Source organism: Cervus canadensis, chromosome 18, assembly GCF_019320065.1.
Source record: "Cervus canadensis isolate Bull #8, Minnesota chromosome 18, ASM1932006v1, whole genome shotgun sequence".
NCBI classification, from domain to species: domain Eukaryota; kingdom Metazoa; phylum Chordata; class Mammalia; order Artiodactyla; family Cervidae; genus Cervus; species Cervus canadensis.
In genome coordinates, this window is record NC_057403.1 from 22630717 (window position 1) to 22883960 (window position 253244).

General features: G+C 45.4%; 5 protein-coding genes, 3 long non-coding RNA genes and 4 pseudogenes across 11 annotated transcripts in view; 10 read left to right on the forward strand and 2 right to left on the reverse strand.

Moving 5' to 3' along the window:
- The window catches only part of LOC122420320, a 24000-nt gene extending 10139 nt beyond the window's left edge, over positions 1 to 13861 (forward strand). Inside the window, exon 3 of the long non-coding RNA XR_006263257.1 lies at positions 13609 to 13861. This is a non-coding gene — a long non-coding RNA (uncharacterized LOC122420320). The remainder of the gene's footprint in view (positions 1 to 13608) is intronic.
- A 12820-nt stretch (positions 13862 to 26681) lies between these two features.
- On the forward strand, positions 26682 to 43228 carry LOC122420843 (annotated as a pseudogene).
- A 9250-nt stretch (positions 43229 to 52478) lies between these two features.
- LOC122420841 (cytochrome P450 2B4-like) lies at positions 52479 to 68965 on the forward strand. Of its 2 annotated transcripts, none has more exons than XM_043436364.1 (9): positions 52479 to 52706; positions 58077 to 58239; positions 58386 to 58535; positions 59813 to 59973; positions 61403 to 61627; positions 62054 to 62195; positions 64050 to 64237; positions 64411 to 64552; positions 68531 to 68965. In XM_043436364.1, the coding sequence occupies exons 1-9, from the start codon at positions 52536 to 52538 to the stop codon at positions 68719 to 68721; spliced, it is 1533 nt and encodes a 510-aa protein (XP_043292299.1). In that variant the 5' UTR covers positions 52479 to 52535; the 3' UTR covers positions 68722 to 68965. The 2 variants fall into 2 exon arrangements, with proteins under 2 accessions (XP_043292299.1, XP_043292301.1); XM_043436366.1 differs by having other exon boundaries at positions 52481 to 52706; positions 61403 to 61579.
- Positions 68966 to 76826: 7861 nt separating this feature from the next.
- LOC122420842 (cytochrome P450 2B4-like) lies at positions 76827 to 93373 on the forward strand. Its single transcript, XM_043436367.1, has 9 exons — positions 76827 to 77016; positions 82386 to 82548; positions 82695 to 82844; positions 84140 to 84300; positions 85732 to 85908; positions 86383 to 86524; positions 88379 to 88566; positions 88740 to 88881; positions 92862 to 93373. Exons 1-9 carry the CDS (start codon positions 76846 to 76848, stop codon positions 93050 to 93052), a joined length of 1485 nt encoding a protein of 494 aa, XP_043292302.1. The 5' UTR covers positions 76827 to 76845; the 3' UTR covers positions 93053 to 93373.
- Positions 93374 to 101514: 8141 nt separating this feature from the next.
- LOC122421523 (cytochrome P450 2B4-like) lies at positions 101515 to 115164 on the forward strand. The gene is made up of 9 exons (XM_043437607.1): positions 101515 to 101746; positions 107117 to 107279; positions 107426 to 107575; positions 108871 to 109031; positions 110465 to 110641; positions 111116 to 111257; positions 113111 to 113298; positions 113472 to 113613; positions 114029 to 115164. The coding sequence occupies exons 1-9, from the start codon at positions 101576 to 101578 to the stop codon at positions 114217 to 114219; spliced, it is 1485 nt and encodes a 494-aa protein (XP_043293542.1). The 5' UTR covers positions 101515 to 101575; the 3' UTR covers positions 114220 to 115164.
- On the forward strand, positions 114725 to 142810 carry LOC122421271 (annotated as a pseudogene).
- Positions 142811 to 143105: 295 nt separating this feature from the next.
- LOC122421272 lies at positions 143106 to 159662 on the forward strand (annotated as a pseudogene).
- Positions 159663 to 166642: 6980 nt separating this feature from the next.
- Positions 166643 to 186387, forward strand: LOC122421559 (cytochrome P450 2B4-like). The gene is made up of 9 exons (XM_043437684.1): positions 166643 to 166815; positions 171362 to 171524; positions 171614 to 171763; positions 172479 to 172639; positions 173086 to 173262; positions 174481 to 174622; positions 175793 to 175980; positions 180186 to 180327; positions 185385 to 186387. Exons 1-9 carry the CDS (start codon positions 166651 to 166653, stop codon positions 185639 to 185641), a joined length of 1545 nt encoding a protein of 514 aa, XP_043293619.1. The 5' UTR covers positions 166643 to 166650; the 3' UTR covers positions 185642 to 186387.
- A 7532-nt stretch (positions 186388 to 193919) lies between these two features.
- LOC122421524 lies at positions 193920 to 210044 on the forward strand (annotated as a pseudogene).
- On the reverse strand, positions 207121 to 214088 carry LOC122421527. Its single transcript, XR_006263514.1, has 2 exons — positions 213983 to 214088; positions 207121 to 209117 (listed from the first exon to the last, which is right to left on the reverse strand). It is a non-coding gene; the product is annotated as an uncharacterized LOC122421527 (long non-coding RNA).
- A 7810-nt stretch (positions 214089 to 221898) lies between these two features.
- On the reverse strand, positions 221899 to 240837 carry LOC122421526. Of its 3 annotated transcripts, none has more exons than XR_006263512.1 (4): positions 240782 to 240837; positions 239269 to 239473; positions 237402 to 237492; positions 221899 to 222973 (listed from the first exon to the last, which is right to left on the reverse strand). It is a non-coding gene; the product is annotated as an uncharacterized LOC122421526 (long non-coding RNA). The 3 variants fall into 3 exon arrangements; XR_006263513.1 differs by lacking the exon at positions 221899 to 222973 and adding an exon at positions 236795 to 236852; XR_006263511.1 differs by lacking the exons at positions 237402 to 237492; positions 239269 to 239473; positions 240782 to 240837 and adding exons at positions 232299 to 233545; positions 236521 to 236679.
- A 316-nt stretch (positions 240838 to 241153) lies between these two features.
- Positions 241154 to 243614, forward strand: LOC122421525 (putative inactive cytochrome P450 2G1). Its single transcript, XM_043437609.1, has 3 exons — positions 241154 to 241443; positions 241573 to 241714; positions 243293 to 243614. The coding sequence occupies exons 1-3, from the start codon at positions 241327 to 241329 to the stop codon at positions 243472 to 243474; spliced, it is 441 nt and encodes a 146-aa protein (XP_043293544.1). The 5' UTR covers positions 241154 to 241326; the 3' UTR covers positions 243475 to 243614.
- The last annotated feature ends 9630 nt before the right edge of the window (positions 243615 to 253244 follow it).

Consider the following 253244-nt stretch of genomic DNA (forward strand, 5'->3'; position numbering starts at 1 on the left):
CATCACCCTATTTCCAAAACCAGACAAAGATGCCACAAAAAAAGAAAACTACAGGCCAATATCACTGATGAACATAGATGCAAAAATCCTTAACAAAATTCTAGCAAACAGAATCCAACAACATATTAAAAAGATCATACATCACGACCAAGTGGGCTTTATCCCAGGGATGCAAGGATTCTTCAATATCCACAAATCAATCAGTGTAATACACCACACAAACAGATTGAAAGATTAAAACCATATGATTATCTCAATAGATGCAGAGAAAGCCTTGACAAAATTCAACACTCATTTATGATTAAAACTCTCCAAAAAAGCAGGAATAGAAGGAACATACCTCACATATTAAAAGCTATATATGACAAACCCACAGCAGATCACCCTCAATGGTGAAAAATTGAAAGCATTTCCCCTGAAACAGGGAACAAGACAAGGGTGCCCACTCTCACCACTACTATTCAACATAGTGTTGGAAGTTTTGGCCACAGCAATCAGAGCAGAAAAAGAAGTAAAAGGAATCCAGATAGGAAAAGAAGAAGTGAAACTCTCGCTGTTTGCAGATGACATGATCCTCCACATAGAAAACCCTAAAGACTCTTCCAGAAAATTACTAGAGCTAATCAATGAATATAGTAAAGTTGCAGGAGATAAAATTAACACACAGAAATCCCTTGCATTCCTATACACTAACAATGAAAAAACAGAAAGAGAAATTAAGGAAACAATACCATTCACCATTTCAACAAAAAGAATAAAATACTTAGGAGTATATCTACCTAAAGAAACAAAAGACCTATACATAGAAACTATAAAACACTGATGAAAGAAATCAAAGAGGACACAAATAGATGGAGAAATATTCCGAGTTATGTATTGGAAGAATCAATATGGTGAAAATGAGTATACTACCCAAAGCAATCTATAGATTCAATGCAATCCCTATCAAGCTACCAACGGGATTTTTCACAGAACTAGACCAAAGAATTTCACATTTGTATGGAAAATTACAAAAAACCTCGAATAGCCAATAGGATCTTGAGAAAGAAGAATGGAACTGGAGGAATCAACCTGCCTGACTTCAGACTCTACTACAAAGCCACAGTCATCAAGACAGTATGGTACTGGCACAAAGACAGAAATATAGATCAATGGAACAGAATAGAAAGCCCAGAGATAAATCCACGAACCTATGGACACCTTATCTTTGACAAAGGAGGCAAGGATATACAATGGAAAAAAGACAACCTCTTTAACAAGTGGTGCTGGGAAAACTGGTCAACCACTTGTAAAAGAATGAAACTAGAACACTTTCTAACACCATACACAAAAATAAACTCAAAATGGATTAAAGATCTAAATGTAAGACCAGAAACTATAAAACTCCTAGAGGAGAACATAGGCAAAACACTCTCCGACATAAACCACAGCAAGATCCTCTACGACCCACCTCCCAGAATATTGGAAATAAAAGCAAAACTAAACAAATGGGACCTAATGAAACTTAAAAGCTTTTGCACAACAAAGGAAACTATAAGTAAGGTGAAAAGACAGCCCTCAGATTGGAAGAAAATAATAGCAAATGAAGAAACAAAGGATTAATCTCAAAAATATACAAGCAACTCCTGCAGCTCAATTCCAGAAAAATAAATGACCCAATCAAAAAATGGGCCAAAGAACTAAACAGACATTTCTCCAAAGAAGACATACAGATGGCTAACAAACACATGAAAAGGTGCTCAACATCACTCATTATTAGAGAAATGCAAATCAAAACCACAATGAGGTACCATTACACACCAGTCAGGATGGCTGCTATCCAAAAGTCTACAAGCAATAAATGCTGGAGAGGGTGTGGAGAAAAGGGGACCCTCTTACACTGTTGGTGGGAATGCAAACTAGTACAGCCATTATGGAAAACAGTGTGGAGATTTCTTAAAAAACTGGAAATAGAACAGCCATATGACCCAGCATCCCACTCCTGGGCATACACACTGAGGAAGCCAGATCTGAAAGAGACACGTGCACCCCAATGTTCATCGCAGCACTGTTTATAATAGCCAGGACATGGAAGCAACCTAGATGCCCATCAGCAGATGAATGGATAAGGAAGCTGTGATACATATACACCATGGAATATTACTCAGCCATTAAAAAGAATTCATTTGAACCAGTTCTAATGAGATGGATGAAACTGGAGCCCATTATGCAGAGTGAAGTAAGCCAGAAAGATAAAGAACATTACAGCATACTAACACATATATATGGAATTTAGAAAGATGGTAACGATAACCCTATATGCAGGACAGAAAAAGAGACACAGATGTACAGAACAGACTTTTGGACTCTGTGGGAGAAGGCGAGGGTGGGATGTTTCGAGAGAACAGCATAGAAACATGTATATTATCTATGGTGAAACAGATCACCAGCCCAGGTTGGATGCATGAGACAAGTGCTCGGAGCTGGTGCACTGGGAAGACCCAGAGGGATCAGGTGGAGAGGGAGGTGGCAGGGCGGATCAGGATGGGGAATACATGTAAGTCCATGGCTGATTCATGTCAATGTATGGCAAAAACCACTACAATATTGTAAAGTAATTAGCCTCCAACTAATAAAAATAAATAGAAACACACACGCACACACACACACACACACAAAGCATCCCATACCTTTCAGTTATTTCTTGTCTGTTAATTATTATCTACCCCATCTCCCTCCTTCAACACACATAAATGTCAACTCTGCAAATGTAAGTACCTTTCCCTGTTTGTTCCCTGTGGTATTCTCAGCACCTAGAGCAGAGCCTAGTATGTAGCAGATGTTTGATAAATAATTTGTTGAATGGTCTGTGAGGCAGGTATTTTTATTACCCCACTTTACAGGTGAGGAAACTGAGGCTGTGAGGTGGAAAATCACTTGACCAAGGTCACATAGTAGAGAAAGTGTCAGCGCTGGATTTATTGAAGAAACACATTCATTCAGGATAAAGATTTGGTATATACATACAACGGAATATTATTCCACCATAGAAAGAAGGAAATAATGCCATTTACAGAAACAGGGATGGACCTAGAGATTATCATTCTAAGTTGAGTAAGTCAGACAGAGAAAGACAAAACCATATGATATCACTTATAAGTGGAATCTAAAATATGACCACAAATGAACTTACTACAAAACAGAAATAAATTCACAGACACAGAGAACAGACTTGTGGTTACCAAAGAAAGGAAGGTGGGGGAGGAAAGTAGAGGGAGTTTGGGATTAACAGATGCAAACTATTATATATGGAATGGATAAACAACAAAGCCCTCCTGAATAGTACAGGGAATTACATTCAATATTCTTTGATAAGCTATAATTGAAAAGAATGTATGCATATGTATAACTGAATCACTTTGAAGTACAGAAGAAATTAACACAACATTGTAAATCAACTACACTTGAATAAAATAGATTTTAAAAATGCAAAAACAAAACAAAACGCCCCTGCATTCATGCAGCAAATGTTTATTGAGCACCTACTGTATGCCAGCTGCCATTCTGGGAGCTGGGGATAGAACTCCCATTGAATGAAGGGAGCCCCAAACCAGAGTGTCAGACCCCAGAGCCTATTTGTGGACATTAATGTTGTGCATTTAGGGAAACTGAGGCCAGACAATGGAAGGAAGGCACAGGGTCCCAGCCAGGGGACAGATGCTCCATGTCAGAAGTGGGCATGGCCCTGCAGGAGCTGTTCTGGTTGTAGGATGAGCTGGAAAGCTGTCCTGGGTCTGCAGGTCCAGAGCCACAGGAGGCAGTGGCGAGGTGGGCGAGAAGTGCTGTACCAGCCACGTCAGGTAGACAAAGAGCTCAGTCCGGGCCAGAGACTCTCTGGGGCATACTCAGCACCCAAGGGGAGCAGGGAGTCTGAGATCAGAGATGAGGAGGGAGAGACAGAGAGAAGGGAGTGGGAAGGACAGATTAGAGATAACAGGAGACCTGGAGAGAGAGACAGGTCAGAGATGACCTCTGAGCCACTGTCCGAGCCACTGACAGTTTAAGACTGGGATTTCAGTTCAGAAATCTTTCCTGATTTCACCTGTGAACATTGAAACTTCATTCTCCCATAAGCCAAGATGTCACATACTCTCGTCTACCTGTGAAGGCAGGTACGTCCTAGGTGATCACCTCAATGAGTGTGGACAGCTCCATCTGAGAAGCAAAGTTGCCCCTGGGTTTGTGGAGAAGATAGACTGAGGCATTTCAGTATCTTCCCTGAGATACTGGGAAAGTGAGGTCCTGGGACTTTCAAAAACCCCAGGAATCAACCATGTTTCAAATACACCAAAAAATCAGGTGGGAAAATGATGGATTAGCCCTGCTTAAGGTCATCCTTGGGTCTGCATCCTTTTGTCTTTCAGTAGCAGCCCACAGAATCAGGCAATAACTGCTTCTGTAAAAACAATAATTTTTTTTTATTTATCTGTTTTTGGCTGTGCTGGGTCTTTGTTACTGGGCAGGCTTTCTCTAGTTGCAGTGAGAGGAGGCTACTCTCCAGTTGAGGTGCTCAGGCTTCTCATCACGGAGGCTTCTCTTGTTGCAGAGCAGGGACTCTACGGTGCATGGGCTTCAGTAGCTGCACCCCGGGGGCTCAGTAGTTGTGGCTTCTGGGCTCTGGAACACAGGTTAAATAGTTGTGGCACATGGGCTTAGCTGCTCCTTGGCATATGGAATCTTCCCGGACTAGGGCTTGAAGCTGTGTCTCCTGCATTGGCAGGCAGAATCTTTACCACTGAGCCATCAGGGAAGCCCAGGTGTAGCCTCTTTTATTGAACTGTAGTTGGTTTACGGTTTGTGTTAGTTTCAGCTGTACAGAACAGTGAAAGCAGTAGCTTCTTCAATGAATGCATGTGACCCAGGAATTTGCTCCTAGAGACTGCTCCTTCAGTAACACTCTGGGGATGCTGGAGACCCACGTAGAACAGTGTACACTGCAGCAAAGAGAAACACTTGAAACATCATGTTGATGTTTGGCAGAAATCAAACCAATACTGTAAAGCAATTATCCTTCAGTTAAAAATAATTTAAAAAAGAGCAAACTAAAAAAACCCAAAACCTTGAAACAATCCACATCAGTATGGGAATGAGTGAATAAATTATGGTGTCTCAAGGAAAGAAGCCACACAAACATTAAGAAGAAAGAGTTAGAACTCTGCATGCTGCAAAGGTACAATATCCAAGATGGATGGCTAAATAAAGGTCCACAACGGGATGCTAAGAGCACTTATTTTTGTCAAACTATACATAGATTCATATTTATATGTGCATTTGAATAAACAAAATTTGAAGGATGTGTAAGAAATCATTAGCCATGCTTATCACTAAGTTTATAGCTTGTGATCTAGGAATAGGATGGGGAGGAGGACTTTATTTTCATTCTATTATTAATTCATAATTAATTAATTAGACCATGCCTCATGGCTTACAGAATCTTAGTTTCCAGACCAGGGATCCCAGAACCTGGGCCCTGGCAGTGAAGATGCCAAGTCCTTACCACTGGACTGCCAGGGGAACTGCCATACTTTCACTTTATATACTCTCGTTCTGCAGGATTAATTTTTTATTAAGTGTTTGCTTTACCCTCATAGCTCAGTTGGTAAAGAACCCACCTGCAATGCAGGAGACCCTGGTTCGATCTGCTCAATTGAAGATCTGATGGAGAAGGGATAGACTACCCACTCCAGTATTCTTGGGCTTCCCTTGTGGCTCAGCTGGTAAAGAATATGCCTGCAATGTGGGAGACCTGGGTTTGATCCCTGGGTTGGGATCCCAGGGATCCATGGAGAAGGGAAAGGCTACCCACTCCAGTATTCTTGCCTGGAGAATTCCATGGACAGTATAGGCCATGGGGTCCCAAAGAGTCGGACACTACTGAGCAACTTTCACTTTACTTTACATATGTTGTAGCCACGTGTTCCAGGAAACAAACTCACTCAGAAGGACAGTGCAGATAGTGGAGTGCAGTTTATTACAGTGGCGGGCCCAAGGCAGAGTCTCCTCTTAGCCAAGGACCCCAACCAGTTTTTGTGAAAATCTTATATACCCTAAGTGTACTTGCTCAAACCCACCTCCCCAAATTCCTTGAAACTAGTCTGGACAAGGTAAAAGAGAGATACGATCGAAGTTAACCCATGATTCATGTGTCACAAGACTAGATAAACAGTGGGCATGTATCAATAGGACTGTGGTCATATCCCGATAAACATAATGGAATTTATGACTTTGTTCTGTTACAGAGATAATTAGCATTTTCTTTTAGGCAATGGAGAGTCCAAGTACCAGTCCTGAGGCTCTTTTATCTGGGGGTCTGGTTTCCCATTGGTCTGCCACTTCTATAGACACCGGGCACAAAGTTCAGAGTCCACTGGGAGGGTGACCATGCGTGTAGCCTTATGTTCGCAGCCTGGCCTGAGACAGAGTCCAGCTCTGTCTGTTTCCTCCTTCACATGTATAATTAAAAAGTAGTTTAAATAAAATGATTAGCCAGTGTTCACTGTTGTACCCGGATCGCGGAATCCCACCAAACACCACAGGAGCCGCAGATCGATGCAAGAGCAGTGAGGAACTTTATTACAAGCTCGAGCAGGGACTCCCTCCACACAACCTAATGGCCATGTGGAGAGAGCCCCCAAGTGATGGCGACGATCTATTTTTATACTGTATAGTGGGGAAAACGGGAAGCTTAAGGGGATTGGTTAATTCTTTAACTAAGGATGTCTTGTTAGCTACTGATTGGTGGGTTAGAGTAAGGAGGTGAGGGGCTTCCTGTCTTCCCCTGATTGGCTCGTTGAGTTTCATTGTCTTAAAGTTTTGTTTTCTCTCCTCGGGAGGGGGTTTTACTCAAAATGGCGGTGCTATGTTAAAATGGAGTTGCTTGGGTTTCACATTTCACATTCACAAAGCTGTCTAATTTTTAGATAACTCTAACAAAACTGATAATTTTAAAAGCATTTTCTATTTTGAATTAAATGTGCTGTTTATTTTACCTAGACGTTCGAGGTTTATGTTTAATTAGTTTTTAAATTATTATTATTTAGCAAATGGAAAAAAAAACCACACACACACACACACAAAAACCTTTCAGGTGTTTTCCATAGGCTTGGCACAATCTATAGTTCCTGAGTGAGAACTGACCTCAGGGATTAACTGTGGCTAGGGTATGTCTGTGCTTCCCATCTACCCTGAGCCTGGTCTCCAGCATGTGTTTTCCAAACCAATGAGAAATGGAGTACTTTCTTGCCAAATTGACAAACAATGATGTCACAGTTATCAGCGATTCCGTCCCTCCAAATGTGAACTTCTGAGCCCTGAGGAGACCCAGGAAGGAACAATACCAGCGATCCCACAGTCATTAGGCTGCAGCCACTCCCTATGGTAAACTCTGAGGAACTCAGGATGTGAATAAACACAAGATACGGCCCCTGAGAGGGAGATACATATGAAAGGAATGATTTCAGTGAGCCCAGACTCTTGCATTTTCCCATACAAAGAAAAGCCGCTAAATTCCTTAACCTGGGATATCTGGTTTCCTTTAATTAACAATAATCTCTTACTGTTCAGGGTACCTGCCCTTTGTTGTAAAACTTCTGTATAATCCGGCTTTTCCCCTCGCTTCCTAGGAGCAATTCTCTGGGTTATTTGAGATGCTGTCTCTCGGGCTTAAATCCTAAAAATTTCTGCCAAATAAAACATAACTCTCAACTTTTAGGTTGTGTATATATATATATATGTATGTATGTATGTATGTATATATACATATATATATTTTTTAAGTTGACACCAGCAATCACAAAGTCACTGGCTAGTGTCAGAGAGGGAGGTGCAGAGAGGTAAGGGATTCTCCCTGGAGTCACACAGCAGCCCCTGGCCTGGACAAAGTCATGGACACTGACCTGCAGAGAAGGGCAGAAGCGTAGGACTCTTCTGAAAAGCTCTGTTGGCAGCCAGAAACCTCTCGGGCTGGAAGGAGGAGGGATCCTGGAACTGGTCAGGGTTGTGGAGAATGGAGTGGAGCAGTGGGAACACCGTGGTGCCCTGAGAATGGAGTCTGCCAGATGTCCATGGTAAGCAACCAGAGGTGGGCTTCTCACACGTTGACCCCAAATCCCTGGTCTACTCAGCCCTGGGGAACAGCAGGGTGGGGAGACTGCAGACTTTGTGGTCTGTGGAGCCCGAAACCAAGGTCACAGGTGCGAGACTTTACACCAAGACCGTAGATGTGGAGTCCTGCCCCAGGCTCATCTCTGATGAGCTTGGGAACTGACTGAACCCTGTTGTAATTGTTGCCAAAAGCCCTCCTGATCCTTACCGGCCAGCTTCCTGACTCCATATTAGGTAAAATGCCCACCCCTGTTCTCATCCTATGGCGCCCTAACCAATCACTTAATGCCACCCTTCCAGCAGGAGTTTTCTTTATCTTGAGGCTATAAAAACTGGCTAATAGCCCATGAAAGGCATTGACTCTTCCCTTGAGCTGACCCACTGTTCTAAGAGTTGGCTCGCCCTGTCTGTCAGAAGGATGGTCCGCTGTGCTTGCAGTGCTCGCATTATCTCTGTTCTTTGTCCTTAATAAACTCACTCCTTTCTGAAATGCTCCGTGTCTGGGCAGTCTTTTCCAACCTGCCATCAGACTGCTACAACAGAGTCAGCAGACCTGGGCTCAAATCCTAGCTCTGTCACTTCCCAGCCAGAAGACCCAGCAAACGACTTCTCTCTGAACTTCAGTATCTCCATCTCAAGACAGGCCTAAGAATAGCATCTGTTCACAAGAGTCCATAAAATAGTGAGAAATCAGTTGGCACATGCTAAACCTTCAATAAATGACTGTTATTACTCAGGGCTATCACATGGACTGGGCTACCCTGGTAGCTCAGTGGAAAAGAATCTGCCTGCCAAAGCAGGAGACATGGGTTTGATCCCTGGATGGGGAAGATCCCCTGGGGAAGGAAATGGCGTCTCATTCCTGTACCTGTACTCTTGCCTGGAAAATCCCACAGACAGAAGAGCCTGGTGGGCCACAGTCAATGGGGTTGCAAAAGAACCGGATGCAACTTAGCAATGACTAAACAACAACAATCACATGAGCTATCATCACAGCAGGACTGAAATCCCAGAAGGGTCCTTTTTCTTCATACCATGCAATCTACAGCCCACTTGCTTGGAGATTTTTTTTTTTTTTTTTTTATCACAAGGATGCACCATAGAAGCTGGTGTACCTGTAAGCTGGTATTACTTACATGGTTTCTGACCACAAAACAGATTTCAGCTCTTGGTGAGAACACTCACCTGTTTCAGATTGTGTTTAGCTGTTCTGATGGCTTTTGAGCAATGTCATAGATTTCTTAGCCTCTCCACCCAAGAGTACATGTGTCATTAATTCATGGAAACAAGTAAACATCCCAGTCAACACTAAGGACATTCGGGAACTTTCAGGCCATTGAGAAACAAGGTTCAGGCACTCCCCTGGCAGCCTCTCTCCTCCTTAGCACTACTCACCACTTGTTATTGAAGGGGGAAGAAAGTCTCCACTCCACACATAAAAAGTGGTGTATGCAGGTAGATCTATCCTCAGATTTAGGAAGATTTGTTTTCAGGAATAGTTTTATTTATTTAAAGATTTTTTTTAAGTCTATGTTTGAATTTTTAAAGTCTATTGAATTTGTTACATTACTGCTTCTATTTAAAATTTTTTGTATTTATTGTTTTTGGCTGTGCTGGGTTTTCGTTGCTGCCTGTGGGCATTCTCTAGGTGGGGAGAGTGAGGGCTATTCTCTAGCTGCAGTGCAAGGGCTTCTCATTGCAATGTCTTCTCTTGTTTGCAGAGCACAGGCTCTATCTAGGGAATGCGGGCTTCAGTAATTGTGGCTCCCAGGCTCTAGAGCACTGGCTTAATAGTTGTAGTGTATAGGCTTAGTTGCTCCAAGGTATGTGGGATCTTCCTGGACCAAGGATCGAAGCCCATGTCTCCTGCATTGGCAGGCAGATTCTTTATCACTGAGCCACCAGGGAAGCCACTATTGCTTCTATTTTGTTTTGGCTTTTTTTTTGGCCACAAGGCATGTGAGATCTTAACTCTCTGACCAGGGATTCAGCCTGCACCCTATGCACTGAAAGGTGAAGTCTTAACCAATGGACTGTCAGGGAAACCCCTACTTATTTATTTTAACACTTATTAGTGATAGCTTGTGGCCCTAAAATAGAAAAGGTGAAGGAGGCACTGATTTCTGATTTGATGTCCAACTCCCTCAGAAGTGTCTGACTCTTTGTGACCTTATGGACTGCAGCCCACCAGACTATGCTGTCCACGAAATTTCCCAGGCAAGAATAATGGCATGGGTTGCCATTTCTTCCTCCAGGGGATCTTCCCAACCCAGGGATCGAACCCAAGTCTCCCGCATTGGCAGGCAGATTCTGTACCACTGAGTCACCTGGGAACTCTATGATTTCTGACCACCCCTGTTTTTAAAACTCTATTTTCTAATACAAGAAGGAAGTGAAGAGAAACATTTATTGATATTACCATCTATAAAAAAGTGCTTAGCATTTCCTTATTGTTACCATGTTTTAGACTCTATTTTAAATACTTTACTTATACCCTACTTAATATCATAAAAACTCCAAGAAGCATATACTATTGTCCTCACTTTTACACACAAAAAATAATTCAGGCTTGACTATATTATGCAACTGTTCCAGTGTTATGAAGATTCTGAGTCATGGCCAGGGTTCAGATGCAGGCACCTGGCTCTGAACTATTGTAATACATGACAGAAACCACAAGTTAAGTAGGTTATACATAAAGGTGTTTAGTTCCCAGAACAATATTTTGAAATAATTTGTTATCCATGTGTGACGAATGAAGCAACTGAGACTTAAAGCAATTTAATAACATGGTACGTTATTAATATCAATAACACAGATAATTGATTTTCGAACAAGACCCAGTCTAGCTTGAACATAATGGTCTATACCTCCCTGTGCCCAATTTTCCTAAAGCAAATTTCTCCTTCTAAGCAGTACAGTAATTGCAATGCTTAAAAATAATAAAATCGAAAGAATCATTGAAGCCATTAAATCCTAATTTTATCTAATTGTTTTACTATTGACCTCGTAAAATTTTTACTAGAATGTTAATGAAGTTTAAGCTTTTGACTGTGTGGATCACAATAAACTGTGGAAAATTCTGAAGGAGATGGGAATATCAGACCACCTGACCTGCCTCTTGAGAAACCTGTATGCAGGTCAGGAAGCAACAGTTAGAACTGGACATGGAACAACAGACTGATTCCAAATAGGAAAAGGAGTACTTCAAGGCTATATATTGTCACCCTGCTTATTTAACGTATATGCAGAGTACATCATGAGAAACACTGGGCTGGAGGAGGCACAAGCTGGAATCAAGATTGCCAGGAGAAATATCAATAACCTCAGATATGCAGATGACACCACCCTTATGGCAGAAAGTGAAGAAGAACTAAAGGGTCTCTTGATGAAAGTGAAAGAGGAGAGTGAAAAAGTTGGCTTAAAGCTTAACATTCAGAAAACTAAGATCATGGCATCTGGTCCCATCACTTCATGGCAAATAGATGGGGAAACAGTGGAAACAGTGAGAGACTTTATTTTTTGGGGCTGCAAAATCACCACAGATGGTGACTGCAGTCATGAAATTAAAAGACGCTTACTCCTTGGAAGGAAAGTTATGACCAACCTAGACAGCATATTAAAAAGCAGAGACGTTACTTTGTCAACAAAGGTCCATCTGGTCAAGACTACGGTTTTTCCAGTGGTCATGTATAGATGGATGTGGGTGCTGGACTAAAAAGAAAGCTGAGTGCCGACAAATTGATGCTTTTGAACTGTGGTATTGGAGAAGACTCTTGAGAGTCCCTTGGACTGCAAGGAGATCCAACCAGTCCATCCTAAAGGAGATCAGTCCTGGGTGTTCATTGGAAGGACTGATATTGAAGCTGAAACTACAATACTTGGGTCACCTGATGTGAAGAGCTGACTCATTTGAAAAGACCCTGATTCTGGGAAAGATTGAGGGCAGGAGGAGAAGTGGACAACAGAGGTGAGACGGTTGGATGGCATCACCAACTCTAAGGACATGGGTTTGGGTGGACTCCGGGAATTGGTGATGGACAGAGAGGCCTGGTGTGCTGTGGTTCATGGGGTCGCAAAGAGTCAGACACAACTGAGCGACTGAACTGAACTAATGAAGTTTGCTTTTGTGCCTTAGTTCTTTTAGTTCTTTGTCATTTTTCATTTTCTTTTTTAACCCTCAGACAGATGGGATAATTATTAGGGACATATAACCGTCCCTGGTGGTTCGGCGGCAAGGAATCTGCCTGTCAAGCAGGAGACTTGGGTTCGACCTCTGGGTTGGGACTATCTGCTGGAGAAGAAAATGGCAACCCATTCCAGTATTCTTGCCTGGGAAATCTCGCAGACAGGGAGGCCTGATGTGCTGTGGTTCATGGGGTCACAAAAGAGTCAGACACAACTTAGCGACTAAACAAACCAAACCAAACCAAACCAAACCAAAACAAATAACCACAGAAGAGAAGCAGGGATAAAGAGTTTAAATAAATGGGTGGCTGGATATGGATGTGGATGGAGCTAGGCTCACTCAGGCTGGGGTGTAGGATGGAGCTGTAAATGGGAAGGAAAGGAGGTTGGCAGGGATCTGGGGCCAGGGTTAGCTCTCCCCAGAACTGTCACATTCCTTTGAGGAAGTCTGAGAATATCCAGATAAAACTTTGCTTTTCACATCACTGGGGAGTTTTCTCTGTCAGGAAAGGAGGAGAAAACATGCTTTATCTGATGGTTGTTAGTTCATCTCCACATACTTAGAGAAGGTTGGACCTCCCCTGGTGTCCTGCCCCATGTAGTGGACACTATGGTGGCTGCCCACACCTCCTTTGGGACTGAGGCATTTAATTCTAGCTCCTGGGAACGTCTGCTGCTAACAGCTCAGACCTGATCCCTTTCCAAGAATTGCCTTTGACAAAGGGAGCTTACCTTGCCCTGGTCAGACCCCCTCCCCACAGAAATCTGTGACCAACCACTGTTGATGCAAGAGTATGAAGCCAGCCCCTTGCTCTTGTTTGGGACAGCTCTGTGGGCACCAGAGTCCCAGAGCCCCAGGTGGGACCGACCAGGGCCTCCATGCAGCCATTTCACAGTCCACTACCACCTGCTCCCCATCCTGCAACCTCAGCTTCCCCAGGGGGGGTCACTCCCTGGAGGCTTCCCTGGTGAAACTCTTGCATGCATATCTCCATCTCGCCGTCTATTTCTCGGAAACCAACTTCAGACATGCTGTGCTCACAACAGTGAAACTGTGTACAAGCCCCTGGTGTCCTTGTCTTTCGAAGTAAAATACTGACTCAAGAGTTAATGATTGGGAAAAGTGAAGATGTAGAAACAAAGAAGAGCTGTTGGGCTAAGGAACTGTAGCAATTTAGATGGTAACTCAGCCATGTAAGAGAGTCACCAAACTCCCAGTTCTCTGAAAGATATAGATAAAGCCTAACACACATTCGTAAGTTGTTTTTGTTTTTACAGGAAGAAGATCCCCCACCACCAACCCAAATAAAAAAGAAGACCCACTGAGCAGATGAAAACTGCTGACCACAAGAACATGGACCCTAGACTGGTTGAAACCAGAAGGTTGATGATGCTTGAAACTTCACCTTGATGCCAACCAATCCAAGAACTGTCCACGAATTGATCACATCCTGCTCCCTAAACACTATAAAACTCCTTACTACCCCTTCCAGGGTGGGCCACACAGTCTTCAGGGCATTAGCTCACTGTGGCCCCCTTTGCCTGGCAAAGAAATTAAAGCTACTCTTTTCTACTTCCCTCAAAATTCCATCTCCATGTTTCTTCTTGGCACTGGTGAACAGAGGCTGAGTTTGGGCAACAAGAGTAGGCGCAGACCTGGGATTTCTCACTCCAGGCAATTCCAGGGCAAAACACGATTTCCCAGGAGCCTCCTCTCTCCTTCACAGTGACTGATGCAAATGCCCCATGTGGACCAGATCAGACAGACACTTCTCTCTACACTGTGCACTTGTTCATCTGAGGGCCAGGGAAGGCCTTCTGGAGAAGGTGACTTCTAGAAAGTTCTAGGAGAGGAGAGAGTGAGCCACAAGAGTCTCTGAGTGAAGGGCATTTCCCTGGTGCAAAGCCCTGAAATAAGAGAAGCCCTAGAACATGCAAGGGCAATGAAGAGGTCAAGTGGGCTGCCGTTAGCTAGGAAGACAATATAGGAGGTGAGCTCAAAGAGGGGACTGGAGGGTACATGATGCCAGGTCACTTGGTTTTTACTTAGAGACGGGAGCCACGGGGGAGTTTTAAGCAGAGGAGTGCTTACTCACTCAGTTGTGTCTGACTCTGCGACCCTTTGGACTGTAGTCCACCAGGCTCCTCTGTCCATGGGATTTCCCAGGCAAGAATACTGGAGCGGGCTGCCATTTCTTTCTCCAGGGTATCTTCCTGACCCAAGGATCAAACCCGAGTCTTCTGTGTCTCCTGCATTGTAGACAGGATTCTTTATCCGTTGAGCCATCAGGGAAGCTCTCTAAGCAGAGGAGGGATATGACTTAACGGGAGCTATTAGACTACTCTGGCTTTGGTGTTGACAGTAGTTGGAAAAATAATCAAAATAGCTAATATGTTTGAGCATTTACTATGTACCATCAATCCACTGGATCCTCACAACCATACAGAGTATTGTGATAGTATTATTATATCCTTTGGATCATAGAGGAGACTGAAGCTCAGAGAGGTTGAGTCACTTTCCCAGAATTGCACAGCTGGGCAGTGGAGGTGCAGGGATTCTAGGTGACTCCAGAGCCTTAGTTCTCAACAGCTGTGCTTTGGTGTTCCATCAGGGAGCTGGCAATTCAAGACCTCCTTGGGTTGGGGTGGGGGTCAGGCTGTAGATGGATTCAGGAACCTAATACTGAGAGGCCCAGTCTTGCAGCTCTACCTAGGAGACTGGAAACACCAGCTGAACCCAGAGGATCCATGCTCAGCCTGTACCTTGGGCATATGGTATCCCCGGAACTGGGTGTCCTGGGTGACGGCACGGGGCATGCCCAGAGGTAGGATGTCAGCAAAACTCAGGATCTCATGGAGGACAGCATCTGTGTGTGGTGTCTGGGCCCTGTCCCCCTGGCAGGGCCACCTCTCTGGCCCCACCACATGGTCAATTTCTTGCTATATGAGTTCTGCTCCATTCAGAAAAGGGTGGGAAAAAGGAAGTCCTGACAATGGGAAGGCTTGTCTTCCTGGGCACCCACCCCTAGCCTCAACTTTCCAGGCTTCCAGCCCAGGATTGCATTAATGGCAGTCACCTTGCATGCTCTAAAACAGATACCCAGGCTTCCCTGGGGGTCCAGGGGTTAAGAATCTACCTGCCAATGCAGGGGACATGGGTTCGATCTCCCTGGTTCAGGAAGATCTCAAATGATATGGGCAACTAAGCCTGTGCACCACAACTACTACCTAGAGCCCATGCTCTGCAACAAAAGAAGCCACCACAAAGAGAAGCCTGCACACTGCAAGAAAAAGGAGCCCCTGCTTGCTGGAATTAGAGAAAACCCATGCATAGCAAGGAAGACCCAGGGCAGCCAAAAGTAAATTTTAAAAAATGGGTACCCCACTCCACCCCACTCCCCCAGCCTCCAAGCAAGGTAGGTGTTATTAGAACTTGATCCGTATACCCAGCTTGACAACATCAGAAGAGAAAGGGCTGGTCCTAACCTGTAACCTGTGGGTCCTTCAGGAGGACCAGGAGCCCATATCTGAGGGTGGTGCTGGTTGACTCCATCCTGGCAAAAAAGATGTTGAGAGCACAACTGAGCAAATTCTCTTCACTAAATTCTGAGTGTGTGTGTGTGTGTGGGGGGGGGGGGTCCCCTTCCTCCTACATGCAAAAACACAGGATGCTGGAATTAGAGAGGAGACAAAAGAGACTTTTCAGATAGCCAAAAGATCTATTCAGATCCCTCATTACACTTCTCCTTCCAGACTCTCTGCCCACAGCAGGCATCACCAATCAATCACAGAACTCTTTGATACTAAACCTCAGAATCCTTCTCAGATGAACAAAGTTAACACCCGAAATGAAGCCTGTTTATAGTTCCAGAGTTAGAACAAAGGCTGCCCCATCAGAATTTCTATTTTACTGATGGAAAACCAGAGGCTCAGAGATGTGGGGGAAATTGTACCCTCTCACACAGTAAACTGAAAGGCAGAGTTGGGAATTCGGGACCCAAGTCTCTTGAGTCTCATCCAAGGATACCCCAAGACCCTCAGCTCCTACTAGATCCCAGAATGCACTGCATCTTGCTCCAAGTCTCGCCTGCTGCATGTGAGTGAGGAAGGCATCCTTGAAATCCTGGGAACTGAGCCAGGTCCAAGGAGACCTCATGCTTCCTCAACACTCCAGCCACAAGCTCCTTCTGTTTCTCAAAGACCTCAAAGAGACAGTTGTGTGGACCAGGAAGGTGGCTCAGAAAAGCAGGGAAAAGGTCATATATCTTGGGGGGGAAAGAGGCCCTGGAGAGAGTGTGTCTTGGCACATGTTATTCCCTCTGCCTGAAATCCTGTTCCCCAACCTTCCTCTCACTTTTGCTGGTTTACTCCTGTTCATCACTGAGGTTTCACGTTGGATGTGATCTCCTCCAGGAAGCCTTCCCTGAGCTCCAGACGATGACAAGCAGTTTCTCTGTGCTGCCATGGCTACGTGAGCATCAGCTGCAATCCCCCCCCCCCCCCCCCCGCCCCGACATATCACTGTCTGGTGACTGTTCCCTCTCTCCCTCTGGGATGAGAGCTCTGTGAGGGCTGGTCCCAGTGAGATTGGCTGGGACCTGGGACCCTTCACTGGAGTGCTAGCTCTTGGACAAACATCTCTGGGAGCAACAGAAAACAAAGAAACTAGAAACTGCTGAAAATAACTGCATGCATGCACAGTTGGGGCAATTAGGAAGAAAAACATACAAAGAGGCCACAAACCAATGTCCACTTCTGAGGTGCCCAGAGAAAAAGCAGGGTGCTGTGCATGATCTGCCCCACCCACAGCACCGCTGAGGGAGTGGGCAAACCATCTAAGCTACGCCTCCTGCCCAATCCACCTATCCGCCCCTATCCTCACCCTGTTTAAGAAGCCAGCTTGCCCCCCTTTGGAGAGAGCAAAGGAACTTGTTTCCTATTTTCTCTTTTTGGTATTGCAGCCTAAGCCCCCCAAAAGCCTTGCCTGAAATTCTCCTCTGGTATCTAGTCAATTTATATTGATTAAAGAGTTCAAGGTTACTAGGTCAGGGCCACTATGGCTATCTGGGCCACCCTTGTGTCTTCCGCAGGTTGGCCAGTGCAGGTTGGCACAGGATAGCAGATTCAGTGAGCATGGACTGAATGATTGTTAAATCTGCCATGGCCCTGATCCTTCTGGGCTATCAGGTTTGGTGACATGTCTGTCATCCCTTGATGACACAGTTAGGTATATCTTGGCTCCTGGTGTGTCTCCAGTATCCAACCAAGAGGTGAACACACATACAGGCTTATTTATTTCTTTATTTATGTTATTTTATTTTATTTTTTTCATTTATTTTTATTAGTTGGAGGCTAATTATTTTACAATATTGTAGTTGTTTTTGCCATACATTGACATGAATCAGCCATGGATTTACATGTGTTCCCCATCCCGACCCCTCCTCCCGCCTCCCTCCCCATCCCATTCCTCTGGGTCTTCCCAGTGCACCAGCCCTGAGCACTTGTCTCATGCATCCAACTTGGGCTGGTGGTCTGTTTCACCCTTGATAGTATACTTGTTTCAATGCTATTCTCTCAGAACATCCCACCCTTGCCTTCTCTCACAGAGTCCCAAAGTCTGTTCTGTACATCTGTGTCTCTTTTTCTGCTTTGCATATTGGGTTATCATTACCATCTTTTTAAATTCCATATATATGCGTTAGTATACTGTATTGGTCTTTATCTTTCTGGCTTACTTCACTCTGTATAATGGGCTCCAGTTTCATCCATCTCATTAGACTGGTTCAAATGAATTCTTTTCAATGGCTGAGTAATATTCCATGGTGTATATGTACCATAGCTTCCTTATCCATTCGTCTGCTAATGGGCATCTAGGTTGCTTCCATGTCCTGGCAATTATAAGCAGTGCTGTGATGAACATTGGGGTGCACATGTCTCTTTCAGATCTGGTTTCCTCAGTGTGTATGCCCAGAAGTGGGATTGCTGGGTCATATGGCAGTTCTATTCCCAGTTTTTTAAGGATTTCCACACTGTTCTCCATAGTGGCTGTACTAGTTTGCATTCCCACCAACAGTGTAAGAGGGTTCCCTTTTCTCCACACCCTTTCCAGCATTTATTGCTTGTAGACTTTTGGATAGCAGCCATTCTGACTGGCGTGTAGTGGTACCTCATTGTGGTTTTGATTTGCATTTCTCTGATAATGAGTGATGTTGAGCATCTTTTCATGTGTTTGTTAGCCATCTGTATGTCTTCTTTGGAGAAATGTCAGTTTAGTTGTTTAGCCCATTTTTTTATTGGGTCATTTATTTTTCTGGAATTGAGCTGCAGGAGTTGCTTGTATATTTTTGAGATTAATCCTTTGTCTGTTGCTTCGTTTGCTATTATTTTCTCCCATTCTGAAGGCTGTCTTTTCAGCTTGCTTATAGTTTCCTTTGTTGTACAAAAGCTTTTAAGTTTAATTAGATCACATTTGTTTATTTTTGCTTTTATTTCCAATATTCTGGGAGGTGGGTCATAGAGGATTTTGCTGTGACTTATGTCAGAGAGTGTTTTGCCTATGTTCTCCTCTAGGAGTTTTATAGTTTCTGGTCTTACATTTAGATCTTTAATCCATTTTGAGTTTATTTTTGTGTATGGTGTTAGAAAGTGTTCTAGTTTCATTCTTTTATAAGTGGTTGACCAGTTTTCCCAGCACCACTTGTTAAAGAGGTTGTCTTTTTTCCATTGTATATCCTTGCCTCCTTTGTCAAAGATAAGGTGTCCATAGGTATGTAGATTTATCTCTGGGCTTTCAATTCTGTTCCATTGATCTATATTTCTGTCTCTGTGCCAGTACCATACTGTCTTGATGACTGTGGCTTTGTAGTAGAGCCTGAAGTCAGGCGGGTTGATTCCTCCAGTTCCATTCTTCTTTCTCAAGATTACTTTGGCTTTTCGAGGTTTTTTGTATTTCCATACAAATTGTGAAATTATTTGTTCTAGTTCTCTGAAAAATACCGTTGGTAGCTTGATAGGGATTGCATTGAATCTATAGATTGCTTTGGGTAGTATACTCATTTTCACAATATTGATTCTTTTATTTATTTATTTATTTATTTTTTATTAGTTGGAGGCTAATTACTTTACAACATTTCAGTGGGTTTTGTCATACATTGATATGAATCAGCCATAGATTTACACGTATTCCCCATCCCGATCCCCCCTCCCACCTCCCTCTCCACCCGATTCCTCTGGGTCTTCCCAGTGCACCAGGCCCGAGCACTTGTCTCATGCATCCCACCTGGGCTGGTGATCTGTTTCACCATAGATAATATACATGCTGTTCTTTCAAAACATCCCACCCTCACCTTCTCCCACAGAGTTCAAAAGTCTGTTCTGTACTTCTCTTTTCTGCATATAGGGTTATCGTTACCATCTTTCTAAATTCCATATATATGTGTTAGTATGCTGTAATGTTCTTTATCTTTCTGGCTTACTTCACTCTGTATAAGGGGCTCCAGTTTCATCCATCTCATTAGGACTGATTCAAATGAATTCTTTTTAATGGCTGAGTAATATTCCATGGTGTATATGTACCACAGCTTCCTTATCCATTCATCTGCTGATGGGCATCTAGGTTGCTTCCATGTCCTGGCTATTATAAACAGTGCTGCGATGAATATTGGGGTGCACGTGTCTCTTTCAGATCTGGTTTCCTCGGTGTGTATGCCCAGAAGTGGGATTGCTGGGTCATATGGCAGTTCTATTTCCAGTTTTTTAAGGAATCTCCACACTGTTCTCCATAGTGGCTGTACTAGTTTGCATTCCACCAACAGTGTAAGAGGGTTCCCTTTTCTCCACACCCTCTCCAGCATTTATTGCTTGTAGACTTTTGGATAGCAGCCATCCTGACTGGTGTGTAATGGTACCTCATTGTGGTTTTGATTTGCATTTCTCTAATAATGAGTGACGTTGAGCATCTTTTCATGTGTTTGTTAGCCATCTGTATGTCTTCTTTGGAGAAATGTCAGTTTAGTTGTTTAGCCCATTTTTTTATTGGGTCGTTTATTTTTCTGGAATTGAGCTACAGGAGTTGCTTGTATATTTTTGAGATTAATCCTTTGTCTGTTGCTTCATTTGCTATTATTTTCTCCCATTCTGAAGGCTGTCTTTTCACCTTGCTTATAGTTTCCTTTGTTGTGCAAAAGCTTTTAAGTTTCATTAGGTCCCATTTGTTTATTTTTGCTTTTATTTCCAATATTCTGGGAGATGGGTCATAGAGGATCTTGCTGTGGTTTATGTCGGAGAGTGTTTTGCCTATGTTCTCCTCTAGGAGTTTTATAGTTTCTGGCCTTACATTTAGATCTTTAATCCATTTTGAGTTTATTTTTGTGTATGGTGTTAGAAAGTGTTCTAGTTTCATTCTTTTACAAGTGGTTGACCAGTTTTCCCAGCACCACTTGTTGAAGAAGTTGTCTTTTTTCCATTGTATATCCTTGCCTCCTTTGTCAAAGATAAGGTGTCCATAGGTTCGTGGATTTATCTCTGGGCTTTCAATTCTGTTCCATTGATCTATATTTCTGTCTTTGTGCCATACTGTATTGATGACTGTGGCTTTGTAGTAGAGCCTGAAGTCAGGCGGGTTGATTCTTCCAGTTCCATTCTTCTTTCTCAAGATTACTGTGGCTTTTTGAGGTTTTTTGTATTTCCATACAAATTGTGAAATTATTTGTTCTAGTTCTCTGAAAAATACCGTTGGTAGCTTGATAGGGATTGCATTGAATCTATAGATTGCTTTGGTTAGTATACTCATTTTCACAATATTGATTCTTCCAATCCATGAACACGGTATATTTCTCCATCTGTTTGTGTCCTCTTTGATTTCTTTCATCAGTGTTTTATAGTTTTCTATGTATAGGTCTTTTGTTTCTTTAGGTAGATATACTCCTAAGTATTTTATTCTTTTTGTTGCAATGGTGAATGGTATTGTTTCCTTAATTTCTCTTTCTGTTTTCTCCTTGTTAGTGTATAGGAATGCAAGGGATTTCTGTGTGTTAATTTTGTATCCTGAAACATTACTGTATTCATTGATTAGCTGTAGTAATTTTATGGTAGAGTCTTTAGGGTTTTCTATATAGAGGATCATGTCATCTGCAAACAGTGAGAGTTTCACTTCTTCTTTTCCTATCTGGATTCCTTTTATTTCTTTTTCTGCTCTGATTGCTGTGGCCAACACTTCCCAAACTATGTTGAATAGTAGTGGTGAGAGTGGACACCCTTGCCTTGTTCCTGACTTTAGGGGAAATGCTTTCAATTTTTCACCATTGAGGATAATGTTTGCTGTGCATTTGTCATATATAGCTTTTATTATGTTGAGGTATGTTCCTTCTATTCCTGCGTTCTGGAGAGTTTTTATCAGAAATGGATGTTGAATTTTGTCAAAGGCTTTTGCTGCATCTATTGAGATAATCATATGGTTTTTTATCTTTGAATTTGTTAATGTGGTGTATTACCTTGATTGATCTGCGAATAAAGAATCCTTGCATTCCTGGGATAAAGCCCACTTGGTCATGATGTACGATCTTTTAAATATGTTGTTGGATTCTGTTTGCTAGGATTTTGTTAAGGATTTTTGCATCTATGTTCATCAGTGATATTGGCCTGTAGTTTTCTTTTTTTGTGGCATCCTTGTCTGGTTTTGGTATTAGGGTGATGGTGGCCTCATAGAATGAGTTTGGAAGTTTGACAGGCTTATTTATGTTGGCAGACATTCGAACTGAAAGAAGGGACTGTGGAGGAAGGGCTGTGCGATTGGGGTTGGGGTGGCTTCAGCACGTACCTTGACCCCAAAATTGTCCACCTGCTGAAGGTTTTCAGCCAGCAGCCCTAGGAAGTCTTCATCTTTGTAGTCAAAACAATGGTCAAACATCATGGAACAGATGATGTTGGAGACCAAGCAGCAAATCACGAAGGTGGGGTGAAAGGATGTATCTGTGCCAAGGTCAAGAGAGGCAAGAAGTTCTCTCAGCCACTCTCTACTTGGCAGTCAGAGCGCGGTCCCTTTCAAGCACACATCTGAGCTTTTCACTCCCCTGCTCAAAGCCATATCATGGCTCCCAGGCCCTTCCTTAGGAATTTGTTCTTGTTGTTGTTCAGTCAATAAGTCATGTCTGACTCCTTGCGACCCCATGGACTAAAGCATGCCAGGCTTTCCTGTCCTTCACTGTCTCCTGGAGTTTGCTCACATTCATGTCCATTGAGTGATGAGAACCAACAGGGGTCTTATGCATGAATGTCCATCTCAGGGTCACTTGTCATGGATCCAGCCTGCAAAGTTCTGTGTAGTATCTCCCCACCTTGTGCCAGGGATCTCTGTGTCCTAATCTGTACACCCTGAGAATATGTTAAAATATCTTTCATGGTATGGGGGCTTTGCATTTGGGACGAAGTTAAGGATCTTGAGGTGGGGAGATTAACCTGGATTATCTGGATGGACCCAATGTAACAGCAAGAGGTTTTATAAGAGGGAGGCAGAGCGAATTCCCCAGTGGTCCAGTGGTTATGACTCCATGCTTCCACTGCAGGAGGCACAGGTTCTATCCCTGGTTGGGAAACTAAGATCCTGAAAGCCATGTGGTGTATCCCCCCAGAAAAAAAAGGAGCCAGGCAGAAAGATAAGACATAGAGAAGATTTAAGGACAGTGACAGAGGTCAGAGAAGAAAGAAGATGTTATGCTCCTGGCTTTGAAGACTGAGGAAGAGGCCATGAGCCAAGAAATGCTGCATCTAGAAACTGAAAACGTGTAAGATAATAAAAAGAAATAAAAAAGTTGTAAGATGATACAGCTAAATAAATAAATAAGCTGTAAGATAATACATTTGTGTTATTTGCAGGCGCTGAGTTTGTGATCGTTTTTTATATCAGCCATAGGAAACTGATATATCATGTGACTTTCCATCTGGGGTCATCCCAGTCTATATTAGCTTGCTAAGTCTGCTGTAAGAAGGATCATGGAGTCATCAGAGTTGATTCCTTCTAAAAGCCATGGGAGAGAATCTATTCCAGGCCTCTCCCCTCGTGTCTGCGTTTGACTCCTGATGCTACCTCTATATGGTTGTGTAACCTTGGGCAAGATTTTAACCTCTCTGTCATTCACTCCATTAACTGAGTGAGGATTAGGTGATTTCTTCTGTGTAAAGCACTTCATGTCTCCCCATCAGTGATTCCTGGGCCTGGAATAAGGACCCAAGTTCAGTGCCAGTTCACACTGCACAGCAGAACCCAGTGTCAGGGAATGTTTAACGGGAGGATTCCTACGTGCTGTCTCTCATGAGTCCTTTGTCCCTCTTCAAGCGGAACAGCACGCTGCTCCCAGGGACTGAGGTCATTGTGTGGGGCAAGCATGAGTCTCCTTTAGCAAACATTCTCCTTAGGACAAAACAGCTTAGTCTCCTTCCCCTTTCTTGAGATATGGATTGTCTCCTGACCTTGTGACTAACATTACCCCTTGTTCCCTTGGTAACGGTTGCTGTACATTTGGTTTTCTGATCTCTATCATTCCCAAAAGAAGTTTCTTGTACTGCAGCCTATATATACTCATAGAAAAATCATTAAAGCACCTTTGCTCCATCAGAGCTTGGGTCCCCGGGTCTTTTTTTGTCTTTTTCTCTCTCTCTCTCCTTTTCTGGCTGACTCTCTGGAGCGTGGAGACCCGTCGTGCTCACTTTTTTGCCCGGGCTTCTAAGACCCCCTCGAGAGGGCGCCTGGTGCCTTCGTGAGCGATGCAAGTCCTGTGTCAAGGACTTTATTGGTCCTCTGCGTAAACCAAGGGACATCGGCCTCTTTCTCTCTTTCACTTTCTTATCGTCGACTCCGTACCTCCAGATTCCGGTCCATTAAGGGACCCCAACAACCCAGGACCTGGGTTAAGGAAGGTTCATGGTGGCCTCACTCCAAGGTCAGGAAAGTACAGGTCCCACCTCTTCAACAGATCAAGGGACACTGGGTTGGAGGAGTCTGACTCAACTGCTGGAATCAGAGTTTTGGGTCCTCAAGAGGTTTGTCTAACATTGCAAGAAAGAGACTGCCACCCTCCTTCTAAAGAGGAGAGACAGAGGGAGGTGGAAAGCCAGACCCAGGCCATGACACGTGGACACAGACTAATCATTAGCTTATTTAGTAAATACAAATGGAGCCTGCCAAAGGGTCAGGGGAGGCTGGAGACAGGCCAGCTGAATGGACATTGATCAAACTGCACACAGTCTCTGCTCCTGGAGCTCAGAGTTTAAGGAATGAAACAGACACAGAGACAGAGAGAGACAGCAGGACGGAGACACACAGATATGGACTGTCATTGGGGGATGGAGGAAAGTCCTGCCGCTGTGAAGACGGAGGAGGAGGCAGGGAGAAAACTCAGGGCATCAGAGATCTGAAGATCCTAGAGCTGTGTCTCTCACCTCGATTGTTTCCTTTCTCCTGCCTCTCCCATCTGTGGCTCTCACAGGAGGGAGGACGAAGGAGGGGGGTCTGGAGAGATAAAGGCTGAGTGTCTGCAAGCTCTGTAGTGGCAGGGACTGTCTGATGTGCACGAGCATGCATACACACAGAGACACACACAAGGACTCACCCCACCACCACCACGAAAATACAACACACCTTCAGGTTTAAGACACCACATAAATACATAGAAGTCCACACATGTGCAGAGACATATGTGTAAGCACACTCACACTCATATGCAGAAACACACATGGGCATGTTCACATAAATACAAACAGTCTTTCATGTGTAAGAATCACTCAAGCACACAAAAGTAAGCAGGTATGCACCAAAGTATGTAAACACAAACCCACGACCACAGCTAAAGCAAGGAGAAAATTGCTGGGCTCCAGCCCCAGCAGGATCCAGGGGGTACCCTCGGGATGAACGGCGTCAGCGAGAGAAGACACATGAGACCAGTCTTGATAGGGCCAAATCTCCGAGGGAGAAAGAGAGAAAGAGAGAGAGAGTGTGTGACCAGACGGGGTGGTGCAGCAGAGTCTGGCAATGCTGTATTTTTTACCGTAGATTTTATACCCTAAGTTAGTACATTTCTGAGGGGAAGATAGTTTAACATTATATCAGTTTGTCCTTCATGAAACCGTGGTGTTTTCTGCATACTTCTTTGTTTATGAGGGTCTTGTACATTATCTTCTGGCCTTGGGGCCTATTAACATTTTATGCAAGTCAGGTGAATGTAAACCTATCTTCTGTTTCCATGGTGACATTAACTGCAAGGTAGCAGTCTCATAGGGCAACAGTACAGAGTAGAAGTATAACCTTGTTAACACAAAAATTAAATCCTTCTGCAGAAGTTGTCAGTTGAGTTTATCTAAGAAGTTTACCCCACACTGACTCTGTGACTTTGCTGAGGCAGCCCCTGCCTAGCACTCCTGGCTAATAATTAACAACTGTTTAATTGTTATCACACTAGGGCTAAGCTCTTATTTTTCTAGATCTATAACTATATTAACAATGGTTTCTATAACACAACCTTAGCACATTAAAAGCAAAAACACAGCGAGCAAAACACAGCAAGCAAACATCAACCCAATAACCACCTTTAGAACAATTTTTAGAATATGTTTTCTAATAGGACTCCTTCACCCCTCAAAAAGGCTCTATGTCTATTAGGGCTTTTATATAATCAGGTTCTTTATGCTGTTTTATGATTAGGGTATTATGAGCAGTCATGCATATTAGTACCAAGGGCATAGACACATTTGCCAAACAAACTAAAATACCAGCAAAGGAGTTTAAATTAAAACACTCCTTTCACCCTGGATAATCTCATAAAATACCACCACCCGGGAAACTTATTGATTAAAGTTCTAAATTGATTCTTATTTGGAAAGAGATCAGGGAAGGCCTTCTGCCTGTGTCGCAGAAATTAGGGAGTAGTTTATTGAAGCAAGCATCAGAAAGACAGATATCATCTTTAAGGTGAGCACCAGGGGCAGCTTTTCTGAATCCCTGAAAACGTGATCCACCTTGCCTGTCAGGTTTTCTCCCTCATGACCTTGTCATGGGTAGGATTTTGTGTGTTGGCGCCCGGCAGACAACGGGTGCTACCCATACCCACAAAAGTCAACAGACTCATGGGGACCGTGTTATGGCTACCGTGGTGTCTCGGCCAGCATCTAGGGAGGGGCCGTAGAGGTAGCAGGGGAGCAGGTCAGTGACTGCGGGAGCTAGAAGTATGTACTCCTTCTGTTTTGAGTTCACACTCTTGGAGGATGCCAAGGAATGGGTGATGTGACATAACTGGGCGTGGATGCAGGCTTAGCATAAAAGGCTCAGCCAGAAGCCTAGCAGTTTGGGAGACCGTCGGACTGCGACCATGGAGCTCAGCGTGTTCCTTCTCCTTGCTCTGCTCACCGGACTCTGGGTCCTGCTGGCCAGAGACCACCCAAAGGCCCATGGGCGCCTCCCGCCTGGCCCCCGTCCTCTGCCCTTCCTGGGGAACCTTCTGCAGATGGACAGAAAAGGCCTGCTCAAATCCTTCCTGAGGGTGAGACTCATGTGGGCGGGGTCTGAGGGTGGCTCCTTGCCTCTGTCCTTGAGGATCATTCATCAGGAAATGTGAGGCATCCTTCCAAGCTCAGGGGTGGGCTGTGGGAAGTTCTGCGAGGAAGGGATGTGGAGCTGAAGTGTGGTGGATGGTGATCAGGCAGTCAGAGGCATCCCTTGCTCAGTTGGAAGTGTGTGGGCACTGTCCCTGGAGAGGGTAGGCGGGCGTGAAGTGGTGTCTGTGTGTGAGCCGGGGGTATAGAAATCCCTGCTCCTCCGTCCCCCTCTCCCGAGTCCCTGCCTGCCACAGGGAGAGAGAGAGAAGGGGTGGTACCAGTCAATAGGTTTCTCGTCTGCCAACGAAAGCTGTCAAAGATTGGCCCCAGCCAGAGCCAGACAAAAGGGAGGAGGGTGGGGAACAAGGAGGCCAGGTCCCAAGTTCTTACCAATCGTTAACATTAATGTGCAATGAGTAGCTGACCCTGGAGTGTTTACCAGGCCCTGTATCACGGCTCTCTAGGCATGATTTCATGATGGATGATCTATTTATGTATCAATAATGGAATCCATGTGCTTCCCAGGTGGTGCAGTGGTAAAGAATCTGCCTGTGAGTGGGTTCGAATCCTTCGTCGGGAATATCCCTTGGAGTAAGAAATGGCAACCCACTCCAGTAGTCTTGCCTGGAAAATTCCATGGACAGAGAAGCCTGGGGGGCTACAATCCATGGGGCTGCAAGGAGTCAGACATGACTGAGCAACCGAGCACACGCACCATGTAATCTGCACCTGCGAGCCCACTGCCCAGCAGGTCAGGCTTAGGGAACACTCGACAGTAACCCCTAGCAGCCCCAGTGCTCTGTCCCCTCCCCCCAGCCCCTGCAGTGACCACACTCCTGAGTCTTGGGCTTGCCATCTGTTTTGTGTGTTTTTGTTTTTTTTGTGCTCTGCTGGTCCTTTGCTGTGGTGTGCGAACTTCCTCTAGTTGTGGTGTGCCTGCTTCACTTGTAGCGCATGGGCTCTAGAGCGCGCAGGCTCAGTAGTTGTGACTCGAGAGCTCTCTAGTTGGGGCAGTCTGGTTTAGTTCCCCTGTTGCCTGTGGGATCTTAGTTCCCTGACCAGGGATCGAACCCGTGTCCCCTGCATAGGAAAGTGGGTTTTTAACCACTGGACCACCCTTGATTTTAAGGGAGAGTGTTTTGTCACAGATGTGGAGGCCCCGAGTGCATATTATTTAGTTTCCATCACAAGGGTGAACACCATGGACTTTGGTGGAAATATCTGGACTTAGTTTCTTCACCCAGAATTAAGTGGCTAGGACTTATCTGTATCGTGGAGGAAACTCATCAGGTCTTGGTTACAACAGCTCATGGCCGAGAAGAGGAGTCGTCCTCACTTTAGAGAAATAGAGAGTGAGGTCAGCCCGGGGAAGGCACTGGTCCTGGTCCAGGACTGGTCCCCCTGGGACTTCAGAGAGGGGATGTGTGAGTCCAGCATGGAGGCCTTTTCATCTCCTTCATAGATGGAAGCTGCCTAATAATTTGTTATTTTATTTATTGTTATCACATGCACACTCAGTTGTGTTCGACTCTTTGTGACCCCATGGACTGTAGCCTGGCAGGCTGCTCTGTGCATGGGATTCTCCAGGCAAGAGAACTTGTGTGGGTTGCCATGTTCTACCCCAGGGGATCTTCCCAACCCAGGGATCAAAACCCCTTCTCCTGGGTCTCCTGACAACTTGGGGATCACTAAATCCTTTGGGAGTTTAAGGCACGGTGAAGCCTCTCCTCCATAAATATTCACATACATTTTGCATAAATTTTTGCTAGTTCCAGACCCCCTAAATCTCTTCTATAGCTCTTGCAAGGATCCTTTGTGTGTCTGTGATTCTCCTTTTTTCCTGTTGTGTCACGGGGCATGTGGGATCTTAATTCCCCAACCCGGGATTGAACTTGTGCCCCCTACCATGGGAGCTTGGAATTCCAACCTTTGGACCACCAGGAAATTCCCCATTATCCTCCATTCTCATTGTGTCTTTGGAGAGAGAGAGAGAGGTTGAGAGAGATAGAGGGAGGGAGGGAAAGAGAGGTCATAGGTTAGTAGGTGTCATGATTTACTTCCAAGTCCTTCTGGAGTCAGATGGCTGAGGGCTTGTGTTCCAGATTCAACTCTTACTCATGGAATCTTAGCTTCTCTTCAGCAAGATGAGGTCGTGATGATAAGAATGCCTGCCTCATAAGAGACTTGTGAGGACTAGATAGTGCATAGAGCTTGGTATACAGTAAGTGCTCATTAAAAGGACGTTACTTGATCTATTCATTCAGTTATTCATTCATTCAGTGGTAACTTACTGGGCACCTTCTGTGTGCCAGGAAACATTCTAGGCATTAATGATGTGGCATTAGGGCACACAAACAGAGAAGGAAATATTAGGTTGGTAAGAACTATGATTAAAGTAAAGCCAGGTGATATTTTCAAGAGTGGTGGGAGCCACAAACCAGTGTTCTGTGACATCCTAGAGAAGTGGGATGGGGTGTGAGGTGGGAGTGAGGTTCAAGAGGGAGGGGACATAGGTATACCTATGACTGATTCATGTTCACATATGGCAGAAACCAACATAATGCTGTAAAGTCATTATCCTCTAATTAAAAATAAATAATTTTTTTAAAAACGTGACATGAGCTACTTGAAGCTACTTTAGAATGAGTGGTGAAGGAAAGGCTCCATCTTGCCTTGTTGCTGATCAGACACCCTGAAAGATGCCTGTGGAAGATATCAATGAGAGACAGGTGTCAGAGCCAGAACTCAGAAGCAGGAGCAAGCTCAGCATGTTTGGGGAACCACAGCGAGCCTGGAGCTGTGGGATCGAAGGGTCTGTGTGAGTGGGTGGAGATGTCAGAGGGGTGATGGGGCAACATCGTGTAGGGCTCTGTCCACCATGGGGAAACTTCAGGTCAGTCTCAGGGTAGGAGGAGCACTGGATGGTTTGAAACAGGTTAGGGATATTAATTAATTTACATTTTAATGAGGTAGCTCTGGTGTCAAGATAGGGTGGGGTGTGTAGTGAAAGGATTGTGCCTAGCACAGGAAAGGAAGTAAGGAGACCAGCAAAGAGGGTTTGCAGATGTCACTATGAGAGAGTTTTCAATAAACTTAACCTTTTTATAATTTTAAGTCAACATTTTAATCAAGTTTTGAAATTGCGGTATTATTGATTTACCAAGTTTTGCTGATTTCTGCTGTACAGAAAAGTGATTCCATTGCACATATATATGCTTTCCTTTTTAAAAGCTTCTTTTCCATTATGGTTTATCTCAGGATACTGAATGTAGTTCCCTGTGCTATACAATAGGACTTCATTATCTATCCTTTCCATGTCTGAAAGCTTACATCTGCTATGCCCAGCCTCCCACTCCATCCCCAGGTCTTCCCCTTGACAACAACCTGTCTGTTCTCTATGTCTGGGATTCTGTTTCTGTTTCTTAGGTATGTTAATTTGTATCATATTCTTTTCATTTGTGTCACTTTTTAAATTAATTTTTTTCCACTGTGTTACCTTAATTAAATTATTATTTCTTTGGCCACATTGTGCAGCATGCAGAATCTTCTGACTGTGTCATACTTTAGATTCCACATATAAGTGATATTATATGGTGCTTGTCTTTCCTCTTCTGTAAGTCAACTTGTAACTGAAGTTTAACCTTTAGGGTGAAGTACACAAGTCCTAAGTGCTCAGTTCAGTGAATTTTCTCAGAAGAACATACTAATGGAGTTGACATACAGATATGTAACAACTTGGCTCATGCCCAGAAACCTCCTTAAGTCCCCCTTCCAGTCACCACCCTCCTATTATTCTGACACCATAAGTTCCTGTTATCTGTTTCTGAATTTCATATAAATGGAATTATGACGTATGAACTCTTCTAGGTCTCATTGCTTTCACTCACCATTACATCTGTGAGTTTCATTCTTGTTGTTGGTTGTAGCAGTGGTTTTTTTCATGGCTGTATAGTAGTCCACATTATGAATTCATCACTAGTTGTTTATTCCCTATGTTGCAGAGCATTTTTATTATAAGGCAACTATGAATCTCTTTGTTCTTATTTTGCTGAGCACATGTATGCATTTTAGTTGAGTGTGTTTCTGGGAATGAAGTGGCTGAGCTACTCAGTGTACATGCCTCCAACTTCAGTAAATACTTTTGAGCTGTTGCCCCAGTGGCAAAACTTGATGTTATGATTTTTCAAATTTCATGATAACGCCCAGAAAGCTATTGCTTTAGCTTCATGCCTCCCAAGTGGGTGGTGGCATCTCTGGGGAAATTGCCAGAGATGGGGGTTGAAGGTGGGTGTCAAGATGGATGATTTTTTTAAAAAATATTTTATTTATTTATTTTTCCTGTGCTAGGTCTTAGCTGCTCTTCACTGTGGCATGCAAATGCTTAGCTGCGGCATGTGGGATCCAGTTCCCTGAGCAGGGGTTGAACATGGGCCCCAGCATTGGGAGCTCAGAGTCTTAGCAAGTGGACCACCAGTGAAGTTCAAAGAAGGATGATCTTTAGATGAGATGCCAGTGAGATGTCACCAGACTCAACTAATATCACCTGGGCTGGAGTGAAATTATTAATAGGAATATTTAACCACCTGTGCTTCTTAGGGGGCTTTCCATGTGGGGCTAGTGATAAAGAACCCACCTGCCACTGCAGGAGATATCAGAGACGTTGGTTTGATCCCTGGGTCAGAAAGATTCCCTGGAGGAGAGCATGGCAACCCACTCCAGTATTCTTGCCTGGATAATCCTATGCATACAGGAGCCTGGGGGACTATGGTCCATAGGATGGTAAAAAGTTGGACATGACTGAAGTGACTTAGCACACACATACACTGCTTAAGACACCAACCAAGCGAACCAGTGTGAACTGGGCTGGGTCATGGGTTAATCTTTTAGTTGCTGGGTTCTGGGAAACAAAAAGGCAGGCTGGGGTGTAAGGTCTTGGGTCAGTGGGTAGTTATCAATCTATATGTAAGTGTTTAATTACCAATCTATATGTAAGTGTTTTAGGGCTTCACTGGTGGCTCAGATGGTAAAGAGTTTGCTTTCAATCCAGGAGACCAAGGTTCGATCCCTGGTTTGAGAAGATCCCCTGGAGAAGGGCATGGACTCCCACTCCAGTATCCTTGCCTGGAGACTTCCATGGAAAGAGAAGTCTGGCAGGCTACAGTCTATGGGGTCGGAAAGAGTCAGACACAACTGAGTGACTAACACACACACACACACACACACACACACACACACAAGTGTTTGCCTGGTTTAATAATGGAGATGGGGACAGCGGGCCATGCTGACTAATAGCAGCCCTGGCTGTGGGTGTGCTTGGCAGTTCCAACAGAAATATGGGGATGTCTTCACGGTGTACCTGGGCCCAAGGCCAGTGGTCATCATATGTGGGACAGAGTCCATTCGGGAGGCCCTGGTGGACCAGGTCGAGGCCTTCTCTGGCCGAGCGAAAATCGCCGTTGTTAACCCAATTGTCCAAGGATACGGTAAGGGCCTCAGGCCCACTGGGAGGGGACAGAAGATGAGGATGGGGATTGGGGAGGGTGAGTCTGGGAAGGGAAGATAAGGGGTGGAGTGGGACTCGGAGTCTCCTTGAAAATTCCTCTGCCACCCAAGCCTCTCCTAAACCCTAGGTGTTGTTTTTGCCAACGGGGAACGTTGGAAGGCCCTTCGGCGATTCTCTCTGGCCACCATGAGGGACTTCGGGATGGGAAAGCGGAGCGTGGAGGAGAGGATTCAGGAGGAGTCTCAGTGTCTGGTGGAGGAGCTGCGGAAATCCCAGGGTGAGCCCTGGGGTGGGAGTGGGCAGGAGAGGAACACGGGTAAGCCGTGTGAGCACAGTAGCCCAAAGACAGAGGGTGTAGGTGGGCAGAGAGAGAGATGGAGAGACAGAGCGGAGACAGAGCTTGGGAGGCCAGCAGAGGAGCAGGGACCAGGAGAGGGGCAAATAGACAGGGCAGAGGTGGGTAGGTGAGAAATGCGGGGGGCAGGAGAGATACAGGCGTGCAGTGTCAAGAGGAAGGCAAAGACGACTCAGGCAGTAAATAGCATCTTAGTCGCCTGTGTTCAAGGGAACCGGTTTGTGGTTTGATTGTATCTGTCAAGGGCCAAAATGTGACTTCAATAAAAAGAAAGTAAAGAGAAAAAAAGAGAAAACAGACATTTCAAAAAAAAAGGATAAACTGTGTTTTCCTTTCTTTGGGTGAACAACTGGCAGTGAGCAAGGGGGGCAGTCAGGGTTTTCTGCTCTGAGAGAGTCAGGTGAGCACTCTGTGGGCTTTAGGATTCCTTAGAAACGTCCTGTCTGAGACAAGAGGTGACAAGATGCTTTCTTAAGAGATTTTGAGACATGAATGGAGAGTCTGGGAGGAAGAGGCAGAGCCACGGGCAGCTATAGAGGTAAAAGGATGGAAGGACTCAGAATAAGACAAGAGGAGACAGAGTGATTCAGATGGAGACACAGAGAGGAAGAAAGAGAGATGGAGGGATCAAGGCAAAACGAGAAGAGACTCAGAGAGGCAGGAAGGAACAATGGCACAGAGAAACTGAGGCACAAAGATTGGAGAGAGACAGAGAGGCTCAGGAAAGGGTGTGCAAGGGAAAAAGAGACAGTGGACAGGAGAGACCCAGGGAGAGGCTACACTGACCTGACACTCCTGGGTGCACAGCCCGCCCTCCCTCCGCCTGGGGTGAACTTGGCACATCCAGACACTAACAATCAAGTGCAGAGCAGTTCCCAAGGACCGGAGAGCTCTAGGGGTGGATGGAAAAGATGAGGGTGGTGGGGGGGAAGTGCGGACAGTTAAGGGACCAGGAGAACAGAGCTTTGTCAATGGCACCTGCAATTGATTGAACACATGCTCTGCACCTTCTTCACAGGACTGACATGAGAATTTATTTTTTTATTTTATTTTATTTTATTTATTTATTTATTTTTTTATTAGTTGGAGGCTAATTACTTCTGGGCATACACACTGAGGAAACCAGATCTGAAAGAGACACGTGCACCCCAATGTTCATCACAGCACTGTTTATAATAGCCAGGACATGGAAGCAACCTAGATGCCCATCAGCAGATGAATGGATAAGGAAGCTGTGGTACATATACACCATGGAATATTACTCAGCCGTTAAAAAGAATTCATCTGACATGAGAATTTAATAAATGTGAAGTGCTTAGAATAGGGCCTGGCACAACTTCTAGGCTGGCGAGTGTTGGCTCTGATGAGGCTGTTTTTTTTTTCATTGTGAGTGAGTGATAGAGGAGAGTCACACAGAGACAGCTCCCCTAGCACTAAAGTCTGTGTCCTGCGACCCACCCCTTTCCGTCTAGGAGCCCTCCAGGATCCCATCTTCTACTTCCACTCCATCACCGCCAACATCATCTGCTCCATTGTCTTCGGAAAACGATTTGACTACAGAGATCCTGAGTTCCTGAGGCTGCTGGACTTGTTCTTCAATCGTTCGTGCTCATCAGCTCCCTGTCCAGCCAGGTCCGGGAGGACAGAGCTCTGGTGGACACCCAGACAGGGGAGAGGGGTGATTTGCTTTTGGGAACCGGAAATGCAGCTTCCAGCCAGAAGAGGGACAAAGACAACAGAGAGAGAGAGAGACAGGGACACAGAGGCCTGGGGGAAGGGAAAGATGGTGAGACAAGGACTGAGAGAGTAAGAGGAAGAAAGGGGAGTGATGGAGGAGGGAGAAACAGAAAGAGGAATCAAAGACACACACATGAACCTGGTCCTGTCTTCAAACAAAAAGAGAAAGTGTGTCTTTCTCAATGAACCTAGAAATACCCCTATTGCAAAAAGTGAAAGTGTTGTTCCCTCAGTTGTGTCTGACTCTTTGTGATCGCAGGGATTGTAGCCTGCCTGGCTCCTCCTCTGTCCATGCAGTTCTCCAGGCAGGAATGCTGGAATGGGTTGCCATTTCCTCGTCCAGGAGATCTTCCGGACCCCTGGCAATGCAGACAGATTCTTTACCTTCTGAGCCACCAGGGAAACCCCACCCCTATAGTATGTTAAGCTAAAAAGTGAAACTTGAGAAAAGTCTGCCTGGCTGTTGCGCTCAACCGAGAGTGCAGGTCAAAGTCACAGGAATAAATATGGCAAATCCAAATTCCCATGACCTCCTAGTGGAGTATCAGGCCTGGAAAATCTGCAAGGAGGTTCAGATGAGTACTTGCACAAGTCCAATATGGGGTTTCAATTTTCTTCTCTCATAGAGAACCACAGAGAGGGGAAAAGCCTGGAAGTTCTGCCAAACAGTTAACCATGTTATCTCTCGAAGGACAGGTGAAGGAGGAATTCCACATCAGAGTTTATACTATCCTGCATTTTTTGCAGTTGTTGGCAACAAGTTAGAAGTTACATTTCTCATTAGGCAAAGCCATACACATATGCTCCCAGATAGTCAGCACCTTCATTATGTGTAAGCATCGTGTTATCAATGCCTGACACAGCAAGGATGATGCAAGAGGAGGAAAGAGGCAGAGAGAGGTTTGAGTAGAAGAGGTAAACTGGCTGGGGTAGATAAACTGGCTGGAAAGGGCAGAGGGTGGATGAGCACTAGACCCATGGACATGAGGAGAGATGGAAAGGAGAGAGAGACAGGTGGGCCAGAGACTAACAAGAAGACAGAAGGAGAGGGGGAAAGATGCAGAAAGAGAAAAAAGTGATCTCTTACACAAAAGACACACAGAAGCAGTGAGTGAGGGGCTCAGATACAGAGTGAGAGCCAGAGGGAGACAGAGACTGAGAGGTGGAGAGAGAGACAGAGACAGGGAGACCAAGACACCCCAGAGAGGCAGAGAGAGATGGAGAGAGAGACAGGAAAACAGAGATCCCTTGTGAGGGTACTGGGCAGAAGGGCTGTCCCTCCCTGTGACCTGCTAGCTGAACCCTGCAAGGGCCTCACAGTCCCTTCTCTCCCACAGCTGTTTGAGATCTACCCCAGCTTCCTGAAGTACTTTCCTGGCTCACACAGGCAAATCTACAAAAACCTGCAGGAAATCAACGTCTTCATTGGCCACAGTGTGGAGAAGCACCGTCAGACCCTGGACCCCAGTGCCCCCCGGGATTTCATTGACTGCTACCTGCTCCGCATGGAAAAAGTAGGATTTGGAAGAGGCAATGGGGTGGAAGGGAGGAGACCAAAAGATATAGAGTGAAAAGGGAGGGGAAAGGAGTAGAGCAGTGGGGGGAAGGGAGAGGGGAGGGGAGATTTGGAACGGAGCAGAGGGAGAGAGGAAAGAGCGGGGAGTTGCTGGGGAGGAGATAGAGGTTCAGGAAATACAGGACAAGGGGAAAAATGCAGCAGCAGGTGAAAAGAGTCACAGAGGCAGAGAGACTGGGAGACGAAGGGGGACAGACACACCAAAGAGATGGAAGATGATTGAAACAGAGCAAGACAGAGCAAAGGGAGATTGAGGCCGAGATAGAGAGACGGTGGGACACACAGAGCATAGAGGAAAGGGGAAAGAGCCAGACGGTTTAAGACCCAGAAACAGGTGGAGGGACCCTGAGAGAAGAGGTGTGGGCAGCAGGGCCCCGGCCTCCCCTGATGTGAACCCCACCTGTCTGGATTCAGGATAAGTCCGACCCCCAAAGCCAGTTCGATCATCGGAACCTCATCATGTCTGTTCTGTCGCTCTTCTTTGCTGGCACGGAGACAACCAGCACCACGCTCCGCTACGGGTTCCTGCTCATGCTCAAGTACCCGCACATAGCAGGTGGGCAGGCCGGGGACGGGCACTGGGAGGGGCTTCTGACCCCTCTGCAGGTCCAGAAATGGGGCTAGAGGTCTTTGGTGAAGGAGAGAGGCAGCTTTCCCCTCTTACACCAGGAGCCTGTAGGTTGTTTTTGTTTTTCTGTTTCCCTTGGCCCCTGACCAGGCATGGAATTTGCACCCCATGCTGTGGCAGTGAGCAACCTTAACCACTGGACCACCAGGGAAGTCCTCCAAGCAGTGCAGGTTTTGAATGATCTACCCAACTAAGCCAGGCCTGTTGGTGGATGGATGAATGAAGAATCTGTCAATCTGGGGAGTTCCCTGGAGGTCCAGTGCTTAGGACTCAGTACTTTCAGTACCATGGCCCTGGGTTCAACCCCTGGTCAGGAAACTAAGATATGGCAAGTAGCGCAGCGTGGCCAAAAAAAAAGCCCCCAAATCTGTCAATCTGTTTTCCCAGTTTCTTCTATCACTTAAAGATCGACCCACTCATTTACCCATCTGTCGTTTCAACTCATCAGTCAATCTGTACACTCAGATTCTTTCATCTGTGATTCATCTAGGATATATACATCCATGCTTTGTTTGGACAAAGTGATCATCTTTGATCATTTGAAAGAGTGATTCATTGAATGAAGTGTTTGTCACTGATTCATCTGTTTCTTCATTTATTCATGCATCCATCTGTTTTTCTAAAACTAGGTTACATAGCTTAATCCTTCCATTGCTTGTTTTTCCCTTCATCCTTCATCCATCTATCTTTTCAGTTATTTATTAATGCACTCATTTATTCACCCTTGATTTATATATCTATCATTAAATCCATCCACCCACCCACTGATTCCTCTGTTTACCTGTTCCTTTAAATGTATTCATTCACATGTTCTTCCAGAAGTTTAGCCATCCATCCATTGATAGGAGTTATTGGTTCATCAAGTTCATTTCTTTATTTGTCTATGGATCATTTAGTAATAAATTACTCTTTGATAAGTTACGAATACATCCATTCATTAGCATTCTTCCATTTACCAGTCTTTCCACTCATGAATTGGAGAAGGAAATGGCAACCCACTGCAGGATTCTTGCCTGGAGAATCCTGTGGACAGAGGAGCCTGGTGGGCTGTCGTCTATGGGGTCGCACAGAGTCGGACATGACTGAAGCGACTTAGCAGCAACAGCAGCAGCTGCTCATGAATTGATCTACTAATTGATCAAATGATTGATGTGCTCATTTATTTCTCCAGTTGTTCATGGGTTAATCCACTTTGTGTTTTACTATTATATTCCTGAGGACCTAGCACAATGCCTCATGTATGGTATACACACAATAAATATTAGTTCATTTTCTACTCATCTTAGAGGAGGAATTTTGATAGGTTCATAGCCTTGAGTTCTTAGTCTGAAATTCTGAGCAAAACTGGGCTTCACATGTGTGTGTGTGTTTGCTTGTGTATGTTGGGAGAGAATCCATAATATTTGTTAGATATTAAAGAGTGAAAATTCTTGTAGTTTTCCCATTTCTCCTCCCACTCCAAGCTGGTTGCTCAGAAGAGTGTCAATGATCTAACATTTCCTATGGGTTTTCCGGGCTTATTGGCCTTGAAATGAATGGACCAATGTCCATAGAACATTGAAATGTGTTCCAACATAGAAAGCAGTGTTCCTGGTGAAATGTCTCTATAACTGAGGTTCACTGGTCCCACGCTTCTGTGCAGAGAAAATCCACAAGGAGATTGACCAGGTGATTGGCTCACATCGCCCTCCAGCCCTGGATGACAGAGCCCAAATGCCATACACGGACGCAGTCATCCATGAGATTCAGAGATTTTCGGACCTCGTCCCCATGGGCGTGCCCCACATGGTCACTAAAGACACTCATTTCCGAGGGTACATCCTCCCCAAGGTACAGCACCTCACTGGGCTGCCACATCTCCCCTGTGTGGTTCTCCTGGGTTCTCTTTCATCTCCCAACCTTGACCACCTTTTGGTTTTATCACTCAACCTTGGGTCATGATGTGTAGGGGTGGGTTGGGGGAGGAAATGGAGATATCTTTCAATCTTGTGACCCTCCCTCAGGGCACAGAAGTCTATCCCATCCTGGGCTCTGCTCTCCACGACTCGCACTACTTTGAGAAACCAGATGACTTCAACCCTAACCACTTTCTGGATGCCAGTGGGGCAGTGAAGAAAAATGACGCTTTTATGCCCTTCTCCATAGGTAAGCTGGGCCTGCATTCCAGAGTGCAGGTGCCATGACCTCTTGAGGACAATCAAAGAGAGGTCTTTGTTCATTGAGCAGTTTATCTGTGCCAGTTGCTTTACCTGTATTAACTCATCTCATCTTCACACCAACCCTAGAGGGGGCTTGAGAACAAAGATCACATCCCAAAGGCACAACTCTGTAAGGGGGACAATTATACCTCTCTACACACAGGTATCAAATCTGTTGAGCACCACTATGAGCCAAACATTTTATCAGAGGTTGAAGATAACGCATCAGACAAGTCACAAGGAGACACAGTTCCTGCCCCTAGAAGTTTACAGTCCAACAAGAGAGATAAGCATGGGTTATATAGTTACAGAAAAATCTATAAATGAATAAATGTTGCAGTGGGCTTAGAACACCTTGGCTAACGTAAGTGCTCAGAGGCCAACTCTTCCTCATGTAACGAATCATAATTATGATAAGTGCTCTAATGGGGGCTTTGGGAACATTAAATAGGAAATACTGACTACTCCTGGTGGGTCTGTGAGGAAAAGCTTACCCTAAACAGTGTCTTCTAAACTATGACATCATGGGGGAGTATCAACCAGCCACTGGAAGCCATGTTCCCTCAGAGGGAGAAGCAAGGGCAGAGCCTGAAGGTGGAGATGGCATGGCTCATCTGAGAAAGAACTCAGGAAGACTGGGACGTGGATTACAGAAGAGAAGGGTGAAGAAGAAGATAAGTGAAGGGGAACAAATGAGCCACTTGATGAGGGTGAAAGAACATTCAAAACATGAAGATCATGGCATCCGGTCCCATCACTTCATGGGAAATAGATGGGGAGAAAGTGGAAACTGGTAGATTTCATTTTCTTGGGCTCCAAAATCACTGCGAATGATGATTGCAGCCATGTAATAGAAAGATGTTTGCTACTTGGAAGAAAAGCCATGACAAAGCTGGACGGGGTATTAAAAAGCAGAGACCTTTGCCGACAAAGGTGCATATAGTCAAAGCTATGGTTTCTCATTAGTCATGTATGAATGTGAGAGATGGACCGTAAAGAAGGCTGAACACTGAAGAAGTGATGCTTTTGAATTGTGGTGCTAGAGAAGACTCTTGACAGTCCCTTGGACTGCAAGTCGATCAAACCAGTCAATCCTGAAGGAAATCAACCCTAAATATTCATATCAGGGCTGATGCTAAAGCCGAAGCTCCAATACTTTGGCCACCTGATGTGAAGAGTTGATTCATTTGAAAAGATCCCAATGTTGGGAAAGACTGAGGGCAGGAGGAGAAGAGGGCGACAGAGGATGAGATGGTTGGATAGTATCACTGAGTCAACGGACATGAGTTTGAGCAAACACTCTGTGATGGTAAAGTATAGGGAAGCCTGGTGTGTGCAGTCTATGGGGTCACAAAGAGTTGGACACCACTTAGCTTGTGAACAACAAGGGTGATGAGCTCAGCTGGGTGGGGCCTTGAAAACTGGGAGGAGTCTGAATTTGTTCTGCTGGGTCCAGGGAGCCAGGGAGGGTCTTGACCTGCTTTGATTTCACTCTCACCCTATTGTCTGCTCCTTGACCCCAACCAGAGGAAATCCCAATGCCCAGGTTCTCCTCCTTGGGAAGGAAGGTGGACCCCAGCATCAAGTTCCCAGTTTTGAATCACACCGGTGACTTCAGTGACTCAGGGCCTCTAGCTCTGCCCAGTGCAATGGCTTCCTCTCTCCTTTCTTTCTAAATTTCTGGCTGTGCTGGGTGCTGTTTTGCAGGGGCTCTAGTGCATGTGGACTCAGTAGTTACTGCGCAGGCTCAGTTGCGGTATGTGGGAATCTTACTAATGGTTCCCCGACCAGGGATCCAACTAGTCACTCTGCACTGGGATCTTGGAGTCTTTTCCACTGGACCAGCAGGGGTGTCCCCTCCCTCCTTAGTTCTTCTTCAGTGAGAGCCAGGGGACCTGTGGGGTCTGGGTGGTGGATGAGGGTCAGTTTCTCCATTAAACAGTCTTGTCCTAAGTTTTAAGAGAGGCAGAGATGTGGCAAACAAAAACAGAGACAGACAGAGAGATAAGGAGAGAGGAGTGAGAAACACAGAGAGAGAGAGACAGAAAGACAAGAGAGATAATGGTAGAAAGAGACTTAGAGTGAATGAGATAATAGAGGGAGGTGGAGAAAGAAGAGGCTGAGAAAGAGGAAGACAGAGAGGAAAAGAGAGAGTGACAGAAGCAGGGAGGAAGAAACACTGAAGGAGAGGAAAGGAGAGATTGTGCAGGGAGACTGAAAAAATGCAAGCGCATTGCAGGGAGAATCAGACTCAAATAGACAGAGAAAGGGACTTACATATGATTCAAGAAGGCGGAACAGGGAAGACATAAAGAGAAAAGATACAGTGCCTGGCAGAAGATATAGACAGAGAAAAAGACTGAGGCAGACAGCCATGGGCAGAGAGAAAGAGCCAGAGGGTGTCCCGTTGCAGAGCCTGAGTGATGGGAAGGACCGGGTTGGAGGCAGCAGGAGTCCGACTGTTCTTGGAAGAGCCCAGTTGCAGATTCAGTGACCAGAGAAGAATCAGCTGGGAGCGCCACTCTGAGTATTGCTATGCTCCTGTGTCCTAACTTCTAAATGAGCCCAGAAGATGTAGACCCTTCTCCAGTTACCTCCAATTGGAAGTTTCGCCAGTTGGAAGACTTGAGGGGGAATTCCTTGGCCATCCAGGGGTTGACTCTGGGCTTCCACAGCAGGGACTAACGGTTCGATGGTTGGTCAGAGAACTGAGGTTCCCAGAGGCCACTCGGTGCAGGCAAAAAGAATCAAATCAAATTAATTTTTTTTTTTTTTAAAGGGAGAGCCTGTCAGGGTCTCAGCCTTTCTTCTGGCTCCTTCCGTTCTCACTTCATTCCAGGTTCATGGTTTAGAACTGTGGTGGGGGGATCCATATGCCTCTGAGAATCGCAGGGAAGCTGTCCACTCACATCCCATGACCATTAGTCCTGCACACAATGTTATGTATGTTTGTTTTTTTTAATTCAGAACTCCTGGAGCCCATGGCTCCCAGGCTGAGATAAGAAGAAAACACACAGACATGTAAATATACATAGGGCCAGGCAGACACCTGGCATACAAACTCCCCACCACACACACCCAGAGACCAACACAAGGTACTCCCTACATTTGCCTTTACTAACAGTCCATCCTAAAGGAAATCCTAAAGGAAATCAGTCCTGAATATTCATTGGAAGGACTGATGCTGAAGCTGAAGCTCCAATACTTTGGCCTCCTGATGAGAAGACTGACTCATATGAAAAGACCCTGATGCTGTGAAAGTTTGAAGGCGGGAGGAGAAGGGGACGACAGAAGATGTGATGGTTGGATGGCATCACCAACTCTATGGACATGAGTTTGAATAAGCTCTAGGAGTTGGTGATGGACAGGGAGGCCTGGTGTGCTGCAGTCCATGGGATTGCAAAGAATCGGACAGGACTGAGCGACTGACCTGAACTGAACTGGTCAGGTCTTCTAAAAATTTTATAAAACACTAAATTTTTATCTTCAAAAGAGCCCTACTAGATAGGTACCGTTCTTCCCATATTAGGTATGACAGACATGAAAAATATTGTCAGAAATATGCACTTGTCCGTTATGTGCAGGCAGATGCACACACACACAGACACACACACACACACACACACACACACACAATGAAGCATTGTTCCGTTTTTCGGGGCCACAGAACTCTCTGGAAATTGAACAAAAGCTTACAAACTCTGTCCCAGAAACATGAGCAAGGTACATCCACCGCACAATTGGCACTTACTTTCAGAGAGTTTCGAAATCCTCTAAGAGTCTCCTGTGGCTACAGGTTAAAGGCTAATCCCACACAACTTTATTGCAATGAACACAGGTGTCTGGGCTTTGGGGTGTGAGCAGGCAAAGTGTGTGCATCCACTCCCAGTGCTCACCGTGATCCGAGATTCTGTGCCTCGTGTCCACATGGTGAACGTCTGTTCTGTCCCCACAGGGAAGCGTATCTGTCTTGGTGAAGGCATCGCCCGCACCGAATTATTCCTCTTCTTCACCACCATCATCCAGAACTTCTCCGTGGCCACCCCTGTGGCCCCTGAGGACATTGACCTTACTCCCCAGGAGAGTGGGGTGGGCAATGTGCCCCCGAACTACCAGATCCAGTTCCTGCCCCGCCAAAGAGGCTGAGGGAAGGCGATCAAGGATACCAGGGTCATGTGTGTCCCCACCTCTGCAGAGAATGGCCCCCGAACTCTCTCCGTGTCTTCCTAACTCTGATCAGACTGTGCTGTGAGCCAGCATCCATAGCCTCCATGCATGCCGCCTCCTTGGGATAGTCCCATCTGCATCTCACCTCCTTCTGCCCTTCTGCCGCTCTTCTAAACTCAAGGAGGTGTTTCCTTTCACCTATTAATAGAATTCCACGAGTGATGTATACATATATACATAAATATGTGTATATATGTGTGTACATATATATATATTTGGCTAAATAAATGAAGCAAAGAATGAAAACTTGCCTCAGTATCTCTCAGCTTTTCTGCCACTGGGGCTAGGGCTTATCCAAGTGACTATTCCCCTCTTGAGCATAACCACAGCTTCCCTTTGTCCACACCTTGGGTTCCATCATCTGTGTATCCATGAGCTCACTTGAGTCATCCCCCCATCCCCACCCACCCTGTACAGGATAGCAGGTACAGTCAGCATGGGCTCAATGATTGTTAAATCTGCCATGGCCCTGATCCCTCTGGGTTATCAGGTTTGGTCACATGTCTGTCATCCTTTGATGACACAGCTAGGTATATCTTGGCTCCTGGTGTGTCTCCAGTATCCAACCAAGAAGTGAACACACATACAGCTTTATTTATGTTGGCAGACATTTGAACTGAAAGAAGGGATTTTGGAGGAAGGGCTGTGCGATTGGGGTTGGGGTGGCTTCACCCCAAAATTGTCCACCTGCTGCAGGTTTTCAGCCAGCAGCCCTAGGAAATCTTTATCCTTGTAGTCAAAACAATGGTCAAAGATCATGGAACAGATGATGTTGGAGACTAAGCAGCAAATCAGGAAGGTGGGGTGGAAGGATGTATCTGTGCCAAGGTCAAGAGAGGCAAGCTGTTCTCTCAGTCACTCTCCACTTGGCAGCCAGAGCGCAGTCCCGTCCATGCACAGATCTGGCCATCTCACTCCCCTGCTCAAAGCCATTCCATGGCTCTCAGGTCCTTTCTCAGGAATTTGTTATTGTTGTTCAGCCGCTTAGTTGTCTCTGACCTTTCGAGACCCCATGGACTATAGCATGCCAGGCTTTCCTGTCCTTCACTGTCTCCTGGAGTTTGCTCACATTCATGTCCATTGAGTGATGAGAACCAACAGGGGTCTTATGCATGAATGTCCATCTCAGGGTCACTTGCCATGGACCCAGCCTGCAAAGTTCTGTGTAGTATCTCCCCACCTTGTGCCAGGGATCTCTGTGTCCTAATCTGTACACCCTGAGAATATGTTAAAATATCTTTCATGGTATGGGGGCTTTGCATTTGGGACGAAGTTAAGGATCTTGAGGTGGGGAGATTAACCTGGATTATCTGGATGGACCCAATGTAACAGCAAGAGGTTTTATAAGAGGGAGGCAGAGCGAATTCCCCAGTGGTCCAGTGGTTATGACTCCATGCTTCCACTGCAGGAGGCACAGGTTCTATCCCTGGTTGTGGAACTAAGATCCTGCAAGCCATGTGGTGTGCCCCCTGGAGAAAAAAAGGAGCAAGGCAGAAGATCAGACATAGAGAAGACAGTGGCAGAGGTCAGAGAAAAAGAAGATGCTATGCTCCTGGCTTTGAAGACTGAGGAAGGGGCCATGAGCCAAGAGATGCCGCATCTAGAAACTGAAAATGTGTACGATAATAAAAAGAAATGAAAAACCTGTAAGATGATACAGCTAAATCAATAAATGAGCTGTAAGATAATACATTTGTGTTATTTGAGGGCACTGAGTTTGTGATCGTTTTTTACATCAGCCATAGGAAACTGATACATCATGTGACTTTCCATCTGGGGTCATCCCAGTCTATATTAGTTTCTAAGTCTGCTGTAACAAGGATCACGGAGTCATCAGAGTTGATTCCTTCTAAAAGTCATGGGAGAGAATCTATTCCAGGCCTCTCCCCTCGTATCTGGTGATTTGCTGGCCATCTTTGCCGTTCACTGACTTCTAGAAGCATCATCCTCATCTCTGCCTTTATCTTCCCATGGCATTCTCTCTGGGATGTGTCTGTGTCCTGAACTACCCCTTTCATAAAGACATCAGTGTAACAAGATTGGGGCGCACACTAAGGACCTCTTTTTAACTTGGTTACATTTGCAATGAATGAATGGATATTCAAGTAAGGTCACATTCTTGGGTACTGGGGGTTAAGGCTTCAATTCAGTTCAGTTCAATCACTCAGTCATGTCCGACTCTCTGTGACCCCATGGAGTGCAGCACACCAGGTCTCCCTGTCCATCACCAACCCCCGTTGACTCAAACTCATGTCCACTGAGTCGGACTTCAATGTATCAGTTTTGGGGATGACACAGTTAAACCCCAGAAAATCGTTATTTATGTCACAATAGTCTTCTGGGCCACTGCCATGACCCAAACACCCAACTGGGCCCTGTAAATACCAGACACATTCAGTCTGTGCCCTGCAGGGACTGGGATTTACATATCGCAAACTCTTCTGCTTCCTGACCTTTGTTTCCTGTTGATCATATTGTGGTGCATTTCAACACAGGGGCGAAACATGCACTTTCCTGACCTTGGAGTGGCACCACCATGGACTTTCCTGACCCCAGGTCATGGTTCCTACTGTGCTGTGTGACCTGTGTGATTCATTCAATAGCCACATTCTTGATATAATGTGTATAAAGAATTTTAAAACACCCCATTTTAGGAATATTACTCATTCATGAAAAGGAACACATCTGAGTCTGTGCTAATGAGATGGATGAGCTTACAGCCTATTATACAGAGTGAAGTAAGTCAGAAAGAGAAAAACAAATGTCGCATATTGACGCATATATATGGAATCTAGAGAGATGGTACTGATGAATCTATTTGTAGGGCAGCAATGGTGATGCAGCCATAGAGAACAGACTTGGGGACGTGGGGGTGGGAGGAGGAAGGTGAGGGTGGGATGGATGGAGAGAGTAGCATGGAAGAACATACACTACCATGTGTAAAATAGATAGCGTTCGGGAATTTGCTCTATGGCTCAGGGAACTCAAACCTGGGCTCTGTAACAACCTAGAGGGTAAGGTGGGGGTGGGAGGTGGGAGGGAGGCTCAGGAGGGAAGGGACATGGGTATACCTATGGCGGATTCATGTTGGTGCATGGCAGAAATGAACACAATGTTGTAAAGCAATTATCCTCCCATTAAAAAGAAATGTTTTAAAAATGATGAGAAAAAACATAAAAACTCCCCATTTTATAGATGACAAAATGGAGGCCTAGGGAGGACAGTCACTTGTCAAAGCTAATATGTGCCAGAGACAATGTTTAAATCCAGGCCTACAGGGCTCCAGGGCCTCGATTTGAAGCCTCTAGACCAGGAAGTCTTTATCTGAGGTCCAGGCACCCCTAGAATTCAGGGGCCCTAGGAACTTGGATGGAAAACAAAATTGTATGTTTTTCACTAAACTCATTCTGAACTCTAGCCTTTCTCTCATTTATGAAGGCAGATTGCAGTCATGTCAGCAGTAACAGTGGGTTTGTCACTAATGGAAACCAGATATTTTCTTTTCTTTTTGGCCACGCCCTGCAACATTTGGGATCTTATTTCCCCGACCAGGATTGGAACCCATTTAATCCTGCTGCATTCCTGCTGCAGTCCTAACCACTGGACCATCAGGGAAGCCCCCAGAACCCACAGGTATTTTCACAGCACATTTCAATTGCAGCTCTGGAAATATCATTTAGACTCATCACCAGTCTAAGATGATGCCACTAGATCTTGTTTTTGAACACGTTTCTGAGAAGAATGCACTATATCACACATTTGGTTTATTTTTGACTTTTAATAAATTGACTTTTGCGGGGATCTTATGAAGTAAAGTGTTTTTTTGTTTGTTTGTTTGTCTGTTTGTTTTTTATCATCATGGGCTTCCCTGGTGGCTCAGACGGTAAAGCATCTGTCTGCAATGCTGGAGACCCGGGTTCGATCCCTGGGTCAGGAAGATCCCTGGAGGAGCAAATGGCAACCCACTCTAGTATTCTTGCCTGGAAAATCCCATGGACAGAGGAGCCTGGTAGGCTACAGTCCATGGGGTCAGAAAGAGTCCGACTCGACTGAGCGACTTTACTTACATACTTCACAGCAAATATAACATGAGCTGTACTATTTTTAAAAGTACAATTTGTAAGGTACAGTTCCGGCGAGGCAGAAAAGGAAAGACGACCTCAACAGAAGTAGGTTACCTTTATTCAGGCAAGGAGGGGCGACAGTCGGCCTAACGACCAGGCTGAGCGGCGAAAGGGATCAGGGAGGCTTCATACTTATAGGGAGGTTTGTGGAAGTGATAAGGGAAACGTCAATCAGGCGGGATATTTTGAGTATCCTTTTGTTGAGATGACACTTGTAGTTGGGCAGGGGGTGATAAGTCTTCTGGGCGGGCGTAGGGGGTGGTAGGTTTCCGGACAGGGGGTGATAATTCCCAGATAGATGCAACTGGCCTGGAGCATCAGGATGGAACTAAAGTTATATTTTGCTTTCTCCTAAGTTAGATGATTCAGCAAGGGGCCTTTGAGACTGTTGTTCTCTTTTCTAGGCCCAAGAGACTCCTTCAGAATTGAGTGCATGAAGTACACACAGGATGCTATAAAACCATACCACTGTCTAGTTCCAGAACCTTCTCATCACCCCAAAGGAAAACCCTGTATATATCAGGCAGGCACATCCCATTCTCCCCTCCCCTAGTCTCTGCCAACAACTGATCTTTCTGTGTCCACAGATTTGCCAGTTCCGGATATTTCATGAAAATGGAATCATGTGCAATGTGTGACTTTGTGTCATTGACTTCTTCTTTTTCTGGTTTGACATTCATTTATGCTAAAAAAAACTTTATAATGGTATATGAGGAATATTAGATATCTTAAAAATTGCCTTTTTTTCCCCTTTTGAACTTTATTTTGTATTGGGGTATAGGCAACTAACCAGGAGGGCATGGCAACCCTTTCCAGTATTCTTCCCTGGAGAATCCCCATGAACAGAGGAGCCTGGCGGGCTACTGTCCCCGGGGTCGCAAAGAGTCGGACATGAGTGAACGACTAAGCGTCACACACAGCCGATTAACAACGATGTTGTGATAACTTCAGGTGAACAGCAAAAGGACTCAGCCATCCCTTGTGCTTGACTTCTTTAAGGAATTTAACCGGATGCAGTTAAAAGCGTTATTCTGAAACCATTGTGCACCTTCATGTGTGAATGGGCAAAAGACGATTTGGAGCAAACATCCCAATGTTTCAATTGACTTTAGCAGGAAAAGAAGTGTGTAATGGGTAATACATGCCACAATCTACCCAAGTTGCTTTTTCTTTTGTTTAAATATTTCTAATTTTTATTTATTTGGCTGTGCTGGGTGTTAGTGGTGGCATGCAGTCTTTAGCTTGCAGTGTGGGGGATCATTAGTTGTGATATGTGGGATCTCGTTCCCTGGCCAGGATTGGAACCTGGGCCCCCTGGTTTGGCAGCGCAGAGTCTTAGCCACTGGACCATCAGGTTGTGACAAGCGTAGGTGTGACACCTGACTGAACTCTCACAGCATCCCTGGGGAAGGGGTTGGCCGTTATCCCCATTTGACAGTGAGGGAAGAGAGGCACAGCCAGGTCTGAGAACCACACAGACAGTGCTGGTGGCAGTCGGACATGACTTAGCAACTAGACATCTACAACCACCAGGGCAAGGGAAGTCGCCCCGTCGTGTCCGACTCGTTGCAACCCCCTGGACTGTGGCCCACCAGGCTCCTCCATCCATGGACTTTTCCACGCAAGAGTACTGGAGTGGGTTGCCATTTCCTTCTCCAGGGGATCTTCCTGACCCGGGGATCAAACCCAGGTCTCTCGCACTGCAGACAGACGCTTTACCGTCTGAGCTACCAGGGAAGCCCCCACAGGGACGGCACCGGGGAAGGCCCTACACAAGTGCCTGCACTTCTCCCATGTTCATGTCTGTCCTCTGTCCGTCTGTCTCGGGGCTTCTGGGTTTCTGTCTTCGTGTCTCAGCATCTCTCTGCCTGCCTCTTTGCCATACCTGTCCTCTCAGATCTCAGGTATCACCATTTCCACCTTTGTGCCTCCTTCCCTGACAATAAAACGTGTCCCACTCCCAGGGTGATTAGCAAACCACCATGGACCCAGCACAGGTGGATGCTGATCAAACGAAATGCGCACAGGTGATAGACAACCAGGAAGGACAACCCAGGGCTTGATGCCTGTATGTTACCTGTCACTGTGGGAATTTACTGAATGTATGACCGTTTATTGTTATCTGACCCTCCCGCTAGAATGTTAGCTCTGTGAGAGCGAAGATATTCACGTTTTGTTCACTGCTGTGTCCCCAGTGCCTAAAACAGGGCCTGGCACACAGTCGGCACCCAATAATGGCTTATTGAATGAATGAGTAAATGTCTGCTGTGTCCTTTGAGGTCTCGCCATAGCCTTGTCTTGGGTGTCTCTCTCAGTCGTGTCTCAAGTCTCTCTTTCTGGGTCTGTCTGTCTCTCTGCCTTCTTCAGTCTTGGTCTCTGAGTCTCTGTGTCCCTCTCTGTGGCCACAGTGCATTCATAGAACACTTAATTTGGCCAGGCCTGCCAGGGTCCAGCCTCAGCAGAATCCAGGGGTACCCTCAGGTTGAATGGCGTCGGAGAGAGAGAGAGAAAGAGAGGGAGACCAGACTGGGGGTATGCAGCAGGGTCTGGCAATGCTCTATTTTTTAAAGTAGCTTTTATACCCTAAGTTAGTACATTTCTAAGGGGAAGATAGTGTAACATTACATCAGCTTGTCCTTCACAAAACCAGGGTGTTTTCTGCATCCTTCTTTGTTTATGAGAGTCTTGTACATTATCTTCTGGCCTCGGGGCCTACTGACATTTTATGACCTAGGTGAATGCAAAGCTGTTTTCCATAATCTATTCTTTATTGAACACAAAGGTCAGTCCTTTTGCAGAAGTTATCAGTTAAATTTATCTAAAAGGTTTACCACACAAAGACTCTGCAGCTCTGGTGAGGCAGCCCCTGTTTAGCATTCCTGGTTAAAATTAACAATTCTAAACTCTTATTTTCCTAAATCTTTAACTATAACCACTTTTAGAATAATATTTTGTGTTCTCTAATAGGGCTTCCTCACCTCCAAAGGGCTCTGTGCCTATTAGGGCCTTTTGCGTGATCAGGTTCTTTATGCTGTTTATGATTAAGGTGTTGTGAGCAGTCATATGCATTAGTACGCATTTGCCAAGCAGGCTAGAATGCCAGCAAAGGGGTCTAAACTGAAACACTCCTTTCATCCTGGATAATCTTACAGGATAACACTGTCCAGGGGACATATTAATTAAAGTTCTTTGTTGATTCTGTTTGGAGAGAGATCGGGGAAGGCCATCTACCTGTGTCACAGAAATTAGGGAGTAGTCTAACATAGCAAGCATCAGAAAGACAGAGATCATCTTTAAGGTGAGCGCCGGGGCAGCTTTTCGAAATCCCTGAGGTCTTGATCTGCCTTGCTTGTCAGGTCTTCTCCTCATGACCTTGTCACGGGTGGGGTCTCGTGTGCTGGCTCACGGCACAGGCCCCCTGCACACTGGGTCTCATTTTCATTCTCATAAATATCCTATAGCATAGGTACCCACATTTTCCTGATGAGCAAACTGGAAGCTCAAAGAGCAGCAGACACTTGCCCAGGAGATTGTGAGTGTCCTCCAAATAGACTGGGAGCTCCTGTCAAGTCCCCTCCCCTCTTGATGAGTGATTGACAGCTCATGTTAGCAATCTAAGGGCTCGGAGAAGTCCTGTAGGAAAGAAAGCAGTTTGTTTCACCAAGCTTCTCCCTTGCTTTCTCACCCAGAGAACTCTTTCCCTTCGAACTTACTGTCCTCTCTGCCTCTCACCCTTTCCATTTCTTTTCCTTCTGGTTCTCTTTGTCTGTTATCTCTCTCTGCATCTGTCTCAGAAAGGCAGCCTGGTCAAGTGGTTGGAAGAACAGACTCTGGAGCTAGACTGTCTGGGCTTGACTCCTGATGCTACCTCTGGATGGCTGTGTGACCTTGGGCAAGATCTTAACCTCTCTGTCATTCACTCCATTGACTGAGTGAGGATTAGGTGATTTCCTCTGGGTAAAGCACTTCGTGTCTCCCCATCGGTGATTCCTGGGCCTGGAATAAGGACCCAAGTTCAGTGCCAGTTCACACAGCACAGCGGAACCCAGGACCTGGGTTAAGGAAAGTTCATGGTGACCTCTCTCCAAGGTCAGGAAATTACAGGTCCCATCTCTTCAAGAGATCAAGGGACACTGGGTTGGAGGAGTCTGACTCAACTGCTGGGATCAGAGTTTTGGGTCCTCAAGAGGTTTGTCTAACATTGCAAGAAAGAGACTGCCACCTCCTTCTAAGGAGGAGAGACAGAGGGAGGTGGAAAGCCAGACCCAGGCCACGACACGTGGACACAGACAGAATCATTAGCGTATTTGGTAAATACAAATGGAGCTGCCAACGGCTCAGGGGAGGCAGGAGACAGGCCAGCTGAGTGGACATTGATCAAACTGCACACAGTCTCTGCTCCTGGAGCTCAGAGTTTAAGGAGTGAAACAGACACAGAGACAGAGAGAGACAGCAAGAGAAACACACACACAGATATGGACTGTCATCGGGGGATGGAGGAATGTCCGGCAGCTGTGAAGACGGAGCAGGAGGCAGGGAGAAAACTCAGGGCATCAGAGATCTGAAGACCCCAGAGCTGTGTCTCTCACCCCGATTGTTTTGTTTTTCCTGTCTCTCCCATCTGTGGCTCTCACAGAAGGGAGGGCGAAGGAGGGGGGCTGGAGAGATAAAGGCTGAGTGTCTGCAAGCTCTGTAGTGGCAGGGACTGTCTGATGCGTACGCACACACACACACACACAGACCCATCCCACCACCACCACGAAAACACAACACACCTTCACGTGTGAGGCACCACATAAATACATAGATCCACATACGTGCAGAGACATATGCGTAAGCACACTCACACTCATGTGCAGAAACACACATGGGCATGTTCACATAAATACAAGCCCTCTTTCATGTGTAAGAATCATGCAAGCACACACATGGAAGCAGGTATACACCAAAGTATTAAACACAAACCCACAAACACAGCTAAAGCCAGGAGACAACGGGTGCTCCCCATACCCACAAAAGTCAACAGACGCATGGTGACCTTGTTATGGCTACCTGGTGTCTCTGCCCGCATCTGGGCAGGGGGGGCTTTAGAGGTATCAGGGGAGCAGATCAGCTGACTGGGGGAGCAGGAAGTATGTGCTCCTTTTCTTTTGAGTTCACACTCGCTGAGGATTCCACGGAATGGATGATGTTACATAACTGGGTGTGGGGGCAGGCTTAGCATAAAAGGCTCAGCCAGAAGCCCAGCAGTTGGGAGACCTTCGGACGGCGGCCATGGAGCTCAGCGTGCTCCTTCTCCTTGCTCTGCTCACAGGACTCTGGGTCCTGCTGGCCAGAGGCCGCCCAAAGGCCCATGGGCGCCTCCCGCCTGGCCCCCGTCCTCTGCCCTTCCTGGGGAACCTTCTGCAGATGGACAGAAAAGGCCTGCTCAAATCCTTCCTGAGGGTGAGACTCAGATGTGCAGGGTCTGAGAGTGGCTCCTTGCCTCTGTCCTTGGGGATCATTCATCAGGGTATGTGAGGCATCCTTCCAGGCTCAGGGGTGGGCTGTGGGAAGTTCTTCGAGGAAGGGGTGTGGAGCTGAAGTGTGGTGGATGGTGATCAGGCAGTCATGGACGTCCCTTGCTCAGTTGGAAGTGTGTGGGCAATGTCCCTGGAGAGGGTGGGCAGGCGTGAAGTGGTGTCTGGGTGTGAGCTGGGGGTATAGAAATCCCTGCTCCTCTGTCCCCCTCTCCTGAGTCCCTGCCTGCGACAGGGAGAGAGAGAGAAAGGGTGCTGGTACCAGTCAATAGGTTTCTCCTCTGCCAACAAAAGCTGTCATAGATTGGCTCCAGCCAATGCCAGACAAAGGGGAGGAGGGTGGGGGAACAGAGGAGGCAGATCCCAAGTTCTTACCAATCATTAACATTAATGTGCAATGAGTAGCTGACCCTGGAGTGTTTACCAGGCCCTATATCATGGCTCTCTAGGCATGATTTCATGATAGATGATCTATTTATGTATCAATAATGAAATCCATGGGCTTCCCAGGTGGTGCAGTGGTAAAGAATCTGCCTGTCAGTGGGTTTGAATCCTTGGTCGGGAAAATCCCTTGGAGTGGGAAATGGCAACACACTCCAGTAGTCTCGCCTGGAAAATTCCATGGACAGAGAAGCCTGGGGGGCTACAGTCCATGGGGGGCAAGGAGTCAGACATGACTGAGCAGCCGAACACACGCACCATGTAATCTGCACCCTCCAGCCCACTGCCCAGCGGGTTAGGCTTAGGGAACACTCGACAGTAACCCCTAGCAGCCCCAGTGCCTCTGTCCCCTCCCCCCAACCCCTGCAGTGACCACACTCCTGAGTCTCGGGCTTGTCATCTGTTTTCTGTGTTTTTGTTTTTGTTTTTTTGTGCTCTGCTGGTCCCTTTGCTGTGCTGTGCGAACTTCCTCTAGTTGTGGTGTGCCTGCTTCACTTGTAGCGCATGGGCTCTAGAGCGCGCAGGCTCAGTAGTTGTGACTCGAGAGCTCTCTAGTTGCGGCAGTCTGGTTTAGTTCCTCTGTGGCATGTGGGATCTTAGTTCCCCGACCAGGGATTGAACCCGTGTCCCCTGCATAGGAAAGTGGGTTTTTAACCACTGGACCACCCTTGATTTTAAGGGAGAGTGTTTTATCACAGATGTGGGGGCCCCAAGTGTGTATTATTTCATTTCCATCACAAGGGTGAACACTGCGGACTTTGGCGGAAATAACTGGACTTAGTTTCTTCACTCAGAATTAAGTGGCTAGGATTTACCTGTTTTGTGGAGCGAAATCATTAGGTCTTGGTTACAACAGCTCGTGGCCTAGAAGAGGAGTCGCCCTCACCTTAGAGAAATAGAGAGTGAGGTCAGCCCGGGGAAGGCACTGGTCCATACTTACACCCTGGGACTTCAGAGAGGCGATGTGCGAGTCCAGCATGGAGGCATTTTCCTCTCCTTCATAGATTGGAGCTGCCTAATAACTTGTTAGTTTATTTATTGATATCACATGCACACTCAGTTGTGTCTGACTCTTTGTGACCCCTTGGACTGTAGCCTGGCAGGCTGCTCTGTGCATGGGATTCTCCAGGCAAGAATACTGGTGTGGGTTGCCATGTTCTACTCCAGGGGATCTTCCCAACCCAGGGATCACAACCCCTTCTCCTGGGTCTCCTGACAACTTGGGGATCACTAAATCCTTTGGGAGTTTAAGGCATGGTGGATCCCCTCCTCCGTAAATATTCACATACATTTTGCATAAGTTTTTGCTAGTTCCAGACCCCCTAAATCTCTTCTACAGCTCTTGCAAGGATCCTTTGTGTGTCTGTGATCCTCTTTTTATCCTGTCATGCCATGGGGAATGTGGGATCTTAATTCCCCAACCAGGGATTGAACTCATGCCCCCTACAGTGTGAGCTTGGAATTCCAACCACTGGACCACCAGGGAATTCCCCATGACCCTTCATTCTCATTGTGTCTTTGGAGAGAGAGAGAGAGGTTGAGAGAGATAGAGGGAGGGAGGGAAAGAGAGGTCATAGGTTAGTAGGTGTCATGATTTACTTCCAAGTCCTTCTGGAGTTAGATGGATGAGGGTTTGTGTTCCAGACTCAACTCTTACTCATTGAATCTTAGCTTCTCTTCAGCAAGATGAGGTCGTGATGATAAGAATGCCTGGCTCGTAAGAGACTTATGAGGACTAGATAGTGCATAGAGCTTGGTATACAGTAAGTGCTCATTAAAAGGACGTTACTTGATCTATTCATTCATTTATTCATTCATTCAGTGGTAACTTACTGGGCACCTTCTGTGTGCCAGGAAACATTCTAGGCATTGATGATGTGGCATTAGGCAGGGCACACAAACAGAGAAGGAAACATTAGGTTGGTAAGAACTATGATTAAAGTAAAGCAAGGTGATATTTTCAAGAGTTGGGGGAGCCACAAACCAGTGGTCTGTGACAACCTAGAGCAGTGGGATGGGGTGTGAGGTGGGAGGTTCAAGAGGGAGGGGACATAGGTATACCTACGACAGATTCATGTTCACATATGCAGAAACCAACCTAATGCTGTAAAGTCATTATCCTCTAATTAAAAATAAATAATTTTTTTTTTAAAGTGACAGGAGCTACTTGAAGCTACTTTAGAATGAGTGGTGAAGGAAAGGCTCCATCTTGCCTTGTTGCTGATCAGACACCCTGAAAGATGCCTGTGGATGACATCAATGAGTGACAGGTGTCAGAGCCAGAACTCAGAAGCAGGAGCAAGCTCAGCATGTTTGGGGAACCACAGGGAGCCTGGAGCTGTGGGATCGAAGGGTCTGTGTGAGTGGGTGGGAATGTCAGACAGGTGATGGGGCAACATCGTGTAGGGCTCTGTCCACCATGGGGAAACTTCAGGTCTCAGTCTCAGGGAAGGATGAGCACTGGATGGTTTGAAACAGGTTAGGGATATTAATTAATTTACATTTTAATGAGGTAGCTCTGGTTTCAAGATAGGGTGGGGTGTGTAGTGAAAGGATTGTGCCTAGCACAGGAAAGGAAGTAAGGAGACCAGCAAAGAGGGTTTGCAGAGATCACGGTGAGAGAGTTTTCAATAAACTTAACCTTTTTATAATTTTAAGTCCACTTTTTAATCAGTTTTTGAAATTGCGGTATTGTTGATTTCCCAAGTTTGCTGATTTCTGCTGTGCAGCAAAGTGATTCCGTTGCACATATATATGCTTTCCTTTTTAAAAGCTTCTTTTCCATCATGGATTATCTCAGGATATTGAATATAGTTCCCTGTGCTATACAATAGGACTTCATTGTCTATCCTTTCCATGGCTAAAAGCTTACATCTGCTATGCCCAGCCTCCCACTCCATCCCCATGTCTTCCCCTTGACAACAACCTGTCTGTTCTCTATGTCTGGGATTCTGTTTCTGTTTCTTAGGTATGTTAATTTGTGTTATATTTGTTTCATTTGTGTCACTCTTTAAATTAATTTTTTTTACACGGCGTTACCCTAATTTAATTATTATTTCTTGGGCAGATTGTGCAGCATGCAGAATCTTTGTTCCCTGATTGTGTCATACTTTAGATTCCACATATAAGTGATATCATATGGTGTTTGTCTTTCCTCTTCTGTAAGTCAACGTGTAACTGAAGTTTAACCTTTAGGGTAAAGTACACAAATCCTAAGTGCTCAGCTCCATGCATTTTCTCAGAAGAACATACTATGGAGTTGACATACAGATACGTAACTACTTGGCTCATGCCCAGAAACCTCCTTAAGTCCCCCTTCCAGTCACTACCCTCCTATTATTCTGACACCACAAGTTCCTGTTATCTGTTTCTGGATTTCATATAAATAGAATTATGACATATGAACTCTTCTGGGTCTAGTTGCTTTCACTCTACGTTACATCTGTGAGTTTCATTTTGTTGTTGGTTGTAGCAGTGGTTTGTTTTTTCATGGCTGCATAGTAGTCCACATTATGAATTCATCACTAGTTGCTTATTCCCTATGGTGCAGAGCATTTTATTATAAGGCAACTATGAATCTCATTGTTTTTTATTTTGCTGAGCACATGTATGCATTTTAGTTGAGTGTGTTTCTGGGAATGAAGTGGCTGAGCTACTCAGTGTACATGCCTCCAGTTTCAATAAATACTTTTGAGCTGTTGCCCCAGTGGCAAGACTTGATGGTATGATTCTTCAAATGTCATGATAACCCCCAGAAGGCTATCACTTTAGCTTCATGCCTCCCAAGTGGGTGGTGGGATCTCTGGGGAAATTGCCAGGAGGCAGATGGGGGTTGAAGGTGGGTCACAAGAAGGATGATTTTTTAAAAAAATATTTTATTTATTTATTTTTCCTGTGCTAGGTCTTAGCTGCTCTTCACTGTGGCATGCAAATGCTTAGCTGCGGCATGTGGGATCCAGTTCCCTGAGCAGGGGTTGAACATGGGCCCCTGCATTGGGAGCTCAGAGTCTTAGCCAGTGGACCACCAGGGAAGTTCCAAGAAGGATGATTCTTTGGATGAGATGCCAGTGAGATCTCACCAGACTCAACTAATATCACCTGGGCTGGGGTCAAATTCTTAATAAGAATATTTAACCACCTGTGCTTCTTAGGGTGCTTTCCAGGTGGTGGTAGTGGTAAAGAACCCACCTGCCAATGCAGAAGATGTCAGAGTTGTTGGTTCGATCCCTGGGTCAGAAAGATCCCCTCGAGGAGAGCATGGCAACCCACTCCAGTATTCTTGCCTGGAGAATCCTATTGATAGAGGAGCCCGGGGGACTATGGTCCATAGGATCATAAAGAGTTGGACACGCCTGAAGTGACTTAGCACACACACACACTGCTTAAGACACCAACCAAGCCAACCAGTGTGGACTGGGCTGGGTCATGGGTTAATTTTTTAGTTGCTGGGTTCTGGGAAGCAAAAAGTCAGACTGAGGTGTAAGGTCTTGGGTCAGTGGGTAGTTATCAACCTATATGTAAGTGTTTAACTACCAATCTATATGTAAGTATTTTAGGGCTTCCCTGCTGGCTTGGATGGTAAAGAGTTTGCTTGCAATACAGGAGATCCAGGTTCGATCCCTGGTGTGAGAAGATCCCCTGGAGAAGGGCATGGACACCCACTCCAGTATTCTTGCCTGGAGACTTCCATGGAAAGAGAAGTCTGGCGGGCTACAGTCTATGGGGTCACAAAGAGTCAGACACAACTGAGTGACTAACACACACACACACACGTGTTTGCCTGGTTTAAAAATGGAGATGGGGACAGCGGTACATGCTGACTAACAGCAGCCCTGGCTGTGGGTGTGCTTGGCAGTTCCAACAGAAATATGGGGATGTCTTCACGGTGTACCTGGGACCAAGGCCAGTGGTCATCATATGTGGGACAGAGGCCATTCGGGAGGCCCTGGTGGACCAGGCCGAGGCCTTCTCTGGCCGAGCGAAGATCGCCGTTGTTGACCCAGTTTTCCAGGGATACGGTAAGGGCCTCTGGCCCACCGGGAGGGGACAGGGAATGAGGATGGGGATAGGGGAGGGTGAGTCTGGGAAGGGAAGATAAGGGTGGAGTGGGACCTGGAGTCTCCTTGAAAATTCCTCTGCCACCCAAGCCTGTCCTAAACCCTAGGTGTTATCTTTGCCAACGGGGAATGTTGGAAGGCCCTTCGGCGATTCTCTCTGGCCACCATGAGGGACTTCGGGATGGGAAAGCGGAGTGTGGAGGAGCGGATTCAGGAGGAGGCTCAGTGTCTGGTGGAGGAGCTGCGGAAATCCCAGGGTGAGCCCTGGGGCGGAGGTGGGCAGGAGAGGAACATGGGGAAGCCATGTGAGCACAGTAGCCCAAAGACAGAGGGTGTAGGTGGGCAGAGAGAGAGATGTAGAGACAGAGCGGAGACAGAGCTTGGGAGGCCAGCAGAGGAGCAGGGACCGGGAGAGGGGCAAAGAGACGGGGCAGAGGTGCGTAGGTGAGAAATGCAGGGGCAGGAGAGATACAGGCGTGCAGTGTCAAGAGGAGCTCAAAGACGACTCAGGCACGTTAGTTGCCTGTGTTCAAGGGAACCGGTTTGTGGTTTGATTGTATCTGTCAAGGGCCAAAATGTGACTTCAATTAAAACAAAGTAAAGAGAAAACAGACATTTCAAAAAAACAGACGTACTGTGTTTTCCTTTCTTTGGGTGAACCACTGGCAGTGAGCAAGGGGGCAGTCGGGATTTTCTGCTCTTAGGAAGTCAGGTGGGCACTTCTGGGGGCTTTAGGATTCCTCAGAAACGTCCTGAGACATAGGGGTGACAAGATGCTTTCTTAAGAGATTTTGAGACATAAATGGAGAGTCTGGGAGGAAGAGGCCGTTGGCTCCATGGGGAGCTAGAGATGTATAAGGATGGAGGGACTCAGAAGAAAGACAAGAGGACACAGAGTGATTCAGATGGAGATACAGAGAGGAAGAAAGAGACAGAGATGGAGGGATCGAGGCAAAAAGGGAAGAGACTCAGAGAGGCAGGAAGGAACAATGGCAGAGAGATACTGAGGCAGGAAGATTGGAGAGAGACAGAGAGGCTCAGGAAAGGGTGTGCAAGGGAAAAAGAGACAGTGGACAGGAGAGACCCAGGGAGAGGCCGCACTGACCTACAGGCCTGGGGGCACAGCCCGCCCTCCCTCCACCTGGGGCGAGCTTGGTGAATCCAGACACCAACAATCAAGTGCAGAGCAGTTCCCAAGGACCAGAGAGCTCTAGGGGTGGATGAAAAAGATGGGGGTGGTGGGGGGGAAGTGTGGACAGTTAAGGGACCAGGAGAACAGAGCTTTGTCAATGGCACCTGCAACTGATTGAACAGGTCCACTGCACCTTCTTCACAGGACTGAGATGAGAATTTAATAAAATAATATGTGAAGTGCTTAGAATAGGGCCTGCACAACTTCTAGGCTAGCGAGTGTTGGCTGTGATGAGGCTGTTTTTTTTTTTTTTTTTATTATGACTGAGTGATAGAGAGTCACACAGAGACAGCTCCCACGGCACCTGAGTCTCTTTCCTGCGACCCGCCCCTTTCCGTCTAGGAGCCCTCCAGGATCCCGTCTTCTACTTCCACTCCATCACCGCCAACATCATCTGCTCCATAGTCTTTGGAAAACGCTTTGACTACAAAGATCCTGAGTTCCTGAGGCTGCTGGACCTGATCTTCCAATCTTTCTTGCTCATCAGCTCCCTGTCCAGCCAGGTCTGGGAGGGCAGAGCTCGGGTGGACATCAGGCAGGGGAAAGGAGTGATTTGCTTTTGCGAACCGAAAATGCAGCTTCCAGCCAGAAGGGAGGCAAAGACAACAGAGAGAGAGACAGGGACATAGAGGCCTGGGGGAAGGGAGAGATGGTGAGACAAGGACTGAGAGAGTAAGAGGAAGAAAGGGGAGTGATGGAAGAGGGAGAAACAGGAAGAGGAATCAAAGACACACACATGAACCTGCTCCTCTCTTAAAGCAAAAAGATAAAGTGTGTCTTTCTCAATGAACCTAGAAATACCCCTATTGCAAAAAGTGAAAGTGTTGGTCCCTCAGTTGTGTCTGACTCTTTGTGATCCCAGAGACTGTAGCCCGCCAGGCTGCTCCTATGTCCATACAGTTCTCCAGGCAGGAATGCTGGAAGGGGTTGCCATTTCCTCCTCCAGAGGATCTTCCGGACCCCTAGCATTGCAGACAGATTCTCTACCTTCTGAGCCACCAGGGAAGCCCCACCCCTATAGTATGTTAAGCTAAAAAGTGAAACTTCAGAAAAGTCTGCCTGGCTGTTGTTCTCATCCAAGAGTGCAGGTCAGAGTCACAGGAATGAATATGGCAAATCCAAATTCCCATGACCTCCTAGTGGAGAGTCAGGCCTGGAATATCTGCAAGGAGGTTCAGATGAGTACTTGCGCAAGTCCAACACGGGGTTTCAATTTTCTTCTCTCACAGAGAACCACAGAGAGGGGAAAAGTCTGGAAGGAGTTCTGCCAAACAGTTAACCATGTTATCTCTCGAAGGACACGTGAAGGAGGAATTCCACATCAGAGTTTCTACTATCCTGCATTTCTTGCAATTGTTGGCAACAAGTTAGAAGTTACATTTCTCATTAGGCAAAGCCATAGACATATGCTCCCAGACAGTCAGCAGCTTCATTTTTTGTAAGCATTCTGTCATCAACGCCTGACACAGCAAGGATGATGCAAGAGGAGGAAAGAGGCAGAGAGAGGTTTGAGTAGAAGAGATAAACTGGCTGGGGTAGGCAGGGACAGGGCAGAGGGTGGATGAGCAGGAGACCCATGGAGATGAGGAGAGGTGGAAGGAGAGAGAGACAGGTGGGCCAGAGATTAACAAGAGGACACAAGGAGAGGGGGAAAGATGCAGAAAGATAAATGTGATCTCTTACACAAAGGAGACACAGAAGCAGTGAGTGAGGGGCTCAGATACAGAGTGAGAGCCAGAGGGAGACAGAGACTGAGAGGTGGAGAGAGAGACAGAGACAGGGAGACCAAGACACCCCAGAGAGGCAGAGAGAGATGGAGAGAGAGACAGGAAAACAGAGATCCCTTGTGAGGGTACTGGGCAGAAGGGCTGTCCCTCCCTGTACCTGCTAGCTGAACCCTGCAAGGGCCTCACAGTCCCTTCTCTCCTGCAGCTGTTTGAACTCTACCCCAGCTTCCTGAAGTACTTTCCTGGCTCACACAGGCAAATCTACAAAAACCTGCAGGAAATCAACGTCTTCATTGGCCACAGTGTGGAGAAGCACCGTGAGACCCTCGACCCCAATGCCCCCCGGGATTTCATTGACTGCTACCTGCTCTGCATGGAAAAAGTGGGATTTGGAAGAGGCAATGGGGTGGAACGGAGGAGAATAAAAGATGTAGAGTGAAAAGGGCGGGGAAAGGAGTAGAGCAGTGGGGGGAAGGGAGAGGGGAGGGGAGATTTGGAAGGGAGCAGAGGGAGAGAGGAAAGAGCGGGGAGTTGCTGGGGAGGAGACAGGTACGGGAAATACAGGACAAGGGGAAAAATGCAGCAGCTGGTGAAAAGAGACACAGAGGCAGAGAGACTGGGAGACGAAGGGGGACAGACACACCAAAGAGATGGAAGATGATTGAAACAGAGCAAGACAGAGCAAAGGGAGATTGAGACCGAGATAGAGAGACGGTGGGACACACAGAGCATAGAGGAAAGGGGAAAGGGCCAGACGGTTTAAGACCCAGAAACAGGTGGAGGGACCCTGAGAGAAGAGGTGTGGGCAGCAGGGCCCCGGCCTCCCCTGATGTGAACCCCACCTGTCTGGATTCAGGATAAGTCCGACCCCCAAAGCCAGTTCGATCATCGGAACCTCATCATGTCTGTTCTGTCGCTCTTCTTTGCTGGCACGGAGACAACCAGCACCACGCTCCGCTACGGGTTCCTGCTCATGCTCAAGTACCCGCACATAGCAGGTGGGCAGGCCGGGGACGGGCACTGGGAGGGGCTTCTGACCCCTCTGCAGGTCCAGAAATGGGGCTAGAGGTCTTTGGTGAAGGAGAGAGGCAGCTTTCCCCTCTTACACCAGGAGCCTTAGGTTGTTTTTGTTTTTCTGTTTCCCTTGGCCCCTGACCAGGCATGGAATTTGCACCCCATGCTGTGGCAGTGAGCAGCCTTAACCACTGGACCAGCAGGGAAGTCCCCTGAGCAGTGCAGGTTTTGAATGATCTACCCAACTAAGCCAGGCCTGTTGGTGGATGGATGAATGAAGAATCTGTCAATCTGGGGAGTTCCCTGGAGGTCCAGTGCTTAGGACTCAGTACTTTCAGTACCATGGCCCTGGGTTCAACCCCTGGTCAGGAAACTAAGATATGGCAAGTAGCACAGCGTGGCCAAAAAAATCACAAAATCTGTCAATCTGTTTTCCCACTGTTCCTTCTATCACTTAAAGATCGACCCACTCATTTACCCATCTGTCCTTTCAACTCATCAGTCAACCTGTGCACTCAGATTCTTTCATCTATAATTCATCTAGGATATATACATCCATGCTTTATTTGGACAAACTGATTCATGAATTGGTCATTTGAAAGAGTGATTCATTGAATGAAGTGTTTGTCACTGGTTCATCTGTTTCTTCATTTATTCATGCATCCATCTGTTTTTCTAAAACTAGGTTACATAATTTAATCCTTCCATTGCTTGTTTTTCACTGCATCCTTCATCCATCTATCTTTTCAGTTATTTATTTATGCACTCATTTATTCACCCTTGGTTTATAATTCTATCATTCAATCCATCCAACCACGCACTGATTCCTCTGTTTACCTGTTCCTTTAAATGTATTCATTCACATGTTCTCCCAGAAGTTTAGCCATCCACCCATTCATTTGAGTTATTGGTTCGTCAAGTTCATTTCTTTATTTGTCTATGAATCATTTAGTAATAAATTACTCTTAGATAAGTTAAGAATACATCCATTCATTAGCATTCTTCCATTTACCAGTCTTTCCACTCATGAATTGGAGAAGGAAATGGCAACCCACTGCAGTACTTTTGCCTGGAGAATCCTGTGGACAGAGGAGCCTGGTGGGCTGCTGTCCATAGGGTCGCACAGAGTCAGACGTGATTGAAGCGACTTAGCATGCATGCATACATTGGAGAAGGAAATGGCAACCCACTGCAGGATCCTTGCCAGGAGAATCCCAGGGACAGAGGAGCCTGGTGGGCTGTCATCTATGGGGTCGCACAGAGTCGGACACGACTGAAGTGACTTAGGAGCAACAGCAGCAGCAGCTGCTCATGAATTGATCTACTAATTGATCAAATGATTGATGTGCTCATTTACTTCTCCAGTTGTTCATGGGTTAATCCACTGATGTGTTTTACTATTATATTCCTGAGGACCTAGCACAATGCCTCATCTATAATATACACACGATAAATATTAGTTCATTTTCTACTCATCTTAGAGGAGGAATTTTGATAGGTTCATAGCCTTGAGTTCTTAGTCTGAAATTCTGAGCAAAACTGGGCTTCACATGTGTGTGTGTGTTTGCTTGTGTATGTTGGGAGAGAATTCATAATATGCTTTAGATATTAAAGAGTGAAAATTCTTGTAGTTTTCCCATTTCTCCTCCCACTCCAAGCTGGTTGCTCAGAGGAGTGTCAATGATCTAACCATTTCCTCTGGGTTTTCCGGGCTTATTGGCCTTGAAATGAATGGACCAATGTTCATAGAACATTGAAATGTGTTCCAACATAGAAAGCAGTGTTCCTGGTGAAATGTCTCTATAACTGAGGTTCACTGGTCCCACGCTTCTGTGCAGAGAAAATTCACAAGGAGATTGACCAGGTGATTGGCTCACATCGCCCTCCAGCCCTGGATGACAGAGCCCAAATGCCATACACGGACGCAGTCATCCATGAGATTCAGAGATTTTCGGACCTCGTCCCCATGAGCGTGCCCCACATGGTCACTAAAGACACTCATTTCCGAGGGTACATCCTCCCCAAGGTACAGCACCTCACTGGGCTGGCACATCTCCCTCGTGGGGCTCTCCTGGGTTCTCTTTCACCTCCCACCCTTGACCTCTTTTTGGCTTTGTCACTCACCCTTGGGTCATGATGTGTAGGGGTGGGTTGGGGGAGGAAATGGAGATATCTTTCAATCTTGTGACCCTCCCTCAGGGCACAGAAGTCTATCCCATCCTGAGCTCTGCTCTCCACGACTCACATTACTTTGAGAAACCAGATGACTTCAACCCTAACCACTTTCTCGATGCCAATGGGGCGGTGAAGAAAAATGACGCTTTTATGCCCTTCTCTATAGGTAAGCTGGGTCTGCATTCCAGAGTGCAGGTGCCATGACTTCTTGAGGACAATCAAAGAGAGGTCTTTGTTCATTGAGCAGTTTATCTGTGCCAGTTGCTTTACCTGTATTAACTCATCTCATCTTCACACCAACCCTAGAGGGGGCTTGAGAACCAAGGTCACATCCCAAAGCCACAACTCTGTTCCCAAAGGGCAACAAGTATACCTCTCTACACACAGGTATCAAATCTGTTGAGCACCACTATGAGCCAAACATCTCATCAGAGGTTGAAGATAATGTATCAGACAAGTCACAAAGAGACACAGTTCCTGCCCCCGGAAGTTTACAGTCCAACAAGAGAGATAAGCATGGGTTATATGGTTACAGAAAAATCTATACATGAATAAATGTTGCAGTGGACTTAGAACTCCTTGGCTAACATAAGTGCTCAGAGGACAACTCTTCTTTATGTAACGAATCATAATGGTGATAAGTGTTCTAATGGGGGCTTTGGGAACATCAAATAGGAAATACTGACTACTCCTGGTGGGTCTGTGAGGAAAAGCTTATCCTAAACAGTCTTCTAAGCTATGACATCATAGGGGAGTATCAAGCAGCCACTGGAAGGCATGTTCCCTCAGAGGGAGAAGCAAGGGCAGAGCCTGAAGGTGGAGATGGCATGGCTCATCTGAGAAAGAACTCAGGAAGACTGGGACGTGGATTACAGAAGAGAAGGGTGAAGAAGAAGATAAGTGAAGAGGAACAAATGAGCCACTTGATGAGGGTGAAAGAACATTCAAAACATGAAGATCATGGCATCCGGTCCCATCACTTCATGGGAAATAGATGGGGAGAAAGTGGAAACTGGTAGATTTCATTTTCTTGGGCTCCAAAGTCACTGCGGATGATGATTGCAGACATGACACGAAAAGATGCTTGCTCCTTGGAAGAAAAGCCATGACAAAGCTGGACGGGGTATTAAAAAGCAGAGACCTTTGCCGACAAAGGTGCATATAGTCAAAGCTGTGGTTTCTCATTAGTCATGTATGGATGTGAGAGATGGACCATAAAGAAGGCTGAACACTGAGGAAGGGGTGCTTTTGAATTGTGGTGCTAGAGAAGACTCTTGACAGTCCCTTGGATGACAAGTCGACCAAACCCGTCAATCCTGAAGGAAATCAACCCTAAATATTCCTATCAGGGCTGATGCTAAAGCCAAAGCTCCAATACTTTGGCCACCTGATGTGAAGAGTTGACTCATTTGAAAAGATCCCGATGTTGGGAAAGACTGAGGGCAGGAGGAGAAGAGGGCGACAGAGGATGAGAGGGTTGGATAGTATCACTGAGTCAACGGACATGAGTTTGAGCAAACTCTCAGTGATGGTAAAGGATAGGGAAACCTGGTGTGCTGCAGTCTGTGGGGTCACAAAGAGTTGGACCCAACTTAGCAAGTGAATAACAAGGGTGATGAGCTCAGCTGGGTGGGGCCTTGAAAACTGGGAGGAGTCTGAATTTGTTCTGCTGGGTCCAGGGAGCCAGGGAGGGTCTTCACCTGCTTTGATTTCACTCTCTCCCTATTGTCTGCTCCTTGACCCAACCAGAGGAAATCCCAATGCCCAGGTTCTCCTCCTTGGGGAGGAAGGTGGACCCCAGCATCAAGTTCCCAGTTTTGAATCACACCGGTGACTTCAGTGACTCAGGGCCTCTAGCTCTGCCCAGGGCAATGGCTTCCTCTCTCCTTTCTTTCTAAACTTCTGGCTGCGCTGGGTGCTGTGTTGCAGGGGCTCTAGGGCATGTGGACTCAGTAGTTACTGCGCAGGCTCAGTTGCGGTATGTGGGAATCTTACTAATGGTTCCCCGACCAGGGATCCAACTAGTCACCCTGCACTGGGAGCTTGGAGTCTTATCCACTGGACCAGCAGGGGTGTCCCCTCCCTCCTTAGTTCTTCTTCAGTGAGAGCCAGGGGACCTGTGGGGTCTGGGTGGTGGGTGAGGATCAGTTTCTCCATTAAACAGTCTTGTCCTAAGTTTTAAGAGAGGCAGAAATGTGGCAAACAGAAAGAGAGACAGACAGACAGATAAGGAGAGAGTGAGTGAGAAACACAGAGAGAGAGAGACAGAAAGACAGGAGAGATAATGGTAGAAAGAGACTTAGTGAATGAGATAATAGAGGGAGGTGGAGAAAGAAGAGGCTGAGAAAGAGGAAGACAGAGAGGAAAAGAGAAGTGACAGAAGCAGAGAGGAAGAAACACTGAAGGAGAGGAAAGGAGAGATTGTGCAGGGAGACTGAAAATACACAAGCACACTGCAGGGAGAATCAGACTCAAATAGACAGAGAAAGGGACTCACATACGATTCAAGAAGGCAGAACAGGGAAGACATAAAGAGAAAAGATACAGTGCCTGGCAGAAGGTATAGACAGAGGAAAAGACTGAAGCAGACGGCCATGGGCAGAGAGAAAGAGCCAGAGGGTGTCCCGTTGCAGAGCCGAAGGATGGGAAGGACTGGGTTGGAGGGAGCAGGAGTCAGACTGTTCTTGGAAGAGGGCAGTTGCAGATTCAGTGACAGGAGAAGAATCAGCTGGGAGCGCCATTCTGAGTATTGCTATGCTCCTGTGTCCTAACTTCTAAATGAGCCTAGAAGTTGTAGACATTCTCCAGTTACCTCCAATGGGCATAAAGTCTAACCACTTGGAAGACTTGAGGGGGAATTCCTTGGCCATCCAGGGGTTGACTCTGGGCTTCCACAGCAGGGACTAACGGTTTGATCGTTGGTCAGGGAACTGAGGTTGCCAAAGGCCACACGGTGCAGCCAAGAAAAAATCATATCAAACTAATTTTTTTTTTAAAAAAAGGGAGAGCCTGTCAGGGTCTCAGCCTTTCTTCTGGCTCCTTCTGTTCTCACTTCACTCCAGGTTCATGGTTTAGAACTGTGGTGGGGGGATCCACCTGCCTCTGAGAATCTCATGGAATCTGTCCACTCAGATCCCATGACCATCAGTCGTACACACCATGTTACATATGTTTGTTATTTTTTTATTCAGAACTCCTGGAGCCCATGGCTCCCAGGCTGAGGTAAGAAGAAAACACACAGACATGTTAATATACATAGGGCCAGGCACACACCTGACATACAACTCCCCACCACACGCACCCAGAAACCAACACAAGGTGCTCCATACATTTGCCTTTACTAACAGTCCCTCCTAAAGGAAATCAGTCCTGAATATTCATTGGAAGGACTGATGCTGAAGCTGAAGCTCCAATACTTTGGCCTCCTGATGAGACAAACTGGCTCACATGAAAAGACCCTGATGCTGGGAAAGATTGAAGGCGGGAGGAGAAGGGGACGACAGAGGATGAGATGGTTGGATGGCATCACCATCTCTATGGACATGAGTTTGAATAAACTCTAGGAGTTGGTGATGGACAGGGAGGCCTGGTGTGCTGCAGTCCATGGGGTCGCATAGAGTCGGACACGACTGAGCGACTGATCTGAACTGAACTGGTCAGGTCTTCTAAAAATTTTAGAAAACACTATTTTTATCTTCTAAAGAGCCCTACTAGATAGGTACCATTCTTCCCATATTAGGTATGACAGACATGAAAAATATTGTCAGAAATATGCACTGGTCTGTATGTTCAGGCAGATGCACACACACACACACACACACACACTCAAGCATCCTTCCATTCTCTGGGGCCACGGAACTCTCTGGAAATTGAACAGAAGCTTACAAACTCTGTCCCAGAAACATGAGCAAGGTACATCCACTGCACAATTGGCACTTACTTTCAGAGAGTTTCGAAATCCTCTAAGAGTCTCCTGTGACTACAGGTTAAAGGCTAAACCCACACCACTTTATTGCAATGAACACAGGTGTCTGGGCTTTGGGGTGTGAGCAGGCAATGTGTGTGCATCCGCTCCCAGTGCACACCGTGATCCGAGATTCTGTGCCTCGTGTCCACATGGTGAACGTCTGTTCTGTCCCCACAGGGAAGCGTATCTGTCTTGGTGAAGGCATCGCCCGCACCGAATTATTCCTCTTCTTCACCACCATCCTCCAGAACTTCTCCGTGGCCACCCCCGTGGCCCCTGAGGACATTGACCTTACTCCCCAGGAGAGTGGGGTGGGCAATGTGCCCCCGAACTACCAGATCCAGTTCCTGCCCCGCCAAAGAGGCTGAGGGAAGGTGATCAAGGATACCAGGGTCATGTGTGTCCCCACCTCTGCAGAGAATGGCCCCCGAACTCTCTCCCTGTCTTCCTGCCTCTGATCAGGCTGTGCTGTGAGCCAGCATCCCTCCCCTCCATGGATGCCACCTCCTTGGGAAAGTCCCATCCGCATCTCACTTCCTTCTGCCCTTCTGCAGCTCTTCTAAACTCAAGGAGGTGTTTCCTTTCACCTATTAATAGAATTCCATGAGTGATGTATACATATATACATAATATTACATACATATATGTACATATAATACATACATATATACATTTATTTAGCTATATATATAGAGAGAAATAAATGAAGCAAAGAATGAAAACTTGCCTCAGTATCTCTCAGCATTTCTGCCTTTGGGGCCAGAGCTTACCCAAGTGACTATTCCCCTCTTGAGAATAACCACAGCCTCCCTTTCTCCACACCTTGGATTCCATGATGTGTGCATTCATGAGCTCACTCTAGTCACCTCCCCACCCCCTAACGCCCCACCCCCCACCCCCCTGCACAGGATAGCAGGTTCACTGAGCATGGACTGAATGGACTGCCATGGCCCTGATCCCTCTGGGCTATCAAGTTTGGTCACATGTCTGTCATCGCTTGATGACACAGCTAGGTATATCTTGGCTCCTGGTGTGTCTCCAGTATCCAACCAAGAGGTGAACACATATACAGGCTTATTTATGTTGGCAGACATTTGAACTGAAGGAAGGGACTGTGGAGGAAGGGCTGTGCGATTGGGGTTGGGGTGGCTTCAGAAGGTACCTTGACCCCCAAATTGTCCACCTGCTGCAGGTTTTCAGCCAGCAGCCCTAGGAAGTCTTCATCCTTGTAGTCAAAACAATGGTCAAAGATCATGGAACAGATGATGTTGGAGACCAAGCAGCAAATCACGAAGGTGGGGTGAAAGGATGTATCTGTGCCAAGGTCAAGAGAGGCAAGAAGTTCTCTCAGCCACTCTTTAGTTGGCAGCCAGAGCGCGGTCCCTTTCAAGCACATATCTGAGCTTTTCACTCCCCTGCTCAAAGCCATTCCATGGCTCCCAGGTCCTTCCTCAGGAATTTGTTCTTGTTGTTGTTCAGTCGATAAGTCATGTCTGACTCCTTGCGACCCCATGGACTAAAGCAGGCAAGGTTTCCCTGTCCTTCACTGTCTCCTGGAGTTTGCTCACATTCATGTCCATTGAGTTATGAGAACCAACAGGGGTCTTATGCACGATTGTCCATCTCAGGGTCACTTGTCATGGACCCAGCCTGCAAAGTTCTGTGTAGTATCTCCCCACCTTGTGCCAGGGATCTCTGTGTCCTAATCTGTACACCCTGAGAATATGTTAAAATATCTTTCATGGTATGGGGGCTTTGCATTTGGGACGAAGTTAAGGATCTTGAGGTGGGGAGATTAACCTGGATTATCTGGATGGACCCAATGTAACAGCAAGAGGTTTTATAAGAGGGAGGCAGAGCGAATTCCCCAGTGGTCCAGTGGTTATGACTCCATGCTTCCACTGCAGGAGGCACAGGTTCTATCCCTGGTTGTGGAACTAAGATCCTGCAAGCCATGTGGTGTGTCCCCCTGGAGAAAAAAAGGAGCAAGGCAGAAGATCAGATAGAGAGAAGATTTAAGGACAGTGGCAGAGGTCAGAGAAGAAAGACGATGCTATGCTCCTGGCTTTGAAGACTGAGGAAGGGGCCATGAGCCAAGAGATGCCGCTTCTAGAAACCGAAAATGTGTAAGATAATAAAAAGAAATAAACAAACTGTAAGATGATACAGCTAAATCAAAAAATAAGCTGTAAGATAATACATTTGTGTTATTTGAGGGCACTGAGTTTGTGATCGATTTTTATATCAGCCATAGGAAACTGATACATCATGTGACTTTCCATCTGGGGTCATCCCAGTCTGTATTAGTTTCTAAGTCTGCTTTAACAAGGATCACGGAGTCATCAGATTTGATTCCTTCTAAAAGTCATGGGAGAGAATCTATTCCAGGCCTCTCCCCTCGTGTCTGGTGGTTTGCTGGCCATCTTTGACGTTCCCTGACTTCTCGAAGCATCATCCTCATCTCTGCCTTTATCTTCCCATGGCATTCTCTCTGGGATGTGTCTGTGTCCTGAACTACCCCTTTCATAAAGACACCAGTCTAACAAGACTGGGGCCCACACTAAGGACCTCTTTTTAACTTGGTTACATTTGCAAGGAATGAATGCATCTTCAAATAAGGTCACATTCTGAGGTACTGGGGGTTAAGGGTTCAATTCAGTTCAGTTCAATCACTCAGTCATGTCCGACTCTCTGTGACCCCATGGAGTGCAGCACACCAAGTCTCCCTGTCCATCACCAACTCCCGTTGACTCAAACTCATGTCCATTGAGTTGGACTTCAATGTATCAATTTTGGGGATGACACAGTTAAACCCCAGAAAATCGTTATTCATGTCACAATATTCTTCTGGGCCCCTACCTCGACCCAAACACCCACCTGGGCCCTGGAAACACCAGACACATTCAGTCTGTGCCCTGCAGGGACTGGGATTTACATACCGCAAACTCTTCTGCTTCCTGACCTTTGTTTCCTGTTGATCATATTGTGGTGCCCTTCAACACAGGGGTGAAACATGCACTTTCCTGACCTTGGAGCTGCACCACCGTGGACTTTCCTGACCCCAGGTCACGGTTCCTACTGTGCTGTGTGACCTGTGTGATTCATTCAATAGCCACATTCTTGATGTAATGCGTATAAACAATTTTAAAACACCCCATTTTAGGAATATTACTCATTCATGAAAAGGAACGCATCTGAGTCAGTTGGGATGAGACGGGTAAACTTACAGCCTATTATACAGAGTGAAGTAAGTCGTAAAGAGAAAAACAAATGTTGCATATTGATGCATATATATGGAATCTAGAGAGATGGTACTGATGAATCTATTTGTAGGGCAGCAATGGTGATGCAGCCATAGAGAATGGAGTTGGGGACGTGGGGGTGGGAGGAGAAAGTGAGGGTGGGATGGATGGAGAGAGTAGCATGGAAGAACATACACTACCATGTGTAAAATAGATAGCGTTCGGGAATTTGCTCTATGGCTCAGGGAACTCAAACCTGGGCTCTGTAACAACCTAGAGGGTAAGGTGGGGGTGGGAGGTGGGAGGGAGTTTCAAGAGGGAGGGGACATGGGTATGCCTATGGCGGATTCATGTTGGTGTACGGCAGAAATCAACACAGTATTGTAAAGCAATTATCCTCCCATTAAAAAGAAATAAGTTTTAAAAATGATGGGGAAAAACATAAAAACTCTCCATTTTATAGTTGACAAAATGGAGGCCTAGGGAGGACAGTCACTTGTCAAAGCTAATATGTGCCAGAGACAATGTTTAAATTCAGGCCTGCAGGATTCCAGGGGCTAGATTTGAAGCCTCTAGACCTGGAAGTCTTTATCTGAGGTCCAGGCACCCCTAGAATTCAGGGGCCCTAGGAACTTGGATGGAAAACAAAATTGTATGTTTTTCACTAAACTCATTCTGAACTTTAGCTTTTCTCTCATTTATGAAGGCAGATTGCAGTCATGTCAGCAGTAACAGTGGGTTTGTCATTAATGGAAACCAAGTATTTTCTTCTCTTTTTGGCCAAGCCCTGCAACATTTGGGATCTTGTTTCCCCGACCAGGAATGGAACCCATTCAATCCTGCTGCATTCCTGCTGCAGTCGTAACCACTGGACCATCAGAGAAGCTCCCAGAAACCACAGATATTTTCACAGCACATTTCAATTGCAGCTCTGGAAATATCATATAGACTCATCACCAGTCTAAGATGATGCCACTAGATCTTGTTTTTGAACACGTTTCTGAGAAGAATGCACTATATCACACATTTGGTTTATTTTTGACTTTTAATAAATTGACTTTTGTGGGGATCTTATGAAGTAAAGTGTTTGTTTGTTTGTTTGTTTTTTAAATCATCATGGGCTTCCCTGGTGGCTCAGACGGTAAAGCGTCTGTCTGCAATGTTGGACACCCGGGTTCGATCCCTTGGTCGGGAAGATCCCCTGGAGAAGGAAATGGCAACCCACTCTAGCATTCTTGCCTGGAAAATCCCATGGACAGAGGAGCCTGGTAGGCTACAGTCCATGGGGTCGCAAAGAGTCGGACACGACTGAGAGACTTTACTTACATACTTCAAAGCAAATATAGCATGAGCTGAACTATTTTTAAAAGTACAATTGAGTGCATGAAGTACACACAGGATGCTGTCAAACCATACCACTGTCTAGTTCCAGAGCTTTGTCATCACCCCAAAGGAAAACCCTGTATATATTAGGCAAGCACATCATTTTCCCCTCCCCTAGTCTCTGCCAGCCACTGATCTGCTTTCTGTGTCCACAGATTTGCCAGTTCTGGATATTTCATGGAAATGGAATCATGTGCAATGTGTGACTTTGTGTCATTGACTTCTTCTTTTTCTGGTTTGACATTTATTTACACAAAAAAAGCTTTATAATGGTAAATGAAGAATATTAGATATCTTAAAAATTGCCTTTTGTCTTTTCTTTTGAACTTTATTTTGTATTGGGGTATAGACAACTAACCAGGAGGACATGGCAACCCATTCCAGTATACTTCCCTGGAGAATCCCCATGAACAGAGGAGCCTGGCGGGCTATTGTCCCCGGGGTCGCAAAGAGTCAGACATGAGTGAACGACTAAGCGTCGCACACAGCCAATTAACAAAGATGTTGTGATAACTTCAGGTGACCGGCAAAGGGACTCAGCCATAGCGTGTGCTTGGCTTCCTTAAGGAATTTAACCGGATGCAGTTAAAAGCATTATTCTGAAACCATTGTGCACCTTCATGTGTGAATGGGCAAAAGACGATTTGGAGCAAACCTCCCGATGTTTCAATTGACTTTATCAGGCAAACAAGTGTGTAATGGGTAATACATGTTAGAATCTACCCAAGTTGCTTTTTCTTTGGTTTAAATATTTCTAATTTTTATTTATTTGGCTGTGCTGGGTGTTAGTGGTGGCATGCAGAGTCTTTAGCTTGCAGCGTGGGGGATCATTAGTTGCGATATGTGGGATCTCGTTCCCTGCCCAGGCATGGAACCTGGGCCCCCTGGTTTGGCAGCGCAGAGTGTTAGCCACTGGACCATCAGGGTGTGACAAGCGTAGGTGTGACACCTGACTGAACTCTCACAGCATCCCTGGGGAAGGGGTTGGCCGTTATCCCCATTTGACAGTGAGGGAAGAGAGGCACAGCCAGGTCTGAGAACCACACAGACAGTGCTGGTGGCAGTCGGACATGACTTAGCAACTAGACATCTACAACCACCAGGGCGAGGGAAGTCGCCCCGTCGTGTCCGACTCGTTGCGACCCCCTGGACTGTGGCCCACCAGGCTCCTCCATCCATGGACTTTTCCAGGCAAGAGTACTGGACTGGGTTGCCATTTCCTTCTCCAGGGGATCTTCCCGACCCGGGGATCAAACCCAGGTCTCCCGCACTGCAGGCAGATGCTTTACCGTCTGAGCCCCCACAGGGACGGCACCGGGGAAGGCCCTACACAAGTGCCTGCACTTCTCCCATGTTTATGTCTGTCCTCTGTCCGACTGTCTCGGGGCTTCTGGGTTTCCCTCTTCGTGTCTCAGCATCTCTCTGCCTGCCTCTTTGCCATACCTGTTCTCTCAGATCTCAGGTATCACCATTTCCAGCTTTGTGCCTCCTTCCCTGACAATAAAATGTGTCCCACTCCCAGGGTGATTAGCAAACCATCATGGACCCAGCACAGGTGGATGCTGATCAAACGAAATGCGCACAGGTGATAGACAATCAGGAAGGACAACCCAGGGCTTGATGCCTGTATGTTACCTGTCACTGTGGAAATTTACTGAATGTATGACCGTTTATTGTTATCTGACCCTCCCGCTAGAATGTTAGCTCTGTGAGAGCGAAGATATTCACGTTTTGTTCACTGCTGCGTCCCCAGTGCCTAAAACAGGGCCTGGCACACAGTCGGCACCCAATAATGGCTTATTGAATGAATGAGTAAATGTCTGCTGTGTCCTTTGAGGTCTCGCCATAGCCTTGTCTTGGGTGTCTCTCTCAGTCATGTCTCAAGTCTCTCTTTCTGGGTCTGTCTGTCTCTCTGCCTTCCTCAGTCTTGGTCTCTGAGTCTCTGTGTCCCTCTCTGTGGCCACAGTGCATTCATAGAACACTTACTTTGGACCAGGCCCCCTGCACATTGGGTCTCATTTGCATTCTCATAAATATCCTATAGGGTAGGTACCCACATTTTGCTGATGAGCAAACCGGAAGCTCAAAGAGCAGCAGACACTTGCCCAAGAGATTGTGATGTGTCCTCCAAATAGACTGGGAGCTCCTGTCAAGTCCCCTCCCCTCTTGATGAGTGATTGACAGCTCAAGTTAGCAATCTAAGGGCTCGGAGAAGTCCTGTAGGAAAGAAAGCAGTTTGTTTCACCAAGCTTCTCCCTTGCTTCCTCACCCAGAGAACTCTTTCCCTTCGAACTTACTGTCCTCTCTGCCTCTCACCCTTTCCATTTCTTTTCCTTCTGCTTCTCTTTGTCTGTTATCTCTCTCTGCATCTGTCTCAGAAAGGCAGCCTGGTCAAGTGGTTGGAAGAACAGACTCTGGAGCTAGACTGCCTGGGCTTGACTCCTGATGCTACCTCTGGATGGCTGTATGGCCTTGGGCAAGATCTTAACCTCTCTGTCATTCACTTCATTAACTGAGTGAGGATTAGGTGATTTCCTCTGTGTAAAGCACTTCGTGTCTCCCCATCGGTGATTCCTGGGCCTGGAATAAGGACCCAAGTTCAGTGCCAGTTCACACAGCACAGCGGAACCCAGGACCTGGGTTAAGAAAAGTTCATGGTGGCCTCTCTCCAAGGTCAGGAAAGTACAGGCCCCACCTCTTCAAGAGATCAAGGGACACTGGGTTGGAGGAGTCTGACTCAACTGCTGGGATCAGAGTTTTGGGTCCTCAAGAGGTTTGTGTAACATTACAAGAAAGAGACTGCCACCCTCCTTCTAAAGAGGAGAGACAGAGGGAGGTGGAAAACCAGACCCAGGCCACGACACGTGGACACAGACAGAATCATTAGCATATTTGTTAAATACAAATGGAGCCTGCCAAATGCTCAGGGGAGGCTGGAGACAGGCCAGCTCATTGAACATTGATCAAACTGCACACAGTCTCTGCTCCTGGAGCTCAGAGTTTAAGGAGCGAAACAGACAAAGAGAGGGAGAGAGACAGCAGGAGGGAGACAGACACACACGGACTGTCATCGGGGGATCGAGGAAAGTCCTGCCGCTGTGAAGATGGGCAGGAGGCAGGGAGAAAACTCAGGGCACGGAGATCTGAAGACCCCAGAGCTATGTCTCTCACCCCGATTGTTTTGTTTCTCCTGCCTCTCCCATCTGTGGCTCTCACAGAAGGGAGGGCGAAGGAGGTGGGGCTGGAGAGATAAAGGCTGAGTGTCTGCAAGCTCTGTAGTGACAGGGACTGTCTGATGCATACGCGCGCGCTCACACACACACACACACACACACACACACACACACAGACTCACCCCACCACCACCACCACGAAAACACATCTTCACATGTGAGACACCACATAAATACATAGAAGTCCAGACATGTGCAGAGACATATGTGTAAGCACACTCACACTCATGTGCAGAAACACACATGGGCATGTTCACATAAACATGTGTAGGAATCATGCAAGCACACACATGGAAGCAGGTATACACCAAAGTATTAAACACAAACCCACGAACAGAGCTAAAGCCAGGAGACAACGGGTGCTCCCCATACCCACAAAAGTCAACAGACTCATGGGGACCGTGTTATGGCTACCGTGGTGTCTCTGCCAGCATCTGGGCGGGTGGCTGGAGAGGTATCAGGGGAGCAGGTCAGCGGACCTGGGAGCAGGAAGTATGTGCTCCTTCTGTTCTGAGTTCACACTCTCGGAGCATGCCAAGCTATGGGTGATGTGACATAACTGGGCGTGGATGCAGGCTTAGCATAAAAGGCTCAGCCAGAAGCCCAGCAGTTGGGAGACCTTCGGACGGCAGCCATGGATCTCAGCGTGCTCCTTCTCCTTGCTCTGCTCACAGGACTCTGGGTCCTGCTGGCCAGAGGCCGCCCAAAGGCCCATGGGCGCCTCCCGCCTGGCCCCCGTCCTCTGCCCTTCCTGGGGAACCTTCTGCAGATGGACAGAAAAGGCCTGCTCAAATCCTTCCTGAGGGTGAGACTCAGATGTGCAGGGTCTGAGGGTGGCTCCTTGCCTCCGTCCTTGGGGATCATTCATCAGGGTATGTGAGGCATCCTTCCAGGCTCAAGGGTGGGCTATGGGAAGTTCTGCGAGGAAGGGGTGTGGAGCTGAAGTGTGGTGGATGGCGATCAGGCAGTCAGAGGCGTCCCTTGCTCAGTTGGAAGTGTGTGGGCACTGTCCCTGGAGAGGGTAGGCGGGCGTGAAGTGGTGTCTGTGTGTGAGCCGGGGGTATAGAAATCCCTGCTCCTCTGTCCCCCTCTCCCGAGTCCCTGCCTGCCACAGGAAGACAGAGAGAAGGGGTGGTACCAGTCAATAGGTTTCTCCTCTGCCAACGAAAGCTGTCAAAGATTGGCCCCAGCCAGAGCCAGACAAAGGGAAGGAGGGAGGGGGAACAGAGGAGGCAGGTCCCAAGTTCTCACCAATCGTTAACATTAATGTGCAATGAGTAGCTGACCCTGGAGTGTTTACCAGGCCCTGTATCACGGCTCTCTAGGCATGATTTCATGATGGATGATCTATTTATGTATCAATAATGGAATCCATGGGCTTCCCAGGTGGTGCAGTGGTAAAGAATAAGCCTGTCAGTGGGTTTGAATCCTTGGTCGGAAATATCCCTTGGAGTAGGAAATGGCAACCCACTCCAGCAGTCTTGCCTGGAAAATTCCATGGACAGAGGAGCCTGGGGTCTACAGTCCATGGGGCTGCAAGGAGTCAGACACGACTGAGCAGCCGAACACACGCACCGTGTAAGCTGCACCCACGATCCTGCTGCCCAGCAGGTCAGGCTCAGGGAACACTCGACAGTAACCCCCAGCAGCCCCAGTGCTCTGTCCCCTCCCCCCAGCCCCTGCAGTGACCACACTCCTGAGTCTCGGGCTTGCCATCTGTTTTCTGCGTTTTTGTTTTTTTGTGCTCTGCTGGTCCCTTTGCTGTGCTGTGCGAACTTCCTCTAGTTGTGGTGTGCCTGCTTCACTTGTAGCGCATGGGCTCTAGAGCGCACAGGCTCAGTAGTTGTGACTCAAGAGCTCTCTAGTTGGGGCAGTCTGGTTTAGTTCCTCTGTGGCATGTGGGATCTTAGTTCCCCGACCAGGGATCGAACCCGTGTCCCCTGCATAGGAAAGTGGGTTTTTAACCACTGGACCATCCTTTGATTTAAGGGAGAGTGTTTTATCACAGATGTGGGGGCCCCAAGTGTGTATTATTTCATTTCCATCACAAGGGTGAACACCATGGACTTTGGTGGAAATATCTGGACTTAGTTTCTTCACTCAGAATTAAGTGGCTAGGATTTACCTGTATTGTGGAGTGAATTCATCAGGTCTTGGTTACAACAGCTCGTGGCCTAGAAGAGGAGTCGCCCTCACCTTAGAGAAATAGAGAGTGACGTCAGCCCAGGGAAGGCACTGGTCCATAGTTACACCCTGGGACTTCACAGAGGGGACATGCAAGTCCAGAATGGAGGACTTTTCCTCTCCTTTATAGATGGAAGCTGCCTAATAATTTGTTATTTTATTTATTGATATCAGATGCACACTCACTCAGTTGTGTCTGACTCTTTGTGACCCCATGGACTGTAGCCTGGCAGGCTGCTCTGTGCATGGCATTCTCCAGGCAAGAATACTGGTGTGGGTTGCCATGTTCTACTCCAGGGGATCTTCCAAACCCAGGGATCACAACCCCTTCTCCTGGGTCTCCTGACAACTTGGGGATCACTAAATCCTTTGGAAGTTTAAGGCATGGTTGATCCCCTCCTCCGTAAATATTCACATACATTTTGCATAAGTTTTTGCTAGTTCCAGACCCCCTAAATCTCTTCTATAGCTCTTGCAAGGATCCTTTGTATGTCTGTGATCCTCTTTTTTTCCTGTCGTGTCATGGGGCATATGGGATCTTAATTCCCCAACCCGGGGTTGAACTCATGCCCCCTACCGTGGGAGCTTGGAATTCCAACCACGGGACCACCAGGGAATTCCCCATGATCCTCCATTCTCATTGTGTCTTTGGAGAGAGAGAGAGAGGTTGGGAGAGAGAGAGGGAGGGAGGGAAAGAGAGGTCATAGGTAAGTAGGTGTCATGATTTACTTCCAAATCCTTCTGGAGTCAGATGGCTGAGGGTTTGTGTTCCAGATTCAACTCTTACTCATGGAATCTTAGCTTCTCTTCAGCAAGATGAGGTCGTGATGATAAGAATGCCTGCCTCATAAGAGACTTGTGAGGACTAGATAGTGCATGGAGCTTGGTATACAGTAAGTGCTCATTAAAGGACGTTACTCGATCTATTCATTCATTTATTCATTCATTCAGTGGTAACTTACTGGGCACCTTGTGTGTACCAGGAAACATTCTAGGCATTGATGACGTGGCATTAGACAGGGCACACAAACAGAGAAGGAAACATTAGGTTGGTAAGAACTATGATTAAAGTAAAGCAAGGTGATATTTTCAAGAGTTGGGAGAGCCAGAAACCAGTGGTCTGTGACAACCTAGAGCAGTGGATGGGGTGTGAGGTGGGAGGGAGGTTCAAGAGGGAGGGGACATAGGTATACCTACGACAGATTCATGTTCACATATGCAGAAACCAACCTAATGTTGTAAAGTCATTATCCTCTAACTAAAAATAAATATTTTTTTACAAAAGTGACAGGAGCCACTTGAAGCTACTTTAGAATGAGTGGTGAAGGAAAGGCTCCATCTTGCCTTGTTGCTGATCAGACACCCTGAAAGATGCCTGTGGATGACATCAATGAGCGACAGGTGTCATAGCCAGCACTCAGAAGCAGGAGCAAGCTCAGCATGTTTGGGGAACCACAGGGAGCCTGGAGCTGTGGGATCGAAGGGTCTGTGTGAGTGGGTGGAGATGTCAGAGGGGTGATGGGGCAACATCGTGTAGGGCTCTGTCCACCATGGGGAAACTTCAGGTCTCATTCTCAGGGTAGGAGGAGCACTGGATGGTTTGAAACAGGTTAGGGATATTAATTAATTTACATTTTAATGAGGTAGCTCTGGTTTCAAGATAGGGTGGGGTGTGTAGTGAAAGGATTGTGTGTAGCACAGGAAAGGAAGTAAGGAGACCAGCAAAGAGGGTTTGCAGAGATCACGGTGAGAGAGTTTTCAGTGAACTTAACCTTTTTATAATTTAAGTCAACTTTTTAATCAAGTTTTGAAATTGCAGTATTGCTGATTTACCAAGTTTTGCTGATTTCTGCTGTACAGAAAAGTGATTCCGTTGTACATATATACACATTCCTTCTAAAAGTCTTCTTTTCCATCATGGTTTATCTCAGGATATTGAATGTAGTTCCCTGTGCTATACAATAGGACTTCATTTTCTATCCTTTCCATGTCTAAAAGCTTACATCTGCTGTGCCCGGCCTCCCACTCCATCCCCAGGTCTTCCCCTTGACAACAACCTGTCTGTTCTCTATGTCTGGGATTCTGTTTCTGTTTCTTAGGTATGTTAATTTGTATCATATTTGTTTCATTTGTGTCACTTTTTAAATTGATTTTTTTTTACACTGTGTTACCTTAATTTAATTATTATTTCTTTGGCCACATTGTGCAGCACGCAGAATCTTTGTTCCCTGGCTGTGTCATACTTTAGATTCCACATATAAGTGATATTATATGGTGTTTGTCTTTCCTCTTCTGTAAGTCAACTTGTAAGTGAAGTTTAACCTTTAGGGTAAAGTACACAAATCCTAAGTGCTCAGCTCAGTGAATTTTTTCAAAGGAACATACTAATGGAGTTGACATACAGATACGTAACAACTTGGCTCATGCCCAGAAACCTCCTTAAGTCCCCCTTCCAGTCACCACCCTGCTATTATTCTGACACCACAAGTTCCTGTTATCTGTTTCTGGATTTCATATAAATAGAATTATGACATATGAACTCTTCTGGGTCTAGTTGCTTTCACTCAATATTACATCTGTGAGTTTCATTCTTGTTGTTGGTTGTAGCAATGGTTTGTTTTTTCATGGCTGCATAGTAGTCCACATTATGAATTCATCACTAGCTGTTTATTCCCTAAGTTGCAGAGCATTTTATTATAAGGCAACTATGAATCTCCTCGTTTTTTATTTTGCTGAGCACATGTATGCATTTTAGTTGAGTGTATTTCTGGGAATGAAGTGGCTGAGTTACTTAGTATACATGCCTCCAGCTTCAATAAATACTGTTGAGCTGTTGTCCAAGTGGCAACATTTGATGGTATGATTTTTCAAATGTCATGATAACCCCCAGAAGGCTATCACTTTAGCTTCATGCCTCCCAAGTGGGTGGTTGGATCTCTGGGGAAATTGCCAGGAGGCAGATGGGGGTTGAAGGTGGGTCACAAGAAGGAAGATTTTTAAAAAAAATATTTTATTTATTTATTTTTCCTGTGCTAGGTCTTAGCTGCTCTTCACTGTGCAATGCAAATGCTTAGTTGTGGCATGTGGGATCCAGTTCCCTGAGCAGGGGTTGAACATGGGCCCCTGCATTTCGAGCTCAGAGTCTTAGCCAGTGGACCACCACGGAAGTTCCAAGAAGGATGATTTTTCAGTTGAGATGCCAGTGAGATCTCACCAGACTCAACTAATATCACCTGGGCTGGGGTGAAATTATTAATAGGAATATTTAACCACCTGTGCTTCTTAGGGTGCTTTCCAGGTGGTGATAGTGGTAAAGAACCCACCTGCCAGTGCAGGAGATGTCAGCGTTGTTGGTTCGATCCCTGGGTCAGAAAGATCCCCTGGAGGAGAGCATGGCAACCCACTCCAGTATTCTTGCCCAGAGAATCCTATGCATACAGGATCCTGGCAGGCTACGGTCCATTGGATCGTAAAGAGTTGGACACGACTGAAGTGACTTAGCACACATACATGCTGGTTAAGACACAAACCAAGCCAAGCAGTGTGGACTGGGCTGGGTCACGGGTTAATCTTTTAGTTGCTGGGTTCTGGGAAGCAAAAAGGCAGACTGGGGTATAAGGTCTTGGGTCAGTGGGTAGTTATCAATCTATATGTAAGTGTTTAATTACCAATCTATATGTAAGTGTTTTAGGGCTTCCCTGATGGCTTGGATGGTAAAGAGTTTGCTTGCAATACAGGAGACCCAGGTTCAATCCCTGGTTTGGGAAGATCCCCTGGAGAAGGGCATGGACACCCACTCCAGTATTCTTGCCTGGAGACTTCCTTGGAAAGAGAAGTCTGGCGGGCTACAGTCTATGGAGTCGCAAAGAGTCAGACACAACTGAGTGACTAACACACACACACACAAGTGTTTGCCTGGTTTAAAAATGGAGATGGGGACATTGGTGCATGCTGACTAACAGCAGCCCTGGCTGTGGGTGTGCTTGGCAGTTCCAACAGAAATATGGGGACGTCTTCACGGTGTACCTGGGGCCAAGGCCAGTGGTCATCATATGTGGGACAGAGGCCATTCGGGAGGCCCTGGTGGACCAGGCCGAGGCCTTCTCTGGCCGAGCGAAGATCGCCGTTGTTGACCCAGTTTTCCAGGGATACGGTAAGGGCCTCAAGGCCACCGGGAGGGGACCGGGGATGAGGATGGGGATGGGGGAGGGTGAGTCTGGGAAGGGAAGATAAGGGTGGAGTGGGACCCGGAGTCTCCTTGAAAATTCCTCTGCAACCCAACCCTCTCCTAAACCCTAGGTGTTATCTTTGCCAACGGGGGACGTTGGAAGGCCCTTCGGCGGTTCTCTCTGGCCACCATGAGGGACTTCGGGATGGGAAAGCGGAGCGTGGTGGAGCGGATTCAGGAGGAGGCTCAGTGTCTGGTGGAGGAGCTGCGGAAATCCCAGGGTGAGCCCTGGGGTGGGTGTGGGCAGGAGAGGAACATGGGGAAGCCGTGTGAGCACAGTAGCCCAAAGACAGAGGGTGTAGGTGGGCAGAGAGAGAGAGATGTCGTGACATAGAGGAGACAGAGCTTGGGAGGCCAGCAGAGGAGCAGAGACTGAGAGAGGGGCAAAGACATGGGGCAGAGGTGGGTAGGTGAGAAATGCGGGGGGCAGGAGAGATACAGGCGTGCAGTGTCAAGAGGAAGGCAAAGACGACTCAGGCAGTAAATAGCACGTTAGTTGCCTGTGTTCAAGGGAACCAGTTTGTGGTTTGATTGTATCTGTCAAGGGCCAAAATGTGACTTCAATAAAAAGAAAGTAAAGAGAAAAAAAGAGAAAACAGACATTTCAAAAAAAATGAACATACTGTGTTTTCCTCTCTTTGGGTGAACCACTGGCAGTGAGCAAGGGGGCAGTCGGGATTTTCTGCTCTTAGAAAGTCAGGTGGGCACTTCTGGGGGCTTTAGGATTCCTCAGAAATGTCCTGACTGAGACATAGAGGTGACAAGATGCTTTCTTAAGAGATTTTGAGACATAAATGGAGAGTCTTGGAGTAAGAGGCAGAGCCACGGACAGCTATGGAGGTATAAGGATGGAAGGACTCAGAATAAGACAAGAGGAGACAGAGTGATTCAGATGGAGACACAGAGAGGAAGAAAGAGACAGATATGGAGGGATTGAGGCAAAACGAGAAGAGACTCAGAGAGGCAGGAAGGAACAATGGCAGAGAGATACTGAGGCAGGAAGATTGGAGAGAGACAGGAGGCTCAGGAAAGGGTGTGCAAGGGAAAAAGAGACAGTGGACAGGAGAGACCCAGGGAGAGGCCGCACTGACCTACAGGCCTGGGGGCACAGCCCGCCCTCCCTCCACCTGGGGCGAGCTTGGTGAATCCAGACACCAACAATCAAGTGCAGAGCAGTTCCCCAGGACCAGAGAGCTCTAGGGATGGATGGAAAAGATGGGGGTGGTGGTGGGGAAGTGCGGACAGTTAAGGGACCAGGAGAACAGAGTTTTGTCAATGGCACCTGCAATTGATTGAACATGTGGTCTGCACCTTCTTCACAGGACTGAGATGAGAATTTAATAAAATAATATGTGAAGTGCTTAGAATAGGGCCTGGCACAACTAGGCTAGTGAGTGTTGGCTGTTATGAAGCTGCTTTTTTTTTTAATTGTGAGTGACTGATAGAGGAGAGTCACACAGAGACAGCTCCCACAGCACTTGAGTCTGTGTCCTACGACCCACCCCTTTCCCTCTAGGAGCCCTCCAGGATCCCGTCTTCTACTTCCACTCTATCACCGCCAATATCATCTGCTCCATTGTCTTCGGAAAACGCTTTGACTACAGAGATCCTGAGTTCCTGAGGCTGCTGGACTTGTTCTTCCAATCGTTCGTGCTCATCAGCTCCCTGTCCAGCCAGGTCTGGGAGGGCAGAGCTCGGGTGGACATCCAGGCAGGGGAGAGGGGTGATTTGCTTTTGGGAACCGGAAATGCAGCTTCCAGCGGAAGAGAGCCAAAGACAACAGAGAGAGAGAGAGACAGGGACACAGAGGCCTGGGGGAAGGGAGAGATGGTGAGACAAGAACTAAGAGAGTAAGAGGAAGAAAGGGGAGTGATGGAGGAGGGAGAAACAGAAAGAGGAATCAAAGACACACACATGAACCTGCTCCTCTCTTCAAACAAAAAGGTAAAGTGTGTCTTTCTCAATTAACCTAGAAATACCCCTATTGCAAAAAGTGAAAGTGTTGGTCCCTCAGTTGTGTCTGACTCTGGGATCGCAGGGTTGTAGCCTGCCAGGCTCCTCCTCTGTCCAAGCAGTTCTCCAGGCAGGAATGCTGGAAGGGGTTGCCATTTCCTCATCCAGGAGATCTTCCGGACCCCTAGCATTGCAGACAGATTCTTTACCTTCTGAGCCACCAGGGAAGCCCCACCCGTATTGTATGTTCAGTTAAAAAGTGAAACTTCAGAAAAGTCTGCCTGGCTGTTCCTCTCAACCGAGAGTGCAGGTCAGAGTCACAGGAATGAATATGGCAAATCCAAATTCCCATGACCTCCTAGTGGAGAGTCAGGCCTGGATCTGCAAGGAGATTCAGATGAGTACTTGCGCAAGTCCAACACGGGGTTTCAATTTTCTTCTCTCACAGAGAACCACAGAGAGGGGAAAAGTCTGGAAGGAGTTCTGCCAAACAGTTAACCATGTTATCTCTCGAAGGATAGGTGAAGGAGGAATTCCAGATCATAGTTTATACTATCCTGCATTTCTTGCAATTGTTGGCAGCAAGTTAGAAGTTACATTTCTCATTAGGCAAAGCAATACACATATGCTCCCAGACAGTCAGCAGCTTCATTTTTTGTAAGCATTCTGTCATCAACGCCTGACACAGCAAGGATGATGCAAGAGGAGGAAAGAGGCAGAGAGAGGTTTGAGTAGAAGAGATAAACTGGCTGGGGTAGGCAGGGACAGGGCAGAGGGTGGATGAGCAGGAGACCCATGGAGATGAGGAGAGGTGGAAAGGAGAGAGAGACAGGTGGGCCAGAGACTAACAAGAGGACACAGGGAGAGGGGGAAAGATGCAGAAAGAGAAAAATGTGATCTCTTACACAAAGGAGACACAGAAGCAGTGAGTGAGGGGCTCAGATACAGAGTGAGAGCCGGAGGGAGACAGAGACTGAGAGGTGGAGAGAGAGACAGAGACAGGGAGACCAAGACACCCCAGAGAGGCAGAGAGAGATGGAGAGAGAGACAGGAAAACAGAGATCCCTTGTGAGGGTACTGGGCAGAAGGGCTGTCCCTCCCTGTGACCCGCTAGCTGAACCCTGCAAGGGCCTCACAGTCCCTTCTCTCCCACAGCTGTTTGAGATCTACCCCAGCTTCCTGAAGTACTTTCCTGGCTCACACAGGCAAATCTACAAAAACCTGCAGGAAATCAACGTCTTCATTGGCCACAGTGTGGAGAAGCACCGTGAGACCCTCGACCCCAATGCCCCCCGGGATTTCATTGACTGCTACCTGCTCCGCATGGAAAAAGTGGGATTTGGAAGAGGCAATGGGGTGGAAGGGAGGAGAATAAAAGATGTAGAGTGAAAAGGGCGGGGAAAGGAGTAGAGCAGTGGGGGGAAGGGAGAGGGGAGGGGAGATTTGGAAGGAAGCAGAGGGAGAGAGGAAAGAGGGGGGAGTTGCTGGGGAGGAGACAGGTACGGGAAATACAGGACAAGGGGAAAAATGCAGCAGCTGGTGAAAAGAGACACAGAGGCAGAGAGACTGGGAGACGAAGGGGGACAGACACACCAAAGAGATGGAAGATGATTGAAACAGAGCAAGACAGAGTGAAGGGAGATTGAGACTGAGATAGAGAGATGGTGGGACACACAGAGCATAGAGGAAAGGGGAAAGGGCCAGACGGTTTAAGACCCAGAAACAGGTGGAGGGACCCGGCGAGAAGAGGTGTGGGCAGCAGGGCCCCGGCCTCCCCTGATGTGAACCCCACCCATCTGGATTCAGGATAAGTCCGACCCCCAAAGCCAGTTCGATCATCGGAACCTCATCATCTCTGTTCTGTCGCTCTTCTTTGCTGGCACGGAGACAACCAGCACCACGCTCCGCTACGGGTTCCTGCTCATGCTCAAGTACCCGCACATAGCAGGTGGGCAGGCCGGGGACGGGCACTGGGAGGGGCTTCTGACCCCTCTGCAGGTCCAGAAATGGGGCTAGAGGTCTTTGGTGAAGGAGAGAGGCAGCTTTCCCCTCTTACACCAGGAGCCTTAGGTTGTTTTTGTTTTTCTGTTTCCCTTGGCCCCTGACCAGGCATGGAATTTGCACCCCATGCTGTGGCAGTGAGCAGCCTTAACCACTGGACCAGCAGGGAAGTCCCCTGAGCAGTGCAGGTTTTGAATGATCTACCCAACTAAGCCAGGCCTGTTGGTGGATGGATGAATGAAGAATCTGTCAATCTGGGGAGTTCCCTGGAGGTCCAGTGCTTATGACTCAGTACTTTCAGTACCATGGCCCTGGGTTCAACCCCTGGTCAGGAAACTAAGATATGGCAAGTAGCACAGCGTGGCCAAAAAAATCACAAAATCTGTCAATCTGTTTTCCCACTGTTCCTTCTATCACTTAAAGATCGACCCACTCATTTACCCATCTGTCCTTTCAACTCATCAGTCAACCTGTGCACTCAGATTCTTTCATCTATAATTCATCTAGGATATATACATCCATGCTTTATTTGGACAAACTGATTCATGAATTGGTCATTTGAAAGAGTGATTCATTGAATGAAGTGTTTGTCACTGGTTCATCTGTTTCTTCATTTATTCATGCATCCATCTGTTTTTCTGAAACTAGGTTACATACCTTATTCCTTCCATTGCTTGTTTTTCCCTTCATCCTTCATCCATCTATCTTTTCAGTTATTTATTTATGCACTCATTTATTCACCCTTGATTTATAATCCTATCATTCAATCCATCCAACCACGCACTGATTCCTCTGTTTACCTGTTCCTTTAAATGTATTCATTCACATGTTCTCCCAGAAGTTTAGCCATCCACCCATTCATTTGAGTTATTGGTTCGTCAAGTTCATTTCTTTATTTGTCTATGAATCATTTAGTAATAAATTACTCTTAGATAAGTTAAGAATACATCCATTCATTAGCATTCTTCCATTTACCAGTCTTTCCACTCATGAATTGGAGAAGGAAATGGCAACCCACTGCAGTACTTTTGCCTGGAGAATCCTGTGGACAGAGGAGCCTGGTGGGCTGCTGTCCATAGGGTCGCACAGAGTCAGACGTGATTGAAGCGACTTAGCATGCATGCATACATTGGAGAAGGAAATGGCAACCCACTGCAGGATCCTTGCCAGGAGAATCCCAGGGACAGAGGAGCCTGGTGGGCTGTCATCTATGGGGTCGCACAGAGTCGGACACGACTGAAGTGACTTAGGAGCAACAGCAGCAGCAGCTGCTCATGAATTGATCTACTAATTGATCAAATGATTGATGTGCTCATTTACTTCTCCAGTTGTTCATGGGTTAATCCACTGATGTGTTTTACTATTATATTCCTGAGGACCTAGCACAATGCCTCATCTATAATATACACACGATAAATATTAGTTCATTTTCTACTCATCTTAGAGGAGGAATTTTGATAGGTTCATAGCCTTGAGTTCTTAGTCTGAAATTCTGAGCAAAACTGGGCTTCACATGTGTGTGTGTGTTTGCTTGTGTATGTTGGGAGAGAATTCATAATATGCTTTAGATATTAAAGAGTGAAAATTCTTGTAGTTTTCCCATTTCTCCTCCCACTCCAAGCTGGTTGCTCAGAGGAGTGTCAATGATCTAACCATTTCCTCTGGGTTTTCCGGGCTTATTGGCCTTGAAATGAATGGACCAATGTTCATAGAACATTGAAATGTGTTCCAACATAGAAAGCAGTGTTCCTGGTGAAATGTCTCTATAACTGAGGTTCACTGGTCCCACGCTTCTGTGCAGAGAAAATTCACAAGGAGATTGACCAGGTGATTGGCTCACATCGCCCTCCAGCCCTGGATGACAGAGCCCAAATGCCATACACGGACGCAGTCATCCATGAGATTCAGAGATTTTCAGACCTCGTCCCCATGAGCGTGCCCCACATGGTCACTAAAGACACTCATTTCCGAGGGTACATCCTCCCCAAGGTACAGCACCTCACTGGGCTGGCACATCTCCCTCGTGGGGCTCTCCTGGGTTCTCTTTCACCTCCCACCCTTGACCTCTTTTTGGCTTTGTCACTCACCCTTGGGTCATGATGTGTAGGGGTGGGTTGGGGGAGGAAATGGAGATATCTTTCAATCTTGTGACCCTCCCTCAGGGCACAGAAGTCTATCCCATCCTGAGCTCTGCTCTCCACGACTCACATTACTTTGAGAAACCAGATGACTTCAACCCTAACCACTTTCTCGATGCCAATGGGGCGGTGAAGAAAAATGACGCTTTTATGCCCTTCTCTATAGGTAAGCTGGGTCTGCATTCCAGAGTGCAGGTGCCATGACTTCTTGAGGACAATCAAAGAGAGGTCTTTGTTCATTGAGCAGTTTATCTGTGCCAGTTGCTTTACCTGTATTAACTCATCTCATCTTCACACCAACCCTAGAGGGGGCTTGAGAACCAAGGTCACATCCCAAAGCCACAACTCTGTTCCCAAAGGGCAACAAGTATACCTCTCTACACACAGGTATCAAATCTGTTGAGCACCACTATGAGCCAAACATCTCATCAGAGGTTGAAGATAATGTATCAGACAAGTCACAAAGAGACACAGTTCCTGCCCCCGGAAGTTTACAGTCCAACAAGAGAGATAAGCATGGGTTATATGGTTACAGAAAAATCTATACATGAATAAATGTTGCAGTGGGCTTAGAACTCCTTGGCTAACATAAGTGCTCAGAGGACAACTCTTCTTTATGTAACGAATCATAATGGTGATAAGTGCTCTAATGGGGGCTTTGGGAACATCAAATAGGAAATACTGACTACTCCTGGTGGGTCTGTGAGGAAAAGCTTATCCTAAACAGTCTTCTAAGCTATGACATCATAGGGGAGTATCAAGCAGCCACTGGAAGGCATGTTCCCTCAGAGGGAGAAGCAAGGGCAGAGCCTGAAGGTGGAGATGGCATGGCTCATCTGAGAAAGAACTCAGGAAGACTGGGACGTGGATTACAGAAGAGAAGGGTGAAGAAGAAGATAAGTGAAGAGGAACAAATGAGCCACTTGATGAGGGTGAAAGAACATTCAAAACATGAAGATCATGGCATCCGGTCCCATCACTTCATGGGAAATAGATGGGGAGAAAGCGGAAACTGGTAGATTTCATTTTCTTGGGCTCCAAAGTCGCTGCGGATGATGATTGCAGACATGACACGAAAAGATGCTTGCTCCTTGGAAGAAAAGCCATGACAAAGCTGGACGGGGTATTAAAAAGCAGAGACCTTTGCCGACAAAGGTGCATATAGTCAAAGCTGTGGTTTCTCATTAGTCATGTATGGATGTGAGAGATGGACCATAAAGAAGGCTGAACACTGAGGAAGGGGTGCTTTTGAATTGTGGTGCTAGAGAAGACTCTTGACAGTCCCTTGGATGGCAAGTCGACCAAACCCGTCAATCCTGAAGGAAATCAACCCTAAATATTCATATCAGGGCTGATGCTAAAGCCAAAGCTCCAATACTTTGGCCACCTGATGTGAAGAGTTGACTCATTTGAAAAGATCCCGATGTTGGGAAAGACTGAGGGCAGGAGGAGAAGAGGGCGACAGAGGATGAGAGGGTTGGATAGTATCACTGAGTCAACGGACATGAGTTTGAGCAAACTCTCAGTGATGGTAAAGGATAGGGAAACCTGGTGTGCTGCAGTCTGTGGGGTCACAAAGAGTTGGACCCAACTTAGCAAGTGAATAACAAGGGTGATGAGCTCAGCTGGGTGGGGCCTTGAAAACTGGGAGGAGTCTGAATTTGTTCTGCTGGGTCCAGGGAGCCAGGGAGGGTCTTGACCTGCTTTGATTTCACTCTCTCCCTATTGTCTGCTCCTTGACCCCAACCAGAGGAAATCCCAATGCTCAGGTTCTCCTCCTTGGGGAGGAAGGTGGACCCCAGCATCAAGTTCCCAGTTTTGAATCGCACCGGTGACTTCAGTGACTCAGGGCCTCTAGCTCTGCCCAGTGCAATGGCTTCCTCTCTCCTTTCTTTCTAAACTTCTGGCTGCGCTGGGTGCTGTGTTGCAGGGGCTCTAGGGCATGTGGACTCAGTAGTTGCTGCGCAGGCTCAGTTGCGGTATGTGGGAATCTTACTAATGGTTCCCCGACCAGGGATCCAATTAGTCACCCTGCACTGGGAGCTTGGAGTCTTATCCACTGGACCAGCAGGGGTGTCCCCTCCCTCCTTAGTTCTTCTTCAGTGAGAGCCAGGGGACCTGTGGGGTCTGGGTGGTGGGTGAGGGTCAGTTTCTCCATTAAACAGTCTTGTCCTAAGTTTTAAGAGAGGCAGAAATGTGGCAAACAGAAAGAGAGACAGACAGACAGATAAGGAGAGAGTGAGTGAGAAACACAGAGAGAGAGAGACAGAAAGACAGGAGAGATAATGGTAGAAAGAGACTTAGTGAATGAGATAATAGAGGGAGGTGGAGAAAGAAGAGGCTGAGAAAGAGGAAGACAGAGAGGAAAAGAGAAGTGACAGAAGCAGAGAGGAAGAAACACTGAAGGAGAGGAAAGGAGAGATTGTGCAGGGAGACTGAAAATACACAAGCACACTGCAGGGAGAATCAGACTCAAATAGACAGAGAAAGGGACTCACATACGATTCAAGAAGGCAGAACAGGGAAGACATAAAGAGAAAAGATACAGTGCCTGGCAGAAGGTATAGACAGAGGAAAAGACTGAAGCAGACGGCCATGGGCAGAGAGAAAGAGCCAGAGGGTGTCCCGTTGCAGAGCCGAAGGATGGGAAGGACTGGGTTGGAGGGAGCAGGAGTCAGACTGTTCTTGGAAGAGGGCAGTTGCAGATTCAGTGACAGGAGAAGAATCAGCTGGGAGCGCCATTCTGAGTATTGCTATGCTCCTGTGTCCTAACTTCTAAATGAGCCTAGAAGTTGTAGACATTCTCCAGTTACCTCCAATGGGCATAAAGTCTAACCACTTGGAAGACTTGAGGGGGAATTCCTTGGCCATCCAGGGGTTGACTCTGGGCTTCCACAGCAGGGACTAACGGTTTGATCGTTGGTCAGGGAACTGAGGTTGCCAAAGGCCACACGGTGCAGCCAAGAAAAAATCATATCAAACTAATTTTTTTTTTAAAAAAAGGGAGAGCCTGTCAGGATCTCAGCCTTTCTTCTGGCTCCTTCTGTTCTCACTTCACTCCAGGTTCATGGTTTAGAACTGTGGTGGGGGGATCCACCTGCCTCTGAGAATCTCATGGAATCTGTCCACTCAGATCCCATGACCATCAGTCGTACACACCATGTTACATATGTTTGTTATTTTTTTATTCAGAACTCCTGGAGCCCATGGCTCCCAGGCTGAGGTAAGAAGAAAACACACAGACATGTTAATATACATAGGGCCAGGCACACACCTGACATACAACTCCCCACCACACGCACCCAGAGACCAACACAAGGTGCTCCATACATTTGCCTTTACTAACAGTCCCTCCTAAAGGAAATCAGTCCTGAATATTCATTGGAAGGACTGATGCTGAAGCTGAAGCTCCAATACTTTGGCCTCCTGATGAGACAAACTGGCTCACATGAAAAGACCCTGATGCTGGGAAAGATTGAAGGCGGGAGGAGAAGGGGACGACAGAGGATGAGATGGTTGGATGGCATCACCATCTCTATGGACATGAGTTTGAATAAACTCTAGGAGTTGGTGATGGACAGGGAGGCCTGGTGTGCTGCAGTCCATGGGGTCGCATAGAGTCGGACATGACTGAGCGACTGATCTGAACTGAACTGGTCAGGTCTTCTAAAAATTTTAGAAAACACTAACATTTTTATCTTCTAAAGAGCCCTACTAGATAGGTACCATTCTTCCCATATTAGGTATGACAGACATGAAAAATATTGTCAGAAATATGCACTGGTCTGTATGTTCAGGCAGATGCACACACACACACACACACACACTCAAGCATCCTTCCATTCTCTGGGGCCACGGAACTCTCTGGAAATTGAACAGAAGCTTACAAACTCTGTCCCAGAAACATGAGCAAGGTACATCGACTGCACAATTGGCACTTACTTTCAGAGAGTTTCGAAATCCTCTAAGAGTCTCCTGTGACTACAGGTTAAAGGCTAAACCCACACCACTTTATTGCAATGAACACAGGTGTCTGGGCTTTGGGGTGTGAGCAGGCAAAGTGTGTGCATCCGCTCCCAGTGCACACCGTGATCCGAGATTCTGTGCCTCGTGTCCACATGGTGAACGTCTGTTCTGTCCCCACAGGGAAGCGTATCTGTCTTGGTGAAGGCATCGCCCGCACCGAATTATTCCTCTTCTTCACCACCATCCTCCAGAACTTCTCCGTGGCCACCCCCGTGGCCCCTGAGGACATTGACCTTACTCCCCAGGAGAGTGGGGTGGGCAATGTGCCCCCGAACTACCAGATCCAGTTCCTGCCCCGCCAAAGAGGCTGAGGGAAGGTGATCAAGGATACCAGGGTCATGTGTGTCCCCACCTCTGCAGAGAATGGCCCCCGAACTCTCTCCCTGTCTTCCTGCCTCTGATCAGGCTGTGCTGTGAGCCAGCATCCCTCCCCTCCATGGATGCCACCTCCTTGGGAAAGTCCCATCCGCATCTCACTTCCTTCTGCCCTTCTGCAGCTCTTCTAAACTCAAGGAGGTGTTTCCTTTCACCTATTAATAGAATTCCATGAGTGATGTATACATATATACATAAATATGTATATATATATATATATATTTAGCTAAATAAATGAAGCAAAGAATGAAAACTTGCCTCAGTATCTCTCAGCATTTCTGCCTTTGGGGCCAGAGCTTACCCAAGTGACTATTCCCCTCTTGAGAATAACCACAGCCTCCCTTTCTCCACACCTTGGATTCCATGATGTGTGCATTCATGAGCTCACTCTAGTCACCTCCCCACCCCCTAACGCCCCACCCCCCACCCCCCTGCACAGGATAGCAGGTTCACTGAGCATGGACTGAATGGACTGCCATGGCCCTGATCCCTCTGGGCTATCAGGTTTGGTCACATGTCTGTCATCGCTTGATGACACAGCTAGGTATATCTTGGCTCCTGGTGTGTCTCCAGTATCCAACCAAGAGGTGAACACATATACAGGCTCATTTATGTTGGCAGACATTTGAACTGAAAGAAAGGACTGTGGAGGAAGGGCTGTGCGATTGGGGTTGGGGTGGCTTCAGAAGGTACCTTGACCCCCAAATTGTCCACCTGCTGCAGGTTTTCAGCCAGCAGCCCTAGGAAGTCTTCATCCTTGTAGTCAAAACAATGGTCAAAGATCATGGAACAGATGATGTTGGAGACCAAGCAGCAAATCATGAAGGTGGGGTGAAAGGATGTATCTGTGCCAAGGTCAAGAGAGGCAAGAAGTTCTCTCAGCCACTCTTTACTTGGCAGCCAGAGCATGGTCCCTTCCAAGAATACATCTTACCATTTCACTCCCCTGCTCAAAGCCATTCCATGGCTCCCAGGCCCTTCCTCAGGAATTTGTTGTTGTTGTTGTTGTTCAGTCGCTAAGTCGTGTCTGACTCCTTGTGACCCCATGGACTAAAGCATGCCAGGCTTCCCTGTCCTTCACTGTCTCCTGGAGTTTGCTCACATTCATGTCCATTGAGTGATGAGAACCAACAGGGGTCTTATGCATGATTGTCCATCTCAGGGTCACTTGTCATGGACCCAGCCTGCAAAGTCCTGGGTAGTATCTCCCCGCCTTGTGCCAGGGATCTCTGTGTCCTAATCTGTACACCCTGAGAATATGTTAAAATATCTTTAATGGCATAGGGGGCTTTGCAGATGGGATGAAGTTAAGGATCTTGAGGTGGGGAGATTAACCTGGATTATCTGGATGGACCCAATGTAACAGCAAGAGGTTTTATAAGAGGGAGGCAGAGCGAATTCCCCAGTGGTCCAGTGGTTATGACTCCATGCTTCCACTGCAGGAGGCACAGGTTCTATCCCTGGTTGTGGAACTAAGATCCTGCAAGCCATGTGGTGTGTCCCCCTGGAGAAAAAAAGGAGCAAGGCAGAAGATCAGACATAGAGAAGACAGTGGCAGAGGTCAGAGAAGAAAGAAGATGCTATGCTCCTGGCTTTGAAGACTGAGGAAGGGGCCATGAGCCAAGAGATGCCGCATCTAGAAACTGAAAATGTATACGATAATAAAAAGAAATGAAAAACCTGTAAGATGATACAGCTAAGGAAATAAATAAGCTGTAAGATAATACATTTGTGTTATTTGAGGGCACTGAGTTTGTGATCATTTTTATATCAGCCATAGGAAACTGATACATCATGTGACTTTCCATCTGGGGTCATCCCAGTCTATATTAGTTTCTAAGTCTGCTTTAACAAGGATCACGGAGTCATCAGAGTTGATTCCTTCTAAAAGCCATGGGAGAGAATCTATTCCAGGCCTCTCCCCTCGTGTCTGGTGGTTTGCTGGCCATCTTTGACGTTCCCTGACTTCTCGAAGCATCATCCTCATCTCTGCCTTTATCTTCCCATGGCATTCTCTCTGGGATGTGTCTGTGTCCTGAACTACCCCTTTCATAAAGACACCAGTCTAACAAGATTGGGGCGCACACTAAGGACCTCTTTTTAACTTGGTTACATTTGCAATGAATGAATGGATATTCAAGTAAGGTCACATTCTTGGGTACTGGGGGTGAAGGGTTCAATTCAGTTCAGTTCAATCACTCAGTCATGTCCGACTCTCTGCGACCCCATGGAGTGCAGCACACCAGGTCTCCCTGTCCATCACCAACCCCCGTTGACTCAAACTCATGTCCACTGAGTCAGACTTCAATGTATCAATTTTGGGGATGACACAGTTAAACCCCAGAAAATCGTTATTCATGTCACAATAGTCTTCTGGGCCACTGCCATGACCCAAACACCCACCTGGGCCCTGGAAACACCAGACACATTCAGTCTGTGCCCTGCAGGGACTGGGATTTACATACCGCAAACTCTTCTGCTTCCTGACCTTTGTTTCCTGTTGATCATATTGTGGTGCATTTCAACACAGGGGCGAAACATTGCACTTTCCTGACCTTGGAGTGGCACCACCATGGACTTTCCTGACCCCAGGTCATGGTTCCTACTGTGCTGTGTGACCTGTGTGATTCATTCAATAGCCACATTCTTGATGTAATGCGTATAAACAATTTTAAAACACCCCATTTTAGGAATATTACTCATTCATGAAAAGGAACGCATCTAAGTCTGTGCTAATGAGATGGATGAACTTACAGCCTATTATACAGAGTGAAGTAAGTCAGAAAGAGAAAAACAAATGTCGCATATTGACGCATATATATGGAATCTAGAGAGATGGTACTGATGAATCTATTTGTAGGGCAGCAATGGTGATGCAGCCATAGAGAATGGAGTTGGGGACGTGGGGGTGGGAGGAGAAAGTGAGGGTGGGATGGATGGAGAGAGTAGCATGGAAGAACATACACTACCATGTGTAAAATAGATAGCGCTCGGGAATTTGCTCTATGGCTCAGGGAACTCAAACCTGGGCTCTGTAACAACCTAGAGGGTAAGGTGGGGGTGGGAGGTGGGAGGGAGTTTCAAGAGGGAGGGGACATGGGTATGCCTATGGCGGATTCATGTTGGTGCATGGCAGAAATGAACACAATATTGTAAAGCAATTATCCTCCCATTAAAAAGAAATGTTTTAAAAATGATGAGAAAAAACATAAAAACTCCCCATTTTATAGATGACAAAATGGAGGCCTAGGGAGGACAGTCACTTGTCAAAGCTAATATGTGTCAGAGACAATGTTTAAATCCAGGCCTGCAGGACTCCAGGGCCTCGATTTGAAGCCTCTAGACCAGGAAGTCTTTATCTGAGGTCCAGGCACCCCTAGAATTCAGGGGCCCTAGGAACTTGGATGGAAAACAAAATTGTATGTTTTTCACTAAACTCATTCTGAACTTTAGCCTTTCTCTCATTTATGAAGGCAGATTGCAGTCATGTCAGCAGTAACAGTGGGTTTGTCACTAATGGAAACCAGATATTTTCTTTTCTTTTTGGCCACGCCCTGCAACATTTGGGATCTTATTTCCCCGACCAGGAATGGAACCCATTCAATCCTGCTGCATTCCTGCTGCAGTCTTAACCACTGGACCATCAGGGAAGCCCCCAGAAAGCACAGATATTTTCACAGCACATTTCAATTGCAGCTCTGGAAATATCATTTAGACTCATCACCAGTCTAAGATGATGCCGCTAGATCTTGTTTTTGAACACGTTTCTGAGAAGAATGCACTATATCACACATTTGGTTTATTTTTGACTTTTAATAAATTGACTTTTGTGGGGATCTTATGAAGTAAAGGGTTTTTTTGTTTGTTTGTTTGTTTGTTTTTTATCATCATGGGCTTCCCTGCTTGCTCAGACGGTAAAGCATCTGTCTGCAATGCTGGAGACCCGGGTTCGATCCCTGGGTCAGGAAGATCCCAGGAGGAGCAAATGGCAACCCACTCTAGTATTCTTGCCTGGAAAATCCCATGGACAGAGGAGCCTGGTAGGCTACAGTCCATGGGGTCGGAAAGAGTCCGACTCGCCTGAGCGACTTTACTTACATACTTCACAGCAAACATAACATGAGCTGTACTATTTTTAAAAGTACAATTTGTAAGGCACAGTTCTGGCGAGGCAGAAAAGGAAAGACGACCTCAACAGAAGTAGGTTACCTTTATTCGGCAAGGAGGGGCGACAGTCGGCCTAACGACCAGGCTGAGCGGCGAAAGGGATCAGGGAGGCTTCATACTTATAGGGAGGTTTGTGGAAGTGATAAGGGAAACGTCAATCAGGCGGGATATTTTGAGTATTCTTTTGTTGAGATGACACTTGTAGTTGGGCAGGGGGTGATAAGTCTTCTGGGCAGGTGTAGGGGGTGGTAGGTTTCCGGACAGGGGGTGATAATTCCCAGATAGATGCAACTGGCCTGGAGCATCAGGATGAAACTAAAGTTATATTTTGCTTTCTCCTAAGTTAGATGATTCAGCAAGGGGCCTTTGAGACTGTTGTTCTCTTTTCTAGGCCCAAGAGACTCCTTTACAATTGAGTGCATGAAGTACACACAGGATGCTGTAAAACCATACCACTGTCTAGTTGCAGAACCTTCTCATCACCCCAAAGGAAAACCCTGTATATATTAGGCAGGCACATCCCATTCTCCCTTCCCCTAGTCTCTGCCAACAACTGATCTTTCTGTGTCCACAGATTTGCCAGTTCTGGATATTTCATGGAAATGGAATCATGTGCAATGTGTGACTTTGTGTGATTGACTTCTTTTTCTGGTTTGACATTCATTTATGCTAAAAAAACTTTATAATGGTATATGAAGAATATTAGATATCTTAAAAATTGCCTTTTTTTCCCCTTTTGAACTTTATTTTGTATTGGGGTATAGGCAACTAACCAGGAGGGCATGGCAACCCTTTCCAGTATTCTTCCCTGGAGAATCCCCATGAACAGAGGAGCCTGGCGGGCTACTGTCCCCGGGGTCGCAAAGAGTCGGACATGAGTGAACGACTAAGCGTCACACACAGCCGATTAACAACGATGTTGTGATAACTTCAGGTGAACGGCAAAGGGACTCAGCCATAGCGTGTGCTTGGCTTCCTTAAGGAATTTAACCGGATGCAGTTAAAAGCGTTATTCTGAAACCATTGTGCACCTTCATGTGTGAATGGGCAAAAGACGATTTGGAGCAAACCTCCCGATGTTTCCATTGACTTTAGCAGGAAAACAAGTGTGTAATGGGTAATACGTGCTAGAATCTACCCAAGTTGCTTTTTCTTTTGTTTAAATATTTCTAATTTTTATTTATTTGGCTGTGCTGGGTGTTAGTGGTGGCATGCAGAGTCTTTAGCTTGCAGCGTGGGGGATCATTAGTTGCGATATGTGGGATCTCGTTCCCTGCCCAGGCATGGAACCTGGGCCCCCTGGTTTGGCAGCGCAGAGTGTTAGCCACTGGACCATCAGGGTGTGACAAGCGTAGGTGTGACACCTGACTGAACTCTCACAGCATCCCTGGGGAAGGGGTTGGCCGTTATCCCCATTTGACAGTGAGGGAAGAGAGGCACAGCCAGGTCTGAGAACCACACAGACAGTGCTGGTGGCAGTCGGACATGACTTAGCAACTAGACATCTACAACCACCAGGGCGAGGGAAGTCGCCCCGTCGTGTCCGACTCGTTGCGACCCCCTGGACTGTGGCCCACCAGGCTCCTCCATCCATGGACTTTTCCAGGCAAGAGTACTGGACTGGGTTGCCATTTCCTTCTCCAGGGGATCTTCCCGACCCGGGGATCAAACCCAGGTCTCCCGCACTGCAGGCAGACGCTTTACCGTCTGAGCTACCAGGGAAGCCCCCACAGGGACGGCACCGGGGAAGGCCCTACACAAGTGGCTACACTTCTCCCGTGTTCATGTCTGTCCTCTGTCCGACTGTCTCGGGGCTTCTGGGTTTCCCTCTTTGTGTCTCAGCATCTCTCTGCCTGCCTCCTTGCCATACCTGTTCTCTCAGATCTCAGGTATCACCATTTCCAGCTTTGTGCCTCCTTCCCTGACAATAAAACGTGTCCCACTCCCAGGGTGATTAGCAAACCACCATGTACCCAGCACAGGTGGATGCTGGTCAAACGAAATGTGCACAGGTGATAGACAACCAGGAAGGACAACCCAGGGCTTGATGCCTGTATGTTACCTGTCACTGTGGGAATTTACTGAATGTATGACCGTTTATTGTTATCTGACCCTCCCGCTAGAATGTTAGCTCTGTGAGAGCGAAGATATTCACGTTTTGTTCACTGCTGTGTCCCCAGTGCCTAAAACAGGGCCTGGCACACAGTCGGCACCCAATAATGGCTTATTGAATGAATGAGTAAATGTCTGCTGTGTCCTTTGAGGTCTCGCCATAGCCTTGTCTTGGGTGTCTCTCTCAGTCATGTCTCAAGTCTCTCTTTCTGGGTCTGTCTGTCTCTCTGCCTTCCTCAGTCTTGATCTCTGAGTCTCTGTGTCCCTCTCTGTGGCCACAGTGCATTCATAGAACACTTACTTTGGACCAGGCCCCCTGCACATTGGGTCTCATTTGCATTCTCATAAATATCCTATAGGGTAGGTACCCACATTTTGCTGATGAGCAAACCGGAAGCTCAAAGAGCAGCAGACACTTGCCCAAGAGATTGTGAGTGTCCTCCAAATAGACTGGGAGCTCCTGTCAAGTCCCCTTCCCTCTTGATGAGTGATTGACAGCTCATGTTAGCAATCTAAGGGCTCGGAGAAGTCCTGTAGGAAAGAAAGCAGTTTGTTTCACCAAGCTTCTCCCTTGCTTCCTCACCCAGAGAACTCTTTCCCTTCGAACTTACTGTCCTCTCTGCCTCTCACCCTTTCCATTTCTTTTCCTTCTGCTTCTCTTTGTCTGTTATCTCTCTCTGCATCTGTCTCAGAAAGGCAGCCTGGTCAAGTGGTTGGAAGAACAGACTCTGGAGCTAGACTGCCTGGGCTTGACTCCTGATGCTACCTCTGGATGGCTGTGTGACCTTGGGCAAGATCTTAACCTCTCTGTCATTCACTCCATTGACTGAGTGAGGATTAGGTGATTTCCTCTGTGTAAAGCACTTCGTGTCTCCCCATCGGTGATTCCTGGGCCTGGAATAAGGACCCAAGTTCAGTGCCAGTTCACACAGCACAGTGGAACCCAGGACCTGGGTTAAGGAAAGTTCATGGTGGCCTCTCTCCAGGGTCAGGAAAGTACAGGTCCCACCTCTTCAAGAGATCAAGGGACACTGGGTTGGAGGAGTCTGACTCAACTGCTGGGGTCAGAGTTTTGGGTCCTCAAGAGGTTTGTCTAACATTGCAAGAAAGAGACTGCCACCCTCCTTCTAAAGAGGAGAGACAGAGGGAGGTGGAAAACCAGACCCAGGCCACGACAAGTGGACACAGACAGAATCATTAGCTTATTTAGTAAATACAAATGGAGCCTGCCAAAGGCTCAGGGGAGGCTGGAGACAGGCCAGCTGAGTGGACATTGATCAAACTGCACACAGTCTCTGCTCCTGGAGCTCAGAGTTTAAGCAGTGAAACAGACACAGAGATGGAGAGAGACAGCAGGAGGGAGACAGACACACACGGACTGTCATCGGGGGATGGAGGAAAGTCCTGCCGCTGTGAAGACGGAGGAGGAGGCTGGGAGAAAACTCAGGGCATCAGAGATCTGAGACCCCAGAGCTCTGTCTCACACCCCAATTGTTTCCTTTCTCCTGCCTCTCCCATCTGTGGCTCTCACAGAAGGGAGGGCGAAGGAGGGGGGGCTGGAGAGATAAAGGCTGAGTGTCTGCAAGCTCTGTAGTGACAGGGACTGTCTGATGCACATGCTCGCACACACACACACACACAGACCCATCCCACCACAACCACCACCACGAAAACACAACACACCTTCACGTGTGAGGCACCACATAAATACATAGATCCACATACGTGCAGAGACATATGCATAAGCACACTCACACTCATGTGCAGAAACACACATGGGCATGTTCACATAAATACAAGCCCTCTTTCATGTGTAAGAATCATGCAAGCACACACGCGCAAGCAGGTATGCACCAAAGTATTAAACACAAACCCACGAACACAGCTAAAGCCAGGAGACAACGGGTGCTCCCCATAGCCACAAAAGTCAACAGATGCATGGTGACCTTGTTATGGCTACCGTGGTGTCTCTGCCAGCATCTAGGGAGGGGCTGTAGAGGTATCAGGGGAGCAGGTCAGCTGACTACGGGAGCAGGAAGTATGTGCTCCTTTTCTTTTGAGTTCACACTCGCTGAGGATTCCAGGGAATGGATGATGTTACATAACTGGGTGTGGGGGCAGGCTTAGCATAAAAGGCTCAGCCAGAAGCCCAGCAGTTGGGAGACCTTCGGACGGCGGCCATGGAGCTCAGCGTGCTCCTTCTCCTTGCTCTGCTCACAGGACTCTGGGTCCTGCTGGCCAGAGGCCGCCCAAAGGCCCATGGGTGCCTCCCGCCTGGCCCCCGTCCTCTGCCCTTCCTGGGGAACCTTCTGCAGATGGACAGAAAAGGCCTGCTCAAATCCTTCCTGAGGGTGAGACTCATGTGGGCGGGGTCTGAGGGTGGCTCCTTGCCTCTGTCCTTGGGGATCATTCATCAGGGTATGTGAGGCATCCTTCCAAGCTCAGGGGTGGGCTGTGGGAAGTTCGGCGAGGAAGGGATGTGGAGCTGAAGTGTGGTGGATGGCGATCAGGCAGTCAGGGGCTTCCCTTGCTCAGTTGGAAGTGTGTGGACACTGTCCCTGGAGAGGGCGGGCGGGCGTGAAGTGGTGTCTGGGTGTGAGCCGGGGGTATAGAAATCCCTACTCCTCTGTCCCCCTCTCCCGAGTCCCTGCCTGCCACAGGAAGTGAGAGAGAAGGGGTGGTGGTACCAGTCAATAGGTTTCTCCTCTGCCAACGAAAGCTGTCAAAGATTGGCCCCAGCCAGAGCCAGACAAAGGGAAGGAGGGACGGGGAACAGAGGAGGCAGGTCCCAAGTTCTCACCAACGTTAACATTAATGTGCAATGAGTAGCTGACCCTGGAGTGTTTACCAGGCCCTGCATCACGGCTCTCTAGGCATGATTTCATGATGGATGATCTATTTATGTATCAATAATGGAATCCATGGGCTTCCCAGGTGGTGCAGTGGTAAAGAATAAGCCTGTCAGTGGGTTTGAATCCTTGGTCGGAAATATCCCTTGGAGTAGGAAATGGCAACCCACTCCAGCAGTCTTGCCTGGAAAATTCCATGGACAGAGGAGCCTGGGGTCTACAGTCCATGGGGCTGCAAGGAGTCAGACACGACTGAGCAGCCGAACACACGCACCGTGTAAGCTGCACCCACGATCCTGCTGCCCAGCAGGTCAGGCTCAGGGAACACTCGACAGTAACCCCCAGCAGCCCCAGTGCTCTGTCCCCTCCCCCCAGCCCCTGCAGTGACCACACTCCTGAGTCTCGGGCTTGCCATCTGTTTTCTGCGTTTTTGTTTTTTTGTGCTCTGCTGGTCCCTTTGCTGTGCTGTGCGAACTTCCTCTAGTTGTGGTGTGCCTGCTTCACTTGTAGCGCATGGGCTCTAGAGCGCGCAGGCTCAGTAGTTGTGACTCAAGAGCTCTCTAGTTGGGGCAGTCTGGTTTAGTTCCTCTGTGGCATGTGGGATCTTAGTTCCCCGACCAGGGATCGAACCCGTGTCCCCTGCATAGGAAAGTGGGTTTTTAACCACTGGACCATCCTTTGATTTAAGGGAGAGTGTTTTATCACAGATGTGGGGGCCCCAAGTGTGTATTATTTCATTTCCATCACAAGGGTGAACACCATGGACTTTGGTGGAAATATCTGGACTTAGTTTCTTCACTCAGAATTAAGTGGCTAGGATTTACCTGTATTGTGGAGTGAATTCATCAGGTCTTGGTTACAACAGCTCGTGGCCTAGAAGAGGAGTCGCCCTCACCTTAGAGAAATAGAGAGTGACGTCAGCCCAGGGAAGGCACTGGTCCATAGTTACACCCTGGGACTTCACAGAGGGGACATGCAAGTCCAGAATGGAGGACTTTTCCTCTCCTTTATAGATGGAAGCTGCCTAATAATTTGTTATTTTATTTATTGATATCAGATGCACACTCACTCAGTTGTGTCTGACTCTTTGTGACCCCATGGACTGTAGCCTGGCAGGCTGCTCTGTGCATGGCATTCTCCAGGCAAGAATACTGGTGTGGGTTGCCATGTTCTACTCCAGGGGATCTTCCAAACCCAGGGATCACAACCCCTTCTCCTGGGTCTCCTGACAACTTGGGGATCACTAAATCCTTTGGAAGTTTAAGGCATGGTTGATCCCCTCCTCCGTAAATATTCACATACATTTTGCATAAGTTTTTGCTAGTTCCAGACCCCCTAAATCTCTTCTATAGCTCTTGCAAGGATCCTTTGTATGTCTGTGATCCTCTTTTTTTCCTGTCGTGTCATGGGGCATATGGGATCTTAATTCCCCAACCCGGGGTTGAACTCATGCCCCCTACCGTGGGAGCTTGGAATTCCAACCACGGGACCACCAGGGAATTCCCCATGATCCTCCATTCTCATTGTGTCTTTGGAGAGAGAGAGAGAGGTTGGGAGAGATAGAGGGAGGGAGGGAAAGAGAGGTCATAGGTAAGTAGGTGTCATGATTTACTTCCAAATCCTTCTGGAGTCAGATGGATGAGGGTTTGTGTTCCAGATTCAACTCTTACTCATGGAATCTTAGCTTCTCTTCAGCAAGATGAGGTCGTGATGATAAGAATGCCTGCCTCATAAGAGACTTGTGAGGACTAGATAGTGCATGGAGCTTGGTATACAGTAAGTGCTCATTAAAGGACGTTACTCGATCTATTCATTCATTTATTCATTCATTCAGTGGTAACTTACTGGGCACCTTGTGTGTACCAGGAAACATTCTAGGCATTGATGACGTGGCATTAGACAGGGCACACAAACAGAGAAGGAAACATTAGGTTGGTAAGAACTATGATTAAAGTAAAGCAAGGTGATATTTTCAAGAGTTGGGAGAGCCAGAAACCAGTGGTCTGTGACAACCTAGAGCAGTGGATGGGGTGTGAGGTGGGAGGGAGGTTCAAGAGGGAGGGGACATAGGTATACCTACGACTGATTCATGTTCACATATGCAGAAACCAACCTAATGTTGTAAAGTCATTATCCTCTAACTAAAAATAAATATTTTTTTACAAAAGTGACAGGAGCCACTTGAAGCTACTTTAGAATGAGTGGTGAAGGAAAGGCTCCATCTTGCCTTGTTGCTGATCAGACACCCTGAAAGATGCCTGTGGATGACATCAATGAGCGACAGGTGTCATAGCCAGCACTCAGAAGCAGGAGCAAGCACTGCATGTTTGGGGAACCACAGGGAGCCTGGAGCTGTGTGATCGAAGGGTCTGTGTGAGTGGGTGGAGATGTCAGAGGGGTGATGGGGCAACATCGTGTAGGGCTCTGTCCACCATGGGGAAACTTCAGGTCTCATTCTCAGGGTAGGAGGAGCACTGGATGGTTTGAAACAGGTTAGGGATATTAATTAATTTACATTTTAATGAGGTAGCTCTGGTTTCAAGATAGGGTGGGGTGTGTAGTGAAAGGATTGTGTGTAGCACAGGAAAGGAAGTAAGGAGACCAGCAAAGAGGGTTTGCAGAGATCACGGTGAGAGAGTTTTCAGTGAACTTAACCTTTTTATAATTTAAGTCAACTTTTTAATCAAGTTTTGAAATTGCAGTATTGCTGATTTACCAAGTTTTGCTGATTTCTGCTGTACAGAAAAGTGATTCCGTTGTACATATATACACATTCCTTCTAAAAGTCTTCTTTTCCATCATGGTTTATCTCAGGATATTGAATGTAGTTCCCTGTGCTATACAATAGGACTTCATTTTCTATCCTTTCCATGTCTAAAAGCTTACATCTGCTGTGCCCGGCCTCCCACTCCATCCCCAGGTCTTCCCCTTGACAACAACCTGTCTGTTCTCTATGTCTGGGATTCTGTTTCTGTTTCTTAGGTATGTTAATTTGTATCATATTTGTTTCATTTGTGTCACTTTTTAAATTGATTTTTTTTTACACTGTGTTACCTTAATTTAATTATTATTTCTTTGGCCACATTGTGCAGCACGCAGAATCTTTGTTCCCTGGCTGTGTCATACTTTAGATTCCACATATAAGTGATATTATATGGTGTTTGTCTTTCCTCTTCTGTAAGTCAACTTGTAAGTGAAGTTTAACCTTTAGGGTAAAGTACACAAATCCTAAGTGCTCAGCTCAGTGAATTTTTTCAAAGGAACATACTAATGGAGTTGACATACAGATACGTAACAACTTGGCTCATGCCCAGAAACCTCCTTAAGTCCCCCTTCCAGTCACCACCCTGCTATTATTCTGACACCACAAGTTCCTGTTATCTGTTTCTGGATTTCATATAAATAGAATTATGACATATGAACTCTTCTGGGTCTAGTTGCTTTCACTCAATATTACATCTGTGAGTTTCATTCTTGTTGTTGGTTGTAGCAATGGTTTGTTTTTTCATGGCTGCATAGTAGTCCACATTATGAATTCATCACTAGCTGTTTATTCCCTAAGTTGCAGAGCATTTTATTATAAGGCAACTATGAATCTCCTCGTTTTTTATTTTGCTGAGCACATGTATGCATTTTAGTTGAGTGTATTTCTGGGAATGAAGTGGCTGAGTTACTTAGTATACATGCCTCCAGCTTCAATAAATACTGTTGAGCTGTTGTCCAAGTGGCAACATTTGATGGTATGATTTTTCAAATGTCATGATAACCCCCAGAAGGCTATCACTTTAGCTTCATGCCTCCCAAGTGGGTGGTTGGATCTCTGGGGAAATTGCCAGGAGGCAGATGGGGGTTGAAGGTGGGTCACAAGAAGGAAGATTTTAAAAAAAAATATTTTATTTATTTATTTTTCCTGTGCTAGGTCTTAGCTGCTCTTCACTGTGCAATGCAAATGCTTAGTTGTGGCATGTGGGATCCAGTTCCCTGAGCAGGGGTTGAACATGGGCCCCTGCATTTCGAGCTCAGAGTCTTAGCCAGTGGACCACCACGGAAGTTCCAAGAGGATGATTTTTCAGTTGAGATGCCAGTGAGATCTCACCAGACTCAACTAATATCACCTGGGCTGGGGTGAAATTATTAATAGGAATATTTAACCACCTGTGCTTCTTAGGGTGCTTTCCAGGTGGTGATAGTGGTAAAGAACCCACCTGCCAATGCAGGAGATGTCAGCGTTGTTGGTTCGATCCCTGGGTCAGAAAGATCCCCTGTAGGAGAGCATGGCAACCCACTCCAGTATTCTTGCCCAGAGAATCCTATGCATACAGGATCCTGGCAGGCTACGGTCCATTGGATCGTAAAGAGTTGGACACGACTGAAGTGACTTAGCACACATACATGCTGGTTAAGACACAAACCAAGCCAAGCAGTGTGGACTGGGCTGGGTCACGGGTTAATCTTTTAGTTGCTGGGTTCTGGGAAGCAAAAAGGCAGACTGGGGTATAAGGTCTTGGGTCAGTGGGTAGTTATCAATCTATATGTAAGTGTTTAATTACCAATCTATATGTAAGTGTTTTAGGGCTTCCCTGATAGCTTGGATGGTAAAGAGTTTGCTTGCAATACAGGAGACCCAGGTTCAATCCCTGGTTTGGGAAGATCCCCTGGAGAAGGGCATGGACACCCACTCCAGTATTCTTGCCTGGAGACTTCCTTGGAAAGAGAAGTCTGGCGGGCTACAGTCTATGGAGTCGCAAAGAGTCAGACACAACTGAGTGACTAACACACACACACACAAGTGTTTGCCTGGTTTAAAAATGGAGATGGGGACATTGGTGCATGCTGACTAACAGCAGCCCTGGCTGTGGGTGTGCTTGGCAGTTCCAACAGAAATATGGGGACGTCTTCACGGTGTACCTGGGGCCAAGGCCAGTGGTCATCATATGTGGGACAGAGGCCATTCGGGAGGCCCTGGTGGACCAGGCCGAGGCCTTCTCTGGCCGAGCGAAGATCGCCGTTGTTGACCCAGTTTTCCAGGGATACGGTAAGGGCCTCAAGGCCACCGGGAGGGGACCGGGGATGAGGATGGGGATGGGGGAGGGTGAGTCTGGGAAGGGAAGATAAGGGTGGAGTGGGACCCGGAGTCTCCTTGAAAATTCCTCTGCAACCCAACCCTCTCCTAAACCCTAGGTGTTATCTTTGCCAACGGGGGACGTTGGAAGGCCCTTCGGCGGTTCTCTCTGGCCACCATGAGGGACTTCGGGATGGGAAAGCGGAGCGTGGAGGAGCGGATTCAGGAGGAGGCTCAGTGTCTGGTGGAGGAGCTGCGGAAATCCCAGGGTGAGCCCTGGGGTGGGTGTGGGCAGGAGAGGAACATGGGGAAGCCGTGTGAGCACAGTAGCCCAAAGACAGAGGGTGTAGGTGGGCAGAGAGAGAGAGATGTCGTGACATAGAGGAGACAGAGCTTGGGAGGCCAGCAGAGGAGCAGAGACTGAGAGAGGGGCAAAGACATGGGGCAGAGGTGGGTAGGTGAGAAATGCGGGGGGCAGGAGAGATACAGGCGTGCAGTGTCAAGAGGAAGGCAAAGATGACTCAGGCAGTAAATAGCACGTTAGTTGCCTGTGTTCAAGGGAACCAGTTTGTGGTTTGATTGTATCTGTCAAGGGCCAAAATGTGACTTCAATAAAAAGAAAGTAAAGAGAAAAAAAGAGAAAACAGACATTTCAAAAAAAACGAACATACTGTGTTTTCCTTTCTTTGGGTGAACCACTGGCAGTGAGCAAGGGGGCAGTCGGGATTTTCTGCTCTTAGGAAGTCAGGTGGGCACTTCTGGGGGCTTTAGGATTCCTCAGAAATGTCCTGACTGAGACATAGAGGTGACAAGATGCTTTCTTAAGAGATTTTGAGACATAAATGGAGAGTCTTGGAGGAAGAGGCAGAGCCACGGACAGCTATGGAGGTATAAGGATGGAAGGACTCAGAATAAGACAAGAGGAGACAGAGTGATTCAGATGGAGACACAGAGAGGAAGAAAGAGACAGATATGGAGGGATTGAGGCAAAACGAGAAGAGACTCAGAGAGGCAGGAAGGAACAATGGCAGAGAGATACTGAGGCAGGAAGATTGGAGAGAGACAGGAGGCTCAGGAAAGGGTGTGCAAGGGAAAAAGAGACAGTGGACAGGAGAGACCCAGGGAGAGGCCGCACTGACCTACAGGCCTGGGGGCACAGCCCGCCCTCCCTCCACCTGGGGCGAGCTTGGTGAATCCAGACACCAACAATCAAGTGCAGAGCAGTTCCCCAGGACCAGAGAGCTCTAGGGATGGATGGAAAAGATGGGGGTGGTGGTGGGGAAGTGCGGACAGTTAAGGGACCAGGAGAACAGAGTTTTGTCAATGGCACCTGCAATTGATTGAACATGTGGTCTGCACCTTCTTCACAGGACTGAGATGAGAATTTAATAAAATAATATGTGAAGTGCTTAGAATAGGGCCTGGCACAACTAGGCTAGTGAGTGTTGGCTGTTATGAGGCTGCTTTTTTTTTTAATTGTGAGTGACTGATAGAGGAGAGTCACACAGAGACAGCTCCCACAGCACTTGAGTCTGTGTCCTATGACCCACCCCTTTCCCTCTAGGAGCCCTCCAGGATCCCGTCTTCTACTTCCACTCTATCACCGCCAATATCATCTGCTCCATTGTCTTTGGAAAACGCTTTGACTACAGAGATCCTGAGTTCCTGAGGCTGCTGGACTTGTTCTTCCAATCGTTCGTGCTCATCAGCTCCCTGTCCAGCCAGGTCTGGGAGGGCAGAGCTCGGGTGGACATCCAGGCAGGGGAGAGGGGTGATTTGCTTTTGGGAACCGGGATGCAGCTTCCAGCGGAAGAGAGCCAAAGACAACAGAGAGAGAGAGAGACAGGGACACAGAGGCCTGGGGAAAGGGAGAGATGGTGAGACAAGGACTGAGAGAGTAAGAGGAAGAAAGGGGAGTGATGGAGGAGGGAGAAACAGAAAGAGGAATCAAAGACACACACATGAACCTGGTCCTGTCTTCAAACAAAAAGGTAAAGTGTGTCTTTCTCAATGAACCTAGAAATACCCCTATTGCAAAAAGTGAAAGTGTTGGTCCCTCAGTTGTGTCTGACTCTGGGATCGCAGGGTTGTAGCCTGCCAGGCTCCTGCTCTGTCCAAGCAGTTCTCCAGGCAGGAATGCTGGAATGGGTTGCCATTTCCTCGTCCAGGAGATCTTCCGGACCCCTAGCATTGCAGACAGATTCTTTACCTTCTGAGCCACCAGGGAAGCCCCACCCCTATAGTATGTTAAGCTAAAAAGTGAAACTTCAGAAAAGTCTGCCTGGCTGTTCCTCTCAACCGAGAGTGCAGGTCAGAGTCACAGGAATGAATATGGCAAATCCAAATTCCCATGACCTCCTAGTGGAGAGTCAGGCCTGGAAAATCTGCAAGGAGGTTCAGATGAGTACTTGCACAAGTCCAACACGGGGTTTCAATTTTCTTCTCTCACAGAGAACCACAGAGAGGGGAAAAGTCTGGAAGGAGTTCTGCCAAACAGTTAACCATGTTATCTCTCGAAGGACAGGTGAAGGAGGAATTCCACATCAGAGTTTATACTATCCTGCATTTCTTGCAATTGTTGGCAGCAAGTTAGAAGTTACATTTCTCATTAGGCAAAGCAATACACATATGCTCCCAGACAGTCAGCAGCTTCATTTTTTGTAAGCATTCTGTCATCAACGCCTGACACAGCAAGGATGATGCAAGAGGAGGAAAGAGGCAGAGAGAGGTTTGAGTAGAAGAGATAAACTGGCTGGGGTAGGCAGGGACAGGGCAGAGGGTGGATGAAGAGGAGACCCATGGAGATGAGGAGAGGTGGAAAGGAGAGAGAGACAGGTGGGCCAGAGACTAACAAGAGGACACAAGGAGAGGGGGAAAGATGCAGAAAGAGAAAAATGTGATCTCTTACACAAAGGAGACACAGAAGCAGTGAGTGAGGGGCTCAGATACAGAGTGAGAGCCGGAGGGAGACAGAGACTGAGAGGTGGAGAGAGAGACAGAGACAGGGAGACCAAGACACCCCAGAGAGGCAGAGAGAGATGGAGAGAGAGACAGGAAAACAGAGATCCCTTGTGAGGGTACTGGGCAGAAGGGCTGTCCCTCCCTGTGACCCGCTAGCTGAACCCTGCAAGGGCCTCACAGTCCCTTCTCTCCCACAGCTGTTTGAGATCTACCCCAGCTTCCTGAAGTACTTTCCTGGCTCACACAGGCAAATCTACAAAAACCTGCAGGAAATCAACGTCTTCATTGGCCACAGTGTGGAGAAGCACCGTGAGACCCTCGACCCCAATGCCCCCCGGGATTTCATTGACTGCTACCTGCTCCGCATGGAAAAAGTGGGATTTGGAAGAGGCAATGGGGTGGAAGGGAGGAGAATAAAAGATGTAGAGTGAAAAGGGCGGGGAAAGGAGTAGAGCAGTGGGGGGAAGGGAGAGGGGAGGGGAGATTTGGAAGGAAGCAGAGGGAGAGAGGAAAGAGGGGGGAGTTGCTGGGGAGGAGACAGGTACGGGAAATACAGGACAAGGGGAAAAATGCAGCAGCTGGTGAAAAGAGACACAGAGGCAGTGAGACTGGGAGACGAAGGGGAGCAAACACACCAAAGAGATGGAATATGGTTGAAACAGAGCAAGACAGAGCGAAGGGAGATTGAGACTGAGATAGAGAGATGGTGGGACACACAGAGCATAGAGGAAAGGGGAAAGGGCCAGACGGTTTAAGACCCAGAAACAGGTGGAGGGACCCTGAGAGAAGAGGTGTGGGCAGCAGGGCCCCGGCCTCCCCTGATGTGAACCCCACCCGTCTGGATTCAGGATAAGTCCGACCCCCAAAGCCAGTTCGATCATCGGAACCTCATCATGTCTGTTCTGTCGCTCTTCTTTGCTGGCACGGAGACAACCAGCACCACGCTCCGCTACGGGTTCCTGCTCATGCTCAAGTACCCGCACATAGCAGGTGGGCAGGCCGGGGACGGGCACTGGGAGGGGCTTCTGACCCCTCTGCAGGTCCAGAAATGGGGCTAGAGGTCTTTGGTGAAGGAGAGAGGCAGCTTTCCCCTCTTACACCAGGAGCCTTAGGTTGTTTTTGTTTTTCTGTTTCCCTTGGCCCCTGACCAGGCATGGAATTTGCACCCCATGCTGTGGCAGTGAGCAGCCTTAACCACTGGACCAGCAGGGAAGTCCCCTGAGCAGTGCAGGTTTTGAATGATCTACCCAACTAAGCCAGGCCTGTTGGTGGATGGATGAATGAAGAATCTGTCAATCTGGGGAGTTCCCTGGAGGTCCAGTGCTTACAACTCAGTACTTTCAGTACCATGGCCCTGGGTTCAATCCCTGGTCAGGAAACTAAGATATGGCAAGTAGTGCACAGTGGCCAAAAAAACAGAATCTGTCAATCTGTTTTCCTACTGTTTCTTCTATCACTTAAAGATCGACCCACTCATTTACCCATCTGTCCTTTCAACTCATCAGTCAACCTGTGCACTTAGATTCTTTCATGTATGATTCATCTAGGGTATATACATCCATGCTTTATTTGGACAAACTGATTCATCTATTGATCGTTCGAAACAGTGATTCATTGAATGAAGTGTTTTTCACTGGTTCATCTCTTCCTTCATTTATTCATGCATCCATCTGTTTTTCTAAAACTAGGTTATATACTTTAATCCTTCCATTGCTTGTTTTTCACTGCATCCTTCACCCATCTATCTTTTCATTTATTTATTTAATAACACACTCATTTATTCACCCTTGATTTATATATCTATCATTCAATCCATCCAACCACCCATTTATTCCTCTGTTTACCTGTTCCTTTAATGTATTCATTCACATGTTCTTCCAGAAGTTTAGCGATCCAACCATTGATAGGAGTTATTGGTTCATCAAGTTCATATATTTATTTGTCTATGGATCATTTAGTAATAAATTACTCTTTGATAAGTTAAGAATACATCCATTCATTAGCATTCTTCCATTTACCAGTCTTTCCACTCATGAACTGGAGAAGGAAATGGCAACCCACTGCAGTACTTTTGCCTGGAGAATCCTGTGGACAGAGGAGCCTGGTGGGCTGCTGTCCATAGGGTCCCACAGAGTCAGACATGACTGAAGCGACTTAGCATGCATGCATACATTGGAGAAGGAAATGGCAACCCACTCCAGTATTCTTGCCAGGAGAATCCCAGGGACAGAGGAGCCTGGTGGGCTGCCGTCTATGGGGTCGCACAGAGTCAGACATGACTGAAGTGACTTAGGAGCAACAGCAGCAGCAGCTGCTCATGAATTGATCTACTAATTGATCAAATGATTGATGTGCTCATTTACTTCTCCAGTTGTTCATGGGTTAATCCACTGATGTGTTTTACTATTATATTCCTGAGGACCTAGCACAATGCCTCATCTATAATATACACACGATAAATATTAGTTCATTTTCTACTCATCTTAGAGGAGGAATTTTGATAGGTTCATAGCCTTGAGTTCTTAGTCTGAAATTCTGAGCAAAACTGGGCTTCACATGTGTGTGTGTGTTTGCTTGTGTATGTTGGGAGAGAATCCATAATGTTTGTTAGATATTAAAGAGTGAAAATTCTTGTAGTTTTCCCATTTGTCCTCCCACTCCAAGCTGGTTACTCAAAGGAGTGTCAATGATCTAACCATTTCCTCTGGGTTTTCCGGGCTTATTGGCCTTGAAATGAATGGACCAATGTTCATAGAACATTGAACTGTGTTCCAACATAGAAAGCAGTGTTCCTGGTGAAATGTCTCTATCATGAGGTTCACTGGTCCCATGCTTCTGTGCAGAGAGAATCCACAAGGAGATTGACCAGGTGATTGGCTCACATCGCCCTCCAGCCCTGGATGACAGAGCCCAAATGCCATACACGGACGCAGTCATCCATGAGATTCAGAGATTTTCGGACCTCATCCCCATTGGCGTGCCCCACATGGTCACTAAAGACACTCATTTCCGAGGGTACATCCTCCCCAAGGTACAGCACCTCACTGGGCTGCCATATCTCCCTCGTGTGGTTCTCCTGGGTTCTCTTTCATCTCCCAACCTTGACTTCTTTTTGGTTTTATCACTCAGCCTTGGGTCATGATGTGTAGGGGTGGGTTGGGGGAGGAAATGGAGATATCTTTCAATCTTGTGACCCTCCCTCAGGGCACAGAAGTCTATCCCATCCTGAGCTCTGCTCTCCATGACTCACATTACTTTGAGAAACCAGATGACTTCAACCCTAACCACTTTCTGGATGCCAGTGGGGCAGTGAGGAAAAATGACGCTTTTATGCCCTTCTCCATAGGTAAGCTGGGCCTGCATTCCAGAGTGCAGGTGCCATGACCTCTTGAGGACAATCAAAGAGAGGTCTTTGTTCATTGAGCAGTTTATCTGTGCCAGTTGCTTTACCTGTATTAACTCATCTCATCTTCACACCAACCCTAGAGGGGGCTTGAGAACCAAGATCACATCCCAAAGCGCAACTCTGTAAGGGGGACAATTATATCTCTCTACACACAGGTATTAAATCTGTTGAGCACCACTATGAGCCAAACATTTTATCAGAGTTTGAAGATAACGCATCAGACAAGTCACAAAGAGACACAGTTTGGCTTTGGGTAGTGATGAGGCAAAGTGTATGCATCCGCTCCCAGTGCACACCGTGATCCGAAATTCTGTGCCTTGTGTCCACATTGTGAACCTTTTTTCTGTCCCCACAGGGAAGCGCATCTGTCTTGGCGAAGGCATTGCCCGCACCGAATTATTCCTCTTCTTCACCACCATCCTCCAGAACTTCTCCGTGGCCACCCCCGTGGCCCCTGAGGACCTTGACCTTACTCCCCGGGAGAGTGGGGTAGGCAGAGTACCCCCCAGCTACCAGATCCAGTTCCTGCCCCGCCAAAGAGGCTGAGGGAAGGTGATCAAGGATACCAGGGTCACATGTGTCCCCACCTCTGCAGAGAATGACCCCCGAACTCTCTCCGTGTCTTCCTGCCTCTGATCAGGCTGTGCTGTGAGCCAGCATCCCTCCCCTCCATGCATGCCACCTCCTTGGGAAAGTCCCATCTGCATCTCACTTCCTTCCGTCCTTCTGCAGCTCTTCTAAACTCAAGGAGGTGTCTCCTTTCACCTATTAATAGATTTCCACAAGTGATGTATACATATATACATAAATATGTGTATATATGTATATGTATATATATGTACATGCATATGTATATGTATATACTTGGTTGAATAAATGAAGCAAAGAATGAAAACTTGCCTCAGTATCTCTCAGCATTTCTGCCTTTGAGGCCAGAACTTACCCAAGTGACTAGTCCCCTCTTGAGAATAACCACAGCCTCCCTTTCTCCACACCTTGGGCTCCATGATCTGTGCATCCATGAGCTCACTTGAGTCCTTCCAGTAGCCCTATGCGGTGAGTACAATGATCATGCCCATTGTACAGATGAGTAAACAGAGGCCATGCAATGGCCAGCATGGTCTGAGGTGACCTGGCTAGTGAGTGGAGAAGCAAGATTCACACTCTGGGTTCCTGGCTCTTGAACCCAAACTCTTCACACAGCTCCTTTCTGTCCCCAAGATAGACTTTAAAGTGAAGATGAAGTTCATATCTTGTAACTAACCAGTCTCAAGTGTATAACGAGGTAGCACTTAGTTCATTCACAATCCTGGCCATCACCAGCACTATCTAGTTTCAAACATTTTCATCACCCAGAAGAAAACCTGGTACCCTTATTAGACATTCCCCATTTTTCCTTGTGCTCAGCCCCTGGCAAAACCAAATGCTTGATGTCTCCATGGATTTGCTATTCTGCACATTTCATATAAACGTATCATACAATGTGTGTTCTTTCATGTCTGGATTCTTTCACGTAGTGTGATGCTTTTGAGGTACATCCATGTTGTAGACTGTGGGTTACACAGAGTGGTCCTCCTTATTTATCTTCCTGCTTCTCCTGCCTCCCTCCTCCCATGAAGGACCTCAGCCCATGGCCCCTGAGTTGTGTGGCTCTATACAGGGGTCTTGGATTCCCTGACATACCCCCTCCAATGCCCCGAGTGGCAAATAAACATCAGAAACCTGACATCCCTGGGTCCAGTGGTGATCCCTGCCAGCTTACAAAGACTCATTGATTGTCAGGTCACTGGAGATCATTCCAGAAGATGAGAACTGCTTCATCTCAATGTCTGTTCCTTGAGGGAAAACCTATTGTCTTGTTTAATACTCTACCATCAGCATCTGAGGCAGTGTGTGGTAGGTGACAGGTATCTAAAATATTTGCTGATGGATGAATGAACAAAGCAATGAACCCCTAAGCCCAGACCACATGGAGTTAGGTCTTCCATCAGACCCCGCCTCCTCCTCTACACCTCACTCTCCACAGATGTGCAGACAAACCCCTGTCCCCAGTGGGCACAGGACGCCCACTTCTGCTGGCCTGCTAATCTTAATCTCTTAGTTGCGATGCCACTCACTGATAAAATGTCTGAGAGCCGCCCTTGCAGGGCCACCACCCTAAGTGCAGCCTCCACAAGTTCCTTCATCTGACACCATCCCTCTTCCTTGGAGGATGTGCTCTCTGTTCAATGGCATCGCCCACCAAGACAACTCTAGCCCATCAGGGACCCATGGGGAGCTGGCTTGGGATCTGCTGAGATGATAAAACTTCGTGGCCTCTGCAACCCCTGCAAACTTCGGGCTCCCTGTTGTCTCTGGAGAGTTAACAGGAGCTCTGCCAGGGCAGGATCCTGGCACAACCTCCACACCCATCGGGCAAAATAACAAAGAACAGAGACACCTACATTTTTAGAGGAACGTCAGAAGGAAGGCAGGCATGGACCATGGCTCTCTCTGCCATCCAGCTCCTCATTCTCTTCATTGGCCTCCTGATCCTCTGGGGCTGCCCTGCCTCCCGGGGCCACCTCCCCCCTGAACCCCGGCCTCTGCCCTTCCTGGGAAATGTTTGCAAAAGAACCCCGAGGATTTACTCAAGTCACTGCAGGTGGTGAGATGCAAAGGGCACCAGGGGGTGGAAAGCAAGAGGTGGGTGAAAGGGAAACAGCTCCCAGTTAGCAAGGGAGCCGGGGGAGGCAGGTCAACTTTGGATGGGATTTCCCAGACTCCCTTGGGAACTGTCTTCTTCCAGCCATGCTCTGGCCCTAGATATGCGACAGAGAAGCTGCCAGAATTCCTATGAGAAGGAGTGGAGGATGGATTGAGTGAAGAGAGAAGTCACTTTTTTTTTTAATTAAAATAGTTTATTGGAGTATAGTTGATTTATACTCTTGTGTTAGTTTCAGATGTACAGAGAAGTGATTCAGTTAAACATATACATATATTCATTCTTTTCAAATTCTTTGCCCATATAGGTTATTACATAATATTGAGTAGAGTTCCCTGCTATATAGAGGTCCTTGTTGATTATCTGTTTTATATTAATATGTAGATGGGTGTGTATGTTAATCCCAAACTCCTAATTTATCCTGTCCCACCTCCCTGCCTTATGTTTTCTCTTCAGTAACCATAAATTTGATTTTTACATCTGTGACTCTGTTTCTGTTTTGGAAATAAGTTCATCTGTATCATTTTAAAAAATTGTATTCCACATATTAACAACATCATAAGATACTTGTTCTCTTTCTTACTTCACTTCCTTTGATAATCTAGGTCCATCCATGTTGCTGCAAATGGCATTACTTTGTTCTTTTTTATGGCTAAGTAATATTTCACTGTATACATACACCATATCTTCTTTCCCAAGCCTCTGTCAATGGACACGTACGTTGCTTCTGTTTCTTCCTTATTGTGAATAGTGCTGCAATCAACATTAGGGTGCAAGAATCTTTTCTTTTAAAAAAAAAAGACTTTTAACACAGTTCCCAGTACAGTTTAATAATAAGTGCCAAATGGGTTTTCAAAAAGCAGTTTTCAAAGTAAGGATAGATAATGATCATTAGTACTTTGGAAGGTGCAGTGAAAGAGTTGCTCCTTAAGGGACTTCTTTTTTAAAAAAAAAAAATTAATTGTTGGTCGAGCTGAGTCTTTGAGGCAGCTTGTGGGCTCTCTTTAGCTGCAGAGAGCAGGGGCCACTCTCTAGTTGAGTTGTGTGGGATTCGCATTGTGGTGGCTCCTCTTGTTGAGGAGAACAGGCTCTAGGCATATGGACTTCAGTAGTTGTGGTACATGAACTTAGCTGCTCTGCAGCATGTGGAATCCTCCCGGGCCAGGGATCAAACTTGTGTTCCCTGCAGTGGCAGGAGGATTCTTATCCACTGTACCATAGGGAAGCCCTGCATTATTTTTCTAATTCACTTTATATTGGAGTATAGTTGAGTTAGGATGTTTTGTTAGTTTCTGCTGTATAGCAAAGTGAATCAATGATGCATATAGATATATCCACTCTTTTTATGGTCTTCCCTAATGGCTCAGACAATAAAGAATCTGCCTGCAATGTGGGAACCCAGGTTCAATCTCTGGTTTGGGAGATCCCCTGGAAAAGGGAATGGCAGTCCACTCCAATATTCCTGCCTGAAAAATCCCACAGAGGAGCCTGGTGGGCTATAGTCCATGGGATCACAAATAGTTGGACATGACTGAGTGACTAGCACACACACACTCTTTTTAAGATTCTTTTCCCATATAAGTCACTATAGAGTATTGAGACAAGTCCCCTGTGCTATATGATAAGTTCTTATTAGTTATCTATTTTGTATATATCAATGTATATATGTTAATCCCAATCTCCCTTCTTTTACCCTTGGTTACTGTAAGTTTGTCTTTTTGTATTTGTGACTATTTCTGTTTCACAATTTTAGTTAATTTTTTACTGGAGTATAGTTGGCTTCTAATGGCATGCTGGTTTTTGGTGCACAGCACAGTGAATCAGCCACACACACACATATATGTATATCCACTCTCCTTTAGACTCCATTCCCATACTGGTCATTGCAGAGAACTGAGTAGAATTCTCTGTTATGCAGTAAGTTCTTATCAGTTATCTATTTTGCATATAATCCTGAGTATATGTCAAACCAGCCTCCCAAGTTATCCTCCCCCACTTTCCCTCTAGGTAACCATAAGTTTGTTTTCTACATCTGTGACTCAATTACTGTTTCTAGATAGGTTTTTTGGTACCATTTTTTTTAGATTCCACATATATGTGATACCATATATTTGCCTTTTCTATCTGCCTTACTTCACTCAGTTTGACAATCCCAAGTCCATCTGTGTCAGTGCAAATGGCATTACTTCGTTCTCTTTTATGGCTGAGTAACTGTCCATTGTATATATGTACCATATCCTTTTTATCCACTTCTCTATTGGTGGACATTTAGGTTGCTTCCATGTCCTGGCTATTGTAAATACTGCTGCTATAAACACTGGGGTGCATATATCTTTTTGAATTATGGTTTTCTCCAGACATATGCATAGGAGAGGGATGGCTGGGTCATATGGAAACTCTATTTTTAGTATTTTTTAAGAACATCCATTCTATTCTCTATAGTGGCTGCATCATAGCAGCTACACCAATAGCATAGGAGGGTTTCCTTTGGAGAGAGAGATTCTGATAGACTTGAGACTTTGAGCTGTGGTCCTGTGTGGGTTGGAGAGGAGAGATTCTATAGCTTGGATGTGGGAGTCTCTGTAATTCTTAAATCCAAAGCTGGGAGGAATCTTAGAAAAGCCAAGAGAGGAGGATGCTTGGGGTCAGGTGATATATGTGAGGCTAGGAGGAGACCACAGAGTTCCAGTCTCTGCTCTTCCCTGATGGGGCTGCAGCCTGCAGGGTAGGCTAACTGGGAGGTGTGATCCAGGGGTGAGGTGGAGATCCTTCTCTTGAGTCAGAGAGTGAGACCTGGACTCTGCCCCCACAGCTGCGGCAGAAATATGGGGATGTCTTTATCTTTTACCTGGGGTTTTGGCCTGTTGTCATCCTGTGGGGGTACGAGGCAATGAGGGAGGCCCTGGTGGATCAGGCCGAGGCATTCTCTGGCTGAGGGCACGTCGCCATCATTGACCCTGTCTTCCAGGGAACAGGTGAGTGGGGGACGAGGGTGAGGATTATGGAGGGGAGGAGGGACCATCCCATGTGCCTTCAAAACCTTCCCTCCATGCCCCACCATCAGGTGTGGATTTTGCCAGTGGAAAGTCTTGGAAGGTTCTACAGCAATTCTCTGTCACCACCATGAAGGACTTTGGGATGGGGAAGTGGAGTATTGAGGAATGACTCAAGGAGGAACCTCACTGCCTGGTGGAGGAGCTTCAGAAATCCCAAGGTGAGTGTGGGCTGGGTGGAGGTGGGGATGAGATGGGGACAGGGAGGAGAGAGAGAGATGCAGAGACAGGTTCAGGAATAGAGAGAAGGGGACATAGACAGAAAAACAGAAAATGGTAGAGAGAGAGAGACGAAGTGAGACTAGCAGAGACACAGAGAAACAGGCAGAGAAAGCAGCCAGAATCATCAGAGACCAGAGATAGAGAGAAAACAAAAGACAGAGATACTGAGGACACTGGCAAAACGAACCCAGGAGCAGAAACTGCAAGAAAAAGCCGTACATCTACTACAAAGCCACAGTCATCAAGACAGTATGGTACTGGCACAAAGACAGAAATATAGACCAATGGAACAGAATAGAAAGCCCAGAGATAAATCCACGAACCTATGGACACCTTATCTTTGACAAAGGAGGCAAGAATTTACAATGGAAAAAAGACAACTTCTTCAAGAAGTGGTGCTGGGAAAACTGGTCAACCACTTGTAAAAGAATGAAACTAGAACACTTTCTAACACCATACACAAAAATAAACTCAAAATGGATTAAAGATCTAAATGTAAGACCAGAAACTATAAAACTCCTAGAGGAGAACATAGGCAAAACACTCTCCGACATAAATCACAGCAGGATCCTCTATGACCCACCTCCCAGAATATTGGAAATAAAAGCAAAACTAAACAAATGGGATCTAATTAAACTTAAAAGCTTTTGCACTACAAAGGAAACTAGAAGCAAGCTGAAAAGACAGTCCTCAGATTGGGAGAAAATAATAGCAAATGAAGCAGCAGACAAAGGATTAATCTCAAAAATATACAAGCAAGTCCTGCAGCTCAATTCCAGAAAAATAAATGACCCAATCAAAAAATGGGCCAAAGAACTAAACAGACATTTCTCCAAAGAAGACATACAGATGGCTAACAAACACATGAAAAGATGCTCAACATCACTCATTATTAGACAAATGCAAATCAAAACCACAATGAGGTACCACTACACGCCAGTCAGGATGGCTGCTATCCAAAAGTCTACAAGCAATAAATGCTGGAGAGGGTGTGGAAAAAAGGGAACCCTCTTACACTGTTGGTGGGAATGCAAACTAGTACAGCTGCTATGGGAAACAGCGTGGGGATTTCTTAAAAAACTGGAAATAGAACTGCCATATGACCCAGCAATCCCACTTCTGGGCATACACACTGAGGAAACCAGATCTGAAAGAGACACGTGCACCCCAATGTTCATCGCAGCACTGTTTATAATAGCCAGGACATGGAAGCAACCTAGATGCCCATCAGCAGACGAATGGATAAGGAAGCTGTGGTACATATACACCATGGAATATTACTGAGCCGTTAAAAAGAATTCATTTGAATCAGTTCTAATGAGATGGATGAACCTGGAGCCCATTATACAGAGTGAAGTAAGCCAGAAAGATAAAGATCATTACAACATACTAACACATATATGCAGAATTTAGAAAGATGGTAATGATAACCCTATATGCAAAACAGCAAAAGAGACACAGAAATACAGAACAGACTTTTGGACTCTGTGGGAGAAGGCGAGGGTGGGATGTTTCAAGAGAACAGCATGTATATTATCTATAGTGAAACAGATCACCAGCCCAGGTGGGATGCATGAGACAAGTGCTCGGGTCTGGTGCACTGGGAAGACCCAGAGGAATCGGGTGGAGAGGGAGGCGGGAGGGGGGATCGGAATGGGGAATACATGTAACTCCATGGCTGATTCATGTCAATGTATGACAAAACCCACTGCAATGTGAATTAATTAGCCTCCAACTAATAAAAATAATTGAGAAAATAAATAAATAAATGTTTCAAAATTTATGCCATCAAAATAAAAGTTTTACCTTCTTAAAAAACAAGCAAACAAAAAAGCCGTACAAAGATAAAGGTAAAGAGAGACATAGAGTCAGAGGAACACAGAATGTCAGTGAGGTCAAGGAGACAGGTCATAAAGGTAGATGGGGAGATGGAGAGAGAACAAAGATGGGGTGAGTCTGAAATAAAGAGTCAAAGATAAGACCAGAGAAAGTCAGCCCAAGACAGAGAGCAAGAAAAACAGCAAGAGACACAGATGTGGACATTCCTGAAGAGAAAAGGGGAGACAGAGAGGAACAATGAAAGCAAAGAAAAATGGATGAAAACCATCAAACAAGCTAGGCTGGCAACAGTCAGGTCAGTCTCCTAGAAAGGCAATGCAAGGGACCCCCATGACAGACCTCTCCTCCTCAGGGGCCTACCTGGATCCCCACTTCCTCTTTAACTCCATCACTGTGAACATCATCTCTCCCATCGTCTTCAGCGAGCACTTCCAGGACCCTCAATTATTACAGCTCCTACATTTAATGAATGAGGGCTCTGTCACTATCAGCTCCTTCTATACCAAGGTGAGGCTAAAGATTCCATGGTGGGCCAGGAATCAGGGTGGGTAGACCCTGGGAACAGGTCAGATGTTTTCTGTCCTGATCACCAAAGGCAGAAGGCATTGAGAGATTAGTTTTATGTGCTCACTCCAAGCCCTGACCCCTCCCAGGTGAAGTCATCCGTCAGTTTCGGTGTCAGAATCAGGCCTTGGACAGGATGGGCTTCGAGAGAAGAAACCTCAGCAGATGAGACAGTGACTGGAGCTGGATGCAGAGGTCCATGCAGCACTGTGTGTGTGTGTGTGTGTGTGTGTTTTCAGGTGTGTGTGTGTGTGTGTTTTCAGGTGGGAGGCACACCCTCCAAGTCTGCAGGGTAAATAATTGCCTTTGGATGTTGCTACGTGTGTAGCTCAGAACATCAACACTCACAGAACCAGCCCAGTGAATGCAATGGGTTCTGCGCCTTGTCTGCTGCCCTTTAGGTGTTTGAAATCTTCCCGGGCATCTTGAAATACTTTCCTGGCACACACACCCGCTTGTACAGCATGCTTCAAGAAGTGAAAGATTTTATCACTGAGAACATGGAGAGGCACCAGAAGATGCTGGATCCCAGTGGCCCTAAGGGCTTCATTGATTCCTTCCTGCTTCGCATGGACAAGGCAAGACCTGCCCCGGATGGGCGTTAGGGGTGGGAAACGGAGTGATGGAAACCGTATTGACATTGAACTAATATCTTTGGGTGTGACTACATGTTTTTTAAATGTTGAAATATTTCCTTAAGGATTACCAAGAAAGCCAAGATCCACAGTCCCCCACTATTTTTTCCTATGCCTCCCCAAGCCTTCCTCCCAGCAGCCTTTAAAGAGATGGTAATTAAGCAGTTAACATGTGTCCAGTAAGCTTTCTCTGAGACACAGCTCACTTCTTCCCCAGTTCTGACAGAGTCAAGTCTGTTCTGATTAGTCAGGCTCCGCGTATATTCAGATTGATAGAGACCAATGTCTATTCTGATTGGTGTAGGCCAATGTCTGTTCCGATTGGTGCAGGCCAACGTCTGTTCTGATTGGTGCAGGCCAACGTCTGTTCTGATTGGTGCAGGCCAACGTCTGTTCTGATTGGTGCAGGCCAATGTCTGTTCTGATTGGTCTGGGGCAGTGCCATGTGCTGTGCTGTGTTTAGTGGCTCAGTCGTGTCCGACTCTTTGTGACTCCAAGGACTGCAGCCCACCAGGCTCCTCTGTCCATGGGGATTCTCCAAGCAAGAATACTGGAGTGGGATGCCATGCCCTCCTCCAAGGGAATCTTCCCAACCCAGGTCTCCAGCATTGCAGGCGGATTCTTTACTGACTGAGCCACAGCGAAAGGCCAAGAATACTGGAGTGGGGAGCCTATCCCTTCTCCAGGGAATCTTCCTTACCCAGGAATCCAAGTGGGGTCTCCTGCATTGCAGGCAGATTCGTTACCAGCTGAGCTACCAGGGAAGCTTGGCAAGTGCCATACCACTTGTTATATGTCTTTATTCGCATCCCGGGAATGTCAGCTTCAAGGGCCAAACAGGAGTGCAATGACACCCAAAGACAGAAAAACAACAACACAAGAACAACAATATCAACAATTTAAACTCTACATTCATTGAACTTGAAAGTAAAAGTGTTAGTCGTTGAGTTGTGTCCAACTCTTTGTGATCCCATGGACTGTAGCCTGCTAGGCTCCTCAGATTGGAATTCTCCAGGCAAGAATACTGGAGTGGGTTGCTATTTCCTTCTGCAGAGGATATTCCTGACCCAGGTATCAAACCTGGGTCTCCCGCATTGCAGGCAGATTTTTTACCATCTGAGCTACTAGGGAAGCCCGTTGAGCTTATTATACATTATATCACGACAACCCACATGATGAACTAAGCGCATAGAATTTGTATTTCTTGCACAAAGACACACAGTTAATACATGGTAGGACCTGAGTTTGAAATCCAGAGCTTTGGCTCCAGAGCTCACCCTTTTAGTATCTTATTGGCCTTAGCTAGAGAAAAACAGATCAGGAAAAAGAATGACGGGCACAGAGGAACATGGTGCTGTTAGAGAGGGAAGAAGACCCTGAAAAGTGAATCTTCACAAGGCGAGACATTAAGAGGCATCCATCCCTGTCTCTAGGAGCGCTCAGATCCTGAGAGTGAGTTTCACCAGAAAAATCTTAACACGGTGCTCTCACTGTTCATTCCTGGCACAGAGACCTCCAGCGCCACTCTCAGCTATGGGTTTCTACTCCTTCTTAAGATTCCCGATGTCTTTAGGTGAGCTGCGCTTATGGGAGGTGGGGATGATGGAGGGGTGAGTGTCCCTGAGGCTGTATGGGAAGGTGGTCGTCTGATGGACTAAGACAGATAACTTTTGTCCTGAGTAGTCTGAAAAATAAAAAATCACTGCTATTAGGACTTATAATAAAAGCACAAAGCATTTGAAGTGGATTTTGCAAGTCTACGAAAGTACATGGTTCTTGACAGCTACTCTTTGAGGTTGTCTCTTTGAGTTTGATTTAAAAAACTTGACCTTTTGAAGTATATTGCCCATTTACAGCTAATTAAAGAGCCCCTCCATTCAAGTTAGTGGTCTGTAGATCAGACTTGGGGATGCTCTCATCTAGTCAGACACCGTTATTTCACAAAAATGAGTTTAAGGCCAGAGTGGGGAATGACATATATAAAATTACATAGCATGTGAGTGGGACAAAAAGAGAAGACACCAGTTTTACCTGCAACTCATTTTTAGCTGAAAAGAAAAAAATACATCCTGAAGTGTTGAATGAATTTCCACCCACCCATCTTTATCCAAGTTATCCTCATGTTGTAACAAGAGTGGAAACATTACAAAAGACTTCCCTCAAAGAAGCTTCTAACTTCCTTTTTGATGCTTTCATTAAGAAGGAATGGTAGCCTACCATCTTTAGTAAAGAATTTACAAGATCCTCCCATCAGTCAGCAGGTCATTTTTAGGTCACTTGGTTGAGTCCACTGTTAGGGATATTTATCGACATACCCTCCTCACAGCCTAACCATTCTCAGAGGAAGTTCAGGCAGAAATCGACAGAGTAATTGGTGCACACCGTCTCCCAGCACTGGAAGATCGGCCAAATATGCCTTATACAGATGCCGTCATCCATGAGATTCAGAGATTCAGTGACTCTGTCCCACTTGGCCTACTCCACTCTGTCATCAGGGACGCTCACTTCTGGGGATATTATCTCCGAAAGGCGAGACCAGAAGGGCCACAGAATATTGGTTGGAAGGTGTTGGTCACCTCCAGTCTTATGGTTCATGTCTGGTTCATGACTATAAGAAGAATTCTTATTTCCAGATTTTCGTGGGAGGGAGGGAGATTTTAGAAATAGAAAAGTCCTCTCCCTTTTGCTCTGTTGTATTTTTTTTTAACCTTTATGTTTGCTGAAAGATGTTATGTTTGCTGAAAAAAGTACCATGTACTTATTGAAACTTATTATACAGTTGACTGTTTTTATAATCTGTGTTATAATCTCTCCTTTATATGAACCCATATGTTTATATATACCTATATACACAATGATTGGTCCCTACTGCATCTGTTACTGTGCAATTTATGTGTCCAGCATTCATGTCACCTTCACCTCTGGTCTTTATGTCCATATCAATACAATTTGCAATTTGTGTGTGTGGCTTTCATTTTGAAATATAACCATACTTTGTAGTTATATTTTTCAGGTCAATGCCTATGTTCTAACTCTTATCTTTGTCCTTGATTATGTTGCTGTATATTGGTGTTTCTAGGTGTATCACCTAGATATCTAGGTGATCAGGTACATCTAGATACACCTGATATTGGTGTATCAAGTTGATATAATGTATCAATTTGCCCAATGAACAGCACCCATTTGATTCTATTCGGGCCCCAGTCCTGGAGTCAGCTTCTTATAGGGCTCTGTTGAGTCAGATGTGAACCTTTCAGTCGACAGATCATAAAGAAGACCCAGGGGTCTTGGGGATGAGGAGTCAGGGTGGTTGGTGAGGATACCTGGAGGGATGGGACACTCTTGACCAAGTAGGGCAGAATTATTTCAACATTCCTGCCACCAACTGTAGAGCCACACAGTAGGTGAAGCTCCTTATCTGCTGAGGATTCAGCCACTCTTTGTTGATGGCCATTTGGGCCCATTTGTCTTTGATGTCCTCTTAGGGCATTACTGTGTACCCCATCCTGAGCTCTGCCCTCCATGACCCACGCCACTTTGAGAAGCCAGATGCCTTCTACCCTGGCCACTTCCTGGATGCGCAGGGCAAGTCCAAGAAGCCACAAGTCTTCATTCCATCCTCCATAAGTAAGTCATGCTCTTTCTCCCCCATGGGAATGTCTGCTCACTCCCACTCTGTATGTGACTCTCTCTCTTGATCCAACTCCAAACCCTGTGTGAACAGTTTGGGAAAAGATGAGGAGTCTAAAGGAAAGAGAAAGCAAGACATCTTCAGAGATAAGAATAGTGTGAGGGGGGAGGATAGGGATGAGGTATGATGGGGAAGGAAAACAGAGACTCAGTCAGTGACAGAGATAAACTGAGAGACAGAAAAACATACTTGCACACAGAGAACAGACAAATAAATGATCCAGTATTATTGAGCACCTGTTATGTGGCAAGAATGGGGAATGTTTTTACATTACAATTTACAATTTTTCTTTCAAAATTAAAGACATTTCTCTCATTTTTATACAAAAAATGAAGTATGAAGTAAAAGTGAAAATCGTCTGTAATTCACCACTAAACCTGACCTATTATTAGTACTACAGAGGATGTCCTTTAATGGTTTTATTAATATTTGCTCACACACAAAGGTAGGTGGTGGATAGGTAAATAGATAATAGGTAGGTAACTTAATTAAAAGTGACAAGAAAGGAAGGGAACAGAAAGGAAGAAAAAGAACGAAAACTCCTTAATTTGTTTCTTGTTAGCTGATTTCATATTTAAAAATACAAGTAAGACTAGAGTGAGATATATGAGACACTTACGGCACAGAAATGTAAGGAATATTCAGTCCTAGGTTAACCCTGATTCAATATGCATTCCTAGGGTTATTCTGCTATCATCACTTATGAAATAATTCAGTTTTAGCCACTGACTTGAAATTCATCATATGTGAAGGGGCTGTTCTCCTCAGGTCTATTTCTGTTTTGGGGTTCTTTTTTTTTTTGTAATAATCCATATCCACACTGATTCTCTAATCTGTCTTTTTCAGCTATATAACATTCTTTGAATTATTAATATTATACCTATACATATATTTTAATATTTTCCAGGGGACATTACTCTTCCTTTATTTTTTGTAACACATTTTATTTTTCTTGAGTGTATCTTAGAATTATTTAGTCAAAGTCCCAAAATATCCCACTGGGATTCTACTTGGATTAACCTAAATTTGTATTTTGATTATGATGCTTTGCAAAATCTCCATTTTTGATAGTAATGGTTTAGTCGCTAAATCATGTCTGACTCTTGCAACCCTATGGACTGTAGCCTGCAAGGCTCCTCTGTCCATGGGATTCTCCAGGCAAAAAGACCAGAGTGGATTGCCATGCCATTCTCCAGATCTTCCCGGCCCAGGACCCAGGGATCTAACAGATGTCTCTTATGTTTCCTGCATTGGCAGACGGATTCTTTACCACGAGCACCACCTGAAGCCCATTTTTGATATGTCCTAGATCAAAGATAGTGTGTTCATTTAGTCCTTGTACCACTGGTGGCATCTTGAGCTTTTTTAAAAGTAGGTTTTGCATATTTTTTTACTAAATTTATTCCTAAGAAACACGGGAGAAGATTGTGGCTATTGTTTGTAGGACCTCTTTGTCAGCTCAGCTGTGGGCTGCTGTAACAAAATGCCGTAGACTGGGTAGCTTAAACAAAAGAAATTTATTTTCTCACAGTTCTGGAAGCCACAAGTCTGCAATCAGGGAGCCAGCATGGTCAGGTTCTTGTGAGGTCTCTCCTCCTGGTTTGCACACGGCCGCTGTCTTGCTGTGGACTCACATGCAGCCTATGGACCGTGGTCTCACTTCTTCTTCTAAGAACACTCTCCTCTCAGGGAGACCCCACCCTAATGAGCTAATTTAAACCTAATTACCTCCCAGATCCCTTCTTAAATTACCACTGTGGGCATTAGGACTGCAACATATAAATTTTGGGAGGACAGACTTCAGTCCAGAGCACTCTTCTAAAGGCATTTCAAATTGTTTTACTAAGTATGTCAGAAGTCCACTCATCTTTTGGGGCATGTATTTCTGTCATAATTGAACAAATTCCCTATATTACTTTTATACCTAACAATGTTTCATTTATTTTCCTGGATTTTCCTAATAACTGACGTTAGCAGCTGTAAATGATGATGTTTTGACTTGTTTCTTATGTTAAGTCACATGTCATGTTTTCCCTAATATCAAGGACTAGCACTTCTGGAATCATGTGAAGCAATAGCACTGATAGTGAGCAATCTTGTCCAAGTCCTAACTTTAAGGAGAATATTTTTATTTTCTCTATGAAACTGAATGCTGGCTATTGCCTATTCCAGATATTTTATGGCTACTCTACCATATATTTTTCTCAACTGTAAATCAAACTAAGGAAATTTTTTCCTCCATATTTTACAGTAAATTCTTTTTAAATTTTTAACCAAGATATTACACTGAGTAGTCTCAATAATCTTTTCAGCTCTTGTCAAGAGGATCAAATTGTCTTCCTCCTTTGATTGCTTAAAAAATAGTCGATGTCTCAGAGTTGAATCATTCTCTGTTGTAGAAGCAGAACAAGAGAGGCTGTGGGGGTGGGCAGGTTACTTGCTCAAGGCACGGTAGGAAGTCATGTTCTGTGGAGGTCAGGGCGCGGCTAAGCTGTGATAAACAGTCTGAACATCTCAACAACTTAAAATTAAAAGGTTATTATTTTCCTGTTCTGCAACATGCCCACCCCTGACCTTAACAGTCATGTAGAAATGAGGGCCAATGGGGACTCTCTCCTGACATATGAAGAAACAGGGAAAAATGCATGACATGCCTAAGTTTAGACCTCATTTCACCAGATAAAGAAAATCCCAGCCAAGTTCAATGTGGCAGAGAAGTTTATGCACCAAGAGATGTACTGTGAATACTTAATGAACAAACAGTAATGACCTTTGCCACACACACAAGGCTGCTCTCTGGGCTCCTTTCCTTCCCATGAGACTGCGGGTCAACAAGATGCAGTCGAAACTCTTGCTCAACCCAGGAACATGCTGGTCCCTCTGCTGGTTACTCTAGTGGACACAGCCTGTGCTGAAGTCGGTCGAGGATATTCAGGGTTCCACCTAGATGGACACATTGGTGATAGTTGACCCCACGTGGCAGGATGATGTGAGGAGTGGTCATGAGAGTCAGAAAAATGGGTGCAGAGGTGGGCAGGGTGTTATCTAAAATCTCTATCAAGCATGATGTGGGCATGACTAGACAGTACCTCCACGGGTTGGGGTGTGGGGATTGGGTCTGGGAGGCTGACTCTGTTGCCTGCTGATGGTGGGCAGGACCAGGGGGCTGGGAGGAGGGTCGAAGTGACCAGAAGAGTGCAGACACTCAGAAGCTTAGAGCAAAGACCATGTATCCACTGATTAGAAGTAGGTCTGTGTTTGATCAGCTAAGTCCCCACCTATACCAGGATGGGCCAGAGGTTTCAGCTCCCCTCTACCCATCTCTGGGAAGACCCTCTGGAGGAGGAAATGGCAACCCACTCCAATATTCTTGCTGGAAAATCCCAAGGAGAGAGGACTGTGGGGTTGTGAAGAGTTGGACACAACTTAACAAATAACCACCACCAACATAGAATCAGAAGTACTTGACATGTAAATCTATGTAAATGAGCATGCAAATATCCTTAGATTTTTGGGGTGGGGCCTGCAAGTGCTCTGCAGGGCTCCTCTCACTGACACCCTTTCCCTTACACCCGCAGGAAAATGCCTCTGTCTGGGTGAGAGTTTGGCCTGCTCCCAGCTCTTCCTCATCTTGACCTCCTCGCTGCAGAACTTCTCTTTGGGGTCTCCCAAGGCCGCTGAGGACATTGACCTCATGCCAAGGGTGAATGGGCTGGGGAGACTGCCCCTTGTGTTCCAGGTCAGCTTCCTTCTCCACAGGGGAGGGGGAAGGCAAGAAGAGGCTCAGATCCCCTCTGAGTCCTTGCATGCACCCCCCGCTCTCTGTCCAGAATTAACGTGTGCAGGCTCCTGACTCCTCCCTGCTCACTCTCTCCTGTGGAAAGTCTCTTCTGTGGTCTCTCCATCATCCAACCTGCTGTAGTCACCACTCATCCCCAGATGGCCTGTATTGTTTTTTTTTTTTCCAAGATTCTACTTTTTATTTTAGGGCATCTTTTTTTTTTTTTTTTTTACTGATTTTTTTTTTTTTTATTATTAGTTGGAGGCTAATTACTTCACAACATTTCAGTGGGTTTTGTCACACATTGATATGAATCAGCCATAGAGTTACAGGCATTCCCCATCCCGATCCCCCCTCCCACCTCCCTCTCCACCCTGCCTGTATTGTTGACTGAGGATATTTCAGGGTCAAGAAATACCTGCAATATATTAGTGTTACCACCCCACTAGCACAGTCTGGATAACTGAAGCCCCAAAGGAGGACAAGATTTAGACCCAGGCTTACCCAGGGCAGCAGCAGCAGCACCAGGTTCCCTGCCTCCCCTCTTGTCTCATTTACTCTGCTCACCCCTGCCCTCCTCCTTCCCCCTTGAATTGAAATGGCTAGTTCATCCCTCAATGCTGTTTTCCTGTGTGACCTCAAAATATCTCCCTCCCCTCTCTGATTTTATCCTTTAAAACCAGTGAGACCAAAATAAAGTTCTGTTCTCTCTGGCCAATGGCTGTCTGTGCTACCTTTGCTCTCTCTCTCTCTCTTTTAGGTAAATTCACATTTCTTAAATTTAACCATAACAATTTTAAGGTGTACACGTCAATGGTATTTAGTACAATCATGTTGTGTAACCATCAATTCTATCTATTCTGAAACATTTTCATCACCCCATAAAAAACTCCATGTCATTAAGATGTCAGTCCCCAGTTCTCTCCTCCAATTAACCCCTGACAACCATGACTATGTTTTTGGCTGTTATTTTTCAGATGAATTGATCAATTCTGGAAATTTCATATAAATGGCATCATACATGAAGTGATTGTTTCGGCTTTTTCATTTAGCTTAATGTTTTCAAGTTTCATTCACATTTTAGCAGGTATCAGTACTTCATTTCCTTCATGGCTGAATAGTATTGTGTTATGTGGAAATACTAGCTTTATGTATCCCTTCATCAGTGGATTAATGTTTGTTTCCACATTTTGGCTATTGTGAATAGAGTTGCTAGAAACATTTGTGTACCCGCTGCCCCATTTTTGTTTCACTCTGTATTGGGGTAATAGAAGGGAAGTGTTCTTCCATTTTTTTTTCCAGCAAGGCTTTACTGGGGTTCCTCCTGCATTATGGGTGACTGGGAACAAGTAACAGGTTCCCTTGCTGAACTGCTGACTAAGGGGGCCAAGTTTGTTCCTTATATGGGGTGAGGGTAGGGGTGTGTCCAGGGGTTAGGTTGTAGGGTTGGTTTAGGTGGTTTGCCAACTCCTCTGGTGAGAGTTGGATCATAAAGAAGGCTGAGGGCTGAAGAATTGATTCTTTTGAATTCTGGCACTAGAGAAGACGCTTGAGAGTCCCTTGGACAGCAAGGAGATCAAACCAGTCAATCCTAAGGGAGTGAAGTGAAAGTCACTCAGTTGTGTCTGACTCTTTGCGACCCCACGGACTGTACAGTCCATGGAATTCTCCAGTCCAGAATACTGGAGTGGGTAGCCTTTCCCTTCTCCAGGGCATCTTCCCAACTCAGGGATCAAAAACAGGTCTCCTGCATTGCAGGGGATTCTTTACTGGCTCAGCCACAAGGGAAGCCCAAGAATACTGGAAGGGGTAGCCTATTCCTTCTCCAGAGGATCTTCCCAACCCAGGAATCAAACTGGGGTCTCCTGCATTGCGGGTGGATTCTTTACCAACTGAGCTATCATGGAAGCCCAATCCTAAGGAAAATTAACCCTGAATATTCATTGGAAGGACTGATGCTGAAGCTTCAATACTTTGGCCACTTGATGCGAAGAGCCAACTCATTGAAAAAGGCCCTGATGCTGGGAAAGATGGAGGGCAAGAGGAGAAGGGGGTGTAAGAGGATGAGGTGGTGAGATAGTATCATTAACTCAATAGACATGAGTTTGAGCAAATTCCCAGAGATAGTGAATGACAGGGAAACCTGGTATGGTGCAGTTCATGGGGTTGCAAAGAGTCAGACATGACTTGGTGACTGAACAACAAATAGTTACTTTGTATTTTGTTGCCGGAGGAGAGGTGTGCCCAGGTGCAAGCACTGAGGTGAAGCATCCCAGATCCCAGGTTGTCCTCACTTCCCCTGACACACTCTAAACTGTTGTTCTTAAGGGGTCAGGGGCTGACTGTCTCCTCTTCTGAAATTTCTTCCTACTGGACAGACCCTAGCCTTCCCTAGCTGTGTAGAATCCCTCACTGAGTGTTCTAGGACCTGTAGAGACCTGGACCACTCTGCTGGAATGGGTTGATTTCCTTGAGTCATCATGAGGTTTAGTTCCAACTACTGGAGCCTAGAAGACACAAATTTAGCCAAACCTTTAAACAAACAGGGGCTGAAAAGGAGAAGAACAACAATAGCCTTGAAGGGTCTAGAAAGGAAAGGAACCACATTAACGTTAGAAGGGCTTCCTTAACTGTGGACCAGACAGGGAGGTGATGTCACCCCTTTCAAGAAGCCATTCTGCTTTGGTATATATTTTTGTTAATCTTGAGGTTCAAGTTTAATAGTTTCTCTATTTTTATAATGGGAGCTCTGGACCTATTGGTCCCAGATGTCCTTCTTGGACCAAAAATTCTTAGTCATAGGTTGACCACAGTAGAGTATGCAGCAGAGCATGAGACATTTGTAGTATGAGTCTGTATGACTGGGGGAAAAAGGGTTATAAGGAAATAAAAACCTCCTGCCAGCAAGTTTGTTAAACCTTGTAGGATCCTAGAGAACAAAGTAGAGAATCAGTTTTTAATTTTCTCTCCTATATAAATAAAAGGATTGATGGTTATTTGTCTGCTGAAGCCTAGCAGCTTGTTGTCAAATTTTTTCCATGTTTGTTTTCCACTGATACCTGGGTCGGGAAGATCCCCTGGAGAAGGATATGGCAACCTCTCCAGTATGCTTGCCTGGGAAATCCCATGGATAGAGAAGCCTGGAAGGCTACAGTCCATGGGGTCTCAAAGAGTTGGACATGACTCAGCAACTAAACACACACACACACACACACACACACACACACACACACACACACACACCCCTTTAATGGTCATCAGGTCTGTGGCTGTTTTCTTTGTTTCCTGACCTGCCCTGTTTTTTGTTCCCCTGGGTAATTTGTGAATTTTCCTTTTGGTGCCCACAGCAGGGAATAACTACTACTAGTTTTGGCTTTTGAACCCTTTCTATGAGCTGTAAAATCACAGGTCCATATTTTACAGGGGAACTTTTTGCATATAAAAAGTCCTCTTTGTTTTCAGATAGTAGCATGGGCATGTAAGACAAGGAAGGCATATTTTGAGTCTCCGTATATATTTATAATCTTTCCTTCCCCTAAGGTTAAGGCTCAGGTTGGGGCTATTAGCTCAGCCCTTTGGGATGAAGTATTACTGATAAAGGTTTTGCTTTTACAAAGTATAAGCGTTCATAAAAGCATGGCCTGCCCTCCCAACTCCATCTTTAAAGCAACTACTGACTTGAGTAAATCATTCCTCCTCAGGTTTTTCTATGGCCTGGTCAGTAAGATCAAACCCACAGGTGTAAACCTAGACAAGGGTTTCAAGGCAAGAATGTGTTAGTTCTGGGGCCTGAGCAGGTGTTAGCTTTGCTGGGTTGAGGATGTGGCAAGTTTTGAAGGTTATATCTGGGAAGTCAAGGAGTAAAGCCTGGTGTTTATTACTAAACAGCTAACGAATGGTGGCCTTTAATTTCCAGAATCCCTTGTACTTGATGAGGGATCTGGACTTCCAGTGGCTGTCCAAAGGTGGGCTTGTTTGCTTCTTCCATTAATAAAGCAGTGGCAGCTATCACCCAGATGCAGCCAGGCCATGGAATCCAGTTGTTTGGAAAAAACAGCCAATAGGCTTAGGAACTTCTAGCTTTCGTACAAGGACCCCCAGAGCAGTGCCCTGTTTTTCAGCTTCATACAAGATAAATGGTTTTTTAAATTGGGGAGTGCTATGTCTTTAAAAAAAAAAATTCTCCTGGGGACTTCCCTAGTGGTCCAGTGGTTAAGACTCTGTGCTTCCACTGCAGGGTGCAGGTTCAATTCATGGTCAGGGAACTAACATCCCATACAAAATTTTCTCCTAGATTAAAAAGTAACATGCTCCTCTTTTAAGGCAAAATAATAGGGACTTCCCTGGTGGTCCAGTGGTTTAGAATCCACCTGCCAATGCAGGAGACATGGGTTCGACTATTCTGGGAAGATCCATATGCCTTGGGGGCAACGAAGGGGGTGTGCCCTGGAGGGTGTGCCTCCAGGCAAGTCTACAACTATGGAGCTCTTGAGCTGCAACTACTGAGGTCAAGTTCCTGGAACCCATGCTGCACAACAAGAGAGGCCAGCGCAATGAGAAGCCTGAGCACCGCAACCAGAGAGTAGCCCCAACTTCCTGCAACTAGAGAAAAGTTGGCGCACAGCATGGAAGACCCAGCACCACCAAAAATAAATAAATAAATAATAAAAATAAAACAAAGTAATAAAGCTTCTCTTTCTCAACTAACCTGGAAATACTTCTATAGTACATTAAGCTAAAAGGTAAACTTGAGAAAAGTCTGCCTGGATGTTGTTCTCAACTGGGAGTGCGGGTCAGAGTCACATGAATGAATGTCGCAAATACAAATTCCCATGACCTCCTAGCAGAGAGTCAGATCTGGAAGAGCTGGAAGGAGGTTCAGGTGAGTATTTGCACAAGGCCAACACATGGTTTCATTTTTCTCCTCTCACAGGGAATCACAGAGAGGGGAAAAGTCTGGGAGGAGATCTGCCAAACAGTTAACCATGGTTATCTCTAGAAGGACAAGTGAAGGAGGAATTTTACATCAGACTTTATACAATTTTGCATATTTTTTTGCAATTGCAATTGTTGACAAGTTAGGTACTACATTTCTCTGTAAGCCAAGCGCAGAGATATGCTCTTAAGTACATAAATCGTCTTAAGTAGTCAGCAAATTTATCCTGTGTAACCATTATGTTATCAACATCTGACACAGCAAAGAAGATGCGAGAGACAGAGAGAGAGGCAGGGCAGAGGGTGGATGAGAAGGAGACACAGGGAGATGAGGAGAGGTGGGAAGGAGAGGGAGAGAGGTGGGGCAGAGACCAACAAAAAGACAGAGGAGGGGGGAAAGATGCGGAAAGAGAAAAATCTGAGAATAAGAGATCAAAGGAGACACAGAAGCAGTGAGTGAGGGCTCAGATACACAGAGACACAGAGGGAAACACAGACTCAGGGAGACGGAGACAGAGGCAGAGAGATGGAGAGAGAGACAGAGATCTCTTGTGAAGGTTCTGGGGGCCAGGAGGGCTGCCCTCCCTGTGACCTGCTAGCTGAGCCCCGGGAGGACCTCACGGCCCCTTCTCTCCCGCAGAGGCTCAAGTTCTACTCCGGCTTCTTGAAGCACCTTCCTGGCGCTCACAGGCAAGTCTACAAAAACCTGCAGGAAGTCAGCGCCTTCTTCGGCCACAGTGTGGGGAAGACCCATGAAACCCTGGACCCCAACTCGCCCCCACTGCTTCACCCTGCTCCTCCCAGACTTCATCGACTCCTACCCGCTCTGCTTGGGTACAGTGGGATTCCAGAGAGGCAATGGTGCATGGGAGGGGAGGAGAAAAAGACGCGGGGTGAGAAGGGAGGAGAAAGGAGTAGAAGAATCAGGTGAGGGGAAATTCTGAAGGGGAAAAACATTAGCAACTGGTGAAAAGAGCCACAGAGGCAGAAAGAAGCTGGGAGAGGAAGGGGGACAAATACACCAAAGAGGTGGTGAGATGGATTGAAACCAAGCAAGGCTGAGGTGGGAGAGAGATGGTTGAGCACAGAGGAAAGGAAAAAGGGCCAGACGGTTTGAGACCCAGAAAGAGGTGGAGGAACCCAGAGATACGTATATGCAGCAGGGCCCCAGCCTCTCCTGATGAGAACCCTGCCCTCTGGACCCAGGAGAAGCCCAACCCCATCAGCAAGTGCCACAAGAGCAACCTCATCCTCTCTGCTCTGTCGCTCTTCTTCCCTGGCCCTGAGACCACCAGCACCACACCCTGCTATGGATTCCTGTTCACACTCATATACCTGCAGTTGCAGGTGGGTGGACTGGGGACAGCCACTTGGAGAGGGGTGTTCTGATCCCTCTGGGGGCTGCAGAAATGGGTCTAGTGGTCTTCTGTGAACCAGAAAGGCAGTGTTCCTCTCTTATACCAGGAGTACTGTAGGGTTTCTTTCCCCCTTTGGCCGTGCCCTATAGCAAGAGGATCATATTTCCCTCACCAGGGATTGAACCCATGCCCCCTGCATTGGAAGCTCAAATGGAGGGGGACTACTGGACCACCAGGGAAGTTCTGGAGCACTGTAGGTTCTGAATGACTCCAAAACTAAGCCAGCCTGGTTGGTGGATGGATGAATGAAGAATCTGCCAATGTGGGGAGTTCCTTGGTGGTCCAGTGGTTAGGACTCAGTGCTTTCACTGTCTTGGCCCCAGGTTCAATCCCTGGCAGAGGAACTAAGATCCTGGAAGCAGAACAGCATGGCTAAAAAGAGAGAAAGAGAGAGAAGCTGTCCAGGTCTTTTCCTCCATCACTTAAGTATCGACCCATCCATTTATCCATCTGTCTATTCTTTCATTCATCAATTAAACTAATTCATCATCAGATTCTTTCATCTACAATTCATCTAAGGACATACACTTCCATTCTTTATTTGGATAAATTGATTCCTCTGTTGATCTTTTAAAATAATTATTCACTGAATGAATTGTCATCGATACATTGGTCCCTTTATTCATTCATTCATCCACATACTTTTCTAAAACTAGGTAATATACCTTAATCCTTCCATCATCCAGTTTTTCAATTCATCCTTGATCCAATCTATCTTTTGATTTATGTACTTAGTAATTGACTCCTTTATTCACTCCTTGTTTATATATCTATTATTCAGTCCATCTAACCACCCACTTATTCCTCTATTTATTCCTTTAAAACAACTTTATTCTTCCATAAATTTAACCATCCACCATTCATGTGGTTTACTGGTTAATCATGTTCATTTATTTATTTGTCTATGGATCATTTAGTAATAAATTATTAATTAATTGATCTTTGATAAGGAAATAATATATCCATTCATTAACATTCTTCTATTCATCAGTCTTTCCATTCACGAATTGACCCACTGCTTGATTGATTGATGTGTTCATTTATTTTTCCAGTTGTTTGTGGGTTAATTCACTGATCTGTTTTATTATTATATTCCTGAGGACCTAGCACATTGCCACATCTATAATACACACACAGTAAATATTAGTTCATCTTAGAGGAGGAGTTTCAACATGTTCATACCTTAAGTTCTCAGTCTGAAATTCTGAGCAAAACAGGGGTGCACATGTGTGTGCATACTTGCCTGTGCATGTTGGGAGAGTATTCATAACATTCATTAGATACCAGCGGGTGAGAAATCTTACAGTTTTCCCACTTTGCCTCCTGCCACAAGCTGGTTACTCAGAGGGGTGTCAATGATCTAACCATTTCCTATAGGTTTTTCCGGTTTCATTGGCCCAGAAATGAATGGGCCAATGTTCACAGAACACTGAACAGTGTTCCAACATAGAAAGCAGTGTTCCTGGAGAAATGTCTCTATAAACCAGGTTCACTGGTCCCAAGCTTCTGTGCAGAGAGAATCCACAAGGAGATTGACCAGGTGATTGGCTCATATCGCCCTCCAGCCCTGGATGACAGAGCCCAAAGGCCGTACACGGACACAGTCATCCATGAGATTCAGAGATTTGCAGACCTCATCCCCATTGGAGTGTCCCACATGGTCACTAAGGACACTTATTTCTGAGGGTACATCCTCCCCAAGATACAACACCTCGCTGGGCTCCCATATCTTTGTGTGAGCCTCCTACAACAACTCTTTTGGTTGGATCACTCACTCTTGTTTCATTATGTCTGGTGGTGGGTTGGAGAGGGAATGGAAGCATCTTTCAATCTTGTGACCCTCCCCTCAGGGCACAGCAGTCTATCCCATCCTGAGCTCTGCTCTCCATGATCCGGGTTACTTTGAAAAACCAGATGCCTTCAACCCTGACCACTTTCTGTTTGTTTGTGTTTGTTTCTTAAATTTTTGGGCCACTCTGGGGGGCATGTGGGATCTTGGTTCCCTGACTAGGGATTGAACTGGTGCCCCCTGCATTGGAAGTATAGAGTCTTAACCACTGCACTGCCAACATGGTCCCCCTGACCACATTCTGGATACCAATAAAAGTAGTCTGGACCTGCATTCCGGAGTACAGGTGCCATGGCCTCGTTGAGACAAACAGAGGTCTTAGTTCATGGGGCAGTTAGCTTACACCACTTGCTTTACCTGTATTCACCCATCTCATCTTCACTCCAAGCCTAGAAGGGGCTAGAAAAGTGAGATCACATTCAAAGGCACATCTTGGGAAGCTAGACCTTGGGCAATTACTTTTAACCTCTTGACTAGTGGGTTGCCATTTTCTCCTCCAGGGTATCTTCTAGACACAAGGATCTAACCTGCGTCTCTTCTGCATTGGGCAGGCAAATTCTTTATCACTGATCCACCTGGGAAGCTCCACACATATTGGTGTCAAATATCTGTTGAGCACTATGCTGATCCCGAATATTTTATTGGGGTTTGAAGGTAGTGCAGCAGGTAAGTCACATCGAAGCACAGTTTTTGCCACAGGAAATTTACAGTCCAGTAGGACGATGAGCATAAGTTATGGTCACAAAACAACCTATAATTAAATGACTGCTTGCAATATTTAAAACTGCTTGGCTAAAGTACGTGCTCAGAGAGCAACTCTTTTTTTTTTTTAACTTTTCATTTTTTTAATAATAATTTTCTTTCTTTTTTTCTTTCTTTTTTGGCCATACTGGGTCTTCCTTGATGCACAGGCTTTTCTCCAGTTGCGGCGAGCAGGGATAGCTGCAGTACTCAAGTTTCCCATCGTGCCGGCCTGTCTTGTTGCAGACCACGGGCTCTAAAGCGCACGGGCTTCAGTAGCTGCAGCACTGTGGGCTGAGTAGCTGCGGCTCCTGGGCCCTAGAGCACCAGCTCAGCAGTTGTGGTGCATGGGCTTCACTGCTCCGAGGCATGTGGGATTGTCCCAGATCAAGGAGCGAACCCATGTCTCCTGGGCTGGCAGGCAGGTTCTTTACCAGTGAGCCACAAGGAAAGCCCAAGGGCAACTCTTATTCAGATAATTAATCGTAATTATGATACGTGCTCTAAAGCCAGCTTTGGGAACATAAAATAGGAAGTACTGACTTCCCCTGGTGGGTCGGTGAGGAAAAGCTTACCTGAAGCAGGGGCTTCTAAGCTATGACATCATGGACGAGTATAAGCCAGCCACTGGAAGGCGTGTTCCTTCAGAGGGAGAAGCAAGGGCAAAGCCTGAAGGTGGATTTGGCATGGCTCATCTTAGAAAGTAGAACTCTGGAAGACCTGGTTACAGAAGTCGTGTCCGACTCTTTGAGACCCCATGGACTATAGGCTACCAGGCTCCTCCATCCATTCATGGAATTTCCAGGCAAGAATACTGGAGTGGGTTGTCATTTCCTTCTCTAGAAGATAGCAGTGAAGAGCTCAGCTGGGCAGGGCCTTGACATGGGAAGGAGTCTGGGTTTGTCCTGCCTGCCAGGGTGGGGCTGGATGGGGGTGGTGGTGGGGATTGTGGGGGGAAGTTGAGAGGATCTCGACCTGCTCTGGCTTCTCTCTCTCCCCATTCTCCACTCTTTGACCCCATCCAGAGAAAATCCCAATGCCCAGAGTCCTCCTCCCTGGGGAGAAAGGTAGACCCCAGCATCACGTCCCTAGTCTTGAATTGCACGGGTGACTTCAGTGACCCAGGACTCCTAGCTCCTTGCAGTGCAAAGGCTTCTTCCCTCATTTCCTCTTCATGAGAGTCAGACGACACGTGGGGTGGGGGAGCTGAGGGTCAGTTTCTCCATCCATGAGTCCTTTCTGAATTTAGAGAGGGGCAGAGATGTGGCAAATAAACAGACAGATAAGGACAGAGGAGTGAGGAACACAGAGAAAGACAGGAGATATGATGGCAGAAAGAGAGTGAATGTGAGATAACAGAAGAAGGTAGAGGGTGAAGTGAAGTGAAGTGAAAGTCGCTCAGTCGTGTCTAAGTCTTTGCGACCCCATGGACTGTAAAGTCCATGGAATTCTCCAGGCCAGAATACTGGAGTGGGTAACCTTTCCCTCCTCCAGGGGATCTTCCCAACCGAGGGATTGAACCCAGGTCTCCTGCATTGCAGGTGGATTCTTTACCAGCTGAGCTGCAAGGGAAGCCCACGGTGGTAGGTGGAGGAGGGATAAAAGGTAGAGAAACAGTAAGACAGAGAGAGGAAAAGAGAAAGTGACATCAGGAGCAGTGAAGAGACCCTGAGGGAGAGAAGAGAGAACCGCACAGGGAAACTGAAAAATGAGAGAGCGCCGCAGAGAGGATCGGACAGACAGACAACGGGAGTGAAACTGATGGGAGAGGACAAGGGAGAGGAACAAGGAAGAGAAAAAGAGAAGACAGACAGAGGAACGGCGCCTGGCAGGAGTTAGAGCTGTATGAAAATACTGAGATGGCCAAGGGCAGAGAGGAAGAGCCAAAGGGTGTCCAGTTGCAAAGCCCCAGGGATGGGGAGGGCCAATGGGGAGGAAGCAGAAGTCAGGCTGTTTTGGAAGAGCCTGGTTGCAGAACTAGTTACTGGAGATGAATCAGCTGGGAGCTCCATTCCGAATACTTGTAAGCTTATGTATCCTAACTTGTAAATGTGCATAGAAGATGTGGGTTAAGTGTTACTCAAAATATTTTAACAAACACTAACTTCTTTACCTTCATAATAGCCCTACAAGATAGGTGCTGTTCTTCCCACATTAGACATAACAGGCATCAAAAATGTCAAGTCAGAAATATGCACCTGCCTATATGTGGAGGCTTCCCAGGTGGCACAGTGGTAAAGAATCAGCCTGCAAATGCAGGAGATACAAAGGATGTGGGTTTGATCCTTGGGTTGGGAAGATCCCCTGGAGTAGAAAATGCAACCTGCCATTTTCTTTTTTTTTTTAATTAATTTAAAAAATTAATTAACTTATTTTCATTGGAGGCTAATTACTTTACGATATTGTAGTGGTTTTTGCCATACATTGACATGAATCAGCCATGGGTGTTCATGTGTTTCCCCATCCTGAACCCCCCTCCCACCTCGCTCCCCATCCCATCCCTCAGGGTCATCCCAGTGCACTGGCCTTGAGCACGCTGTCTCATGCATCAAACCTGGACTGGCAATCTATTTCACATATGGTAATACACGTTTCAATGCTATTCTCTCAAATCATCCCACCCTCGCCTTCTCCCACAGAGTCCAAAAGTCTGTTCTTTACATCTGTGTCTCTTTTGTTGTCTCACATATAGGGTTATCATTACTATCTTTCTAAATTCCATATATATGTGTTAATATGCTATATTGGTGTTTTTCTTTCTGACTTACTTCACTCTGTATAATAGGCTCCAGTTTCATCCACCTCATTAGAACTGATTCAAATGCATTCTTTTTAATAGCTGAGTAATATTCCATGGTGTATATGTACAACAGCTTTCTTATCCATTTGTCTTCTGATGGACATCTAGGTTGCTTCCATGTCCTAGCTATTGTAAACAGCACTGTGATAAACATTGGGGTACACGTGTCTCTTTCAATTCTGGTTTCCTCCGTGTGTATGCCCAGCAGTGGGATTGCTGGGTCGTATGGCAGTTCTATTTCCAGTTTTTTAAGGAATCTCCACACTGTTCTCCATAGTGGCTGTACTAGTTTGCATTCCCACCAACAATGAAAGCGGGTTCCCTTTTCTCCACATCCTCTCCAGCATTTACTGTTTGTAGATTTCTGGATAGCAGCCATTCTGACCCGTGTGAGATGGTACCTCATTGTGGTTTTGATTTGCATTTCTCTGATAATGAGTGATGTTGAGCATCTTTTCATGTGTTTATTAACTATCTGTATGTCTTCTTTGGAGAAATGTCTGTTTAGTTCTTTGGCCCATTTTTTGTTTGGGTTGCTTATTTTTGTGGAATTGAGCTACATGAGCTGCTTGTATATTTTTGAGATTAACTCTTTGTAAGTTGCTTTGTTTGCTATTATTTTCTCCCATTCTAAAGGCTGTCTTTTCACTTTGCTTATAGTTTCCTTCGTTGTGTGAAAGAACTTCTCCATGGCCAGCCCCATGACCTCTGAGGACATCGACCAGACTCCCCAGGAGAGTGGAGTGGGCAAAGTGTCCCCAATCTACCAGATCCAGTTCCTGCCCTGTCAAAGAGGCTGAGGGAAGGTGATCAAGGATACCAGGGTCATGTGTGTCCCCACCTCTACCGAGAATGGCTGCTGGACTCTCTCCCTGTCTTCCTGCCTCTGAGGAGCCTGTGCTGTGATTCAGCATCCCTCCCCTCCATGGATGACATCTCCATGGCAAAGTCCCATCTGCATCTCCCCTCCTTCCATCCTTCTGCAACTTGGCTCAGGATCTCTCTGCACTTCTGTCTCCAAGGCCACAGCTCATCCTGAGTGACTTCTCGCCTCTTGAGAATAGCCACAGCCTCCCTTTCTCAACTCCTTGGGCTCCATGATCTGTGCATCCATGAGCTCACTTGAGTCCTTTCAGTAGTCCCATGCAGTGGGTACAGTGATCATGCCCATCATACAGATGAGTAAACAGAGGCCATGCAATGGCCAGCTTGATCCAAGGTCACCTGGCTAGTGAGTGGAGAAGCGAGATTCACACTCTGGTTCCCTGGCTCTTGAACTCAAACTCTTCACACAGCTCCTTTCTGTTCCCAAGATAGACTTTAAAGTGAAGATGAAGTTCACATCTGGTAGCAAACCAGTTTAAAGTGTATAATGAGGTGGCATTTAGTTCATTCACAATCCTGGCCATCATTTTCATCACCCAGAAGAAGACCCAGTACCCATTAGTAGTCAATCCCCATTTGCCCTTGCACTCAGCCCCTGGCAACATCAAATGCTTGCTATCTCCATGGATTTGCTATTCTGTACATTTCATATAAATAGATCATAAAATGTGTGGTCTTTCGTGTCTGGCTTCTTTCATTTAGTGTGGTGTTTTCGAGGTACATTGACACTGTAGACCATAGGTGTACACAGAGTGGACCCCCGACTTATTCATCTTCCTGCTTCTCCCACCTCCTTCCATCCATGAATGCCCCATCAGCCCATGCCCCCTGAGCTGTGTAGCTCTATATGGGGATCTTGAGTACCTGTCAGTTCAGTTCAGTCGCTCAGTCATGTCTGACTCTTTGCAACCCCATGGACTACAGCATGCCAAGCTTCCCTGTCCATCACCAACTCCCGTAGCTTACTCAAACTCATATCCATTGAGTCGGTGATGCCATCCAACGATCTCATCCTCTATTGTCCCCTTCTCCTCCTGCCTTCAATCTTTCTTATCATCAGGGTCTTTTCCAATGAGTCAGTTCTTCACATCAGGTGGCCAAAGTATTGGAGCTTCAGTATCAGTCCTTCCAATGAATATTCAGGACTGATTTCCTTTAGGATTGACTGGTTTGACCTCCTTGCCTATATTTCCTTTCTAATGCCCTGCCACCCAAATAATCTGAAGCCTGATATCCCTGGGGCAGGTGATGATCCCTGCCAGCTTAGTTGCGAACCGTTTATTGTCGTGTCACTAAAGAGCTTCGAAAAAGTGAGAATTCTCTTTCACACCTTCATGCCTGTTCCTTGAGGGAAAACCTGTTGTCTCAGTCATCACTCTACACTCAGCACCTGGAGAAGTGTGTGACAGGTGACAGGAATCTAAAATATTTGCTGAGTGGGCTTCCCTGGTGATCTAGTGGTTAAAATTCTATGCTTCCACTATAGGGGACTGGGTTACACCCCTGGTTGGGGAAAATCCCGCATGCCATGATGTGCAGCAAAATAACATAAGGTAAAACAAAATAAAATTTTCTGCAGGGAAAAAATGAATGAGTCAAGAAACCCACTGGGGCTTCCCTGGTCCCTCAGTGATAAAAGAATCTGCCTCCCAATGCAGGAGACGTGGGTTCAATCCCTGGTCCAAGGAGATCCCACATGCGGTGGGACCACAGCTACTGAGCCTGTGTTCTAGAGCCCAGGAGCTGCGATTACTGAGCCCACGTACCGCTGCTACTGAAGCCTGCACGTCTCAAACCCGAGCTCCCCAACAAGAGAGGGCACCGCAGTGAGAAGACCCCTGCACTGCCATCTCCTCCCCTCGACCCTCGCCCCTGCTCGCTGCAACTAGAGAAAAGAAGTGCAGCAAAGGGTCCAGCACAGCCAAAAATAAATAAATAAATAAAACTATTAAAAAAAAAAAAATACAACCCTCCAAACCCAGACCACACAGAGTTAGGTCTCCCATCAGACCCCACCTCCTCCTCCACATCTCACTTCTCACAGATGCCCATCCTCAGTGGGCACAGGACGCCCCACTTCTGCTGGCCAGCTAACCTCCGTTCTTCATGAAGCAATGCCACAAACCCATAAAACTGTCTGAGAGCTGCCCTTGAGGTGCCACCACCCTGCACCCAGCCTCCACAAGTTCCTGGAGCTGACACCTCCTCCCACCACCTTGGGGGATGTACTCTCCGCTCTAGGGCATCTCCCACCAAGACACCTCCAGCCTGTCAGGGGGCCCGTGGGGAGCTGGCTTGGGATCCACTGAGATGATAAACTTCATGGCCTCTGCAGCCCCTGCAAACTTTGGGCTCCCTCTTGTCTCTGGAGAGTTATCAGGAGCTCTGCCAAGGGAGGATCCTGGTACACCTTCCCCATCTATAGGGCAAAATAACAAACAGTGAAGCAGACTACCTTTAAGAGAGACAGCAGGATCGAAGGCAGGCACGGACGACGGCTCTCTCCACCATCCTGCTCCTCATTCTCTTCATTGGCCTCCTGCTTCTCTGGGGCCACCCTGCCTCCCCGGGGCCGCCTCCCCCCGGACCCTACCCTCTGCCCTTCCTGGGAAACGTCTTGCAAATGGACCACAAGGGCTTCCTCAAGTCATTGCAGGTGGTGAGATGGAAAGGGCAGGTGAGGGGTTGGGGGAAACAGAGGTGGGTAGATGGGAAACAGCTCAGAGGCTGCAAGGGAGCTGGGGGTCAAGTTTGGGTGTGACTTCCCAGGCTCCCTTGGAGACTATCTTCTTCCAGCCATGATCTGGCCCTAGATACACGATAGAGAAGCTACCAGAATTCTTATGAGAAGGAGTGGAGACAAGGTTGGATGGAGAGAGAAATTAAAAACAATTTTTTTAAATTATTTATTTTTGTTTGGAGGATAACTGGTTTACAATATTGTACTGGTTTTATTTTAAAAATTTATTGGAGTATAGTTGATTTACAGTGTTGCATTAGTCAGGCATACAGAAAAGTGATCCAGTTATATATATATATATACACACACATATATTTATTCTTTTTCAGATTCGTAATCCATATAGGTTATTACAGAATACTGAGTCCAGTTCCCTGTATTATACAAGTAGATCTTTGTTGGTGATCTACTTTGTATATAGTAGTATGTATGAATGTATTTTTTTAGGGTGTGTATATTAATCCCAAACTCCTAATTTATCCCACCTCACCACCCATGTTTCCTCTTCAGTAACCACAAATTTGTTTTCTACATCTGTGACTCTGTTATTGTTTGTAAATAAGTTCATTCGTATGATTTGTTAAAAAAAAAAAACTAGATTCTATATGAGTGCTATTATACGTTTGTCTTAATGTGTCTAACTTCACTTACTATGAAAATCTCTAGGTTCAACCATGTTGTTGCAAATAGCATTATTTCTTTTTTTAAATGGCTGGGTAATATTCCACTGTATATAAGTAACATATCTTCTTTACCAATCCTCCGTCAATGCACATTTAGGTTACTTCCCTTCATGGCTATTGCAAATATTGCTACAATCACATTGGGGGGCATGTATCTTGTTCTTTTTTTTAAAAAAAGACTTTCAATATAGTCCCCAGTACAGTTTAATAATATGTGCCAAATGAGTGTTCAAAAGTAGTCATAATAAAGATAGATGATAATAATTATCAATACTTTGAATGGTCTGGTGGAAGAGCTCATCCTTAATGCCTCTTGTGCAGTATTTTGTAATTGATTTTTATTGAAGTATAATTAATTTACAATGTTGGGTTAGTTTCTGCTGTTCAGCAAAATGAATCACTTACGCATACACATATATCCACTCTTTCTAAGATTTTTTTCCAAATAGGTTAGGTTATTATGGAGTATTGAGTAGAGTTCCCTGTGCTCTATAGTAGCTTCTTATCAGTTATCTATTTCTATATTAGTGTGTATATGTTAAATATATATATTTTATTGAGGTATAGTTGACTTACAATGTTTCAGGGGCACAGCAAAGTGATTCAGTTATACAGATACACATATATTACTTTCGAAATTATTTTTCATCATTGGTTACTGCAAAATATTGACTATAGTTCTCTATGCTATACAGTAAACCTTTGTTGCTTCTTGCAATCTATTTTTTAATTAGAAATCTAGCATTCTATTCATACTAAGTCAAACAAGTGGAATCGAAATGCCATAATTTTTTAGCTTAGGCAAAAAGTCACAAGTTTTCAAAAATATATATATTATACATATTATATATATATATATTTACACATAAGAAACTTTTCTACTACACTTGATAAGCTTTGAGAAAAAAGATAAAAAAAGAGAGGGAGACATTGAAGAACATAAATGAAATGAAATGGGAGCACTGGATATGAAATAGAAAAAGTGAAACAAATTAGATAAAGGTTGAAGATCATCATATAGTCCGGTTGTTTTTAAACATGGCTGCTCATTAGAAGCATATCTAGAGTAGTGTGTATATGTTAATCCTAGTCTCAATTTATCCCTCCCACCTGTTGTTGCTTGGTAAACATATGTTTGTTTTCTATATCTGTGACTTTAGTTTTATTTTTCAATTTTAATCAATTTTTTTGAAGTACAGATGATTTGCAATGTTGTATTACTTTCTTCTGTATAGCAAATTGAATCAGCCATATATACACATATATCCACTCTCTTTTAAACTACAATGCCATATGGGTCAATACCAAGTATTCGGTCGAGTTCCCTGTGCTATACAGTGAGTTCTTATAAGTTTTCTATTTTATATCTGTTGTTGTGGTTCAGTTGCCAAGCAGTGTCTCACTCTGCGACCCCATGGACTGCAGCACGCCAGGCCTCCCTGTCCCTCATTATCTCCTGGAGTTTGCCCAAGTTCATGTCCATTGAATCAGTGATGCAATCACTGATTGCATCCAACCATCTCATCCTTTGCCACCCTCATCTCCTTTTGCCATTGATCTTTCCCATCATCAGGGTCTCTTCCAATGAATTGGCTCTTCGCATCAGGTGGCCAAAGTATTGGAGCTTTAGCTTCAGCATCAGTCCTTCCAATGAATGTTCAGGGTTGATTTCCCTTAGGATTGAAAGGTTTCATCTCCTTGTAGTCCAAGGAACTCAAGAGTCTTCTCCAGCACCACAATGCAAAAGCATCAATTCTTTGATGCTCAGATTTTTTTATGGTCCCAACTCTCACATCCATATATGACTACTGGAAAAATCATAGCTTTGACCATACAGACCTTTTTTGGCAAAGTGATGTCTTTGCTTTTTAATATGCTGTCTAGGCCTGTCATGGCTTTTCTTCCAAGAAGAAAGTGTCTTCAAATTTCATGGCTGCAGAGGCCATCCACAGTAATTTTGGAGACCAAGAAGAGAAAATCTGTCACTGCTTCCACTTTCCCCCTGTCTATTTGTGATGAAATGATGGGACCAGATGCCATGATCTTAGATTTTTGAATATTGAGTTTTAAGCCTACTTTTTACTCTCCTATTTCACTTTCATCAAGAGGCTCTTTAGTTTCTCTTTGCTTTCTGCCATTAGGGTGGTATCATCAACATATCTTGGGTTATTGATATTGAAAGATTGTTGTTGAGTCATGAAAGATGCTGGGATTCTTGGCCTCTGGAAGAGAGGAATTCAATCTGGGGCCAGGGACAAGGCTTGATCACTCAGAGCTTTTGTGTAATAAAGTTTTATTAAAGTGTAAAAGAGATAGAGAAGGCTTCTGACATAGACACCAGAAGGGGGCAGAAAGAGTCCCTCCATGCTAGCCTTTAACAGGAAGTTATATACCTACTGGGCTTCCCATGTGGCTCAGCTGGTAAAGAATCCACCTGCAATGTGGGAGACCTGGGTTCGATTCCTCGGTGGGGACAATCACCTGGAGAAGGTTACCCACTCCAGTATTCTGGCCTAGAGAATTCCATGGACCGTAGTTTATGGGGTTGCAAAGAGTCAGACACAACTGAGTGACTTTCACTTCACTTCACTTCACTTATATACCTACTAGCAGGCTGTTAATTAGAGAAAGGAAATACTCATAACTCAGAGAGTGGCACCAAGTCCCCTCACCCACAACATGCATTTTGAGATAACATTGGTGCAGGGTGAGTCATAAAATCACCATAAAATGATTGACATGAATCTTGAAGTAAGGCAGGTTTCCAAGCAAATAGATAGTCTCATTAACATAGCTTAAGATAACATAATTATGTTCTCTTAAGGAAAATAAACTGGTTTGTTGAGTAAAATACGCTGGTATGTCAAGTCGGTTCTGAGTCTTAGGTGGAACTGACTTGAAGAAACACAGAATCTAAGGTAAATACATAGTTAATTAGCATAGCTTAAGAAAAACATTTCCATAAGAAAAATGCATTGGTTAGCTCAAGGTCTGAAAAGTTAAGTTCAGGTGGAACCAGGTGTCATCATGGCAACACAGAATTTTAAAAGAAATCTTTTAATTTTGTACAGAGAAGGAAAAAATATCTGACACTTGTAGTTTGTTTCCCCCTGCCACTTAAGAGTGGAGAAGGCAATGGCACCCCACTCCAGTACTCTTGCCTGGAAAATCCCATGGATGGAGGAGCCTGGTAGGCTGTGGTCCATGGGGTCGCTAAGAGTCAGACACAACTGAGAGACTTCACTTTCACTTTTCACTTTCATGCATTGGAGAAGGAAATGGCAACCCACTCCAGTGTTCTTGCCTGGAGAATCCCAGGGATGGGGGAGCCTGGTGGGCTGCCATCTATGGGGTCGCACAGAGTCAGACACGGCTGAAATGACTTAGCAGCAGCAGCAGCCACTTAAGAGAGAGATAAAAAACATCTGACACTTGCAGCCTGTTTCCTCCATTTGGAGACCTCCAGTCTTCTTCCTGTTACCCTCTCAGATATTTCTCCTGGCTCTTGATTTCTGCTTGTGATTCATCCAGTTTGGCATTTAGCATGATGTACTCTGCATAAAAGTTAAATAAACATGCTGATAATATCTAACTTTTTCATACTCCTTCCCGATTGTGAAAAAGTCCGTTGTTTCATGTAAGGTTCTAACTGTTGTTTCTTGACCTGCATATGGGTTTCTCAGGAGACAGGCAAGATGGTCTAATATTCCCATTTCTTTAAGAATTTCCCATGGTTTGTTATGATCCACACAATCAAAGGCTTTTGTGTAGTCAATGAAGCAGAAGTAGATGCTTTTCTAAAATTCCCTTGCTTTTTCTATGATCCAATGAATGTTGGCAATTTGATGTCTTGTTCCTCTGCCTTTTCTAAACCCAGCTTGTACATCTGGAAGTTCTCAATCTTTCTGACTTACGTTTTTTCTGGACATATCTCCAAGAATGGGATTGTTGGGTCATATGGCAACTATGTATTTTGTTTACTGAAGAACATCCATACTGTTCCCCATACTGGTTACACCAATTTACATTCTCACCAACAGTGTAGGAGGGTTCCCTTTGGAGAGAGACATTTGAATAGACTTGAGACTTTGAGCTGTGATGCTGTTTAGGTTAGGAGGGAAAGATTCTACAGCTTGGATGTGCGGAGTATCTGTAAATTTTAAAAGCAAAACTGGGAAGTCTCGGGGTAAAGCCAAGAGAGGAGGATGCTTGGGGTCAGGTGATATATATGAGGCTAGGAGGAGACCACAGAGTTCCAGTCTCAGCTCTTCCCTGTTGGGGCTGCAGTCTGAAGGTTAGGTTAACTGGGAGGTATGATGCAGGGGTGAAGTGGAGATCCTTCTCTTGAGTCAGAGAGTGAGACCTGGACTCTGCCCCCACAGCTTCAGGAGAAATACAGGATGTCTTTACCGTCTACCTTAGGTCTTGGCCCACTGTCATCCTGTGGGGGTACGAGGCTATGAGGGAGGTCCTGGTGGATCAGGCCGAGGCATTCTCTGACTGAAGGCATGTCACCATCATTGACCCTGTCCTCCAGGAAACAGGTGAGTAGGAGGATGAAGGTGAGGATTAGGGAGAGGAGGAGGGACCATCCCATGTGCCTTCAAAACCTTCCTTCCACGCCCCACCATCAGGTCTGGTCTTGCCAGTGGGAAGTCATGGAAGGTTCTACAGCGATTCTCTGTGACCACCATGAAGGACTTTGGGATGGGGAAGCGGACTATTGAGGGACGAATCAAGAAGGAGGCTCAGTGTCTGGTGGAGGAGCTTTGGAAATTCCAGGGTGAGTGCAAGCTGGGTAGAGGTGGGGATGAGATGGGGTGAGAGAGAGAGGGAGAGGGCATATGACTGGTAAAGATAGATCCAGGGACAAAGACAGAGAGAGGCAGAAACAGGTTCAGATAAAGAGAGGAGAAGGAGATAGAGATAGAAAAAGAGAAAGAGGATGAGGAAAAACAGAGAGAGACAGAGACTAGCAAAGAGAGAGGGAGAGGCAGAGAAAGTAGACAGAAGCACAGAGAGCATAGACAGAGAGAAACACAGCAAAAGCAAGACAGATATGGAGAAGGTGACACAATAAATCTAGGAACAGAAACTGCAAGGAAAAGTGAAAGAAAAAAGTAAAGAGAGTAGGGAGTTATTAAAGTCAGGGACACAGAATGTCAATGAGGTTAAGGAGAGGGGCTACAAGATGTGGCAAGAGAACAGAGAAGAAGGAGTGAGTCTGAAAGAAAGAGTGAATGAAAAGACCAGAGAAAGTCAGCCCAAGACAGAGACCAAGAAAATCAACAAGAGACCCAGAGATGGAGACTTTCAGAAAGAAAATCTTAGAAACGAATGAAAGCCCAGTCAGCCAAGAGAAAGACAAACTAATCAAAGAAGCTAGGATGAGATGGCACCAGCCAGGATGAGATGGCACCAGCCAGGTCAGAGCCAACCAGAAGGACTGTGCAGGGGACCCCTCCTCACTATGACAGACCTCTCTCCTCAGGGGCCTACCTGGATCCTCATTTCCTCTTTAACTCCATCAGTGCCAACATCGTCTGCTCCGTTGTCCTTGGTGAGCACTTTAATTACCAGGACCCTAGATTATTACAGCTGCTACATTTAATGAATGAAATCTTCATCATTCTCTACTCCTCCTATGCCCAGGTGAGGTATCAAATGCATGGTGGGCCAGCAATCTGGGTGGGTGGACCCCAGGAAGAGATCAAATACTTTCTGTCCTGAACACTAAACACGGAAGGTATAACCCCTGCCCCCACCCAGGTGAGGCCATCCGTCAGTTTGGGGGTCAGAATCAGGCCTTGGACAAGGACGGGCTTCAAGAGAAGAAAGCTCAGCAGATGTGAGAGTGACTGAAGCTGGGTACAGGGGTCTATGCACCACTGTTTGCATCTGTGTGTGTGTGTTGGAGTGTGTGTGAGTGTGTGTGTGTGCATGTTCAGGTATGAGGTACACTCTCCAAGTCCACAGGGTGAATGACGCCCTTTAGATGTTGCTTGTACAGCTCAGAACATCAACACCCACAGAACCAGCCCAGTGAGTACAATCGGTTCTGTGCCTTGTCTGCTGCCCTGTAGGTGTTTGAGATCTTCCCAGGCATCTTGAAACACTTTCCTGGCACACACACTTGCTTGTACAGCATGATTCAAGAAGTGAAAGATTTTATCACTGAGAACAGGGAAGGCACCAGAAGATGCTGGACCCCAGTGGCCCTAAGGACTTCATTGATTCCTTTCTGCTCCTCATGGACAAGGTAAGGCCTGCCCCCGATGGGTGTTGGGGATGGGAAAGACAGCAATGGAAATCATACTGACATTGAACTAATATCTTTGGGTGTGATGTACATGTTCTTTAAATGTTGAAATACTTCCCTATGGATTAGCAAGAAAGCCAAAGATCCAACCTCTCAGCAGAGCCCCCCACCTTTCCTTCCTATACCTCCTCAACACTTCCTTCCAGCAGCCTTTAAAGAGATGGTAACTAAGCAGTTAACATGTGTCCAGTAAGCTTTCCCTGAGACACAGCTCTCTCCTTCCCCCAGTTGTGACAGAGTCAAGTCTGTCCTGATTGGTCAAGCTCCATGTATATTCAGATTGATAGAGGCCAATGTCTGTTCTTGGAGAAGGAAATGGCAACCCCCTTCAGTACTCTTGCCTGGAAAAACCCATGGACAAAGAAGCCTGGTAGGCTACAGTTGATGGGCTCGCAGAGCCGGACACGACTGAGTGACTTCACTTTGTTTCACTTAATGTCTGTTCTGATTGGTCTGACAAGTGCCATACCAGTTGTTAAATATGGACAAGGCAAGGGCTGCCCCAGGGGAGCCAGAAAGAGAGTGATGGACACACTACTGACATTGAGCTAGTATCTTTGTGTGGGATGTATGTGTTCTTTAAATATTGAAACACTTTCCTAAGGATTAGCAAGCAGTCCATGGTCCAATCCCTCCCCTCTATTCCTCCCTAATCCTCTCAAAGCCTTTCTTTTGGAATGCCTTTAAAGAGATTATGACAAAGGAGTTAACATGTGGTCAAGTAAGCTTACTCTGAGATGGATCTCACTCCTTCCCCCAATTCTGACAGGCACAGATCCGAGTCTGTGCTGACTAGTGAGAGGCCCACGTCTGTTCTAAATGATGGAGACCAACATTCGTTCTGGCAAGTGCCTAATAGTTTTTATATATCTTCAGCATCATCCCTGGAATGTCAGCTGTAAGGGCCAATCAGAAGTGCAATGACACCCAAGGACAGAGAGAATCAACAATAGAAAATCAATGACATCAACAAATTAACCTCTAACTTTCATTGAGCTTATCATATATTATCAAAACCACTCCATGAGGATGCGCTAAGGCACTGAGAGGTTATATTCCTTGCCCAAATACACACTGATGGTAAATGTTAGGGCCCAAATTTGAAATCCAGGCACTTTCGCTCTGGAGTTCACCCATTTGGTACCTTGTTGGGCATGATTAGAGAAAAAAAAGGTTCAAGAAAAACAATAACTGGCACAGAGGAACATGATGCTGGTAGGGAGATAAGAAGACTCACAAACTGGGAATTTCTGCAGGGGGAAATGTTAAGAATCACCCATCCCCATCTCTAGGAGCACTCAGATCCTGAGAGTGAGTTTCGCCAGCAGAATCTCGTTCACATGGTGTTCTCACTGTTCTTTGCTGGTACAGAGACCTCCAGCTCCACACTCTGCTTTGGGTTTCTACTCCTCCTTAAGAACCCTGATGTCTTAGGTGAGCTGGGCATATGGGAGGTGGAGGCCGGGGAGGAATGAGGATCTCTAAGGCCATGCTGGAATGCTGACAGGCTAAGACAGATAACGTCTGTCCTGAGCGATCTGGGGGAAAAAAACAAAATCACCCCTAGAGGGCTTCCCTGTAGCTCAGCTGGGAAAGAATCCTTCTGCAATGGGGGAGACCTGGGTTGGAACCCTGCGCTGGGAAGATCCCCTGGAAGAGGGCATGGCAACCCACTCCAATATTCTTGCCTGGAGAATCCCCATGGACAGAGGAGTCTGGTGGGCTATAGTCCATGGGATTGCAAGGAGTCATACGTGACTGAGCAACTAAGCACAGCACACAGGCACTTGTAACTTGTAATAAAAGTTTGCTAGGGACAAAGCTCTTTAAAGTTGACAAAGCACTTTAGGATTTACTTTACAAAGAATTTTTCATGCAGGCAAGCACCGTCTGGAGTAGACATGTTTGTACTTATGAAGTGTTTTGCAATCTGCCCTGAGAGATGGTAAGGTGCCTGGTGGTTTGCAAAGAATGCTCCTGATGTAAAGCATTACCTTTTGCAGTGCATTTTGCTGTCTACTAAAGTACAGGATTCTCGCCAACTACTCTTTTCCTTGGACTAAGAATTTGACTTTTTCACATATATTGCAATTTACATGGAGAAGGAAATGGCCAATTTACAACTAATTAAAAAGCCCCTCCATTGGTTCTCAGCTGATGGTCTGCAGATCAGACTTGGAGATCCTCTCACCTCATCAGACTCCATTCTTTCATAGGGATGAATTTAAGGCCAGCCTGAGGGAATGACTTATCTAAAATCACATAGCACATGAGTGAGACAAAAGGCGATGACACCAGTTTCATCTAGAACTCATTTTTAGTTGGAAAAGCAAAAAGCACCGTTAAGTGTTGAATGAATTTCCACCCACCCGTCCTTACCCAAGTTACCCCCTGTCATAACTAGAGTAGAAACATCAGACAAGACTTCTCCACAAACAAGCTTCTGATATCTTTTTTGATGCTTTCATTGAGAGGAATGATAACCCAACATCTTAGAAAAGAATTTACAAGACCCTCTCATCAGTCTGCAGGTCATTTTCAGGTCACTTGGTTGAGTCCACTATTATGGGCATTTACTGACATAACCTCCTCCCACCTGAACTGTTCTCAGAGAAAGTCCAGGCAGAAATCGACAGAGTGATTGGTGCACACCGTCTCCCAGCTCTGGAAGATCGGCCAAAAATGCCTTATACAGATGCCGTCATCCACGAGATTCAGAGATTCAGTGACCTAGTCCCTGTTGGTGTCCCCCACTCTGTCATCAAGGACACTCACTTCCGTGGATATTACCTCCCTAAGGTGAGACCAGCAGGGTCACAAATCTTGATTGTAGGTGCTGTCTGCCTCCAATCCTATGGTTCATATCCGGTTTTGGACTATGATAAGAATTTTCATTTCCAGATTTCTATGGAAGAGAAGAGATTTTAGAAATATACTGAAGTCTTCTTTCTTTTTCTCAGTCATACTTATTACCTTTACAAGATATTAGGTTTGCTGGAGAAAATAGAATATACTTTTGAAGCTTGTTATACAGTAGAGTTGGTTTTTTAAATCCTTTTAAAATCATTTCTTCTTAATGTTTATATGAATCCATGTGTTTATGTATACCCATACACACAATGTTTGGCTCATACTGTGACAGTCACTTTGCAACTGAGTGACCTTGTCTTTCTATGCATCTAGCACAATTTGGTAGAAGGCAGTGGCAACCCACTCCAGTGTTCTTGCCTGGAAAATCCCATGGATGGGGGAGCCTGATAGGCTGCAGTCCATGGGGTCCCACAGAGTAGGACACGACTGAATCAACTTAGCAGCAGCAGCAGCAGCACAATTTGCAATTTGTGTGTGTGTGTGCCTTTCTTTTTTTTAATATAACAGTTTGTTGTAGATATATTGTTCAGGTCAATGCCTATGGTTACAACTCATTTTTTTTTTTTTTTTTTGTAGTAGCTTACATTGCTGAGTATAGGTGTACCTAGAGGTGATATTCACAGTATTGAATCACCCAATGAACAGCAGTGAAAGTGAGAAATGGACTTAAGGGACTTCCTCAGCGATCAATGCAAAGAAATAGAGGAAAACAATAGAATGGGAAAAACTAGCGATCTCTTCAAGAAAATTAGAGATACCAAGGGAAAACTTCATGCAAAGATGGGCTCAATAAAGGACAGAATTGGTAGGGACCTAACAGAAGTAGAAGATGTTAAGAATACTTGGCAAGAATACACGGAAGAACTGTACAGAAAAGGTCCTCATGACCCAGATAATCACGATGGTGTGATCACTCACCTAGAGCCAGACATCCTGGAATGTGAAGTCAAGTGGGCCTTAAGAAGCATCACTATGAACAAAGCTAGTGGAGGTGATGGAATTCCAGTTGAGCTATTTCAAATCCTGAAAGATGATGCTTTGAAAGTGCTGCACTCAATATGCCAGCAAATTGGGAAAACCCAGCAGTGGCCACAGGACTGGAAAAGGTCAGTTTTCATTCCAATCCCTAAGAAAGGCAATCCCAAAGAATGCTCAAACTACCACACAATTGCACTCATCTCACACACTAATAAAGTGATGCTTAAAATTCTCCAAGCCAGGCTTCAGCAATACATGAACCGTGAACTTCTGGATGTTCAAGTTGGTTTTAGAAAAGGCAGAGGAACCAGAGATCAAATTGCCAACATCTGCTGGATCATTGAAAAAGCAAGAGAGTTCCAGAAAAACATATATTTCTGCTTTATTGACTATGCCAAAGCTACTGACTGTGTGGATCACAATAAACTGTGGAAAATTCTGAAAGAGACCACCTGACCTGCCTCTTGAGAAACCTATATGCAGGTCAGGAAGCAACAGTTAGAACTGGACATGGAACAACAGACTGGTTTCAAATAGGAAAAGGAGTACGTCAAGGCTGTATATTGTCACCCTACTTGTTTAACTTATATGCAGAATACATCATGAGAAATGCTGGGCTGGAGGAAGCACAAGCTGGAATCAAGATTGCCAGGAGAAATATCAATAACCTCAGATATGCAGATGATACCACCACCCTTATGGCAGAAAGTGAAGAAGAACTAAAGATCCTCCTGATGAAAGTGAAAGAGGAGCATCAAAAGTTGGCTTAAAGCTCAACATTCAAAAAACTAAGATCATGGCATCTGGCCCCATCACTTCATGGCAAATAGATGGGAAACAGTGGAAACAGTGGTTGACTTTATTTTTCTGGGCTCCAAAATCACTGCAGATGGTGATTGCAGCCAAGAAATTAAAAGACGCTAACTCCTTGGAAGGAAAGTTATGACCGACCTAGACAGCATATTAAAAAGCAGAGACAATACTTTGTCAACAAAGATCCATCTAGTCAAGGCTATGGTTTTTCCAGTGGTCATGTATGGATGTGACAGTTGGACTGTGAAGAAAGCTGAGCGCCCCAAAATTGATGCTTTTGAACTGTGGTGTTGGAGAAGACTCTTGAGAGTCCCTTGGGCTGCAAGGAGATCCAACCAGTCCATCCTAAAGCAGATCAGTCCTGGGTGTTCATTGGAAGGACTGATGCTGAAGCTGAAACTCCAATACTTTGGCCACCCGATGCGAAGAGCTGACTCATTGGAAAATACCCTGATGCTGGGAAAGATTGAGGGCAGGAGGAGAAGGGGATGACAGAGGATGAGATGGTTGGATGGCATCATCAACTCAATGGACATGAGTTTGGGTGGACTCCGCTAGTTGGTGATGGACAGGGAGGCCTGGTGTGCTGCGGTTCGTGGGGTCGCAAAGAGTCAGACACGACCGAGCAACTGAACTGAACTGAACTGAACTGAGCGGAATGAACAGCACCCATCAGGTTATATTCTAGCCCCAGTACTGGAGTCAGTTCTTTATAGGGCTCTGTTGAGTCCGATGTGAGCCTTTTAGTTGATGGATCATAAAGAAGACCAAGGGATCTTGAGGATGAGGGATCAGGGTGGTTGGTGAGGATACCTGGAGGGATGGGACACTAGTAACCAAATGGGGGGAGTCATTTCAACATTCCTGCCACCAACTATAGAGCCACACAGTGGGCGAAGCTCATTATCAGCTGTGGAGGCACCATAATGGATTCAGCCACTCTTTGTTGATGGCCATTTGAATCCACTTGTCTTCGATGTCCTCTTAGTGCATTACCGTGTACCCCATCTTGAGCTCTGCCCTCCAAGACCCACGCCACTTTCAGAGCTCTTCCTCTGCTTGACCTCCCTTCTGCAGAACTTCTCCTGGGTTCTCCCAAGACCCCAGAAGACAACGACCTTATGCTGTAGGCAAATGTGGCAGGGAGGCCGCCCACTGTGTTCCAGGTCTGCTTCCTGCCCCACAGGGGAGGGGCACAGTGAGAAGTGGATCATTTCCCCTCAGAGTCCTTCCATCCAGCCCCTGCCTCTGTCCAAAATTAACATGTGCAGGTTCCTGACTCCTCTCTGCTCACTCTCTTAGTGGAAGTCTATTCTCTGGTCTCTCCTTCATCCAGCCTGCTATAGTCACCACTCATCCCCAGATGGCCCGCTCTGTTGACTGACAATATTTCAGGGTCAAGAAATATCTTCAAAAACTTAGTGTTACCACTACCCTTGGGCTTCCCAGGTGGCACAAGTGGTAAAGAACCCACCTACCAATGCAGGAGACATAAGAGACTGAGTTTGATCCCTGGGTCAAGAAGATCCCCTGAAGGAAGGCATGGCAATCTATTGCAGTATTCTTGCCTGGAGAATCCCAGGGACAGAGGAGCCTGGTAGGCTACAGTACTTAGGGCTGCAAAGAGTTAGACATTCTGAAGCAACTCAGCATACAAGCACTACTGCCCCTAGCACAGTTAGGGTAACTGAGGCACCAACGGAGGGCAAGATTTAGATCCAAGCTTACTGGAGAAGGAAATGGGGGACCCACTCCAGTACTCTTGCCTGGAGAATCCCATGGACAGAGGAGCTTGGCAGGCTATAGTCCATGGGGTCGCAAAGAGTCAGACACGACTGAGCTACCTCACTTTACCCAGAACAGCAGCATCAGTACCAGGTCCTGCGCTTCCCTCCCTTGTCTCCATCTACTCTGCACATCCCTGCCCTTCTCCTGCCTCCTTGAATTGAATTGTCTTGTTCAGCCCTCAACTGCTGTGCTACGTGACTTAATACATCCATTATTTCTCTGACTTTACCCATGACAACCAGTGAACCATTGTCTTTCTGGACAATGGTTATGTCTGCTGCCTTGTTTCCCTGTCTCTTATTTAGGTAAAATGCACATATTGTAAAATTAACCATAAGCATTTTAAGGTGTCCATTTCCATGGCATTTTGTACAATCATAATGTTGTGTAACCATCAATTCTATCTATTCCAAAACATTTTCATAACCCCATAACAAACTCCATCCCACACATCAATATAAATTGGCCATCACAATACTGTAAAGTAATTATCCTCCAATTAAAATTAATAAATAATTTTTTAAAAAACTCCATCCCATTAAGATTTCAGGTCCTGATTCTTTTTTCTCATAGGCCCCTGAAAAACATCAGAATGCTTTTTTGTGTGTATGAATTTACCTATTCTGGAAATTGCATATAAATGGCATTATACAATAAGTGACTATCTCTGGCTCTTTCATTTACCATAATGTTTTCAAGGTTCATCCACATTGTAGCAGATAATAGTACGTCATTTGTTTAATGGCTGACTAGTATTCCATTGTGTGGAAATACATTTTGTGTCTTCTTTCATCAGTTGACTGACATGTTGATTGTTCCACCTTTTGTCTACTGTGGAGAGGTATGTCCATGTGCAAGCGTTGTAGCACTGCAGTGAAGGGTCCCAGGTTCCACATCTGTTTCATTTCCTTACTGAAACACTTTCCACACTTACTCTTTTTTTAAACTTTTTACTTTGTATTGGGGTATCCCTGGTGACTCACAAGATGAAGAATCAGCCTGCAATGTGGGATACCCAGGTTCAATCCGTGAGTTGGGAAGATCCCCTGGAGAAGGGGATGGCCACCCACTCCAGTATGCTTGCCTGGAGAATTCCACGGGGAGAGGAGCCTGGAAGGCTACAGTCCACAGAGTCGCAAAGAGTCGAACATGACTGAGTGACTAACACTCTCAATCTCATATAGCCAGTTAACAAACAAACAAGACTGTGATTATTTCAGGTGAACAGTGAGGTGACTCAGCCATACATGTACATGTATCCATTCTCCTCCAAATTTCTGTGCCATCCAGGCTGCCACATAGCATTGAGCAGGGTTCCTTGTGCTATATCCCTGTTGGTCACCCATTTTAAGTATAGCACTGTGTACATGTTGGTCCCAAACTCCCTAAGCATCCCTTCCCTGCATCCTCCTCCTCAACCATAAATTCATTCTTTAAGTCTGTGAGTCTCTTTTTGTTTTGTAAGTTCGTTTGTATCATTTCTTTTTAGATTCCACATATAAGGGGTGTCATCTGATATTTCTCCTTTTCTGACTTACTCCAATCAGTATGACAATCTCTAGATCCACCCATGTTGCTGCAAATGGCATTATTTCATTCTTTTTAAAGGCTAAGTAAATTCTATTGTATATATATACCATATATTTCTGGGGTTTTGTCTTGTTCATTCATCTGAGGCATAATCCTCTGCCTTTTAATTTTGTTTAGTTTTCTGTGATTGGGGTTTTCATTATCATCAAGTCCTTAATCTTGAATTGTACCAATGACTTCACTGACCCAGGAACCCTAGCTCTGCCCAGTGCAATGGCCTCCTCCTTCAACTGATCTTCAGCTGGGGGGACATGTGGGTTGATGTATGGGAGTCAGTTTATCCATTCAACAGTCCTCTTCTAAGCTTAGAGAGAGGCAAAGATGTGGCAAGTAAAGAGAGAGACAGATAAGGATATAGTGAGAGGAAGACAGAGAGACAAGACAGAGACAGAGAAAGACAGGAGAAATACTGGCAGAAAGATCGAGAGAGATGTGAGGTAACACAAGTAGATGGAGGAGAAGGGTGAAGAGGAAGAGGAGGAAGAAGAAGGAGAGAAACAGGGTAAGACAGGAAAAGAGAGAGTGACATAAATAGCAAAGAAGAAACACGGAAGCAGAGAAAAGGGAACTCAGTAGGGAGACTGTAAAACGGGAAAGCACTGCAGACAGAATCAGACTGGCATAGACAGAGAAGGTGAATTAAACAAGATTGAAGAAGGCAGAACAAGGAAGAGGGAAAGAGTATAGAAAGAAACAGTTACAGACAGGAAAAGGGATTGAGGCAAATGACCACGGGCAAGAGCCCAAGGGTGTCCGGTTGCACAGCCCAAGGGATGGGGGGGGACCGAGTGGGAGGGAGCAGAAGTCAGGCTCTTTTGGAAGAGCCTGGTTGCAGAACCAGTTGTAGAATAATCACATGGGAGCTCTTCCCTGAGTATTGCTAAGTTCATGTGTCCTAACTTCTAAATAGGCCTAGATGTGGATCAGGTGTTATTCTAAGAATTTTAACAAACATTAACTTCTTTTACTTCATAGTATCCCTACAAGATAGGTACTGTTCTTCCCATATTAGACATGAAAGACAGTAAAAATGTCAAGTCAGAAATATGCCCATACCTCCATGTGGAAGCACACACACACTCATACACATATCTGAGCAGAAGTATCTGCTTACATTCTGTGGATCCTCTGAACTCTTTGGAAATCAAACAAATGCTACAAACAGTGACATGGAAAGATGAGAAAGTTACATCCACCCAACAAAACACACCTACTTTCAGAGGATCTGGGACTTCTCTAGGAGTCAACCTTGAAAGACAGGTTAAAAGTCAATCTCACACAAATACCTTGCAATGGACACAGGTGTCTGGACTTTGGAAGATGACAGGGCAAAGAATGTGCAAGCACCTGTTGTCCACATCGTGAACCTCTGAGCTCACAGGAAAGCCTATTTGTCTCAGCGAAGGCATCTCTCACACAAAATTATTCCTCTTCTTCACTGCCATCCTCCAGAACTTCTCCGTGGCCAGCCCCTAGACCTCTGAAGACATTGACCTCATTCCCCAGGACAGTGGGGTGGGCAAAGTTTCCTTGATGTTCCAGATCCACTTCCTGCCCCATCAAAGAGGCTGAGGGAAGGTGATTGAGGATGCCAGGGTCACGTGTGTCCCCACCTCTGCAGAGAACTGCCCCTGGGCTCTCTCCCTGTCTTCCTGCCTCTGAGGAACCTGTGCTGTGAGCCAGCATCCCTCCCCTCCATGGATGCCACCTCCTTGGGAAAGTCCCATCTTCAGTCTCACCTCCTTCTGTCCTTTCTCAGCTCTTCTAAACTCAAGGAGGTGTTTTTCTTCCCCCATTTATAGAATGTCAGCAGTGTTCTATGTGTAGAAAATAGGGCTGAATGGGAAAACATGGCTCAGTATCTCTCTCTACTTCTGCCTCTGAGACCACAGCTCACCCCAAGTGACTTCTCCCCTCTTCAACACAACCACAGCTTCCTTTTCTCATCACCTTGTGCTCCTTAATCTGTGCATCCATGAGCTCACTTGAGTCCTCCTTCCAGTAGCCCCTTGAAGTGGGTTCAATTGATTCTGCACACCTTACAGATGAGTAAACAGAAGCTAGGCAACGGCCAGAGTGCTCCAAGGTCACCTGGCTAGTGAGTGGAGAAGCGAGATTCACACTGTGGGTCCCTGGCTCTTGAGCTCAAACTTCTCACTCAGCTCCTTTCTGCCCCGAGATAGTTTAAAATGAGGCTGAAGTTCACATCATGTAAATAACTAGTTTAAAGTGTATGATTTGGTGGCATTTAGTTCATTCACAAACCTGACCATCACCACTACTCTCTAGTTCCAAACATTTTCATCACCCAGAAGAAAACCTGGTACCCACTAGTAGTCATTCCCCATTTGCCCTTCTCCTCAGCCCCTGGTAACACCAAATGCTTGCTGTTTCCATGGATTTACCAGTTCAGCACATTTCATATAAATGAATTATACAATCTTGGGTTTTAGTGTCTGGCTTTTTTTACTTAGTGTGGTGTTGTCCATCACATCCGTGTTGGAGGTCATAGTTGTACAGAGTGGTCCTCCCTCATCTTCATCTTCTTGCCTCTCCCTCCTCCTTCCCTTCATGAAGGGGCCCATCAGCCCATGGCCCCTGAGCTGTGTGGTTCTATAATGGGGTCTTGGATTCCCTGATATTCCCCTTCCAGTACCCTGAGCCACAAATAAACATCCTATATCTGGCATCCCTGGGGCAGGTGATTCTAGCAGTTTACATATGACTCATTTTTTGTGATCCCTAGCAGGTTACATATGACTCATTTATTATCTAATCACTAGGGATCTTTTGAGAGGTGAGAATTCTCCTTCCATTTTTTCATGAAATGTTCCCTTGGTATCTGTAATTTTATTGAAAAGATCTCTAGTCTTTCCCATTCTATTGTTTATCTACATTGCTTTATGTCATTCACTCAGGAAGGCTTTCTTATTTCTCCTTGCTATACTTTGGAACTCTGCATTCAAATGGATATACTTTTCCTTTTCTCCTTTGCCTTTAGCTTCTCTTTTGCCTTTCTTTCAAAGCTTTCTGCTTTGCCCTTGTACTCATCTCACACCCTACAAAGTCATGCTCCAAGCCAGGCTTCAACAGTACGTGAGCTGTGAACTTCCAGATGCTCAAGCTGGATTTAGAAAAGGCAGAGAAACCAGAGATCAAATTGCCAACATCTGCTGGATCATCAAAAAAGCAAGAGAATACCAGGAAAACATCTACTTCTACTTTACTGACTATGCCAAGCCTTTGACTGTCCAGATCACAACAAACTATGGAAAACTCTTCAAGAGATGGAAATACCAGACCACCCTACCTGCCTACTGAGAAATCAGTATGAAGGTCAAGAAGCAACATTAGAACTGGACATGGAACAACAGACTGGTTCCAAACTGGGAAAGGAGTATGTCAAGGCTGTATATTATCACCCTGCTTATTTAACTTATATAATGCAGAGTCAGTTTAGTTCAATTCAGTCACTCAGTCGTGTCCGACTCTTTGCGACCCCATGAATCGCAGCACGCCAGGCCTCACTGTCCATCACCAACTACCGGAGTTTACTCAAACTCATGTCCATTGAGTCAGTGATGCCATCCAACCATCTCATCCTCTGTCGTCCCCTTCTCCTCCTGCCCCCAATCCCTCCCAGCATCAGGTCTTTTCCAATGAGTCAACTCTTCACATGAGGTGGCCAAAGTATTGGAGTTTCAGCTTCAACATCAGTCCTTCCAATGAACACCCAGGACTGATCTCCTTCAGGATGGACTGGTTGGATCTCCTTGCAGTCCAAGGGACTCTCAAGAGTCTTTTCCAACACCACAGTTCAAAAGCATCAATTTTTCAGCGCTCAGCTTTCTTCACAGTCCAACTGTCACATCCATACATGACCACTGGAAAAACCATAGCCTTGACTAGATGGACCTTTGTTGGCAATGTAATGTCTTTGCTTTTTAATATGCTGTCTAGGTCGGTCATAACTTTCCTTCCAAGGAGTAAGCGTCTTTTAATTTCATGACTGCAATCACCATCTGCAGTGGTTTTGGAGCCTCCAAAAAATAGTCCAACACTGTTTCCACTGTTTCCCCATCTATTTCCCATGAAGTGATGGGACCAGATGCCATGACCTTAGTTTTCTCAATGTTGAGCTTTAAGCCAACTTTTTCACTCTCCTCTTTCACTTTCATCAAGAGGCTTTTTAGTTCCTCTTCACTTTCTGCCATAAGGGTGGTGTCATCTGCGTATCTGAGGTTATTGATATTTCTCCCAGCAATCTTGATTCCAACTTGTGCTTCTTCCAGCCCGGTGTTTCTCAGTATGTACTTTGCATATAAGTTAAACAAGCAGGGTGACAACATACAGCCTTGACGTACTCCTTTTCCTATTTGGAACCAGTCTGTTGTTCTATGTCCAGTTCTAACTGTTGCTTCCTGACCATCATGCAAAATGCCGGGCTGGATGAAGCACAAGCTGGAATCAAGATTGCCAAGAGAAATATCAATAACCTCAGATATGCAGATAACACCACCCTTATGGCAGAAAGCAAAGAGGAACTAAAGAGCCTCTTGATGAAAGTGAATGAGAAGAGTGAAAAAAAACTGGCTTAAAATTCAACATTCAGAAAACTAACGTCATGCCATCTGGTTCCATCACTTCATGGCAAATAGATGGGGAAACAATGAAAACAGTGAGAGACTTTACTTTGGGGGGCTCCAAAATAACTGCAGATGGTGATGGCAGCCATGAAATTCAAAGATGCTTGCTCCTTGGAAGGAAAGTTATGACTAACCTAGACAGCATATTAAAAAGCAAAGACATTACTTTGCCAACAAATGTCCATCTACTCAAAGCTATGGTTTTTCCAGTAGTCATGTATGGATGTGAGAGTTGGACTATAAGGAAAGCTGAGCACTGAAAAATTGATGCTTTTGAACTGTGGTGTTGGAGAAGACTCTTGAGAGTCCCTTAGGCAGCAAGGAGATCCAACCAGTCCATCCTAAAGGAATCAGTCCTAAATACTCATTGGAAGGACTAATGCTGAATCTGAAGCTCCAATACTTTGACCACCTGATGTGAAGAACCTGCTCATTGGGAAAGACCCTGATGCTGGGAAAGATTGAAAGCAGGAGGAGAAGGGGATGACAGAGGATAAGATGGTTGGATGACATCACTGACTCAATGGATGTGAGTTTGAATAAGCTCCGGGAGTTGGTGATGGACAGGGAGGCCTGGCATGCTGCAGTCCATGGGGGCAAAGAGCCGGATATGACTGAGTTACTGAACTGAATTCTCCTTCCCCTCAATGCCTGTTGCTTGAGGGAAAACATACTGTCTTGTTCTACACTCTACTCTCAATACCTGGAGCAGTATGTGGCAGGTGACAGGTGTCTAAAATATTTGCCGAAGGGATTTCCTTGTTGGTCCAGTGATTAACTCTGAACTTCCACTGCAGGGGGCATGGGTTCCTACTCTAGTTGGGGAAGATTCCACATGTCACACGATGGGGCAAAATAAAATGATAAGATAAAATAAAATAAAACACTTGTTGTGAAATGAATGAATGAATGATCTCAGACCACATGGAGTTAGGTCTTCCATCAGACCCCGCCTCCTCCTCCACACCACACTCTCCACAGATGTACAGACAAACCCAAAGCCCCAGCGGGCACAGGACGCCCATTTCTGCTGGCCAGCTAACCTCAATCTCTCATGATGCAATGCCACTCCCTGATAAAACTGTCTGAGAGCTGCCCTTGTGGTGCCAACACTAAACACAGCCTCCACAAGTTCCTGGAGCTGACATCACTCCTCTTCCTTGGGGGACATGCTCTCTGTTCAAGGAAATCACCCACCAAGACAGCTCCAACCCACAAGGGCTTATCGGAAGCTGCTTGGGATCCACAGATGATAAACATCATGGCCTCTGCAGCACCTGGTCCTTTGGGCTCCCTGTTGTCTCTGGAGAGTTAGCAGGAGCTCTGCCAAGGGAGGATCCTGGCACACCTTCCCCACCCATAGGGCAAAATAACAAACAACAGAGTAAGCTACCTTTAAGAGGGCCAGCGGGATCGAAGGCAGGCCCAGACCATGGCTCTCTCCGCCATCCTGCTCCTCATTATCTTCACTGGCCTCCTGCTCTTATGGGGCCACCCTGCCTCCTGGGGCCGCCTCCCTCCTGGACCCTGGCCTCTGCCCTTCCTGGGGAATGTCTTGCAAATGGACCAGAAGGGCCTCCTCAAGTCTTTCCAGGCGGTGAGATGGAAAGGACAAAGGGGGTGGAATCATTAAATAAGGGATTGGCTACCCACTCCAGTATTCTTGTCTGGAGATTTCCATGGACAGAGCCTGGCTGGCTACACTCCACGAGATCACAAAGAGTTGGACACAACAGAGTGACTAACACTTTCATTTTATATATAGTAGTGTATATATGTTAATCCAAATTCCCCAATTTATCACACTCCCTTTCCCTACTAGGTAACTGTAAGTTTGTTTTCTAGATCTGTGACTCAACTTCTCTTTTGTAAACAAGTCTGTTTGTACCATTATTTTAAAGATTCAATGTATATGTGACACCATGTATTTGTCTTTCTGTGTCTGACTTACTTTGCTCAGGATGACAGTTTCGAGGTCCATCTATGTTGTTGAAAATGGCATTACTTCATTGATTTTTATGGCTGAGTAATATACCATTGTATATATGTACCACTTCTTTTTTACCCACTCCTCTATCTATGGGCATTTAGGTTGCCTCCATGTCCTGGCTATTGTAGACAGTGCTGCAGTAAACACTGGGGGGCATGTATCTTTTCAACTTATGATTTTCTTTGGATATAAGCTCAAGAGTGGGATTCCTGGGTCATAAGGCAACTATCTTTATAGTTTTCAGAAGAACATCCATACTGTTCCCCATACTGGCTAGACCAATTTACATTCTTACCAGCAGTGTAGGAGGGTTCCTTTGGAGAGAGACATTCAAATAGATGTGAGACTTTGAGCTGTGACACTGTGTGGGTTGGGAGGGAGAGATTTTATAACTTGGATGTGGGGGAGTCTCTGTAATTCATTTTTTTTTTTTTTTTTCATTTTAAAACATTTATTTATTTTAATTGGAGGCTAATTACTTTACAATATTGTAGTCGTTTTTGCCATACATTGACATGAATCAGCCATGGGTGTACATACGTTCTCCATAATGAACCCTCTCCCACCTCCCTCCCAATCCCATCCCTCTGGGTCATCCCAGTGCATCAGCCCTGAGCACCCTGTCTCATGCATCAAACCTAGACTGGCAATCTGTTTCACATATGATAATACACACGTTTCAGTGCTATTCTCTCGGATCATCCCACCCTCGCCTTCTCCCGTGGAGTCCAAAAGACTGTTCTATACATCTGTGTCTCTTTTGCTGTCTCGCATATAGGGTTATCATTACCATATTTCTAAATTCCATATATATGCATTAGTATACTGTATTGGTGTTTTTCTTTCTGACTTACTTCACTCTGTATAATAGGCTCCAGTTTCATCCACATTAGAACTGATTCAAATATATTCTTTTGAATAGCTGAGTAATCTTCCATTGTGTATACATACCACAGCTTCCTTATCCATTCGTCTGCTGATGGGCATCTAGGTTGCTTCCATGTCCTGGCTATTATAAACAGTGCTGCGATGAACATTGGGGTACACATGTCTCTTTCAATTCTGGTTTCCTCAGTGTGTATGCCCAGCAGTGGGATTGCTGGGTCGTATGGCAGTTCTATTTCCAGTTTTTTAAGGAATCTCCACACTGTTCTCCATAGTGGCTGTACTAGTTTGCATTCCCACCAACAATGAAAGCGGGTTCCCTTTTCTCCACATCCTCTCCAGCATTTACTGTTTGTAGATTTCTGGATAGCAGCCATTCTGACCCGTGTGAGATGGTACCTCATTGTGGTTTTGATTTGCATTTCTCTGATAATGAGTGATGTTGAGCATCTTTTCATGTGTTTATTAACTATCTGTATGTCTTCTTTGGAGAAATGTCTGTTTAGTTCTTTGGCCCATTTTTTGATTGGGTCATTTATTTTTGTGGAATTGAGCTGCACGAGCTGCTTGTATATTTTTGAGATTAACTCTTTGTAAGTTGCTTTGTTTGCTATTATTTTCTCCCATTCTAAAGGCTGTCTTTTCACCTTGCTTATAGTTTCCTTCGTTGTGTGAAAGCTTTTAAGTTTAATTAGGTCCCATTTGTTTATTTTTGCTTTTATTTCCAATATTCTGGGAGGTGGGTCATAGAGGATCCTGCTGTGATTTATGTCGGAAAGTGCTTTGCCTGTGTTTTCCTCTAGGAGTTTTATAGTTTCTGGTCTTACATTTAGATCTTTAATCCATTTTGAGTTTATTTTTGTGTATGCTGTTAGAAAGTGTTCTAGTTTCATTCTTTTACAAGTGGTTGACCAGTTTTCCCAGCACCACTTGTTAAAGAGATTGCCTTTTCTCTATTGTATATTCTTGCCTCTTTTGTCAAAAATAAGGTGTCCATGGGTGTGTGGATTTATCTCTGGGCTTTCTATTTTGTTCCTTTGATCTATATTTCTGTCTTTGTGCCAGTACCATGCTGTCTTGATGACTGTAGCTTTGTAGTAGAGCCTGAAGTCAGGCAGGTTGATTCCTCCAGTTCCATTCTTCTTTCTCAAGATTGCTTTGGCTATTCGAGGTTTTTTGTATTTCCATACAAATTGTGAAATTATTTGTTCTAGTTCTCTGAAAAATACCATTGAGAGTCAAAAGGGGAAGAGAGTAATCAAGCCGTTAATCACAGTCCTAAGTAAAAATGGGTACTGAAGATTGGATTCTTAAAGGTACAAAATTTATGACAAATGCCAAAAAGCAAAGATTAAAAATCCAGAGTAGAGGTTAGACTCTAGAAAATGCAATATTAAAAAAAAAATCAAAAAAATTATTAAAAATATAAATGAAGTTTGCTTCAAAAATAGGGTCCTTTTTTTTTTTGCAAGGTAATAATAGGTTATAAAAATGAAAATTAAAGGAGTAATAGAGGACTTAACATTTTTTTAATTTAAAAAAATTTAAAAAATTATAATAGTAAAAATATATCTAGGAATTTCTCTGGAGCTGTTGTAGACAGTGTGGGGTTAGTTCAGTTTCAGATAGTTCTTTGTTTCAGCTTACACTTCTCAAGATCTATAGGCCCCTTCCAGTGTAGCCGGTGCTAACTACAGGGTTTTCATCTGTTGCACCTGTCACTTCCAAAGCGGTTCCCTCTGTTTATTTTGGCTTCTTCTGTTTGCAGGTCTCTTCAGTGTCTTATTTCTGCCCTGACACAAGGGGGCAAAGGTGGTCACTTATTTAGGCTCACTTGTTCAGTTGTGCTGTGGATAGGGAGGAACACTGCAAACAAATATCACTGGCATGTGTGGGGAGTGCTCGCAGTGTCTCAGCCACACTGGGTTTGCCCCCGCTCACGGTGTGTGTGCTTTCCCAGTCTACACTGCTCAGGCTCCAGGTTGCTCTGCAGGGGAACTGTCTAAAGTGGGCCCTTGGTTGTGTGGATTTCCCAGGTCTAAGCCACTCAGGTTCAGGTTCTCAGATACTCCACAAAGGCACAGACTCGGTTGGGCCTGCGTTTTGTGCCCTTCCCAGGTCCGAGCAGCTCAGGGACCAGGTGCTTGGTGAGCGCACTCTCCCCAGGTAGTGGGTGTCTCTTATTGCCTCCCCCATGCCAGCCACTCAGTCTCCTGGGTACGCAGCAGGCACGCCATCTCAGGTGTACTGTGTGTCTCTTCTGGGGAGCTGATCTCTGGCTGCGACCCTCCTGGTGGATGTCAACCATCCAGAATCCCAGGAAGTCTTGGTTAGCAACTGGGAGCCTGCTCGCAGTTTGGTAGAGGAGGATGCCATCTCTGGGACTGAGATTGCCCCTTTCCGGCTCTGGCTGCCGGGCTTTTTGTGGGATAGTTCTCTCTCTCTCTCCCTCTCTCTCTCTCTCTCCTTCTCCCCCTCCTCCTCTCTCTGGCTATCCCACAGTTTGGGTTGCTATCTCACATTAGCTCTCTCAGATTGCCCTTGGGGCTTTCAGGCCCAGTCCTTACCCTAAGCAAAGCAGCCCACGCCTCCCTGTTCAGCCCCTGCTTGCTGGTGGTGGATGCTAGTGTCTGGGCTCCTTCTCTGCTGGGAGTTGCTGGGAGTCACATAATCTGTGGGTTTTATTTATTTATTTATTTTTCCTCCTGGTTATGTTGCCCTCTGAGATTCCAATACTCCCCACAGACCTGCCGGTGAGAGGGTTTCCTGATGTTTGGAAGCTTCTCCTCTTTTAAGACTCCCTTCCCAGGATGGGTCTCTGTCCCTAACTCTTTTGTCTCTCTTTTTATCTTTTATATTTTGTCCTACCTCCTTTCAAAGACAATGGGCTGGCTTTCTGGGTGCCTGATATCCTCTGCCAGCATTCAGAAATTGTTTTGTGGAATTCGCTCAGCATTCAAATGTTCTTTTGATGAACTTGTCGGGGAGAAAGTGGTCTCCTTGTCCTATTCCTCTGCCAACTTAGGACCATGCCCTCTGTAATTCTTGAAAGCAAAGCTGGGAGAACTCAGGGTAAAGTCAACAGAGGCAGATGCTTGGAGTCAGGTGATATATGTGAGGTACAGAGGAGACCATAGAGTTCCAGTCTTTGCTCTTCCCTGATGGGGCTGTAGCCTTCAGGGTAGGCTAACTGGGAGGTGTGATCCAGGGGTGAGGTGGCGATCCTTCTCTTGAGTCAGAGAGTGAGACCTGGACTTTGCCCCTACAGCTACGGGAGAAATACGGGGATGTCTTTACTGTCTACCTGGGGTCTCGGCCTGCCGTCATCCTGTGGGGGTATGAGGCGATGAGGGAGGCCCTGGTGGATCAGGCTGAGGCGTTCTCTGGCCGAGGGCACATCGCCATCCTTGACCCTGTCTTCCAGGGAACAGGTGAGTGGGGGACGAGGGTGAGGATTAGGGAGAGGAGGAAGGACTATCCCATGTGTCTTCTCAACCTTCCTTCCATGCCCCACCATCAGGTGTGGTCTTTGCCAATGGAAAGTCATGGAAGGTTCTACGGCAATTCTCTGTGACCACCATGAAAGACTTTGGGATGGGGAAGCGGACTATTGAGGAACGAATCAAGAAGGAGGCTCAGTGTCTGGTGGAGGAGCTTCGGAAATCCCAGGGTGAGTGCAAGCTGGGTAGAGGTGGGGATGAGATGGGGTGAGAGAGAGAGGGAGAGGGCATATGACTGATAAAGAGAGATCCAGGGACAAAGACAGAGAGAGGCAGAAACAGGTTCAGATAAAGAGAGGAGAAGGAGATAGAGACAGAAAAAGAGAAAGAGAATGAGGAAAAACAGAGAGAGAGACTAGCAAAGAGAGGGAGAGGCAGAGAAAGTAGACAGAAGCACAGAGAGTATAGACAGAGAGAAACACAGCAAAAGCAAGACAGATATGGAGAAGGTGACACAATAAATCTAGGAACAGAAACTGCAAGGAAAAGTGAAAGAAAAAAGTAAAGGGAGTAGGGAGTTATTAAAGTCAGGGACACAGAATGTCAATGAGGTTAAGGAGAGGGGCTACAAGATGTGGCAAGAGAACAGAGAAGAAGGAGTGAGTCTGAAAGAAAGAGTGAATGAAAAGACCAGAGAAAGTCCAGAAAAAGTCAGCCCAAGACACAGACCAAGAAAAGCAGCAAGAGACTCAGAGGTGAAGACTTTCAGAAAGAAAATCTTAGATACCCAGTGAAAACCCAGTCAGCCAAGAGAAAGACAAAGAAACTAATCTAAGAAGCTAGCATGAGATGGCACCAGCCAGGATGAGATGGCACCAGTCAGATCAGAGCCAACCAGAAGGACTGTGCAGGGGACCCCTCCCCCTGACAGACCTCTCTCCTCAGGGGCCTACCTGGATCCTCATTTCCTCTTTAACTCTATCAGCGCCAACATAATCTGCTCCATTGTCTTTGGTGAGCGCTTTAATTACCAAGACCCTAGACTATTACGGCTGCTACATTTACTTAATGAAATCTTCATCATTCTCTGCTCCTTCTATACCCAGGTAAGTTATCAACCGCATAGTGGGCCAGCAATCAGGGTGGTGGACCCCAGGAAAAGATCAGATACTTTCTGTCCTGAACACTAAACATGGAAGGTTTAGTGACCCGCCCAGGTGAGGCCATCCGTCAGTTCGGGGGTCAGAATCAGGCCTTGGACAAGGACGGGCTTCCAGAGAAGGAACCTCAGTAGATGTGAGAGTGACTGGAGCTGGGTGCAGAGGTCCATGCACCACTGTGTGTGTGTGTGTGTGTGTGTGTGTGTGTGTGTGTGCATGTGTGCGTGTGTATGAGTGTGCGGGCGTGCACTCTGTTGGGAGGCACACCCTCCAAGTCCACAGGGTGAACGATGCCCTTTAGATGTTGCTGCGTGTGCAGATCAGAACACCAGCACCCACAGCACCAGCCCAGTGAATACAATGGGTTCTGCGCCTTGTCTGCTGCCCTGTAGGTGTTTGAAATCTTCCCGGGCATCTTGAAATACTTTCCTGGCACACACACCCGCTTGTACAGCATGCTTCAAGAAGTGAAAGATTTTATCACTGAGAACGTGGAGAGGCACCAGAAGATGCTGGATCCCAGTGGCCCTAAGGACTTCATTGATTCCTTCCTGCTTCGCATGGACAAGGCAAGACCTGTCCCAGATGGGCGTTGGGGGTGGGAAGCAGAGCGAAGGAAACCGTACTGGCATTGAACTAATATCTTTGGGTGCGATGTACCTGTTCTTTAAATGTTGAAGTAGTTCTCTAAGGATTAGCAAGAAAGCCAAGGTCCACAATCCTCCATTTTTTCCTATGCCTCCCCAAGCCTTCCTCCCAACAGCCTTTAAAGAGATGGTAACTAAGCAGTTAACATATGTCCAGTAAGCTTTCTCTGAGACACAGCTCACTCCTTCCCCCAGTTGTGACAGAGTCAAGTCTGTTCTGATTGGTCAAGCTCCATGTATATTCAGATAGATAGAGACCAATGTCTGTTTTGATTGGTGCAGGCCAACGTCTGTTCTGATTGGTCTGGCAAGAGCCATACCAGTTGTTAAATATGGACGAGGCAATGGCTGCCCCAGGGGAGCCAGAAAGAGAGTGATGGACACACTACTGACATTGAGCTAGTATCTTTGTGTGGGATGTATGTGTTCTTTAAATATTTAAACACTTCCCTAAGGATTAGCAAGCAGTCCATGGTGCAATCCCTCCCCTCTACTCCTTCGTAATCCTCTCCAAGCCTTCCTTCTGGAATGCTTTTAAAGAAATTAAGACCAAAGAGTTAACATGTAGCCCAGTAAGCTTACTCTGAGATGGATCTCACTCCTTCCCCCAATTCTGACAGGCACAGAACTGAGTTTGTTCTGATTAGTCAGAAGCCCACATCTGTTTTAACTGACTGAGACCAATGTCTGTTCTGGCAAGTGCCTACTAGTTGTTAAATATCTTCAGCAATATCCCTGGAATGTCAGCTACAAAGGCCAATCAGAAGTGCAATGACACCCAAGGACAGAGAGAATCAACAACAGCAATGACATCAACAAATTAACCTTTAACTTTCATTGATCTTATCATACATTATCAAAATAACTCCATGAGGATGTGCTAAGGCACCAAGAGGTTATATTCCTTGCCCAAATACACGCTGATGGTAAATGTTAAGGTCCGAATTTGAAGTCCAGGCACTTTCACTCTGGAACTCACCCTTTTGGTAGCTTTTTGGCCTTGATTAGAAAAAAAAAAAAGGTTCAAGAAAAAGAATAACTGGCACAGAGGAAGGTGGTGTTGGTAGGGAGATAAGAAGATTCACAAACTGGGAATTTCTGCAGAGGGAAATGTTATGAATCACCCATCCCCATCTCTAGGAGCGCTCAGATCCTGAGAGTGAGTTTCGCCAGCAGAATCTCGTTCACACGGTGCTCTCACTGTTTTTTGCTGGTACAGAGACCTCCAGCTCCACACTCTGCTTTGGGTTTCTACTCCTCCTTAAGAACCCTGATGTCTTAGGTGAGCTGGGCATATGGGAGGTGGAGGCCGGGGAGGAATGAGGATCTCTAAGGCCATGCTGAAAGGCTGACAGGCTAAGACAGATAACTTCTGTCCTGAGCGATCTGGGGAAAAAAAAAATCACCCCTAGAGGGCTTCCCTAGTAGTTCAGCTGGGAAAGAATCCTCCTGCAAGAGACCTGGGTTGGAACCCTGCGCTGGGAAGATCCCCTGGAAGAGGGCATGGCAACCCACTCCAATATTCTTGCCTGGAGAATCCCCATGGACAGAGGAGTCTGGTGGGCTATAGTCCATGGGATTGCAAGGAGTCATACGTGACTGAGCAACTAAGCACAGCACACAGGCACTTGTAACTTGTAATAAAAGTTTGCTAGGGACAAAGCTCTTTAAAGTTGACAAAGCACTTTAGGATTTACTTTACAAAGAATTTTTCATGCAGGCAAGCACCGTCTGGAGTAGACATGTTTGTACTTATGAAGTGTTTTGCAATCTGCCCTGAGAGATGGTAAGGTGCCTGGTGGTTTGCAAAGAATGCTCCTGATGTAAAGCATTACCTTTTGCAGTGCATTTTGCTGTCTACTAAAGTACAGGATTCTCGCCAACTACTCTTTTCCGTGGACTAAGAATTTGACTTTTTCACATATATTGCAATTTACATGGAGAAGGAAATGGCCAATTTACAACTAATTAAAAAGCCCCTCCATTGGTTCTCAGCTGATGGTCTGCAGATCAGACTTGGAGATCCTCTCACCTCATCAGACTCCATTCTTTCATAGGGATGAATTTAAGGCCAGCCTGAGGGAATGACTTATCTAAAATCACATAGCACATGAGTGAGACAAAAGGCGATGACACCAGTTTCATCTAGAACTCATTTTTAGTTGGAAAAGCAAAAAGCACCGTTAAGTGTTGAATGAATTTCCACCCACCCGTCCTTACCCAAGTTACCCCCTGTCATAACTAGAGTAGAAATGTCAGACAAGACTTCTCTACAAACAAGCTTCTGATATCTTTTTTGATGCTTTCATTGAGAGGAATGATAACCCAACATCTTAGAGAAGAATTTACAAGACCCTCTCATCAGTCTGCAGGTCATTTTCAGGTCACTTGGTTGAGTCCACTATTATGGGCATTTACTGACATAACCTCCTCCCACCTGAACTGTTCTCAGAGAAAGTCCAGGCAGAAATCGACAGAGTGATTGGTGCACACCGTCTCCCAGCTCTGGAAGATCGGCCAAAAATGCCTTATACAGATGCCGTCATCCACGAGATTCAGAGATTCAGTGACCTAGTCCCTGTTGGTGTCTCCCACTCTGTCATCAAGGACACTCACTTCCGCGGATATTACCTCCCTAAGGTGAGACCAGCAGGGTCACAAATCTTGATTGTAGGTGCTGTCTGCCTCCAATCCTATGGTTCATATCTGGTTGTTGGACTATGATAAGAATTTTCATTTCCAGATTTCTATGGAAGAGAAGAGATTTTAGAAATATACTGAAGTCTTCTTTCTTTTGTTCAGTCATATTTATTACCTTTACAAGATATTAGGTTTGCTGGAGAAAGTAGAATATACTTTTGAAGCTTGTTATAGAGTTGGCTTTTTAAATCCTTTTAAAATCATTTCTTCTTAATGTTTATATGAACCCATGTGTTTATATATATCCATACACACAACAATTGGCTCATACTGTGACAGTCACTTTGCAACTGAGTGACCTTGTCTTTCTGTGCATCTAGCACAGTTTTCAATTTGTGTGTGTGTGTGTGTGTGTGTGTGTGTGTGTGTGTGTGTGTGTGAGTGTGCCTTTCTTTTTCTAATATGACAGTTTGCTGTGGATATATTGTTCAGGTCAATGCCTATGGTTATAACTTATTTTTGTGTGTGTGTATACATGGTAGCTTACATTGCTGAGTATAGGTGTACCTAGAGGTGATTTCCAGAGTTTTGAATCACCCAATGAACAGCACCCATCAGGTTATATTCTGGCCCCAGTCTTGGAGCAGCTCTTTATAGGGCTCTGCTGAGTCAGATGTGAACCTTTTAGTTGATGGATCATAAAGTAGACCAAAGGGTCTTGGGGATGAGGGATCAGGGTGGTTGGTGAGGATACCTGGAGGGATGGGACACTAGCAACCAAATGGGGGAGAGTCATTTCAACATTCCTGCCACCAACTATAGAGCCGCACAGTGGATGAAGCTCATAATCAGCTGTGGAGTCACCATAATAGATTCAGCCACTCTTTGTTAATGGTCATTTGGGTTCAGGGTCACAGAAACCCCGGTAAGATAGTATGCGCTGGGAGAGGGCATTAGAGGGCAGACAGCCCTGAAACTACAATCACAGAAAAGTAACCAGTCTAATCACATGGACCACAGCCTTGTCTAACGCAATGAAACTATGAGCCACGCCATCTAGGGCCACCAAAGATGGATGGGTCATGGTGGAGAGTTCTGACAAAATGAGGTCCACTGGAGAAGGGAATGGCAAATCACTTCAGTATTCTTGCCTTGAGAGCCCAATAAACACTATGAAAAGGCAAAAAGATAGAACACTGTTAGATGAACTCCCCTGGTCAGTAGGTGCCCAATATGCTGCTGAAGATCAGTAGAGAAATAACCCCCAAAAGAATGAAGAGACAGAGCCAAAGCAAAAACAACACCCAGTTGTGGATGTGACTGGTGATGGAAGCAAGGTCTGATGTTGTAAAGAGCAATATTGCATAGGAACCTGGAATGTTAGGTCCATGAATCAAGGCAAATTGGAAGTGGTCAAACAGGAGATGGCAAGAGTGAATGTCGACATTTTAGGAATCAGCGAACTAAAATGGACTGGAATGGGTGAATTTGACTCAGATGACCATTATATCTACTACTGTGGGCAAGAATCCCTTAGAAGAAATGGAGTAGCCTTCATGGCCAACAAAAGGGTCTGAAATGCAGTACTTGGATGCAATCTCAAAAACGACAGAATGATCTCTGTTCATTTCCAAGGCAAACCATTCAATATCACGATAATGCAAGCCTATGCCCCAACCAGCAATGCTGAAGAAGCTGAAGTTGAATGGTTCTATAAAGACCTACAAGACCTTCTAGAACTAACACCCCAAAAAGATGTCCTTTTCATTATAGGGGACTGGAACGCAAAAGTAGGAAGTCAAGAAACACCTGGAGTAACAGGCAAATTTGGCTTTGGAGTACAGAATGAAGAAGGGCAAAGGCTAATAGAGTTTTGCCAAGAGAACGCACTGGTCACAGCAAACACCCTCTTCCAACAACACAAGAGAAGACTCTACACATGGACATCACCAGATGGTCAACACCGAAATCAGATTGATTATATTCTTTGCAGTCAAAGATGGAGAAGCTCTATATAGTCAGCAAAAACAAGACAAGGAACTGACTGTGGCTCAGATCATGAACCCCTTATTGCCAAATTCAGACTTAAATTGAAGAAAGTAGGGAAAACCACTAGACCATTCTGGTATGACCTAAGTCAAATCCCTAAAGAATACACAGTGGAAGTGAGAAATAGATTTAAGTGACTGGATCTGGTAGACAGAGTGCCTGAAGAAGTATGGATGGAGGTTTGTGACATTGTACGGGAGACAGGGATCAAGACCAATCCCAAGAAAAAGAAATGCAAAAAGGCAAAATGGCTGTCTGAGGAGGCCTTACAAATAGTTGTGAAAAGAAGAGAAGCCAAAAGCAAAGGAGAAAAGGAAAGATATACCCATTTGAATGCAGAGTTCCAAAGAATAGCAAGGAGAGATAAGAAAACCTCCCTCAGTGATCAGTGCAAAGAAATAGAGGAAAACAATAGAATGGGAACGACTAGAGATCTCTTCAAGAAAAGTAGAGATACCAAGGGAACATTTCAAGCAAAGATGGGTACAATAAAGGACAGAAATGGTATGCACCTAACAGAAGCAGAAGATATTAAGAAGAGGTGGCAAGAATACACAGAAGAACTGTACAAAAAAGATCTTCATGACACAGATAATCATGATGGTGTGATCACTCACCTGGAGCCAGACATCCTGGAATGTGAAGTCAAGTGGGCCTTAGGAAGCTTCTCTATGAACAAAGCTAGTGGAGGTGATAGAATTCCAGTTGAACTCTTTCAAATCCTAAAAGATGATGCCTTGAAAGTGCTGCACTCAATATGCCAGCAAATTGGGAAAACCCAGCAGTGGCCACGGGACTGGAAAAGGTCAGTTTTCATCCAAATCCCATAGAAAGGCAATGCCAAAGAATGCTCAAACTACCATACAATTGCACTCATCTCACACACTAGCAAAGTAATGCTCAAAATTCTCCAAGCCAGGCTTCAACAATACATGAACCGTGAACTTCCAGATGTTCAAGCTGGTTTTAGAAAAGGCAGAGGAACCAGAGATTAAATTGCCAACATCCACTGGATCATCAAAAAAGCAAGAGAGTTCCGGAAAAACATCTATTTCTGCTTTATTGACTACGCCAAAGCCTTTGACTGTGTGGATCACAACAAACTGGAAAATTCTGAAAGAGATGGAAATACCAGACCACCTGACCTGCCTCTTGAGAAATCTGTATGCAGTTTAGGAAGCAACAGTTAGAACTGGACATAGAACAACAGACTGGTTCCAAATAAGAAAAGGAGTACATCAAGGCTGTATATTGTCACCCCGCTTATTTAACTTATATGCAGAATATATCATGAGGAATGCTGGGCTGGATGAAGCACAAGCTGCAATCAAGATTGCTGGGAGAAATATCAATAACCTCAGTTATACAGATGACACCACCCTTATGGCAGAAAGTGAAGAAGAACTAAAGAGCCTCTTGATGAAAGTGAAAGAGGAGAGTGAAAAAGTTGGCTTAAAGCTCAACATTCAGAAAACTAAGATCATGGCGTCTGGTCCCATCACTTCATGGCAAATAGATGGGGAAACAGTGGCAAACTTTATTTTTCTGGGCTCCAAAATCACTGCAGATGGTGACTGCAGCCATGAAGTTAAAAGACACTTGCTCTTTGGAAGAAAAGCTATGACCAACATAGACAGCATATTAAAAATCAGAGACATTACTTTGCCCACAAAGGTCTGTCTAGTCAAAGGTACAGTTTTTCCAGTAGTCATGTATGGATGTGGGAGTTGGACTATAAAGAAAGCTGAGCACCAAAGAATTGATGCTTTTGAACTGTGGTGTTGGAGAAGACTCTTGAGAGACCCTTGGACTGCAAGGTCATCCAACCAGTCCATCCTAAGGGAAATCAGTCCTGAGTGTTCATTGGAAGGACTGATATTAGAAGCTGAAACTCCCCTTGGCCACCTGATGTGAAGAGCTGACTTATTGGAAAAGACCTTGATGCTGGGAAAGATTGAGGGCGGGAGGAGAAGGGGACGACAGAAGATGAGATGTTTGGAAAGAATCACCAACTCAATGGAGATGAGTTTGAGTAAACTCTGGAGTTGGTGATGGACAGGGAGGCCCTGACATCCATGGGGTTGCAAAGAGTCAGACACCACTGAGCAACTGAAGTGATGAACTGATGGTTCCACTTGTTTTTAACATCCTCTTAGGGCATTACCGTGTACCCCATTCTGAGCTCTGCCCTCCAAGACCCACGCCACTTTGAGAAGCCAAATGCCTTCTATCCTGGCCACTTCCTGGATGCACAGGGCAAATTCAGGAGGCCGGAAGTCTTCATCCCATTCTCCATGGGTAAGTCATGCTCTTTCTTCCCCATGAAAGTGCCTGCTCACCCATGCTCTGTGTGTGACTTTCTTTCTTGATCCAACTCCAAACACCAGGTGAACGTTTTTGGGAAAAGATGACAATTCTGAAGGATAGAGAAAGACATCTACAGAGTCAAAGATAGTGTGAAGGGGAAAAGAAGGAATGAGGTACGATGGAGGAGGAAGATGGAGACTCAGCGACAGAGATAAAGTGGCAGCACAGACACACACTTGCACACTCAAAATAACAGACAAATAAATGATCCATTACCAAGCACCTGTTATGTGCTAAGATCAGGGAAAGGCATTTCCCATGTTTTCTCTGAAAATTAAAATAACCATTATTTTTCTAATTTATACAAAGCAAGAAAGAATAAAATTCAATTTGAAAATCACTTGTAACTTACCACTCAATCAGACTTATTAATAACAGAGGATGTCCTTTTATTAGTATGTATACAAACACAAAGGTTTAGATGGATAGGTAGTAGGTAGATAAATAGGTACATACATGGATACACAGATAGATACGTAGACAATAGGTAAGAAAATGAAAGAATAGTAAAAAGAAAAGAAGATTCAATGATTTATTTCTCGTTTGTCAATGGTTAATCCAAGCCATGGACTAGTGTGAGGTTCAGAAGGCACTTAAAGAACAGAGATTTAAGGAATATTCATTCTTGGATTTGCATGTGTGCCCTGATTCAATCAGGTTTCCCATGTGGTTCAGTGGTAAGAAATCCACCTGCCAATGCAGGAGACACAGTTTTGCTCCCTGGGTCAGAAATATCCCCTGGAGAAGGAAAGGGCAACTCGCTCCAATGTTCTTGCCTGGGAAATCCCAAGGTCAGAGGAGCCTGGTGGGCTATAGGCCATGGGGTCGCAAAAACTGGGCAACTATACAACAAAACCTAATTCAATCATCTATAAGATCATTCAACTTTTAGTCACTGACTTGAAATTTATCATATCAAAAAATTTCAATCTGAGTAGATCTAATTCTGGTTCATTTACTGATCTGTCTTTCTATCTGTATAATACTGCTTGACTATTTCTACCCAAGAAATATGTTTTAATATTTTACAGTTGCTAGTCTCTCTGTATTACTCCTCTTCTATAGATAGTTTTATGGTTATTTTAAACGTATTTTTATTTTCTTCCAAGTGTCCTTTGGAATTATTTTGTCAAAGTCTCAAAAACTCCCCCTGGAATTTTTATTAAGATTAACCTGAATTTGTAGTTTACATTGAATAACTTTGACAGCTTTACAAATTTGAATAACTTTGACAGCCCAGTCAAGAAGGGCTTCCCAGGTGGCTCAATGGTAAAGAATATGCCTGCCAATGCAGGAGACACAGGTTCAACTCCTTGTTTGGGAAGATTCCCTGGAGGAAGAGATGGTAACCCACTCCAGTATTCTTGCCTGGGAAACTCCATGGATAGAAGAGCCTGGCAGGCTACAGTCTGTGGGCTCACAAACAGCTGGACACGACTGAGCACACACAGTCAAGAAGATAACATTTCCTTTGAATCAACTCTATATCAGTTGAATTTTTTTTAAACTATGTTTTGAATACTTCTAGCTAGATTTATTCCTAAGAAACATGAGAAGAGATTGTTGCTATTGTTGATAGAACCTCTTTGTCAGCTCAGACTGCCATAATAAAAGGCTATAGACTGGGTGGCTTACACAACAGAAATTCATCTCCTCATATTTCTGGAGGCTGGAGGTCTGTTCTCAGAGAGCCAGCATGGTCAAGTTCTCGTGGGGTCTGTCTTCCAGCTCGCACACGGCAGCCGTCTTGCTGTGACCTCACGCGGTAGAGTGAAGGTTCTGGTATCACTTCCTCTTCTATAAGAACTCAATCCCTTGGAATTGTTTTTACCACATGAGAGCATTCTTCCTCCTTGCCTCCCTCCATTCCTTCCTTCCTTTCCTCCTCTTTCATAGCTTTTTCTTCTGATTATAAAGCTAACATATTGTTGAAAGTTGCGAGAATACAAAACGGTACAATTTTTAAACAAACAAAGAAGAATAATATTCCCTCATGGAGGCCTAAGGAACTTTTCTAATGAGCTTATCTAAACCTTATGGGCTTCTCAGATGGTGCTAGTGGTAAAGAACTTGCCTGCCAATGCAGGAGAGGTAAGACACAGACAGATTCGATCCTTGGGTTGGGAAGATCCCTAGGAGGAGGGCATGGCAACCCACTCCAGTATTCTTGCCTGGAGAATCCCATGGACAGAGGAGCCTGGCAGACTACAGTCCATAGGTCGCAAACAGTCCATCAAAATGGAAGTGACTTAGCAAGCACGCATGCAAACCTAATAACTAGACTTTGCTGATGGTCGAGTGGTTAAGACCCCAGATTCCCACTGCAGCAGGCATGGGTTCCATCCCTGGTCAGGAAGCTAAGATGTCACATGCTGTGAGGGGCGGCCAAAAAGAGAAGATCAACCCGATTACTTTCTAATATCCTTTCTTCAAATATCATTGCGTTGGAAGTTAGGGCTGCAACATATAAATTCTGAAAGGACATGATTAAGTTGACAGCAATTTTTTGGTGTAGTATTTTAAATTTTTAGAATAGGTATATCAGAAATCCACTGGTATTTTGAAATGTATATTTCTGTCATAACCAGACAGTTTCCTTATATTACTTTTACAACTAACCATTTTTCATTCTTTTGGGTTTTCCAAATAATTGGTGTTAGCATCTGCAAATGATGATATTTTGACTTTTCTGTTTCTTGTGTTAAAGTCACATGTTTTCCCTAATATCATGAGCCAGCACCTCTGGAATCATGTGAAGTAACAGTAGTGACAGTAAAAGTAGTGACTTCTTTTATTTTTTTTTTTTAGTTCTACCACTTTATTGCTACCAACCCATCTCCCTCCACCCTCGTGCGCACACGCCCAGTCATGTAACCCCATGGACTGCAGCCCGCCAGGCTCCTCTGTCCATGGACTTTTCCAGGCAAGAATACTGGAGTGGGTTGCCATTTCCTTCTCCTTGACTTCTAACTTTAAGGAGAATATTTTTATTTTCTCTGTTAAGCTTAATGATGGTTATGATCTATTCCAGATATTTTATGGCTGTTCTAACATATTTCATTGTTCAGTCAATAAGTCATGTCTGACTTTTTGTGACCCCATGAACTGCAGCATGCCAGGCTTCCCTGCCCTTCATTATCTCCCAGAGTTTGCTCAAACTCATGTCCATTGAATCAGTGATCCTACCATATATTCTTCTCAATTCTATTCTCTTTTTTTGGCCACAATGCACATTTTGTGGGATCTTAGATCTCTGACTGGGAATTGAACCTGTGTCCCCTGCAGTGAAAATGCAGAGTACTAACCACTGGACTGCCAGAGAAGGTCCCAATTTTTCTCAATTCTAAATGAAATTAAGAAAAGATCTTTTTAATCTCTATTTTACAACAAGCTTTTATTTTTTGAAAAATTTGATCAGGATGTTATATTGAGTATTAATAATCTTTTCAGGTCCTGTCAAGATGATCAAATTGCTTTTCTCCTTTGATGTCTGAGTGTTGACTCATTCTCTCTCTTATAGAATTGGAAAAAGAGAGGCTCAGGGTTCAGGGGACTTGCCCAAGCCCCTGTAGAAAGTCATGATCTACGGAGGTCAGGGCAGGGCTAAGCTGTGATAAACTTTCTGAACATCTCAGCAACTTAAAGCCAAAAGATTGTTTTCCTGATCATGCCCATCCCAGACCATCACAGTCATGTAGAAAAAGGAGTTAACAAGGACTCTATCCTGAAACAGGAAGACACAGGGAAAACAGCATGACATGCATAAGTTTAGCCCTCACTTCATGGGACTAAGAAAGTCCCATCCAAGTTCAATGTAGCTGAGATGTTATATACCCAGAGATGATCTATGAATAACTTATGAAACATAGTGAACTTAGCCATACACACAAGGCAGCTCTCTGGACTCCTTTCCTTCTCATGAGACTGCGGGTCAACAGGATATAGTGGAAACTCTAGCCCAGCCCAGGGACATACTGGCCTCTCCCTTGGTTATTGCAGTGGACACAGCCTGTGCTGAAGTCTGTGGATACTTAGGGCTCCACCTCGATGGGACAATTTGTGGTGGTCAACCTCATCATGCAGGAAGATATGAGTAGGTGTTATGAGAGTCAGAAAAATGTGGGCAGAGGTGGACAGAGTGCTATTCAAGTCTTTATAAGCATGACGAGGGCATGACCAGTCAGAACCTCCACAGGTTGGGGTGTGGGGATTGGGTCTGGGGGGCTGACTTTGTTGGCTGCTGATTGTGGGCAGGACCAAGGAGCTGGGAGGAGGGTCAAGGAGGCCAGAAAAGTGGGGACACTGAGAAGCTTAGAGCAAATGATCAGATGTAGGTCAATATTTGATCAGCCAGGTGCCCACCCACTCCAGGATAGGCCAGAAGTTTCAGCTCCCCTGAACCCTTCTCTCATGGTCCTCATACCTAGAGCATACTGCCACAGATTTCTCCAGCGTTTTCACATTTTTTTTCTCATAAATTGGCTTAGTTGACAGTATACTTAACCAGAGACACACAAAAAATGAAAGAACTTGAGACATAAAAGGACTCGGTACCAGGAGGGACAGAGAAGGGCACTGTACTGGATAATCCCAGAGGAGGCAGAACTGAAATACAAGATAGAAATGTGCAAACACTGCTCACCCTATGCCCGCCCCCACTCTCAGCCCCTACTGATGTTGTTGGTGTTATTGGTACTGAGGACAAGAATAGGATCAGAACACCTCGCATGTAAATCTATGTAAATGAACATGCCAATATCCTGGGGTTTCGGGGAGTGGGGCAACCAAGTGTTCTCAAGTTCAGCTTCATATTGATGAACTTTTACTTTTTGCTTGTCACCATCTACTCTGCACACCCCTGCCCTCCTCCTTCTTCAAGTTAAAGTAGCTAATTCAGCCCTCAACTTCTGTGTTGTGTGACTCCAAAATAGCTCCCTTAACCTCTCTGATCTTATCCTCCAATGACACTCCCTTCCTTACACCCGCAGGAAAACGCCTCTGTCTGGGTGAGAGCTTGGCCCGCTCAGAGCTCTTCCTCTTCTTGACCTCTCTGCTGCAGAACTTCTCTTTGGGGTCTCCCCAGGCCCCTGAAGACATCGACCTCACGCCCAGGGAGAATGGGCTGGGGAGAGCGCCCCCTGTGTTCCAGGTCCGCTTCCTGCCCCGCAGAGGAGAGGGAGGGCAAGAAGAGGCACAGATGTCCTCTGAGTCCTTGCATCCAGCCGCTGACCCTGTCCGGAATTAATACGTGCAGGCTCCACCCTGCTCCACCACTTTCTCCTGTGGAAAATCCCTTTTGTGGTCTCTCCATCATCCAGCCTGTTGTAGTCACCACTCATCCCTAGATGGCCTGCACTGTTGACCGAGGATATTTCAGGGTCAAGAAATACGGGCTGGACTTCCCTGGTGGTCCAGTGGTAAAGAATCCAGCAACCAGTGCAGAGGACATAGATTCAGTTCCTGATTTAGAAAGATTCCACATGCCACGAGGCAACTGGGCCTGTGTGTCACAACTACTGAAGCCCTTGCTTTAGAGCGTGTGCTCCGCAACAAGAGAGGCCACCGCAATGAGAAACTCGAGCAGCTCAATTAGAGAGTAGTCTCCAATCACCACATGCTGCAACAAAGATCCAAGTGCAGCCAAAAACAAACAAATAAATAAAATTTAAAAAAAAAAAAAAAAGAATTACCTTCAATAACTTAGTGTTACCACCATCCCTAGAACAGTTAGGGTAACTAAGGCCCCAGAGGAGGGCAAGATTTAGATCCAAGCTTACCCAGAACAGCAGCATCAGAACCAGGTCTCCCGCCTCCCTCCCCTTGTCTCCATCTACCGTGCATACCCCTGCCCTCCTCCTCCGTTGAATTGAAATGGCTAATTCAACCCTTAACTTCTGCGCTGCATGACTCCAAAATATCTCTTACCTCTCTGATCTTATCCTCCAAAACCAGTGAAACCAAAATAAAATTCTGTTCTTTCTGGACAATGGCTATCTGTGCTGCCTGTCTCTCTTTTTAGGTAAAATTCGCATATTGTAACATTAACCACAGCTATTTTAAGGTGTACATTTCTTTTATATTTTGTCCTACCTCCTTTCGAAGACAATGGGCTGCTTTTCTGGGCGCCTGATGTCCTCTGCTAGCGATCAGAAGTTGTTTTGTGCAGTTTGCTCAGCGTTCTAATGTTCTTTTGATGAATTTGTAGGGGAGAAAGAGGTCTCCCCATCCTATTCCTCCTCCATCTTAGCTCCTCCCTCTAAGGTGTACATTTCAATGGCACTTAGTACAATCATAATGTTGTGTAAGGATCAATTCCATCTATTTCAAAACATTTTCATCATCCCATAAGAAAACTCCATCCTGCTAAAATATGTCAGTCTCCAGTTCCCTCCTCCCACTGACCCCCAACAACCATTAGTATGCTTTTTTTTTCACGTGAATTTACCTATTCTGGAAATTTCATATAAATAGCATCATACAGTAAGTGATTGTCTCTGGGTCTTTCATTTAGTTTAATGTTATCAGGATTGAATCATACTGTAGCAGGTATCAGTACATCATTCGTTTTATGGCCAAATAGTATTCCATTGTGTGGAAATACCACACAATATGTATTTTGTGTGTTCCCTCACCAGTTGATTGACATGTGGGTTGCTTCCACATTTTGGGTGTTGTGAATGGAGCTGCTAGGAACATTCGAGAACAGGGATGCCCTGTTTTTGTTTTACTATCTATGAAGGTAATGGAAGGAAGGTGTTCTTCACCTTTTAGTCTCTTCCCTTTTGGTTTGATGATTTTCTTTTGGGTTGTGCTTATATTCCTTTCTTTCTAGTTTGTTTTTTTTGTTTGTTTGTTTGTTTTTATAGTTTTTATTTCATAGATTCCTTGTAATAAGAGCTAGAAAACAGGAGAATTGTTTTTTCCTTCTAATTGAGAGTCACCTCATCTTTGTCAGGGTTGAAATGGTTGAAGTTAAGATAGAGAATACCTTTAAATTTGCAGGTACAGTGGGAACTAAGTAGATTAGTAGTTAATTGATGGTGAAAAGGGGTTTACTGTGACAGATTGCATATTGTCTAGACTCGGGTGAGTGGGTGGGGGCACGAGCCTAGGAATAGAGGAAGCTAGTGTCCTAGCTGGGTGGGTTGCTTGGGACTAGTGATGTGGGTGGGATCTCGCCCAGTATTTTGGAGAACTAGCTCACTAAGCTGTCCAGAAGAAGCAGAACAACTCTTTAGAGTTCCTTGCAACTGGGTTTCTCCTGACAAGTTTCAAAATGTGTTTTACTTTGAATGTTAAAGTGGTTCAGGAGCCGTTTTGTTTCATTTGCCTTCTGAAATTACCCCAGTATGTTTTCCAGCGCTGTGACTTTGTGTTAAGTCCAGGTTGGCCTCCTGCTCTGGGTTTCTTTGCTGAAAGTTAAATATCATATTTGAACTGGAAGAATTTTTGCTCCTTGCCTATGGAGCATTCATGAACATAAAGCAGCCATTTGTCAGCAGGCAGCTGAAAGGCAATTTCAGCAGGGACTGCAAACCACTGCAGGCTGTTGGCTTCCTGGCACACCCACTAGACCCTAAGGTTTACACTGCAAGCAAACTCATAAGGGCTGTGGGTTGGTAGGTGGGGGGGGGAGTGGTGGTAATAAGATGGGCAAAAATAAAAGCAGAGGCTGCAGTCTGAATGACATTGAGCCAGGATGAAGATCCTGGATGTGGGGAAGAAAACTCCCAAAGAAAACTTAAATGTCAAACACAATGGCTCAGAAAAAACATCTGATGTTTACAGCTAACACATTTTTTAAAAAGTAAATTGTGTATGTCTTCTTTATAGTCATAGCTCTAGGGATACTGTAGATATCTTTAGGGAAAGAAAGTGAAAGTGTTAGTCGCTTAGTCGTGTCCAGCTCTTTGCCACCCCATGAGTTGTAGCCTGCCAGGCTCCTCTGCCCATGGAATTCTCCAGGCAAGAATACTGGAGTGGGTTGCCAGTTCCTTCTCCACTAGTTTGTTTTTTGTTTTTTTTTTTTGTATCTATTATAGGCTTTTAATTTATTGTTATCATGGAGTTCCTATATGTTGACTTATATCTATATATACTTATTTTAAACTGATAATTAAGTTTATTTATATTTACATTTTTAAATGACTTAAATATTTATATTTAAGTCATTTAAGTCCCTTTGAAGTCTAAAAAAAACTCTACCTTTTTTACTCCCTTCCTTCACATTTTACATTTTTCATGCCATATTTTTACATGTTAATGTTTATCTCTTAACTGTTTATTGTAGTTTGAGTTAATTTTACAGATCTTGTCTTCTAACCTTTTTATAATACTAGCTTACTTAAGTGGTTGATCCACAGCCTTTACTAGTCAGATTTTTTCCTTCCTTTCAAATTCTTACTTCCAATAAAAAGTTACTCTGTTGTAACCTTTTCTTTTTCACTTAAGACCCTTTAACACTTCTTGTAAGTTCAGTTTAGTATTGATGAACTCTTTTACTTTTTTGCTTGTCTGCAACACTCTTTATCTCTCCTTCAACTCTGAATGATAACCTTACTGGGCAGAGTATCCTAGGTTGCAGTGTTTTCCTTTTCAGCACTTTGACCATATCATGTCACTTCCTTCTGGCCTGCAAAGAATCTGCGGAAAAATCAACTGATAGTCTTAAAGTCTCTTGTGACTTTGTGTTCTCTTGCTGCCTTGAAAATTCTTTAATTCTGCTGTTTTAACCGTGATGCATCTTGGTGTGGATCTCTTTGGGTTCATCTTCTTTGAGACTCTCCATGCTTCCTGTACTTGGAAATCTGTTTCCTTCTTCAGCTTCTGGAAGTTTTTCACTACAATGGTATCAAAGACGTTCTACCCCTTTCTCTCTCTTCTCCTTATTGGACCTCTGTTATGTGAATGTTGGTATGCTTGATGTCCCAGAGCTACCTTAAACTATCCTCTTTTTAAAAAATTTGTTTTTCTTATTGCTGTCCTGATTGAATGCTTTCCATTATTCTATCTTCCAGATAGCTTCTGCATTTTTCCATATCACCTACTGCTGTGACTAGGAGTAAGCAACCCAACCGTGAACGCTATTTAAGAGCAAAGTCATAGCCCTCTGGTGAGCCCTGCTGGTTTTCAAACCAGCTGAGGGGACTTGTCTTCCTTGTGTTGGACCCCAGGGCTGAGATGCCCTACAGATAGACTATATTTCCCATGCTACACATGTCCAGCTTGGACATAAGACTTACTTTGGCCAATGGAATACAAGCAGAAGTGTTGAGTGTTATTAGAGTGAAATCTGTAAGAGCCATTGCATAGTCTGCCACCATCCCTCTTTTAACTCTGTTGCTAGACAAGTCAAATCACCAAAGGAGCCTGTCTCTTCAGCTGAGTCCCCAAATGAAGAACACGTGCAGTAGAATCTCTTGTTGATGTTCTGTAAAAATAAATGTGACCAAGAAATATGCTTAGCTCTTGTAAGCGATTGAGATTCTGGGATTGTTTGTTACTACAGCATAATTAAGCATACACTGACTGAAGCAATAATGCTGTAGGTGATTCAGTAAAAGAAGAAAATAGGATCTGTGTGAGCCCTTACCCCACTGGATGAGATTCAATTCTTGTCTTGCTTTGCTCTTTTTCTCTGTCTCTCTCATTATTCTTGAGATAATTTTTGATTATTGTCTCTCTGTATTTTTGTTTCTCTTGAATGTTAATATTTGTGGCTCTGTCTCTAACTTTGAGGCCATCCTATTCTGAGTTTTTCTTAGTAGTGAGAAGAGAGTTTTTTCAACAGTATGTTGTTTCAGTAATAAGGATAATAACATTAACTCATATTCCACTTTCAAAGCAAGTCACATGGTTATGTCTAACTTCAAAGTGAGTGGGAAAATGCATTTTCTGTCTATTTCTTGAGAAAAGAGAACAAAATATTGTTTAATAATCTACATGAGTAGCACAAACTCTGAACTGTTCCTAGAAACTGATCTCAAGAAACAAGTGTCAGCATCAGAACCTCCTCGCTATTCTTTTTTCACTCCTTTTGTGGGCACAGAGACCATCAATATTACTCTCCCTATATACTCATTCACATGTCACAGTGGGCAGGGTCATTGAGAAACAAGATCTAAATCTTGCCCTCCTCTGGGGCCCCACTTACCCTAACTGTTCTAGGGATGGTTGTAACACTAAGTTATTTAAGGTATTTCTTTTTTTAAAAAAATGTTATTTATTTATTTATTTTTGGCTGCACTTGGATCTTCATTGCTGCACGTGGGCTTTATCTCTAGTTGTGGCACCATGCCAGGACATAGGGTGAATGAAAAGGTGAAAGTTATTCCCATTGACTCTAAAGATAGCAAGGTCTCCAGCAGTGACTTGCATGATAGAAATTACTTTGCCCAACCCACACACCTACAGTCAATTAATCTTTGACAAAAGAGACAAGAATACACATTGGAGAGAAGATAGTCTCTTCAGCAAGTGGTGGTGGGAAAGCTGAACATTTGCAGCTATTGATAAATCAATGAAGTTAGAACACTCCCTCACACCCTGCGCAAAAATACCTCAAGATGGCCTAAAAGACACCACATGACTCCATAAAGTTCCTAGAAGAGAAAATAGGCAAAATATTCTCTGACATAAATTGTACCAATGTTTTCTTAGGTCAGTCTCTGAAGGCAACAGAAATAAGAATAAAAGTAAACAAATGAGACCTAGTCAAATTTGTAAGCTTTGGCACAGCAAAGGAAACCTTAAAAAGAGTGAAAAAACAAACAACCTACAGCCCGGGAGAAAATATTTACAAATGAAGCAACCAACAAGGGTTTCATTTCCAAAATATACAAACAGCTTATATAACTCAATAACCAAAAGTAAACAACCCAATCAAAAACTGGGCAGAAGACTTGAGTAAACACTTCTCCAAAAGGACATACAGATGGTGAACAGGCACATGAAAAGATCCTCAGCATTGACAGGTGTTAGAAAAATGCAAATCAAAACTAATGAGATATCACCTCACAAAAGTCAGAATGGGTATCATTAAAAAGTCTACAACAGTCGGCAAAAACAAGACTGGGAGCTGACTGTGGCTCAGATCATGAACTCCTTATTGCAAAATTCAGACTTAAATTGAAGAAAATAAGGAAAACTACTAGGCCATTCAGGTATGACCTAAGTCAAATTCCTTACAATTATTACAGTGGAAGTGACAAATAGATTCAAGGGATTATATCTGATAGATAGAGTGCCTGAAGAAATATGGATGGAGGTTTGTAACATTGTACAGGAGTTGGTAATCAAAACCATCCCCAAGAAAAAGAAATGCAAAAAGGCAAAATGGTTGCCTGAGGAAGCCTTACATATAGCTGAGAAAAGGAGAGAGGCAAAAGGTAAAGGAGAAAAGGAAAGATACATCCACTTGAATGCAGAGTTCCAAAGAATAAAAAGGAAAGATGAGAAAGCCTTCTTATGTGAAGAAAGCAAAGAAATAGAGGAAAACAATAGAATGAGAAAGACAAGCGATCTCTTTAAGAAAATTAGAGATACCAAGGGAACATTTCATGCAAAGATGGGCTCAATAAAGGACAGAAAAGGTATGCACCTAACAGAAGCAGAAGATATTAAGAAGAGGTAGCAAGAATACACAGAAGAACTATACAAAAAAGATCTTCATGACCCAGATAATGACCATGGTGTGATCACTCACCTAGAGCAGACATCCTGAAGTGTGAAGTCAAGTGGGCCTTAGAAAGCATCACTATGAACAAAGCTAGTGGAGGTGATGGAATTCCAGCTGAGCTATATTAAATCCTAAAAGATGATGATGTTAAAATGCTGCACTCAAAATGCCAGCAAATTTGGAAAACTCAGCAGTGGCCACAGGACTGGAAAAGGTCAGTTTTCATTCCAATCTCAAAGAAAGGCAGTGCAAAAGAATGTTCAAACTACCGCACACGCTAGCAAAGTAATGCTCAAAATTCTCCAAGCCAGGCTTCAGCACTACATGAACTGTAAACTTCCTGATGTTCAGGCTGGATTTAGAAAAGGCAGAGGAACCAGAGATCAAACTACCAATGCCCATTGGATTGGATCATCGAAAAAGTAAGATAGTTCCAGAAAAACATCTATTTCTGCTTTATTGGTTACACCACAGCCTTTGACTATGTGGATCACAACAAACTGTGGAAAATTCTGAAAGAGATAGGAATACCAGACCACCTGACCTGCCTCCTGAGAAATCTGTAGGCAGGTCAAGAAGCAACATTAGAACTGGACATGGAACAATGGACTGGTTCCAAATTGGGAAAGGAGTATGTCAAGGTTGTATATTATCACCCTGCTTATTTAACTTATATGCATAATACATCATGCAAAATGCTGTGTTGGATGAAGCACAAGCCGGAATCAAGATTGCTGGGAAAAATATCAATAACCTCAGATATGCAGGTGACACCACCCTTATGGCAGAAAGCAAAGAGGAACTAAAGAGCCTCTTGATGAAAGCAAAAGAGAAGCATGAAAAAGCTGGCTTAAAACTCAACATTCAAAAAACTAAGGTCATGGCATCTGGTTCCATCACTTCATGGCAAATAGATGGGGAAACAATGGAAACAGTGACAGACTTTATTTTCTTGGGCTCCAAAATCACTGCAGATGGTGACTGCAACCATGAAATTGAAAGATGCTTTCTCCTTGGAAGAAAAACTATGACTAACCTAGACAGTATATTAAAAAGCAGAGACATTACTTTGCCAACAAAGGTCCATCTATTCAAAGCTACGGTTTTTCCAGTAGTCATGTATGAATGGATGTGTGAGTTGTACATAAAGAAGGCTGAGAGCCAATGAATTGATGTTTTTGAACTGTGGTGTTGGAGAAGACTCTTGAGAGTCCCTTGGACCACAAGGAGATCCAACTAGTCCATCCTAAAGGAAATCAGTCCTAAATATTCATTGGAAGGACTGATGCTGCAGCTGAAACTCTAATACTTTGGCCACCCGATGGGAAGAACTGACTCACTGGAAAAGACCCTGATGCTGGGAAAGATAGAAGGCAGGAGGAAAAGGGGATGACAGAGGACGAGATAGTTGGATGGCATCACCAACTCAATGGACATGAGTTTGAGCAAACTCCAGGAGATGGTGAAGAACAGGGAAGCCTGACATGCTGCAGTCCATGGCGTCACAAAGAGTCGGACATAACTGAGCGGCTGAACAAAAACACATGCTCTTTGTTGAATACAAATAAAATAAAATTAATAAAGCAGAATAATAAAATAAAAGAAAAATTTGCTGAGGAACCCCCAAACTCAGACCACACAGAGTTAGGTCTTCCATCAGACCCCACCTCCTCTTCCACACCTCACTCTCCACAGATGCACACACCCCCACACCCAGTGGGCACAGGACACCCACTTCTGCTGGCCAGCTAACCTTAGTCCCTCATAACGCAATGCCACTCACCTACAAAACTGGCTACAGCCGCCCTTGCAGTGCCACCACCCTACACCCAGCCTCCACAAGTTCCTCTGGCCGATACCACCCCTCTTCCTTGGGGAACATACTCTCTGTTCAAGGGCATCGCCCACCAAGATACCTCCAGCCCATCAGGAGCTTATCAAAAGCTGGCTTGGGATCCAACTGAGAGGATAAACTCCATGGCCTCTGCAGTGCCTGTGCCTTTGGGCTCCTTCATGTCTCTGGGGGTTTCAAAAGCAGGAACTCTGCCAAGGTAGGATCCTGGAACATCGTTCCCAAAATATTGGGCAAAATAACAAAGAACAGAGCAGACAACCTTTAAGAGGAACAGCAGCATTGAAGGCAGGCACGGACCATGGCTCTCTCTGCCATCCTGCTCCTCATCCTCTTCATTGGCTTCCTGCTTTTCTGGGGCCACCCTGCCTCCTGGGGCCGCCTCCCCCTGGACCCCGGCCTCTGCCCTTCCTAAGGAACATCTTTCAATTGGACCATAAAGGCTGTCTCAAGCCATTCCAGGTGGTGAGATGGAAAGGGCAGGGGGTTGGAAAGCCAGAGATGGGTGGATGGTAAATAGTTCAGAGGCAGTGAGGGAGCTGGGGGTCAACTTTGGGTGGGATTTGCCCTACTCCTTGCCCTACCCCCTGCAAGAGACTGTCTTCTTGCAGTCTTGATCTGGCCCTCTACGCCCACTAGAGAAGCTTATGACACGTCCTATGAGGAGTGGAAACAAAGTTGAGTGGAGAGAGAAATTATTTTTTCATTAAAAAATTTTATTGGAGTACTGTTGACTTACAATGTTGCGTTAGCTTCAAGTTTACAGAAAAGTAGGTCAGTTATACATTTATATATATTCATTCTTTTCCAGATTCTTTACCCATATAAGTTATTACAGAATATTGAGTAGGGTTCCCTGTGCTATACTAGTAGGTCCTTTTACATATGGACTACTAGGTCCAATTTTATATATGGTAGTGTGTGTATGTTAATCCCAAGTTCCTAGTTTATCTTTCCACACCCTGCATGTTTCACCTTTGGTAATTGTAAATTTCTTTTCTACATCCATGACTCTGTTTGGTAAATACATTCATTTGTATCATTTTTTTAAAAAATTATATTCCACGTATGAGTGATAACGTATTACATTTGTTGTTCTCTGTCTTACTTCACTTAGTATGATCATCTCTAATTCATGTTGCTGCAAAATGACATTATTTAGTTCTTTTTTATGACTAATATTCCATTGTATATATGTACCACATCTTCTTTAACCATTCCTCTGTCAATGGACATTTAGGTTGCTTCTGTGTCTTGGGTATGGTAAATAGTGCTGGAGTGATCATTAGGTTGCATGTATTTTTCCTTCTTAAGGCTTTTAATACAGTCCCCAGTACAGTTTCATAATATGTGCCAAGTGGGTTTTCAGAATAATAAGGATAGATGATAAAGATCATCAGTACTTTGGAGGGTGCAGTAGAAGACTCTATCCTTAATGGCTTCTGTTCTGTTTTTGAAATTAACTGTTATTGGATATAGTTAATTTATAATGTTGTGTTAGTTTCTGCTGTATAGCAAAGTGAATTAGTTATACATATATCCACTATTTTTTAGATTCTTTTCCCAAAAAGGTCATTACAGAATATTGAGTAGTTCACTGTGCTATAAAATAGGTTCTTATTAGCTATCTATTTTATACAAACATAAGTGTATATATGTTAATCCCATTCTCCCAATTTTTCAGCCCCCCACTTTCCTCCTAGGTAACCATAAGTTTGTCTTCTACATCTGTGATACTACTTCTGTTTTTCTTTTAATTAATTTTTATTGGAGTATAGTTGATTTATAATGTTGTGTTATTAACATATCTCCTCTCTTCTAGACTCCAATCCTATATTGGTCATTAGAGAATATTGCATAGATTTCCCTATGCTATATGGTAATATCTTATTAGTTATCTATTTTATACATAGTAGTGTTTATATGTCAATCCCAATCTCCCAATTACCACCCCTCTTCGCACTTGGTAACCATAAGCTTGTTTTCTACATCTGTGACTGAATTTCTGGTTTGTAAATAGGATCATTTGTATTATAATTTTAGATTTCAAATATATATATGATACCACACAATATTTGTCTTTCTCTGTCTGACTTACCTCCCTCAGCATAACAAACTCTAGGCTCATCTGTGTTGCTGCAAATGGCATCACTTCATCCCTTTTCACGGCAGAGTAATATTCCATATTATATATATATGCACTACTTCCTTACCTAATCACCCATCAGTGGACATTTAGGTTGCTTCCATGTCCTGGCTATTGTAAATAGTGCTGCAATGAACACTGGGGTGCATATATCTTTTCAAACTATGGTTTTCTCTGGACATATGCCCAGGAATGAGATTGCAGGGTCATACAGAAGCTTTATTTTTAGTTTCTTAAGGAGCCTCCATACTGTTCCCCACAGTGATTGCACCAATTTACGTTACAACCAACAGTATAGGAGGGTTCCCTTCAGAGAGAGATTCTGATAGACTTGAGACTTTGAACTGAGATCCTGTGTGGGTTGGGACAGAGTGATAGAGAGTCATTCTATAGCTTGGATGTAGGAGTCTCTGTAATTCTTAAATCCAAAGCTGGGAGGGCTCTTGGAAAAGCCAAGAGAGGAGGATGCTTGGGGTCAGGTGGTATATGTGAGGCTCGGAGGAGACCACAGAGTTCCAGTCTCTGCTCTTCCCTGGCGGGGCTGCAGCCTCCAGGGTAGGCTACCTGGGAGGTGTGGTCCAGGGGTGAGGTGGAGAGCCTTCTCTTGAGTCAGAGAGTGAGACCTGGACTCTGCCCCCACAGCTGCAGGAGAAATACAGGGATGTCTACCATCTACCTGGGGTCTCGGTCTGCTGTCATCCTGTAGGGGTACGAGGTGATGAGGGAGGCCCTGGTGGATCAGGCCGAGGCGTTCTCTGGCCAAGGGCATGTCACCATCATTGACCCTGTCTTCCAGGAAACAGGTGAGTGGGGGACAAGGGTGAGGATTATGGAGGGAAGGAGGGAACATCCCATGTGTCTTCTCAACCTTCCTTCCACGCCCCATCATCAGGTCTAGGTTTTGCCAGTGGAAAGTCTTGGAAGAGTCTACGGTGATTCTCTGTGACCACCAAGAAGGCCTTTGGGATGGGGAAGTGGAGTATTGAGGAATGAATCAAGGAGGAGGCTCAGTGTCTGGTGGAGGAGCTTTGGAAATCCCAGGGTGAGTGCAGGCTGGGTTGACATGGGGATGAAATGGGGACAGAGGAGAGAGAGATGCAGAGATAGGAAGAGGAAGAGAAGGATATAGATAACAGAGAAGAAAAAAAGAAAGAAAATGATGGAGACAGAGAGAGAGGGAGAGGTAAAGAAAGCAGACAGAAACAGAGAAGAGATAGAGATGAAGGAAGACAGAGAGATCCTGAGAACACTCACAAAATGAACCTGGGAGCAGATTAGGAAAAGACTTAGGAAAAAATAAAAAGAGATATAGGGTCTGAGGACCACAGAATGTCAGTGAGATCAAGGAGAGGAGACTCAAAGACATATGGGGCTAAGGAGAGAGAATAGAGAAGAAGGGGTGATTTTGAAAGAAAGAGTCAAAGACCAGACCAGAGAAAGTCACCCCAAGACAGAGAGTAAGAAAAACAACAAAAGACACAGAGGTAGAGACTCTTACAAAGAAGAGCTGAAACTCACAGGAACAATGAGATCTGGTTGGCCAACAGAAAAGAAAGAAAACCATCAAACAAGCTGAAATGGCACTAGTCAGGTCAGTCTCCCAGGACAATGCAGGGGACCCTCATAACAGACCTCTCCTTCTTAGAGGCCTATCTAGACCCCCACATCCTCCTTAACTCCATCACCGCCAACATCATCTCCTCTGTTGTCTCCGGTGAGTGCTTTAATTACCAGGACCCTAGATTAATATGGCTGCTACATTCACTGAATGAAGTCTTCACCATTCTCAGCTGCTTCTATAGCCAGGTGAGGTCAAAGATTGCACTGTGGGCCAGGAATCAAGGTGGGTGGATCATGGGAAGAGTTAGATATTTTCTGTCCTGAACACCAAAAGCAGAATGCATCAAGAGATCAGTTTTATGTGAGCACTCCAAGTCCTGCACCCTTCCAGGTGAGGCCATCAGTCAGTTCGAGTGTCAGAATCAGACCTCGGACAAGGACAGGCTTTGAGAGAAGAAACCTCAGCAGATATGAGTGACTGGCTCGGAGTGCAGAGGTCTATTCACCACTGTGTGTGTGTATGTGTGAGTGTGGGTGAGTTGGGTGACTGTGTGGGTGTGTGCTCAAGTGGGAGGTATACCCTTCAAGTTCACTGGATGAATGATACCCTTTGGATGTTGCTGCATGTGCAGCTCAGAACACACAGTACCAGCCCAGTGAGTACAATGGGTTCTGGGACCTCGTTTGCTGCCTTCTACGTGGTTGAAATCTTCCCGGGCATCTTGAAACACTTTACTGGCACACACACCTGCTTGTGCAGCATGCTTCAAGAAGTGAAAGATTTTTTCACTGAGAATATAGAGAGCCACTGGAAGACACTAGACCCCAGTGACCCAAAGGACTTCATTGATTCCTTCCTGCTCCACATGGACAAGGTAAGGGCTGCCCCAGATTCGGGGCAGGGGCGGGGTGGACGTGAGAAAAAGTGATGAACACACTACTGTCATTGAACTAGTATATTTGTGTGTGATGTACCTGAAATTTAAATGTTGAAATACTTCTGTAAGGATTATCAAGCAATCCATGGTTCAACCCTCCCCTGATTCATTCCTAACCCTCTCTAATCCTTTTTCCTGGAATGCCTCCAAAGAGATGGTAGATAAGGAGTTGATCTGTGACCCAGTTAAGCTTTCTCTGAGTTGCAGCTCACTACTTCTCTCAGTTCTGACAGACAGAGATTGAACCCTGCTTCAATTGGTTATAAACATATGTCTGTTCTGACTGGTAGAGGCCAATGTTTATTCTGATTGGTAGAATCTGATGTCTCTTCTAATTGGTCTGGCAAGTGCCTCAGTTCAGTTCAGTTCAGGCGCTCAGTTGTGTTGACTCTTTGCAACACCATGGACTGCAGCACACCAGGCCTCCCTGTCCATCACCAACTCCCAGGGTTTACTAAACTCATGTCCATTGAGTCAGTGATGCCATACAACCATCTCATCCTCTGTCGTCCCCTTCTCCTCCTGCCTTCAATCTTTCCCAGCATCAGGGTCTTTTCCAGTGAGTCAGCTCTTTGCATCAGGTGGCCAAATTATTGGAGTTTCAGCTTCTAACATCAGTCCTTCCAGTGAACATTCAGGACTGACTTCCTTTAGGACGGACTGGTTGGATCACCATGCAGTCCAAGGGACTCTCAGGAGTCTTCTCCAACACCACAGTTCAAAAGCATCAATTCTTTGGGGCTCAGCTTTCTTTATAGTCCAACTCTCACATTCATACATGACTACTGGAAAAGCCATAGCCTTGACTAGACAGACCTTTGGTGGCAAAGTAATGTCTCTGCTTTTTAATATGCTGTCTAAGTTGGTCATAACTTTCCTTCCAAGGAGCAAGCGTCTTTTAATTTCATGGCTGCAATCACCATCTGCAGTGATTTTGGAGCCCAGAAAAATAAAGTCAGCCACTGTTTCCACTGTTTCCATTTACTTGCCATGAAGTGATGGGACTGGACCCCATGAACTTTGTTTTCTGAACATTGAGCTTTAAGCCAACTTTTTCACTCTCCTCTTTCACTTTCATCAAGAGGCTCTTTAGTTCTTCACTTTCTGCCATAAGGGTGGTGTCATCTGCATATCTGAGGTTATTGATATTTCTCCCGGCAATCTTGATTGCAGCTTGTGCTTCATTCAGCCCAGCATTTCTCATGACGTACTCTGCATATAAGTTAAATAAGCAAGGTGACAGTATACAGCATTGACGTACTCCTTTTCCTGTTTGGAACCATTCTGTTGTTCCATGTCCAGTTCTAACTGTTGCTTCCTGACATGCATACAGGTTTCTCAAGAGGCAGGTCAGGTGGTCTGGTATTTCCATCTCTTTCAGAATTTTACAGTTTGTTGTGATCCACACAGTCAAAGGCTTTGGCATAGTCAATAAAGCAGAAATAGATGTTTTTCTGGAACTCTCTTGCTTTTTTGATGATCCAATGGATGTTGGTAATTTAATTTCTGGTTCCTCTGCCTTTTCTAAAACCAGCTTGAACATCTGGAAGTTCATGGTTCATGTATTGTTGAAGCCTGGCTTGGAAAATGTTGAGCATTATGTTACTAGCATGTGAAATGAGTGTAATTCTGCAATAGTTTGAGCATTCATTGGCTTTGCCTTTCTTTGGGATTGGAATGAAAACTGACCTTTTCCAGTCCTGTGGCCACTGCTGAGTTTTCCAAATTTGCTGGCATATTGAGTGCAGCACTTTCAAAGCATCATCTTTTAGGATTTGAAAGAGCTCAGCTGGAATTCTATCACCTCCATTAGCTTTGTTCAGAGTGAAGCTTCCTAAGGCCCACTTGACTTCACATTCCAGGATGTCTAGCTCTAGGTGAGTGATCACACCATCATGATTATCTGGGAAGATCTTTTTTGTACAGTTTTTCTGTATATTCTTGCCACCTCTTCTTAATATCTTCTGCTTCTGTTAGGTACATACCATTTCTGTCCTTTATTGAGCCCATCTTTGCTTGAAATGTTCCCTTGGTATCTCTACTTTTCTTGAAGAGATCTCCAGTCTTTCCCATTCTATTGTTTTCCTCTATTTATTTGCACTGAGGGAGGCTTTCTTATCTCTCCTTGCTATTCCTTGAAACTGTATTCAAATGGGTATATCTTTCCTTTTCTCCTTTGCTTTTGACTTCTCTTCTTTTCACAGCTATTTGTAAGGCCTCCTCAGACAGCCATTTTGCCTTTTTGCATTTCTTTTTCTTGGGATTGGTCTTGATCCCTGTCTCCCGTACAATGTCACAAACCTCCATCCATAGTTCATCAGGCACTCTATCTATCAGATCTAGTCCCTTAAATCTATTTCTCACTTCCACTGTGTATTCTTTAGGGATTTGATTTAGGTCATACCTGAATGGTCTAGTGGTTTTCCCTACTTTCTTCAGTATAAGTCTGAATTTGGCAATAAGGAGTTCATGATCTGAGCCACAGTCAGCTCCCATCTCGTTTTGGCTGGCTGTATACAGCTTCTCCATTTTTGGCTGCAAAGAATATAATCAATCTGATTTCAGTGTCGACCATCTGGTGATGTCCATGTGTAGAGTCTTCTCTTGTGTTGTTGGAAGAGGGTGTTCGCTGTGACCAGTGCATTTACTTGGCAGAACTCTATTAGCCTTTGCTCTGCTTCATTCTGTACTCCAAGGCCAAATTTGCCTGTTAAGCCAGGTGTTTCTTGACTTCCTACTTTTGCATTCCAGTCCCCTATAATGAAAAAGACATCTTTTTTAGGTGTTAGTTCTAGAAGGTCTTGTAGGTCTTCATAGAGCCATCCAACTTCAGCTTCTTCAGCATTACTAGTCAATGCATAGACTTGGATTACCATGATATTGAATGGTTTGCCTTGGAAACGAGCAGAGATCATTCTGTCGTTTTTGAGACTGCATCCAAGTACTGCATTTCAGACTCTTTTGTTGACTATGATGGCTACTCCATTTCTTCTAAGGGATTCTTTCCCACAGTAGTAGATATAATGGTCATTTGAGCCACAAGGGCCAATCCAGAGCACAATGACACCCAAGGACACAACAACATCAGCAATATTAACAACAAATTAACCCCAAGGGTATGGTGTGTCATCAGTTCAGTTCAGTTGCTCAGTCGTGTCCGACTACTTGCGACCCCATGAATCGCTGCACGCCAGGCCTCCCTGTCTATCACCAACTCCCGGAGTTTACCCAAACTCATGTCCATCGAGTTGGTGATGCCATCCAGCCATCTCATCCTCTGTCGTCCCCTTCTCCTCCTGCCCCCAATACCTCGCAGCATCAGGGTCTTTTTCAATGAGTCAACTCTGCTCATGAGGTGGCCAAAGTATTGGAGTTTCAGCTTCAGCATCAGTCCTTCCAATGAACACTCAGGACATATTATTTCAAAACAACCCCACATGATGAGCTAAGGGACCGAGAGTTTATATTCCTTGCCCAAAGACACAGAGCTAGTAAATGGTAGGGTTGAGTTTGAAATCCAAGCACTTTGGCTCCAGATCTCACCCCTTTATTACCTTGTTGGCCTTGACTAAAGAAAAAAGGATCAGGAAAAAGAATAACTGGAATAGAGTAATGTGTTGGTAGGGAGATAGGAAGACCCAGACATTGGGAATGTTTGCAAGAGGAGACATTAAAAATTGACCGTCCCCATCTCTAGGAGCGCTCAGATCCTGAGAATGAGTTTCACCAGAAGAATCTCATTCACACGGTGCTCTCACTGTTCTTCTCTGACACAGAGACCTCTAGCTCCGTTATTTGCTATGGGTTTCTACTTCTTCTCAAGAACCCTGACGTCTTAGGTGAGCTGGGCTTATGGGAGGTGGGGACGGGGGACATTGGCGGTCTCTAAGGGCACACCTTCCATCTCCAAGGAAGGTGGTTGGCTGATGGGATAAGACAGACAAGTTCTGTCCTGAGCAGTCTGAAAAATAAAAAAATCACCCTTATCAGGATTTGTAACTTGTAATAAAGATTTGTTGCAGGCAGAGCTCTTTGAATTTGACAAAGCACTTTAGGGTTTACAAAATATTTTTTCATCAGTGAAGCACCTTCTGGTGTAGAAGGTGTTTATATTTATGAAGTTTTTGTAATTTGAAAAATTCTTGGGTGACTCTAAGATACTTTCTAGTTTATAAGCCAGGCTCAATACAAAGCATTACCATTTGCAATGCATTTCATCGTCTACTAAAGTACATCATTTTTGCCAACTACTTTTTGGGGTTGACTAAGAACTTGACTTTGCTGATTTACAACTAATTAAAAAGCCCCTGCTGTGGTTCTCTTGTTGATGGTCCACAGATCAGACTTGGAGAAGCTCTCAAAGTTTCTTAGAGAAACTGATCAAACTCCATTATTTCACAGGAATGAATTTAAGGCTAGAGAAGGGAGTGACTTACCTAATATCACTTAGCTGTCAGTGGCACAAAAGGATATGACACCATTTTAAGCTACAACTCATTTTTAGAAGAGTGAGGGGCAGGGGGGAAGGCATCCTTAAATGTTGAATGAATTTCTATCCACCCAACCTTACCCAAGTTACCCTCTGTCATAACTTGAGTAGAAACATCACACAAGACTTCCCCACAAAGAAGCTTCTGACTTTATTTTTTGATGCTTTCATTGAGAAGGAATGATAACCCAACATCTTACTTAAGAATTTATAAAACCCTCTCAACAGTCTGCAGGTCATTTTTAGGTCACTTGGTTGAGTCCACTGTTATGAGCATTTATTGTGTACCCTCCTCCCATCCTTATCATTCTCAGAGAAAGTCCATGCAGAAATCGACAGAGTGATTGGTGCACACCATCTCCCAGCCCTGAAAGATCAGGCAAAAATGCCTTATACAAAGGCCATCATCCACCAGATTCAGAGATTCAGTGATCTCCTCCCCTTTGGTGTGCCCCACTCTGTCATCAAGGACACTCACTTCTTGGGATATTACCTCCCTAAGGCGGGACCAGCAGGGCTACAGAAACAGTTGGAAGGTGCTGTCTGCACCCAGTCCTATGGTTGTTGTCTGATTGTTGGACTATAAGAAGAATTTTTATTTCTAGATTTTTGTGGGAGAAAGGGAGAGTTTAGAAAAAGAGAAAAGTCCTCTCCTGTTTATTCTATCTTATCTTTCTACCTTTACAAGATGTTAGATTTGCTGAAAAGTAATATATCTGTATTGAAATCTGTTAGACAATAGAGTTAGTTTTTTAAAAGCTATTCTATCATCTCACCTTTATGTTTATATGAACCCATTTGTTACTGTTATTGTTCGGTCGCTAAGTCTGACTCTTCAGGACCCCATGGACTGCAGCATGCCAGGCTCCTCTTGTCCTCCACTATCTCCCAGAGTTTGCTCAAATTCATGTCCATTGAGTCAGTGATGCTATCTAACCATCTCACCCTCTGCTGCACGCTTCTCCTTTGCCTTCAATCTTTCCCAGCATCAGGGTCTTTTCCAATGGGTCAGCTTTTCGCATCAGGTAGCCAATGTATTGGAGCTTCAGCACCAGTCCTTCCAATGACTATTCAGGGTTGATTTCCTTTAGGATTGACTGGTTTGTTTTCCTTGCAGTCCAAGGGACTCTCAAGAGTCTTCTCCAGTCCTACAACTCAACAGCATCAATTCTTTTGCACTCAGCCTTGTTCTTGGTCCAACACTTGCATCCGTATGTGATTACTAGAAAAAAACATCACGTTGAATATATGGACCTTTGTTGGCAAAGTGGTGTCTCTGCTTTTTAAAACCCACCTGTCTAGGTTTGTCATAGCTTTCCTTCCAAGGAGCATCTTTTAATTTCATGGCTGCAGTTACTGTCTGCAGCGATTTTCCACATACACAACAATTGACTGATACCGTGTCTGTCACTTTGCAACTTATGTCGAGTGTGCATGTCACCTTCCCCTCTGGTCTTTAAGTCCATATCAGTACAATTTGAAACTTGTTGGTGCATGTCTGTGTGTATGAGTATGGCTTTCCTTTTTTAATATAACAGTACACTGTATAGATAGGGGCTTCCCTGGTGACTTCCCAGGTGGCCCAGTAGTAAAGAATCCACCTGCCAATGTAGGAGGCACAGCAGTTGCAGGTTCAATCCCTGGGTCGGGAAGATCCCCTGGAGAAGGAAATGGCAACCTACTCCAGTATTCTTGCCTGGAAAATCCCTATGGACAGAGGATCCTGCAAGGCTACAGTTCATGGGGTCACAAAGAGTCAGACATGAGTGAGCACAGATAGCAGCATAACGTATAGATATATTATCCAGGTCGACGCCTACGGTTCTAACTTATTTTTTTCATGGTAGCTTACGTTGCTGAGTCTAGGTGCACCTAGGGGTGATATTTACAGTGTTGATCACCCAATGGTTGATTGATACTGGCACCCATTAGATTATATTCCAGCCCTAGTCCTGGAGTCAACTTCTTAAAGGGCTCTGTTGAGTCAGATGTGAGTCTTTTAGTTGATGGGTCATAAAGTAGACCAAGGGGTCTTGGGGATGAGGGATCAGGGTGGTTGGTGACGATACCTGGAGGGATGGGACACTAGTAACCAAATGGGGAGAGTCATTTCAACATTCCTGCCACCAACTATAGAGCCGCACAGTGGGCGAAGCTCATTATCAGCTGTGGAGGCACCATAATGGATTCAGCCACTCTTTGTTAATGGTCATTTGGGTCCACTTGTCTTTAATATCCTCTTAGGGCATTACCATGTATCCCATCCTGAGTTCTGCCCTCCATGACCCACGCCACTTTGAGAAGCCAGATGCCTTCTACCCTGGCCACTTTCTGGATGCGTAGGGCAACTTCAGGAAGTCATAAGTCTTCATTCCATTCTCCATAGGTAAGCCATGCTCCTTCTCCCCCAAGGGAATGTCTGCTTACTCCTGTTCTGTGTGTGACTTTCTGACTCAGTTCAGGCCCAAACACGTTTTGGCAAAAGATGAGATTTTGAAGGACAGAGAAAGCAAGACATCTACAGAGACAAGGATAGTGGGGGTGTGGGGAGGGGATGGGGGAAGGAAGGGATGAGGTATGATGGGGGAGGAAGATGGAGACTCAGTGATAAAGTGAGAGACACAGACACACACTTGAACACAGAGAACAGACAAATAAATGATCCATTATCAAGAACCTGCTATGTCCCAACAATGAGGAAAAGTATTTATAATTTTTCTAAGTTAAAATAGCCATTTTTCTTCTAACTTACACAAATAAGGATGTAAAGTAAAAAGTTGACATTAAAAATAACCTTTAAGTCACTGCTAAATCAGACATATTAATACTACAGAGGATGTCCTTTAAAAATATTTTTAACATTTACACATATGCGAGGTAGGTGATCTGGGTTCGATCCCTGGATTGGGAAGATTCCCTGGAGAAGGGAACAGCTACCCACTCCAGTATTCTGGCCTGGAGAATTACATGAGCTGTATAGTCCATGAGGTTGCAAAGAGTCAGATACCACCGAGTGACTTTCACTTTCACTTTCAAGGTATGTGATATAGACAGATAGATAATGGGTAAGTAGCTGAAAGAACAGTAAAAAGAAAGAAAGGGACAGAAAGGAAGAGAAAGAAGAAACATTCATTGATTTACTTCTTGTTAGCTAGTTTCACATTTAAAATACAAGCCAGTTTAGAATGAGATCCAGGAGGAATTAAGGAATATTTACTCCCAGAATTTTGCAGTTACCCGTAATCCATCACCTATCAAATGATTCAATTTTTAGCCACTATTTGAAATTTATATTTAAAATGTTTAATCTCCTTAGGTATATTTCTGTTTGTTTTTTCATAATGATGCACATTCACATTGACTGTCTGTTTTTTCTAGCTATACAATATTATTTGAATTATTCTACCTGTACAATGTGTTTTAATATTTTACAGGTGCCATTGCTCTTCTTTTTTCCTGTAACACGTTTTATTTTTCTTCCAAGCATACTTTAGAATCATTTTGTCAAAGACTCAAAAAAAATTCCACTGGGATTTTATTAGGATTAACCTAAATTTGTAATTTGATTCACATAGCTTTGACAAGTCTACATGTTGAATATATCCTAGACAAAAGATAGTGCTTCCATTTAGTCCTTCTCATATCATTGGAGGCATCTTGAACTTTTTAGCTAGGTTTTGTATATTTCTTGCTAAATTTATTGCTAAGAAACATGGGAGGAGACTGTGGCTATTGTTCGTAGAGCCTCTCTGTCAGGTTGGGCTGTGGGTTGCTGTAACAAAATGCCACAGACTGGATGGTTTAACCAAAAAAAATTATTTTTCAGGGTCTGGAAGCCACAAGTCTGCGATCAGGGTGCCAGCGTGGTCAGGTTCTGGTCTTCCTGGCTTGCACACGGCCGCCATCTTGGCTGTGGCCTCACACGGCAGAGTGAGGGCTCTGGGATCACTTCCTCTTCTTGTAAGAATCCTCTCCCCTCAAGGAGGCCCCACCCTAACGAGCTCATTTAAACTTAATTATCTTCCAAGGTCCCTTCAGAAAGAACACACTTCAGTCCAGAAACACTCTTCTAAAAACATTTTAATTGTTTTACTATCAGAAATCCACTGAGGTTTGGGGGTGTATATTTCTGTCATAACTGAACAAACTCTTTGTATTACTTTCATAATGAACAGTGTTTCATTTATTCTCTTGGCTGTTCCTACTAACTGGTGTTAGCATCTGTAAATGATAATATTATGACTTAATTATTTCTTATGCTAAAGCCATATGTCATGTCATGTTTTCCCTAATATCATGGGCTAGCACTTCTGGAATCATGTGATGTAAAAACACTGATAGTGAGCAATCTTGTCCAAGTCCTAACTTTGAGAGTATTTTTATTTTCTCTATGACGCTGAATGCTGGCTATTGCCTATTCCAGATATTTTATGACTACTCTACCAAAGGAAATATCTTTCTTCTCGCTATTTTACAACAAGTTCTTAAAATTTTGATTTAATATTCCCATTGAGTATTCTTGATAATTTTTTCAGCTCCTGTCAAGTGATCAAATTGTTTTTCTCCTTTGACCTCTTAAAGAAACAGTCAATGTCTGAGTGTTGAATCATTCTGTCTTGTAGAACTGGAACAGAGAGGCCCAGGAGGGCATAGGGCTTGCTCAAGACCCAGTAGGAACTCAGGGTCTATGTAGGTCAGGGCACAGCTAAGCTATGATAAATATGCTTAATATCTCAAGAACTAAAAGTCAAAAAGCTTATTTTTCTGCTCAGGCAACACGCCCACCCCAGGTCATCACAATCGTGTAGAAATGGAGCTAGTGGGAACTCTATCCAAACACACAAAGAAACAAGGAAAACAGAATAACATGCACCCGTTTAGCTCACAGGTCATTGGACAAAGCAAGTCCCTTCCAAGTTCAATGTGCCAGAGATGTTTATGTGCCCAGCGATGTGCTGTGACTACTTATGAGCTGTAATGAACTTTGCCACACACACAAGGCAGCTCTCTGGGATCCTTTCCTTCCCACTGAGACTGTGGGTCAATAGGATGCTGTCAAAACTGTGGCCCAGCCCAAGCACACACTGGTCCCTCTCTTGGTTATTCCAGTGCACACAGCCTGTGCTGAAGTCAGCTGTGGATACTCAGGGCTCCACCTACATGGACACTTCTGTGATGGCTGACTTCATCTTCCGGGAAGACATGAGTGGGTGTTATGATAGAAAATGAGGCTCAAGGGTAAGCAGGGCACTAGTCAAGAGTACTTATCAAGCATGATGTAGGCATGAGCAGTCAGAAGCTCCAGGGGTTGGGGTTTGGGGATTTGGTCTGGCAGGCTGACTTTGTTGCCTGCTGATGGTGGGCAGGACCAGGGAGCTGGGAGGAGGGTCAAAGTGACCAGAAGAGTGCAGACACTCAGAAGCTTAGAGCAAAGGCAGTTTATCCACTGATTAGAAGTAGGTCACCATTTGTACAGCCAAACGCCCACCCACTCCAGGACAGGCCAGAGGTTTCAGCTCCCCCGTACCTCATAGCCAGGGCACGCTGCCAGAGATTTCTCCAGTGTTTTCCCATTTTCTCATAAATTGGTGTCCCTAGGTGCCAGGAGGGACACAGGAGGGCATCTGTATGGGATAGGCTGGGAAGAGGTGGAGCTGAAGTAGAACTTACAGGCACGCACCCCTGCGTGCACTGGCACATACACCCCCCTCTCCCCACCCCCACCCCACACACACACTGGTGTTGGTACTGAGGACAAGAATAGGATCGCAAGTACTTTGCCTGCAAATCTATGTAAATGAGCATGCACATATTTCAGGACTGTGGAGATGGGGCAACCACATGTTTTCCAGGAATCCCCCTCCACTGACACCTTACATCTGCAGGAAAATGCCTCTGTCTGGGTGAGAGCTTGGCCCACTCAGAGCTCTTCCTCTTCTTGACCTCTCTGCTGCACAACTTCTCCTTGGGGTCTCCCAAGGCCCGGAAGACATCGACCTCACGCCAAGGGAGAAAGGGGCAACGCGACCACCCGCTGTGTTCCAGATCAGCTTCCTGCCCTGCAGGGGAGGGGGAAAGCGAGAGGAGGTCCAGATCCCCTCGGAGTCTTTGCCTCCAGCCCTTTCCCTCTGTCCAGAATTAACATGTGCAGGCTCCTGACTCCTCCCTGCTCACTCTCTCCTGTGCAAAGTCCCTTGTGTGGTCTCCCCATCATCTTCAACCTGCTGTAGTCACCTTCATCCCCAGATGGCCTGCACTGTTAACTGAGGATATTTCAGGGTCAAGAAATACCTGCAATATCTTAGTGTCACCACCAAACCCCCAGCACAGTTAGGAAAACTGAGGCCCGAAAGGAGGACAACAAGATTTAGACCCCAGCTTACCCAGAACAGCAGCATCAGCACCGGGTCTCCTGCCCCCCACCCTTGTCTCCATCTGCTCTGCACACCCCTGCCCTCCTCCTCCTACCTTGAATTGACATGGCTAGTTCAGCCCTCAACTTCTATGCTGTATATCTTCCTCCCCTCTCTGATTTTATGCTCCAAAACCAGTGAGACCAAAATAAAGTTCTTTTCTTTCTGGCCAATGGCTATCTGTGCTCCCTTGCTCTCTGTCTTTGGTAAAATTCATATATTGTAAAATTAACGTTTAACCACTTTAAACAGTTCCATGGCATTGAGTACAATCACTATGTTCTGCACCATCATCTTTTTCTTCCAAAACATTTTAATCACCCCAAAAGGAAACTTCATCCCCTTATCAAGTAACTCACCACTCTTCCATCCCTCTAGCCACTGGTATGTTTCTTTGTCTATTCTGGAAGTTTCATATAAATGGAATCCTACTTCATGTGTATTACAAAACATTCAGTTATAAAATACTTTATGAGGACTTCCCTGATGGCACAGTGGATGAGAATCTGCCTGCCAACAGAGGGGACATGGGTTTGATGCCTGGTCTGGGAAACTTCTACACGCCTCGGTGCAACTAAGCCCATCCATCACAACTACTGAGCCTGTGTGCTACAACTACTGAAGTTCAAGTGCCCAAAGCCTGTCCACAGCAAGAGAAGCCACCGCAATGAGAAGCCTGGAAACTACAACCAGAGAGTAGCTCCAGCTCTCTGCAACTAGAGAAAGCTCACGTGCAGCAACAAAGACCTATCGAAGCCCCAAATAATTAATTAAATTATAAAAAATACTTTATAAGGGATGCAGTAATTTGCAGTTCAAATCACATTTTTATGTGTACAAAATACTTGATTATTTTGAAGGCATTATTAAAATAAGTTTATCTTTTCCAAATACTTGTCAGCATATCATGGATCTTAAAATGTCAAGCATTACAGCAAAGGTCCCTCTAGTCAAAGCTATGGTTTTTCCAGTAGTCATGTATGGATGTGAGAGTTGGACCATAAAGAAGGCTGAACGCTTAAGAATTGATGCTTTTGAACTGTGGTGTTGGAGAAGACTCTTGAGAGTACCTTGGACTGCAAGGAGATCCAACCAGTCAATCTTAAAGGAAATCAGTCCTGAATTTTCATTGGAAGGACTGATGCTGAAGCTAAAGCTCCAATACTTTGGCCACCTAATGCAAAGAGCAGCCAATTCATTGGAAAAGACCCTGGTGCTGGGAAAGATTGAAGGCAGAAGGAGAAGGGGATGACAGAGGATGAGATAGTTGGATGGCATCACCAACTTGATGGACATGAGTTTGAGCAAGTTCTGGGAGATGGTGAAGGACAGGGAAGCTTGGCATGCTGCAGCCCATGGGTCACAAAGAGTCAGAGACGACTGATCAACTGAAAAACGAACAACGAACAACAAGCACTGCCTTGTAGATATCCAACTGCGTTAAAAAATGACCAAATGCTTTACAATCTACAATCAATTTGCTGATTATCGAAACATCATACTTCATAATCTATGTAATTTATGGTATAATATTTAAAATCATTCTAGTGTTTGCAAAATAAAGTTTACAAAATATTCATTCATCCCAGAAACACTTATTGAGCCTCTGGTGTGTGCCAAGCATGTTCTAGGCTCCTGGGGTCAAATGCTTCAAAGTAGTTAAGACCATTTCTGTGGTGGTCATGTCCATCAAAAGCTATTCCATTTTGAATTATTTGATTTTTTTTTCTTTTTTTTATTTGATATTTTTAAGTATTTGTTTAATTTTTAAAATTTTTGACCACCCTGAGAGGCAAGTAGGATATTTGTTCCCTGACTGGGAATTGAACCCATGCCCCCTTGCAGTGGAAGTGTAGAGTTTTATATACTGGACTGCCAGGGAAGTCACAAATTATTTTATAAAGAACAAACCCTATATTAATAAACCAGTTATCACTGACAAACACACTGCTGTCTACACATTACTTTGTTATGTAGTGAGCTCAGTACTTTACAATATGCAAGAGACTTTGCCTCTTGTAAATAATTTGATTATTCAAAAGCATACAGCAATTTACATCTTTCCAATTATAAAGCATTTTACAGTTTTAAGAGCACCTGATGATTACAAAACAATTCAACTTGTATGGATCACTTCACATTAAAAAAAAAAAAAAAACTGCCTTTAGAAAACCTCTGTAATGTTTACAGAGTATACTGCAGTACACAGAACTTCTTGCTGTTTACAGAACATTTTGTACTTTTTAAAGTACTCCTAAACTTACAAAGCACTTTAACATTTACAAAGATTCTACTATGTACATAGGATACAGCATAGATAAACACTGGGTGGTTAACAAAGTATTTCATAACAGATAGCAATATTTCTGTCTACAAAATACCTTAGCAGAGTACATTGCTGCAAAGTGATTTTTCACTTTACAAAGTACATATGTCAATAAATTGTATTGCTCACAAAGAAGTGGCCATTCACAAAGGGCTTTATTTCTGAAATGGAGCGGGACACTACAGTCATTTCCCACGATGTCCTGACTGCCTTTTGTCTGTGGGAAAAACTTTTGCCAAAGAACAAGTTTAATCAGAAAGTGAGAAAATGCAGAAGCAAAGAAAAGCAGTCAAACAGGACAAAACAATAATAGTTTAGTCATTAAGCAAAGTCAAGGACTTTTAGTTCCTACTCAAGAGCTATAGATAACATTCTGAGCCATATTCTGTGAACTGCCTTCCAGATACTAAAACCCCCACCGTGTGGAAGAAGTTAACTACAAGACTGTGGCCATGACTTAAGCTGCCATGATTCCAAGAACAGACCTCAAGAAAACGGGAACAAACTGACCCTGGAACTGAATTGCACTTGGAAGAATCAAGATGATGCTGGTCCGATCACTGATGACCAATTTCAAGATGACTATCGGAGGACTTCTCTGGTGGTACAGTAGGTACGAATCCACCTGCCAATGCTGAAGATTCCACATGCTGTGGAGCAAGTAAGCTTGTGCGCCACAACTAAGCCTGTGGGCCTAAAGCCTATGTTTCAAATTAGGAGAAGCCACAAGTGAGGGGCCTGTGTACCACAAGGAAGAGTAGCACCCACTCGCCGCAACTAGAGAAAGCCCATGTAAAGCAATGGAGACCCACACAACCAAAAATAAATAAATAAATGTAGTGTTAAAAAACCTTAAAAAAAAAAAACAAAAACAAAAAAAGACTGTCAGAGCTGACTGTGTTTTTCTGCATGCAGCCCCCTCTCTCAGTCTATAAAAGCTCTTGCCCGCAGATTGTTGACGGGGAGGGGGACAGAAGTTTAGCCTCCCCCAACTCCCAGGTGCCAGCATGCAAAACAAAGCCAACTTTCCTTCCAACCAACTTTACATCTTTATTGGCTTTTGAGCAGCGAGCAGCCAGACCCCACTTTCAGTTACATTTCTACCTACAGACACATGAAAACAGAACAGTAACTTGATGATAAATAGGACTTCCCTTTAGCTCAAATGGTAAAGACTCTGCCTGCAATGCAGGAGACAAGGGTCAGGAAGATCCCTGGGTCAGGAAGATCCTCTGGAGAAGGGAATGGCAATCCACTCCAGTATTATTGTCTGGAGAATCGCACAGATAAGAGAAGCCTGGCAAGCTACAGTCAGGGGGGTGGCAAAGAGACGGATATGACTGAGCAACTCACACACACAACTTGATGACAGCAAAAATGTGTGAAACACTTAGGCATGCTGCTGAGCCTGGGATTAGGCAAGCAACCAGGGAGATGTCCCTGCCCTCTTGGAACTGACACCAACTTGGGGAGAAAAGATATAAACAAGATGCTAGCAGCCAGTGATGAGAGCTATGACAAGAAGCCCAAATGGCTAGGATAGGAAGTAAATAAGTGGGGGAAGTTCATTTGTAGCAAAGCTTTCCAGTGACCGAGAGCTGAAAAACTCCTTTCCCAAGCAACTGGCCACGTATAACCTTCATGCTGACACAGTCATCATGCTTGGCTCTTAAAATAACTCTGGGAGGTGAGCAGGTATCATAAACTAGTCTTGACTCTGGGAGATGTTATCTAGTCTATTTCAGACACTAGAAGACTGAGAACTAAGACATAAGGTGGACATCTAATGTCTTAAAGGAGACCAATTTGGAGCATTGGATTCAGGTTCCTTACCAAAATGAGCTAGAATTAAACATCCAAGGAATGTCCACGTAGGACTTTTATTTCCATGACACTTAATGTGCTCACTAAGTAGTGAGTATTTGGGACATGACTTTTGGTCCATTTAATTAGCCTGTGGCATAGAAATGAGGCAACTCTTTTTTTTTTTTTTTTTGGCTGTGCCACCTGGCATGCAGGATCTTAGTTCCCCAGCTAGGAATCAAGTGGAAGCGTGGAGTCTTAACAAGTGGACCACCAGGGAAGAACCAGAAATGACTCTTTACTACAAACGTTCCAACTCACTAGCTTTTCTAAGGGCTTCTTGGAAGGCTGCTCCTTGTCACTGAGGTTTTCTGAGACTTACCTCATCCAGAGAAGTGAAACCAGTCACCTCAGACTGGGACTTGAACCCAGCCAAAACCTGGTCTTCCACACATTTGATTTCAGGACTTAATGAAGCTCAGGTTCTTTGTGTCTCAGCGCAGAAGGAATTCAGCTAGAGGCAAGGTGATAAGCAAGAAGTAGATTTATTAATATAGGACACCTGTAAGAGATGCAAGCAGGCAGGTGAGGGGGCTCTACCCCACAGATTAAGTGGGCTACAATTTAAAGTCAAAGGAAAAATAAAAAAGGAAAAAAAAAATAAAGTCAAAGGAAAGTGGGAAGGGGAAAGGACTGCCTTCTTTGAATTGACATCAGGCTTACATCACTAGCTCCTTCATGTTGGGCAGGAGAGTGTCCGGCGCTCCCAGATAAAACTAGGATTATCATAGCACTTATTCAAATCAGTAGAAGGCTGGTGATATTTTTCTTTCATCTGATGACCTGGGACATGGATCGTGCTTTTATTTATGGCTTTATAGTTAAGCAAGCCTGCTTCGTGCCATGACATTCTGATAGCTTTCTAGTATGTGTGTGTGTGCACTTTGTCACTCAGTCATGTCCAACTCTTTGCAACCCCGTGGACTGTATCCCTCCAAGCTCCTCTGTCCATGGAATTTTCCAGGCAAGAATACTGGAGCAGGTTGCCATTTCCTACTCCAGAGGATCTTCCCAACCCAAGGACTGAAACTGCATCTTTCAGATCTGCATTTTTGTGTCTGTACTAACAGGCAGATTCTTTACCCTGTGCCACTTGTGAAGCTTTCTTGAGGCTATCATTAACTTACAGTGGTCTCCCAGAATGTCCTAGGATTGACTGGTTTGATCTCTTTGCTGTCCAAGGGACTTTCAAGAGTCCTCCAACACCACAGTTGGGAAAAAAAAAACTTCTCCAACACCATAGCTCTCAGTTCACATACTGCTGAAGCCTAGCTTGAAGGATTTTGAGGATAACCTTGCTAAGATGTGAACTGTGTGCAACTGTATGGTAGTTTGAACATTCAGTTTGCTCAAGGACACCTGGGGTAACTCTCCTAGAATCTTCTCTCTACCCGAAGCTAAGCCCTTCATGACATCCCTACTGTGAGAAGTTAAACATCTTCTCCCTCCACCACTCCCTGGATAAGGAAGAGACATGTGAGGCAGATTCAGATTTTAGCCTCACCTCTGGAGTTGTGCTGATCACATCTACCTTCCACACCACCAAGGGGGTGGGCAGACCACCTAAGCCACCCCTCCAGTCCAATCCCTGTATGCCTCAACAAAAGATCCTGCATGGGGCAAATAAGGCCGGGCACAGTCAAATCAATAATTAATTAAAACGTAACTGCAAATAAGTACAATTGTACAGGTTCATTCATTAAACATACTGCTTCATTCCCCCCCCAGTTTTCCTTTTCTGTTTTCAAAAAAAAAAAAAAAATTTTTTCCCCCATAAAGTCAACAGCTTACCAAGCTCAGGTGAGCACGCCCTCTTTGTTAAAAAACTCTTTCTGTTGAGCTGAGGTGGACTCTGAAAGAGGCTGACAACCATCCCACGAGGGTGAAGGCAATGCATGTTGTTCACCAAGAATGGATCACACCTAGGGAGTAAATCTAATAATACCATGCAGCACATTTCCTCCTCATCGGCTTAAATGTTTTTGATCCTAAATAAGTCCTTTGCTTTCCTTTTACATACCTGAAGCCTCCGCTGAAGCTTCCCTCCCACCCTCAAAGAGAAGAGAGAGAGGAAGGGAGGGATAGAGGGCTGGGGAAGGTGAGAGGCTCAAAGACGAGAGAGAGAGCCTGCCTGATCCTAAGAGTCTGAGGTCGAGTATGGGTCTTCTAGAACATTCTAGAACAGGTCAGCTAAGATAGTAGCCCCTCTTCAGGGCAATACTTTGGCCACCTGATGCGAAGAGCTGATTCATTGGAAAAGACCCTGATGCTGGGAAAGACTGAAAGCAGGAGGAGAAGGGGACGACAGAGGATGAGATGGTTGGATGGCATCACCGACTCAATGGACATGAGTTTAGGTAAACTCCGGGACAGGGAGGCCTGGCGTGCTGTGGTTCATGGGGTCTCAAACAGTCGGACACGACTGAGCGACTGAACTGAACTGAACTGAACTTCAGGGCAAATCCGCAGAAAGGCCGGACAGCTGTGTCTGGAACCCCGCCCTCTCACCGCGCCCCCGCACCCCCCGCCCCCACCCCGCGCCCCCCGCCCCCACCCCGCGCGCGCCCCCGGTCCCTCATCCGCCGCCAGCCGGCCTTGCAGTTGCAGCCCTTGTCCCGCAGGGGGAGCACCAGCCGCAAAGGTGACCAGCTCCGGGAGCAGAGCCGCGCGCTATCAATTCACGCACTCGGCCACCAGCGAGAACTGTCCGACCCGCTCACCCCACTACCAGCTGAGAATCAGCTCTCTCCTGCCAATGCCGGATCTGTGGGTGGGTGGGTGGATGGGTGGGTGGGTGAGGAAGCGGCCGGCCTCGCCAAGGTTAGCGTTTGTTTTCTTTCCAAAAGAAACAGTTTCAACAGCAGGAACCAGAACTGAGTTTATGTAATCAGAGGTCTGGCCACGTGGGGAATGGGTGAAGGTGGTGGGGAGGAGGGCGGGAAAGGGAGGAGGAGGAAGGAAGAGGACGCTGCCTTCAGCCCTGAGCTCTTCTCCAGCCCCAGTTCTAGCCTCTCCCCTGGAACGCTTCCCTGGCCTGTTGTCTTTTTGTCTTTAAGCATTTATTGAGTCTCCTCTCAAGGGGTGGGGACACTTCAAAGACTGGGATGGTTCAGTGGGAGCGGCATCTGCTTGGGAACAGTGACAGTCAAGAATCATTTCCCAGCCCTAAATCCACCCAAGGGCCAGGCGCCAGACAACCAGGACAGCCCCGGTGACCCAAAGCCCAGTCCTACACTGCTGACTCTGTCCTGCCTCTCCCGGTGAAGACCCAGGTCTGCACCTTCCTCTCATTCCTTTCTGCCTCTCCACCAGCGCTGCTGCCTTTTCCTGTGGCCCTGTGCACTGGGCCTCATGTTCCTGGGGGAGATGTGGCCAACATCCAGTTTTTCTAGTATGGCATTGACCTCTCCCTCCATCAGCACCTCCATCAGTTAGAATCCTGTGAGTACAAATGAGACAACCCCCAGAGGCTGGGGAATCTGATCTTGTCACAGAGCTGAGCCTGGTCCATCACTCCAGGCCTGGGGGTGGGGGGACAGGAACACACAGGCTCAGGTGACCTGCGGGGCAGAGTGGTGAACAGCAGGGGCTAAGCCACAGAGGTGAGTTTGATCATGACCCTGCCATCATCCAGCACTGTGAATTTGAGCGAGTTTCTTAAGCTCTCTGCCCCACCTTCTCCATCCAGAAGCCCTTAAGTGAGTAAATATATGCAGCATGGGGCATCTAGTGGCCTGTGGGGAGCATGATACATGAGTGAGGTGTCATTACTGATCGACAGGAGTTTAGTGAGCACATATGTATTAGTTGCTCAGTCATGTCCAGCTCTTTGCAGCCCCATGGACTGTAGCCTGCAAGGCTCCTCTGTCCATGGAATTCTCCAGGCAAGAATACTGGAGTGGGTTGCCATTCCCTTCTCCAGGGGATCTTCCCGAAGCAGGGATCAAACCCAGGTCTCCTGCGTTGCAAGCAGATTCTTTACTGTCTTTACCTTACCAGGGAAGTTTAGTGAGCACATGTGACATGTTAATGTAGGCGCAGGGGCTCTAGCAAATAACACGAAAATCCAAGTCTCTCTCTCTTTCCTCAGGGAATTGTTAACTTCTAGAAGATGAGACTGACTTAAAGCAGACAGCGTACGGAATAGACAAGAGGACCTCCACTAGTGATAAATGCCACAAAGCAAATTAAACAAGGAAATAGGATCAATAGTGACTGGCAGGGGCTGCTTCACATTGGGTGGTCAGAGAGGGCTTCTTGGAGGAGGTGACTTCTGAGAGTCGGTCATGGGAAGCCGTGGGGAGACGTGTTCCTAGCAGAGGGAGCGGCAGAAACAATGGCCTTGAGGTGAGATTGAGCTTGACAAACTCCAGTAGCTATCAGACGTTGCCTCTGACAATGAGTCCTCCTACCCAAGGGACAGCTCTGAGAGGAGAGGGACTCACTGATTTTTTTTGTTATTGTGATTATTTGCTTTGTTTTCCATGGATCCTTCATCCTCCAGAACTGCCTGGCACATAATAGGGTTCATAATAACCATGCTTGCATGCTAAGTCTCTTCCATCATGTCTGACTCTTTGTGACCGTATGGACTGTAACCCGCCAAGTTCCTCTGTCTATGGGATTCTGCAGGCAAGAATACTGGAGTAGGTTGCCATGCCCTCCTCCAGGGGATCTTCCCCAAACCAGGGATTGAACCTGCATCTTTTACGTCTCCTGCATTGGCAGGTGGGTTCTTTACCACCAGCGCTACGTGGGAAACCCTCATAATAACCACATGTGGAATAAATAAGAGTTGGTGGTCCAGTGGTTAAGACTCCCTGCTTCGCTGCAGGCGGCACCAGTTTGATCCCTGGTCCAGGATCTAAGATCCCATGTGCCTAAAAAAAAAAAAAAAAGCTGTATCTTCCAGGGATCCATAATACTTGCGCATCATTTCTCCAGGTGGGCATGCACGTTGCACAATCATTTCAGGGCATCCATGGTCTCTTGCTATCAATCTTTGGATTCCAGGTAAAGAACCCCCTCTTTTCTCCAAATTTGGAGGGCCCACATCCTTAGGGACTTCCCAAGTGGCGCTAGTGGTAAAGAACCCGCCTGCCAGGAGACACAAGAGATGCAGGTTCGATCCGTGGGTTGGGAAGATCCCCTGGAGGAGGGCATGGCAACCCACTTCAGTAGTCTTGCCTGGAGAATTCCATGGACAGAAGAGCCTTGTGGGATACACTCCGTGGGGTCGCACAGAGTTGGACACGACTGAACCAACTTAGCATGCACGCAAGCCAGTCCTTAGAGTCCCCAGCTATTTCTCTCTTGGGAGTGGAGCCAGGTTGCCTGGGAGTGGCCTCCTGGCTACCAGCTGGTAACCCTGCGAAGTGACTTTATGCCTCTGCATGCCCTCATCTCCCCCTCCATAAAATGGAGATAATATCTGCACTTAACACATAGGGTTGTTATGAGACCAGGTGAGAAATGTGCAAAGGTTTAAGAACATGCGTGGGACAATATGCAAGGTGTTAGCTGCAGTCATCATCAGGGCTTGTTACTGAGATTAAGAGATTAGGTCTGTCAGAGCCTGACATGCAAGACAGGCTAGAAAATTATTGACTGAGCTGGCTACTCACGAGGCTCGGTCAGGTCACCTACCTTTTTGATTAGATTGTATTAGATTCTCTTGTGCCTCTGTTTCTGCCTCAGGCAGATCTGTGTCCTTCCCTGGACTGTTTTTCCTTTTCTTTCTGTCTCTCTGTCCCTCTCTTGGACTTTGAATCCCAGTCCTTCTGTATTTCTCTGGCTTTCTTCTCTGAATCCCTGTTTCTTGCTTCTCTAGATCCCTCCCGTCCTTTCTGTCTTCACCTCTGTCTACAACTGTCTTCATCTCTAAATATCTCTGAGTGTGTGTCTCTCTCTCTAGCTCTCTCTCCTTTTCTCTGTACGTCTCTCTCCATCTCTGGCTCTGTCTCTCCCTCTGTCTTCGTGTGTCATCTTGTGTCTTGTGTCATTTTCTGATGCTTCTCTTCCCGTGTCCCTGCATGCGTGTGTGCTCAGTCTTGTCCGACTCTTTGCGACCCCATGGACTGTAGCCCTTCAGGCTTCTCTGTCCATGGGATGCGCCAGGCAATTCACTGGAGTGAATTGCCATGTCCTCCTCCAGGGGATCTTCCTGACCCAGGGATCAAACTCACATCTCCTGTGGCTCCTGTATAGGCAGGTGGATATTTTACCACTGTGCTATCTTGTTTCTCTGTGTCCTAGCTAGTCATTTGCTCCCACCTCCCTGCCTCACGTCCTCCCCCCCACTTCTCTCTTTTCATGTCTCTGACACTTTGTCTCTTTCCCTCCCTCTTCTTGGCTCTTTTACTCTGTCATCCTCTTGCTTCCTCACTGCCCCCTCTCTGCCCCTCTGCCCACTGCACCTCTTTCTCTTGCTTTCTGTCACTCTGAAATCGCTCTCACTCCCTTCTTAATTACGCGTGGGGGTTTTGTTTTTTTGTTTTGGTTTTTTTTTTTTTTTTTTGCCCAGCTAAATCCCCATCTGGCTCACGGCCCACAGGAGGAAATAAGATGGAGCTGATTATGTAACCATTCGTTATGAATTCAAAGGGCTGAGGGAGGAGGCGGCGGCTGGGAATGAACATTTTCTTCCTTCTCACCTTTCTTAGCCCACTCCTTTGTCCTCAACCCATTAACCTGGCCTTAGACGCGCCTCTCCCAGCTCCATAGAGATCAGATTACTGGCCCCCTCACCTGGAGACAACCGGAGACTACACTGGACGCAGACTGGAGGGAGTGGGCGTGGGGGAGGCGGTGGTGCTCAGAGGAGGAGGCTGAGGCTGCAGGCGAAAGAGCTTCCCACGAAAGACAGGCAGCCACTCAGGCTCTCCTCTGGCCCCTGGGAAAGGTACAGTCACAGAAATAAGGTGCGGATGGAAATTTGGGGGAACCACCCAGTGCAGCTGGCTGAGATCTAGGACATCCAGTTCCTGAGACCAGAAACCGAGACCTCTGAGGACAGAAGCAGGGAGGCCTGGCTCCTCCCCACCCCATTGGTTTGGGGCTTCAACAAGGGAGAAAATGCTTTGCTATTTACCTCCTTCCTGGGCTTCCCCGGTAGCCCAGCCAGTAAAGCATCTGCCAGCAATGCAGGAGACCTGGATTCGATCCCTGGGTCGGAAAGATCCCCTGGAGAAGGAAATGGCAACCCACTCCAGTAGTCTTGCCTGGAGAATCCTATGGACAGAGGAGCGTGGTGGGCTACAGCCCATGAGGTTGCAAGAGTCGGACACAACTGAGCAACTAACACACTGGAGGTTCTTAGCCAGCATGGTGCTGCTGAAAATTCTGGAGGTCACCGCCCCCACCCACCAGAGGAATATATCAGGCACCTTATCCTCCCAACATCTATGCTTAAGCAAGCACCTCACTCACAATCTCACTACTTCTTGCCCCTTCTGATACACGCCAGCTGGTCCCATCCATTTCCCCCCACGCCCAGGGCAGCCCGGGGAAAGGAGACCTAGGCAAGTCACCAGTGGAAGAGAGTTCCTGGAGGACCAAACTGGCATGCTAATCCTAACCCTGCCCCCTGAGAGCCCAGTGGCCTTGGGCGAGTCTCACTGTGTTCGGGTGTGTAATGGGGATGACCAAAAAGAGGCGAAGATCCACGGGACTGTGAAAGTAAAAAACTTGGCACCGGGGGGCTTCCCTGGTGGTCCAGGGGTTAAGAATCCACCTTGCAATGCAGGGCATGCAAGTTCAATCCCTGTGTCAGGGAATTAAGATCTCACATGCCTCAGAGCGACTAAGCCAATGAGCTGCAACTACTGACGCCCTCACTGCAACTAGAGTCCATGTACCGCAAAGAAATTTTCCGCATGGCACAACAAAGATCCCGCATGCCACAACTAAGATGCAATATAACCAAGTCAATCAATAAATAAAACAACTTAGCACAAAGCTGGCACAGAGAAGAGGCTCAGGAATATGCAATGTCCCACTCTTCTTTTCTGCCTCCCCTGCTGGTCCAGCATCCAACTGACAATCCATGCTGTTGTCTGTCCACTCACTACCTGCCATCAGCGCCAGTCTATGCTCAGCCTAGCTCTAGCCATCAGCCCCACTTATGGCAAATTCCTCCCCGAGGACAGATTTGAAAGTGCTGAGGATAGGTTGTTGAGTGATAGTGATGACACCATGCTCATAGATTTCAGTACATTTAATCCATACAACAACTTTTCGAGGGAGGTACTTTTTTTTTTTTTAGTGACTGTGCCAGACCCCAGCAGTGAAAGAGCCAATTCCAGGACCACCAGAGAAGTCTCAGGGAGGTACTTTTATTGGTATTATCATTTTTCAGAAATGAGAAAACAGAGGTACAAAGAAATGAGGTGTCTTGTTCAAGATCACATGCACCAGGAAATTTGCAGAGATGGGACTTCCTTGGTGGTCCAGTGTTTAAGAGTCTACCCTTCCAATGTAGGGGGCGTGGGTTCAATCCCTGGCCAGAGAACTAATATCCCATATGCCCTGTGGCACAGCAAAGAAAAGAAGGAAAGAACGCTGTAGAGGCCAGACTTGAACCTGGTTCTTCCTGATTCTACAAAGATCCTGGGACTCAGCTTCCAAAACTCAGACTGTTCTAAAACCCAGAAGAATGAAAGTGTCAGTCTCTCAGTCATGTCTGAATTTTTGTGACCCCGTGGACTGTAGCCTGTCAGGCTCCTCTGTCCATGGGATTCTCCAGGCAAGAATACTAGAGTGGGTTACCATTCCCTCTTCCAGTGGATCTTCCCAACTCAGGGATTGAACCTGGGTCTCCTGCATCACAGACAGATTTTTTACTGTCTGAGACACCAGGGAAGCCCTCCATGCTCTCAAAGGATAAAATTGGAGTGTGTGGACATGAATGAGGAGGGGACTGAAGGGACAAAGTGGAGAGAACCGCCTCATGAGCTCGGCACTCAATGGTCATTCAGAGGAAGGACTAGAAGTTATATAAACTCCGAAGCATGGTAAGCTCCCAAGTGAGATCCAACCCCCAGGAAATTTAATCTGAAGGTGTTCGGGTTACCAAAGAAGCTGAGTCCCAGGATCTTTGTAGCCAGGGCCCATGGCCAAGGTCAATTCCTTCTTCCTGGTTACATGGTGATCTGAGAGGTCTGCAGTTTCAGGTTACCGAAGAAGCTGAGTCCCAGGATCTTTGTAGCCAGGGCCCATGGCCAAGGTCAATTCCTTCTTCCTGGTTACATGGAGATCTGAGAGGTCTGCAGCCTCTTCCTGTTTGCCACGTGTCCATCCTGGTGATCTTCACATTCTGGAAGCACATGAACAAAAGCATCAAGATACCCAAAAGTATCTGTCTCTGCTATGTCTGGCACTGGGACCCCACTCCCCATCCCAGGCTTTCATAATGAGGAGTGCATTAGCTAGATATCAACTCTGCTCTTTGCAGAGTGTTTTCCTTTTGTTTCATTATCAGCCTCGAGCCAATCTCTATGGTAGACACTGTGAGTTGTTCCTCTAAGTTGCTCCTTCCTTTCCTTGGTGATAGAACATTAAATCTGAGTTCAGCCCGAGATCATCCAAAATGGGTATTTCTCTGGTGTCCAGTAGCTAAGACTCCACCCTGCCAAGGCAGAGAGTGTGTGTTTGATTCCTGGTCTGTGGACTAAGATCTCACATACCGTACAGTGTGACCAAAACATTTAAAAAAAAAAATTCTTATCTTTTAGGACTTCCCTGGTGGTCCAGTGGTTGAGACTCCAAGCTCCTAATGCAAAGGCTTGGGCTCGATGCCGTAAGATCCCACTTGCCACTTGGCCAAAGAAAAGAAATGAAAAGAAAAAAGATCATCCAAAATAAAGACTATATTTCCCAGACTCCCTTGCAGCTAGGCAGACACTGAGACTGGGAGTGAATAAGATCTGAGGGCAAGCCATGTCTACCACTTCCAGGCTGTGCCTTCCATTCCAGTCCAGTGTCCCATCACCCCACTGGTTGGAACACAGACCCAGCACATGAGCTGGTAAGCCATTTTCAACCATGAGGATCAGGGCAATGCACTGGGAAATTGTGGCGCTAAAGCAGAAGAGATCTGCGTTCTTGGTACTGGAACTGCCATATCAACCTCTGAATGCTTGCACTCAGATTGACACTTTGGAGATAAACTACTATTTTTCTGAAGTCACTGTTGTTTTGAGGTCTCTGATACAATCAGATACAATATCCTGTCCTCTTATGACTTCCTAATTGAACACTCCTCCCAACCAAAAGTCTATAGGAAGTAACCTCACAGAGACATGCTAGTCTCAAATTCATCCATTCATCACCAACTACCCATGTATCAATTTCAAAAAGCCCTCTCTCTCCAGGGTGGTTAAATCAGCCCTTCCTTCTTCAGTCTACCATTCAGGTATTCTTTCAACTATTCACATCCAACCAGGCAATTATCTCAAATTCTAGTTATATACCCTTCCAAAAGCATCCATCCTTTAATCCTTTGTCCTCTGATACATTCATCCATCCCTCCTTCCTTCCATGCATCCATTTAGTCATCCATTCACTCTTCCATCATTGTGTCCTCTCATCCACTTATCAATACATTTATTTATTCATCCTTCATTCACTAGCACATTCAACCTTTCACCCATTTGCCTTCTTCCCATTTATTTATCCATTGATCCATTCTCATCCAATGATTCCTCTTTCTGTTTGTCTGCCCATGCAGCTGTTCATCTCTCTATCCTCCCATCTATTAATTTTTCTTTCCATCATTCTATCATGCATCCTTCCATTCAGTCCTTACTTTCATCTGTATTTACCAGCTTGGACCCTTCTAAACATCCACTTCCCCTCTATCCATGTCATCCTCATCAGGAAATTCCACACTGGTTGATGCATTTTCACTTCTCCCTAGTCTAACTTTCTCAATAAGTTCTGCTCTATTAAGTTTTTTTTTAAACAAGAGGTTGGGTTCTGGTCCCCTTGTCCAACTTAAGAAGAAAAGGGGAAAGGAGGAGAGGAACAATGAACTGGGCCCTTATGGGGAGAGAAAATAGCAGGAAGCCTCAGGAATGGACTTCCATGCAGTTCCAGATTTTGTTATATTTAGAGCTGAGTACTTACATTTTCTGGGTGCTAACTTACATATTTTTAAATTTTTTTGAGGTTCCAGTTTTTCATTGCTGTAATATAAAAATACATTTGACTTTTGTATGTTGACATTATAGTCTGTGACCTTGCAAAATACACTTATTAGCTCCAGTTTTTTGTGTAGTTGAGGATTTTCTACAGGGACATCCATATCATCTGTAAATAAGGATAGTTGTAATTCTTCCTTTTCAATCTATATGATTTTTTTCTTGCCTTATTGCACATAGTAGACAATGGGCATGTGAAAAGATGCTCAGCACCACTAATCATCAGAGAGATGCATATCAGAATCACAGTGAGATATCACATTACATCTGTCAGAATGACTATCATCAAAAAGTCTACAAATAACAAATGTTAGAGGGGATGTGAAGAAAAGGGAACCCTTGTACACTGTTGGTAGGAAAACAGTGTAGAGGGTCCTAATAAAACTAAAAAATAGAACTACTATATGGTCCTGCAGTTCCACTCCATGGGCATGTATTGAAAGAAGATGAAAATACTAATTTGCAAAGACATATGCATCCCAGTGTTCACAGCAGCATTTATTAGAACAGCCAAGATATGTAAGCAACCTAAGTGGCCATCAACAGATGAATGGATAAAGAAGATGTGGCATATATACACAGTGGAATATTGCTCAGTCTTAAAAAGAATGAAATTCTGCCATTTCAACAGTATGAATGGACCTAGAAGGTATTATACTTGGTGAAGTAAGTCAGAGAAGGACAAACACTCTTTGATATCACTTTTATGTGAAGTCTAAATGTAAAACAAATGAATAAGTATAACAAAACAGAAACAGACTCACAGATACAGAGAACAGAGTAGTAGTTACCAGAGAAGGAAGAGGGTGGGGCAAAGTAGGGGTAAGGGATTAAGAAATACAAACTGCTATGTATAAAATAAGGAAACAACAAGGATATATTATACAGCACAGGGAAATACAGCTATTCTTATGTAATAACTGTAAATGGAGTATAATCTATACAAATATTGAATCACTACTGTATTTCTGAAACTAATATGATATTGTAAACCAAATAAACTTTAATTTAAAAAGAGAGAAAGGAAAAGCAAACTAGGAGATATGATTGGACTAAGCCACAGATAGGGGAGACCTTTCAATTTAGAAAGGAGTTGGGACCTCCCTGGCGATCCAGGGGTTAAGACTCTGTGCTTCCTCTGCAGGGGGCATGGGTTGACCCTTGGTCCGGTAACTAAGATCCCACACGTCATGTGGTATGGCTAAAAGAAATTTTAAAGCGAGGAGTCACTAATGATTGCTGTGCTGTGCTCAGTCGCCCAGTCATGTTTGAGTCTTTGTGACCCCATGGACTGTAACCTGCCAGGCTCCTCTGTCCTTGGGAATTCTCCAGGCAAGAATACTAGAATGGGTTGCCATGCCCTTCTCCAGGGGATCTTCCCAACGCAGGGATCAAACCCAGGTTTGATCAGCAGGCAGATTCTTTACCATCTGAGCCACCAGGGAAGCCCAAGAATACTGGAGTAGGTAGCCTATCCCTTCTCCAGGGGAACTTCCAGACCCAGGAGTCAAGTCAAGGTCTCCTGCATTGCAAGTAGATTCTTTACCAGCTGAGCTGCCCAGGAAGCCCCCCTAATGATTAGCAATGCAAAAATATTCACACATTTTTTTGACAGGGAGCTGATAATCAAATTATCAAGCTTATCTGTATTGGAGATGATCATAATAGAATGCCAGGTAATTTTGAGAGCCGTAAACACATTTGTGACACTGTAACTAGACCTGTTCAGATCTCAGTCATGTACTGTGACAAACGTAGGGAAGATATTTGGAGTTCTCTGGGATTAGTAGATGTGGTGAAATGTTGTGGGAATATGATAATTAAGTTCCTGTGTATATATTGAAACATGGGTCTTACAGATCTGTGAAACTGAGTAGGGGAGGTAGGTGAATGTTCAGTAGATGGAGAGTCTCCTGTGTCAGGAGTATCTGTGTCAGGAGAGTCTGGGCATGGGGACCAACTATGCAAACATACTGAAAGGAGAATAGTTGTAATTAGAGAAAGAGGGTCTCTGATCATTGATGTGTGAGGGCATATCCAGGTAACACATAGACTCAGTATTTTCCCTCCAAGAGAAGCATGCTTAGGAATTTGAAATTCAGAGAATACAGATCTAAGTTTAAATTTTAGCTATGTCATTTTATAGCCAAGTTGTTTTTTTTATTTTAATAAAGATGTCTGAACCTAAAAAAACAAACAAAAAATTCTTGTAAAATTTGTTTTGTGGAGCTGAACTCCTGAACTTTTGCTTATCTGTAAAACTTTTGTTCTCTCCATAAAGTCTGAATGAAAGCCTTGCTGGGCAGAGTATTCTCGGTTGTAGGTTTTTCCTTTTCATCACTTTAAGTATATCATGCCTTTCCCTTCTGTCCTGCAGGGTTTCTGACAAAAGTCAGCGGACAGCTTTACAAGAGTTCCTTGTAATTTGTTGCTTTTCCTTTGCTGCTTTTAATATTCTATCTTTATTTTTAATTTTTACCATTTTAATTAGAATGTGTCTTCTTGTGGTCCTATTTGGGTTAATCCTGTTTAGGACTCTCTGTGTTTCCTGGATCTGGATATCTGTTTCCTTATCCAGGTTAGGGAAATTTTCTGTCCTCAAATATGTTCTCTGACCCTTTCTCACTTCTTTCTTCTGGGACCCTTATAATGCAAATATTAGTACACTTGATGTTGTCCTAGAGGTCTCTTAAACTGTCCTCAATTTTTAAAATTATTTTTTCTGTTCAGCTCCAGTGATTTCCACTACTCTGTCTTCCAATTTGCTGATCTGTTCCTCTGTATCATCTAATCTACTGTTGACTCCTTTCAGTGAATTTTTTTTTTTTCAGTGAATTTTTAACTTCAGTTATTGTACTATTCAGCTCTGTTTGGCTTTTTTTTTTATATTTCTTGACTCTGTTAAAAATTTCTAGCTTCTCACTCTGTTCATCCAGTCTTCTCTTGAGTTCTTTGACCACCTTTATCATCATTGACATAAACACTTCATTGGTAGATTACTTATCTCCACTTCCCTTAGTTCTTCTAGGATTTTATCTTGTTGCTTCATTTGGAATATATTCCTCTGTCACCTCATTTTGTGTAACATGCTGTTTTTTATTTCAATGTACTTGGTAGGTAGGTTATGTTTCCCAACCTTGGAAAAGTGGTCTTTTGTGGGAGACATCCTATGCATCCCAGCAGGATACTCCCCTGTGGTCACCAGTACTGTATGATCTAGGGTGCTGGCAAATACCATTTTGAAACTCTCCTTCTAGTTTATTAGCTTCAGGACCCAGATCTGCCTCCTGCCCATCAGACTTTAGGTACCATTACTGGGACTTCCCACATGACACAAATAATTGGGTGGGGAAACAACCCACTACTTTGAGGAAAAGTTCTCAGCCATTATTTCTTCTAATATTTCCACTGTCCCATCATCTCTTTCTTCTTCTGATATTCCACTAAGAAGATTCTTCTATCCCTATGGAAGAAAGGAGAGGATAAAAAAAGGAGGGAGGAGAGAGGAAAAAGAAAAGTAGTGGTAAGGGGAGATGAGAGGGAGAGAAGGAAGGAAGAAAAAAGGAAGACATGAAAGGGAGAGTCTGAAAGAGGGAAAGAGAGAGAAAGGGAATATAGAGAGAAACAGACGAGGAGAAAAGAGAAGGGGAATGGAAGGAGGGGGAAAGGTGAAGGGAGAGTTAGGAAAGAAGAAAGAAGAGGAGGGAAATTTTTTAAAGATAATTCTCAAAATGATTAAAAACCTAATTCTCAAAATATGTGCTGCACATGTGTCAAGATTATTTAATTCATTAATGAGGGAACTAGGTGTAAAGAAAGCTGGTCCATCTGGAGAAGGAAATGGCCACCCACTCCAGTATTCTTGCCTGCAAAATTCCATGGACAAAGGAACCTGTAGGGCTACTGTTCATGGGGTCACAAAGAGTCAGACATGATTGAGCAACCAAGCATGCATGCATATCCCACAGACACACTTACATATATGCTTTGCAAATGTTTGGCATTGTTTGCAACAGTAAAAAATAGAAAACAAAAATGCCTACCAACAGAGAACTGGTTTAATAGACTATATATCGACACAGTATAGCATGCAGAAATAGTATGCAGCCATAATAAAAAGTAAGGAAAATTTCCTTATTGAAATGGCAATATTAATATCCCCAAGATATATTATTAAATGAAAAATGCAAGGTGAAGAGCAATATGTGTATGTGTATATAAATATAAATTTTGTAAAAATATACAATGAATTTTACGTAAGAAGGAGAATGAGAATATCCATATTTGCTTATATTTGCATAATGTCACACTGGAAGGATAAACAGAGGATTTAAAAAAACAGTTGTCTGGGGAAATACAGGTGAGAGTGAGGCTTTTCTGTGTTTTTCTTCTTTTTTGCATTTTTAAGAGTTTTGTTTTGAACATTCTACCTATTTTTAAAATAATGCTGAATAATACCCAATGTTGTTTTAGCATTTATTGATATCATAAAATTTGTTTCTCTATTAGTTATTTTATGATTAATTATTTTAATAAAATGTTTTATATGTTAAAAAAGAAAAGAAAAGAAAGCTAGTCCCCAAGACAAATGAAACACTAGGATTTTTATAGTCCAAAAATGTGGGAAGGAAATACTTAGTTAACTACAAAACTGGCTAATGTCTAATTTTATTGCATTTTTTAAAATCTGGGGGGAATTTCACCTTCTCTAACAAACAGAAAAAGATAGTCATCGTGAGTTAACAGTTTTATAGAATTGTAAAATGCTTAGACCTTGATCAACTATGTAAACAAAATGACATCCTATTTTGAAATGTGATTATCTTTAAATGGACCTGTAAGAAATGAAAAAGGCCCATAATTACCTTTTTAAAATTTCCATGTTTTGGATAATTTTTCTTGGCAGAAGGGAAGAATTTCAGAGGCCCCATTCACTGTCCTTTTCACTCTCCAATAGAAGAATGATCCCTATATCAAACTCAGTCCCTAGATTTTGGTTCCCCTAAGTTTGGAGGGGTTTTGGTTTTGTGTGGTTGGTTGGTTGGTTTTGTTTGGGAACTGGGAGAAAGAGCTATGCACTACTGGCTGTATCTTCCTACTCTCACTAAAAACATCTAGGAGGAGGTAAAAGATTGAAGGCAGGAGGAGAAGGGGATGACAGAGGCTGAGATGGCTGGCTGGCACCACCGACTCAATGGACATGAGTTTGAGCGAGCTTCGGGACACAGTGATGGACAGGGAAGCCTGGCCTGCTGCAGTCCATAGGGTCGCAAAGAGTCAGACATGACTGAGCAACTGAACTGAACTGAAAGGAAATTCTGCCCTTCTCCCCGTAGCTCCCAACTTTTTAAATGCTGATCCCCACTCTCCACTGGAAGAATCCATAGAGAACTGAAAACTTGTGTGTGTTAGTCACTCATTGTATCTGACTCTTTGCAACCCCACAGAATGTAGCCCGCCAGGCTCCTCTGTCCATGGGATTCTCCAGACAAGAATACTGTCTTGTATTGGGTGGGTTGCCATTTCCTCCATGGGATCTTTCCGACCCAGGGATTGAACCTGGATCTCCTGCATTGCGAGCAGATTCTTTACCGTCTGAGGTGGCTCAGATTGAAAGTTTAAAATTATAGAATGCTGGAATCCTCAAACATTACAACAACAGATTTGGAGAACCACAGAATCTTAGAAAAATGGCAGTTTAGAGAAGCCATTTAGCTCAGTCTTGGAACTCAGTCTTTAGCTCACCCTTCATAGCATAAAACATCTTTTATAATGAGTCTTCTTAGACTGTGCATAAAGATCTCCCAGACTCACTTATCTTGCCTCCCTAGGGAAAAAAAACAACACAATTCTAGCTATCCTCCCTTCTGCTGAATCCAGAAGAATACTTTCTCTCTCCAACCTGTCTGAATGGGAGGACCAAACTCACAACCGTCACCATCACAGATGATTGAGTCTAGGGACTTCCCTGGTGGTCCAGTGGTTAAGACTCCATGTTCCCAGTGCAGGGGTTCTGAGTTTGACCCTGGCCAGGAAACTAGATCCCACATGCTGCAACTAAAGATCCTGCAGCTCTTACTGCAAATAAGACCCAGGGCAGCCAAATAAATTTTTTTTTAAGTATCTAATCCTGAATGGGTGTAAGTGTGTGCATTGGGAGGTGGTCAGAATGTAAAAAAGGGGCGAAAGATGTGAGAGTTGAAAGAAGCAGCCTAGAGCTTACTCTTACTCCATGAAAGCCATTCTAGCAGCAGATCCAAGATGGAGAAGGTGGTGCTGTGTGAATCACTCAGTTTTCCCAGAGTTCCTACCATTGTGATCACAGGACCCCTCAGCCTAGACAGCCAAGTCTTAACCCAAATCTACAGGCTTCCTAGCAGATTCAATTTCCAAGCCTGAGAATCAACATACAGGTAAGGGTTTTGAGTTGTGTTCAATAACATGTGTAGGTAGAATATAATTCCCAGGAATTTTGTTTCAGGTCAGTAAAGAAACTTTATAAATATTTGGTGCAAAAGGATGGAAAACCATTATGTAGAGTATTACAGAGAGCAATCACTCGGTCATGTCTCTAGAGATGATGAGACTGGGTCTCAGAGGTGGTTCCTACATCTCAAACTTGGAAAATGAAAACACACACACACACACACCCACACACACACACCCACCAATAAAGTTCTGATAAAGTAGCACAGGTAAACTTTGGTTATTATTATTTAATATTATCTTGAGTAAAAACAGTAAAACTTGTTGAATTAAACCCTTTCAACTGAGTTGTTTCTTTTACTGTTCTAAATTTTCATTTTTCTCTTTTTTAAAAAAAGAACTAATTAATTAGGATCTGGCAAAGAGAGAGGGGGCTTCCCTGGTGGCTCAGATGGTAAAGAATCTGCCTGCGATGTGGAAGACCTGGGTTCGATCCTTGGGTTGGGAAGATCCCCTGGAGAAGGCAATGGCAACCCACTCCAATATTTTTGCCTGGAGAATCCCCATGGACAGAGGAGCCTGGGGGGCTACAGTCCATGGGGTGGCAAAGAGTCAGACACAACTGAGCGACTAAGCACAAAGAGAGAGGAGCCATCTCTGTTTTCTATCAAGGCTTTCTAAAACCGTATGCTCACCCTATTCGACAGACAGGGAAACTGAGTCCAAGAGAGTTATGTGACTCACCTGATAAAGAAAAGATGGAACTCAGATTGTATGATCCCTAAATGAAATAGCCTTAAGAAAGACATTCAACTGCTTCTCACGTCCTACCAAGACAAGCTTAACTGGAAGCTGAGCTGAGGGAGAACTGAGAGATGGGAAATATGAAGAAAGGGGTACGTCCCCCAGTAGATTTCCCTGGGTGAATTCAATCCACCTTTTTACAGGTGGGAGATTATAGGTTATATAACTACCCCCCAGATAAAGCAATCTCTTCCCTCATGACAACCATACCCAGAAAACTTGAATCCCAGGGTGTTCAGATTTCTGCAGAGTCGATTTCCCAGGATGTATTTAGGTAGGATCTGATGCCCTGGGCACAGTCCTTCGACCTGGCACCATGGAGCTGGGAGGGGCCTTCACCATCTTTCTAGCACTCTGCTTGTCTTATCTTCTCATCCTCATCGCCTGGAAACGGATGAGCAAAGGGGGAAAGCTGCCGCCTGGTCCCACACCGATCCCTTTCCTGGGGAACGTGTTGCAAGTTCGTACTGATGCCACTTTTCAGTCTTTCATGAAGGTGAGTCTGTCTACTTTCACACAGCTAGAAGCAACTCATTCTATAGGGAGATAGTGTAGAAATTTCTGAATTCTATAACAAAGGCTCTTGGAAACATAACCTTAGATTTCTGGAATTCCAGAATCTTAAACTCTTGGAAACACAGACTCCTAGCACATTGAAACTTAAGACCTTCAGGACTTTGGAATAACAGTAACTTCTTCTTTAAAAAGAAAAATATGTTGCATTGCACTACTTGTTAAAGAGTTTTTTTAATGTGGACCATTTTAAAAGTCATTGTTGAATTTATTATAATATTGATTCTGTTTTTCTGTTTTGGTTTTCTGGCCACAAGGCATGTGGGATCCTAGTTCCCTGAACAGGGATCAAACCCGCACCCCTTGCATAAAGTCTTAACCATGGGGCCTCCAGGCAAGTCCCTGGAATAAACAGTACCTTCTATCCTTAGACACAAGAACTCTTAGAGGCACTCTGTTGGTCTTCAGACTTTGACTCAGTATCATGAAATCTTAGGATTATTCTAGAAAAGGTAGTACTTCAGGACGAGACACACGGATCTTGGAATTCCATCTCATCTAGGTCCACTGTTTTATAGATGCGGAAAGCAAGGCTTGTAGCAGCATTGGGGGATCTTCCCCAGGATCACAGAAGCCAAGACTTCTGTGTCTCTTTATCAGTAGGCTTTCCAAGCCCAGGACTCAATTTTATCTGTTATTCCCATGTTCCTTGAAATCGCCATCTCCTAAAATCCTTGACTTGTTGTCACTTAGTACTGCAATCAGCCACCTCCTCTTATGTCTTCCTTCACTCAGCTCAAGGAGAAATATGGTCCAGTCTTCACCGTGTACATGGGTCCCCGGCCAGTGGTTGTTTTATGTGGACATGAAGCAGTGAAGGAGGCCCTGGTTGACCGAGCAGATGAGTTCAGTGGCCGTGGAGAACTGGCTTCAATAGAGCGAAACTTCCAAGGTCATGGTAGGTAACAACAACAAAAATAAAAACAAAATGTGATCACAAAGTGTAATGTACTTCTATGTCCCCGCTTCTTTGATAAGTACTCTAAATGAATTACTGCTGTGACTTCTCTGAGAGCTATTAATGTCTTCCTAATTTTGCAAATGAGGAATTTGAGAATAAGAAACAGTAGTAGTAACAGTAAGTGGTAGAATCATTTTACTTTGAACCCAAACCGTCTGACTCTAGAGGCTCGTCTGTGTTACTCATGTTATTTTTGATGGACGAATGGCACTCTTGTAATTCACCAAGCTCTCATACCCAAGCTTACTTTTTATCTTCCTATATATACACACACAGACCCAACCCATAGGTCTCTGCATCCTCCACAGACACCTTTCTAATGTTTCCTACACATCAATCTCTAATGGCTCCAGAGACAGAATTCCAGAATTCTTGCCTGGAGAATCCCATGGACAGAGGAGCCTGAAGGGCTACAGTCCATAGGATTACAAAGAGTCAGACACGACTGAGGCAACTTAGCATGCACGCACGTCTCTAACTGTCCACATCATTCAATTCCAAGCAGCCTCACACCATTTTTGATACTTTCATTCACCCATTTTTTTATCCCTATACCTTTCCTTCCATCCATCCATTTTTCCATTGATCCATACAGCCACCAAAAAAATTCATTTATTCATTAGACTTTCTATACAAATATCAGTATTTTTCCAATAAATTGACCTTTACATCATCTTCTCACTTACCCATCTAGTCATCATTTCATCCATCCATTCATTTTTCCTTCCATCATTTATCCACCTATTAATCATTCAGTCATCCATACACCTTTCCAACCATTTACCTATACATCTCCAACCATCCATCCATTAGCCCTTTACCCATCCAGAAGTCTTTCATCCATCCATTCATCAATCATTCCAGTCACAAACACTTTCTTCCATTCATTAATCTATCAAAATCATTTCATCAAATTTCCAAACATTAATTCACTGATGCATGCACATCCGGAAACTTCTAAATACTATTTACTACATAGTAACTCCTTTTGTGTGGGTATATTAGTGTACAGGTATGATCTTCTGTGAACACTTACACATACGTCTAGAGAATCCAAGTAGAACATAGAATATATAAAGTCTCCCCATTCCAATGTACTCTACATGACATTCTATCTATGCTTGTATACTAAATTGCTATAGTCATGTCCAACTCTTTGTGACCCTATGGACCCTAGCCCACCAGGCTTCTCTGTCCATGGGATTCTCCAGGCAAGAATACTGGAATGTGTTGCCATGCCCTCCTCTAGGGGATCTTTCTGACCCAGCGACGGAACTCACATCTCCTGTGGCTTCTGCATTGCAGGCAGATTCTTTACCACTGAGCCACCAGGGAAGCCCATTCTATCTATATCTCCCCCCATATTCCTAGGTATCCATCCATTATATGCAGTTATCCAGTTCCAGGTCTCTAGCCTGTAAGAAACTCTCCTTAATCTCCCACAGTCGTTACTAGCCTGATTCCTTTTCCTTCGTCTCAGTCCTGGGCTGTTTTGGGGGGTCCAGCAGGGAGGGAACTTTAGTTTCCCCATTAAACCTGGAAGGTTGAACGAGGCATCCCCGAGGGGAAAGTTTACAGCTGTCGTATCCTGGCACCCTCCCAGTCCAGCACAGAGCTGGGCACAAACAAGAGGGGAGACGGGAGCCTGACCCTGAAATCCCTGCAGGTGTCGCTCTGGCTAATGGAGAACGATGGAGGATTCTCCGACGCTTCTCCCTGACCATTCTTCGGGACTTCGGGATGGGAAAGAGGAGCATTGAGGAGCGGATCCAGGAGGAGGCCGGCTTCCTACTAGTGGAATTACGCAAGACCAAGGGTATGTGGGACACCAGCCAGGAGGGCTACAAGGGGACTTGGGGGGTGGGGGTGTAGAGAGCTCAGTCATGAGAAGATAGGCTTTAGTGGGAGAAAGTTTGGGAGTGGGAAAGGATGAAGAAGATGAAGGATTTACTGAGATTTCTAGCCAGATTCCATGTTAAAAGTTAACACTTAAAGACCCTTAGAGATCCCTTGTCCAGGGACTTGAGTCAGTGGATCTTAAGGAGTTTTTGAGCTCTTCATATCAAGTATAGATTTTGCCAATATGTGAGTTTATGCCTTTTTGTGGTGATAGGATTAAATTTATCTATCTAACTAGGTATATATTCACACATACACATACAAACACACGAAATTTGGGTAAAAACCATATAATGTAAAAATTTGCCCCTCTAACTATTTCTGAGGGCATGAGAGGATGAAATGGTTGCATGGCATCACCGAATCAATGGACATGAATGTGGGCCAACTCCAGGAGATGACGAGGGACAGGAAGGCCTGGTGTGCTGCAGTCCATGGGGTCCCCAAAAGTTGGACATTTACTGGCAACCCAACAACAACAAACTGTTCTAAGTGTACAGTTCAGTTGTGTTACATATATTTACATCGTTGTGAAAGATTTTTAGAACTTTTTCAACTTGCGAATCTGAAACATTATACCATTTCATTACATTTTTAAAGGGATCCATGATCCACCCAAAAATAAGATCTGGAATGTCTGGGTCTAATGAAAAAAGACACAGAGGCCAAGAAATACAGAGATGAATAAATTAGATACAGAAATAGAGACGAATTTCTCTACATTAGACTCTTCCCTTGGGCTCCATGGGTGCCAAATGGTCTGCATAAAGACTCTGTATACTCAGGTACCCCTAGAAATTATTTGCAAAACTAATTGTGATTATATGCATTGCTTTAGGGAAATTGTCCCCATACCCACTGGCCTGACCAGCATCTCGTTTTATAGATGGTGCAGCTGAGGCCAAGGGAAGAATTTTCTTTTAAATAGTGCAGATGGAATCATTGGTAGAGATAGGCCAAATCTAGCCATTCTTTTCTATTTTTTAGTGCATCCCTTACCTCCACTTCTTTCCAAAACTCTGTGACTCTCCAGGACAGTTCACTTCTTTTTTTTTTCTTCTTTTTTAATATTTTTGGCTGCGCTGGTTCTTCATTTCTGTGCAGGCTGTCTCTAGTTGCAGCGAGCAGGGGTTACTCTTCGTTGTGGTGTGTGGGCTTCTCATTGCAGAGCACAGGCTCTTGACGAGAGGGCTTCAGTAGCTGCAGCGCACAGGATCAGTGGTTGTAGCTCTCAGGCTCTAGAGCACTCAGGCTCAGTAGTTGTGGGGCATTGGCTTAGCGGCTTCTCAGCACGTGGAATCTTCCCAGACCAGGGATTGAACCTGTGCCCCCTGCATTGGCAGGCAGATTTTTATCCACTGTACCACAAAGGAAGTCCCAGTATAATTAACTTCTAATAACAAAAAATAAGGATTCAGCTCCACTAGCATCTCTCACATGTTTATTACATGTCAGGCACTGTGCTAAGTATTTTACATTGATAATTAACATTGAATTTTCATGAGCCAATGAGGTGGCTATTTTTTTAATCTTCACATATTTTTATCTGTTTATTTGGCTGCACCAGATCTTAGCTGAGGCACACAGGATCTTTAGTGGCAGCATGTGGGATCCAGTTCCCAAACCAGGAATTGAACTCGGGCCCCCTGCACTGGGAGCATGGAGTCTCAGCCACTGGACCACTAGGGAAGTCCCTCGGGTGCTTATTAAACCAACCTGCACATTGGGAAAGTTAGACTCAAAACACAAACATGAAATCACTATCAAATGCTATTAAGCAGTTGAGCCAGGACACATATCTGCAACTGAATGATGTCACATTCCATGTTCCTACTCATGGCCTCTAACTTCCATTATTCAGGGGCTCGCATCGAACCTACTTTCTTCCTGAGCCGCACTGTCTCCAACGTCATCAGTTCCGTCGTCTTTGGAAGTCGCTTTGACTATGAGGATGAGCAGTTCCTGAAGTTGCTGCAAATGATCAACCAGAGTTTCATAGAAATGAGCACATCCTGGGCCCAGGTGCCCATCAGCCATCTCTCTGTCCACCCCCCAACCTCTGTTAACTAAGCCCCTGCCTCTTCCTCACTAACTCCTCCCCACAATCTTGGGAGGCAAGTATCAAAGATGCCCTGGGTGTCCAAGAAGCAAATAGCCTCATGCAATTCTCAGATCCTGTGCTGGATGCTAAGCCCAGCTATTGGACTCCAGACTCAGCCCAGGCTGGCCTCTGGTACCCATTGCTAACAAACATCCCTTGCTTATTCCCCACAGTTGTATGACATGTATTCTGGAATCATGCAATATTTGCCAGGAAGACACAATCGCATCTACTACTTGATAGAGGAGCTCAAGGACTTCATTGCCTCCAGGGTCAAGATCAACGAAGCCTCGCTTGACCCCCAGAACCCTCGGGATTTCATTGATTGCTTCCTCATCAAGATGCACCAGGTCCCTCTTCCTCTGCCCCCAGTCCTTTCCTCTCATCTCTCCCATCCCTAGCGCCTACAACTTTAGACTCATCTGTAAACATATTGATGACAGTATGTCAAGCGCCAAGCATTGTTTCACCAGGTTGACTTTTATTTATAGATGAGATATAGAAACTATTAAGGTATAAACTCTTACACTCTTAAACTTTGAAGCTAAAACTTCTGAGAACATGGACACTTAAAATCGTACACCTTTCTAATCTGATACACCAGAGACTTGCAAACACAGAAACGTAGAATGCATTTTTAGAGTCTTAGAATTTGCCAAGCTGAAACATTTAAAGTCTAAGCTTTGGAATTTAAACTTTAAAATGAAAAGTTTAATGTCTTCTCAGCTTCCAATGCAGGGGGTGTGGTTTCTATCTCTGGTTAGGGAACTACGATTCCATATGCCAAGTGGTGTGGCTAAGAAATCAATTTTTTTTCCAAAAATTTTTAAAAGTTTAGTCTTAGAGATATAGCAATTTAGAAGCTTAGTAACTCTGCATCATGGATTCTTAGGATCTTATAAATTTAGGAATTTCTATTTTTCTACTGTAGAACCTCTATAGTCGGCAGGTGTTTTGTTTTTGACAAACAGATATTTGATTGAAATTTGACCTTTGTTTATTTTTTATTTATTGGTTTGGCTGCGTTGGGTCTTAGTTGCAGCATGTGCGCAAGAGCTCAGTATTTCCAAAGCACATGGGATCTTACTTCCCCGACCAGGGATCAAACCTGCAACCCCTGAATTGCAAGGCAGATTCTTCAGCACTGGACCACCAGGGAAGTCCTTCAGCAGTTTGAAATCATGTACCCTAATGTCTTAGAACTTTCAAATCTGACAAGGCAATCTCCACTTCCCTCTCCCTCATTCTCCCCATTGTTCACTACACTCCAACTATCCTGGCAGCTACACTGGCCCCCTCTTTGTTGTTCCTCACCAGACACACCTCTGCCTCAGGACCTTTGCTCTGACTGTTTCCTCTCCCAGATACTCATCTGGTTCACCCATCTATCGTTTTCACAAAGCCCTACCTTATACACAGGGAGAAAACAAGATGAAGGCAGAAGATGGTGAGTCTATTTATCATCTCTCTCATTTTCAGGATAAAAACAACCCCCACACAGAATTCAACCTCAAGAATTTGGTCCTGACCACCCTCAACCTCTTTTTCGCTGGCACTGAGACAGTGAGCTCTACACTCCGCTATGGATTGCTGCTCATGATGAAGCATCCTGAGGTGGAAGGTGAGTGTCCACCTGAGCCGCTTACCTGGCAGACCTCATTCCCCACAGGAAAGAAGACATCATCCTGAAACTTTACAATCACACAGCTTTCAACTCTTCACACTTTAGAACCTCAGGATGTGGAATCTCAGAATCTCTGGCTTGGAAAGTCATTTAATTTCATCTTCTGCTTGGTGCCTGTCATGGTTTCTTATCCAATACTTTGGCCACCTGATGCAAAGACCCTGATGCTGGGAAAGATTGAAGGCAAAAGGAGAAGGGGGCGGCAGAGGATGAGATGGTTATAGATAGCATCACTGACACAATGGACACGAATCTGAGCAAACTCTGGGAGACGGTGAAGGACAGGGAAGCCTGGCATGTTATAGTCCATGAGGTCACAAAGGGTCATGACTTAGTGACTGAATTACAAGAAGAAGATAGTTTCTTATGTGGTGAGTTATGAGCAACTTAGTAGCTTAAAGCCACAATAATCTATTATCTTAACAGTTCTGGACTTCAGGAGTTCAAATAGGCTTTCACTGGGTCAAACCAGGGTTGATCTGACTCCTTGCCTTTTCCAACCTCTGGAACTGTATTTCTTGCATTCCTGGGCTCCAGTTCCAAAGTCAGCAGCATTGCATCTTCAAATCTCTCTTTGTATCCATTGTCACATCTCCTTCTCTGACTCTGACCTTTCTGCCTCCTTCTTATACAAACACTTGTGGTTACTTTTAGAGTCAATATGGATTATTCAGAATAATCTCCCCATCTCAAAACCCTTAAGTTAATTATATCTGCAAATTGTCCTTGGTCATGGAAGGTAACATCCCCAGGTTCCAGGGATTAGAAGGTAGTATCCTTGATGGCCATTATTTGGCCAACTATAGTGGCAGAATCAAATAGAATCCATCGCCAGTAAACTGTAATCTGGTCTGGTTGGGTAACTCCAGTAATGAGAAACTCATTTACTCACCAAAGGAAAAATCCCAGTTTTGGCCCCTCTCCCTTCTAATGTGGCTTCTCCAGTGAATCAGCAGTAAAGAATCTGCCTGCAATGCAGGAGATGCGAATTCGATCCCTGAGTCAGGAAAATCTCCTGGAGGAGGGAATGGCAACCCACCCTAGTATTCATGCCTGGAGAATCCCATGGACAGAGGAGCCTGGCAGACTATGTATAGTCCATAGGGTCACAAAGAGTTGGACACAACTGATTACCTGAGCATACCTTCTAACGTAATTCAAAACAAACTAACAAATTTCTCTTGTTACAGACAATGGGAGAGACTAACATTTCCATTCAGACTCATCTAGTTTCTCCTTCATTGTCTGAGTTGTCTTTTACTAATATAAATCATCTAATATCTAATGGACACCTCAATCACTTGCATACTGGATTACATGTGCAATTTACAACTCCATGGGCTTTATGCATTGTTGTTGTTGTTCAGTCACTAAGTCGTGTCTGACTCTTTGTGACCCCATGGACCGCAGCACACCAGGTTTCTCTGTCCTTCAGTATCTCCAGATACGTCTTTCCAGAGTTTGCTCAAACTCACCATTGAGTCAGTGGTGCAATCCAACCATCTCATCCTCTGTTGCCCTCTTCTCCTCCTGCCTTCAATCTTTCCCAGCATCAGAGTCTTTTCCAGTGAATTGGCTTTTTGCATCAGATGGCCAAAGTATCAGAACCCCAGCTTCAGCATCAGTTCTTCCAGTGAATATGCAGGGTTGGTCTCCTTTAGGAATGACTGGTTTGATCTTCTTGCTGTCCAAGGGACTCTCAAGAGTCTTCAGCACCACAATTCAGAAGCATCAATTCTTTGGCACTAAGCCTTCTTTATGGTCCAACTCTCACATCTGTACGTGACTACTGGAAAGAGTGTTTATTAGCCCCACCAATGTGTCCGCAGTCAAGAATAAAGAGACAGTCCAAATACATACAGAGCTGAAGACACAAACCTATGACCCAATCCTGGCCTCCAGAAACACCTCCTGCATCTTTGTCTGCTGTGTGTTCTGGTTTTTTCCAGCCAAGATCCATGAAGAGATTGACCAGGTGATTGGACCACACCGGATCCCAAGTGTCGATGACCGGGCCAAGATGCCCTACACAGATGCCGTGATCCACGAGATCCAGAGACTTACAGATATCGTGCCCATGGGCGTCCCCCATAATGTCATCCGGGACACTCATTTCCGAGGCTACCTTCTGCCCAAGGTGGAGCTGCACCTCCCCTGTCATCCCCGCCTCCCCCTGTACCCCACTGTACCCCCACTCCTCCTGGGTCCCTGCCATTCTCCAGACTCCAACACTGATTTCTCCTAACTGAGCCCATCTTCACCCCAGGGTACCGACGTCTTTCCTCTTCTTGGCTCTGTCCTCAAAGACCCCAAATACTTCCGCTACCCAGATGCCTTCTATCCACAACACTTCCTGGACGAGCAAGGCCACTTCAAGAAGAATGAAGCCTTTGTGCCTTTTTCCTCTGGTAGGTGTCTATGGTCTGAGTCCCCCCACCCCCAACAGTTCTGCAGAAACACGCTAGATATGTCCCCCAATCATTAGTCTGTATTTGACATTCAGGTTTGAATGGGAAGCTGGGTGCTATTTCATAGACTCATACAATACTAGAATCCCAGAATTCCAGAATGATGGAATATCAGGACCATGGACTCTGATAATTAGAAAAGTAATAGCACTAAATAGAGGCCAGCATATTTTTTCTAAGGGCCAAAATATAAAATATTTTAGGTTTCGCTGGTCTTTGAACTATGCAGTCTACACCATTGTACTGTGAAAGCACCCATAGACATTCATAAATAATGATGCTGATACTGAGTCGTGTCTGACTCTTTGCAACCCCATGAGCTGTTGCCCACCAGGCTCATCTGTCTGTGGAATTTTCCAGGCCAGAATACTGGAGTGGGTTGCCGTTTCCTCCTCCAGGGGATCCTTCCGTCCCAGGGATTGAACCCATGTCACCTGTGTCGCAGGCAGGTTCTTTACCTGCTGAACCATCCTGGGGAATTCTCTGGTGATCCAGTTGTTAGGACTCCAAGCTTCCACAGCATGGGGCCAGGTTCAATCCCTGGTGGGGGAAATAAGATCCTGAAAGCTGCATGGCATGGCCAAAAAACAATAAAAAGAAAAAAGCATGTCTGTGATGGATGCAGAATAAAAAAAAACTATGCACATTAACACTGAATTTTAATTTTCACATGTCACAAAATATTATTTTTCTTCTGATTTTTTAACCACTTAAAAATGTTAAAAGATTCTTATTTTGCTGACAGTATAAAACAGGGAGCAGGAAAGATACATCCAATGAACAGCAGCTTGGTAACTCATAATACAATGTCTTTGAAAAATCGCATTTTAAGTGTAAGCTATATTGAACCTGGTGTCAGTGCAGCACACTCCACCACTTACAAACACCATCAGTGGGGCCATGAATGAGTTACTTCAGCTCCCTGTCTGTGAAATGGAGACTAATCTCTCCAAAGCATTGGAAGAGTGATTGACAAACAGCAAGCACTATTGTTATTAAAATTTTTATTGGAGTATAGTTGATTTACAAGGTAGTGTTAGAATTTGCTGTAGAGCAAAGTGAATCAGTTACACATATATATATATATATTCACTTCTTTTTTTTTTTTTTTTGGTAGATCAAGCACTATCTAAGTGTGAGCTTTTGTTTTCCCTCACCAGTGTCTGGCACCTTGTAGGCACTTCCTAAACCTTTAAAAGAACCAGAAATGAAAAGACTTTAAATGCATGGATCCTTTACAACCATTCGGTCTTACAATCTGTTGGAATGTGTGCCGTCAGTGAAGTAGCTTCCACGTGTTGAGCCCCCTATACGTGGAAGATCCTAGCGGAGCATTAACTGTAGAAACCCACTGCATCTTTATGATAACCCTAAAAAGTGGGTATTATCATGACCCCAGAGATACAGCGGAGGCAGCTGAGGCTGAGCGGTGGTGAGACCGGAACCCTCTCCATGATTCCGGGTCTGCCTCTCCCCACTATTCCCCCCGCCCCCTTTCTCCCCTCTCTGTGCCCACAGGAAAACGCATCTGCCTGGGCGAGGCCATGGCCCGCATGGAACTCTTCCTCTACTTCACCTCCATCCTTCAAAACTTCTCCCTCCGCTCTCTGGTACCACCTGCTGACATCGACATCACGCCCAAGGTCTCAGGCTTTGGCAACATCCCTCCGACCTACGAGCTCTGCTTCATGGTCCGCTGAGCGCCCCCTATTGGACGTGGAAGGAACCGTCGGAGAACAGAGCTCTGCCCAAGTGTCCAGGCGCACCCGACCTCTTCATCCCCCTTCAATTCTCACAACGATCCTAAGAGAAGGCACTATTACACTGTCACGGGACACTGGTCAGCAGGGGTCATCCCAAAATATGGAGCTGTATACCTTCTACATCCAGCAGAAAAGCAATGCCCTGGCCGAGACTTTGGCAAAAGCTTGCAGATTTTAAGTTCATTTGTTCACCTCCACCTAGGTTTCTATCTGTACCAAATTCTTATTGTAGACCTCCATGTCGTTATGCTGTTCCGTTGACCTTTCCCCAGTAATGACCAGAGGTATATAATGAAGAATAAACATAATAAAATTTTCAAATGGTGTGATGCATTAGAAAAGCAAAGTAGGGGATTTCCCTGGTAGTCCAATGGCTAAGACTCTGAGCTCCCAGTGCAGGGGAGCTGATCAGGAAACTAAATCCCACAAGCTACAACTAAGAGCTTGCAGGCCGCAACTAAGACCTGCTGCAGCCAAATAAATAATTTCTCAAAAAAAAAGGAGAAAAGAAAAAAGAATTCCAGAATTGGAATTTTAAATCGGTGGCATGGGTGGTTTCATAAGGCTATAAGGAGCAAGCTGTTCAGGTATCTGGAGAGGGAATGTTCCTGGCAGAACAATTAAAAAGGGGAGAGCCATGAGGCAAAAGACTGGCTGTGTGCTCATGAACCCACAAGCAGACAGGTATGGCTGGAGTAGAGGAGGAAGGGAGAGCATAGGAGTGAAGGGTTAAAGGGCCAGATTATGTGGGGCCTTCGTGAGGACTTGAGTGCAATGGAGGTCTTTGGGAAGGTTGGAGAACGTAAGATGACATGTATTGACATGTTTTAAATGGCTTGTGCCAGTTGTTAGTCAATGAATAAACTGAGGGAGGGAGTAAGGACCAGAGCAAGGACCAACTAGGAAGCTACAAGCAGCAGTGTTGACTCAGACACAGTAGAACCAGTGGAGGTGGGGAGAAGATGACAGATTTGGAATTTATTACGATGTACCAGACTGCAGGGGCTTCCCAGGTGGCTCAGTGATAAAGAATCCGCCTACCAACACAGGAGACACAAGAGACACAGATTCAATCCCTGGGTCAGGAAGATCCCCTGGAGAAGGAAATGGCAACCCACTCCAGTGTTCCTGCCTGGAGAATCCCATGGACTGAAGGAGTCTTTTGGGCCTAGAAAAGAGAACAACAGTCTCAAAGGCCCCTTGCTGAATCATCTAACTTCGGAGAAAACAAAGCATAACTTTAGTTCCATCCTGATGCTCCAGGCCAGCTGCATCTATCTGGAACTTATCACCCCCTGTCCGGAAACCTACCACCCCCTACGCCCGCCCAGAAGACTTATCACCCCCTGCCCAACTACAAGTGTCATCTCAACAAAAGAATACTCAAAATATCCCGCCTGATTGACGTTTCCCTTATCGCTTCCACAAACCTCCCTATAAGTATGAAGCCTCCCTGATCCCTTTCGGCGCTCAGCCTGGTCATTAGGCCAACTGTCGCCCCTCCTTGCCTGAATAAAGGTAACCTACTTCTGTTGAGGTCGTCTTTCCTTTTCTGCCTCGCCGGAACTGTACCTTACATTTTTGGTGCCGAAACCCGGGAGGGGCCGAGGCACTCGTCTCACTCTCTCTCACTCTCCCTCCCTCTCACTGTTTTCCCCTTTTCCCCCGGAGTCTGGGAGCGCAAACATCCTTCGAGCTCACTTCTCTGCCAGGGCTCTTAAGTTCCCCTCGGGGACGCCTAGTGCCTTCGTGAGCGGTGCAAGTCTTGTGCTAAGACTTTATTGATGATTTGCGTACCCCCAGGCCTCGGCTTTACCCCCTTTTCTCTCTCTCTCTGACGACCTCCAGAATAGGGACCTCTTGCCATTCGACCGCTCTACATGCAACACTCCACTCAGGCCAGCCCCTAGATTAAGGTAAGATCCGATCCGGACGGAGTTCTAGAGGCGCCCTAGAATTCAGTCCTCTCCGGGTCCCAGGGACCCCCGGCCCAGGGCCACTCTGTGGGCGACGGTGGGGGACGCTCCACCTCGACACAGAGCTCTCTTCTCATAACTCCTATTGCGACTACGGGTGACGACTCGAGTTCCCAATAAGAGCCTCTGCTTGCCTTTCAATTATGGGGTCTGGCCACTCTGTCCCAAAAGATTCCCCTCTGGCCTGTGTTCTCAAAAATCTCAAACCACTCTCACTCACTGAACTCAAAGCTAATTGCTTAAAACAACCCTGTACACAGATTTGGCCTCAATACCAATTAGACAATCAAGACGGCTGGCCTGAAGTCAGCACGTTTGACTTTAACATTCTTCATAATCTCACCAACTTCCTCAAACGGAATGGCAAGTGGTCGGAGGTCCCATATGCCCAAGCCTTTTGGGCTCTTCGGAGCAGGCCCTCCCTATGCCAGGCCTGCTCCACCCATGAAGTCCTTCTATGCACCTTGCCTCCCAAGCAAAAGGGCTCTTCTTCCTCAATTAACCACAGACCGCAACCTTCTGCACCCCCAGAGTTCGACCCCCGCGGAGGATCCCCCTCCCTACCCGCCACCCCGCCGCCCCTCTCCTTCCCCTTCATCCAACTCACCTACTGACACTAAAACCTCTCCTGACTCCCCCTCAGCCCCGCTACCCCAGCTCCCCGACTCCCCCTCCCCCCTTCCTTCCCCCCCTGCCACACGGTCACGTACCCAGCACATGTTTCCCCTAAGAGAGGTCGCAGGACCAGAGGGCCCCACCCGAGTCCATGTGCCATTTTCATTGTCAGATATGAGCCAGATAGAAGAAAAGTTAGGATCATTTTCTGAAAATCCTACCAGATACAGAAAAGAATTCCTGAGACTCTCCCAGGCCTATAACCTCACATGGAGTGACGTATATTATATCCTAAATGCCACTCTCACCCCAGATGAAAAAGACCGTATCTGGCAAGCGGCAAAAGCCCATGCTGATCATTTACATAACCAAGACCGGGACAGCCCAGTTGCTGATGAGGCTGTGCCTCAGTTAGATCCCCACTGGACTTACCAGCCCGGTGACCCAGGTATCAGGAGACTCAATCATATGATCACCTGCATTCTAGAAGGAATGCAGAAAAATACTCATATCCATGTCAATTATGATAAAGTCATAGAAGTCACCCAAGAGGCAGACGAAAATCCAGCCTTATTCTTGGCACGCCTCACAGAGGCAGTCCAAAAGTATACCAACCTAGATATCACTACCCCTGCTGGGTTACTGTACCTTCATGTTCAGTTCATCAGCCAATCTGCCCCTGACATCAGACGCAAGCTTCGCCAACTAGAAAAGGGCCCTGAGACCCCCCAGAGAGACCTTCTAGAAGTAGCCTTCAAGGTGTTCAATAATAGAGAGGAGGAGGCTAAGAGAGAAAAAGAACGTGAGAGAAAAGCTAAATATACCCTTTTGGCAGCAGCAATTAAAGAAAAAAATCAGCCTGGCCCAAGTCATCCCAGAACAGGTCTTAAGACTCCCCCCGGACCCTGCTTCTGATGCAACCAGTCAGGACACTGGGCAAAGGCATGCCCAAACCCGCGGCCCCCGACAAAAGCATGCCCAACCTGTGGCCAATGGGGACACTGGAAGATGGACTGTCCCCGGGAGTGCCCTGGCACCCCTGGGGAGGTCCCCACCTCCCAGACCTGGAGAGTGGAATGTCCAGAGGGACGCCCTGGTGCATCTGAGGAGATCCCCACTTCTCCCCGGAACCCCAGCCCAACTCTACAAGAATTGTTCCAATGATGGGGCCCGGGTTCCAGCTCCCCGGCCCGTGTCTTGAACACGAGCTCGGAACTTAGGGTAGACGGGGTAGTGGCCGAAAAAAAGACCTCTTTTATAATAGACACTGGAGCCACTTTCTCTCTCTTAACTTCCTACTCTGGCCCAACTCAAGACTCAAAAATCACAATCAAGGGGTCTCTGGAGTTCCCCTAAGGCCAAAAATCAGCCCTCCATTACTCTGTCAATTTGGAAAATCAACCATTATACACTCATTCCTTATAATGCCTCAGTGCCCAATGGCACTTCTAGGGAGAGATTTGTTATCCAAATTGGGGGTCTTTATTACCATACCCCCCCCTCGATACAGTCTCTATATTCTGCATGCAAATGGCACCTGGACAGTCCCTATCCCTCACCCCTGACCTTCCCTTAGATCTACCTGCCTTAGACCCCCAAGTCTGGGACACTGATCACCCCTCAATAGCCAAACATCATCCCCCAGTCCACATTACCCTAAAAGACCCCTCGATTATAATCACCCAACAACAGTATTCTCTCACCCCAGAGGCCCACAAGGGACTTAAGCCTATCATAGACCGTCTTCTTCAGGCCTCTATCCTAATTCCTACCCATTCACCACACAACACCCCTATTCTGGCAGTAAGAAAGGGACCAAACTCTTGGAGACTGGTCCAGGACCTGAGAAAAATCAATGAGGCTATTATGCCGACATTCCCAGTAGTCCCTAACCCTTACACCCTTCTGTCTACCATACCCCCGACTGCAACCCACTTCACAGTATTAGATCTCAAAGACGTTTTTTTCACCATCCCCCTCCACCCCCTCTCCCAACCTCTTTTCGCCTTCACCTGGCAAGACCCCGAGACTCACGTTTCTCAACAGCTAACATGGACAGTTCTCCCCCAGGGGTTCAGAGACAGTCCTCACTTTTTTGGACAGGCTTTACCAAAGGACCTACAGACTCTCAACCTAGCCCCGAGTCATCTCCTCCAATACGTAGATGACCTCCTCCTTTGTAGCTCAACCCGAAAACTCTGCCTCCAACATACTGCCAAACTCCTTGGGGCCCTGGGATCCTGGGGTTATCGGGTATCCCAATCTAAGGCCCAAATAGTCCAGACAAAAGTCACCTACCTGGGACTTTCCATATCCCATCAACAAAGAACTATTCCCCCAGATAGAATCCAGGCCTTAATTAACTGTCCACTTCCAAAAACAAAAAGGGAACTCCTGTCTATCCTCGGCCTCCTAAATTTTTTCTGTATCTGGATCCCCAACTTCTCCCTCATTGCAAAGCCGCTCTATGAGGCAACTAAAGGATGTCTAGATGAGCCCCTCTTTAATCGTTCCTCGCTGGCCAATCCTCTTCACCAACTCACCCAGAGCCTCCTCCGAGTGCCAACTCTCCACCTGCCAGATCACACCAGACCATTCTTTCTCTTTGCACATTCCAACCAAGCACAGGCCCTGGGGCTTCTATGTCAGCGGGCTGGAGACACCTGGGCTCCCATAGCCTATCTATCAAAACAGCTGGACATGGTGACCAAGGGGTGGCCTCCCTGCATACAGGCCATGGCTGCTATCGCAGCCCTCGTACCCGAAGCAAATAAACTCTCTAGACATGCCCCTTTAACAGTCTGTTCTCCACACACCTTCCGAGACTTGCTGTCACATCGGGCTTTCCTCTCCCTTCCCCCTTCCAGGGTACAGGTCCTACATGCCTTTCTCCTCGACCCTCAGCTCTCATTCTCCCCCTGCTCTCCCCTTAACCCCGCCAGCTTGTTACCCATGTCCTCTACAACAGACTCCCTCTTACATAGCTGCAGCCTAACAGTAGATCTTACCCAAAACCCCTTCCAACATGTAACAGATCAGCCCATCCTAGACCCAGACACCCCACACTGGTTCGTTGATGGCAGCTCTCAAAAATCCCCACCGTTTGCAGCAGGATATGCCATCATCCAGGGAGACCTTTGTCACAATCATAAAACACAGACAATTGAAGCTTCACCGCTGCCACCTCACACCACCTCCCAACAGGCAGAACTGATAGCTCTCACCAGAGCTTTAACTCTGGCTAAAAATCTAGGGGTTAACATCCACACAGACTCCAAATATGCCTATAACATACTTCACTCAAACATCCTAATATGGAGAGAAAGAGGTTTCCTAACCCAAAAGGGATCCCCTATTATTAATTCAGACCTGATTCACAAACTTCTAGAGGCAGCACTCTTACCAAACAAAGCCGCTGTCCTCCACTGTAGGGGACATCAAAAGGGAAGTCTCATATCAGCCTACAACAATGCAGCAGACCAGAAGGCAAAGGAGATAGCACTGTCCCATCCTTCCCTCCAGTCCCCTGTCATCTTATCTTTGACTCCACCCGACCCTCCCACCACCAGAGAAATCCTCTCTTATCTACACTCACTTTTTCATCCCTCATCCAAGACACTCCAGCAGTTCCTCCGTAACCACTTCCCCATATCCACTGCTGACCAACAATATTTAGATAACCTTACCCGCTCCTGTCAAACATGTCAACGTACTAACCCCAATTCCAACCTTAAACCGACATCCTTTCCAACCCATCAAATGCGAGGCAGCCTCCCAGCACAAGATTGGCAGATAGACTTTACTCATATGCCCCGGGTCCGGAGAGTCAGATACCTACTAGTCCTTATAGACACATTTTCGGGATGGGTAGAAGCATTTCCCACTACAAACAAAAGAGCCCACACAGTGGCCCAAATTCTCCTCACAGAAATTATCCCCAGGTTTGGGCTGCCTTCATCCCTACAGTCTGATAATGGCCCAGAATTTACATCCAAGGTCACCCAACAACTTGTCCAATTCTTACAGATACCCTGGAAATTTCACATTCCATACCGTCCCCAGTCCTCAGGAAAGGTAGAAAGGATGAATAGAATAATCAAAGAAACCCTTACCAAATTAACCCTCGAGGTACATCTGGATTGGACTAAACTTTTACCAATTGTTCTCCTCAGAATACGGGCTTTGCCCAGAAAGCCCCTGGGGCTGAGCCCCTTTGAGGTGATGTATGGACGGCCCATGCTCCCTCCTGGACTCCCCCGAACCTCCTCCCATACCAAGCTTCCTACACTCCCCTCTGCTGGCGCAACTCCGCAATGCCCTCTGGAGATACGTCAACCACAATCTGCCTGCCCCTGACCCCCAAGCCTCCCTGCCCCCTTTACAAATTGGGGACATGGTCTATCTGTCTGATAATCCCCAGGGTGACCTAACCCCAAAGTGGCAGGGACCATTCAAAGTCATCCTCCTTACCCCAACTGCAGCTAAACTCGAAAAGGTCACCTCCTGGGTACACCTCTCTCGTCTAAAACGGGTCACCTCCAATCCTGCGCTGCCCTCCTTAAATGACACCTATCAGGTCTCCCTCACAGGACCCACCTCCTTAAAATTCACCCGGCGACAACCCCTGTCAACCATCGGAGAGGACACTGAATGACCTGGACTCTCTTCAACCTACAACTGTTCCTGACCCAACTACTACAAGACCTCTGGATCAGCGCCCCAACAGGAACCTCCTTCAAAGACCTGACTACACTGGTGTCTCAACTGTGGCTCCAGGGAACCTTCTACAACCTGACTCCAGACGAAATTGATTTCTTTACTCTCATTCTCTACATCATTCTACATCCTAATGAGCACTGTTCCTCCTCAGATTCAAACAACCACCAACTTGGGGCCTTCTGCCCCTCACCCTGACTGGCCTCTCCCTGTCTCTCTAACCATAACTGCACTCCTAATCTTAATCCTTGCTATAGGCCTAGTAACTGTCTCCCCTCAGGACTGGCCGCCTATCCTTCGTCTTTCCGTGGGTATCGCCTACGTTGCTGGCTGTGTTCTGCTCCTAGGGCGCTATTTCCTCTGCACTGCCTAACTAACAGCCCCATGACTCCTCTGCTCCTTATCCTTGCTGCACTCCCCAGCCTTCTGGCTACTCCCTGCCCCTGCTCAGACATTTATTCCTACGTACATTCCTCATGTTATAATACAGCTCCAAAACCATGCACCATGAACCTCGGGGGTGGGAAGTCCAAATCCCTACTCACTGTCAAAGTACAAAAGAGAGGGAGTTTCGTGAGTACCTGCCATAAGCCAAATGGAAGAAACATATGTTTTTATCCCATTACTCACTGGGGGTACTCAGATGGAGGTGGGGTACTAGATCAAAATCGGGAAAAGAAACAAGAACAAGTTATAAAGAACATAATTTCCCGGTTACAGGCGACCCCTGAGCCTTACAAACGCCTAGACCTCCTTTCCCAATTACGGCCTCTCCTAAAACCTCCCTCTGGCAACCAACACCTTACCCGCCTTCTCAACTCTTCCTTCCAATTCTTCCAGTACACACAGCATACATCCCAGTGTTGGATATGCATGTCACTGTCTCCCTCACCACACATAGCAATTCCCTTACCCTCAACCTGGCTGTCACAGGGCAACTATACCTCCCCTTCCCAACAGAAAACTACACCACTCATTGGGCCAGTCTCTGACAATGTCCTACTCTCAGCCTCTTCAAACCTAACCTGTATTAACTACTCTAGTCCCAACTACACTGGTCTTACAAACTCGGCTCCCTCCTTCTGTTCCACTTGGGTTCTCTGGAACAGCACAAATAATTGCACCAATCCAGGAATCTTCATTCTCTGTGGGACCTATGCATATTCATGCCTCCCCTTAGACCCCCCTGGACCCTGCATCTTGGTCTTCCTGACCCCAGGCCTAACATTCCTCAAAGAGGAAGAGATAGAACAAATAGTTTACCCCCAAGGAAAACTTTCCCACAGAAAAAGACGAGCTGTCATAGCCCCCCTCCTGATTGGGACTGGCATAGCAGCAGCCCTAGGCACCGGGATTGGAGGCATCTCGACCTCTGCCCATTTCTATTACAAGCTGTCCCAAGAACTTAATGAAGACATGGAGCAGGTAGTAGAGTCCTTCGTTTCAATCCAAAAACAAATTAACTCATTAGCTTCTGTGGCCTTACAAAATAGGAGAGCCCTAGACCTTCTCACCGCAGAAAAGGGAGGGACCTGCCTTTTCCTAGGAGAGGACTGCTGCTATTTTGTTAATGAAACAGGCATAGTCCAGGGCCGAGTCAAAGAACTTAGAGACAGAATTGAACGCCGCAGAAAGAGTTACAAAACCTTTACATTCCCCAAAACCTGTTCCAACAGATACTCCCTTGGTTGCTCCCTTTCCTGGGACCATTGGTACTTATCATTCTATTCCTCTTATTTGGACCCTGTCTCTTTAATCTCTTTCAAAGGTTTCTCCAAGAACAGATTCGGGCCATCTCTCGAGATCAGGTCAAGACCATTCTTCTTCTTGAGAGCCTCACCTCAAGCTCAGAAAAAGGAGACTGTGGGCCCTAGAACGATCCTCCATTCCAGACCCAAAACCGTCGCCCCTATCCAGCAGGAAGTAGCCAGAGAGATACGGCGCCCTTTCCCCCTTTTTCTTATGATTTCAGGGTCTGGAATGAAGGAGTCTTTTGGGCCTAGAAAAGAGAACAACAGTCTCAAAGGCCCCTTGCTGAATCATCTAACTTCGGAGAAAACAAAGCATAACTTTAGTTCCATCCTGATGCTCCAGGCTGGTTGCATCTATCTGGGATTTATCACCCCCTGTCCGGAAACCTACCACCCCCTACACCCGCCCAGAAGACTTATCACCCCCTGCCCAACTACAAGTGTCATCTCAACAAAAGAATACTCAAAATATCCCACTTGATTGACGTTTCCCTTATTGCTTCCACAAACCTCCCTATAAGTATGAAGCCTCCCTGATCCCTTTCGGCGCTCAGCCTGGTCATTAGGCCGACTGTCGCCCCTCCTTGCCTGAATAAAGGTAACCTACTTCTGTTGAGGTCGTCTTTCCTTTTCTGCCTCGCCGGAACTG

Coding starts and splice junctions, on each gene's coding strand:
- LOC122420841 (XM_043436364.1), top strand. CDS start 52,536: ATGGAGCTCAGCGTGCTCCTTCTCCTTGCTCTGCTCACAGGACTCTGG. Junction 58,536..59,812: donor GGAGCTGCGGAAATCCCAGG/GTGAGCCCTGGG, acceptor CTTTCCGTCTAG/GAGCCCTCCAGGATCCCGTC. Junction 61,628..62,053: donor AACGGAGGAGAATAAAAGAT/GTAGAGTGAAAA, acceptor GTCTGGATTCAG/GATAAGTCCGACCCCCAAAG.
- LOC122420842 (XM_043436367.1), top strand. CDS start 76,846: ATGGATCTCAGCGTGCTCCTTCTCCTTGCTCTGCTCACAGGACTCTGG. Junction 85,909..86,382: donor ACCTGCTCCGCATGGAAAAA/GTGGGATTTGGA, acceptor ATCTGGATTCAG/GATAAGTCCGACCCCCAAAG. Junction 86,525..88,378: donor CAAGTACCCGCACATAGCAG/GTGGGCAGGCCG, acceptor GCTTCTGTGCAG/AGAAAATTCACAAGGAGATT.
- LOC122421523 (XM_043437607.1), top strand. CDS start 101,576: ATGGAGCTCAGCGTGCTCCTTCTCCTTGCTCTGCTCACAGGACTCTGG. Junction 107,280..107,425: donor CCCAGTTTTCCAGGGATACG/GTAAGGGCCTCA, acceptor CCTAAACCCTAG/GTGTTATCTTTGCCAACGGG. Junction 113,299..113,471: donor GAGGGTACATCCTCCCCAAG/GTACAGCACCTC, acceptor ACCCTCCCTCAG/GGCACAGAAGTCTATCCCAT.
- LOC122421559 (XM_043437684.1), top strand. CDS start 166,651: ATGGCTCTCTCCGCCATCCTGCTCCTCATTATCTTCACTGGCCTCCTG. Junction 171,525..171,613: donor CCCTGTCTTCCAGGGAACAG/GTGAGTGGGGGA, acceptor CCCCACCATCAG/GTGTGGTCTTTGCCAATGGA. Junction 172,640..173,085: donor TCTGCTCCTTCTATACCCAG/GTAAGTTATCAA, acceptor GCTGCCCTGTAG/GTGTTTGAAATCTTCCCGGG.
- LOC122421525 (XM_043437609.1), top strand. CDS start 241,327: ATGCCCTACACAGATGCCGTGATCCACGAGATCCAGAGACTTACAGAT. Junction 241,444..241,572: donor GAGGCTACCTTCTGCCCAAG/GTGGAGCTGCAC, acceptor TCTTCACCCCAG/GGTACCGACGTCTTTCCTCT. Junction 241,715..243,292: donor CTTTGTGCCTTTTTCCTCTG/GTAGGTGTCTAT, acceptor CTGTGCCCACAG/GAAAACGCATCTGCCTGGGC.